The sequence below is a fragment of the Fringilla coelebs genome, assembly GCF_963513975.1.
Source record: "Fringilla coelebs genome assembly, chromosome: 3".
Classification (NCBI taxonomy): domain Eukaryota; kingdom Metazoa; phylum Chordata; class Aves; order Passeriformes; family Fringillidae; genus Fringilla; species Fringilla coelebs.
Window position 1 is genome coordinate 46,228,493 of NC_140030.1, and position 212,332 is coordinate 46,440,824.

The window sequence follows — 212,332 nt, forward strand, 5'->3', positions numbered from 1 at the left end:
TCAATTACATTTGGACTTTCTTTTCTGCCTTGCCCGTAGTAGGCCAAGATAATCACTTTGAATTTGTTTGAGGATTAGCAAAGTGAGTTGCAACAGAAGACCTTTGTAATTAGCTTAGCAGAGGGTTTTGTAGGAACAGATACCCTTTAGTAGCCCAATCACTCTGGGCTCTGATAATCAGGCAAAATACAGGAAAAAAAAATCTCAAAAGGGTTGCAGGTGCAGCTCTCCTATTCAAGGCTTTTTCTTTCCTAGAGGACTTCATTTCCCTTCTCAGATAGACAAGTTGCAAGTTTTCCCTGCTCAGAGAAAGGCAGTGGACCAGATGCCCTCCAAAGTCCCCTTCCAACCTAAGTTGTTTTATGACTCTGTGATGAAAGACACATTTTCCAGCCGATTGCATGATTTCTTTCTGGGCTGCTCTATTGAAAAACACAGAAGACCAAAACCAAATCAAAACAAGTCGGAAAAAAACCCCCAAGTAAATTCAACTCTATTACTTGTGTACTTCATTTTTTAGGAAGCACAGGAATAGCTGAGAGGTAAATCCCTGTTAAATCTCTGGAAGTCAACCTTCTGTCTTCAAACCCTGACCCTTCTGCTATCACCCTGAGTCTCTGCTGCTTCGCAGGGAAATGTGCCTTTAAGAGGCTCTGGCACCAAGCAAGTACCACAACTGTTCTTCTGCACAGAGCAGATGTTGGGGCTTCAGGGTGACAATCTGTTCCAATAGACCTGGAGAAAGCAGATGTTTGTCAGGCTCCTTGGCTCCGAGTGACTCCTGACCCACCAGCAAAATGAGCAAACAGTAAGTTACACAACCAGGAACCTGAATAATGAGTTCAGCAGAGGATTGCTCCTTGCAGCTGGTGAGTTTGAGACCACTCACCTCATCTACCAGCTCTGAAGGCTTTGCTGCTTCTGACAAAGCTCCCCATATGTCTCTGTGCATCTGCAAAGGACATTTTTAACACTGAACACTGAATCTAGACTTTGTTGCAGTTCCTTTCTTAGGATGGGTAAGCCAGAAAGTCCAAGAATAGATCTGTTTTCTTTCAGTATGAATTTTTGAATTGCTTCTGTTTTACCTTAAAAATACCAGCATTAAATTTAATCATCCTGGGGTTTTGGGGGTTCTTTGGGGTTTTTTTGGTTTGGTTTTTTTTTTCCCTGCAGAATGTTTTTCAGGTTTAAAATGGTATGTGCTTGAGTGCAGCACAGGTACTTTAACAAGAGTTTCTTTCTTCAAAGAGCCACACTAGCCAAATAACTATTTGCATAAACAAACACCACTGAATAGTAAACATTCTGATTCAATATTGCATTGCTGGTCATGCGCCTGGTTTTAGTGTCTTGCTTCCTACAAGGAAATTCATCAGTTTTCAGTAGCCTAATGGTAGGTAGGGAATATCTAATTTGGGTATAAAAGTCAAGCACGAGAGAAAACCTAATCCCTTTCAGCACCATTTTTAAGCCCAAAAAGATCCATAAATATTTTTTTATCTTTGCAACCAGTTGTAGGCATTCTTGTACACATTTCTGTGCTTGTCTTTTTGATAATATCATGACTTTACTGCCCATAGCAAAGGAAAAAAATTTGCATGCACTCCTATTAAATTTAATATCAAACTCCCACATGCCTGCATGTCTGAGGGTTATTAATGTCATGTCTTAAATGTCTGCTCTCTTAAACTTGTGGTGGTCAGAGATTTGCCTTGTTTCTTTCAAGCCTGTGAAGATAAACAACATGGTTCAAGCTTGCCTTTTCTCCTATCCTGTTATGCCAATCCTACATGAAGTAGTAATTGTGCATTTAGTCCCCATCATTCCTGACTGAGATGTTTTTCACCAGGCACTTGGAAACAGTCATAGCACTGTTCTCACACAATACATGGACCTCTTCCCAAAGGATTGTGCTCCATGACAAACTCTTGTGCAACAGAAAAAACAGGAAACATCAAAGAAGGCATGATAGAGTTCTGTAATTAAAGTGTGCCTAGGTGAAGCCATCCGCATCTAAACTCTGCTTACTGAAGAATTTAGGGATTTTATTAGGGATTTATTCAGAAGAAACTGAAGCAAGGTTGTGATCCCTTTCCTATAATGTCTTCAGGTGGGAGCATCAAGGGTGTTCACAACAGACAAACACTCTTCAGGGTGTTCCAGAAGTTTAAAATGTCGGTCTTTTAATCCTGCAAGGGGAGCGTGCAATGGTTCATCACAAGAAAATTTGAGTTAACCTCATTTCTGGCACTCACAAGCAGGATGTTGTTCAACAGGGACATTTGATACTGCACAGTCCTTGAGGAAGGAGTGAACTTTACAATGTGTAACAGGAGATGAGACAGCTTACAAAATAATCTCCTTCAGTCTGACATTCCCACTAGGAAAACTCCAGCTCTGGTAAGGGCTGTTCATGGTCTCCCCTTTTTTAGGTCAAGTAAGAGTGTCACCAATACATGAGAGGTGTTAGAGGAACGTGCCCGTGCTGTGGTTCTAACACACCCACGTGTGTACACAGAGTTTCACGTGGCAGCTGAACCCAAAACACCAAAGTGGTGTGGATGGCAGATAACTGGCAGTGTTGCCAACACTGTTCCATGGACACAGATAATGACTTCTTAAACAAAGCCAATTCCTGACCCATCTGTTTCCCCACTTCCATTGGCAAGGTTTGTAGACCAGAGATGAGGAGCACTGCAGGAACTGCAAGAAACAAGAAACACAGTTGATCTACCCATTGCCTACTCTCCCCCAGGCTTTCAGGTAGTCTCATCCATGAGTGCTCTCTTGACATCTGCTTTTATCACACTAGTGAAAAAAAAACCCTTACTGAAATCAACCACAACACATCTTGAATGCAACCCCTCACTTCCTGTTTTGAAGTTAGAAATTTCTGTTCCCTTGCAGGAAAAAACCTGCAGGACCCATGGCAAATGTATTTATCAATGAAAACACAGCTTCTGGAGAGTAAGCTCAAAATAAGCTTTACTTGCATAAATGTGTGTCAGCCATTGAATTGCTGGTGTTGAAAAACACTTGCAGGAATCTTGTCTTTACGAAATGTTAGGCAGTGGTGCAGAAGTTATTTTTATCTGCTAGAAAGTAAACAAAGGCTCTATAAGCCATTTACTTTGGCAGTTTGGAAGTCTTGCAATGACACTGAAGTTGCTTGTTCATCATTTTACATTTAACAGACTTACAAACATGGTCAGCAGTGTAGCAAGCAGGCTGATAAAGCAGATTAGCACAGGTACCCAGCTAAGCAAAAACTTTTGAGATTCTTCTGAGCTACAAGGAAGGAAATCTGCAATTCCCTGATTTCTCAGGAGTCCAAGCACTGTCTCATCAGTCTGGAAGAACCAGAGCTGTAGCAAGGTTGATGGGAGAGTGGTTTGTTGGCAGCTGCTGCAAATATGCTCAATATACCTTGTTTTCCTCCCTGCTGCTGCTCAAAGCAGGCCAGGCAGGCACGAGGCAGTGGCAGCAGCCCAAAGTCATTTACTATGGCTTTGGCTATATTTTTTCTTCCACTGTGTCCTGGACAAAACTCTGGAATAATCATGAGAGGGTCCCCTGGAGAACTCACTCAGGATTTGTATTCAGTGCAATAGAGGCCCAGAGAGGATTTTGAAAGCTGAGAGTGTTTCATAGCTGTACTGTGGACACCCACAAGAATACATCCAACCATGATCCTTCAGTGTGGGCCACTTCAGCTTCACATTTTCAAGATCTCTCCCTCCAGACTGTGCTTTTGTATTTAGTTATTGCAGCCATACAGATGTTGCATGTATATGAACAGAATGTTTCATCATGGAAACTTTCTTTACTGGTCCAATATGAATAAATACCCCCCTTGAATAATCCTAAAATCATACAGAAATTCGGAAAAGCAAGTTGAATGTTCAGGGAAACAATGAAATCTTTACAGGTTTTTACTCCATTTCAAGTCTCTGGGGTAACAGAAGCCTGTTAGTCTATAGAGGAAGATGGCAATGAGAATTTATCTGAATATTGTTTCAGTTTTGGACTACATCTACAGGATATATACATGGAGTTTGCCTTTTAGGGAAAGTAGAACTCCATGATAACTTCACAACAGAGCTCTTCAGAAATGTGGTATAAAAGACAGAGAAATCTAATAAGCATCATAAAAATACATTTAAGCAAAAGTTTAAAGAGAAATTCTGAAGAGGCTGCTGTAATTAAACAAAACAAAGCACTCTCAAAATCCCATCTGTGATATTTATTTAATTATTAGGAAAGAGGGCAGATCTAGATTAGATATTAGGAAGAAGTTCTTCCCTGTGAGGGTGGTGAGGCACTGGAACAGACTGCCCAGAGAAGCTGTGGATGTCCCATCCCTGGCAGTGTCCAAGGACAGGTTGGATGGGGCTCTGAGCACCCTGGTCTAGTGGAAGGTCTAGAGGAAGTGCTGTCCAGAGCAGGGGGATTGGAACTGGATGATCTTTAAGCTTCCTTCCAACCCAAACCATTCTATGATTCCATCATTATTCCCTTAGCAGTTTTCCTCCCCTCCTGCATTACCAGGGATCCCACACTGGCCGGGGCACAGCCCCAGAAGCACACCAGCACACACAGGCTCAGTGGCAAATCCTCTCCCAGTTCTGTCTGCTCTAAGGTTTGCACCACAACTTCCTGGACACTGATGTGACCAGTACAGTGACAGTGTGGCCTTGTGAGCTCCCCTAGAGAGCTCCTAGAACAGCAGCATTGACTGCAACAGCAGTGTTAGCAGGGTTACCAAATTATTCTTTGCCAGTCTGTATTTAGGTGGGGAACCAAGAAAGTCTCTGTAGAATATGTATAATTTAGAATATCCTGCATTTTATACTGGTTTGATCTTTAGTACCTTTCTTACCAAAATATATAGGTAAGAAAATGTTTCAAAGAAGGTGAAGGGAACTCACGGTTCAATTTTGTTATCTTGTTAGAAGGAAAACAAAGAAGTGACTAGAATTTATGCTGCATTAGAACCCAAATAAGGAAAAAGTACAATAAACAAATGGCTCTATACACTAGCAGAAACAGAGATAGTATAAACTAGGAGCTGAAGGTTTAAGCCAGATTCATTAAACAAGAAAACAAGATCCATGGCCATAGCAGATATTGTAAATAATTACTGAAACCATCAACCAAAGGAACTGATGGATTCTCCGCCCCTTGAAATTTTCTAAACACCATCAAATAAGATGTTTTTCTCTTCATCTGTTTGCTATATAGAGATATACAAAAACATTTATCAAATGAGTTATATAATGAACTGAGTTGAAGGTCTGTATCTTTCATTATGCAAGTGATCAGACATGCAAGAAGTGCCTTCTAACTTAAAAATATATTCAGTGAGAAAACTGATGAGGTGAAATTTTTGTAGCAGCTGATTAGTAAAACCAGGCTGGCAACTACTGAATTCCTTTCACTGCTTCCATGCCGATGTTTGGAGCTCTTTTTGAAAACTGGACTTTCTTTGGGACCTCAAAGAAAAGCATTGTGGCTCCTTAACAGTGCTTAACAGGGCAGAAAAAAACAGCAGCACATCATGTTAGCTTAAGCTCTTTAGCATGATTAACCAAGGACACAGATCTGACAGAGTTAGATGAAGTGACTGAGGATGATGCCAGTACCAGGTGTCTGCTCCATACCCTCTGCTTGATGCCTCAGCAAATATATGGTCTGTGAAACAGCCTGGATGAGGTTCAGATTTCATATTATTGGCCCTCTCTGTGTTGGCAGAAACATGGGCTGGACCTGAGTGCCAGCAGTATCTTAAACCCCTGCATTTGGACTGTCAGATCCTGTCTGTTGGTGGTCTCAGCTAGGAGGAAGTGGCAGCAGAGATTTCAGAGCAGGGAGGACGCCAAGAACAAGCACCTCAGGGATCTGGAACACATACTGTGTGTACTGTACACTGCAAAATAACACCCTGGCTAATAAAGCAGACCATGTGTCAACAGGAGCTTCTCGTTTGCTAATGCAATATGACTTTAACGTATGGTAAAGAGCAATGAAGAGTAACTGAAATTTTTGAAATTCTTAGTGCAAGAAAAGTACCAAAGCCAAGAGACATATTTTGCGTGTGTCTCGCAAAAATCAGATGGAGGCTATATGTGGATATGCAGCCAGATGATGTCAGATACTCTCACCAAAAACTCTAGTTTGAAGTCAAAAATTTTAGACAGCTTTGTCAACAGATTCAAAAACTATTGTCACACACAATTATAGAAGCACAATTATTCTGCATACCATTTAGGGCTACAAAATGCCATGGGTGAGTTTGTATTCACTGGGCTGCTTGCACTTAGGCTATGAAGAGTCAAAGAAAAAGGAGGCTGACTTTCCAAAGACACATGCAAGCATCCCTCACTCAGAAAACCCAATCTCAGGCTGATGTTGGCTACATAAACACTTTAAAGATTTGAATATTGCTGCCAAGCTGAGCCAAATGAAATCCACAAACGGCTTGAAAGCAAATCCAAACTCTAATTTTACAACCTTGTCGAAGCACAGCCTCCTAGAAAACCTTGTGTTTCTTAAGAGGTACGGAGAAGCCACTCGCATGAAGCAATACTCCAGCTGGGTTTTTCCATGCAAAAGCAGAAGAAGGGAAACAGAAGCAGGTGAAGATAATGCCAAAGCCAGGCAACACAGATGGATAACGCTGCAGCAAGGACCTTCCAGAAGAACCCTACCAAGACATGGTCTTGTCTGTCCTTGAAGGCACACCACCACCCCTAGACAACAGAGGCAAGAAAAATCACATAGTTTATAAATTTGAGCAAAGTTCACTGGCAATTTCGGCTGTTATGCACTTAACTGTAACTGATTTCCTGTACAAAGCAATTCATATCTGGGGAGAGAATCCCACAACAGATGTCATTTCACACTGTAGCACACACACCCTGCTCCAAAAAACCTTTGCATTTCCTGTGCCTCCCCTCACTTAAAGGAGCTATCAACAACCACTGCTAGCTTAACCTGATACCAGCTGAAGCTGGCATGTGTCACTGTTCCAGATTTGCAGGGTCAGTGTTCTTTAGACAAATATGAAAGTACAAATGAACTTTGGTGACGAGCTAGAGAAGCCAATATCCTACCCAAGGCATTTCAGCTGCTTTGCTTTCACTTTGATACACTCAGCTCTTCAATCTCACAGTGAAAATGATCTGGACTACACCAATTTTTTTTCCAGTTACTTTAGTCCCAGTTGACCCAGTTTATTCCTTTACTGGATTTCTGATGCCTGCTATATGCTGTAAGACCACAGTGAGGCAGGTATGCTCAGCAAGTTCCTGCCAAGCCTTTGGGATTAACAGTTTGTTTAGTATTCCTCCTACACCCTGTCATGCTGGCCTGTGTGAGATTTCAAGCAGAAAGCAGTGATTATTCAGGAGGCTGCTCCTGTTCCTTTTGAATTTGTTTGACTGCCTCGAGAGGGACTGAACCAAGACTGCATAGGCTCGAGGACTTCCAGTCCTCTCAAGACAATTATTTTAAGGTACAAAATCTTGTTTCTGTTCAAAACAAACCACACAGGGTACACTGTGATGTGATAGTAATGACCTTTGGAAAACTCAGCTGAGTTTTCCAAAGGGCATTATAAAAATGCACTTGATTTTAATACCAGATCAAACCACTCGGTGTTTTGACTGCTCAAAACTCATCAACTCAGGAAACTAAAGGAGTGATTTTGTGTGCTTACTATACATCACCTGCTTCTCTAAGAGTCCCCAATATACAAACAAAAATCATCTGAGGACAGCTACTCCTGACAAAAACTTGGCTAGATGGAAAAATTGGGTCCACCATCCTACAACACTACTTCAATTCAGATGGAAGAAACAGGCAAAGAGTTATGAAATGAAAGAAGTAAAATAGTGAGGCTCTGCATTTTATTCCACTTGTTTGAGAAACATCAAGCCATGATTGATTTGAAGCATACATGAAGAAGATAGAGGGGACTAAAAAAGAAAGGAAAATTTGTGGCTTTGGATGTGTTAACAAAATGCTTGTTCCAGCAAGCTGGATCTCTTCCTTGGTAAAGAAAAATGAACTGAGGTTTTTTTTTCATTAGAATTTGCCAATTCAGTGATGTTGAAATATCTTGTGGAAAGGCTACGACTTTGGCAAAGTTTCAGAGGAGCCCACACTTGTCCTAAGCAGTCGCTCAGCACCATTCCCTGGCTGCCCGACCAGGACTCATCTACTAGCAACACAAGTTGCTCTACTTTCACCTTCTCAGGGCCCACAGGCCCACAATTTCCAGGATGTGGGACTTGCTGCTCTCTCCAGTGCCAAGGCTGCAAGTCCCTTCCACAGAAAATCTGACGTTATTGGAGTTTTGCAGCTGGGTGGAACAGGACCAAAATATCCAAATGCCTTGTGACAGTGTCAGAGGAGGCTCCCAGCACAAACTCCGAACTCAGCAGTTGTTCCACTGGCAACAGGCACAGGAGTGAGCAACAGGCATTGCTTGTGCAGGATGTGGGCTGTGATTGCTGTGACACCTTGCAAATGCCAAGAGTGGTAGATTGAAGAGAGGGGAACAGCAGTGGTGGATGGACAGAGAGGCTCACCCTGAACAGTGTTTCCTTGAAACCTGGAGGTGTTTCTCTCAGCTTTATTGCGGCCTTTTGCAAATGGGGAGGGGAGATGATGGTGCTTAAAGAGAATTTATAATGTCCTCAGCAAGAAAAAGCATAAAACAACTAAAGATAGGGTGGCTCTTAATCCCCTCTTCTCTCTGACTGCCTTTTAGCTGGCAATCAGAAGCAAAGTCAAGATTCAGTGGAGCGTGGTGGTATCTATCCAAGAAGTCCCCATGATCTGCCTGCTGGGTGCTCCTGGTAGCAGGAATTCCTTTAAGGAATATTCAACACAACAGGTCCAAGTGGCTTGGGAAGAAGAGACATATCTCCTGTGCACCTTTACTGGCAGGAGACACAAAGGTGTGCGCAGACTGTTTCTATCCCACTGTCTCAGCAGAGGCTGTGTCCATGCTCAACCCTGGATGCTGGCAGCTGCAGCAACACAAAACTCAGCCCCGGCTTCAAATCCCATCCAGAAAGCAGGGAATGAATGACCATGTAGGGAATAAAGCCCTGTACATCGTGCTGTAGCTCCCAGGGTGATTGCCACCTCGACACACTCCTCATGTGAACCAAGGCAAGGCTTTGTTAGCAGAACAAGTCACACGAGTATCTGGAGGAAACAGAGCAAGAGCTGCTGTTGCTGAAGGAGATCCCCCATGAAATCCTTGGGTGTTCTCCTCTCAGTTTCCCAGCTGCCTTCTGATACCCCTTCCCTCTGTTTTCTCCCATCATCTCCCTTTCTCCTCTGCTCTGTCTCCCTCAAATCCTGAAGGAGCTGGTGAGCACTGGCCAAAGACCAGCTAGGATTTGTGAGCAGCTCTCAGGGGAAGCTATCCCAGGTGGGTGCAGGTGATCCCCTGTACACTGCTGGAGGTCAGCTTGGTGGTGGTCAGCTCTGTGGTCTCCACTCTGAGCTCAACAGAAGTGTGCCACCCCACAGGTGCAGCTCAGAGCCACTGCTTGTACAGCACTGCCTCTCGCTGACTGCAGTGGGTAGGACTCCATAGCTATGACACAGATCCTGTTCCCAGCAGTGTTCCCTCTGTGCTCACCCGTGCCTTCACCTGCTGAGGGCTGTGCATGGGCTGTGGGACACCATGCCTCTGCTGAGGAGCACAGAACAAGCCATGGCTGGGCTCTCCTCCATTATTTAGGCAAGGACAGCAGCAAGTTGTGAGCTATGGAACACCCTCCCTGATGCCAGGAGGGGACCCTCACCTCCTCCCTGTCCCCTGGGTCTTCCCAGCTTGTAACATCCCTGGATGACCTCAGCAGCCTATTGACACACTTGAATCAGAGCAGCAAATAGCATCTTCCTGCCTTCACACACCCCTGCTCTGGGTCCATGGGGGACTTTATTGCAAAGGGCATGGCAGAAACAGGATCTTCTCTGCACTTGACACCTGGCTTTGACAGCCTGGAAGATGTCCAGCAGGCTGGAGCCCTTCACAGCCCAGGGACTTGAGCCCACATCCTGTGGGGGCCTGGCTCTCTCCTGGGGCATCGTGGTTCATGGGCTCAGTTCTCGTTTCCAGGCAGTGAAGCCACAACTGCTCCAGCCCATCATATGCCACACAAACCCAGGGAGAACAGTGCCAGGAGCACCAGCCTTTCCCGCACACAGGACCAATACAGGCACTGCCACAGCAAGGGGAAAAGAGGAATTACCTGCCAGGCTTCAGCTGCTCTAACACTGTGAGCCACGTTCCCTGTCCTTGGAGCAGGGATCTCTGCATCATCTCGCACCGGTACCTGGCAGGAGCACCATTACCTTCCAAAATCTTCTGCCGTGATCCTTCCAGCCGCCAGCAGATGGTGATGCTCTATCTCCATCCGACGTGCGTGCACTGCAGCCGGGGAGGCAGCGCGACAGCCGGCTCGAGAAGAGATTAAAAAATAAAAATAAATGCGAAAGTCAGGCTACAGACAACCTCCTGCTCGTGCAGATGCTGATTTTTACAGTCCATCCAATATCCCAAACCTCACTCGGGAACCCTGGCTAGATTTACAGAGCTGAAAAAACGGCAACTTCAGCTATCTCTCTTGCTTCCCAGTGTGATCCTTTGTATGTAGGTGAGTGGGCACAAGAGAGGAGCACTGAAGGCAGAGCTCTTTATCGAATCTGCATGGTCTGGGCACCAGTGAGATGAAAAAAATGTATTTATCTGTGAGAATGCAAATAGCATCCTCCTCATCTCTGACAAAGCAAAATCCTGGAGGTGTTTAGCAATCACTCTCTCTCGAAAAGCTCCCTTTATTTAACAGAGTTCTCTTCTCACTGTAGATGAAAAATAGCGTAAATCACTGATCTACAGAGCAGTGTAAATCACTGATCTGCAGAGTGCTCTGTGGAAAATCTGCTCTCATGCTTCCACCTCTTACAAATTGCCTTCAGAGCCACATTTGTACAAGAACTGACCAGATCATAAGGAAAAAATAGAACAGATCTGGCTAAATGCTGCTTGAAATTGAAATGGCAATATTTTTGTCATTCCTGATTTATTCATATATCATTTACTTTGGGGCAAGACTGATGTGGTTGTGAGAGATGTGGTCCTAAGCACAGGCAGAGGGTGGCAGGATAAGAAACACAAAGCTGCATGGCCAGCCTAACGCCTCACAGGCACGCTAGGAATAACTGACAAAATATGGACCACAGCTGATCTTTCCCTTTTACTGCTCCAGTTACAGGCCTGATCTTCCTTTCTCAGAAACTACATGGGTTACATGGCTGATCATTTTGCCTTTCTTAAAACCATTGCTAACATACCCTCACCCATTTAGCTGGGAGCCATTTCTTGGCTGTTTCCATCTCCATTGGCAGAAGAAATTACTCTGCAGTCTCATCAGCTCATCCTTGTTCAGCCTGGATCCACTCCATAGGTGTTCCAGGTTGTGGCTTCAGTGCCACCAGCCTGCACAGAATTTCACAGCTTGGGAATTGTCTGGCTCATGGCCTGTGAAGGGCAACAGCAGACCCCAAACCTCTGGACACCTCACAGCAGAGAGAGCAGGCTGCAACTCAAACTAAAGAGGCTGTTGTCCATCAGGATCCCCAGGTCCTTCTCCACAGAGCTGCTTTCCAGCAGGTCAGCCCCAACCTGTACTGGTGCCTGGGGTTATTCCTCCCCAGGTCCTGGGCCCTGCATTTGTCTTTGTTGAAATTTGCACAGTTCTTTGCCCATCTCTCCAGCCTGTTGTGGTCCAGCTGAAGGGCTGCCCAGCACTCTGGAATATCGGCCATTCCAGGTTTGTGTCTTCAGAGAACTTGCTGAGGAGGCATCTCCCCTTCATCCAAGCAATGGATGGATAAGTTAAACAATTCTGGGCCCAGAATTGATCCTTGGGGGCACCACCAGTGACAGGCTTCCAACCAGACCTGTGCCACTGATCACGACCCTCTGGGATCTGCTGTTCAGCCAGTTCTCAATCCACCTCACTGTCCACTCATCCAGGCCACACCTCCTGAGTTTGCCTATGTGGATGTTGTGAGAGACAGTATCAAAATCCTTGCTGAAGCCAGGGCAGACCATATTCACTGCTCTGCCCTCCTCCATCCAGGTGGCTGTCACATGACAAAAGGCATTCAGGTGTTCAAGCAGCATTTACCTTTAGTGAGCCAATGCTGACTACTCCTGATGACCTTCATGTCATCTGTATGAATAGGGGTGGATTCCAGAATGAGACTCTCCACCACCTTCCCAGGGATTGAGGGGAGATGACTGTAGTCCCCTGGGTACTCGTTCTTGCCCTTTTTGAAGACCAGGATGACATTTGCTTTCTCCCAGTCCTCAGGCTCCACTCTCCATTGCCACAACCTTTCAGAGATGATCACAAATGGCCTCACTACGGTGTCCACCAGCTTTCTCAGCACTCAGGGATGCATCCCATCAGGGCCCATGGACTTGTGGATGCCAAGTTTTCCTTGGTGTTCTTTAACCCAACCCTCCTTGACCAATGGAAAGTCTTCCTTCCAACAGTCCTTTACCTTGGTCTCCTGGGTCAGAGATTCCTCAGGGATGGTCTTGTCAGCGAAGACTGATGCAAAGAAGGCATTCAGCAACTTCAGCTTTCCTCAAGTGCATGGCTGTAATCTTACCTGCTACCCTGCTTCCTCCTCACCCAATTCCAAACTCCAAAGTATGACCCAACAACATTGTTGGCAACTGCTGATACGAGGCCATAATGTTATTATGAAGTCAGGGATCTAAAATCAGTTCTCCCTTTTACATTAGGAGTCCATGTAGCCCAGGAAAACGGGCAGGCATCTGAGAAGAAAATGGCCTGAGTAAAATCCTCTCCTCAGTTGGGTTCCAACTTCCCTACTGCACAGTTAGCAGCATGTTTCTCCCCTCAAAGCACAATCTTCAAACAACTAATTTGGACTCAAAATATCTCTCCCTCTCCCTTTAGGGTTTGAGAAGACAGAAACACAAATTAGAGAGGAACTGTTCAGATTTAGCAAGAGGCTGTAAGTGTTTCGCCCAATGAAGAGAATAAACATTGGCCAATAATTTTAGAATCCCATAAAAGAGGCAAAAGCCACCCAGGCAGACCTCAGAGAAAGACCTCCAAAACACATGTACAGAAATAGGAGATAAAACAACAAAGAGCAGTCAGCTCCCAGAGGCTCCTGGCCAAAGCAGTAAGGATGAGTTTGTGCTGGCCAGGCTCAGGAAGGAGGGAAAAGAGCAGCTGGGACTCTGAGTGTACCCTGGGAAGGAGCAATGCCTGTCACCAGCCCCAGCCTGTGCATTCCTCACCTTCTGTGAAATGATGCCCTAGTCTGAGCCTCTTCTGCATGTGTGGGGAATGGCTGACTGCAGCAGCTGGCAAATGGCTCTGGAGAGAGTAGTAAAAGGCATCATTAAAAAAAGACAAACAAAGCAAAAGAGTGAGATCAACAGATACATTTGACAGAAAAATCACATCAGAAGCAGGTTATGGGGAAATGCCTGTGGTGAAATTGCAGTTTTGGGCTAAAGAGGCACCTGCTGTGCCCATGGTTAATTAATTGCCACGGCATCAGATGCAGCCAGAAACTCCTCACGGTGGCTGTGCAGCACACGGCCGTGCTATGAGATGGGCCTTGCCTGTGACAGCCACCCTCAGAGCATCCCTCCACACAGCTTGCTGGGGAACAAAACCCCTTTAGGCCACCTGGTGGGATAAGCACTCAGTTAGCCTGGATCCTGCAGTTCTGGGACAGGTGGAGGTTCAACAGCATGTGCTCAGGAGTCTTCAAACCTTCATGATCTTAAGCTGGTGGTCCTGAGTCAGCCAGAGCAGGAGCTGCTCATAAGAGCTGTTTTCCATGTAAAGGTTCCACAAGTTTTCCATATTTTCTGCATGTCTCCTTGACAAGGTTTTGTGAGGGATGGTAGAGCTGGGCCAGCCAGGAGCTGAGGCAGCATCTCCTCCCAGCTCTGTACAAGGCTGTGAAGGAGAAATGTGAGTGCCCAGACCAGGCACTCAGACACAGAGCAGCAGCATCCACTTCCCCGGAGGCACAGAGAGGCTGCACCTGCCAGCCAACAGCTCCTGCCTTCCCTTCATGCTGCCTCCCAGCCTGCCATCAGTGGTGGCTCTGCCCACCCTTTTCCCCATTCCCCAGGTCAGGTTCCCACTGAGAGAGCTGCAGGGATTCCATTGCCCCCTGTCTCCATCCTTGTTTATCCCACTCTGCATCCAACAGGCACCACGTCCTCACTGTCCCTGCCCAGATGGGACCAGCAGTGTGCAAGGGGTGGAAATCCCGGGCCAGCACTGCTGGAGGATGCTCTGTCCCAGTGCAATATCAGAAGCAGCATCAGGCCTATGAATCCTTTGTCTTTCTCTCAGCACTAAAGTCTTCTCTTACTTCCGTACCACACATCTCTCTTACCAGCCACCCCTCTTATCCCTCAATTTTAGCCATGAGTCTTCTGTCCCCATTTGTAAAATATTCTCAGGAAGCTATCTGCCACAAGAACCGCTGCCATTCTGAGCCCCTGCCACATTCCAGGGATGCAGACAGCCCTAACTCCGTGGCATTTCAGCATCAGATTTATTATTAATTATTGTGTCATTATTACACAGCACCTATGAGCCCTGGCCGCCTAGCAAAACCCTGCACTGAATATTAAAATGCTAATTTCCCTCCGAGATGAGAACTTGCTGGTGTCTCTCTGCTCATTTGTTTGCAAATGCCGTTTTCCTGTCGAGGCTGTATTCCCAGCAGGCATGGCAGGGAAATGCTTGCATAAACAGCCCATGTTTAAGAAACCTTGCATCTCACACATTCCCGCGTTATAGCCTTAATCGGGATTACTGTGACGCCATAAGAAAAACGTTTCATTTTGTCTGACGCCTTTTAAAGATTGGATGGTGCCTTCGGAGTGCAGCGACAGCATGAGGACGGATTGTGGGAGATGGGATTTCCTCCCGCGAAGCACGGTTTAGCTGGCTGTAAGGGGTTATATTAAGGCACGGCTCATTTTTGTGCCCCTCTGTAAGCCTCCAAAAGGCGCGCTGCTGTGTGACCGCTGCAGCTGTCCTGGCTGTGCCCCGGTGTCGGGTTCTGCTGGAGCGGCAGCGCTGCCTGTCCCGGGCCCGGTGCCAGCACCCCCGAGCCCACGGGAGCCCCGCACCGCTGCCAAAGGGCTCGGGGCTGACACCCTCTCCCCTGGCCCAGCACAGAAACCCCTCTATTTTGGATTAGCAGGGTATGGTTAAAACACTAAGGACAGCTTGGTGGGGAGGGGCCTCAGGAAAAGCAGAGTAAAAGGCTGCAGCTCTGCAAGTGAAGCAAGAAATGCTGTTCCTCCTTCTCCCCCCTGCACTGAGGTTCCTCGGAGAGCTGCATGTGAGGTGCCAGTCTCCTGAGCATCACCTTCCATTCTCACTGAGGAAGTATCTCTTGAAAACACCTGAATTCCCTTCTCCTCAGCTGTGTTTTCCAGCAGTTGGTGCAGCGTGGGAATTCATGCTGCATTTTAAGGTAACTAAGCCAAGCATTCACTTAGATGGCAGAGGGAGCAAAAGAATTTGGCAACACCAAATGCAAGTACAGCTGAGTACAGCTCAGCTTAAAACAAACAAACCAATGAAACCGGGATCTCTCCCTGCAGGTATTTTTTGTGAGAGCCTGCCACTATTACCCCTCTGCCATTGAGCAAGACTGGCAGCGTTATCTCAAGTTGTGCAATACCCTGAAGATTTAGATCTCTTTCAACAGCTCCATGTTGGGGGGGATACAGACACACAGCCAGAAAGTAGCTTAGACAGCAAGATGGACAGTTTTTATAGCTTTGCAGTGAAAGTCACACACATGCACAGCACAGGCCATTTTATTAAGCTTCTTTTTATAATCATGGTACCTATTCCATTTACAAATACCTGCCTTATATTTAGGGCCATGTGTCTGCCTTCAGGTGCTGATACAAAGTGATTGCAGTGGGGCTTGCTGCTCCCAGACAGGATTTCTACATAACCAGTAATAATCCCCTCCCCAGGTTAGGGATGCAATCATCTTTGCAAGTGTTTAACATTTAACAGTTTATTACAAAAAAGGCATAGCTAGCACACCTGAATGAGACAATAGAGTGAAACAGAGTGGAAAATTTTCTGGGTAAAAAAAAATCAAAGCTAAGATGTAGCAAAAATCATTGCAGGTATTGGCTCCTGTAACTCAAGGCTAAAAGAAGTCACTGTCACAGGAGCCAGAGGTGATTCCTGAGGATACCTGTCTCCTGGCACCAGAACTGCTCCCAGCTTCATTTCTGAACTGCCCACACATAGCTTTAATTCAGGAATGTTCAAAATGTACAAAAGGGTCTGAGCAGACATACTGCCTGGTTTTGCACAGATGGATGTGCTGGAATGCCACAATTCCCCAGAAAAAAACCTGCCCAGAAAAAAATCTCTGTCTCACACAACTGCCACTGCTCACAACCAGGGTCTGACACTACCCCAGCCTGCCCAGCCACAAAACTCAGCCTAATCTAGTCCTAATGGATACAAAAAGAAAACTAGTAGGGAAATAAAAGAAAAAAAGAACCATACCCACGATGGGCAATGCAGAGCAGTTTATTCCAGCCCAGCTATTCACAGAGGGGATAGAAGGGCAGGGAGAAGGCAGGCTGAGCCATCAGCACTAAGATCACCCCCTGGGCAGGTTCTTGCTCTCCTGCAGCAGCCCACCATGTGCTGCCCCGGGCTGCCTGGTGTCCTCACTGCCGGTGGGATTCACCCTCTGCAGCCAAGGGGAGGGAGCCTGGAAGCTGAGGAGCAAAGCTGGCAGAGAGCTCGGAGCAGAGGATCAGCTGCAGCAGCCCTTGGCATGCGGGCCAATCTGCTGCTCCTGCTGGCGGTGCTAATGGTGCCTGACCCAGCAGGCTGGGCCCTCACCGTGCCTCTGCTCTGCACATTAGCCCAGCCTCCAGCATTATCTGACGGCTCAGACATGAAGAAGGCAAAATACATGTCGGGTAATCTGGAAAACAGGTTCCCTGTGCAAACAGCAAGACTCAGGCAAAACACTGCTTATCTCCATGGCAGAGATGGGGCAGGGAGGCACTCACTGTAAATCACAGCGTCGCTCTTTCTGCACCAGCAGCGTGTACACATCCTCTTTGTCTGCTTGCCTGGGCCCCAGACCACAAGAGCGTTCTGGTATGTAAATAGATTCAGGCACTGCTGCTCAGAGGCACAGAGCTCCCAGCTGGGCACTCTGAACTCACCCACATCTGCCCCGTTGTGTCACTGAAGTGCCCAGCTGCCTGCTCCCCCCTTGCCCACGCAGACCTCGCTGCTCTGCCCGCCCCAGCCGGGCACTTCAGCAGCTCCTCCTCGGCAGGCAGAGATCACCCTTGGCTGCTGGTCCCAGCGTGGGCAGGTCCTGCTTCCTTTTGTGCTCTTGCCCTGCTGACCCCATTGTGGCATCACCCTCATCTCATCCTCCTGGGGTCCAAAGGAAAGGCACTGGTGATGCCTGCTTTGGCAAGAAAGCGCCACGGCCCTGGATCCAGCACAGCTCTACAAAGCTGCAGAGAACAGGCTGAGTCTGGGATGGTGGTCACTGCAGGCCCTGGTGCAGGTGGGCAGAAGCTGGCATCACACAGAGACAAGATGCTGGCATCAGGATGTATGTGAGTGCCAGGCAGTGGCAGAGCAGAAACTTCAGGGCTCCTCTGAAGGTCATACATCTCTGCAACCTGTCCAGAGCAGAGGGGTTATGGAGCTGTATTGGACAGTAATGCAGTCTTCAGTCTCACCAGCTGGAACAGCAGAGTGATGAACCCTCGGCCCTTGATCCTGTCAGAAATATTGTCTCTGGCCAGAGCAGTGCTGTCTAACCACAGCAGCTCTCCCTTTGCAGCGCTCTCCTGGGCTCTGTCCATCCCATGGGATTTGCCAGCAGATGGCAGGCAACCCCTGGCAGAGGTCCTCACCAGCCAGCCACAGAAGCCTTGGCCAGCTGCTCTTGGCTGCTGAGCTCCTCAGTCCCACCTGAACAGCAGAAGGGTCCCCAGCTCTCTGGCCCCTTCCCCAGTCCTATATTTAAGGAAGAAGAGGCCCATTGTGGAACACTCCATGCCAACACCAAGGAGCAGGTACTGCACCACAGGCTTCAGACCTGGGGCCCTGTACTGCTCCCCCTGGTCCCTGTCCAGGACAAGGGCCAGCACAAACCACTTTCACAAACCCCACCATGACGCCATGGAGGGATCTCTGCTGCCACAGACTCTTGCCAAGCTGAAAATGGCAGCAGCTAGGGACAGGCATTTCTTTTTCAAGCCTCGAGAAGCTGTTTGCAAAATCGAACCCAGCACGCAACAGTTTTGCTGTGAAACCTCTCAGTGAAACCAGGGACAAACCTGCTCTGAAAGGCTGTAAGAAATGAGCTGGCTCAGAACTGCCTTCAAATTTTTTGTGGTTTACGTGTTGCAGAGTATTTACCCAGAGTCTTGTAGAGAAATGCGAATTTCACAGTTGACTGTAGGTGTCTTAAGAGGGGAAAACCCACCAAAAACCCCTAACAAATACACAGCACCCCCTTCCTAAAGAGCCCCCCTCCACTGGCATGCCTGCGAGCCCCGGCTCCCCCAGGCTCGTCAGAGCTGTGGCTGGTGCTGCTGGGATGGAGCCGGCCCTGGGGCCATTCCGTGGCTCTTCTCCTGCCTCTGAGCAGCGGCCAAAGGCTGTCACACATTCCCTGTGCCTCACTGATGCTCTGGCAGCCAGGATGGGCAAGGCCAGGGCGCTCCTCCCTGCAGGTCTCCATTTGCAGGAGCACATGCAGCAGCTCAGAGGAGATCAGCACCTCTCAGTGGACACAGCAGACTGCTGGATTTCTGCTGGATTTCTGCTGGATTTCTGCCCTCCTGTTGGCACCACCAGGAGCCAGTGAGTGTGAGGGGACTGCTGAGCACGGCATCCCCCGGCCTGGCCGCCTCTGCCCCAGTCACACACGCACAGTTTGCAGCACGGCGTGCTCCCAGCATGGTTGAAAGGCTGCTCCCTTCTCCGAGCACACCAGGAGCTGCGGCACAGCCCTCACAGGGCAGCTCTGCCCACACAGGGTGTGTGCTACCCCGCGCCTCTCAACTTCCACACGTGTTTTCCCAGGGGCTGCTCCAAGCCAGGACAGCCATCCCCCTGCAGAGATGCCTGCCAGGCACTGCGGTGAGCAAAGCTGGGTTTGGGGTTTGAGACACTGACAGCCCCAGCACTGGGCAGCCCTACAGCTTGTGATGTCCTGTGCTCCCAGGCTAGCAGTGGCTCAGAGAGGATTCAGGCCCTTTCAGGGTTCTTATTTTGGGACCAATGCTCTTCAAAATCCTCATCAAGAACATAGAAAATGGGGTTGAATGCACCCTCAGCAAGGTTGCAGATGACACAGAGATGAGTGCTGCAGCTGGCACAACAGAGGGAAGGGATGCCATCCAGAGAAACCCGGATAAACTGGAGAAGGGGAGCATGAGAACCTCACGAGGTGCAACAAGGCCAAGTGCAAGGCACTGCAGGGTCAGGACAATCCCAGAGGTGAGTACAGACTGCAAGGAGAACAGAGAGGATGAAAAGGTGGATGTAAGCCAAGTGAGCACTTGCTGTCCAGAAAGCCAAACACATCCTGGGCTGTATCACGAGGTATAGCCAGCAGGAGAAGGGAGGTGATTCTGCTCTGCTCTCTGGGTCCCCACCTGGAGTGCTGCATCCAGCTCTGGGGTTCCCAGCACAAGATGTGAACCTGTCAGAGGGAGTCCAGAGGAGGCCATGAAGATGATCAGAGGGCTGGAGTACCTCTCCTGCCCAGACTGGCTGAGTGAGCTGGGAAAGCTCAGCCTGGAGAAAAGAAGGCTACAGGGAGACCTCCAGTACTTTAAGAGGGCTTACAAAAAGAAGGCAGAGAGACTTTATATGGGCAGATAGTGACAGGACAAGGACCAATAGTTTTAAACTGAAAGAGGGCAGGTCTAGATTAGATATAAGGAAGAAACTCTTCAGTGTGAGGGTGGTGAGGCACTGAAACGTTGCCCTGAGAGCTGTGGCTGTCCCATCCCTGAAAGTGTTCAGGGTCAGGTTGGACAGGTACCTGAGCAACCTGATCTAGTGGAAGGTGTCCCTGCCCATGGCAGGGGGTGAACTGGAAGATCTTTAAGGTCCCCTCCAAAACAAACCATTCTATGATTCTGCAGGTCTGTGGTGACATTAGCACTGCTGGGGTCCGACAGCAGTGACTGCTACAGGCTCATACTGCCTAGCTACAAAACAAAGAGAAAAGGCACGCTGGTGTTCCAAGAATCCAGCACAGGAGTCAAAAAGGGGGTCCTGACCCCTCACTGGAGAGCCTTGTGTAAAAAACAAGCAGTGAGAAACCCCTGTGGAATGGCATTTGCTCACACTTCATAATACCACAGTTCACATATCATAAAATCTTGGATTCATCTAGGTTGAAAGATCAGCAAGTCCAACTGTAAGGCAAACACAGCCAAATCCACCAAGCTGAGGCAAAGTCAGCTGAGCCCGTTCCCACCAGGCTGGCTGGCTCTGGCACACACCACGAATACCCACACACACGTGGCTGTTAAAGCATGTTCTGGTGACAGAGAAATGTGGGGTGATTCAAGAGAAAATAATGAAGCCACTCCCACCTAGCCCGTGTGAATGTGACTCACGTGGGCTCAAACCCCAGCCAGATACAAATCAAGGGTTCATAAATGAAATATAAAAGAGCACTCCCTGAGGCCTAGCAGCCTGCCCCACCTCTCTCCCCCTACTGGGATGTCAGTCTCTCTAATGGATTCTGTCAGGTTTGTTCAGATCCTCCCTGTCTTGTTCCCTGCCAGCATCTTGAACGGAAGCAAAAATGCATTTTCAAGGGTTTTCTGGAAGAGGGTCTGGCTTTCACCCTCTTCTCCCCAAGTGGGAAAGTCATTTCTGTCAGTGCAGTCTTTAGCTGGGAATGTTCCTCCAAAGCAGCTGCTGCCTGGGACTTTGGGGCAAGGTCAGGCTACAGCCAGAGGAGAGCAGGATGATGATGCCAGTGGGTGCTCAGAGTGAGTCTCACTCTGCAGAGCACGAGGGGCAGCCGGTGCCTCCTTGATGTCTGAGGAACTGATCATCTTCAACAAGAGGCTGGAGACCCCTTCTTGCTTCAGACCCTCTGCTACCTCCCTTCTCTGGAGAGGCTGAGGCTGCCTGCCCATCAGATGATTGAATGAGGCTGCAGCTTCCTGCTTGCAGAGGGCTTGCACAAACCACACCTTGCCTAGTCCAGATGGGCCATCTGCAGCCCCACACAAGCATGGTATCTGGAGACTTCCTTTTGCCTGCCATGGCCAAGGAATCCAAGGTTCCATCAGCCCTTACTGTTTAATTTGCAGGTCAATGAGATGGATTTCCTCAGCAAGACCTGTGTTCCTCAAGCAGAGGATCCAGCTTCATGGCAGATGGTGCCTGCCATACTGCTGAACTGCCTAACTCTGCCCAAATAGGACTATTATTTTCTTCACAGTTTCCTCAGTCATCTCCAATGAGATGCTTTAACTCACAATGGTATATCATATGTAAGAAAATTTGAAGACTATAATCCCAAGAGGGTTCAGACTGTGCTCTGAAATACATGCTGTCATGTTAGATATCCTGCCAGACAAATATCCAAGCTGTCAGACAGTTCCCCAGGACAGCAGACAGCACTGACAGCAGATATCCTCCCTGGTGGTAAACTGAAACAAACCACCCAAGGGCCCTCTGAATACACCTTTTTTTTAAAATGCATCTGCCATTAACCATAAAATGGTCACCTCGGGTACAGACTGCCATGTCTCTGGAGAAGAGAGGCTTTGTATAGGACTGGGCAAAGCTGAGCCATAATTTGAAAAAGGGCATTTTTGCCAAAGCTTAGAGCAGCCCTAGCAGATGGAAACAGAGCAGGGAAAAAAAGGATTGGAAGGGATCAAACCTTCCTCAAATCCACCCAAATCCAGTGAACTGTCAGTTACCGTGAGACCCTCTTGTGGGACAGCCCAGCAAAACAAGATCTGTATCTGGGGCACCGCAGAGAAGCAGAACACGCTTCCCAAAACTTCCCTACCCTCACCCCCATGTGGGACTCATAGGACTGTCCAAAACATCTCAGGGCCAAAAACATGTTGGAAGATGGGTACTGCAGCCCCACTCCATGGAGGCACGCAACCACGGAGCTGGGCAACCCAGTGCTTCACCTTCCAGCCAGGAGTGAGCTGGTCTGCACGTGGCACCTTCCCCTCCGCTCTCCCCCCAGGCCTGGGGAGCGGCGTGCGTGGGGGGAAGCGATGCACAACATGCCCATGGCTGCTGTGCTGTGCTGTGCTGTGCTGGCACCTTGCTGCTGGCACCGGCCTCCTTCACGCTTCCAGCTGCTCGTGCCCCAGTTTGCAAGGCTGGGATTTGCCATGGGGCTTCAGGAGGCCCAGAGAGTTTCTATGAGGCACCATGGTCTTTGTAAAGTGTCCACAGGAGAGGAGCCCAGTGCCACAGCCCCTCTGTCCCAGACAGGAGTGGCACACCAGCAGCACTACCCGCTTCCAGGCCACCCCAGGCACTGCCGGCCCCTTCCCAGGACTCCCACTGCTGCAGCGTGTGTGGACAGCCTGCAGAAGGTGGGGACTCGGGCTCCTGGGGCTGGGCAATCTTCCTTCCCACGTCTGCCCGTGGGCCCCACTCCAGAGCTGCTCCATGGTGGCCCGTTGCATTCAGCACCCCTTGCACACCCCACTGCCACTGCCACCAAGAGGGGACCTCTGTGCCCACGCCAGAGCCTGGCACACCGACCCAACAGCTCACATCCATCAACGGCAGCAAACCTCCACATCGGGTCTGTGCAGGGGCTGAGAGACCTGCCCGTGCCGCACACCGCCTTCCCTTGCAGAAGGGGTGGTTCTGCTGCGAGGAGGGGGGTCTGGCTCAGGTCACCGCACTCCCAGCCAGCAGCTGCCAGGCTGGGAGCCGGCCTGGCACCCAAGGAAGCGATCGCGTTACACGGTGGGGACGCCTGGCCCCGAACATCCCGGGCCGCCATCCGTGGGGTGAACCTGAACCCTGCTCTGCGAATGCTCAGCGCTGTTATATTTAGGATGCACAGCTATGCTGGCTACACAGGGTATCCTGTTTTCTCAGGGCGTTTTTGGGAAACCAGTTATTCCTTAGCTCCACATTTGGATATGTGTGTGAGAGCAGCAAGGCATAGGAAACTTCCTTAGGTTTTTTGGTTTAAGAAGTGATAGAAACTATCAATGTCAACACAGTTTCATTAGTCACGCTGGTCTAAACAAACTTAGGACATATCCCAATAATTTAAACCTGCATACTCTTGGAATTCACCTGTAGGGTAAGATCCTGAAATACTAAAGCAAAAGTGTGTTTTTGTTTTCATATTCACACATAGCATATCCAGAAACCATCCCTAATCTCACAGAAGCAGGAGTAATTCCCATTTTCTTCCTGTGTCCCCCCTGTAAGCGTGCCTTGTCACATGTACTGGAATTTCAGCCCACACAAGGACAAGACTGAATGCTGCTGTGGTGCTCTTTTCAGTTCATTTTCAAGGTAATGTATAGGCCATCCAGAGTCAGGGCCAGTGCATTGCTGGTCTCCCCACAGCCACACATGAAACATCCCACAGGAGTCAGGCGGAACACAGATGGATTACCACATCTCTGATGCACGAGAAGCAGCAGTGACAGTGCAGTCTTGGAATAGTACAACCACTGTGTATTAATAAAAGCATGATGCACTGCAACTGATTTATGAGCTTGGCACGATAGGTGGGAAGAGAATATGCCTGGTTCTGACAGAGCTGGCAGATTGTTCCTTACATCCTCCAGCACACACCATCCACTGACAAGTATTTCATAAGATTTAAGTTAGCAAGTCACAGCTGAGCATGTCTGCACAAACAATATATGTAAATGTTATCGTGCGAGACTGAGTTCTTGGAGTTGGAAGTGTATGGCCACTGTTCAAATATGATACATGTCACAATCTCAGATGACTCAAATGCCCTTAAAATACCTCTAATATTGCTCTGGATGATAAGAGAAGCTGCTTTCTTCCTACTTTCCAGAACCAACTGTTTCAAAGTCACAGGGGACTTCCAGCTTTCATCTAGCAGCAGCATGATGTAGAAGCAACTCTTGATAATCCCCATTGGGACATACCACCAGGGTGTGTTAGTAGATGTCCCCATTGTTTCTTAAATGAGCAGGGATTTATTTCTATGCTTGTGGGATACTGCAAGTTACAAGAAAACTTTCAGATGCTTAAAGAAAAGCTCCATTATTGCCATTATTCTGAAACCACAAACTATGCAGATTTTCATGCATTTATGGGTAGGCAAGACCAAAGTCTATAACCTTCTTGACCTGATCAAGTCAGTCTGCTTGCTATGTGCAGGGAATTTTGTAAAGGTGACCAACTAATATCAAATTTGCTGGTATACTTTCTATGGTTGTGATGCTGCACTCATAAGTACTTCTTTCAAAAGCAAGTGTTACAGTTACTACACAATGTCATGGTATGATCTGCCTCCTCCAATCTCCTCTGCTGCAGTGGAAGGATTGACACCAGCAAGGGAGACGCCTGATCTCCTTTGGTTCCTCTTCCTTAGCAAATTAATGTTCTGAGTTTTACTGCCAAAACCAAACTACTGGAAGCTGTCCTCCTTTCTTCTGTACCATTGCAAAAACAAGTAACACAATTACAAAAGTTGAAAACTGAAAATCATAATTACACTTTCACAAATTACTCATTCCACATCATACTAGATAATGGCAAGATGTTTTAGAACAATAGATGTTTTAGAACTGCACAGCCTTGCAGCAATTATATGATCTGATAATTTACAATCATCTCATAATACTGTCCGTCAAACTGGGGGGCCACAGGAGCCCTTTGCATAAGACTTTAAGCCTTTAATTTTGTGGTTCTCTGTCTCACCTTTCAGCCAAGGAAGTGTGTTTTCTGTAAAAGCTGATTGCTTTTCCACAGACCTGTGTGACCTGAGCTTACAGGTTAAAGTTCAGTGTCCACCTGTGTAAATTGTCTTCTAGACTGAATTGATAACCGTGCCCCTGACCAGGTCATGCATGCAGAGTTGAGGTTATCTTTTCAGAGCAGGGCTGTGCCACATTGCCCAGACAAGGGCAGAAAACATTTTGAACAAACATACTTAGAAGTATTTAGAATTTCATTATGAACTGGAGAACTTCAGATACCTAAATTTGATAGCATTAAAACTTTTTTACAAAATCTAAAGGCTGCATGCTTCTACTCCTTCTTTTCCCTCCACAACATCCCAGGGAATTCTTATTTGTGGATACAGGGAAGAATCTTACCAGCTTAGGCTTACATGCAGGCCATGGAAAGGATGTCTGGGCCATAAATCACTTGGCATATTTGGTTCATAATTAAAACTTTGTCTGCTGCTGATAGGTATGAAGAATTCCTTTCTTCAGTGCTTCACGTATCAGGTTTTTTGGGATTTGAGACATGATGTCTTGTGGGATGGAGATGGCATAAAATATATTATTGCTGGCTATCACATCATATCCAAGATTCAGTAGCAAATAACTATTTTTTTAAGTAATATTTAAATATTTTCCTTTATTAATTTATTTACCATGTTTACTGACAGTGCAAGCAAAAGCAAAAATCCTTTCTGGGAATGGATTGGGGCAAAGGTATCCTTTCTGTAATGATTTCATATACCAGTTTTATTCAAATAACTTCTTACTGAACAACATTATAAGACATTTTAGCTAAGTGAATGTATTGCTGAATACTTCATTCAGCCACATGTTCTGTGCATGCAATGCACATGTAGAAGTTAAATACTCTCAGTCTGTCCTCTTCATAAGGCTTCAAAGAACACACAAAGTGATCATAGAAATGGCTTGTTACAGACCCTACAATACATAGCAGTATGCCAATACACCAAGATGGAAAAATTGATCCTATTCCAAGGCAAGTACATTATATAAAAAATATTAGGTAGGTTAGTATTACTTTCAGACTTGCAATAACAATGATAGTAATAATAACAATATTAATAATAATTTTTTAAACACCTACTATAATAATTTTTTAACACCTACTCTGGATTAACTTGGCAATCTGTTACATAACAGTTGTGGTACTCCCCCAGCAATTTCAGCAGCTCAGCTATGACTGTACACACATCTTTCATAACCTTGTTGGTGATTTTAATCTACCTCAACAACTGCTATTCTAATAAATATTTCTTGCAAATAAAAAAAAATCATTGTAGCAATTATGCAATAATAACTTTCTAAATTACTATAAACCCACCAAAATAAGCCAAAGCTGCTGGTTTTTTCTGTGATCATAAACAAGGATATGAAGCCCCTGAAAAGTAAAAAAGCAGAACCTACCTGTTAAAACAACATTACAAGAACACCATCATTAACCTTTGCTAGCTATTGGAACACTGCTTGCTCAGGTTCTGTGATTAGCCAAATTAAATTGGTGTTTGGCACTAACATGATGCTTCTTGTGTTGAAATAGCACATGGAAAGTGGCAACACTACTACTGTGTATTGTCCAGCAGTAAAACACCATAATATTACAGTCATTATTATTCATATTCCAGAGTGCTGCAAGCCCCAGTAATGAAACTAATGTATCAGAACAAAATGACTGTTCTTGTCACAGGGAGATTGCAAGGGGCATGCAGGGAGGTGATGGATGCAGACAGACTGGAAGGCAAAATGAACACTGGAACAGTTCTCATTTACACAATAGATATGACTCCTTGGACACCAGTAGTGTAAAACACTAAACTTCTGTATACATCAACACCAGGGGGTTTAATGAGGGGTGCAGAAGACACCAAGGAGAGAATTTTTCAGAATTTTATGCAACATCTCTTCAGAAACAATGGGCAATTGGAACAGAGCCTTAAAATGCTTATTTAGAAGTTTGAAAATGAAGGGTGCAGAGGCTGACCTGGTGGGACAATGAGACCAAGAGACAACTTACATAACTTTCTTGATTTGAGCAAGAGGGATGGTGTAACAGCAGGCATTGGCAGTCATGAGTAAGTGAAGAGAGAAGCTTTACAACTAATGCAACAGAGATGGCAGAGCCAGGGCAATGACACAAAGCAAGAAGCAACAAGTCAAAGCAAAAGACTAATAAACAACCCACTCTGCAACTTTCTCAGTGGCTGTGAAATCAAAGTTGTTTAGCTGTCAAGGACAAAAAAGGGACACCATTAATTCAGATCAGTATGATCAGGCTGGATTAGACTGTAAACTGAATGACCAGGTAGGAAAAACAGAGAGAGATGTGCTGTAAAAGAATATGTATTGAAACAGAGCTGGCATAGGAGGTGTTAGAAACATGCAAGTCAAAGCTGTTTACTAAGCACAACCGTATCAACAAAAGGACAACAGAAGCAGAAACCCTGAGGGTTACAGAGCTGGGAATATTCAGTTACAGTGAGGCTGTCTTGAGATGTCAGAGATGCAGACTAAGCTTTTTGTCAAAAGGCCACTCCCATTCCCACCCTTGTGTAAAAGGCACATCAAAAAACAAAGCCTCTTTCTTAAGGCAATGGGCAGTGCAAGTAAATCCCAACCAATCTTACCCATGCAATTGTTATGGAAAAGACAAGTGGGATTTTTGGAAGAAATTCATCCATCCATCCATCCATCCATCCATCCATCCATCCATCCATCCATCCATCCATCCATCCGTCTGTCCGTCCATCCATCCACCCATCCAAAGTTAGATGGAACAGAAACACGCAGACTAGCAAAGCACACAAAATCTCATTGTGAAAACCCACCAATAACGCTCCAGCTCATACTTTCCGTGTTGCCACCTGAAATACTGCAATGCTGCAAAATCCAGCAAGAGGAGAAAGCAGGAAAGCATTTATTTCCAGAAAAGAGTAAACCAGCTTTCTTTTTCAGAAGATGCATCTACAGGGTTGTCATGCAAGCAATAATGAATTTCAACAAGTGCCATCAGCATGGCACACCCGTACAAGCAAGAGAGCAAAACCTAAGAGAACACTCCATCAATCCTACTTTCCATAAGGCTTCATTCTATTTTGATAGACACATAGCTGTGAATATCCTCGTGGGCATTTTAAAAACTGCAATTTCAACTCTGAGGTTTTGCAAGCTTTGTTTTCTGTGGTGTATGATATCATAAACATCCTGAATATAATTACAACTGCAATTTTGTGGGCTGTATTTTCCCTACTGGTAGCCCGAAGTTGACATTTACAAAAACTTTTCTGCACGCTTATTTGATTTGATCTTTTTATTATTATTACAAATGTATATTATTTTATTAAAAAAATTCACACTGAAGCAAAGTCAATTCCATTTCATTACAACCAAGAATATAAAATAAATGCAATGAACTCATAGCTTAGTTTTAACAGTCATTTCAAGAGTGACATCAGGACAACTTAAAAGCAGTAAACTCTCAACTCTAGAATGAGAAACAAGTATTTTGCTTCGTGGTTTTGGTAGCCCATTGGCACGGGCATTACTGAATGCGGCCACCACAGATCTAGAGCGGGAAAGTTTTGTGGCAGCACCAGGCGCATACACAGTAATTTCTAATGGAAACTATAAAAATGAAAGATGCGTGCATGAAATTATTAGGAAAAAAAATAACTGAGTAGAGACAGGCACACTTCCACAAATAGTAAACATGGGAATATACAACTAGAACAATTTGAAAAGTTACTACCTTACATATATAAAAAGTTCTTTAAATTGCTGTTAAAAAGGACATGTTCTGTCCAGATTTTGTGTAATACTTTTTAGTGTCTACACAAGACAAATTTTTAAAAAAATTAAATAGCATTAATTTACTACTAAATATTTAGGAGATAACAGTGCATTAAGGACTTTTTTCATATTGTAATACACATTGCTCCTGTCTGGCGACATTTTTAGAAGATTACGTATGGCCTTATGTACAATACATTTATTTAATCCTAAAACAATTCTTTACTTAATGGTGTTAAAGTACCATTCCTGAAGATTATGAAGGGGAACTAAGCTTATTATGTTTATATAAAATATCATACATATTTGAACACTTCTAGCTTCCTGCCACCCCTCCCGCTACGAATGCGCTTCCCTCCCCCTCCCCAGATACAGTGTCACAGATACAGTGCAGGAGTCGCAGCTTTCCCTATATTTTTCCTTCATTGTGCAGTTTGTGCTACATAAACTTCACCAACACGGAGCAGGCTGCTCATCCCATTAATTCCCCACATGTTTGTTTCCTCTGAGCCTAGATGTGAAAAGCTGTGTTCAGCAGCCCGTTCTCCCACCAGGATGGAGAAGACAGCTCTGCGCCTCTCAGAACCGGCGTGAAACACTTTGCTGAGGGTCTATACGTTATGGGCAGAGACAGAGCTGAGTAATAAAGAAACTGCACAGGCAAAAAAAAAACCTCATAAAAATCACATGGTCCTGGTTTCCCACGACAAACTGCACAATTCACTTCTGAAAGCAGAGTTTTTACCTCATGGGATAACCCCTAGGCAGCAAGGCTTCTTCCACTATGACTGCTACCAACCCTGGCAGCATGCATCAAGCTCCCAAGAAAAGGCAAATTATTTAATCCCAGTGAAGAAACTACAAGAGTGTGCAGAGCCTACGTTTTGCAGACAGTGCTGTTGCTTTTATTCCCTCTCCTCCTGGCTGTGAATTTTGGAGGAAGATGGCTCGGCTTCACCTGTGCGCATAAAAGCTAGAGAGAAGAGTGGCATGTGGTCATCTATCAACCCAACCAGGACAAGAAATGCAAGTGCAGCTGAAAGAGGTTGTGGCAGTCGCTCTAGAAGCTGGAAGTTCACTCAATTAAAGCACCTTACATTGCTGTGAAGTTTCACACTCTACATACAGATTAATCTACACCATGATTTTGCCTTATTGGCACAAGAGCCCACCTTAATTAACCAGTGGTCCCCTGACACCTCCTGATCTTGTATGAATTTTGATGATCAGCTGCCAGTCACAGCAGGGAAAAAAAAATTGTTAGATAGCTGTAGTACAAAAGACAAAATACTTTTGAGAGAACAGAAGGATGAAAAGAATGAGGGGACAAAAATCATTCTGCCCTAAGTTAATTTCCAGAAATGTGACATTCAAATTGCAGAAGTATAAAAGTAGTGCTACTTAATAGCATTGGCCAAATACCCATTTGAGCAAAAGTACCTCATCCTAACATCACTAAGGGGGGAGACAGAAAGAATGTCACCCCACAGTCACTGAAATAAAGGAACAATTAAAACCTGTCATTTCAGAGTACTACAGTAAGTATAAAATGTAGCATTTCAAGGGTTATACACTGAAAGTATCCTTTGGGAGATTATTTTTCCCCAGAAAGAATTTTTCCCTTCAATTGCTTCATTTAGTTTTTCACCACCTTCTTATCCATTTGATGACAAAAGCAGGTTTTAGCTGCTTTTCTGGAGCAGCTGGGTGTTGTCAAAATCACATGATGGTAGGTACGGCCAAAGCAAGCCAACTGCTCACACAAAGCAGGAAAACAGCATGAATTTGAGGAGGAAGGGGGCATTAAAGACGACTGGGAGATCAAATCCGGTAGAACCATGTATGTGACAAAAAGCATTTTCCTCAGAGCAAACAGACTCACTCATTTTGCTACATCTGATCACAACTTCAGTGTGAATGTGCAATGGTACCCCATTTTTTTGGGTGGGCACAGGACAGAAGAGAACACTGCAGTATAAAAACCTGTTACCACTGACCATTTACACCTGAACTCCTGTCATCTCTTCTCTGGACACCAGCTGTAGAAGCTCTCTGATGTTACACTGCCAGTAGCTTTCTAAATGCATTCCTCTAGGTTTTCTGCCACAAGAGCCAGCCTTATTTCTGAAGGCTGAAGCAAAAACGAAGCTGTCCCAAATTACATGTTGTGTGTCTCTGAATAACTGTGGTTCCAGAAGTTGGACAATAATCCTCTGATTATGCTTCTGAACTCTTGCTTAATTACTAGGGATTTTCTGCCAGCTACCCATCCACTTACAGTCCCTTAGGCACAATCAAAACATGTTTGCTCTAGGGAAAAAGAAACATTTCAGAGCAATCAAGCGCATCTGGTGTAACTAATCTGGTTAATCACAGCAATGTGAGGGACACAGAATATGCATTATAAACAAGAAAAAGGAACAATTTTCAACATGCTTTTCAAACTGCACAATAATTTCTCTTAATTATAAATTCTAACATAAAATGATTAAATGCATTTGTTTTTGCAAGTCTTATTATTTCTGTCACCTTTAAATTTTGAGAACTGACTCAGGAATGTGAAAGAAAGCTAAATTTATAGAACTCTCACACACATTAATAAGCTACTTCGCAGAAATACAGAAAAAGCCCGTCATCCACATTCCTACTGAGACTTGAGGGCAGTAAATACATTTTCCTGACTATTTTGGTGTCCAGCCTGGGAAGACATTCCATTCTTCTGTTCCAACAGATCCTGAAAGCATCTCCTTTTCATGTGACTGTCCTGTTTTCATTTAAAGTAATGCTTAATTTAAAACTAGTCAGAGCATGATCACTGTGATTTCAAGAATTCAATGTGAATGAGTTAAGAAATATCAGCAATCTTCTGTTTGGCGTTCAGTCCAGTAGCATGAAGCATATCTGTTGCTGCAGAGACTTGGGAGGGTTTTTTTTCTTTTTTCATTTTTCTTTTTACATTTTATTAATTTTTAAAATTTTTTATTTTTAATACTTTGCCTGAAAACTAGACTAATAAAAACAGAATAGTAAAATACTCTGGAACAGTAAAATTTTGCTGTTCTTGACATCCATGAGCAAAACAGTAATATCCTGTGAAAATAACATAGTGCTTTAAAAAGGTGCAATATACCTGTATAGCTAAACTGGTTCGCCTAGTATAAAACTAACTATATACAAGCTTGAAAGCCTGGGAGTTCAAGATTTTAAAACTTTAAAATCCCATCAAAGAGATTGAAAAGACAGATTTATGGCAATCACTACAGCATAAGGAAGGTGCACCAGGAATCCTTCAAAATTCCAAAGGTTAAAGAAGTTAAGTGCTGGGTTCAGATCAGAAGGGTTCATTAGAGTAACCACGATGGAGCACATGCAAGGGCAGGAAGGAAGGAAAACTTCACAAGAATCTCCTTTATGGCAATAAAGGGATGGGGCAGGGATGGGGGAAGTCTTCAGTGAGTGAAGTTTTCCTTTTATCATCATGAATTTTAATTCTGCATCATAGTTTGTATTTTTGGTCTTCTCATCATTATGAACTTCATATTGCTGGAGTCTTCTGGCTTCTAGTCCATTCCTTTCTGAGTGCAGCCTGCCAGGCCCCTCAGTACCTGTGAGACTGATGAGATTGGTGATACTGAGAGCTCTGCTGAGACGATGTGGAATAGCCCATTGTACTCTGGGACTGAGAAGATCCCTGAATGTTGCTTTGGTAACTCAGGCGCGAGCTGGAGTGCTGCAGGAAAAAAGAGAGGGATCAAAGGAATGATCATAACAGGTCCAGCCTGCTAGGACCATGCAGCTCAGGAAACTTTTAACCTCTCTGGTGCTCATTAAAACATGACTGTTGGGGAAACTGACTAAACAGTGCTACTATTTAGGGTCCCATCAAACCCTAGTCATCATTCTGATCTGCAATCAGCTTTAACACAGTACACAAAACACACAAGAACCCTTGGAGACACCTAAAAGTACAGTATGTACACACCCATTTTCTGAAGAAAAAGTACACAAGAGACAAAGAGAGCAGACTCCCTTTCAAAATTCATGTGTTTCTTAAACTTACACTTACTGTTATTTTAAATGTTATTAATGCAAATGCTATTAATACTAAGACTACAAACACCCTTCTCAAGATAGGCAATAATAAATGTTATAAACATTTTACTCTTTTCTGAGAAAAAGGTAACCATGACTACTACTCAATTTATCTAAATGATAAATTGTCCATTAAGATTACATAACATAATATTAAGTGAGTCTTTTAACCTGATACCTTAACTACTGCAAACAAGGACAACTGCTTAAAAATGGGTATGTGTATGTACATAACCTAACATTCATTTTCCTGAGTATTTTTTTTCCCCTCCACAGTTCAGGACTGTCAGCTCAGTGGACTCCAACCTCAGCAAGACAAATTTGTGGATCTTGCAACCTGCAGCCTGCTGAATTTGCCCTTTCATTATCATAACCATTTCCTATCCAGAATTAATTCTGAGCTGCCCAATAATGCAACATACAAAATTACTTGGCATGAGAAGTATTGCTCAATGGACAGGAGGCTGTCCAGCAAGGTAAACCCCACCACAATCCCATGATAAGGCTGGTGGTGTTACACAGTGTCTGAAACCTGAAATTTTTCTCAAAATTCTGGGAAGTTTTTCAACTTCTAATGGAAAAGAAAAAGAATTGTGATAAATTCAATGATTTTATAGGTGCTCTTTCTGGATGAAAAGCATCAGCTCACCATGGCAAGCAAAATGCCCAAAGTCACATAAGGAAGGTTCAGTAAAATTCAACAAAAGAGCTTTGCACTGTCATTTGTGGAAGCAACATAGATTGAGGCTGGTGAATGACAACAAAAACTGCAGACCACAAGCTAAATGAAACTCAAAGCAAAGAGAATCTTCCGAATAAGATAAAATGGAGTAAAATTACTGCCTTAAGACTAGAAGAATGCATTCACTTGCCCATGCTTATTTTTGTTTCACATATGAGAATTTGTTTTTAATAAAGTCAGACTTTGACAAATTGCAGACATTCCTTTGTGGAACAGAAGATAGTCAGCTAGAAGTTAAAGGCAGATAGCCAAACACAAGTGTAAAAATGGATAATCAGACCCTACAATTTAGTGAATGACGTAAAAGAAACACACAGATCACGATTTTGATGCCTGTGCTGTTAAAGTTTAGAAGAAAAGCGTCACAGAGGGCAAAAAAAATCTGAAAAAAAGAATATTTAGACTACTAGCAACTTGTTAGGGGGAAGTTTGCCAACAATTCAGAGAACTGGATAAGAATTCTGTAACAGATATCACCAAATGCAGCACACCAGTCCTCAAAGTATAGACCAAACCAGACCAGCCATAAATGCTGTGCAGTATTTATGTACTGTTCTGTCCAGTCCTCAAGCCTGTCTTGAACTTTTCAAAAAAGAAACGTAGATGTCTTTCCCCTTAAATTGTCCTCAATGCCTTCATGACAATTTGCAACTAAAGGAGTTAAACAAAAATGGGAGAAATATGTCTGGCACTGAGTAATCAATTGTCTGTGGAGAAGGTCTGGAAGGCTGAGTCAAGACAACTGTAGAGCTGGTGTCTTAAACCCTACTTACTTTAACTTTAAAGCAGCCTGAAAAGACCATTCTCCAAGGTGAGACCCTCTTGGAGGCGAGGAGCAGACAGAATTCCTACCATAACTTAAAATTTACCCTTAATATCTATCTTTCTTTTTTATTTTTCTTTCAACTAATTACTGCTCCAGCAAGTATAAACTCTGAAGTACTGAAGATCCTGGTAAGTTAAATGTTTTCTATATTTAATGTAAGTCAGTTTTTCAGTGGAAAATATAATTCTAGTAAGCAAAGACAAGTACGCAAATTCAAAAAATATTCAGTGATAGTGCTTTTCCTTATGAATGCTACTGTACCGAAAAACATGAAATCTGTTCTACTTTGGTCACATTAGAAACAGTGCATGTCTTTGTGCCCTGCTCTGGCATGAATCAAATGGATGAACCAAACTGTCATTCCTGTGCTTACATGCATTTTTTTCTTTAACATTATAAGTAATCTTAAAAGATACCAGAATGAAATACATACTTCATACATGTGACAATAGGAGGAATGAAATGGGAGAGCCTGGTTCTTTCTAACTTTGCTTCTCCTTCTCAGGATTGTCTCACATCTGCACCTCACATGGGATTTAATATTGCCAAGACTCGAGTATCCTGAACTTGATGCAGCGCAGCATTTACATCCACTGGCTTCAGCAAGATTACTCTCAAGTTAAGCAAATATTTAAGTGCTTTCCTGGAGTGGACTAGTTCTCAACTCTTTACAGGGTGCAGCAGGTACAACTCAAACTGGTATTCTATTGTAAATTACTAATCACAGAACAAAACCTCAGCATGCCTCAGGTCACATCAAAAATTCATGAAAACGCGGTCTGTTCTTGCAGCTGGGAAGGGGGAAAAATGCCATTTTGGCCCTTGGCCTTAGAGTATCAGAAGCAGCAAAATTTCCAGAGGTACCTGATAATCTGAAGGCATGACAGGCCCGCCTGAGTTAGCGCCTGAAGGCCCTATGCGTGGTTTCTTGTTCGGAGGCACCTGGTTGAGGCCGGAGTCCTGGCTGTGCTGGAGCCCCGCGCCCGCGCCCCCTCCTGCTGCGCCCGCGCCCGCCGCCGTCCCGTTGGTCTGGCTGCTGCTCTGCTGCTGCGGCTGCGGCTGCTGCGGCGCCGCCTGCGCCTGCTGCTGAGGTGCTGCTTGCTGCTGATGCTGATTCTGCTGCTGCTGATTCTGAGGGAAGAAGCCACACAACACGGTCACTTGCTGTGAGCTAGGTTTGTGAGCTTCATGGAGCTGCCAAGCCCAGGGTCACCGAGGGGGAGGCGGGCCCTCGTGTGATGGGAAAACACAGCAAGGCTGAGTGCTGGGAGAGGCTCACCCTCGGTACAGACCTGCACACGTGTGGGGTGTCCCACTTGTGGTCATTTTGCTTTTTTAATCAAACAAGCTGGATTTAAACTGGCAAGACAGTCAAGTGCCTCCTACAGCTACCCAGGTGTCCTGGGTTGCAAGAAGTGGGTGGGGTTGTATGCTCTGTTATCATCTGTTAGAGGTGGGGCGGTTATCTTCTTTTAATTGGGCAGTTTTTCTTTTTGGCTTCCACAAGCAATCCTCCCTCTGGGGAGACATCTGCTGTCAATGGGTCATTGAGCCTCACTGATAAAATTACATCATCCCATCGTGAGATGCTCTGCCCAGGGGAAGGAGCCAATCATTCCTACCTGGATATAATCTGGGATTTGGAACACCACAGGCAGCCTTTTCCACTGGATTCCAAGAGGAGCAGCTTTCTTCTCCACTGGATTCCCAGAGGAAGATCAGGACCATCTACACTACCACTTAATGTTCAGAAGAAAACTACACCCTTCTACAGGATCATTGTTTCAGCAGAACCACACCTGTCACTGCAGGAGGACTGCAGCCACCATTTAATCAGACTGCTATCAACACCCTGACCAGCAGGGTGTCAGGTTGTATTCTAACTCTGTCAGTGGTTTTGGTTTTTTTTGTTTGTTTGTACTACTGCATTTGTATTTTTAATTTTCCTAGTAAAGAACTGTTATTCCTATTCCCATATCTTTGCCTGAGAGCCTCTTATTTTCAAAAATTATAATAATTTGGAGGGAGGGGGTTTACATTTTCCATTTCAAGGAAGGCTCCTGCCTCCCTTAGTGGACACCTGTCTTTTTCAAACCAAGACACCAGGTGTTCAGAGAGGATAAAAGAAACCCTTTATAAAGAGTAATCACCTAATGAAGTAAATCAAAGCACCCAGAATTTCCCTAGTGCTCAGTGGCAGACATGGGGAACCCACAGTAAGTTGTTTTAAGTGGTTCAATGGCCTTGTTCACACAGAATCAAAACCACATTTCAAACTTTCACTTTTCGCCTGAAGAAGGCTGACAGCATTACTGCCAGAAAGGTGAGCACAGTGAAACCAAAGGAATTTTATCACGTCTTCCTGGTTGTGAGGAAATTCTGTGGCAAAACCAAAAACAGGTTTCATTAGTATTTTGGTTTCCCATGCTTTTAAACTCCTTGTAAATAGTGCTGTACTGTGAATAGGCCCCAGCACAGTGCACAACGTACAGGGTCAGAAAATCTTACTGAAATAGCAGAAAAGTGAAAATGAACCAGAAATGTTGAAGACAAAAGAGGAGGAAACTGCTGAAAGAAGAATCTGGCAAGGGAAGGAGGAGACTAGTAAAGGAAGAGAAGCCAGATAATTAAGATGACACTGCTTCCTAGAAGGAAAATAAACAGAGAAAAATGTCACAGAAGGGGAAAAAAAGGTTAAGAAGAAGAACACAAGAACAAAAGATATTGAGAGCTCTTTTGGCTTCAGAAGGCTACAGACTAAAAGGAGTATTTGAGGAAGTGGAGGGAAGGTCAGAAAATGAATGGAGTGCAACTCTGTCCTCCATGATTACAGTTCTGGGAAAGATGTCACTTGCTCATCATGAAAAAAAACCTTCAACTGACATGGATTGAATTAAAAAGCCTTACTATCCTTCCCCTAAGATATTGTACAGAACATTCCAGGATAGGTTGGGGCTTTTTTTGTATAATATCTGCTTATATATCATATAATATTATCATATTATATATATCATATTATATCATATATATATATCATATTATATATAATATCTGCTTATATAACAACCAAAGCTTTAGTATGGCAGCCTTTTAATTAAAACCTTACTTTATTAGTTTCTCAGAAATTATGACAACCAGTTGCCACTAGCAGAAAATTCTTGGTGTCCCCCTTACCTTGAGGCTTTTAGTTTCCTCAGATAAATGACATAAAAGATCTGCATCTATGCCATTCATCAATAGTCTCCCAAGATACATTCCAACAAAATTTGCAGTGATGTATTCATTAAAGACTACAAAGAAGACTTGCATCTTCAAGGACTTAAGAGATGGCATGAAATTCCATTTCACATTTAGCAAAACCCATAATGTATCCCCCTACATGTAGTCCTCAAATCCCATCACAGTCAGATTCTATTTCCTGGGATATTTAGACCTCAGTAATCTAAAAAGTTAATCAAATTAGCTTGTAAAAAAAAAACTATCAAGAAGCAATTTATTTTTAATAATGGTTTGAACTTCACTTATACAAACAAAACACCAATAACTAAGGTATATTTGTGTTACAATTCTGAAATGAGTGTTTTCATAGTAAGGTAGTTACTATTCTCTGAACAGAGAGAGACATAATTTTCTCTCTCAGGGTTTTTTCCTGAAGAAGCACAGAGAGAAGAAGAGAAAAACAATTCTTATCTCTACTTGCTACTCCTGTTGTTTTGCACATGTGGAATGTGTTGGGAAAATTGTTTACCTGAAGTGATTTGTCAATTGGATTCTCTTGAGGATTGTTTTGTTTCATTGGCCAATTGGCTCAAAACTGTGTCCTGGCTGTCGAGAGACAGTCACGAGTATTCTTTAGTATTCTTTGTAGAATAGTTACAGTATAGTATTATGTAATATAATATAGTTTAATAAAGCAATTGTTCAGCCTTCTGAATCAATGGAGTCAGATGCCAATAATTCCCTGAGTTGGGGGCACCCTATTTTCGATAATTGTGTGAGCTGAAAAACTTCTATTTTTTAATGTGTAAACAAATGTTGAAGGTACTCTCACAATGAAAGGCAAGAGCTTGTTATATGTCCCAGGTTTTGTGCTTCAGTTGTTAGCATATAATTTAGTTGACTAGCTGGAGTTTGCTCTTGTGTGGAACTACTACTGCTACTACCTAGCTAGAGACTGAGACCTGCTCTGTCAGTCTCCAGCTGGGGCCTGGCTGCACCACCTAACTGCACAAAAATGGCTTTTTTGACAAGCAAAAACCTTGTCCTTAGGTCACTCTGATTCATGGCAGCTCCTAAGTGACTAAGCTCATGAAACGTCTACACTTAGCCATATTTCACCTATCAGGCACATATTACCAAAATGAAATTTCAGTTCTACCTAGAACAAACCTAGCAGAAACTTGCCCAACAGAATTTAAATTATAAAATTACATTTTCACTTTGTTTTACAAACTCTTATTTTAGTCTTGCTAACTAACAATTAAGCATTTTGAAGAATGGATGCTTATGCTAAATGTTATTTAATTCAGATGTAAGTTTCAAATAAACAGAGACAACTTCTCCAGGTTTCCAAATGATTGTACAGATATTTACTGTTTTAAAAACAAACCAGTAACAAACCAGTCTAAAAAAAATAAAACCTTTCATTTACAACAACACCATAAAGCAACAAAACATGGAACAGATTCAACTTTCAGAATAGCCTTTACCTCCACATTTTCTACACTGCAGGAACACATTCAATGAGTAATGTGGGACTTGTATAAGCTAAACAGCCTAAGAAAAAGTTTAATTTGGAGTGTGCATAAATACCTGACTGTCCTCAACCATCTCAAAGACCATTTATATATTGGCTGCTTTAAATATAAACCTGCCATTGTCATCACCCCTGCAACATTCCCATGAAAAAGACAGATATTTCCTTTCAAATACACTGACTTAAATGTAAAAAAGCCAGAGTAACTTTAATTCATAAGGTTTCTTCTTGTTTTTTGAGTATGAGAGTTAAGCAAAACTAGTAAATTACAATCAAATTAGTATCATGAATTTAATTTTATTTTTGCTCAGGGGTCTGTTTCCTCCTCTGGAAAAAACCATCTGGAAACAAAAATCATGGATACTACCACTTGTTCCCAGTAAAGAATCTGCAATAGAAGTTCTGAAAACAAAATTTGCTCTCTAAAATATAGGTTTAAACTCAGCTTGTCATGCTACACAGAAAATTGAAAACAGAATATTCATGTCCTCAAATGGTTTCTCCCAAAGACAACAGCCCTTCTCACATAGCCCTCAGATAACTGTTCTCTCATAGCTCAAGACTGTTCTCTTCACTTTTGGTTAGCTATACATCACTGTTGGTGCCTCACTGTACCCTGTTCCATGAAAATAACACGCTGTTTCCTACACTGTGGCACCATTGTCCGCCCTTCCCAGCACCACGGGACAATTGCTGTGGTCACACAGCACAGCTGAGCTACACGCACCAAGCACAGCAGATTATGTTGCAAACACCCCAGAATTTATTATGCACACAAACAAGTTCTCGCTCATGTCTATGGGGCTATGGAAAAGAGAATATTCAGAGCAGATTGTTGCTACCAGAACAGTTCAGAATCCTTATTACTCCTTTGTCTGAGGGCCCTTACAACATGATCAGGAAACTGCATGCAGATGGATGAAATGTTCTGATGTAGTGCCAGAAGCAGGCTGCCACTATTTATTTGAGACCCCGAAAGCCATCTACATTCAAATGGCTGGATGGATGCCAGTCATACAATGAAAATGCCATTCTTTTCATGTGCTCACAACGTATTTTCATCATGCGATGCTGCAGGAGGTAGCAAGGTCTTCTTGGAACACAGCAGCTGAGAGCAGGCTGCAGCTGACAGAACATCCCATCCAGCTCATTCCCCACAGGTCAGGGCAAACTGTGCTGGTGATACCACCTGAGACACCCCGAGGCATCTGATACTTTTCAACTGTCTGAAAAGCAGTTTTAAGAGAGCTTTGCCTTGGAAACACATTTTGGTTAATTCTTCATGTTTCATTTTTGGTTAACTCTGTAACATTTTTGGTTAACTCTTCATGTTTCATTAGTTTTCATTTAGAACCATGATGCTTTCTTATTGCATACTTGAATGTAAAAAAGCCCCAACCAAACATGAAGTTTACTGTACCTTATCCCCTTTCTCTTCAGGTTCATCTTCATTGAGGAATTCTCTTTTCGGATATGGAATCTGACAGCCAGCAAACACACTGAAACACAGTAAACAGTAAACACTCCACCAAATATGTACACATGGCATACTTTTACTTAATACAATATTAAAAACAAGCGCATATAACATAACTTCATTTCTTGTATTTGGCAAATCCTGTTTCCACAAGTGAGTGGCAGTGTGAGCACCCAAGATAGGTGCTGATTGTAATGTCAGATCTCTTTGCTGTTGGCACAAGGCTGTCATTTAGAAATCATGGCATGGTTGAACATGCCCAAATGCCAGAACGACCACTTGTTGATCCAGATGGTAAAATGAACAAACACAGTGTCAGAGGTTCCATAACACCCAGTTGGAACATGCGTGGCTCACTGAACAAAGGGACTGATCCAAAGAGTATTAGTGTCTTATGAGCATGCCTTGGCTTACAACAGGCTTCAATATATCTGCCAATCACAATTGCAGAGTTACTTTCACTAAGCTTCTCAGGTCTTGTTTAGGAAAAAAACATCACTTTAAAATTCATCTGACCAATGGAATTTGGAACATTCTTTAATGATTATGGCAGAGACCTTATCATAATGTTATCCTGTAATCCATGGATTACAGGATAGCAGTTCCCTACAGGATAGCATCAGATAAACACTAAGCAGAAAATTACTGGCAGATCTTGACCAGTATCAATTTCTTACATTTCTGTGCCAGCATTCAGAATACAATCAACATGACGTGGTTTTTAAAAGGGTGTAAACAGTTCTTAATCTTGTTGCTATGTAGTGTTTGATTTTTTCAAACAGAAAAAGAGATTTTAAAACCCCAACTGGTATCAACTAGACTCCGTTTTTATTCCAGAGACTGTTCCCTCCTTTTGGTGTTGCCTGCTAGTTGGGGAAACAGTGAAAGCAAAGGTAGAAGTCTTCCTGCATCAAGTTCATACAGATCATAATGCTATGCACCACCATGCTTCTGAAAACTAGGAAGAGAAACTGACAAAATCTGCCAGCTGGAACTGAGTCTCTCATCTGAATTTTTCATGACAACAAAATATTCTCTCAAGCCTTCTGAACAAAGGACTGGTGGGATTTTAGGCAGTCATTTATGTCTTCACTTTTCTCATACTGTTACCCTGTGAAAAGAGGGCATGGGAATGGGCTGTAGGTCAGAAAACTGTCCCACTCCTAGGGAGAGGCACAGTCAACCAGGCCATAGAGAACAGGGCTCTGTGAGACTGTGTGAGGCAGAGATTGATTCACTAAATGCTGCAGCAATGTTGTAACTCTTTGGTAGTGTGTTCAGAATTACAACACTACTGTGGTAGTGGGTTATTTTTCATGACCACTCAGTTCTGACACCAGTAGATACAGACACTTCTGTACTACACTTGTAGCTTCTACTGAGCATGGCTGAGCTGCTACTTCTTGTGTACACAGGAGGGTATCTGTGAATTTTTCAACAATCATGTCATTCCAGGGACTAGTATGTAGCAGAGAGAAGTCACCCCAGATGTTCACAGAAGAGGGAATACATACTCTGATGTAGGCAGAGGATCCTCTTGAAAGTAGGGGTCCTGTAAAGCCTGCTCTGAGGTAATTCTCTTTGTAGGGTCCATAGTAAGAAGCTTCTGAAGCTGCAAAGCATAACAATAAAAATAGCAAAAAGCTTATCAAACTATCATTTTTCAAACTATGACTTGTATGTCTTGGATTGTGGATTGCTAAACTATTTCTGGCTTGTCCAGACAAGCCTAAGTTAGCATTGCTTGTTCAGTGAAGTTCCCAAGAACTACAATGCACATCCATCAAAGTACTGTGGTTGTGAAGTACTTCTCACGTAATAAACGGTTAAGAGTATCAGGCAGTATTAATTGCTCAGGCTGAACCACTGCACTAAAGCAATGCTAAATTCAGCTATTACAGGTTCATAAAACATTATTGCTAAAGAACAGCTTTTTGTGGTACATGTATAGCTTATACTGCTCTACTGCTGACACAAAAGGGAAAAAAGTGTCAGAATGGACTGAACACGACTAGGAGTCTTCGTATCACTTTAGGGACAGAAACCATAAATCTTCATTTCTTGCACTGGCAACATTCCAGAATCAGAGCACTCTGCTGCTCGTGCAGCTCCCAAACCCACTCTAATTGGTACCAAAATGAGAAGGAACAGACCCTTCCTAGTAACCTTTGTTCCTTGCTAGGAGGAAAACAAACACAAATTTATTAGCTAGAGTGCTTTTGACTGCAGCAGGCTATAAAAGAGGATTACGATATATTAGTAGTATAAAATAGGAATTATAGGCATATCACATAATTTAAAATAGTTACTTATTTATCACATTCTGATGAACTTACAGTAGAAAATTTGGGTGCTCACATTCTACAGTATCCTGCTCTCACACAATACTCTTTTAATTCAAGCCAGTAGTGAAAATAAATTTCCTTCTGTAAAGGACATCTCAGCTCAAACTCTCTTTCAGGTCTCCAACAAAAACTGCCTGGATATTCAACAAAAGAATGTGATTTTGGCATGGGTTTTTGGGGCTTTTTATTCCAATAAAATTAAAAACCTGACATACAATTTTATATTCTCTCTCTCTATATATATATATGCTACAGCAAACAGCCTCAGTAAAAGCACTCACCCTCCTCAAGAAAGGAAATACAAGGAATAATCTTTTTCAATAGTAGTAGTTAACCCTACTTGATAGATAAGGTCTCAAAACTCTCTGTACTTTTGCCATCTCCTTCCCAACTCTTACTCACATACTTTATGGGCCACAGATCTCAAAAGACTCACAGCAAAAGAGAGCCATTTGGGCTGTCTCTCCACCCATCAGTTCATTTGCAACTAGCTCCCAAATGGGTTTCTGCTGCTTGCCTAGAGATACACCTCAAGCTATTCCTGCATTGAATACACCTGGAGGGTTTGAATGGATGCTTATTCACTGTATTTTTGTGTGGTGAGATTACTCTTAACCCTACATTTTCTGTGCATCTTCACAAACTGGACTTCTAATGATATGTTGGCTCTCTACATAGTGACCTCACACAATACCTTATAGACAACAGTGTGGTACTCAATATCTTTACCTCAAATAACCTTTCCCTACATGAAAATTTTTTGTCAGCTAGAGCAGCTTCTGGCTCCATTACAGGTTATGCAAAATTCCCAGTTCCTCCACAGAGACTTGTAGAGACAAAAATGCATAATCTATACAAGGCCACTCCTGATCTTGGTACCAGATGTCATCGTTGACAGAAGAGCACAGGGCATCAGCCTCTGCCCCATGGACTCCTTCCCTTAGCATTCCTGCTTCACTCCTGAGGATACAATCAGCTAGCCCATTCCAAGTAATACCACACACAATATCACTCCCAGCAAGATAACCTGCCTATTGGTGATGCTACCGTGAACCAACTTCTTTGAGAAATTCTGATTACCTGTAGCTTCTGGGAAAATGAATTTAAAAAAAGTCTGGAGACAATTTGTTTTTAGGGCAATAGCTACTAAGACAACATTGGAAATAAAACCAATGAGACTAGATTTTATCAAAATCCCACACTTCCCAGCAGGTCTCAAGCTCTTAGGCTCCACTGGCCTGACATGACAGCTATGAAGACTATGCTTGTAATTTTTCCAGGACAGCAAGAACAGATGCCTCTTCTTGAATGGAAAACATTCTGCCCTTCATGTAGACATTATCTTTCAATGTCAATCAGCAGAATGGCATAATATCATTCTCTTTGTCAAGAGTCACTTGCTATTCTGCACTGATCTACTTGATGCCATCTGTTCCCCATGAACCACACTTCCTGTACTCATTAGCACAGTCTCAATCAATGCTACAAAGCAAACATCTTCAGAGGTCACCCTGCAAGATGGAGATCATCTCATAAAAATAACTGTCTTGGATATGAACAAGGAGTTTTAGGGAGTCTGCTGCACAATACGTGTACCTCCAATGTACAGCAATGAGGTATCAGGAAGGTATTCCATACTAGTAGGCATTCTTATTCAGAGCTTTGGGAGACTGACCTATTTGAGATCAGCCATTGTCTCTGTAGCTGATTATTAAGCCACCCTTATTCACTCCTTGAACTGTGAGAAAAATCTAACAAACTACCTTACTTAGAGAACTAAGACTTTGTCACGATGTTCAGGAAGAAGGGCAAAGTATGGTTGGTTTTGTTGTTCTTCAGAGATCTGGTTAATATTTCCCCTGGGAAAAGCAGCCAACCCACCCAAGATGATTCTCAACTCAGTGTTCAGCCTTAGAGAATTAGTAATATAAGCTGAGAGAAGCAGGTTTTCTGGTGGATTCCACTTTTGGTAGGAAAACATGGAAATTCATGTGCTAACCAATGATGATAGCAACTGTTGTCTTTACAGTTAGACTTACCCTCCAGGTGATTCCAGTGTGTGCCCAGTAAGTTGAGTTTAAGAATTTTTAATTCATTTTCCTTCAAGTTTCAGTCTTGTTATGAAATTCTTCCCTTCCACCCACTTGGGACCAACCTATTCTGTTTCCACAGCTCTTTGTGTCATCATCAACCAGCAGCTAATGAGTCAAAGAGCAAATCTTTGCCAGGACATAGAGAGATGACTGCTATGCTGAATATGTAACTGAAAACAGACCACTGAAAGTCAAGCTGCACTAAGAGCCTCATTACAGAGCTCCCTGTACACAGCATTAGCAAAGTCACTTTGAACTTCATTCCTAAATTTAGACAGCACTAAGTCATCACAGAGACATCCAGAAATTATGCTGTATTAGACAGAGCAACCCTGTGTTGGCCTACAATGGATGACTCAACTAGGCAACCAGTAAATATATGTTTAGGGTGCTTTTGTTTGGAATCATCCCCAGAACAGTGGTGGACTACTGTCAGAGGGAAGAAAAAGAAAACCAAATTACAACAGGAAATAAATTTCTCCTTTTCTCTTCCATTTCTTCACAAAACTCTTAAGCTTTTGGGGACTCTTTAGGTCTCTGAAGCCACACAGAATCAAGACACATATTATACTCACTCTCTTATTTGCACAGCAGACCTAAAGGTAAGGTTGGGTATACAAGTGTCTTGCAGATCTTAACTAGAGAAGACTCTCAGATCTTCAATTCCAGCAGTTTAAGCAATTTGTGTATGAAAAAAACACATTTCAAGAACGGCCAGTTAGCGATAAATAGCTTTCTTTAACACTGGTGTTCATTAGAATGAGATAGGAAAACAGACACAGATATTACCCTTAGAAATGCAATTTCATTCCTGTCATCACAGCAATTTTCAAGTTGCACCTACCAAAAGAAAAACTTTGCTGTCAGGCTTGACTTTGTGTTTCTCCATGTATTTTATGAGGCTACTATTGGCATATCTGAAAAATACAGTTAAAGAAAATATGTCTGAAATAATAGTGCATTAAAAACATGAAACTCTATCAACTGACCACAGAAACATTTCCCACCCCTCAGGAAGTAAACTGTAAGAAGAACTGCTATCAGAGGACATATCAGATATTTATCCAGCAGTTGCACACATGAAGTGTGCTTTTCACCAATAGGAGTGCTACCAACTGTGTAGACTATCTCCATGAAACATGCAACTTTTATAGGATATGGATAAGCTCTTGACAAGGACATTGACAGAGACACAACTTGAAGTTTATACTCCATTTTCTAAAGCACTCTGCCACAGAAAGTATTCAGCAGCTCATCACAGCTCAACATTTAAGCTATTGTTTTTTGGGTAGAACTTGAGATTACCATTCTGTCTCCCCAATCTCCAGAAAACCATATAGTCCTTACAGCTCCCTAGCTCAAAATTGCCTTAAATACCTATGACGTGTGCCTTGCATTTAATTTACAGCTCCAGAGATTATCTAAAGCCATTTTCAAAAGAAAAAAGCTTCATATTCTGTGTAAAGCCAGTGTAATGAATCCATGTCAGAACTGGAAACAGAATCCAAAACTCCCAAATCTATGTCCTCTACCTTACTTTAAGGAGTCCACGTGACTCCTTACCAGCTCTGATCTATTATCACCACTTGACTAATTTAGCCAAAGCACCAGGAAACAGTAAAAGTGGAAAATTCTCAGATCCTGGACAGGCTTTGAATTACAGCCTATTGAACATGTTACCTTCAATAGAAAATTTTGTCCAATACATTGCTGTCTTCACATATCCACTTGTCAAAAATACTAGTGCTTCCCTATTCTTCCTCACACAACATGAACAACATTATCTTGAATATGTAATAGAAATGGGTTAAGGAAGCTCATTTATCTGTGCCTGCCATAGATTAAATTACACTTATAGCAACCCCTTCTAGAGAAAGGAGGAGGCCACTCAGTTCATGTTCTTACCAAGCAGCTGAGGGAGAGAACACCATTCATGTAAACTAGCTTATTTAAACAGAACAGCTGCCACAGTGTTAGAACCCAAATACTTCAAAATCCCTTCCCCAAGAAGTCAGAGCGTAGGAGCTGATCTCTGCCTCCCCCACACTCAATGAACTGTTGTTACATGGTCATTACTTACGTTGTTCTTCTAAAATCTTTCTGAAGAGTTGGATATTCTGGCATCTTTCTTATGTCTTCCCAGTCTTTATCTTCAGTAGTGTGGAAAAAAGAAAAATCATTTACAATTCTGTTGGTTAAGTAATACTCAGGAAGAAATAATTACAGGAATTGTTTGACTTCCTGTTTGTTGGCCAGTGCTATTGTTCTTTAATTGCCAGCATTTCCAAATCCATCAAACTGACACTTTCTTCATACCTATACAAACAACTAGGAAAAAAAACAACAAACAACTCACTAGTGTTATGTCTGCTGCTTTAATGAAAACAAATTACCTGCAGGGAACCCCATTACACTGAAAATGCGGTCTAGCTGATCGTGATGAAAAGGATTACTTGTTTTGATGTCCTCCTGGCGACAGTGAAATATAGGTTCTGAAGTCAATAGTTCAGCAAATATGCAGCCAATTGCCCAAATATCTACAAAAGAAGGAGGATAATTGATGAAAAATTGCTGTACTCAATTGCTCTGTTTTTTGTTTCTGCATGATTTCTCAACCTGTATAACCACATTAAGACAAAATGCTTCACATTTAAAAACAATGCATTAACATAATACATTAAAAAGGGTAAAATCTGGATATATGCTTTCTATAAACCAAAATTAAACTCTCAAAAGCCAATTTGTGCAGTGGCAGTCCAGCACTTAAAATATTCACAGTTATGTCAAAACCCTACACAATATTTGCTTACAACATAGCTTAAAGGGCATTCAGTTGATCAAAGATGCATTGAAATAATACTGCTACCACATATTTCAGAACAATTCCAAACAGATCATTGAGAACCAAATAAATACTAAGGAGAAGACTAATGGCTCATATGTTTAACCAAATGGTGAAAGCTAGTTAAAATGAGGAAAAAAAGAACCTAATTTTAATCAAGTGTAGAAGAGTGAGTACAAAACTTTGAAAAACTTAAAATCCTACTTGACAACCAACTCCCACAGCAACAATACTTTAACTGTCTCATCTACATCTCACGTACATAAAGAAAACAACAATGTGATATTTGACAGTCGGACTTGATGATCTTAGAGATCTTTTCCACCTTAATGATTCTGTATATTGAAAAAAAAAAACCACTTCTATTTCATAAAAATCTCATTAATATGCTTTTTTAGATTAAATCTATTGTGGGCCAAAACATTAGTTTACAAGAGAATAGTTTTTCAGATTACATGCATGCATTCTAATTACTGCTCATTATCATCCATCTTACTGTTCTGTATGACCCAAATATGGATTTACTATTCATCTTAAAATGAAAGCATGAATTTGCCAGTGAGAAGAAGCTTTTTTGGTCAAAAAACCAAACCAAAACAAACAAAAAACAAACAAGCAAAAAAAAACCCAAAAAAAGGATTTAAGGATTTACTACACTGGTAAATATGTGTCTGGGATACTGGGGGATACAACTTTGGAGAAGGTGTTGAGAACAGATCAATAATAAGCATAGTCTGCTGAATACAAGAGTGTGGAGACTTGTTTGGTAAGTGAAGTTAAATTAGATGACCCTAGGAAAACTTTTTTATTTTTTCTAATTTAACAGAATAAGTGCAAAAAGCAATTTAACTTTAATTTATAAGTCTAACAGATACAAAATTCTTTAAACAGAGTTTCGTTTACTGGATTCAGACTACAGAAAACATCAAGAAAAGCCTCTTGGTTGCTGCAATTAATCTGAGACTCCAAAGCCCACTTGCTGTCAATGGTGGCGTTTGGCCCATGCTGCCTATGAGACACAGGGTGTCCTTAAGAAACAACACTGCTCTCCTTATGTAGGAAATAAAGAAATGAGCCATCACACCCTATTTGCCAAAATTGGTCAGCTCCATTTCCATCATGTTACAGGCGTGGAGCTTGAGGTGTCCCAATATATAACCCTTTCTTCCAACCTCCCTTACAGGAAAATCTGATAACATTTCATTCAGGCTTTACAGTTTTGACAGGGTATAACTTGCTCTGTGCATTACATCACATTCTCGAGGTTTTATCTTCCTTTGATTTTCCTATTAGCCCTATCTACATGAACACAAGATCTTTAGCTGTTGAGATTTTATCTACTCAGGCAACTAATGCAGCATATTAATCACAATTGCTGCCTGGGTAGTAGGCATAAATTATCTACTCCAGAATGGAAATTACTTATTAATTGAAGAATGAAATCTTCATTTAACAGTATCTCTTCACTCATTTTCATATGATAGCAAATCCTTTTGGAGATGGCTTATCTAGAGGCCAAAAGAATTGCAGCTCTCTTAGTTTTCATGGCTTTCTACAGTGCTTACTGTTCATCACATTGTGAGGGAGACACCAGGCCACTGCTCATTATTATATTATTAACTGCTCTATCCAGACTGACCTTTTCCTTTTCATGAAAAAAAGGGGTAAAATCTAGTAATCTAGTATTCTCCCTGACAGCAAAACTGAACTGGGAAATCTCCCTGATGTGACACAGCAAACTTCAAAACTGTTTTTTCTTCATCAGCTGCACTGTGCGAGAGAAGAGCCACTACAGAATGTACAGAGAGCACACTTTAAACCCTCTGAGAATTCAGAAAGACAAACATTGTACCAACTGGATGTTACACCTGTATAAACACTGGAAACTCCCAAGAAGGTGTTATAATTTTCTGTGGGATGGCATTACTGGGCAAGTCAAACATGAGACTACTTTGTCTGTGCTGGGGCCAGTCCTGTTTAATATTTGTATTGATGACATGGATGAGGGTTTAGAGTCTTTCATTAGTAAATTTGCAGATGAGACTAAGCTGGGAGTGTGTGTCCATCTGTTAGTGGGACGGAAGGCTTTGCAGAGGGACTTGGAACGGTTGGATGGATGGGCACAATCTAATGGGATGAAGTTCAAAAAGTCCAAGTGCCGAGTCCTGCACTTTGGCCACAATAACCCCCTGTAATGTTATAGGCTGGGGACGGTGTGGCTGGACAGTGCTCAGGTAGAAAGGGACCTGGGGGTGCTGGTTGACAGTCGGCTGAACATAAGCCAGCAGTGTGCCCAGGTCAAGAAGCATTGGCCAAGAAGGCCAATGGCATCCTGGCCAGTATCAGGAATAGTGTGGCCAGCAGGAGCAGGGAGGTCATTCTTCCCCTGTGCTTGGCACTGGTGAGGCCACACCTTGAGTATTGTGTCCAATTCTGGGCCCCTCAGTTTGAGAGGGACGTTGAGACGCTTGAGCGTGTCCAAAGGAGAGCAACAAGGCTGGTGAGGGGCTTGGAACACAAGCCATATGAGGAACGACTGAGAGAGCTGGGGCTGTTTAGCCTGGAGAAAATGAGACTCAGAGGTGACCTTATCACTCTCTACAACTCCCTGAAGGGTGGCTGTGGTGAGCTGGGGGTCAGTCTCTTTCTCCGGGCAACAACAGATAGAACAAGGGGACACAGTCTCAAGCTGCGCCAAGGGAGATACCGGCTAGAATTAAGGAGGAAGTTTTTCACAGAAAGAGTGGTCAAATACTGGAATCAACTGCCCAGGGAGGTGGTGGAGTCACCATCTCTGGATGTGTTTAAAAAAAGACTGTATGTGGCACTTGGTGCCATGATCTAGTTGAGGTGTTAGAACATGGGTTGGACTCGATGATCTTAAAGGCCTCTTCCAACCTAAAAATTCTGTGATTCTGTGATTCTTTAACTTTGACCAATTGTTATATTCTCTAGCAGTTCATATGGTGGGGTTCAACCCTTTATGTTTCCTGCCAGACATTCTTAATCTCTGAAAAACTAATATAAAGTAACCCAAAAGACTTGGTATAGAAAACCTGAAGCTTTAATTTATGCAAGAAAAGGTTAAATATATGGAAAAGGTCTTGCAGCCATGCAGCTCAAGCAGGTCAGGGTTTGCTCTTCATGAACCATTTATGTAACCTGATCTGGAACACATCCTTGGCTGATCAATCGCGTAGTGTACAAGTTAATTTCAAGCTCATCTCTCCCTCCTGAAGTCTACATTTGGAAGCCCTTAGTGTTCCAATGAATGACATGGAAGCCTCAGTGGAAAACAGTGACCCTCCTGAAGAGGAGGAACCAATTTACCAACCATGGTTTGGCAAGCATTCTGCGCCCCAAACCCAGTCCTCTTCATTTTAAACAAAACAAGGGCGAGATGTTGCGGTGTGTGTCATAGTTTGTTTCAGGTATCCCGATCCTTCCCAGGTGCCAATCACCTCTCCTTTCCCCCATCCTGACCCCTGCTGAGTGCTGTCTGTCAATCCTGACATTCCAGAAGGGTGTCGAGTGATTGGCAGGGTTCAAAAGATGCCTGGCATCCCTGAGGGCCATTGGCCCACCCAGGTGTCCCTTTCACCTGAGACCTGCCACTCTGCACCTCGATGGTGGGATCCCTACCGCCTCCCTCCCTCTCTCCCCGGGGTTGAAAGGAACAGCAACCATGTGGATCGGGAGTTCTGTTGGAGCTGTTACGGGATTCAGAAGCTTGCGGCTCGGAATAAAACTCTGGATCAAAACCCTTTAGCAGAACTTGACTCCTTTTCCTTCACCTCGCCTTAAAGCATCTGCAACAGAGGTAAACCTGAGCTCCTGAATGTCTGAACTTGTCTCTAGCACCCAGCTGCAGCATCCAGCTTATCCAGAAGTGTCTCTGAGGTGAAAATACCGCAGTTGCTGCCTTTTGGTCAAGCAGCAGAGGCTAGTCAAGCCCAGACAAGTCCCATCTGGCTATATTGATAATTATTCCAATAGATACCATTCACAGTTAATGACTTTCTGCCAAGATTAGCTAGTCCTTTTGCTTGTTTTTTTTAAAAAACATTCATAATTTGCAATAATAATGTACCACATGTGGCACTTTTTCTAGCAGGAATGCTTCATTAAATTCTGCTAAGTTTAAACACTTGGTAGATAGAAGCAGTCTTAATCTCCTACACTGTTAACCAAATACATATTTTAGGTCTAACTATGGGGAAAAAGTCCTTCTTTAGTGCCATTTAAGGTTTTCCATTTATGACCCTTAAAAATTAACGATTATTAGATCTATTTCAAATATATTCCAAGTAACACCTACTACTCCTCAGTAGTGGGCATTAACAAAGCGAACCTTAAAACACACAAGTAATATTTTTCAAGTACAGTGTATTATTATTCTAATACACATCATCTGCCTCTAGCACTAGAGGAGCTCCTTATAATGTTATTTAAAAATTTCATTATAAATAAAACTTTTTTTAAAAGGAAGCACCAAAATAAGTGGCAAAAATTATCCAACAATTAATTCCCTCCTCTCCCCTCTACTGATGATCAAGATGGTGAGTGGCCTCACTGCTTCTGGGCCAAAGCTAAAACTACTGAAGGTATCCATTTGTTATATCCCAGACTCACTGAAAACTGGGACACAAAAGTCCTACAGAGTTGACTGGGTACTAAATGTTTTCCCATCTTGGGAAATGGGAAATGTTTTCCCATCTTGATGTCTTGGGAGGATGCTAGTAAGTTTACCAGAGTCACACAACCATTCCTCTAAAGATGGTTCTGCTTCCTACAGTCTCTTCCACTGTCATTAGGCTTCAGGACTGATCCATGGTAACGGGTTTTTACTGTCTGTTGGGCTGTGTTGTTTTGCTGTTCTCCTCCACCCCCAAGACTTACAAAGTCCTCACTTTCCTCAAGTTTACACTGGACCCCAGTGCAAGCCAATTTTGCTCCCTGGCTCTGGAAAGAGGGGTAGGAGTGACTCTTAACCACACAACTTCCTCAGGTTCCATCCAAACCCGTTCTCCACTGAAATATCCTTCCACTATGACAATACTTCTCAAGTCCTAAACAATTTTATGAAATAAAATTTTAAGAAATAAACCCCAGCCTTTTATGGATGGACACTTGTGATTGGTAAACGGACTTCCTATATAAATGCCTGTGTGCACAGATTATTAAAATATTTGTATGGCTGTCCATGTCCCAGTTTTAAAACCTGGGACTCTGATAGCTTTATAGGTCAGCTGAGAAAATCCTGCATGTCGTGCTGTACTTTAGCACTGTAGCCAAGAAGCAAGAACAAAGGGATGCTCTTTCAATGATAAGGCTGATTAAACAGACAAATGCTCATGTATTCGTTCATTTCTCTGGAATAATAATCTTATTTCTGTATTTGTTCCAGTATCTTGGAAACATTCTTTAAGAATAGTATGACCACTTAAGACAATAAGACAATTCATTAAGCAATAGCCTTGACCCATAAAAGGAAACATCTTTTCCCATGCATATTAAGCAAAACAGAATCCAAGATTAAATACATCATGATTCTTAACTATATCCAAGAAAAGAAACAAATAAACAGTCTCTTAGTCTCATAGAATTCTTTAATAAAATTATCTTTAAAAAAGGCAAGTAAAGACTTGGAAAAAATCTATTTGGGTGCAATCTGAGGAATTCATCATTAGTGAGGTTCAGCATAATAGCATCAGCACTCAACCAAAATGCTTTTTTCCTGTTGTTGTTTTGAACATTTTGAACACAAAGTCTACACTCTTGGTAAAGGCAGTGAAGAGCAGAAGGACAGACAGCAGATACAGCTTCCCTGCACCTGCCAAGGGCTAATGCAACAACCAGGCTACCCAAGAGCTAGTTAGCAAGACCTTAGCCCAAACAGGGCCTTTCAGGACACCTGTAAGAGCTACAGCATTTATTTAAGATCCTCCAAAACTTTTCAGTCAAGGCAAGGACATCAAACACACCAATGGACTGGAAACCTAAAATGGGGCTGTGCAGGCAAATGTGTCTAAGTTTTTCAAATAGCCATCAATTGGTCTAATGAAAAGATATAACCTCATATTAAAAAAAAATTCCATCTCATGCTGAGTACAACAGCACATCTAGACTTACCTGGAATCCTTATACACAAGAGTCTAGGAGCACAGAGATAATATAGAAAAATAGTTTCTTAATTTTTATGCTGGTTTTAGCATTAGAAATTAGATTTAAGAAAATAATAAACCCTTAAACAGGGTTTTCTGGTCTGGTAAGGTGTACAGAACATGCCTGTTACATATGTTCTGTTACCATACATATACACAAGGGAAAGACCTTCCCATTCATACATTAAGGTCCCCATTTTGATGTGCTTCATTTAAACTTTAGTCAGCAAAACAGAAGGTTGAGGAAGTAGTTACTAGCCTTTTACATTTGACACCTTCTATAAAGAACTGAAAATGGGGTCAAACATTTTCATGTAACAGGCTTTTCAAGGGGAAGCAAAAAATTGTGCCAGTGGCTTCAGGGTCAGAAATTTGCTTTCACTCTTTGATGTTAAGAAATGTTGACCAATTTTTAACAAACAGCATCTCAACAGACCCTGACTGAAGAATAACTTACACTGTAACGCCACAAAGATGACTGTGCTGTAGACAGAAACAACACCTCCCACTAATCCGAGGGATGTTCACAGCCAGCCAACCGTGTATCTAAGAACAATGTTTTATTTCAAAAGTGCATCATCTGTGCCATGGTGTAATGTCAAGATAATTCAAAACTTTTAACTGCAAAACCATACTAACTTGAATTAATAATGAAATGTACTACCCTTACTTTTCTTTTTACCTCTATGCCTCCATCCTAGCATTTTAAACTAAGCTGCCTTCTTCTCATGTTTGCACTAACAATTTAATTAATTTCAATTAATACAACTCTAAAAATTTTAAAGCATCTTGACTGAAATACTGAGTTCACTTAAATCAATTGTTATTTTCTGCAGTGCTTTAATGGGCCAGGCTTTCAACATTCTCTCTTAACAAAAGTATTCAAGGTTGTCAAAATACTTTATTTTCCTACTTAAATTTCTACTCCTCAGTAGATCATTAAATGAAGATCCTGGATTATATGATTTCAGCCTTCTGCTATGCATTATATACATTATCTAGCTTGTAACATTAGACTAAAATTACTGTGCTAAAACAACACAGGTACAATAGATTTAATACAGGGAGTGGCCATAAATCCAGAGGCCCTAAGTAGTACTTTCACGTAGCAAAATATTATTTCAAACAGCAAAATCCTGTAAAAGAACTTAATCCTTTGTTTACAGAACTTCACATCCAATAATTTGGAAATTCCAGGTTTATGGTTCTGTATGAAACCTTGCATTTAAAATGTGAGATTCCTGAAGACAGGAATCATCAAGGCTGAAATCTTACCAACAATTGTAACCCCAGAGCACAAGAATTTGACTTTTGCCAGCATCAGTACCTTGAGAACTAAACCCCAACATTATATTGCTTTTGCAAGGATTTTCAGCCTTCTCAAAGACTCCTCTCCCCCCCAACCCATGAATCCTATACACCACACTGACATCAGCAATTCTTTAACTCCTCACTTGTGTCTCCAAGTCTACTGCTGCCTAAACCAGATTATCTACTACATTAGCTTGCAGTAGAGCAGCTAACTTCCTCAGGAGCACAGAGTGATGATTGCATGAATGCAGAATAGATGGACAGTGCCATCTTCTTTCTCTTCTCAGTTCCTCCAGAACCTGGGGTTGCTCCAGTGTCATTTCAGGGCAAGGAACTGGGTCAGTGGGACAAGTCCTTAGTTCTGGCATGGAAAGGGTGTTACAGTCTTGCTTCTTCTCTAATCCTAAATCTTAAGATGGTTGGTGATGGCAGAGGAACATTATGACAACTCCAGCACCTCCAAGATTTAGTAAAGAACATACTGCTACTTCTGTTTCAGCAACAGCCATGCTTATACCTCCAAGGGTCCAAAACAAGGGAAAAAAGAAAAATGGCCTTTCAGCGACAACTCTTCAAACGTCTGAGGAATGTAATGGGTGACAAAAGGCAGCTTTGTAGCTTCAGGGCTACTTCCCACTACCAAGTATCAAACTGCAGCAAGTAAAGGAAGTATGAAAACTTACTGCAAAGATCACAAATCTCTCTTATACTGCAAAGTATTAGGCAGGTCTAATACAGAAACTTTTACTATTTCCTCCTAAAATGATGACAGAATAAAGAACAGGCAAGATTAGCCACTGTTAGGTAAAACAGTATTTACAAAACTTTTCAGGAAATATGCACAGCTCCGCATTTCATAGAATCACACGAAAAAAATTACTGACAATAGCAAATAAGAAAGCAGTACATATTCTTTGAAAGGGAAATAAACTTTTTTCTAACTAAATGCAAATATTTTAATAAACCAGCTTTTTTGTAGACAGTGGAACTCTTTGCAGGTTAACTTCACAATAACTAAAGAGGAACAGTGAGTTTGATATCTGTTGTGTGCTCTCACTTGGCTTGTGTCTTTAACTATTACAACTTTTTAATAGATCCAATGTGTCAGCACCTTCAGAGCTAACATAAGGTGAGCAAAAGCCCTGCTATCTGATAGACTGAGTTATAACAAGGAACATCTGTGAAGAATACTTTCTCGGACTGTTCCAATTCGCAAGTCATGACAGTCTTTTCTAGAAGTTATCAATGCCTACTTTATTTCAGTCAATGGAGAGAAATGCACATTAAGAAAACTTGCTTCCCAGACAGTAGCACTGGAGAAGCTTCTTTGTCCTTCCAAACAGAGATTTGGAAGATTTAAGATATTTGCAATATCTTAACATGTCTGTTACTAAGGTTTGCAGCCTTACAGCTATTTCTAGAAAGGCGCTGACAATAACTCCAAAGCAATTATAAGCAACTCAATTGGATAATACATGAAACAAACTGGTGTGAAGAGTAATTCTGCTGTCAATCACAGATATTGACAAGAAGTCAACTTGTGAAGCAATCACACCTGTCCTGAAAACCAGTCATTCTACTCAATCAGGGCTGTAATGTTGAAAGTTTCAGTTGATATTGCTGAAGTAATTATGCTTGATGATCAAACTGAAGGATCAGCTAAAACAACTCCTCTGCACCAGAAGTATGCATCTTGTTACGATAATAGGCATTTGATTTTCAGCCAAAATCAACTTCTAGGAGCCAACTTTTCAGATTTGGTAGCGAAAAGTGCACATTAAAAGCTACTCATTACTGCACAGTGTAGTGAGGGTAACATGCTTATGGAACTAACTTTCATGAGACAAACTCCTGTCTTACTTCCCTAAGTAATCTTTCTTTTTAAAAAAAAATCTAAATCTTTTTTTAACTGAGTTTATGGCATATGTTCCTCAGGAGGATGACAGAATCAGCTGCAAAGCTCATCTGTCTGGTAAAGGGCAAAGTCAGTGAGATCCTAGGGAAGAAAAAGCTTGCCCATGTGAGTCCCCATGGTTATTAACAGTTTGGAAGAACACAAAGCTGATATTTGGAAGGAAAAACAGAAGGAAAAAAGACATGGAACTAAAACTATGACCACTATGGAGGATTTTTGGCCCACAAATCATTGATGATTCTTGATGTACATGGGACTTAGTGTAGACAGATTTTTGAAGGCACCTCTTGCTCAAAAGTGAGTTTTTATCACAGAGTTATTGGTATAGAGGACATTCTTCCTTATAAGCATTTTTATATTATTTTTCCTGCTCTAAGACAAGCCATATACAGATTGTCACAAAAGTCACAGTAATCATCATGCAGCGGCAAATCTGTCAAAATACTAAACAAAATGGCAAAACCATCCAGTATGTCCCTTCGTAAGTGTTGCAAGGGGAAAGAGTCATAAGAATAGAAAAAGTATTGGTTGACCACATGTGGAAGTTTACAGCTTAGTTTATCAAGCAGTCCAAATCAGGACAATTAGCAGATTGTAGTTGTGTTGAAGATTTAGTAGTTTTGTTTTCCTTTTCTTGATTTTTTTGTTTTAACGTCCAGGATGCTTAAATTTCTCAGGTTAATTGCAGATGCTAAGTGACATCCCAGGTTCTTAGACAAATAATCCATTCATTGAGTTAACAAAAACAATTTACAGCACACTTGTACTGGAGCTCCCTATTATCCTTAACTGACTTTATCTTCAGGATAATACAATACCATTAAGTAGTGTCCTCATTTTATAGATAATGAAGCAACACTTGGGATGGAATAAATTAAATGTGGCCAACTACATACAACCCTTGGGACTGAATCAGTATTTAAAGCCAAGTCTTTTGAGACTTTACTGTCCTAGGGAATGAAACTTAGTCTGCCCCACATTACAGTACGTCCATTGGTTTTACACCAGCAGAGACAGGTCAGACCCACAGCACTGTTCTCATTCTTCTGACTATTAAACTACTACACACCTCTCAGACTCTTCAGAGTTGAGAATGACCACCAGCTAATTTCCAGACTTAACAAATTTGAGAAGTAAGATTAATAGAGGAGTTAGAAGAAGGAAGGAATTAAAGCACAAAATAGTTCATGTGTTAAAGTGTGCAACAGTCCTGCAGACAATATTCCATGAGTTGCTGTCAGCATCCCAAGCTTCCCAAAATACTACTATAGCTTTGAAATGTTCTATTAAGTGATCTAATAATCCTTTACATAACTTTACATTTCTTAGATTATTGTAGTAGAAAGCACTTTCTATTTTTTAATAAAAGAAGAAGCTTGTATAGTATTTTAGACATATCTTGCTATTTTAGAGAACAAGAAGAAAAAACAGCAGTAAATCATTCAGTACCTGCAATAACTAGATAAGAGAGCAACAATTAATCCTTGGTATTAAAATATTTTGCCTCCCAGAAAAAAGCATAAGAACAACTTTGATAACCAAAATTAAGAAAGTTTGCCACATGCCAAAACAAGTTTACCCCAAAATATCATCTGAATCCAATTACCCCTCATGCTGTACATTTCCCAGGGCATGAACATGGCTTCCTTGGTGCAGCCTGAGATTTTCTTTTCAGTGCGCATAAATGAATATTTTCTAAACCTCTCTAATTTACTTTATTTTTCTAGTTTTTCCACAAGCCCTTCCTCAAATCACAACCTCCCACAAACAAGAATGTGGATTCCTTTGCAGCAATCAAATGCTGACTGACTATGGATTTGTTCTTCTTAATTATTTCTCATGGATGCTTAAAAGCAGTCCTCTACTCCTGTGGCTCCACAGACAACAGGTGGGAACCTCCCCTTTCCTTTTTTCTGAAGAGTTTTCAGTCTTCTGGCTGATCCCACCTGTAATTTCTGGTTTACCAGATTTTCCAGATAGGTCTTATTTTTTTTCCTTCCAATCCTCCCAGAACATGAGACCGAAAGAGCTCCAGGCATCAGTCCAAGATTTCCAGAGGCCCCACAGGCTGGCCAGCATGCCAACAATCTGTGCATGCACAGTAGGGACATCTGATGCACTCGGAATGTGTGGGGCTCACTGCACAGGCAATATGGAACACATATGCACATATTTCCATCCTAAATCCTACATAATACAGCCCAGATATTCCCCTCTCTTTTATTCCTGCATGAGGTCAAATGGAATTGCTGAAACTCTGACGGATCCCAGCATACATTATAAATTCATTCCTTCTGATACACCAAATATTTTCCTGTGACATTTGCTTCCAAAGGCATTTTGATATCTGCTTATACCTTTCACACATTTCCAGCTTCCATGACTGCATAGTACTCTGGAAATAGAATGATAGTGCACTACCCAGGCTTCGAATTACAGTTTTTCTACACCTAAGTCTCATTTGGGCTGGTAAATGCAGTTACCACACAGCCATTTCTGACATTTCTGCTGACCTATAATTTAGACAAGTGCAAAAAGGCACCTAAGAAATGGAGATTTCTCAGGTTTCCAGATTTATTTTTTCACTGTAAACAAGCCCATCCTTTTGTTGTTCAGGACAGTGTTTTAGCCTTGCTTAATGGGTGGCTGAATGATCACTTTAAAGAATTCTTAAGTCAACAAAATCCAAACCATCTAAAATACTCTAAGTCATCTGATGCCATTTATCAAACATGCTATTGCTTTAATTAAGGCTAGTGGTAAAGAGACGTAAGATAAGAGGCTTGTTTGATAGCACTGATAACTATACAAGCTGCAGCTTGATAAAAACAAGTCATAATTATGTTATTACCTTGATATGCTACAAGATGCCCCAGAATGAATCATATTGGAGACTGCCACATGTTTTCCTAAAAACCTATGATGAAAGAGTTCTTACTATTAAAGTACTATTTAGTACTTACCTACTAAAACATTCTTTTCTAATCTGATGTTCCCAGAGTGAAAAAACCCACTCTGATTAATGTCTCCTTTCAAGCTCAAAGTCAGCTCAACTTTTCCTTCATTTTACCACAGTCATTTCCTTTAGTTTCCTTAAAATTAAACTGCAGAAGTCTTTGCCCATACATGAAAGAAGCACTGTACCTTACCACTTACTTCAACTTTGTTTTTAAGTATTTTGAGTATTTTCAAGTATTTTCTGTTGTACTGGACTTTCTGGTTGTTCAGTGATTTTATTAATGTTTCCATGATCGTAAGCAATTTACATTATTGCAGCTACCTGTTTTCACCTGAAGCTTGTTCAAGTTATTTTTATTTGCAGGTTTTACGCCTTTGCTAAAGTATTAAGACCTGCTGAACACAGAGAAACATATTCTGGTTTTGAATTTTAATGCTGAAAATGCATCAAAAACCTTCCCAGGCTATAGTGAATTTAGTACAAATTCATATTGTGGTAATGGAATAGAGAATGAACTTTGGCTTCCACAAGACCATTTTCTCAATTTGCATTCATCTGGTAAGTTACTTACTTGTAACTATGGTACCAGGCATTACATGTGGAATATTACATATTAATAATAATTTTAATAAATTTAATCTTAATATTTTAATTAATTTACTTTTTAATATTAATCTTGCTTTTATTAACAAGTAGGGCTTACATTACAAACATTCACAATTCAGGAAATGAAATATTACTCTCCATGAAACCCTAACACGGGCTTTTTATTATCCTTTTAACATGCAGAAAGTAAAAGCTATCTCTGGTTTTCAACAACAGTATTTTCCTGATTTCTACATCTCCTTAAAACATTATGTTATATATAGGATGAACAACTATCTATTCTGCAAGGAAATAAATTAAAAGTAGAATATTTAATTAGTAGGAAGAGACAAACTAAATAAAGGACAAGTATCACTGAAAAGTCACCCCTAAAATAATAAAATATGCTTACGTACTGTTTTATGTAATATATAGCACTTTCTAAACAGAATGTATTTACTCCAATTTTCCCTCAAAGTTAAACCCATAAAATTTAACTAAGATCAGGTCCAGAAATCAAAGACAAAAATCCTGAACAAGTCCAAAATCAAATTCTAATTTCAGTCTTTAATCTTGTATGAGAATTATTTACATGCAAGCAAGCACACCTAAAGGCATTATTACAAGAATAAAACCAAATTGGACACTATAGCAGACAGTGTCCAGGATATTCTGAATGCACTGCTAATAATTAAATTATATATGAAGCAAAGATAAGGAAGAGAGATTACAAAAAATACATTTAAAATAAAGTTAAATCAAGACAAAGTCAGTAAAAATCTAAGCAAACACCTGAGTAGCAACTCTTGGACAATCTTGCAGAAGAGAACTGATGACAATGATTTCCTAGTAAATTCAAAGAAAAGGATTTCTCACTATGACAAAACTGAAAGAGAAAACTCTGCTTTTAGCCTTATTTGTATTTACTAATCAACAGAAGTTATGTATTATCCAAAAGATATGGGAAAATAGCTATGGAAAACAGGTAGCTATACTAAATAATCTCCCCCCCCCATAATTTGCTATATCTAATCACCTTTCTTCTAAATTATTGTTTCCAACTCCAGAGCAATTAAATGAGAATCTTAATTAATTCCTGAGTTATTACTAAAAGCAGCACATTAGACTTCCTGAGAATTGCATAATATTAAGGGATATAAAAATTGTATTTCTTCCACAGAGATTTAAGAGAAAGTTTTAAAAGTTGCATCTTTTGCCAAAAACATTAGCATTTGAATTAAACTCTCACTAGCATGCTTAGCTCATGAAAATGGCCTTTTTTTAAGTGCACATAGTGCTAGAAGCAAAACACAAGTCTGGACTCAATAAACTGCATGAACATCATCACTACTGTCATTTTCTTATTCACTTCTTCTCTTTGCCTTAAAGCTGCACATAGATCAGCTCCATGTGCCTTTTTTCTTTTCTCTTCTCTTCAATCACATGCTCCTCTAATCCTTCAGTCAGCCTACAAATCTCAACTTGCAACTCTCCTTGTTTTCATTTCCATATTTTTTATTTTGCTGCCCAAACAGTTTTGAGTGCCCTCAGCACTGACACTGCACGCCAGGTACTATGTAACCATTCACACCCCTCCTGGGTGACTCACTGGTGTGATACTAGAAATAAAAGCTCAGAAATAATAAACTACTAGCAAAACCAGATCTCTCCAAAGTACCATCATCCCCTGAAGTTTCATAGGAACTTCTTGCCTGTGTTTTAGTATAGACTAGAGATCCCTCGGGGCAAGAACCAAGTTATTTATGACATAATTAAGCAAACAACAGCATTATACTAATTCATCCTTCAAAGAGATACCCTGAGATAGTGGTACATATCACTCACCCAAATCTCCAAACAATATGCCATCTATCAAAACCAGGTAGCTGTCAGCTGAGGTAACTTCCCTGTACCACACACGCAGGTCACTCAGTAATCTGGTCCATCCACATCAGTGTTTTCCAGTATGAACATAGGGCAATTTAAGCACCTAATTTGCAGGTGTTTGAGGCAATTCTCTTGATATTTTCTTTCTTTCTTTCAGGAAACACAGAGTTAGTAGTTAGCAGCCCAGTCTGCATAGTGGCAAATGCATAGCAGATCCTAGGAGTCTGCTCCTGCCGCCATGGGATTGTGCCAGAACCACGCAGGGGACAGGAGCATTACAAGGCTCCATCCCCAGCTCCCACTGGAGCAGATGCCCTGGGATGCCTCTGTCTCAGGTGAGGCAGAGCTCCAGAGGGAGGGTGCTGCCATGCAGGAGTCAGTCTGCAGGGTGACAGTGGGAGAGACACTCTGGTTGGGGCACTGGGACCTCAGAAAAGGAGCTGTGGGAGGAGGTGAACAGACCATGGGGCATCATGGAGAACAAACAGTACTATCATAAACACAGTCACTTCAGGGATGCTGAAAAGATTTCTAGTGGACTTGGGGGGGAACTGTATGTTTCACCCCTCAGATCTGCTGCTGAAGAAGAAGGAGGAACCTGGTTGGGGATATGATAATCAATAGCAGCCTTGGCTGTAACAACCATGAAACAGTGGAGTAACAAAGGCAAGAAGAAGAGGAAACCAGCATGGTTAGAAGCTGGAGAACCTGCTCCAGGGGAGGATAATGAGGTACATGGGCTTGTTCAGACTGAAGAGGAATCTAAGAGCAGCCCCAGCAGAGCCTACACAGAGGTGACTATGATGATGGAGCTAAGCCCTTACAAGAGTGAGAGATTATCGGCATGAACCAAAACAAAAAGTTGTAACTAATAAAAAAATTTTCTTTGCTATGAGGATGATTTTGCAGTGGAACAGGTTAACCAGAGAGGGCATGAAATCTTTGTTCTTAGAGGTTTTCAAGATGTTGCTGGACAAGCCCGTCAACAGACCAGGCAGAATTCATAGTGGGCATTGTTTTGAACAGGAGGATGAACAAGAAACCTCCCAGGGTCCCTTCTGACCTGACTGAATCTGTCTGCAGTTATTATTTATTTTGGACCAGGTTTTTGGTTTTGAAATGGACCACATTTTCCTCACTTCTGATACTTCAGCTTTTGCTGCAGAGTTCTCCTAGAGTACACAAATAAATTCCTGCACTGGAAGATTCCAAATGGAAGTGGAAAAGCAATAAAGAAATGGGAAATGCAAGTCTACATCAAAAAGTCAGGAGTCAGTTCATTCATTCTCCAAACCTTTTGCTGGGTAAGGTAGCTGAATAACCAGGAGTTATTTAAAAAAAAAAATAAAAAAACTCTGTGAGCCTTGAAAGTGCTGGTCCACCCAAGAGAACAGTCAAACTGGGATGCCAGTACTACACAATATTTTGTAACACTCTGAACAAAGGCCCACAGAGCATCTCCAAAAACTTCTGCAACAGAAAAATGCCTGCCAAGAAAGCCACCTCTGTACTCATAGGAACAATTTAATAGTATTAACAGAGGGTCACTGTTTCCTTTGCAGTTCAATACATAAGCCAGCCATGCTTCCCATGCACCTCAATGCTTTAATTTTCCAAACAGTTGGGCACTGAGGCTGATTGTGCTTCTGGAACTTACCAGGGCAGAAAAGAACCTGGCTACCAGCATTTCCTGAACATGGAGCTTTGTAAGCCGTCAGGAGGAAATGATTTGCAGCACAGCACAGGAGTCCAGCCTTCTACTTATCAAGATACATTTCATAGAAGCATCTGGACATGTAACACCCTACAAGAATGCCACAGCTCTTTCCCTTTCAAAGGTTTATAACATTACAAGATTTCTAAGTCAATATTAAGAAAACATACAAACCAATTCAAAGGATATTTTTGTTTTAAAACCAAAACAAACTAGATATTTAAAATGTCTAAGTTATATTGAAATATAAAAGCACAGTCCTCAAAACGTTTTAATCTTGATTAATCCTTTATGGATGAGATCATCTGCAAATACTTCAGTGCCAAAACCCCAAGACTAGCAGGTCAGCTGACCATCCTATGTATTATAAAGCTACTGTCCTTACAGATCTTGCAGGCAAACATCTTTCTCACAGGACAACTCACCAATGGCCTTTGTGTAATGTCTGGCCCCAAGTAACAGCTCTGGAGCTCTGTACCAGAATGTCACCACAACCGGATCCAAGTCTGCCAATGGCTTCAAAGGTGAGTTAAACAATCTTGCAAAACCCATATCAGCTGGGGAATGGAGAGAAAAAATGAGATTATTTAAATTCTAATACAAATAAACCAAAATTCAATAGTATTGTCAAAAACAATTACAACAAAAGCTCAAAAATATTAAAAATTACAAATCAAAGTTTCTAACAAAACAAAAACTACTTACAACAATACTGGACCAAATTTTTCTAAGGCTAAATTCCATTTAGTTCATTCCTAAAACTACAAAGGATAACATCTGATGTGTTTTGATCATGGTATTGTAAAACTTTAAATAACACAGATGTCTGTTCATATTTTAAAACTGCAACAGAAACTTGCTTAACTAAAGTCAACAGTAGTAGGTCTCTAATGTACCTTTTCTCCTTTATTTTTATACATGCTTACAAAACTGTGAGTGCTTGTGACTCCTATATATTTACCCAAAGTGCAAAATTAAAATGACTGCAGTATAGATTGTTTTTGCACTATTTTTCAAGGCATGCCTCTTACATGATTTGGAGGAATGAGCTCCAGAGTCAGTCAGCACACACTGTTACAGAGGTGTATTTTAAAACTAAGCATTCATTCTATAGAACTCAAAAATTCTTACAATGAGCCTGGTAAGCAACAGTAAGAAGTACTGGATGGGAAAGCACAAAATTTGGTGTATTGTCAAACCCACACATTTTAAACACAACTCAAATCTGAAACTTTTCTTTCACACAAACCTCAATATTGCCACATGTAATATCCACATCACTAAAACTGAGAAGGGAATTAGATTTTGGATAAAGACCATCACAGCTACATATGTTACTCACCAAATAACTTTTGCATAGAAAACCTTTGGGTCTCTACAAACATATGCAGTAATGTTGTTTATATAAAAATAAAAATAAGAAACCAAACATTTTATAAGTAACAATGCTAACATATGCTAACTAATCATAGTAGAAGTCAAAAGAACCCTGGTCATCACCACTGTTCTCTGTGCTTATTACTTTTTTGTTTCATACAGGTGCTTTTATGTCTCATCTAATAACCTTGGCAAGTTTAGAAAAGCCTAATAATATATTTGGAATTTCTCAAATCTGTAAAGTCAGTGAATGAGATTTAAAATGGAACTAGAGGTTGTGGATACATACACTCAAAGAATACTGAAGATCTGTTTCTATCTCACACAGAAGATGCATTTTTTTATTATAGTAATCTCTTAGCTGCACAATCAAATTTTCTCAAAAAGTTTACCTATTTTGACTCTTCCTCTTTCAGGACCTTCACCCATTACCAGAATGTTTGCTGGTTTCTGGAAAACAAAAGCAGAATTTTTAGCTGATCAGCCTTTAATGATTACTTTTGAGAATAACATACTTTCATACATTTACTTTATAATGAAAACATCTCTAGAAACACCCATAGAAGTCTACAATTACCATACCTTTATCTTTTCTGACATTTAGTTTTTATCTCTAGTTATCAATTTCATAATTAGAAAACAGAAACACACTTTGACTTTCACAGTAAGAAATGCCATCTTTAAGTAAATGTGCATTTCTATTGTTACAAGAATAATTCTATTCACTGGAGAGATTTTCTTCTAGAGGAAAGTTTTATATTAGCTTAACTTTTATGCTATACATCAATAATCTGGCAAGAGCCACTTTTGCTGGTATAACTTATTTAAAGTGATGCCAAACCTTAGTATACAAATGCATAGATGAGAGCCACTTTTGTTTTCATCCTACATAACTACATTTTCAGAGCTGTGCTTGTTTTTAGTGTATGAATGATAAAACTCACATGGGCACAAGCACTTTTTTTCCCCACAAAGTTGATTTCATGCTATGAGAATTCTCTTGAAACAGGAGTATTCACACACAGCTACATCCCAAAAGCTTTTGACAGTGCAGACAGCAGCTTTACAAGTAGAACAAAACCTTTATAGGCATTTTTTTGCAATCTATTTGTTTGCAACCAGCTGTTTGGGAACACCACATAAAATCTGCACATGACATCACAGCAATTGTTCTGCAATAAGGGTCTAGGTTCCCTCAAACATCAATAGTCATTCCTTGGAAGCTTTCGTCCTATTGTGTTAACAGCTGTAAAAAGTAAACAAGATTGAAAACATTAAGTGATTTGAATGAAGAGATGCATAACAAAGCTTCAAAGCAGAATTTTTTGAATGTTCATCCAAACAATAATTACATTTAAATCCTTAATGCCTGCAGAGGGGTCTGCTCAAGCAGGATTTGTTCAAGAGTCTGAAAAAGATGTCCAGAAAACCAATGTCAGAATCTCACTTAAATTCTCAGTTCCTTGCTCTTTACCTGAAATGAGACACTCAAACTATGGTTACTAATTTCACTCAAAATTACAGACCTTTAGCTTTTTTTGAAAAAGGGAACAAACAAACAAAAAAAGCACTCTACTTCACCTATTCTTTCTCCTTCCCCCAGGAAGCTGTTCTTCCCATCCCATACCCAGTGCTAACTTTGTTTCTCCTCTGGCTCCAACCACTGCCTCTCTTTCCAGATGCCTCTTTTATTCTTCCTTTTTTAATCTGTAATTCTCAACACTATCACTGACTTTTAATTCCCCAACATATACTGGAAGCATTAAGAGGCAATATGCAATCCTCTCTTGGAAAACACAAGTGATTTCAATTGACCTAGAGCAAACACTCACCAGAAAATCTAGGAAAGAGAAAGATGATGCTTGCTCTTTGCTAATATTTAATGACAATAAAATCAACACCTCAAGGCAATTGTTGAACTCTGGTTGTACATTTATGTATTACCCTGAAATGAATATTCCAGAGAAGAGAATAATCACTTTCTGCATATTCAGTAACCAGGCAGCAAGGGATGCATGCAAGTTCACACCACATTTTACCTCTGTTAGAAATCATATGGATTCAATTGTCCTAACCAAGGGAGCAAAACTCCAGTTTTCTTGATGAACTTCTTCCTAAACTTTTGCCTAGCAACTTGGATTTAGAGTTGAGTATGATGAGTTTGCTGGATTCATATGCTAAAGCCAAATGTTTGAGGTTCAGCAAGGCAAAGTGCTGAGTCCTGCCTTTGGGTCACAACAATCCCATGCAGTGCTGCAGGCTGGGAAAAGTGCCTGGGAAGCTGCAGCTGCAGGCATGGGAACAGGCTGCCCAAGAAACTGGTACGATCACCGTCCCTGGAAGTGTTCAAAAAGTGCAAAAGGATTTGCACTTGCGGGCATGGTTTAGTCTACACATGGTGGTGTGAGGTTAATGTTGGACTCGATCTTAGAGGGATTTTCCAATCTAGAGGGATTTTCCAATCTTAATGATTCTATGAATCAAAAATACTGCAACAGACCTTTACATTCAGGATTGGATTTTAAGCACTACAAAAATCCATTTACTTGTCAAGTGAAGCAAGTTGGTAAAAATGCTGTTACTGCACTGATTTATAGGTGAGGTTGTTTCTAATAAAAGAATTATGTTGTAAGAAATAAACATTCTAACTTCAGAAGATTTCATAAGATAAAAATTAAAATCTAAGCAGAAAGGACTTTCAGAACAACGCACAAAAGCCATATTTTATCTCTGGAGAATATAATATTCTCCAAGCAGCAATTTATTCACAGAAAAAAAGCTCCCAACTCTTTTATCTGCTGACATAATCCACAATATTCACAGAATATTTCAGGTTGGAAAGGAGATAACCAACCCTCAAAGCAGGGTTACAAATTACAGCAGATGGCTCAGGCCTGAGCCACATTGGGTTTTTAATTTCTCCACAGATGGAGACTTCACGGCCTCTCTCTGAAACTTCCAGTGTTTGACCACTCTCACAGTAAAGAACGTTTCTCAATATAGTATATTTACATCTACTGCCTCCTGTTCTGCCACTGGAGAGCACTGCAAGGAGTCTGCTTCAGTTTTCTTTATTCACACTTATCAGGCACATATGCACATTGATAAGATTCCACGTGAGCCTTCTTTTCTAGAGATTGAATAGCCCCAGAAAGATTCCCCAAAGCTCTAGGAGTCTTAGCGGTCCCATGAATACAGGAGATATGCTGGCTCAGAGTCTATGGAAGCAAGAGACTTGTCCATTTATATATTTTTAAAGCCAGAATGTTTAGAAGAGATGTTGTTCTGATTGAAATTTAAATCTAATATGTAATCCACTGAGGATCGGAACCCTGCTTAGGCAGCCAGCAGAGAAACAAACTGATTTATGAACTTAGCAGATATCACATTCATTAGCCCTCGTGAATCCCTCTGAGAGAGTCAGGGGCAGGGGAAACAGGGAAGGAAGAAAATGGGAAATTAAAAACTTGAATTGAGCAAAAGAGCAAGCACTTCTCCTGAGGCACCACCAAACAACATGAAGACAGCAGGGATTTCATGGATGGTAACCTGATGCCTGCAGGGTCCCCACTGTGTCAGTAACACCTTGCATGGTGGCACCTTCCTGAGAGGTGAGAAGTCTTGGTTCCAACCTGTTTCTTAAGTAACAAGAAGCCTACATCTCAACCTCTTATTTCCCACATGAGCAAATTAAGTGCTTGATTATCTACTAATCAGCACTTTCTAAGTTCCTCTTGCTAATCAGAGCTGTTCTGGCTAGGAAAGGCTTTTCAATGTACATATGCTAAACCAGATGGGACCCATCTTCTTGAGATACAATGTATAATATCCAGTTCCTGTGCTCCAATTCAGTGCCCATGAATTTTTATTTAATAAAAATAAACAGCTTCAGAGGAGCTTAAAATATAGGTCAAATATTTTGTGCTTGTTTTATATAATAATAGCTTGAATACTGTAGAACTCTTCCAAGAGTCTTCACATTGCACATACCATGGTGAGAGAAATGCAACCCTCATAGAGCAGTAGTGCTTGGCTAAAAAAGAGCCACCAAGGCAGAGCAGCAGAATTTCAGGTACTCAGGTATAGAGGAAAGATTTTGGTTTACTTCAGAGGGAGTAATTTGGCATCAGAGATCCTCAGGAAACTATGTTAGGAAGGTTTCCATCATGAGGTAAGAGAAAGGACTACTGAAGGAGAATTCAAACAACCTCTGCTTCTTGAAGAAGGTGGAATGTGTTAGCTCTACCTTAGTTCTTAGTAATCTCTGAAAATGTAGCATTTAAATATCAAAACATTTTACTCCAAGATCATCACTTAGTTGACAATAAAACTACAGCCTAGTATACTATAGTTAGTGGACAGCTGCAAAAATCCGATTAAAAAGCAGGAATGAAAAAGCCCCCCCACTTCATTTATGTTCAGGCTATATATAAGTGATAAGCACCACTCTAGTTCCTGACACAAATCCTACTGTCAGCCATTTGATGAAGAAAACAGCATTCTAGCTGGAAGGAACCATCAAGAACCAAGCAGCAGCTAAAAGACCAAAAGCTGGCACATACTTAGAGTAAATTGTGTCTCTATACAAGAGGACAAAATTTTATTAAAGAAAGTTTGAGAAGCCCTGCTTAATTAACTAATTCCTCTAGAGTAGTAGTGGGGTGAGACAACCCAACAAGGAGTATACTTTCAACCAGTTACATCCTAATTAAATCCTCTGTTTTCCTCTTACTCTCCCCCCTTGCTGAGAACACAAACACCAGCTGGGAAGCGAAGTGATGCTGCTGCATCTCCCCCTATCTAGTTGCTATAGGAACAACAGAAACAGTAAGAATTAGGAGTCTCACATTTAATATAAGCTATAAAAATGAACAGGCAAATCCCTGCTGAGAAATTCGGTTGAGGTTTCACTGTCTTAAAAAACATCTGCAAAAAGAGCAAGGTTAACAGCAACAAACAACTGAAGCAAAAATCTGAAATATTTGCAAAAAGGGATGAAAATTACAATGATTCTTTACGAGTCTTTACAATAGGTTCAATAAGCATCGATAATAACATTTACTTTTCTACATTGGTGGGGGAGAGGGAATAAAATTTTAAAAATCTTGATGGGAGAGAAATTAAAGTGTTGGATTAACAAGTGTGTTTTCACAAATACTAGAAGTGTCGCAACTGGGACTCATACAGACATTCATGTGAAGATACACTTCTAATTTTAATTATTTTAGACAGTAAAACAAAAGAAAGGTTGAAAGAAAAAAAAACCATCTATGGTATTAAAAGAGTATAACAGTCAAAAACAGGAACAACAACCTAACAATAGATGGCAATACTTCAGTTTTAATGGTTGTTGTGATCTCCTTAAGTACAGCAGTGATACAATTCATAAGAGATTTGGTGCAGAATTACAGTCCTATGAGAAAATGTCCATAGGGATAAACCACTTTCCATACACAATTCTTTATTGTTTATATCCAAACAAACGTGTTTCCCTTTTGGAATGTGCCACTGGAAAAAGAGCAATCTCAAATTAGGAGGCTTCTGTTGTAAGAGATTGCAAGCTTTACAGATAAAGGCTCTCCCCACAGTTACTGACACTGCCTTGTGATGAGGTCTTTTCAAGTCTCCATTATTTAAAAAAACAATTGTAAACAGCCCAGTGTTAATACATAGAGACACTTTCATTTCACATGCAAGAGGGGAGCAATAGCATTTTTGTCTCAGCTTTCAGCATGCTGCTCCCCAAATGACAAAGGTCCTGAGTGAGATGGCAGTGTTCCACGCTGCAGGCACTATTCCAAAGACCACTGAGTCTCTCTGTTCAAGAGTAAGAGTGAGATGCTGATTGTTCATTGAATTTTGCAAACAAAGCTTTTGTTCTTCTCATTTGTAAGGAAATGTAGGCACTTCCCTGCCTTAAACCAACACTGTTCAAACCCAGACTTTGTGCTCAGATCAATAAACTGGCTCACAGGTACTAACACTGCTGCTAACAATTGAGCTAATTAAATTTAATTTTAAAAATTAAAGGTTCTTAAAATATTTTATTATGCACTGCAAACCCCCAAATCATTACCACTTCCATTTAAAATATTTCCATATATTGAAATGCATGTAGGAAAATTGTTAACCCCACTTCTCTTTTTTTTAGAAAACTTTTTGGTCAGCATTTTTCTGATACTGAAGCACTAGAGAGAAGTATACCACACAGAGTAAAGCATCTTCACATCTGGTTCTCTTTAGCCTTACACACTGCAAACTCATATGAGAGTCACTACTCTGATTACATAACATCGCTTTCAGCTTGGTTTTTATCAGTTGTTATCCTTAATGTTACAAAAACCCAACCATATTTCATTACATTTTTGGCCTAGATTTGTAATCTGTACAATTTTCTTCCAATATTTATCTATTCTGTTGAAATTATTGACCTTGCAAAGTAATATCTTTAACAAATTACTTTAACAAAATAATATCTTTAACAGAGAGATAAACATAATTTCATTTGATTCAATAATGTAATAATACAGATACTATCAAATTATCAAAAGGCCAAACATACAGCTGATTACAACAGCACATGATCTAAAGAGTTAGCAAAATCTCAAGGCATACAAGATGCTTTGAAATGGTAGATATTCAACTGAACTCAAAACTTACTTAAATCTGAAAAGAAGGAAAAAAAAATAAGAGGTAAACACATGAAGTAAATAAAAAGAACACAGGAAACAAAGAGTACCACAGAATGCTTTTATCCCACCAAGCAGAGTGCTTGTGCCTCTGGGAAAACAGATTTTAAAAGGAAAAAAAATGTTATTGCACAGAATTAATTGAGGTCAGACTAGAGAAGAGTGGGAATATATAAGAGAAACTCTGCAGACAGCAAGATCAGTGAAGAAGGAGGAGCAGGAGGTGATCCAGTCTCTGGAGCCAAAATTATCCTACAGCCTGTGGTGCAGACCATGGTGAGGCAGGATGCTCCCGAGGCCCATGGTGAACCACAGGGGAACAGAGATCCATCAGCAGCTTGTGGAGAAGCCCATGCTGGAGCAGGTGGATGCCCAAAGACAACTGTGACCCAGGACTTGTGATCCCATGGGGGACCCATGCTGGAGCAGCCTGTGAAGAACTGGAATGGGTGGGAAAGACTCCTCTGAGAAGTTCATGGAAGAGTGTCTCCCGTGGGAGGGACACGGCGGGGGAGCGGGGGGAAGGACTCCCTCCCTGAGGAGGAAGCAGTGGCAGAACCAACATGGGATTGGCTCGCTGCTAACCCCATTCCCTATCTCCCTGTGCCACTGAGTGTGGGGAGGAGGTAGAGGACTGGGAACAAAGTTAATCCCAAGCAGGAGAGCGGGGGATGTGGTTTTAGGATTTGTTTTACTTCTCATTATCCAGCTCTGATTTCAATTGGGAATGAATTCAACTAATTTCCCTAAGTCTGGCTTGCCTGTGATGGTAACTGGTGAGTGATCTCTCCCTGTCCTTCTCTCACCCCATCAGCCTTTTTTTTCTATTTTCTCTCCCCTGTCTAGTTGAGGGGGATTTGGTGGGCACCGGGCCCAACCACCATAAAATGGTACACAAAATTTTACAGCTGTGTCACCAGACCGTATCTTTAAAAAGTTCCCAAAATTCATTTTGTTGCCTTTAGAGGAGTATTAGTGACAACAGAAACATTTAAAAATGCACAGTAACTTTTTATCTCCACTCTTGGTCCTTCTAAAATAATTTTTAAATGAAATGTATTCAGAACTGATAAGGAAAAAATGATTTTGTGGGATTCTGAGATATGAAACTGCATATTCAGACACAAACCATGCTGTCAGATTATGGCAGTGACTTATGTTTTTCATAGCAAAATAGTCAAAATAGTCATTTAACTCCAGCTACCATGAATTCTATAGCAACTACATTTGAAGAATTTACCTGAGACTGATGGCAAAACACATAACTAACTAGGAGTAGGAACAAAATGTATAGAAGAGACTTGAAATATTTCTTTGGAATGCCTTAGGTAAAGATTCTGGTTAAACACATTCCTTGCTTGTACTCATTATGTGTTGAAAGGGGAAATGCTCTGTTTTCATATGAAAGCTAGTTAGCAAAGAAATCTTTTCATGTTTATATACTCTTATATAACTTGGCACAAAAAGCAAAGGTAAAGGAAAGTAGAAAAAAACAAACTTTGGCCACAATGCAACCATACATCTGCATATATTTTTTTTTAAATCCATGAATTAAGCTTAAGATTATCTATCCTTCAACAAAAGCAAAGATGTCACTACACAGGCTTCATTACAGACTGATTTCAACAGCCCAAGAATCTGGATACTCATCTGGAGGATCAGCCAAAATCATAGAATGCTTTGAGCTGGATAGGACCTCTAGAGGTCACCTGGACATTTTGCAGCTCAAAACAAATCCAAATTTGAAGCTGCATCAGATTGCTCAGTATCATGACCAAGGGAGCTGCAAGTCTCCAACACTGGAGGTTATCAAACCCTTCTGGTGGGCAACCCTGGCACTGTCTCACAAAAAAATTGTTTCCCATCACCTAATCAAAACGTCTCTTGTCAAAACATGGATCTGTTCCCCCTCCTCCCTCTGCATTCCCCTTACGAAGGCGTCACCATTTCTACAGCCCTTGCAGCTCAAGTCTCCTCAAACCACTCATGCTGCTGAGCTGTGTGGTAGGACAGCTGAGGCTCAAGAGCCATCTCTGTCACCCTGCTGTAACCAACCCTATTGCACCTTTGGCTGAACAGCTCCAGAGCCACACGTTTAGCAGCAGAAAAACAGATGTGAGACACCTGGAAGTCCAGTCTCAGGAACAGACTCACTCCTAAAGGATTTCACCAAAGGGAAAGACAGACTTTTCCATTCCCACCTTCATTTTAACCAAATCACACAGATCACACACAGATGTACATTCTAATTAAGCTGCTACTTCTTACTTACTCTCATATATAACCACACAATTAAATCAGTGGTCAGGTAGAATATTCCTGTCTCTGTTTGACTTGATTTTTCATAGGTCAGATGTTCTCTTGAGATGTAATGAAGCATATACCTCAAGTGACATTAATTCTTTAAATTCATTCCCCTCACTTCTATCTAGGCCTTCCGCAGAAATGGCCAAAGCATCCATGATCCTTATAAGAATACTCTGGTTCAAAATCCATCTGAAACAATGGTTTCTTAGGCAATTTCTAGAAAAAAAATTTGATTTATAAACTCAACGTGCTTTGATCATTGTTGAAACAGGAAAGGACTATTCACCAACTCTATTCCCTGGTTAACCAATGGATAATGTAGTTGCACTTATGTCATTGGAAAATTGACTCTACACACAAGGGGAACATGAAATAAGAGTAATCACAAGAAGAGAATATCATTTTGGGCTGCATAAAAGTTCAGAAATGAAACAGTCTTCCTTTCACACACCATTTCAGGTTTCCTATGGCTGACAGGGCATTAAACTAATGCAAGACAAAAAAGAAAACTCCTGACAGTTTTGGAAGCTGGGCACTGCTTTGATTAAAACAATCTTCACAATGTACCAGTATACCAAGTTTCACCCCAGTCAACGGCAATGCAATTTAAGTGAAAAAGAAAAGGATGAAAAAAGTCACATTAGGATAATGCCAAAACATTTGACACAAATTAAATTTTATGTTGCTATGCAACATTATCCAAAGCATTCTGCTGTTACTTGTGCTGCAATAGCATACTTGAACTTAAAATGTTACATGCAACCTTGAGAAGGACAAAGAAGGGGGAAGTCAGAAACAAAGAGACAAATATGATCATAAATTTTCAATGAAAAATAAAAGGTCATAAAGCAAATGTTCAAATAATATGCTGAATTCACATTGTCCCTGGGATTTTCAACACATTGCAGTACACACTCCAGCAAAATTCCCATGAAGATACCCAGCAACCATCTAGGGCCTTGTTTTTAGACCTTGCCAGGGCTCTTTGGGAGCACCAAGCATGGCACAGGACAAGAGAGATTGTCCAACCTCTGCTCCCCATTTCTGAACAGTGAGAGGTGCAGGCCCACCATGCCTGAGAACAGAAGAAAGACTCACCTCAGGAATACTTCGGAAGAATGTTCTGCTTTTAATGTATTACAAAAAAAAAAAAAACAAACCAAAAAAAAAACCCCAAAAAACCCCAAAAAACCGAGCGGATGAATTTTGTTCTATAAAAGCACAGACAAACTCTTCCTCTGCTGGGCCTTTAAAATACATCCTAAATGCCCCAAGACACTGTGGTCAAGCCAAGTCTTTGCATCTTTGCTCTCAAGTTCTCATTACACATTCCTCACCCAAAGGCAAATAAACTGAGAGGATATGTGCACATGTGAAACATTACCAACACTACTATTTTCTTCACCTTTTTAAAGGCAAAAAAGCCAGGAGACAGTAGGTCTGACAGAACACAAACATAAGAAAGCCTATGCCTGTACTAAACTTAGAACTAGAATTTAAGAGAAGCGAGAAATGACATGAAGCAATTCTCACCTGTTCCTTGCATTACTTTGTTTCTGTTACAGCAGCATCAAAATTAGCTACCATAACTGCTAATTCTTTGAGTTGCAGCGCTAAATTCACCACGGCCAAAATCTGGTATTTGTTTTATATCCTGACAACTCCTCTTAATTTAGTAGGGTTATTAAGACAGGAGCATGAAGCCCAATCAAACAATAAATGACTGAAAGTGAGACTAGTGACACCATCATAAAACATTTTCTCAATTGCCTTTCACAAAGTATTTTTGGCAGTAAAACTCCAATACCTCCATTCCCCCAAGAGTCTGGTAGAGTCAAATAATTAACAAAGCCTTTCTGACTGCAATAAATAATATAGTACCAAATGAACAGATACAAATGTAACCCATTTTCATTACAAACAAGCTTCTGCTTGGATAGCTTAGATTGACTGAATTAGGTTGAAATATTAAAAGCCCTTTAATGGAAATTTCAAAGGAGGAAAAGAATAGGGTAGCATGATTACCTGAAGTGGTTACTTCCATGCTGAGTGGGTCTTAACAAGTCGCATTTTGTCTGCATATGGACATGGGAATATAGCTGAAGGGACTCAGAACTATGAAATACATTTTTTGTTATCAGAGTATAAACTTGGCGATATTTAGAAAAGCAATAAAAACATTTTATAGGACTTTAACAATCAAAGGTTTATGTCTAATAATATTTAATATATTTTAATAGCTCTTGTCAGTTTATAACATGTGAAATTTTGTAGCATCGAGCTACTTTTTTTAATCCATTTTCACATGTGCTGTTTTTCTATGCTCATTATCTCAAGAATAAAAAAGTGAAATCCCATCTCTTCTCCCCTCCTTCCTTGATGTTGAGTCTAAAGACTAAAACTAACCCTTACCTACATTAGCAATTCAAATGCCTGTTTTACACAATCTAGATCAGTGACTTATTATGTAAGCCAAATCCTTATACATAGTCTTTCTTGGAGCACCTTCTTTAAGCAAGTTCCTGCATTCTACTATTTGCAGGGCTAGGTTATGTGTCCCTTTTTCCTCATGATTCGGCCAGTAGATCAGTTTTCAGGTTTCAAGAAGGAATTTTATCACCCTAATACAAGCCTTGTGCCCACAGCAATACTGACTGGGATTTAACAGTCCTCTGGACCTTAAGGTCTCAAACTCACCATCCAGTTACCATGTTTAGGCAATTAACTCCTGTAGCACAGTCCCAGGGGTCTTGCAGTGGAATAAAAGCAAATGCAGACCCCAAAGCAAGCAGATAGTACCACTGTTCAGCTGACACATGCATTACAAACAAAGCTAAATAAAACACAACCTTTGAAATCCATCCTAATAGAAACTTTTGCTAGTTTATCACCATCAGCCTGTTCACTTCAGGACTCAGATTAAATGTCCCTCTATCTTTCAGTCAGTTCTCAGCTTCCTGACTTCTGGGAGATCTTCAGGCTCATGAAGACTCTGATTTTTAAGAAGACAAGCATCAATGTTCAGCTTTTTCAGCAAAAGTTACTTCAGGCGCAGTCTTCTAACAAAAAGTTAGAGAAGCCTTGCGCTCCTAGTTTTCTCTTGGAGGTTTTCCAAAAGTGTGTCCACATGAACAAGCAGCTATGAAGTCTTTTAAGTAACTAGTAAATGCAGCCAGCCGACGGCGTGCTAAAACAAGGTCACAGATACTCATTTCCACTGTTCTTCAGAAGAGCACTTGTTTCACAACATTAACCAGATTACAGGAGAGCAGAATCCCCACTCCATCTCAAGAGTTGTCATGCCTCTGCAGCCCACATCTCCATTTCTGTACTGCTTAAAGCAGGGTCTCTGGGTAGCTGCAGCACTCAGCCCTGAGCCAACTACCTGCTCGTGTGCTCAAGGTGCTCTGTCATGGATGGGGCTGCAACAATGCCCTTGGATGAAATGGCACTGATGAGATTTTATGCGGCAGTGAACCTCAGGAGACACAGAAAAACATCTCTGGATACACTGCTAGAGCAGTATTCAGTATTAGACTTCAATATTATAAAGTTAGTAAAGAACCAACAAGACAGGATATTCTCTGAAATCTTTTTAGGCTCTTTTCTTGTAGAAGAAAAAGTCAGAAAGAGGTAACAAAGGCTATGTATGCAGGTAGATTCATAAGTTATAGTATTTTTACTTGTTTTCTGAAGTCTGAGACGTATTCATTACCTGCCATTACTCCCACACAGAGACGAGATTAAGAGATACTAAGTAGCACATCTGCATGCGTTTACGTTCATGAGGTCTTGGTAATTTTCTCAATACAAATGCACTCTAAAATTTAGAATAATACTGCATTCCCTTTTTTTTTAATTTTATCAGGAAATGCTAGGGAAAGGGCCTTAATGTTCAGCTGGGATTCAAATTTTTACGGTGTTCCTTTTGTAGCATAAGCTTCAGTCATTATAAATTCAGTGTAACAATAAAGGTCTAGATGGTCTAGATGTGAAGAACTGAAGACCTAACCCTTAAATCAGCACTAATTCAGAACTATCAGCATCTCAAAACAATTTAAAAGCATCTCATCACAACAATTATTTACATAAATTAAAGGTCATCTGTGTTTAAGAAGGTTTTCCACCGATTAAAATAATTTTCTAACAAGCCAGGCAGGAACAAGCACGAACCCTTTCAATACAGAATGTACTTCCCAAAATTACCATAAACAACTGAAAGGCAGAGATCTGGAATACTGCTATTCCAAACATGAGTGAACACTGCCTACACAAGAACCCAATTCAAGTATTTTATTGTTTGTTTATGCAGCCTTTCTTGCACAAAGGGCACAATATCTAAAGTACTGAAAAACAGCTCCTGCTTTGGAAAGCTCGAGGCTGGGAAAGGCCAATACAGCAACAAAAAAAAAAAGGGAGCGAACAGAGAGCAGTGCACATTGTGTAAGGAGGGACAGAACTTGGAGAACAGAAACCAGAGAGGTTCTTTCAAGCAAAGACTGACACATAAAACATTGAAACTGGGAGGAGTAAGGGACAGAGACCAAGGAAGGCTTCTCGAGCCACAGGCATAGCTGGTAAAGGCTGTAAAAGGTGTATAAGAACAAAGGCTCAGAGACTGAAAAGCTGAAATTGGTTGAAGAAAAGGAAAACTATTTAAAGTTAAGATTTAATATGCCAATTAAAAAATTATGGAGACCACAAATTATTTTTTAAGACTCTTGAGCACTTATCCCAGTTACTTAGCTACTGCAGGTACAGTCCAAGATTGCTACGTTTTCTTGCCTTGGAAAAGAAAAATGTATTCCTTTCCCAGATACCATATTATTTACACACCTTGATCAATATTTATATTTTAAAAATTATTATTGAAAATCACACAGTTTCACTTTAAAGAATGACATTTGTAATTTGTGTTTTAGTATCAATTAAACAGTCGCAGCCTAAGACAAGCTAGAAGCAAAGGCTTTAAGTAGTTATGCACCCTGCCACCTCGGGAATGAGTATTTTTGCGTGTTAATGCAGTTTCCAGGTTTCCACGCAGAAAAACATCACCTATTCAGAAGAGTGTTTCCACAGAATACTTGCAGCCATACATTTCTAACCAGCACCTCTAAAATTTCAAAATAAAGATTCTGCAGATGATGAGGCAAAATATGGTGGACACGTGCAAGGAGGGTTCCTAACTCCACATCACCATCACTTCAGAGCTGGTAACACTGCTCCCTCCTTTCAGTCTATGAATCTCTTACTAGCAATGAGATCGTGTTTGAGGATCAAAAACTTCTCAAGAGTTTAGACAGCCTGATTTTGAATGTAAAAACTCTGGCCACAAAGAGCTCACACTGCACTTCTGTGCTAGTGGGAAGTTGCCAGGACCCCTCATATATTTGCTAGAATAACCAAAAGCAATAGGTTTTCGATGGCACACTTCCCCACAGTATAAATGAGTGAGATCCCACTAAAAAATTGTTCATAAATACATCCATTAGACATATAAACACAATACATTAAACAGTTATGTTACATTCTTAGTTTCTGTAATGGGCATTTTCACATGCAGAGTAACACATTTGGAGTAGCCTTAGATACTCCCGCAGCTGCATGAACAAATCAGGCTAAATGCAAGCAGGAGCTGTCAGCACCTCCACCAAAATGCAGGTAACTGCCATGGGCACGCTCTTATCATGTGGTATCTTGCAGTAAGCACTAAGCAACCTACTCCTTTTCATGGAGGCATAAACGTATCTTATATTTACCACACGATACCACTGGTAAAAAAGTGTGAGTGCTCACAGGTAAGTAGAGCAGCTGAAGGGCTTTGAGTTCATATTCCCCATCTCACACAATAACATCTCCTTCAAGAAAACATGCTTATACTCTGAACTGCAAGTCTCAGAGCAAGAGGTTCCTCAGGTTAGAGACTACACTGATAGCTAAAATGAAAACTGAGATGCAGCAGATCAGTGATGAAATCTCTCCAGATTAATAATGAGTTTATCCACCTGACCCAATATCTTACAGTGTTTATGAAGTCAGCACAAGATTGAGGTGATGACACTCTGTCAGATGCAGGAGTATTCCATTTAGGCTTCCATAATACATATGGAAGATTTTCAGCCCTTAAATTTAAAACAATCTAGGTAGATAAAGAGAAGTGTTTGTATTGAACATACTTGATACAGTGACTTGAAGTGTTAATGGAAATTACTACAGTTTATTAAAAGCTGCACAGTATCTAAAGCAAAATGCTAATCTTCTGTCCTAAAAACATCTTGATTTATGAATGTAAACAAGAAAAAAAACATATTTGAAGAAGCAGTGATGGCAACCAGGCTGGAATAAGTTACACAAGAAGCAAGTTGTTTCTTTATTTCCTTTCTTCAGAAATGTACAAGAGCTTTTTGGGGGGGAAAGAAAGTACAGTAAATATATTTATATAGTGTAACATATAAATGCTACAACACGGCATTTCAGATTCTTAAAATCTTGTTTCTGTAGTATATTGCCAGAATCTTCATTTGTTTTACTACCTAATAAAAATGCATCAGAAGACAATTATGTTAAGAGATGCTTTCATGAACAAATACATCAGGTATTAGTATTACTTGTCCTCATTAATGCAAACCAAAAAGCATTTCTTGGAAGGATATTAAAGCGTAATGCTTAAATATTTTAGATGAGCCAGCTTAAGACAAGATGCGAGAGTCTGTTAACTACTTTTGAAGATTAGGCTCTTTCCAAATGACACATATAGCACAAAACAAAGAAATCATTACGTTACCTCAGAAAAATTTAACCTAACACATTAGCATTTAAATAAAGCCTTGTTAATGTCTCTGGAGTTATTTGCAGCAGTTTTACAACAGTTTGTAGCGAGCATCAAGGCGCCTCTAACACACTAAAGTTGCTGTGCTGTATCTAATACCACGTGGAATGGCTGATTAATTATTGACTTGGAATGCCTGTAGGCAAGTTTACAGCACCAGCTACTAAAAGTTTTTTTCAATCAATTGTCAATCAAGGCTGATTCTAGACTGAAGTTTTTGGTTGAAGATTCTCAACTTTCATGCAAGCTAGTTGATTATGATAATTAACTCCAAAAACACTGTAGTCAGTAATACATATACTTCTTATAATATAAAATCACATAAACACTTCTGGAAAGCTCGATTTTTTTTAATTTCGGGGTTTTTTTTTTAGTATGGACAAAAAAGTTATTTGCTGTTTAAAAAAAAAGTCAGCCAAACCCAAAATGGATAAACTCCCTATTATTTTATAAACTATTTTCCCAATGATCTCCAAATGTTTAAGAAGAATTGCATAAAAACTAAGATGCATCAGAACTATAGGTTGTAGCAGTTTAACCATACATGACTATTTTCACACATAAAGCTATGAATGGAAGCTAAAAGGCAGAAGAGATAGGGATAGAAGATTTAGTACATATAATTTGGAATGGAGAAACACAGAGAGCTATTTTGGGAAACAAAAGCCTTAAAAAAGTCAGTGTCAACATCTTTTCTGAGGAAGAACCACCACAGTAAGGAGTGTTACTGAATTCAGAATCTAGAGACTAAGTTTTAATGAGTGAGTAGAGTTTTTGTATAAGCATGGTACTTTTAATGAGAACCTAAAACAAAGGAGAGTCACTCCACCTGGAATGTGTGTGAGCTTTTCCTGCATGGGGGTCAAGTTATGAAACACAGCATTCTACCTGTACCAGCCACAGAACTCAAAGTTACAGAGGCCAAAGGGAGGAGCGATAATTAAGATTGTGAAGATGAGATAGAGGAGTATTTCAGGAAAGTCAAAGCTGAGTCAAGGTTATATGAGTAATGTTAAAGAAGTGGCAAAAGGCAGATCAACAGATATGGAATGTGGGCAGGGGAGAAGGAAGTTGGAAGCAAATGAAAGATTTGTGTCGAGAAAAAAAAAAACAGAAGAATAGTTATGAAGAAGGTTCTACGTGCTGAAAACAAAATCTGAAGTAGTTCAGAACTAATTATAATATTTTTCTATTCAATAATTATGCCCTTTTAAAAAATGAAAAACAACCTGCATAGACATGCAATGGCTGTGAGATTCCTGAGAAACATTGTGATTCATGTCAAAAACACGAGCATGTTAAAGAGTGGCAGGTCAAGCTGCCCTAATTTTTTTAATTTTAATTTTTTTTAAATTAAACAATTCCAAACACATACCCCACTTTTAAAGTAAGACACAACAGTACTTGCTACAGCAAATTTGCCTCAGCTTACTAGATAAAATATCTATGTTTTCAGTGCTCAAGTCTTAGGATTTACCTCACTGCAGATGTTGCCAATAAATCTTTAGATATTCTCACAAAAATCAAGCGCTTAAAATGCAAACAAAGTCCCTGTAGAAATTCTTATTTTCTTTTTTCAAACTGCATCAACAGGCTAGACACTCAAGTTCTGTTACTCATAGCCAGATTATGACTTTTGAAAAGTTTACTGTGTAACAAAATGCCTTTGAGAAAATCCCTGGCTTTCAGAACACAGCATCAGAGCACTTTACACTTCCTGTCACTCTGTCCCATGTTTTGCATAGTCTATGCTCATCAGCTGAAATTCTTCTCTATAAGTTGCAACATCAATTTTGAGAATAGTCACAAACTTAGGACCAGGATTAAAGTTTATGGAAGCTTTATTGGAGGCAATAATAATTTTTGATAAAGATTTAATGGCTGCAATGTTCCTACTATTAAAAATCCCAAAGCTATCAATACATTTAACAACTTGAAATCTAACATTAATAAGATGAAAAGAGATACTCAAACCTTCAATTCTGAACAAAATTTTTTCTAAGACTGAAGTGCTTCTTGCACACTGAAGCCTAAGCTAGACATAGACTGTAGGAGAAGTGTACCCAAAAGGTTGCATTGTTCCACAAGCTCAGCATATGGGTACCAGTCAGAAAAACCCAATACCATACTGTCATTATCACTACACTGACATTTTAGTCACTTGCATTTTAATAAAATCACTCTCAGAAACTATGTAAACTACTTGGAAATTAATGAAATAGCTGTCCAGTTTTAATGATAGTAAATAGGACAATTTTATTTCACCCCATTAAGGAGTGAAATATCAAAGGCCTATGCACTTTCTGCAGAATAAAAACATGCAGATGGGCAGATACTACAGAGCACCTAAAGCAGAGTAAATCCACACCCTAGACTACCTTGCTGTAACTTGTTCATGTAGTCATACCCTCTGCATTAGTTTAAGGTTTTCAACAACATTAAAACTACAAAAAATACTAAAAAAGGGTTCCACATCGTGTGCATCATGAAAAACAGCTGTGGAGTTGAAAATGTTGCTGCCTCTAACAGCCCATGCTGTCTTGCTGGAACACCCAGGCAGCAGATGGCTGGAGTGGATGAGCTCTTCTACTGTAGCACTCCAGTCCACTTTTAGCACCTCAAAGGCAGCCCTGGGGCCATGGGCTGGGTCAGACAGTGGAGAAGCACCCTCCCAGCACTGAGCACCCAGCACCGCCCCCAGTGCCGCAGAGCGCTGGGCAGGGACACCGCTGCCTGGCACCAGAACAGCTGGACTGGGCACAGAGCCCTTTCAGAACTGCCAATAGGGACTTTTCAGACCACTCAGAAGAGCCACAGGACAACTTTAATGCAGTTTAGCTAATCTAGTTCAACACTAGATGCAGACTTTCTTGAGTGTCCCCATGTACACTGTCCATGAGAGTGAGGAAGAGAGATTAGCATCTAGTATTTTTCCAATGAAGCAAAAAGAAAAGTCCTGAAGTGAGCGGAACTGTGGGGAACAGCACTTCAGTAAGCTACAAGTTATAAAGGAATATAAGAAGGAGTGTAAAGGAATAGGAACACATATCCCTATAGAGAAGGGGAAAAAAATAAAAACCAAAACTTCACACTGCAGAAGGAAAAAAAGAACTTGAAATGAGATAAACAAGAAAACAGCTTGATCTAACATTTTTTCAAACATATCAAACCACTTGCAATATACACTCAGGCACTCTTCTGGTAGATAGAAAAGATTACTTTTAGGTCCCCTAAAAGGTTTACTGTTACTGCAAGCTCTTCCCATTGCACTATGGAAGCTGGCACCAAAGAAGAGGAGCTCCCCACAAGAGCAAGGAGATGTGCACAGAGAAACAAACTTCAACTAAATCCTACATCCTAGAAAAGAGCAGCAGCCAGCTAGCAACAGCATTTACATTTGCTGACAGCAAAATTACTAAGAAGCTACTGAAATCATTTTATATTATCCAGCTATAAACCAGAATTTCAAGCACATGCCTTACCCAAAACCTAAATGGGTCTGCAATTCTATTTGGTTTAGCTATCAAGAACTCAAATTAATATTTACTTAACAAACAGTTTTAGGGCTGAAACTGGGATTCACACTCAATGTCTAGAAACAACCAAACTTTAAACATCTTATTTAAGAAATTGTATTTTATCTGAGCTGGCAAATAGCTAATCATTAACTCACAGTTAAACAGCCAAAAAAACAGTTTTCATAGCATTAGAAGTCAGCATCAGTTCATTAAAATGTAACCTACTGGAGTTTGCATTTATTTAATAATTCTAACAGTCATCATCCACAACTGTTACATCAAAAGTAAATACATAAAAGACAAATCAAAGTAAAAATGTACAAGCGCATTTCATGGATTAGAGAAGAACGCAGAACAGAAGACACACTTCTGAAAAATCTTCTCTTTGGCAACAACTACAGTGAAAGACAAAATGGCTTGAGTAGCTGAAATACCCCATTCCAAAAGGATTTTCAGGAATGCAAAATATTCGCTATGGAATTTTATTTTTCATTAGTTACGTTTGAGAATACCAGCTACACAGAACATTACCATGCTAAATTTTGGGATTTGGGCTCAATATTTAAACTAGCAAAATCCTACTACAACCTGACTTCATTTTTATTACTATTTTTTTTGGTTAGGTAAAATACTTCAACCGAAAAAAACCCACAAAAACCATCCCCAACACACCAGAATTGGTTAAGTAGAAATAAACTAATAGAAAAATAACCTCAACCTATGTTCAAAGATTATTTCAGCAGTAGGAGTTCAAACATCACAGATGGAGGGTGGGGGTGGGAGGTAGGGGTTGCAGGAAAATGTAAATAAGTCCAATATAAAGAACATTTTTCAGATGCCACCAGCTAATTTACACAGATTAAAAGAATTTCCACACAGTTTTCAACTACCTTACACAGCACAGAAAGTCACTGAACTGCTTGGGAAGTGCTTCTACAAGCCACTCAGAGGAAAGCAGAAGGTGAACTGCGCTCTAACACCACTGAGGTGCTGAACAAAGTGGAATGGGGTCTGTCAAAACAACTGTCATATTCACATGGGCTTTAGCTTCCAGAGGGAAGGAAAACAACAGAGATCAGAAGTTTGAAAATTTCTGTTAGTACCGAGGTTTGGTATTCAGAAAATTGTGTGTGTTTGACTATTTGCACTATGAGAAGCCTTTTTTGTCTTGAAATCTTTGCTGCTTCACTGTTAAAATAGGTGACAGAAAAATGTAAGTATTTTGCCAGTGGTCCAGATATCTTGAAGGAACTGTTCCCATATTAAATAAAATGTCTTGACATTTTAATTCCAAAATGGTTTTATGTGAAATTCAGAATCCTCCCTCAAGATGAATCTGAAGATCTAATGCCTGGTTTCTGAGAGGATCACTTCACACAGTAGGGTCACTTGACAGATTATGCAAAGAATTTCCTTTGTTTTAAGTGACATAACTGCGGTATTTGGTCTTAAGAGCTACCATAAGGCCAGTGATTTCTGAAGCATTTCCAGAAAGCATGGAGGTTGGAGAAGACAGAGGTCCTGAGAGAAGCCATCTGGGAAACACCAGCTGATCAGTCATTTTCTGCAGTTTCTTTGACAAAGTTCACACATAGTAAAATAAGAAATAAACTAACATCCTTTGCTAGTCACTGCAGCTTCCTGGATAACTAATCAAAGATGCTTAATTTAAATGCAAGACAGTCTGCAACTGCTTAGTAGAGTAGTAATAACTACAGCATATTTGCAAATGAAGAGAAATGCACATGAGAAAGCACAAGATGGCAAGCAATATGGAGAAAAAAATTGCCTTTTTCTTCTTTTTTTTCTTGATTATGAGTTGTTACATTAGTTGCATTCGCTGATTGCAACACATTTTCTTAAGCTTCACTAATTTCTATTACTATAAAACAACATGACGCCAACCTCTGTAGCCTTCAGAAGAGGTAATGAGTCCAAACAGAAATAATTCCATAAATGCATTTGTAGTCAATCCCATTATCCCAAAGGTACTTTCTCCAACAGAAAAAAAAAGAAAAAAAAAGTAGTAATACTTTTACAAAAGAAAAATTTCTAAAAGCAGCTTCTAACATTTGCATTTTTATTTAGAAGCAAAATTCAGTTTGCTCACTCAAAACAGTCTGCTGCAACAGTAAGCTTAAATACATCACTTATTTACTAGAAACCTCCTTACGGCAGATGGAAAGCTAAACTGGGGCTATTAGAAAAGATGACATTTTCAATCTGTTTATTCTGTATCAGGGAACAAAAACCCAAATAAATTCTAATATTATTTTAATACTTTCACTTCCTTGTCACCCTTTTCCATCTCAGGAAAAGAGATAAGTTCACAGGCCATATGTCATCTGTTGACTTTAGCAGCAAAACACAGCCAAAAGAACATTAAATCAGTCCCTTTGTTTCTTCTGACTCATCTGAATTTATATCCAGTCAGAGTTTTATGAGCATAAGCTTGTTTCAGAACCTGAGGTAAAGCATTTCTCTTCAACTGTAATTATTTTTATTAGTAAAAATTAATCTACAAACATCTTAATACTCTTGCCACAAACCAAAAGGTATGCATTAGTCAGCCATGGAAAAATTGCTGTTTCCATGTACGCAACAGAGGTAACAATCTGCACGTCTTCACGTACCTTTTTAAATCATGTAAAGATTAGTTTTCACAACTAAAGAACAAAAGCAAAGTTCCAAGTAATAAGAAATGCACCATTTTTAAGAGATGCCCTCAATATATTCTTAAGATTTAAAAAAAAAAAAGATAAAAAGATAAAAGTATATGCTGATAAAACTGTTAATCAACTTGTAAAATTTCTGGTTCACTTACCTATCTAGAAGCATGTACAGATACATGCATGGGCACCTACATACTGCTCTTCCTCACTAGTGAGTAAAAAAATTAATTTATCATCTCTCTAACCAGATATAAAAGAAGAGAAATGTGTTGACCTTTCAGTTAGTAAATTCAAGTCACTTTCTAAAGTCATCAATGGAGTCTTGTTTCTTGAAACAAGAGGGTTTAGCCAGTATTTTCTTTCTTTTGGGAAATCTGCAAGCTGAATATGATCATTCATATGGTTCTCTGACACTGTGGAAAGTGTCCTGCATCCCAAAGAGATCATGCAGATGGAAAAATAAAAGATTAGGAGTCCTGAACCCATAGACAGCTCAGGAAGAATACGAGTGGAGACTGCATGCCCGGACATATTCCTGCACCCTCCCCATGCACGCACACAATGATGACACAGAATGGTGGGGATTACAATTACAGTGGGTTTGAAAAGTTTACAGAAACTGGTAGACAGGTTGACTCGGTACTTATTTATAGGAGTCATGTGCATGCTCAAATGGGTGCAACAGGGCCAAGAAGCTTTTCAAGCCAGTAAAAAATTACTGGCAGAAGGCAGGACCCAACAGTTCTACATTCCTACACAGCAGCTGCCTGTCAAGAGAGGGATGCATGAACCTGGACCTAAATTTACTTTTGATATCAACACAAAAAAATCCCATTTTAGAATTGCTAGTAAAAGGGGAGTTTCCCACACTCATCTATTTACATTTTATTTTTCAAACCTACAGTTTGCTTGCATAGCAAAATGCAAGTGAGAAATTTAAAAGCCACTTCAGTGCTGCTGCTTTTTGCATAACTTTTCTAATAATTTACTGGAAAATCTTGGGAGGGCACAGGGAGGAAGTGGGGGAAGTATTTAAGTGATATAAACTAGTAATAATAAGCATTTATTTATCAAAGGCTTTGAAATGAAGGCATAAAAGCAAAAAGGGAATATCTGTATAACATAATTTTAAGTCTTCTGGTGCCTTCCAACTACATGCAATTATTTTTATTTTTAGAAGAAGAGCATCAAATAGCAAAAGTCACCTATATAAGCCATACCATACTAAACCAATTTCATAGCACATTAAGCAGTGAGCTACAAAAAAGACCCATAAATAGGTAACAGATTGGGAAACGGAGGCAAAGACAGGTTAAGTGAGTTGTGTAATGTGGGAGCAAAGTTTAAGAGCAGAGTCCAGGTACAGGTCCATGGTAAGAGACTCCATATTTACATGCTGGCTGGAAAAGGATTACCATGGGAAAATGACTAGGGGTTTTTCCTAAACCAAAAGTCGATCAATCAACTAAAAACCTGAAAACTGTTAGAGCTTTATTGAATTTAATATAACTGAATTACTAAAGATTTACTAAAATGTTGCTGTTCTGTAGAAACATTGTGATGGGTCATTTAAAATACTTATTTTGAATGAACAAAAATATTTTTTTAAAAATCCCATAAATTTTCAGAGTTAAGGATGAAAACCTATTTAGTTCAATCATTTCTGAATAGGCTGTGCTTTTACAGAGACAGAAGTTGCAGATTCCCACAGAAAATTATCTGTTTAACCCCTTCAGTTTGGGCTTTCCCTTTCTGCTTTACTTCTGACAGAACAAAACTCAGGTTCCAGATGGCTGCAGCTTCCAGAAAACCCTTAGAGACAGCAATACTGCTTTGTCCACTCTGCACAGTTCCACAAGAGATGCGGAGCAGGACCACTGGAGAAGACAGCGTGTCCTGAGTGCAACCACGGCCAGCTGGAGCCAGACACCACACAGGCATCTCTTGGCTCTGCTCAAAATTCACCCTTGGAAAGATACCCTTGGCTTCCTGTTCCTACACCAGCTGGGTATCCAGGGGACTTGTTAAAATGCCTGAATCCGAGAGCTCACACATCTGATCATCCTAACGGCTGCATATAGACTTTTACTATACAGACAGATATGCGGATAGTCAAAATTATGTCCGCCTCAATTGTCTGCTATGCCCTTTAACCAAAAACGCCCAGATTAGCTCTTCATAAATTCTGAAGGTGGGAGAAGCACACTGACCCTCCCTAATCCAGTCCATAAAGAAACAGAAACTGCTTAGCTTAAGCACACAGTGAAAATAGCTTCTCCCAATACAGATGACAGAGTGAAACAAACTACAGAACACAGATATTGTTTTATCCTTCTTTAAGAGACAAGGAGATGGTGATAAAAAAGCTGAATATGGGAAACCAGTAGCAAAGTCTTTACCACAATTGGATTCCTCCTCCCTCTCCTCAGTGAATTAGGGAAATTAGAGTGAAAAGGGTTACTTGGAGAGAACAGGTTACACTGAGAAAACCCCACATGGACATAGATGTGCCCAGATTAATGTTTATATAATAAAAACACCTGAACAACTCTTCTCATTTTACAAAGTTACTTTATATGACCATCACAAGCAAGTTTTCTATTTCAGAATCCTTACAGCAACCATTTAACTCCCTGGCGAGAGGAAGAAGAAATCTGCATTTCTCTGGTGAGTGTGATTTCCAACATTCACTTTTCAACCAGTCGTTTTAATATTAAGCAGTATTCTAAAGAAATGCCCAAGGTCCGTAAGTGGCATCTCAAAATAATTTCTCCATATGGATTCTGTGCACTTCAAACATCCCATAGATAACACCTCCCTTCAGGAAAATACATTCTGTTACAAATAGCAATTGCTTTTATCAGATCATAAAGGATATGGTCTCTACCTGCTTTTGACCTTAAGCAACTAATCTATAGAAGGATTGTTAGAACAAAAAAGTGCTCAAATCCTTTCAGTTGCTAACATGAACAGACATTGCAAACACTATATGGAACACTATTTTTTGATATCTGGGCAAACTAAGACCTTTGCTGAACATTCCTGTATAATTTTAATATTTCCCCTCTAGGAGAGGAGGGGACAGGGACAAGGATCTCAGAACACCCTAAAATAGTGTACTTCAAGTGCTTGCTCTTACCTCAAGATATGGAGCACTGGTTAGACCTCATTCAAGCAGACAGGCCACAGTGTATACAGAGTAGTTTAAAAAGCCAAAAACTTAGTACTCAAAGGTTTTTTTTTCCAATAACTATCTCTATTAACCTCTTGCTCATAATTAAACACTCCAGCACCTAGCAAAGCCAGCAAATCCTCCCTCCTCTAGTGCACAGCTTTCAGGAGCGTCACTATGCTGAAAATGTAAAATTATCATTGCCCAATGACATGCAATTCAACAGCAAAATCCCACTCAAAAGGGGCTCACAGGAGAACAAATGTATGGGTTTTCACAGACTTAAGTCAATTCCAAGGTGTATAAACTGACAGAAAGCTATTTAAAGAAATCGGTAACCCAGTGCTTCTGTCCCATAGTCTCTACTTACTTGAATCTTGCCAAAGGCTGAATGGTTTTTAACTGAGAGAAATTAAGAGCTTAGCTAAAAAAGAATACCTAGAAAGTAATTTAGCACCTTACAGCTACTCTCGGGATACAAAAGACAGACTCAAAATAACCCAAATACTACAAAAAATTTAAAGATACACAACACTAAATTAGTTTCCAATTTCTAGAAGCATGAGTACAAGTCTATTTGTTGTTTGCCTCAATTTGAGCACTTTTCTTAAGGTGAACTCGTGTTGGCAGTCTTAAACTGCTGTAAGTCTTGCATTACGAAGTCATATCAATTTAATCTTTCAAGAACACTTGCACTCCCTCCTAAGAATCCAAATAGTGCATTTTAACAATAAAATAACCAGATCTAATGACAGGTGATGCTGAATGGCTGTTGAGCTTTCTGCCACCACCTCCTGCCTCCTGCTGTCTCTGCACCAGCTCCTGCACACCCAGCTAAGCCCCCAGTGAGGTCCCTCCGGGACCTAACCCTGCAGAAAAGCTCTGCAGGTGAAAAGCTTTCTGTGACACTTTGTGTGGGTTTAACTCTCTGAATGAGCTCACCAGGAGTCAGGTGAGTGTCCCCTGCCAGGCCATTAGCAGGGGTGTCACTGCCAGGCAGCGAAGAGGGGAAGGAGGCTGTGTCCTTGTGGGAACAGCCATCCCTGAGCTCAGCCCACGGAAAGGACATGGAATTCAACTTGGCAAGTTCACATTGTTCACCGCTTTTATCACCCTGCCATGCCCTTGCTGGCTACAGCTGATCTTAAAAATGATTTAACTAAAAATATCTTAATAATTCTAAGGTTTTTAAGTAATGAATTTGGTATTCCAGATACTTTAAAAACCCCTTTGACTTAAGGCAGTAGTAAATTAAGATTTAAACAATGTTCTTCAAATACCTCTAAGCAAATACTTAACCTCCCAGGTTTCTGTTTTTTCACAACAACATTTGTTAAATAAATTACAGAGGTCATTTCCATGGCTCAGGAGAATTTGACTAATATTATGATAAATATTCTTGGAGAATCTAATTTTATTGAGCAATGAAATAAACACAACATGACTTTGATGGATGTCACCATTTTTGGTCTACATCCAAATACAGGTTAAAAATAGTAAGAACAGAGTTATATTAAACCAAGAAAGTACAAGGTGTTTTGATGCAAAACTTGGTTTACGTAAAATAGAAAAATACTTTTTCCAGCAGCTGTAAATTCAAACAGCTAAGAGAAAGCCACCAGAAAAACTGTTCCACATCTTAAGAAGACACTAAGGAGCTGGTATTTATGTATTCTGCAAGAAACTGATGCCAGTGAAATTGTGCCTGAGTATCATTCTTAGTAGCAAAAAGTCACAAGCATGAGCATACAAATAAAAATTACAGATAAATAAAAAATCTTGGTTAATCCAGGATTTAAAATGGTTGCTAGTTATATTAACCTCTAATTTCAAGTGCAGACACAAGGACACATCCAGAATAACATTTTGTTTCTTACCACAGTGAAGATATAACTATCTGACATACCTGAATTCTTCAGAAATCCAGAAAAAAAATTTAAAAGGCAAAGGATTCTGATTATACTTTTAAATCATTAGTGTATCAAAGCAATTTTTGAAATGGTTTCCTTTGTCTTACTGAGGCATCCCAGAACCCATCAGTTTACATTTATTTGCAGACCAAGAACACACTAAGACTTCACAAATTACTATTCCTCTCCCTTCTCAATTATGCCAACATCATTCAAGCTATCATTTCAGAACCAAACAATACAGTCTTTTTCACAACAACAACCATCATCTCCCAATATTCCAAAAGAAAAGACAAAAACATTAGACAACAGCTTTGCTGCAAGTCATCAGCAACAGGTAAGAACTGCAAAGTAGCAGCACTAGTCACACAAACACCTGGTGCTGGAGGCTGAAAATAACAACACCAGCAAGAAAATTCTCAAGGCAATTTGTTGTTATTATCTTACATACTATCTTGTATTTCCTATCAAAATAACGAGTTCATGTATGGCATTTAAGTGTATATGTAATTATTAAGAGTGCCATGAAGAGGTGTGTCCCCCTTAGAGTTGGATATAGACTTTCCAGGTGTTACTTCTCAAGCTGGAGCTAATCACAGCTGAGCACTCTGCCAAAGCAGCACCTGACTCTTTAGGAAAGTAGTAATTGTAACGTGAAAATCAGACTTGTACATGCTTCCTGTTTTTTGGTCATTTGGTTTTTTGGTTTACTACTCCAAAGGCAAACCACACCCCCTGCCCCTCCCCAAATATACTAACATCTGGAATTTAGCAGAAAAACTGATGATAAACAACCAAGGAACAGATTAAAAAAAAAAGATCCATAATGAAAACTGAAACCTGCTCTGGCCACTGTTGTTAGGTATTACAAAAAAACTATATAAAATTCAGTTCAGAAAACATTTGCGACTTGTATTCCAGGCCGGCCTTACTTTATAATTATTATTTTAAAAAAAATTTGGTCTCCAACCAAAAATTAATCAAAGTCCCTACTTACTATCAAAAACTCAAGAACAATTAGTGACTGTAAGTTTCTGGACAGGCAGCCCTATTTTGACATGCTGGGGCAATTATGAAAAATAAAAAAAACCCAAAATAAAAGCAGTGACTTTATACACAGATTACCATACCTAAGAGCATTGTTTGGCATATTAACCATCACATTGCTTCATGCCAAACATTCTAGTTAGAATGCAAGTGGAAGCTCACCCGTATTAGTATTCTTTTCATAAACCACAGTAGCGCTTCACGTAATTATGAGGAGCAATGGAAAACTTTAAGGGTTGAGGGGAACTAAGACAAGGCAACTGGCTGCCCTTGTAATCTGTAATCAACTTCAAGAGCTACTTCAGGTCATGAGAAATTTCAAGATGATAACTCTTTTATAGTTCTCTTCCCACGGTCAGAAAAAAATACCACATGGAAAAGAAATAGTCCATGAAAAAACTACTCTTTCACTAGCTTTTATGCTAAGTTGCACGTAAGCCAAACAATGTAAAAGGGTATCAATCACTCTTCTATTTAGGTGCCTTTTCAAAGTCATGTGAAAGGTTGTAAGAACGTTCACCCAACATGTATCAGCTGTCTCACGTACTGTTTTTGGGTATTGATATCTGCAATCCCTTTACCGGATCTGGCATCATTGTCCGAGCTCAGATGAGTCAGATAAAAACAATGTGAAAGCATAGTTTGTTTTCATGTTTAAAGTCACAACTGGGCTCCTGCAACAATAACAGGAAGAGCTGTAGGGATCGATACGCAAGATTACTAACGGGAGCCTTGCCTGTCCTAGCCAACAACACGCACGTGGAACGCTCTGGGGCAGGTATCCCATGCCACACTTACCAGGTCCCTGTGAAGCACCCAGTTTGCATGGAGGTAATGGATTCCATCGAGGATCTGGTAGAGAAGGGATTTAACCATAGATCTTGGCAACTGCATGGGCTTTTTATTTGCTTTTGAGGCACGGTGAAACTTGATAATATGCTAGAAATAAAACAAGTAGAAACATGAAGAAAGTTAGGTATTAGATAGGTGAGAAGGTTGGGTGTTTTGGGATATTTTAACTACTAACACTAAATAATGGAATGAAATACAAAGTTTGTTGAACTTTGGAATTAAAGTAATAGTGATGCACTCACAATTCTCTTAAAATTGTTTTTATTCTCTGAGTTACTTCAAAGAACAGCTGTGAAGTTTTTGTGAATATCTAAATACTGGCTACTTACCTCCAGTAAAGGGTCTTAGACAGTCTCCTTCCTCCCTATATGGCATCCTCTTACCCTTGGCAGCTAGACCAGAACCTTTCAAACCAGGAGCATCTACCAGCAGGAGGACCACACTCTATGCTTTCATAGAGACTTTCCCTCCTCCTCTTTAAAAACACCCAGGCCAGCATACTTGCAACTACTGTTCCTCCCCAAATTAGGATCCCAGTAGACAGATTAAATAAATATTTTTATAAATATTTGACAGGGGGGGGAAGGTATAACTCCAAAAACCCCACACCACAACATTTGGGTGAGATCATGTTCAAGCATCTAAAAATGGTTGTCTTCTTGCTACCAATTTATGGCTGCATACTTCAGTGATGATGACAAGCTGGTGACTCTTGGATTACAGCAGTCTGCCCACTAGAGGACAAACACCATTTGAAAACAGAGAATGAAGTAAAGGACCTCAGTATTAGTTGAAGGAATGAAAAAAAAAATTGAAAGATTGCTGAGAGATCATTAAATAGTCATAAACTAATTAATTCTAAGATCAATGCGGAGATGATGGGTTAGGTCTGGTTTTGCTACGCAGTACAAGAAATAATCTAGAATCAGGCCATTCTACCTTTTCAATCCTCAGAAAGGTGGGGCTATGCAGGGCACAAATCCAATCTTAATATATGGTCATTCAGTGACTAAATGTGTTTATTCAGATGGGGAAAAAAAATCTCCTTTTTGAAGGCAATTCAATGAAGTACCTCAAATAACAAAATAGTTTTCAATTGTGTGTCTTTTGAAAAGTGGAAATGATAAAGGTAGTTTGCATTTTTACTGAAAACAATACAAAATGCTAGATTAGGACTATTAATTACCCAATTTTTTAAATAGGATTTAAAAAATTGTCTAGCTGAAGATCTTCTCCCTTCCCAGGCTTAAAGAGGTAGCCAAAGGCTGTGTTTTAATTAGACCACTGCTCCCTCCTCCACCATCCCCACTCCCCACCCAGTTTGTCACTACTGCTCCCAATGACAATGGTAATGAGTTAATGTTTACTCATGATAAATGCTACCTCTGGCTGTCACCAGTACTGTAGCCACTGTCAAACTGTACTTAGCAAAAATGTAAACAAGACTGTTTAAAGAGAAGTAAGAAAGGCAGAAAACACCAAATGAATCAAAACAGGCTGCTTACTCCCTATCAACATTCCCACAGAGTCTTCTGTAAATGTACAGCATTGTATGTACAGTGGCTTTGTACTAAAAAACAGTAGGAATCCACAGGATTGTCAGTATATTAAAATATACTCATGAGGATCAATAAACAAGACAAGCTCTTAGTACCTGATCCTTAGTTGTGCAATCACTCTGGAGACTGTACTGAAACGCTTTAAGGGATTATTCCCTTAGAAATTTTTTTCTTGTGATGTTACAAGATTTGGTCTCATAACTTCAACTAGGAGTCCCTAGTACTACGCAATGCTCACCAGATAGCAACCTTCATGTGTAATTACAATATGATTTATAAAGCAGTAATGATATAATAAACTCACAAATTAGTATATTTATTAATACAGGAAATAAAAATGAAAAATACAGAGGAACCAATGAGCAAAGGTCAAACACAGAGGCCCATAAATCCAGTCCTGCCCTTTTTCAAGGTGCATGTAATTACTAGAAGGGATTTCTAACCCATCTAAAAACCATCTACTACCCACACAAAACATTAGTCCTTAGGCACAGAGAAAACAAAGGAGTTTCATGAGACAGAACAGGACACAATTAACCACAGATGTGTTGCAGAGGAACAACACATGTGGCTCTGCCTCTGGCTGCTCTGGTACCTCTGGAAGTGGGGAGTGAGACAGCACCAGGTTGATGCCATTGCATTTCTGTCCCTGCCCCTCCCATGTGGCTCCCAGTTAGAAAGGCTAAGGAAACAAGCTCCTTTCTTGAGAGGGTTATTGAATTGCAGAAGCAAATAAAAATGGATAGTTTTGCTCGAAGCAAGCAATATCACCACTAGGTAAAATCCAATTTCCTGCAAAAGCAAATAAAACCTGCTGTTGCCAGCTTACTCTATGGAAGTTTATATCCAAAAGATTGCAACCAACACAGTTTAGAGAACTCAACAAAAGCTAAAAATATACCACAGGGCCAAGTAGTATAGGGAACTGAAAAGCTAGATTTGCCCCATGACATTGGAATGAATCCACAGTGTTAGTGACCAAGTCCCACACTGAAAAAAATCTCCTAAAAAATATAGTTCATCCAATTTCTTGTAAGCAACTAGCCATATGAAGAAAGAACAATGCACTTAAACACTAAACAGCAATTTTAATGGCAGTGTCCATCTAAGAAATAGAAGAGCAAACAGGTGCTGCTTCAAGTACAGCACATAACAGCCAGAACCTCAGACCTAATAAAGGCATGGAATAATTGACAGGAATTACAGCCTGTATTTCTCATTTCCCAGAAAACTGACTTAACCATTAGGCTTCAAAACTACACTTCTCTCATTCAATAAATCTTTTTGCTGAATAGCACAAAATTAAGACTGTTCTTTGAGTTGAGTATAAATCTGAACCATGACAGGTATGAAGAATGTTCTGCCTCTCTCTCTAGGAAGCATGAGGTGCACTTGGACACTGCAGTTTGTGACCTTTAGGTATACTCAAGTTCTTTGCTGAATCTTACCCCTAATGAATAGCCATTAAGGACAAAACATGAGGACTTCCACAATCCAGGCAAGTCAGAGGCACGTTTGTAACAAGACAATAAGCAGAGGGTCAAAAAGCTTCAGTATTCCCCATGTCTATTTTCACTGCAACTCCTTAAAGATAACTCACATATCCTTGATATCCACATATCACCTGGCCAAAAAAGCTGGAAAACACCCAGACTCATTCAGCAAAATTAATGAGGAAAGTTATTGTCAGTCCACACTATACTAATTGCATGTTACAGAACAGAAACCCATCCACAATGTTATGCAGACATAAATTCATTTTAATTAGTTCATTAGAACACTGCAAGCCCTCTTCTGATATATTTAAAATCTTTCAAAACAAAAGAAGAACATATGTCATAAGAGGTAAACATAACTCCAAGCAATATTGAAATCTATTTAGCAAAAGTAACCATTTTCCCTTTCTGTGCATCCATATTCTGATGCCTAAATCTTAAAAACATGCTGCCACTGACTGGATCCCAGAAATGGTGTGAGCCAATTAGGTATTCACTATTAAATATAATGCAAAATTTTTTTCTATTGCTTGTACATAGTTTGGTTTTAATTTAAACAAGACAGTAACTTTGTAGAAGTGATTTTAAGTCTTTATTCTAAATTAAATTAATACTTCACTGACCAACATTAAAGTACACATTCAACACAAGCCTAGGAAAGCAAGGAAGGTATAATTTGCTGCTTGCCTTATCTGAGACTATTGGTCTTACTTATTAACTGCTTATTCCCAATTTTCAGCTTTAAAAAAATTCATAAAATTGCAAGGAAAACTGGATGAACCACATTATTTCAGTAAGATGATTTTAGCTCTTGAAAAGGCAAGACCACATAAATGATAAAAAATGAAGAGGAGAAACAGAGCTAGACATTTGGAAATAACATTAAACAATATTCAATCTAGGAGTTTGACTGCCTTCTTCTATGTTACCTAGTGCATTGAAATGGCTTTGAAAGCTGGCTGGTGAAGAACTATGTGCATTTACTAAATTCTCCACCACAAACAAGGCAAACATCATGCATAACAACAAAGGGCAAATTCAAATCCCTAGGATTTACCCAGCAGTTAAGTGAGCATTCAATAAGATCCTAATTTTAGTCTGCTTCCAAGGCTGTCTGTGTTTGTGTCATCCCATTCCCAGTTCCAAGAACTGCTGTTCAGTGTGACAGAGGTTAAAACAAGCAAACAAACAAGCTAGACCTAGAAACTTTTCACAAAAGTAGGAAGCCAGCTAACAGAGGGATTTTATGCATGTCTGACTACATGAAGTTACAGTGAGCTCCCACCTCAACATCCATGAGATAATCCACAGACACAAGCTTCTAGAAACCCTGATTGCTTGAGTTCTACTGCTTAAGGCAAAGCTTGCTGAAAATTACATGCATCTCCTTCAAACTGAAATGCAATCATGCCAATGCAGATGCCTCTCCCTGCTGAAGCAAACTGCTTGCGCTCCCACGCTTCAGCAAAAACCCTGCGTTCTATCCAATCCCTAATCCAGCCTTTGACAACATAACAGAATTATGTCAATGTGCCAATAAAAAGTAAAGTTACATTTTTAATATTGAGGAGAGGGAAGCTTGGATACACGTAAAATCTATACTAAGACCAAGAGGATTTCTTTTATACAGCTTCCAGTCTCATTTTTAACAGAAAACCACCTCAAATTACTACATTTACTTGAAATGTGAAGCAGTCAAAAAGCGTATGAAAGAATAAATCAAAATCTTAAAGTGGTATAAAAACTAACCATGCATTGTTTCCATGATTTTCAAAAAGAGAAAGCAAAGACCCAATGAACCCAAGTAATTTGTTTGCTGTTCCAAAAATAAATCATAGCTTGATATGCCTACACTTAGAACTCATTTCAGACATCGGAGTTTTAGAAACTAAGAAAATTTTGTCAATGTCCTTATCACAAGTAAAATAAAATAAAATCAAAACAGAAGTGGACAGAAGTACCTCTAGAGCAACCACTTTAGTTTCTAATTTTGGAAATATTACAGCAATTAACATAAACTGTCCTTCAAAAGAGAAGGGGGGAAAAGCATGCTTGTTCCCTCTAAATGCTGCCAGTGCATGGCCCTCATCAGTATCTTCTTTAAAATGTCATTAACCAAACTGCCTAATGAAAGACCCTATTCCAAGTGACAAGAGGTGAACATTTTTAGTAACAGGGAAAGGAACTTTAATACATCAACTTTTGCTAATGACAGCTTGCTTTAAATATCTAAGCTTTGAAACACAGCTCAAACCCATCCCATATAACACATCCCCACAAACAGAGCCCACATAAGTTTTCTAGGTTTAGCCTGCATCTTTCTAGGTCTTATAGTATCTTTCAGGCCTAATTATTGCAAAATAACTCTATATAATGTTAAAAATCATCAGAATTCAGCTACCCTTTCAGTACACTTAGAAGTGAAATACACCACTCTGTTCGCTTTCGTTTTTCACACATTTATGCTTTTGACCCTTGCCTTTGTTTTGAGGCCTGCTCCTACCTGTTGTTTCCTCCAATTCTCATGCTTTGTGGTGCAGAAAATGAGTCCATATAAACTACCCTCAAATTCATACAAGTCTGGCAGAAAAAGCAAGTGTATGTTTTGAGAATATGACAAACAGCTATGGGCAAGAATTGGCACTGCCCTCTGCAAGAAATTCAACAATCACACTTGGATCGTCAAAAAGCCCCATCCATTTCACTTGGAAGGAATCAATCAAACAATCATAAAGACCTATGCCAGCCCATTCCCTTGTGTCCTGACAAACCTTACACTCTTCTTCCAGTCTATACTGGTGCATACATATACAAGAGAGGAGACTGCATGAAAAACCACCGGGCAGAATCACTTGAATTACACCAAAAGTGTAGACATGACTTAGAAAACCAAAAGATTAAAAAACACATGATACACTGAGAAAAGTATTTTTATGTATATGAAGATATTTGTCATCAACTAGCATCTGAATTATATTTATGATTAAGAGCTAAACTAAAGCCTGTTGAAGAAAGAATTATAACTGATTATACCATATTTAAGGAATATGTTAAAATGTTAGACATTATTCATGTGATTAAACAAATGTACACAAGGTTTATTGTGCACATCAGTATGCAACACTCTCCCAATTTCATTTACCATAAAAGATTATTCAAAATGTTGTTAGCTGACATTAAGTATATTTATTTGCAGACTGAGAGTATCAAGTAGTGCTATGAAATTCACATGTAGGAAGAATAGTTTCTCCTTTCCATTATTTGATGATTATTTTTAGGTACTCATGATTGTGCTAATAATCTCTACCCTACATTTTTAAAAGCAGAACGTATACATAACAAGTAATTTGTATAAAACAAAGCCAGTCTGCCCATACATTTTTATTATTATCAACAATAATTCCAACATTAATTTTACTCCATGTTTCTCAGTAGTATTGGTTACCAAGGATTTAGTTGTTAGAGATCACTGGAATCTAATAGCAAGAGAGAAACATTCAACCAAATTTAAATTCACAGATCATGGTTTAACTTGCCTGTGATACTGAATGTATCATCACATTCGATATTACCAAATCATAGGTAATTATTTATGTACTTACATATTAAGAACCAGCAGTGGTTTTTATTGCTATAAAACACATTTCACACATTTTTACTTTTTCAGTCACCCTTTTTCAGAATGAGATCAAACCCATCCAAAAGTTTCTTATTTAAATTACAACATATATTTCCAGAAAAGGCAACCTTGAACATTTGACTTTATGCACACATACATGAGTCTGGGAATTAACTCTGTACCATAATTAGGAAAAGGTATATAGATAACCTGGCAATACAAAAAGGTTTTTTTTAAAATTATAATTAAGATGTTGGTTAGAATCGAAAATCCTGCTTAAAGTATAGAGACTATGAAACTGAAGTCATCAAATATGTGTTTATCTGTGGTACTAAAAACAAGTGCTTTAGCAAATACTTTCAATATTAGAAATCTGCTTTTAAAGGGAACAGAAGAAAAGTTCTAAATATTGCAACCTCTACAGTGGCTAAAAGTAACCAGATTGACAAAAAAACTTCACCTCCAGGACATTTGTATCAAAGTTTTCCTGAAGTCCATTTTAGTAATCATCATGCATTTAAAGCATTTGTTATAAATTTGAAAAATGTCTTTAAATGCACTAGCTTTATGCAGGAAGTTCTGAACAGCAGTACTGTCTAGAAGTATAAAACTAGGGTGATAAAGAATATCCATGAAAGTTCAATTTTTAAAAAGTTACACTTTTGCTGAGAAGACAGCAGGAACTCTGGCATTTAAAACAAATTTTTGACTTTTAAAAATAAAAAGTTAACATCCTACACCCTGAGAACTTTACCAGTTCTCTTTGGCAGAGACAAATAGCCAAGAAAAATCATAACATTGTGTATTACACTAAGAATTCTGGTAATCAAAGGAAACTAGTTATAAATCAATTTGTTAAAAGAATTCCTATATTCTTAGATATTCTCCATGGTAATCTCATGGTTTTGCACTGTTTTGTATAATGCAACTTGAGAGATAAGAAAATAAAGTATCTTTGATAGGCTTGGTTATTAAAACTGATGACTATCTTTATAGTTAAGAGCAGCATAATCAGTGTTCACCAATACTTGCCTAAAGCAGTTCAAATTAGCAAAGCTTCTACATTCCTTGGTAATGGTATCAGCAGAAGTAACAGACCATTATTAAGTATGCACTACCTAAATATAAAATATCAGATCTGAGCAGTTTCATTCTTGGGAATTAAATGAGAAGTAAAAAAAAACTTCTTGCTCACCATGGAAGAACTTTTTAATAAGTTTAATTAGCACCAACCCTTTAGAACAGGACGTTTTTTTCAGTACTAGAAAATTAACAGAATAGCATAGCATCTCATATAGTTTATTCATCTCTTGCCAAATGTTTCCAGTACAGAAGCCGAAAAATATAATGATTTTAATTAATCTAATGATTGAATGTGATGAGCATTTATTCTCACTGAAGCCAATAGGTGTTACTAAAAGCTGAAAAGCTTTGAACAGAAAGACTGTTTCCATACTTATTGATTTCGGTAAGTAACTCTAAGCTACCTACATTTGAAAACATTAGTCTCTAGAAATTTACATGTCTCTAGTGACAGCACACCTTCCACTCCAAAACTTAAATCTTTATAAACTGATATATCCATGATAAATAGACTTATTTTGTCTTTATATAGTGCTGGCAAAGCACATGGTGCTAAGCAATTTTTTAAAAAAAGTGCTAAACCCCTACTAAAATTTCTACCCCAAAGAGTTGAAAGGGCACAAGCTGTAAAGCACAGGAAATGCAAAACACAACACAACACAGACAGAATGACAAGTGGTTGGTATTACTGAAATGCCTTACAAAATAAGTGGATTTTCAGGAGGTTTTTGAAGGAGGATAGCGAAGGATCTTTACGTACGTTAATTGGGAGGCTGTTCCATGTGTAGGAGGCAGCGTGGAAAAAGACACAAAGTTGGGAGTGAGCAAAACAGACAAAAGGGGAATTAAGAGCGATGCTTGGGAAGTGCTGACAGTAAAGGAAATGAGGACCAAGGTTAAGCCAGAACCAAGAGTGCCTTGAACATGGCAAACTTTATGCAAGGGAGGAAAAAATTCCTGGCAAAGGCTTAAGAAGCGAGGAAACATGGGCAATTATACAGGAAAGGAGAAATGACTTGTGTAGCATGTCCCATAGAAAAAAATAAATACAAAAGAGAGTTAGGAAGTGGAGACAAGTTTATATCAGTACCTCATTGTAACAAACATTTCAGTCTTCAATAACGAAAATAATTAACTTCACTGAGATTATATCCAATACCCAGCCATATGGGAGGGGTGGCAAGAAATCAAACTGCAGTGATTCTTCTTCTAAAGCTGTTAAATCATGTGAAAAATGACCATCTAGTGTAAAAACCACACACCCAAAGTAAAATCGAATGGAAAAGGTAAGGAAAAAAGGTGTTTAAAACACACGGCAATAAATGCAGCAGTAAAATGTGTTTGTTATGACTGTTCCATAAAATGAGAAAACTCATTTAATGCACAAATAAAGTCTGTCATACAGAGATTTAGCTGATGTACTTCTCTTCATCATCACTACCACCAGTTATGTGAAATACAAAAACTCCCAATATCCACTGAATTTTGATGAACAAAACTTGCAAGATACAAACCTGCTAGCCCATAAGAGAAATAAATTAAATCTCTTTCAAGCTTTTGAAGGGGAACAAATTGCCATGATTTTACGTGTTCTGAGACAGAAGTGTCTTTTTGAATGGTCTAAGTTTACTTTCTGTCCAATTAAAATCTTAGATCATTTACAAGCTCAAGAGCCAAGTATGAAGAAATCAAGCAATTTGTCACTAACATTTGTAATAGCAACATCTATATTACTGAAGCCTTCAAAATTAATACTGGAATTCATATTACTGCTTCCTTTCCTTGGCAGTATTTTCAAAGGAATCATAAACATATTGGTTAGACTTGGTGTTTGATATCTTTCAGGTTTAAATGCAAATCCAAGTTCAAGTAACTCACATGTTATCAACAGATATGAAGCTTGAATATTCTCCAGTTCAAGTCACAATACCACTGATGTCCACCTCTACAACAGACTAAACCAAATTCTATCATATTTTGCTAGAAACTTGAAAACAGACATCTAAGTCTCTACGCCTCTTCCATGTAATGAAGTCCATGTCCATCAGTAGGCCCAATTAGCTTACTTGTTATTTTATTTTCACTCATACTGTCACAAATTTTCTGTTTAAAATATAGATGATTGAATGTTAGTTGCTTGCAGTCACTCTCAGTGAGAGGACTCATCAAAGCAGTCACTCTTCTTTTTTTCTTGTGTATGTGCAAAATGTCAGGGAAAAAAGTATTAAATACATTTACAAACAGTTTTAGAGGATCTCAATTTAGAAATGCTTTCTTTAGCACCAATTAAAGCTTGCAGAAGAATCCTTTTCACTTCAAAACCCAATCTGACTCAAAAAAAAAAAAATCTATGTAGTCTTCGGCAGGCTTTAAAGTGTAAAAGTTACAGGATTATCAGTTAGACCCTTAATTATGGAGTAAGAAATGAATGCATCTCTGGCCTATATGAAGGTACATCACACACATCAGTTTGAACAAATTCTTATTGCACAATCTCAAATACTCAGGGAAATTTGTACTTACCCACAAATCATGTTCAGCATAATCAAAGAGCAGCCAAACCTTTCTGTCACTGTGAGAAAGGAAAACCTTCTGCAATGCAATCACATTTGGGTGCTTCAACTCTCGTAAAAGCTGAAAAGAAACAGAGAAGCTCTTGTTACTTCTGTGCTTGTTAAGAAAAGCAAACGCAGCAACAAAACTACCAAACAGGTCAAACAGCAAACAAGTAATTCTAAAACAGGCTCTAGACAGAAAGACACCACTGATTTCAGCACATTATCTTCCAAACATCAAAATCGGGATATACACAGCCTCTGTGGCATGGGCTGCTGTTCTAACAGCATAGCTGCCTATCCCACCTATTCATCCTGCTTGCCATCAGTATCTTTCCTAAAAAAAGTTATTACACACAAGTATAACTGTTTTCTTACCAAAGGCGAACATCAGCATTTGAGGATGCCAGAATGAAGCTTGGTCCAGTTCTTTGTCTGGACAACACAGTTCTTGATCACCACATAATTATTTTATTATCAATAATTTTCTCTTGCTTTGGATCCCTACCTCACTTGCCCTAAAGTTCATAGGCTGTTGTTCTCAGAAAACAGGGTGTTTTCAAAACAAGTTTACCAAAATGGGTTTCCTATTGGTTGTTTCAACTATTATTCTGTAATCCAGAAATATTCCTATAGTTATTTATTGCTTGCCAGAAAGAAAACTAGGTCTCATCATTAATTAGACAGCATATTAGAGCAGGCACTCCTGCTGAAGTCATCCTTCTGCCAGATTAAACCAGGTTCAGAATGAGTTGTGAAGCGGTACTTCCAAAAACATAATTTCCGTGGAACCACTTCCCCCCACCACTGTAGTTACCAGAATGATTGATCACTTCTGTTTTATCTGGAAATTGCTTACATCTGCAGCACTAGTATATACATTGCCAAGAATCAATTTATAATGGCAAAATTGTAAATGGAGTACGTTCCAAGACACATTTGGGAGAAATAAGTTTCCCAGTTTTTCACCCTACATAAAAAGACTCACGATGTTTATTTTAGGGGAAATAAAATACTGACTTTAAATTATATTATCTTTTGACTATACAGATATCTGTCAAGACAAGAAATCTAAAGAATATCATAGCTGCTTAAATGTACTCCACTTTTCCAAAAAATGAAATTTAGATGCTTTTTTTAACCATGCAGGAAGTGTTTTCTTATTTTCCTTTCTTTCCCCAACCCTGAGCCTCCTTTTCTGCAAGCCAAACAAGCCCAGTTCCCTCAGCAGCTCCTTGAGAGACTTGCTCTTTGTTACATTCTGGCTGTCAAGGCTGCATGCCACAGCAGCCAATGCTTCAGCAGCATGAGAGAGTGCAAGGAAATGTTGGCTCTAGGAGTCCAACACACCACATCAAGAATGAGAGCTCTATTCTAGCTATGCTGGGCTTGCAGTGGGGCTCCACTACAACTACAGGAGGTCAAAAATGATAACATAAGGTACAAGGCATGAGTGTGAGCCACAAACACAAACTGTTGGTCAGATTTATGTTAAAAACCATCTCATCATGAAACACGCTACTGCAGGAGAGAGGGTGACCACAGGGACTGAAGAGATGTAACTCTTTGGTACATAAAGAGTGGAGATAAGGGAAGTCATTCTAAAAGCACTGGAAAGATGTGATCAGAAAGGAATATTGGGCAGAACCAAATCCACAGCTGTGGAAATCAAAAGACAGCAAGTTTGAGACAAGTGTTTCAAAGACAAGTATCTATCTAAGGCTGAGACAAAAAGAAACTAGGAACTTCAGAAATTGTATTTTCATTACAACAGACAAGTGGAAGCCAACAACGTGAAAATTAGGGCGACATAGTGAAGCTACTTGCATCACAACTGAATCTACCACCTACCCTAACAGCTTCTATGTTTGACTAGAATTTTGTCAATATTTACCTTCTACACATGCCACATACATCTAACAAGTAAGTGATGCACCTTTATGTGATATGATTGTTATATCCATGCATCACCATAAACACCTTTGACAAATATGCATTTCAGCCCTACCTAGAACCACATGAACAGCTTCACAGATGTGGTAAATCATCATCTACAGTTTTCCTGCAGCAGATTGCTTTATAAACTTTAAACAAACAGAACAGATAAATGAAACATAATACCAATATTTCTTAGGTCTTCTGCAGAAGTAAATCAGCTTGAAGACTTGGTTGATTTAAGTTTGAACTTAGAAGGAAGAAATTACTACATTGTCCTAGTAATTGAAAGATTCCAGTGTACTTGACATCTATTACAAGAGAGCAACCAGAACATAAAAAGGGTCTGCAACTACTATAATTTATTAGTAAATGAGGACAGCATTGTATTTGAATAGTATTTTAACCTAATGTTCCTCTAAAACTTAAGTTCCACCGTCAATTTATGGTAAAATGCTAATAAAAACCTGTGTCTCAGTTACAATACACTCCTTCTTGTAGCAGCACACAAGGCAGTTTAGACAGAAAGACACTGAGAAGGACTTCATAGTGAATTATCAACATCTGTGCAACTTTGACTGTCCTGTACAATGGCTTTCATCTAAACAGATTATGGTGATTATTATTGAAAGTATTAACAAGAGATTTGTGCAAGCATATTTGTTTATCACCATTCTTAGCTGATGCCACAGCTTAAAGTTTAAAATTATGCTTTTGGATAGCCCAAATAGCATGGAACAGCTTCTAGGATTCCCAAATGGATATCTGATATATGCAGAATTGCTAGTAATTTCTTCAGTTGTCTGATTAATAAGAAGTTCTCCATGATGCACACTGTGAGAATTTCCCTTACACGTGAATGTCTCTTATAGCAGGGGAAGGGGAAGGTCCCTATGCGAAAGTCTCTGATGCCTGAAAAAAAGTTAAGTTGGCAACAGTATTGTCATAGAAGCTTGAAGCCTTGGAAATGTAAAATGTCAGTAGTCATGCTGAGGTAGACTTTGCATAGAAAATCCAAGTAAAGAGTAAAGGCTGACTAGCCAGAGAAGGAGCATAAGAGAGTATACATGATTAAGCAAGTAAAAGTGGGATATCATGTAACAAAGAAAAAAATCTGCTATTTTTACCTCAGTTTTCAATAATAGTTATGATACTGACCACAGAACGAATGAACACACAGATAAAAGAAATGCCTCACACTTAAGAAAGCAAAAACTAGCACAAGTCATTTACAAGCAAAACTCAGAGGTGGTATCAGATGATTAGCAAATAGATCACACACATCCAAAAAAGGGACACAAAGGAGACATTTGGAGACTTGTGAATCCAAAGCACGCAAAAAACCAATTTTGAAACAATGAACATAAACAAATATGTGTGGAAAACGAACTATCCTGAGTTTCTTCTATGATAATTGATTTTCTACTCAAGCAGAAGATCTTTGTTCAAATTTCAACCTTACAGTAGTTTTAAGCACTTCATCAGATGGGAAAGATGACAACTGGAATACATCCAAGGTAAGAAAAAAAATACCCTAAAGGGGCAGCTGACAATGGGACACATTTCAAGGTAAATATTAACTATTAACTATTTCAAGGTATATATTAACTATTTGAAGAGTTACCAAACAACAAGTATTGTAATTTATTAATAAAACTCAGTATCAACATCATGAGTGTGAATGAAATTATCTGAATAAATAAAGGCAGCATTTCCAAGGAAGAAAAGGAATGTGATAATGCATCATCTTTTATGCTACTTTATTCTGTGACTGAGTAAACAAAGAGTAACAGAAACAAGATTAAATCAACAGCACAAAATCTGAATTCATGCATTGAAAAACTAACCAAGAACTTCTACTATAGACTGAAAAGTCATTAGGTGCAAGTGACAAATGGTAGAACTGAATTGCCATAAAACAATGAAGAAAATTAAGATGGTAAATCTGATATTAGATATCCTAGTTGAGGTCCTTACAGGAGAGAATGGAATGTATTTATATCAATACATAAAAGGATTCTGTGATTTTTTTTTTAAATACTATATGCGGTTTTCTTTGCTCAAACACCTCTCCCTCCACACCCACACAAAAGATGAACTCTCCCAGAAAGAGGTAAAAGGGTGACCAAAGGAGCAAAACAATCCATCTCTCAATGGGGAATTCTCAATTCCTGTAACTTTCTCAATTAGTGTAACTGATCAAATATTGAAAGAAATAAGATGGATACCCACTAAAACACAAAGATATGAGCATCAATGATGAAAGAAATCATCACACTGAATGATAAACATGGCTGAAGAACAGAAAGACACCTAATGAGAGATGAAATTACCCTGCAAGTTCGCATCTCATGAACAGGAAGGTTCAGGAATTGCTTCTCAACAGCAGGGAAAACAGTAGATTTAATTTGCTTCTTTAGCAACATTGGACAACAAATTTAGTTGATGAATTTGATATAAAGTCACTACTAGAGTCCCTAGACAGATGCCTATGCAGTGTGTGCTCTTGTAGAAGCCTTCATGAAAAATGGGTTTAGCGAGGTTTTACTGATCATCTCCAGCACATGGAAAAGATGATTGACAGCAAGCCCTACAGCAATTTGGGTTAAATGCTTCAACTGAGGCTGAAAATCATCTATCACCATATAATGCAAGTTCCTTTTAAAAGAAGTAGACAAGCAACTAGGAAGTCTCTTGATCTTTTGAGATAGGTAAAATTCTCCCTTTTTTCTCCCAAAGAGATAGACAACTTCTGTGAATGGGAGAAGAGTTGCAGTGTTACCAATATAAACAATGTGATCAATTTTGAGGGCACTTAGCACATTTAAACACAAATCAAAAAGTACATTCCTCAAGGAAATAAATCTTGCCCAGAAATACTTTTATACCACTGGATGAATAATACTTTCTAGATACCACTTGAAAAAGCAGGATGAGGACAGACACTTCCATCTGGCTGTGAAGGAAACCTAAGAAAAATTAGAGAAAACAGGAAGACAAACCAGTGCTGTCACGACTGACACTAGTAAATCTCGCAGCAAACGTGTTTCTGTGTCAGTGATGGCAAAACCCATAACCACCTTCAAAAATTTATTCAGAGGGCATTCTCATCTAAGAGGTGTACCCACCTTTCACATAGTTTACTTCAGTCTTTTGATCTATGTACTCCAACTGATCTGGAACAGCACTGGTAGTTTCTTTGATGGAAATGCACACTTTACTGCATTGAACCATTTTCAAGGTTAGAACAAAAACCTCTAACAGGCAGAAATGTGGATCACAGGAAAGGCCAAAGCACAAGGCTGATTGCTTATAAAAGCTATTGCACATTACAGAATTTTAAAGCTGCCTCTTCTGTGATGAATCTATTCCAAGCCTCTAGGGTCACTGAAGTTTATTTTTAATTGAAGCTGGGCTTTTTTAATTGAAGCTGTTTCAAAGGAACATAAAGATCATAATTTTACTTCTTCAGAAGGCCTTTTAAAATTCCAACTGGTTTCAATGCTACTAATCAATACTAGATCCTCTCCTCAGTGTTAGTAATATTATCATTTCCATAGACCCTCTGCTGCCCATTACCATATCAAGCTCATGCTGCAGCTTTTCCCTAAGGGAAGTACATATGGGCCTCTCTCAAAAAAAAAACCAAAACAAAACCCCAAAACCAAAACAAAGCAACAAAAAAAACCCCCATAAAAATCAATAGGCAGCTATTTATTTTATTTAACATGTAAGAATAATCCTTTGCTAACTGTGCTACAGATCTTGAAGTTATCAAGTTAAGAGGAGAAGTTATCAAGAAAAGAGAAGGGAATTCAAATTTAAACAGGGTACCACATTAGAAAACTACTCCAAATTCAGCTTTTTCTAATGATGCAGTTGATTCTGAAGTTAGGGATTTTCCAGTTTGGATTCCCATTTCCACTTCTTGGAGAAATTACAATTACAGAGTCACTGCATAACTGAAGTACCAAAAGACTTTATATTAATACCTTCAAACTGAGCAGGTATGGAAGGTTTGTTTCCAGATTTAAGTTGTCCACAGCTGACACATATAAGAGGTCTCAGAAAGATGCAGGCAACATAAAAACAGACATGGAGAAATATAGACATATATATACACACACACAAAAAAAAAAAAAATCCAAAGAATCCTAAAAGAAAGGTAAAAGTTTAAGCATTAGCTCAAGCTCTACTTTAGAAAGGGCATATTCTTCATACTCTGGTCTGGTAAGGCCTGTTCTTGGACTGCCTTTGGCATGCAAAGCCAAGTAGGGGAGGTAGAGTAAAATGCCAAAAATTAACAACTTCCATTCTTACACAAACTGCTAGGAGTGCTGCCTGAGTTTAGTCCAAGGCGCACTGCAAATTAAAATTAACAAACTAAAATAATTCAAAACAGACTCTAAGTAGAGTCCATGCAGACTGTCTTCTTCCCTCTAATTCTTCCTATACATGTATCTCATTTTGACCACTTTGATCCCAAGCAACCCTTCAAATTAAAAGATCCCTCCAAGTATGCCTTACACATTCTTCAACCTTTTTTCACACTTTCATCTCTTTAAAGCATACAGTCCCCAAGCTGTGAGGGCTACAGACTAGCAGAAGAGAAAGATCAAGTATGTTTAAAAAAAAAAAAAAAAAAAAAAAAAAAAAAAAAAGACAATGAACAGAATCTAACCAGTCAACTGCCAAATGTCAGGACAGGAAGAAGGCAAAAATGTGCCCCACCCTCCTCCTATGAGAAGGATTAAGAAAGTATTTATTCTATAAATATTTTCATTTCGGGAGCCGAAAATGGTCTGGCAATGCTAAATTACATTATTATTCTGAAACAAAAGCTTGGCAAAAGACATCTTGTAAGTATTACATTTTAACTCAGCTAAAGAAAAAGAAACTATGATAGCTGGATTTTTAATTCTTAAATTAAATCTTTAATTCTTTAAATCTCCAGAAAAAAAAAAAAATTCTCTGGCATTTATTTTGAAGCTCAAGAGCAGAAATACAAGTATAAAAATTCTTTCCATTTCTTACTTAGCAATATCATATACCAGAGCACAGACTTCTTAATAATAGAGACAAAGGACAACTGTAAAATTACTTCCAAAGCAAGAAATTTCTCAGTTTCTCAGTTTTTAATACAACTATATAAGGAAATGCTGACATTAAGAGCACACAATATCAGCTTTGCTCCAGTGCACATATTATATATCTAATTTATTTTCATATTTTTTCTACAAAATAAATCTGAATTATTATTGAATTTGCACATCTTCTTAAAGGAAACTTCATTTCCTTTAGGACAACTGAATTCTACACTCTCTTCTTTTAAAGGTAGCTGTGTATTTAATTTTGGTCAGTCTGGCTCAGATTTAGCAATAACCATTTTCCTCCCAACTGAAAGGTATAGATAAGGTAAAGCTCTGTCTCTCTCTACAGAGATTTTTCTCCTTATTTGGCCTACAATAAAAGAACATCCAACCACTCAGATAACACCAACAACTAAACTGGAAGTAACTTGCTGAAAAAGTAATACTGAATGTTTGTCCTTTCTGAAGATTTTAAGATACCCTGAATTTGTGTTTAGGCTGACTAGAAATTTCTTCTGTTACTGAAAGGATAAAGAAATTTCCCATCAAACTAACAAAGACTCTTAAACCTAAAGCCGTATTAAAATGTTAAAATGGGAGAGAGGGAATACAACACATTACAAGTAGCATCACATCATTCCCAAACCCACACATTCACTCTTGAGTTTTAAACTGCAACCAGTTTTCTCTTGCAGGTCTTATTCTAACAATTCCACACTTTTCTGATTCCTGACAACCAGTTATCACCTTGCTTTAGCACTGTATCTCATAGTGAATAAACAGTGATGGCAACTGAGGTGCTTTAAAACTCTTGCAGAAGGGCAAATAGGATGAGTAGACATCAATGCTGATCGTCCATTTTTCAAAGATTTTCCACTCAAGAAGATTTCAGAAAGATAAATGTTATGAACCAGTGTAAGACAAACAATGCTTTAGCACAGAACAGCCAAAAAGCATGTTTTTCCAGCCTCAGTTAATTATGGCACCATAGTGATGCATCTCATAAAAGGTAACACATTTCTAATCTATACAAAATATTGGGCAGGGAATTGCAATACTATCCTGCAAAGATAATATTTTTACAGTCCATTGTTCCCCTATAGTTTACTTATCTCCTCTACTTAATTGACTCTTTGATTAATCCTTCAATTATTAAAGCAATTTTTTCTTCATTTTTGTGATTCTTTGCCATTTTCTACATTATGAACACAAATTGTGAAACAAATTATTTGAAGTTACACCCCAAAAAAACCCCACAGATCTTGAAAAAACTTCCACCTAACAACTTCTTGTATCTGAACAGTGACAATAACCAGCCTCCCAGCTTGGTCCATTTGTTAGGCTCAGGGAAAAGTGCAATTCTGTGCCTCTACTTCTTTATCCTATGGTATGAAAATTTCCCACATTTGCTAGAACCAGACTGCATCAAGTGTGACAATGCTGAGCTGATCCAACACCTACACCCAAGATCCAAAGTTTCTGCCAAAACCACCTGTAAAATTCAGTGTGTGAGGAGCTTTCTCAGACAATGCATAACAGATTTGGCTCCATAATAAATTGGTTGTGAGACTGCCAGCATCTCCCCTCTCAACAACCAGGGCACTCCCACCAAGTGGCAAGCACGGCTTCAGTCTTCTCCACTGCTCTGACCTGCTGAACACAAGGGGCTTAGCACCTGGAGAGACACAGCTGGAGCACCTCAGGACAATATTCCAGGCAGAAAGAGGTGACTCTCTACAGCCTGAAGGAAGGCATCCCAGCCCTTTCCCAAAAATGCAGCTTCTCAAGTGTGCATGCTGCAAGTTACCAATCCAACTTTAGAATTTAAATCTACCTCTGCTTTGTAAAAGGACTTGGTGTATTATTCAAGGTCAGGTGTGCTGCTACTCAGTACTCTCACATCCATGTTCTCAACTTGCAGACAATTATTTCTCCAATACAGAAATACACAGGAATATAAATCAACAGTTATAATGAGACAACAGTCTAACAATATAATTTATCATGTCCAATAGCATTTTTAGAAGGCACTCTTCTGATAATACAAAGTACTAAAAAACAATTCTTTTGTAATTCAAAAACTGCTTGGAAAAAAATAACTAACTTCGCTTAATTTTGTATCCAGGGGCTGTATGCCAGATCAGGTATCAGCTATCCTGTGTCATGGTTTAGGAATGGTATTCTCCAATTTAGTGTTCCCACCAAAACCACTTCAAACCATGAGTCAGTTGCTCATTCCTCCCTCTTCCCCAACCCCTCTGGAGGGCTGGAGAGAATTGAAGGCACAAACGGCAAAGTTCAGGCTTGAGACAAGAACAATTTACTGGAAACAGCAACAATGTTAATAACAAAAGTGTGTGCAAGAGAGGTGAATGATTCATATGCAAATGCTCAGCACCACATCATGGGGCTCTGACACACAGACCCAAAAGGGACCCCTTCCCCCAATCCTGGAAAACGGCATGAGGTGGTCCTTGTGCAAAAATTAACCCCATCATGGCCAGAATGAGGACACCTGTTTGCCTAAACCCAGCATAAAGTCCATGCTCTGAGATACTCAGAAGAAACTAAACCAAGTGCCTATGCCCTAATTTGGACCAAAGAAGAAGGCTGATCCACAAACAAAACAGCAACCTCCAGCTGGGATACAATTCTGTTATATACCATTTCCATGATTTTGAATCACAGAAAGCAGATTTTTCATGGAGGAATAACAGAGTCATGTAAATCCCATTAAGTTTTCCATGACACTATTATGTGACAACTCGTATGTATTTTAGCATTTAAGGACTAAAAGAAAATACTACTTTTTTTTATAGTTAATGTGGGAAAAGAAAAAAGAAAAAAAAAGGGGGAAAACCCCAGCTAACTAACCAACCAAACACAACCCTAATGGTTATGCTCATATGCTTCATTCTGGGATACAGGTGTTTAGATACATAATTTATACTTACGGACTTCTTTAAATAGAAAATGAAATCAAATCAGAGGTATGAATGCAAAACATATTAAGCATATTAAACCTCTACTCCTTATGGGAATCAAGTTAAAACCGCTTTAGTTCTGAATGACAGCATCCATTAAACTCTGATGTACTTCAACTGATGTGCTTTAATGTTTTAGATGTCTTACCTCTACTTAAACAAGCTAATACAAAAGGCTGCAGTTGCAAGTGTAAATTGAGTCTAATACCACACTTCAAATGAGAAATGTGCCTGCAGACAGCAGGAGATAATGTATTATTTAGGGGTTTTAACTTCCTTTTATTAACTTAGGTTTGTTTAAAATAGCAAAAGTTGTGCACATAGATCAGGTTTCTTATATATTGTTTCCAAATAAGATTAATTTAGAAATATTACTCTTTCAGAGTTTTTACTCAAGAATTCTTTCTATAATTACTCTGTTGACAGTTATTTACAACAAATTCAGCATTTCACTCTGGAAGCACGACACTGGAATGTTCTTAGAGTTCATTAACACAATTACCTGTTAAATTTGTTCTGCTTTTGCTCATAGGTTTCTACTTTTTACCCAAATCTTCTGCAATCTTTAGCCACACATTAGACAAATCTAATGTGAGAAGCAAGCTAAAACAAGATGTTCACTGGCAGTCTCCCAAGTCATTAAACGCCTACCACAAGATTCTCCTCATACTCTCAGGATCAGACTGCAACTAGATTAAAAAAATCAGTTTGTAATCTATAGCTTGCTTTTTCCTCATTCTTCTATTAAATATAAAAAAATCCTTTAACGAGACAATGAATGCAGCAAAATCACATTTCCCTCAATAAGGACCAATACAGGTCAAAAGCAAGTTACTGAATTTGGTAAGCAAAGGGATAAAAATATAAACAAGGTATGGTAAATGTGCTCTTACAGCAACCCATAGGAAATCTGAACACCAATTTTGCAAGAAATCTTTGGAAACAACAGTAGGTTGTTATCAGACGAAGAAATTAGTAACTGGTTAATATTTACCAATATAAGAGGTTAAGCATGGGGCCCTATGCATTTATCTTCCAATGAATATAATCCTTCTCTAAACAGACTTTGACTCCAAGCAAATGGGTAGTGAGCTGACTTTTTGCCCAAGGTAGCAAAAGCCATGTGGCCCTGAAAACAACCTACTACGAACACTCACATTAGACTTTCTTCCTGAGAACTGACTGCAGACACTGCCCCAGATGTTATGCAGAAAGGACTAATTGGAAGACTCTCAAGACCTCCAACAGAACTCTTCCAGTATCTCATTAAGCATGCAATTAGTGGCAGCAAATAACATTTTCCTAATCCCAGCAAAAATGACAGCATTCATTTATGTGCATCCTCCTTCTGAAACAACAACTTTGGACTGCCTGAAGAAAAAGAGCTACATCTTTCAGAAGTAAATTTCTTACACAATGATGCCATGACCCACTAAGAATACAGCAAGCCTCCTGCATGTTTATTGCTTCTAATTTTCTAGTCCGGGCACTGATTATTCACATAAACCATTTAGCCATTTTATAACAACACCACTGCAATAAATACACAAAATACATGTGTGTCCTAGTCAAAGGAGTAAGAGCTGCTGTACATGATTCAGACTCAAGACTAATTTAAAGTCTGCTTACTATCCTACCCCAATGTAGCTGAGGCAAACATCAAGGAAAAGAACAGGTTGAGCAGTGCACAGACAGAACAAGCCTTTTATGATATGAACAGTCAGCATTCCAGCAACCCACCAGATCAGGGATTTAAGAACCAGAGACTGCTATCTTCCTTCAGTTGCCTTAGTTCTTCTGTTCTGATAAACATTGAACAATTCCATAATTAACTTTCCCATCTAAGTCTGTGATTTTAGACTTCCCACATCTTCCTTCAGCTTCCCTCCCTTCCAACCCACAGACTCCCCGTCTACTTTGTTTCTGTTCATACTGAAGTAGTTTTCTGTCACCAACTTTTTTGATTCCCCTTCTCTCTACCTTTACTAGTGCTACTGTATCCTTTCCAAAGTGGAAAGAGACTAGGACAGAACAAAGACACTCATCATCTGAACGTAGGGATTGATGTGGCTGACCAAGTGTGATTTGCTCTCAGGTCTTGACTTAAGAAACTCACTGGAAAATTATTTTAGTGACTTTGAATTTGCTTTTTGAGTGCTCCTAATCTTGGAGCTCTTTACAGAAGACGGGTGACCAAGATTCTCCCCCTACCCCTCCACTTGCACTAAAGTAATAGTCATTCAAGAAGTGACTGCTGTCTGTAAATAGGTAGGATAGTTTCTCTCCCATTTCCACTACATTAAAATTCAAAGATGACAGACACAAACGTAATTTTATTACACAAGCTGCACAGTATTATGAGATCTTTTGCACTTCTGCATAGGTTAGCAAAGAAACAAAATCAGGCTAAGCAAACTTTGATCACCAAACTGCCACCTGGTGCTTCTTTTTCCCTTGGGGAAAAAAAAGCTATTTGAGTACACTCTGTAGAAAAACCTTTAGAGCATCATTCAATGATGCAGGTCAGAGACAGCTCTGGCACTAAAGCAAAGGAGAAAGCATCCCTCATTTTTTCCCTGCTTATTTCAGTCCTTGAGAAGAAGGCTGACTTATGGGGCAATGGACATGAAACTCGCTCCAGAAAGAACGGTAGGAAGAAGGTGAAGAAAAAGCTCGTCACGAGAACCATCCCAGGGAGAAGGAAATCAGCATGGCAGCCACAGGAGGAGAGGAACACAGGTGCATCTTACGAGATGCTCTGCTCAGCAACACTGAGCAGGAGAAATGGCAGAGCTGGAATGAGAAGTGAGGATAACTGCAAGACCTTGGAGAAAGATGCTAAAGGATGTGAAAAGGATTCATGGACTACAGTGGTATATCAGTGATGAGGAATTCAACTGGCTGTGGAAACAGAAGGGAAGGGGGGGAGGAGAGAAAAAAAGCAGGGGACACTAGCAAAGCTAAAGACAGAAAAAATTATGTTAGTGAGGTGAGGAGTGGGACATGGAAGTGTAAAAAGGAATGAACTGTGTGGGAGGAACATAGAGAAAGAGTAGCAGAGGGGAAAGCAAAGAGCAAATACAAAAAATACAAGGGAGGAGAGCCACACAGAAATGTGTCCAACATAGCAAATGCTCCTCCTAACCTCGGCATAAGGTCCAGAGGCACACCAACCCTCTGGCAAAACTGTCCCCTTGCTCTCCTCTTTTAAGCATTAGTTCCCATGACAGTGAGGTTACTTATGATGGCAGGCTGTGCTGTGAGCAGAAGGTCAGAAAGAAGAAAAAATGAGGCATAAGGGAAATGAACCAGTGCTGGGAAAAGAAGAAGCATAAGAAACAAACTTCTATCCAAGGACAGTAAAAGGAAAAATAAATAGTCCTTGTCAAATTCTTTTTTTCTTCAAGCACAACCTTCAGGAATAAATTCAATTGAAATTATTTGTATGGAAAGGGGTGGCAGAAGAAGAGAAGGGCTCAAAGTTTCAAAGTTCATGTCAAGGGTGATGAGAAAAACCTTGGATTGGAAATATGTGATATAATTAAACTGCAAAAATGAAGAAAATTCTCATAAAAGCAGGTGAAAAATCTGCAGAAGGTGATTAAGATTTTATTATAAGTAGTCTAGAATACAAAAGCAGCAGCAAAAGTAGTAAATATTGCTGCTGACAGAGCCTGTGAGAAAATAGGGAAATGCAAGGAGAATCAAAAATTGTATCAACAGAAGAAAAGCAAGCAGGAATGAAGACACAAATAAGTTGTGAATAGATATCAAAAAGAGGTCTAAGCAACAGAGTATGAAGGGTACTATAGAAAGAACAAACTGTACAATAAATAAAAGGTTTGGAACAGAAATTACAGATAACATTTGAAAAGCCAGAAGCCAGAGTTGGAGGAAGAACAAGTAAAAGATTTCATGTTACATGCAAGGAGTCTGGTAAAAAGAATTAAAAAACCCTAGAATTAATATTTTCTCCTACTCAGACTGCAAATATTGTACAATAGTTATTGAAATAGCTGAATGTAATAAGACATTTTGTCCCAATCAACATGTCACTACTATACAATAGGATAACTCAGCCAAATAATCTAAGAAGAGCAACATGCACTCTTTGTTTCCACTCATTATAACATTTTCCACCGTTAGATAAAAATCAAAACAGCACGTCCTTTATCAGAGGAAAAAAAAAAAAAAGAGAAAAGAGAGCAAGTCAAGGATTCTTCCTTTATCCTATTATTGCCAAGACAAAAAACATGTTTTTGCAATGCCCTACCTAAAAAATAGAATATTTGCCCTTTTATTTGGCAAGAAGCATGGAAAAGTTCAGGCAATGGGCCAGATCTTTTGTCTAAAATGCATAACGTTATGGCTTAGCTTTGCTAAGGACTCACAAACAGTGGCCTGAGAATCTGGTCCCAGTGCCCTCTCTCCCTATTTAATACCCAACATCATATTTTTATCCCAAAGGTGTAAAAGTAGATTTACACACACACCTCCCCCTAAATCTCCTATAAAAGACAGGAGCATATCTTCTGCTGTGAGGACTACAATAATGTCCCAGACTAACAAAGCCATATCCATAAAGAAAACAAACACTTGAATCCATACTAGAAGTTTCTTTAGCGCAACTTTTCACACAAAGAAGGCACACTGCTGGGAAGTGTTGCAGTGAGAGAGCTTGGGCACTCCTTGCTCCACGCTGCGCTTGGATTTTGCCACCCAAAAAAAAAAAAAAAAAGAAAAAAAAGAAAAAAAAAAGTCAATCTAAGAAAACACTTATATCTCTTAGAAAAGCCTTTCCAACTCTTCCTCCACTGCAAGCATCCTTTTACCCCACTGCCTTCAGACTTTTAGGTATTTTAAATAAACAAAATAAATTAATGTGATCTGACGCAGATGTGATGGAGCAATGGGATTCAGTGGATCATGAAAGAGACACTACAAATATCAGATAGGAAAGACTGGATGATATAGAGAAAAAAGGAGTGATAAATGGAAGTCTCAAAAGGCACATGGATGAGTGCAATTTTATAAACTACAAAAAATTTTTAAAAGCCTCATTCATGAAAATCCATGCAAGGAAGACTCCTTCCTTTAAATTTTCTTCACTATTCACAGCCTATGAATTGAACTGTATGTAACAACAAAGCAATTAGTTTAAATACTGCCAGTGCTCTCACTGGTGATAATTGGTTGCTTCTTGTAGGAACATCTGTTCCATCTTTCTTAAGAAATGAAGTACAGACCCTGTTACCTAGACAACAGAATCCTTCTGAGCATCATGCACTGTAAAAGGGCAATATCAGCCTAAGTCACTCTGCACACTCACTCTTCCCCCTGCTCCCTCATCACCGCTAATGCAGCCAAATGCTGTGACTTTTTAACATTAAGCCCATATTTATTAGATTGCATACACTCAAGCCCACTTTCACATGCACTAAAAGCAACAGCTGTGTCACTGTCCCTTGGCCAAGCAACAGTCACTTGGAGGCTCTGTATTCAGCCAGTTTCCACCACCGTGACTGCCAAGCTGTCAAGCTGAAAATGCTGCAGCTTATGAGTACTCTGAGAGCAAGTCTTATCAAATCTAGAATTGTCAGCTCAGTCCCCCTGAATGTGGTCAGAAACAGTCACTTTCACTGCTATCCCTCTTGATTACTGGAGCTATTCTAGCACTAAAGGGACTCATCTAGACACTCTCTAGTGTCCTCTAGCCAAATTCAGGAGAGAAGCGGCAGACTAAACTTTGAAGATGACTTTTGTTGCCTTAAACTCACCACAATTCTATAAATATTGATAAAACGTTAACAACGACAATGAAGTGCACTAGATGACCAAATTCCTTTGCATGCTTTAGCAAGATGGATGGACTTATTTTTTTCCCATCTGCATGTGATGGAAGACCAACAAATACAGAAACTGAAATTGTAGAATCAATAAGGTTGGAGAGGGGCTTTTCACAAGAGCATGTAGTGACAGGACAAGGGTCAATGGCTTTATACTGAAAAAGGGTGGGGTTAGATTAGATATTAGGAAGATATTCTCCATTGTGAGAGGGGTGAGACACTGGCACAGGTTCCCCAGAGAATCTGTGGATGCCCCATCCCTGGCAGTGTTCAAGGCCAGGTTGGACGGAGCTTCCTGATCTAGTGGAAAGTGTCCCCACCCATGACAGGGGGATTGGAACTAGACGACCTTTAAGGTCCCTCCCAACTCAAACCATTCTATAATTTTATGAAAATAATCCTAGTGAGAAAGCACCATGGCTCTGTTTTCCAGGCTCATCTCTGTTGGGAAAAGGAAAAGGAAAAAAACCAACACCAAAAAAGATGAGATCTAAAAGTACTGAGGATAAAAAATAAAAGCTTGAAAATGGTCTGGATTGGAGATGCCCAGAAGAAGCAAAAATTAAATCATCCATCTGGCCTTAGATTGAAAATCTGAACAATGGAGATAGCTGAAAATTATTAAACATAAAATCACAGTAGAATTCCTTATTTTGACTGCACGGCTTTGAGCAAAGTTCAGAGAATTTCAAATGTGAAACAGTACAAAAGACAATTTTGCAACAGTAGGGTATTTTTTAGGCCACAAGTATAATATTTAGAGACAGAATGTAAAGCTGCAAGGATCACCCATCCTCAGAAAAATTAAACAGACTAGATGAAACCTAGGCAAGCAGAAAATCACTAATACATAACAAATATAACACGTCAAAAAAGAAGATACAATTACAAGTCTGAAGTGCAAAGATATTAAGGCAAATGAGGATACTGAACAAACCTTGGAGTTTGGTCAGAGAGAGAGATCATTAATCACAGTAATAAGAACCTTTTTTGGGGTAGGAGCTTAGAGAAATCAAATCAAAATGAATCCAAGATAGAACTAGCAGACACAAAACCACTATATTGCTTGTAAATATTAAAGACATCTGGAGATAAAGAAAAGCAAGGGAAATGGTACAAAAGGCAACTGAGGTAAAAATGAAACCGAAGTAATCTAATAAGCAAGTGAAAATATGGAAAGACAATGACAGTTGAGAAATAAACTTTGCAGGGGCCATGGGATCGAATAAGTTCATTAGCACAGAAAGAAAAGGCAGGGACTCAATGTCTTCAAGAACTGGCAGTAGATCTCCCATTTCATAACTGTCTTCAATCAAAATCATTCTACTGATAGCTTTTTTCAATATTCCACATATTCAAAAAAGTAATGATTTTTTCCAGAAGTATAGCCTGCCTGGACTAAATTAACTTCAGTATGCTCAGGTGGTGGCATATGAAAAAGCTCAAGGTCAAGTACACTTGTGGCACATTCACATACCCACAACTTGGTACATCCACGACGTGCAGACAACAGGCAGGTTCCAGGAAGCATCCTGACACTGCAGTGACAGAGGAAGCATGAGTGTGATGCTCCTTCTACAAGCCAGAAGCATTGTGCCAATTAGATGGCCAAATGGAGCAGAGAACAAGACCATGATGCTCAGACCTTTCTTATCAAAATGGAAACAAAGCATCACAGAATTAAAGACACCAGGCTATCCACTTTGTGTTGTACTCTTAACTACAGTGTCAAAACAGGAAAGGCTTCCTGTGTATCTTAAAACCCCCATACGTTAACATCTTAAGTCATCATAAAGACAAGAAAAATCTCAGCAGGATATGGTAGAAGCTTTATTTAAAGAGAGCTACTGTTCAGTTTACCACAGAAATAGACACAGAGATTCACAAGAAAACAAGCACCATACTGAAACTGCTCACATAATGGAATTCAATTAAGTCAATAAAGTTTTAGTAGAAGGTGACATTTTGCCTTCAATAACAAAGCTGACTACAATTTGCATACAAAAACTTGCAGAGTAAAATATGACTGCAGACTAAAAACACTATCCACTTAGCCATGCACAGGGCTGAAGACAATGCCAGATAATTCATTGAAAAAAAACAACATTTAATCAAATTCCTAGAATTTTTTTCTTCCAGTGATGATCCATTTGCAGTCTAGTCATCTCTGTTCTGTATTAAATTTATCCACTTTAGGCACTACCAATAATATTTCATTTCTGCCTCACAGACTCCATGGGAACCAAGAAGTCTCAGGCAGTTTACGGATCTGGGACACCAGAGAGACCAGCAAGGAGGACGTTGTGTTGGGAGTACATTACAGAACCATCTGATAAGGATGGCAAATAGGGTGAAGTCTTCTTTACAACTCAGAGAAGTCTCTGCTCCACAAGCCATCATTTTTATGAGAAGACATTTACCTCCTTGACATCCACTGGAATTAATTCATTTAATTTTGGGAGACTATTAGGAACAGCTTCTTCATACGCATACTGGAAGGACCAATAAAGGTAGCACACACTTGTTCTCCAACAAGGAAGAACTGGTTGGAGACTTGCAAGATAGCTTTGTGTTCCAACCATCAACTACACCTGAGGATATTCAGCACAGAGAAGGCTACAGGGAGATCATCTGTGGCTTTCCAGTACTTTGTACAAGGGGGCTGATAAAAATGAGAGGGACTTTTTACATGGGCAGACAGTGATAGGACAAGGGAGAAGAATTTTAAACTAAGAAAGACAGGAAAGATTTTTTAGAAGTTAGGAAGAAGTTCTTTACTCAGAGGGTGGTGAGGAACTGGAACGGGTTGCCCAGAGAAGCTGTGGATGCCCCACCTCTCCCAGTGCTCATGGTCAGGTTGGATGGGGCCGTGAGCAAACTGATCTAGTGGTGGCATCCCTAGCCCAAGGCAGGAAGGATGGAACTAGGTGATCTTTAATGCCCCCTCCAACCCAAGTCATTCTATTATCTTATGATTCTAAGATCCTGAGTGAAGAAGGCAGAGCACAGACCTGAAGCTTCAGAACAGCATACTCCAGCTTACTGAAGAAACTGGTAGGTAGCCACAGGAAGCAACTCTGAAGAGCAAAGTTGCTCAGGAAAACTGTCCGGTCTGTTAAGAAATAAAAGTAGACCTGTTTGGGTAAGCAGATGGTCAGAGCTCAAATGCAAGTGTATAGGGAGGTGCAAACAGGGACAGACTACATGGGAGGAGTTTACAGACCTTGCCCAGGCATGTAGGGATGGTGTCAGGAGAGCTGAAGCTCACCTTGATTTGACACTTACAAGGGATGTTAAGGGCAACAAGAGCTTCTGCTACTACATTGATTATGAAAGGCTGAACAGGAAAATGTGACCCTGTTTCTAAATGAAGTGGACAATTCAATGATAGGACTTAAATTTAATCCACCATCTGATAACCCATGCCATCACCTCTCAGACTGAGACATAAAAGTAGTTACATGTAAGGTTAGAGACATTTTAGTTATGCAAAGACAATGTATTAATTCAAACAATTTTACAACTCCCCACAGAATAAACTGAAAACATGTACAAACTAATTTTACCTTACAGGAAAAGCACAAATGGAGGAACATAAGGAAAATACGCAATGTGAAAGAAAGAACGAGAAACAGGAAACTGAAAGTTTATGGCAAATTCAGAAAAGAACACGATTTACAAAACATTGCAGCTGAAGCTTTAAAACATATAAGTATATATGTTCACTTGTGCACACACACACAGAGTCTTGCATGGAATATTTAAGTTTGGCAAGTAAGTATTTAAAAACCTCTTCTTTGCATTAACCTCTTCTTTGCAACTCTGGTTTTATCTGAGTGATAAAGTAGCTATTTGCTTTTAGTGCATTGCTGCCTAAAGCTTAATCTGAAGCAGTTTGACTTTGGTTTTTCATTCATTTCTGCTGAAGACACCATCAGCTGGTTTTGCATTTGTGCATTCTGAGAATATTCAGAACCTGAACAAAACAGCAAATACAAAGTGAAAATAACTGAGCCTAAATAGCACTGAACAGTTATTCTCCCTAGTTAGCTGCACTGAGAATTTGGATTATATCCTAACTGATGTCAAGTTTCAAACTCAGAGACATTTCCTCGGCTCATATCATGTTAGGATGAGGTAAAAGCTTTCTTTTTCTTCTTTTTAATGTACTTGCCACAGATGTACTGGTATTGCTCTCCTGCTTTGAGAGAAGCACAACTTCCCAAGAAGTTGCATGAAAAGAAGTTACAAATTTTGCATTTAGAACTCTAAAAGCAGCATCTTCCTTTTCTTTTCTCCTCTGCATACTCTTTTTTGTTATTAAATTGCTGAAGGACATATCTGTAGTTAAGACAATGGAGCTGACTAGCGGCCTCAGATGATGCTCTACTTTCGTCCAATTTCTTGATATAAAATTGTACTTCAAGCTGTGAAACTTGATTTTCATAAACACTACAGTGTATTTATGGGCTGATGGAAACATCAACTTAATTGATTAAACAAAAATAGCTTTATTCCACATATTTACTCCTTGTGTACTTTTTTATTTACTGAAGTTAATTGTTCTTTCAGATGCAATAAAAAAAAGAAGACAAAAAATGTCCACGGAACCCTTTTGAAGAATAACCAAACCAGGAATTTAAGTATTCCCTTGCACAAAAAGCATTTAAATTACACAGATTATACAAGATTAGACCATGTAATACAGAGAGCTCTTATTCTTCCTATGGCACGCAAAACACGAGTTGTCATGTAGCTGAACCAAAAAAAACCTTTTTCCAGCTAATTCACAATGCATAGACACTTCTAGCCAACACATGCCTTAGTTCTCTAATAAAAATCCCTTCCAAAAAAAGTTTTTTTCACTTATTTCACTACCTCCAGCTATTGAAAGAGGGAGTGGAGTTTCAAAGTTTCCACAAACAATCTTTTCTAATTAGGTAGTAGAGAATTTACGGGGAGATTTTACACTGCCAAATATTCTACTCATTTATTCTGTCTTGGCATGGGAAAAGAAGTCCTGACATTCAAAAGGAATCTCCAAAAGTAAATGTACTCAGGTGCACAGACTTTTTTTAAGCCTTTTTTTACTCAACCTGGCCTCCAACAAAGCCAGGGACCAAAGTCTACGTAAGTCTACACAGCAGCAAATACTGCAAGCCACTGTGATAGTCATGGACAAAGAAAAGGTCAATATAGCTGAAGCACAGAATTTGTACCTATTATGAAATTTCATGCTACTTCACTTGAAGAGAGCCAATGGCATTACAAATATTCTAAGTGTTTTATAAATACTAAAAAGTTACCATTATTCCTGTACAGCTGATCTTTTCCATGTTACTAAGATATGCAAAGACAGGTCAAAGATGTTTAAGGCCAGCCTGGTCCACAGTCTCAAATTAAGTAACTGCATGTTTAGCTCATTTGACTAAGCAGTTTCCAACCAGGGAGGTGAGAGCAGCTTGTAAATAATGTGCAGCACCTGACAGAGGTAAAAGCAAGTATGTTTTACCAGCTCTACCAGCAAAGCACAACACGTCCCCTTGAGTCCCTGTGCCACACTGCCAATGGCACCAGAGGAAACACGTGGCATAAAGACATAAAGTGCTTCAAGATAGACACGGTAAGTTGGCTTGGCTCAGCGTCAGCACCTCAACATCACAGCGTAGCCAAACCCAAGAAGAGGGGGACATAACCCCAGAAGAACTACCCACACAGAAAGAAAGGCCATGGACAGCAGGGAGGCAGAAAAGAACGCAAATACAGTGAGAAAGTGCCCCTTCAAGAGAGCTGACAAACATGAAAAGGTTACAAAGATATATTATTTAACCTGTAAGGCTTCTAAAACTTAGGCCACCCTCAGGAACCAAAATATTTGTATGCTGCAGTACTTTGGAACATATACTACATAAGTAGGCAAAAGGACCGAGAATGATTTGTGCATGCTAAATTGTTCAACTGAGCTTTCAGTAACTCATTTAACATTATAGCCTGAATTTATTTTAGCCTCTACCCATAAATACAAGTTTGAACAACAAAGGCCAACTGATGCTCCAACTAGTGTGCCACAGCATACTGGCAGCATTTCAAGGCCTCCCAGAAGGAGCAGCCTTCCCTAACAACCAGCACACACAGGCACAGGATGTGGCAACTAAAATGATTACAGGACCCAGACCCAACATTCACACAGGGCAAAGCAGCACCAATTTATGGCACTCAAAATACACTAGGCTAGCAATGCTGGTTTGCAGCTCTGCTTCTCCCATTTAAATCATCTACAACAGCCTGGTCTCTTTTTCCCCTACAGGAAAAAAAAAAAAAAGAATGAGCTATAAAACCACCCTGATATAGAAAAATTGAATTAAGTTTAGAATTAAGGTCACTATTTACAGAGAAGAAGGCTAGAGTTCGTAATTTGTCCTCGGAAGAAGGGAAGTTCTTATTGGCGAGGGTGCAAAAAAAAAGCTAGAAAGGACCAGAAGTTGAACAAAGAACATCTAAGTCTTGACTCAAGTCTCTGGTTCATGTGAAACCTTTAGTGAAGTCATTTTTGTCTGTAGACTGTGTTAGCTGCTCTGTGAGAATATTATGGAAGATACCATTAAAAACCTTACTAAAGTCAAGATGAACAGAACCTATAGCATTCACTCCATTCACCAAGCCAGACCTATAATACAAGACAAACTGATTGGTTAAGGATTATTTTCCCTTCGAAAATCCATGCTGAGTACTTCCAATCAACATCTTGTCCTGCATGTGTTTGGAAATGGTTTCCACAAGGATTTGCTTCATCACCCTCCCAGTGACTAAGGTGGAGCTGACCAACTTGTAGCTCCCCTGATCCTCCTTGGAAACAGGAATGACACTTGTTCTCTTCAATAATAAGAGATAAAGATAATTCACCATTTCTTTCTAAGATAACTGAGAGTAGTCTCACAATGAAGTCCAAGCAGCTCCCAGCACTTGTGGGTGCAATTCATCAGGTACCACAGACTTTTGTGTATGTCCAGTTTTAGTGCTCCCTAACCTGGACCTCCTCCACCAAGGTAAGGCTTTCTTCCTCAACTTGCTCTCTGGTCTCAAGAGCATGAGACTCCTGAAGGCTGGACTTACTGTTAAACACTGAGAAAATACTGACTACCTTGGCCTTTTCCATACCATTTATTCCCATACAGCTGCAGGCTCATATTTTCTTTGGTCTTTTTGCAGGCTCATAGTTTCTTTGGTCTTCTTTTTCATATTCTTTTTCTTATTCATATTCTACAAGTACAAGGTGCTTGTAGAATCCTTTCTTGTTGCCCTTCTGGTCCCCTACAAGACCCAGCTTTGTATCAGCCGTGGCTTTTCTAACCCCTGTTCTTGCAAGATCAAACAGCAACTCTGTACTTCCCTTGTTCTGCCTGTCCTTGCTTCCAATTCATATATAATTCCATCTCATGTCCAGGTTCAATAAGGAGCTCCTCTCTCATCCACACAGGCCTCCTGTTGCCCTTGCTTGCTTTCCCCCTTGCTGGGATGGAACTTTCTTAAATTTGGATGGGCTGATCCTTGAATACCAACAAGTTTTTCTGAATCCCTCTTCTCTCCAGGGCTGTATTTCACAGAATACTTCCCTCACAGAATACTTCCAAGCAGACACCTAAAGAGGTTCAAGTCTGCTCTCCTAAAGTCCAAGGTCGTGATCCTGCTTTTTGACATGCTCCATTCACTTAGTGAATCCACCTTCAACCTCATCATATCAGCTCCATAAGCCAATAACAATTGCACTGAACTTCTTCCATGCTCAGGGACAGGATACATATCCATACATTTACATTACTGGTGAATGGCACTGACTAAGAAAAGGCTTATTACTATTTTTTTTTTCTGAATTAAGTTTTCCTGAAATCCCCAATTAAAAGTTTATAGTCTGTAAAAAACAAAGTCCTTGAATTAACTTGAATGTACTGTCACAGGAAATGAAGCCTTTGGGACAAGAAATCTCAGATAAAGCTGTATCACCCTCATGCTTTTTGATACAGAAACACCAAATTCCATTACCGCTACCTGTCTGCAGATTTGACAAGCCATTGCTTTTGGTTCTTAATAGATGACAGCCAAGACATTCAACAGGAAAACACAGCCTTAACAAATAATACTCCTCTGGTCTCTTTCTTGTGTCTCCACTTCTTGTTCTAAAGAATCTATTTAGATAAGGTAAGGAAAAAATGTAAAACACAAATGCAGCAGAATTAAAGTCTTCCTTTCAACCCACCTCAGGTTGCAAAATAAGCTAATGCAAGCCTGGAGCTGAAAGAAATGTCACATTCATTAACTAAATAATCATCTAAAAATAGAAACACTCTATTTCATTACTCCCATTCACATTTTACAGCTCTGCTCTTCAAAAAATGCTGTTGCTTAAGCCAAGCAGTAATCTGCCTCATAACAAGAACACAGAAATAGTTAGCATTTCAATTATCTTCAGACACACTTGAGTTACAGAGAACTAATTCGGTTCTTACACACTCACAGCATTCTTTGAGGTATAAAGATTCCTTTCTAATATTTTGGTACTCAACACAAGAGAATTGGCTGAAATAAGGATTCTTTAAGCAGGGATCACCATACAGCTGAAATAAATCAACAATCACTTGCCTCAGGAACCACTGCCGATATGATGATTTTACTGATATAAACTTTCTTCCAGAAAAAGCTCCTACAAATGAATAGTGGTAAGAGAAACTTTATGGGTTTTGAAGTCCTAAGCAAAGACAGACCAACTTGATTTGTAATGTCAGAAGAGAATTCATCTGCCTTTTCCTTTAGGGAAAGCTAGCCAGCAGATCCTGTTACAGGTATCTATGCACAAAATGGTCTTGGACTGTAAAACTGAATGCCTTTCAGTTCAGCAATATATTTCTTGAGTACAATGTCAAGCGTCTAAAGTTTACAGAACTATTAAAATATTCTGAACATACACACACAGAACCCGGTACACTGGTGTCCCTGTCAGTTTCTCATCTTCCAAAGTGGGATTTGAGTTTGTTTTGCTGCTGGAGCAAAGGGGAAGGGTTACGTGCCAAAAGAACTACTCATGACATTTTTTAAATGGCCTCTGTCCAGGCTGATAATCTTTATTTAATCAGTAAATATGACCCTCCTTGTCACCTATTTAAGCCTTTAAATACAAGATAAGCTATTGATGCATTATTTAGAAGTCTGTTTCTTTTTATGGGAAATGCACTTGATATTGGCCGTATAACAAAAACTTGGTAATTTTATTTCAACTATTTCACCATTACCTTCTTCACAATTCTAATATTTGCCCTGAAATTTCACTGAGGCAAATGCTGATGTGCTGCATTAGCTCAGATTACAGAGTTTTACAATAAGGTTTGAAAAAGAAGAATGAAACCTAATTCAGGGAAGAATTACCAGAAGAACCACTGAAAGCAGTCAAGTAACTTAGTAGATGCCAAAATTCTCAAGCTGTACTGACCTTTGTATAAAGCTTTATTAATTAAAAAAAAAAAAAAAGTGATGTATCATGGGAGTTAAAACATAATTTGACACTCTCTCCTTCCTTACATTGTTTTGTCCAGGCAGGCAGAACCAGCTCCATATCACAGTGCTACCATGCCCACAGCAAAGTCTCCTCCAGACTAATCCACACATCTCCACAGCAGTAGAATTTAAAACAAAGGACAAGAATCCAAGAAACAAAACCCCCTCAATATTGTCAAAAATGACTTTGTAGTACCAAAAATATAGTACTGATGTTAAAAGAGGATTTCCTATTTCCTCCAAAGGCAGAAATGTTAGCAAAAGAAGGTCACTGAGTAAATCCTGTGTAAAGTGACTGACAGCAATGTGGCCACCTCTCAAATCCATGAGTGACCTTGACCTTATAGTGATAAGCACTTTAAAAGGACAGCAGTTTTATCTGTTAAGTCTCTTCATACAGAATCATCATGGACGCTGCACTAAAGACAACCCAGTGGTTTGTTCAGTTCATGGACACCATGAGTTTCTAATGACTCACAGTGCATTCCACATCTGAATGCTGTGTTTCAATGCAACACCACCAGATTATAAAAAGCTTAAGGCACAATCCTAAGATACATTCAACAGCTGACTGCATAGTGACAGCAGTAAGACAAGGTAAATATTTAATCAAGCAAGTGCACTCCTTTTGCAACTCAAGAAATACTTGCATTACAAAATTCTACTCAGTATCCAGCATTTTGTCAGTAATGCACATTTTCAGACATAAAAAACATTTAAAGATCAAATTCTACCTTTATTTACAAACACTTAATTTTACCAAATTTGAAGGAATAATAGGTATGTAATAAAAGACACATGTAATAAAAATATTATTAAAGCTGGTTTTCATTTTGTTATGAAATTTCCCTGTACTTGGCAAAACAAATTAAAAATGAGGAGAACAAAATGTTCTCAGATACTAAAGAACAACAAGTCACCATTAGTCTAAAATAAAATACATTATTAGTAAGTGGACTTCAGATGGTAGTTGTAATTTTTCAGAACCTTTTTCTTTCAAGTCATTTTAAAAACATTCCTTTTTAAAGTAAGTCTGCATTTAGAAGTTTTAGTTCCCTCTCAACACATAAAAGAAGATGAAACAAAATTATATCAGAAAGAGGCATTGCTATTACCTGAAAAGAACTAAAAGAAAATTATGATTTAAAAGCTTCTTTAAAAGGCTCAGATCTGAATAAATTTCCATGCTTGCCTACTTTAAAGGAAACATCTGGATAATCTCCACATTACTTAATTCTAGGAAAATAAAATACCTGTTGAGTAATAATGTCAGTAAAATTACTTTCATTTATGTACACTTACTGCAATCTCTCTACAGGCCGACATGGATATCCCTGTACCTTCAATTTGCTTCAGTGCATACTCCTTTTCATCTTTTCTGTACACACAAAAAAAAAAAAAAAGAGAGAAAGAAAAATATATTTAGCTCTGACTTACATTACACCAATCAATATCAGTATAATGATGAAACACTTTAATTTGGTCTGGTTCAAGAAGCTGAAAAGCCAATCTGCTTTTATGCATAAATTAAACTTTGATATGAAAAGCAAGTTCTCTTAACAAAGACCTTACAGTTCCCAAACAAATACTTCCTTAAAAAAACACTTGGTTAACCTCTATCCATTTCTCTCTGAAAACAGACATGATAACTGCAAACACAGAATTTTAGAGGACACTTTCTCTGAAATTCCAAGATACTGTCTACTGTTGTGAAACACCACAGTCATATCCCATGCCTGGAAAATTCTCCTAGAAATATCTGGGAATGGAAAGGTTTTTTCTTGATTTTATGAGCTACCCTCAATCCACTTTTATTTCTGAAATACTACTATTTTAAACTAATTATATAATAAACACTAGTTACTGACAGATCCCTACAAAGCACACGAAACACTGTGCTCTGATGTACAAAGCCAGAATATGAAAAAAAAGTTCAGCCCAAACACTGTACTAGCCTTTTAAATAATCACAGCTTGAAGTGATTTAGAGGGAGTACCAAAAGAACAAGAAAAGGAGGTAGAATCTTGAAGCTTTCATGCTATAACAGAACCAGCCTACAACATGGCTTTGCAGGATTCAGCTGTCAGTGACAGATGCTGGTAGGCACCAATGCCCACCGTGTGTCGATGCCCCTTTGCAGACTCACCAGTCACAATTCAACAACCCCGAAGCCCCTACCCAAATTCCTGTGGCATTTCTGGTAGACCTCAGTTAGCACTTCTTCCAGTCCCAAACCATTTTGTTTTGCCACACAAAAAGATTCTGAACTTGCACTTGATTCAGTCTCTCTGGCTTTGAACTCCAAGCCTGTGCCCTGCCAGCTTCAGACTGTTTCCCACGTTCCACCAGAACCTCTCCCTCCAAAATTCACGGGATAAGAAGTGACTGAGTAGAAAAATGTGGAGACAAGACAAGATAACTTGAAATAATAGCTGTCTACACGTAAGTAACACAGGCAAGCATTATTCTCAGTAATTTTCAGCAGCAGCTAAACCCTCAATGCATGTTTATAATTAACACTGAGCTACACTTTTTGAAATAAAATTTTTACAAGAAAAATTCCACACACTTTCCAACAACACATGAAAACATGTAACTTCACAGGTATTAAGATCGCACTTTATCTCTCAGGAACTGTTTCTGATTTCATTAATTAGTCCAAATTTTAAACAGAAAATAATAAATGCCCATCCCCTCTTATACATGGTTGTGCTATCTATGCAGAGGATTTCCATACACTGCAAAGTATCAACTCCTCAACTATCAATCTCTGTAAGCAACTCAGGTTGCTTACAGAGACTGTGAAGACAAAATTATATTGTCTGCAGAACCAAAACCAATTCTGGACATACAAAATTGATCATGCCATTTAAACTATTGTCATGTTCAAACTATGCAGCAGAAACAATCCCGCGCACAACTATCAGCTGGAATCCCAAAGCAATGTAGTCACTACAGCACTGCATCACATCCTTCTTTTGGCACATCTACTGAACCAGGCACAGGACCACACTGATATGGCAGTCCTTGAAATAGTTTTACATGCAAAGCATTGCATCCAGTTACTCAGATCTTCACAGAGTGAAGGTCACTGCAGAGACCAGGTGTGACACTTGGCACACACTGCCTTCAGCAGCACTGCTGAACGCCACTGCCACGGCAAGGCTGTCAGCACTTGTCAGACAGCCACTGCATGCTGGACTTCAAGATACAAATGAGAAATTATGAAAGGTGTTTTAAAAAAAAAACCCAACCAATCCAACAACCTAAGGTATTACAGCATAGGGGAAAAGGAGGCAGTCTTACTGAGCTGCAACACAGATAGTTCTAAACCACTAGGTTTTGTAAAAAATGAGCAAAAATAGGGACAATGAAATGCTTATTTATAATAAATGGGTGGCAAGGATAAAGAACTCCAAAGAGCATATTCTTGACCTGAGGATTTTTTTTTTTTTTTTTTACCAACAGCTTTAGAATTATAAACATGGCCTCCTTTAGATACTATTTATTTGCTTTGGCAGAAATGCAAGTCTATACAAATACTTTTCCAAAGTTAGCTGTCCTTATTATAGAAATATATTAGCTAATTAAAGCACTTTCCAAAGATGTCCACCAAGTGGTATTTTAGCTAATAATATTTTCCATTGAAGATAATTTGAAAAAGAAATAAGTATATTCAAAACTTCAAAAGCAAGTCAGCCAGTGCAATCTGATGAAATACAATTCTGATTATTCAGTGAAGTGTCCAAAGAAAAGAACACATAGATACCTTATTAGCTATTTCCCCACTTTTAAGAATTCAATAAATAATATCAAATGGTGTGTGTGATAGGTGAGAACACTGTTCAACTCCCTAAAGACCAATGCTATCACAAAACACTTGAGACGGGGGAAGTACTTATATTTCATTTCAGAAAAACTCTCCTGAACTCTAAACACATTTCAATAAATTGTATGGAATTACACAGCAGGAAAGTTTTTATAAATCCTTTTCTGACAGATCCTATATCAGCACATTTTTTACTGGAGCAAAGCAACCATGATCAAGTTAACACCAAATCCAAACAACAACCACAAACCACACAGCTCTGGTATGAGGCAAAAGACATCCATGCCAGGGATAGCCAAGCAGAAAGCAGGGTCTCTGCCCACAACCATTTTTATCTGGTCTGCAGAAACACTGTCCCAGGAACAGATCAACTAACTTGAAGGTCTTAACCTGCAACTGTAAGGGAGTTTGTCTGAGGGCAGGAAGCAAGTGGCACAGATCAACATTTAATCAAGCAGGTTATATCAAACAGCCACCCCAGGCTGATGGTGGCGATGTGTTCACTAATATGAGCAAAAATCATAGCAAAGCAGAACTCAAAGGGAAACCATACTATAGGAAGCTGTGAGTTAACAATTTTTATTAATGCTTTTCAAAACTGATGCAGAGAAATTTGCCTGATAAAATAAGCACTGTATCACACAACTACAAGGCTTCTCTATGCTTCAAGTTCCCTTATCCAAAACTAGGGGTTAAAGATTAAAATCAGCATTGCTTCTGGTTTCAGAAATATTACAATTCATGCTATTCTAAGAGGGATTAACTTTTTACCAAAATGACACTGCTAATATGAGATACTGCCCTCCTGAAGACTTTTCAACTGGTATTTCAGACTGCCATAGGCAGCACTCAAACACAAAGGTCCCCATGTTATCAGCACTTGCATGCCAGCATGTATTGAGAACATTCCTCCACTATAAAACTTGGTCTTCAAGTTTTTCTCCCTCACAATAAATATCCCATTCTGCAATCCTGGAAGTTACTGTCAATATTTTAACTGGCACTATGCAAAGGAACACTCTGTCCTCTTGCCCCAAAAAATTCCACTCAGTGGCTGATGTCCAGCTGTAGTACTCAATACAGAAAACAAAAATATGATTACTACTTCTTCTGGGTAACACTTTCAGTTTCCATTTTCCAAATGCTTTGGAAAGAACTAAGTACCAAATTCACTTTTTTTAAAATGTAGCTCAGAAGATTTAGAATAATTACAAGATTTCAAAGGAGCTAAACTGTCTTAACTATTGCAATTGTACTTCAGAGACCTCCCATCATATGAGAAACTACTTTACAAACAAGTGAATGGAAAACTAGAAACAACTTGCCCAAGACCATAAAAAAAAACCAGGAGGATTTGAAAATAGTGAAATAGTGTATGGTTCAAACAATTGTTTCATCCCAATTATTCAAATTTGAAGACTTTCAATGATGGTCTCTCTTGAATTCACAGATAATTTAACATACATCCCAACTTCAGAATTAATTATCCACATCAAGGAACTGGCTTGAAAGACTGCAATCACTCTGAAGCTAGAACTGCAACTATCACATCAGTCAATACAGATATTATCCTTACTGTATATACTAATAATAGCTGCCCTAAATTAAGTGTACAAAGCGCACAATACCATAAATAAATAATAATTAAAGTGCACATTTTCTTAAGGAAAAAAAAAAGTGCACCATAAAACCATTTCAAGACTTATCTAGAAAAAATGTAATAGGCAAGAAACCAATTCAACCCTGTAACAACACTAATGGAATTTAAGTATTTGAGAGTTTGTAGGACAAAGCCTGGGAACACCATGGAGCTCAGTGTCCTTCACAGTACTGCCTGGAACACAGTGTCCAGAGGGGTATCTGGTTACATTCTGATCACTTTGTTTAATTGCTGCCAGACAGCAGTAAGTTAATCACTCAGCAGGAGATCACAAAGAGTTGCAAACCTTTTTCCCCCTGAGAAAAGGCAAACCGTGACACTGAAGTGCAACTAGAAGCTAACTGAAAACCTCATCCGGAACATGGCAGCCAAGCCACTAAATAGATCATGCTCAGCACTGCTTACCCTAGGCAAGCTTCTCATGGATTTAATTCTGTACTTAGCACATGGCCCTAGCCCTTTACAAAGGTAACAGTACCAGAAAAGAAATCTATGACTGACTGGAAAAAGGGACATAATCCTTTCCAAAAAGTAGTGAGTTCTTGTGCTTTAGTGTTTTATGGATATAGAAGCAGTCACTAAACCAAAAGAATCACTAGATCAAAAAATCTACACCCAGTGTCTCTACAGTGCATGCTCTATACCAGACTAGGAAAGTAATTTTCTTTTACTACTGTCCTCCAAACCTATCAAGCCTTATCCAGTCAGCAGCTCAGCCAGCTCATTTTCATTCATTTGACAACCAGTCACAAATGGCAGAGGCTGTGAATCTACAGATTGATCTTAATTTATTTCTAGCAAGCAGTATCCACTGTATTTCAATGCACTTCCATTAGTTCATTTTGAGACCTACATAAGAAACTCAAAATGTGAAAGAGCAAGGATGGTAAGCAGAAATTTGAAAAACCCTTTAAAAGATTTGTGTTTCTTCACCTTCACAGGCAGCAGCTAAAACTTCATAGCAGCTACAGGCTCCTCTTACAACCCAGACCCAGACAAGTTCACTACGACATGAACTACAACCGGCTGGTTTTGGCCATGAAAAGAATGGATGAAACCAGCAGGTGTGTACCTTATCCTGCTGCTGTGAAGATTTTCAGTAATGTCTGTGGATTGCATAGCTGGCCTCTGAACTGATGCATCCTCCAGAGGTTTGATGGGAACTTTCCTGGTGTTGCAAACAGAACACCACATGTGTCAGTCACAGGAAAGGACTTCTCATACAGAAAGAGCAGACATGTATGTCACCTGAACCTGGGCTTTCCTCTCAGTGGCAGTGTTGCAAAATGTGGAATATGTAAAATTTTCTTAAGAAAGGATGCTCCTTAATGTTTGATTGTTGTATACTTTCAACCTTTATCAACAAGATGGGAGATTTAGTCTGTGAAACAGACAGCAGCCCACAAGCTCTAAGTGATGTGCAGGTGTTAGAAAGACAAATTACTGATTGGTAGAGTTGCCTTGCTAAGCTTTAGGGCCTGGCAGGTTTCAGTGGTCTCACACCCAGAGGGAGGTTAACAAAGCTGGGGAGAAGGATGTACCACTGAGAGCAGACACAAAGAATGCAGAATTTATGGGCATTGGGCAGAATCCCCAAGATAAGGAAGAAACTAATAAACCTTACCCAGCAACTGTGCTGAACCAGCTGTGAGTGGGTAAAAGGGAATTCTGCAGGGGGAGATCCCAACCACCACTCACAGATCATTGACCCAAAAACCCATCGGCCCAAGAGAAGAGAAACACCCTGGGACTAATTAGCAAGAGAAGAGAGAGAATCATGAACCAATAGAAGATAGGACACTAATTAATACAAGGATTATGTAACATGTAGCCAATGAACAGTAATTCCTTTGTTTGCTGACATGTATAAATAGCAAAAGGTTTTGATAGCCATTGTGCTTGATTTGTGGAATTCCACTGGGCACCCAGACTTGCAGAACTATGGAAAAAAAGAAATCAATGTCTCTCTCAAGTATGTAGTTATTGGCTTGTTGCCCACTGGGTTACAAAAACCAATTCTTGTGGACAACAGCAGGGTGGTAATCCAACCTCCCCATCAGGCAGTAAACATTCAATCTTTAAAAGCCAAGCTTGTATCTTATCTGAAACATCTACAAGTAAACTTGAGAAGTGGGAACAATGCAACAAACTTACATCAAACACGACAGTCTCTACTACCCAATATTAAAAAGAACTAGAGTGAAAATAGAACATCCAAGGCTGATCCAGGTAAACAAAAGGAAAAAGCTTTTTGGAATGGAGACAGTATGCTACAGTAAATACTGCATTTCTGGCTTTTGGTTTGTGTTTGGTTTTTTTTTGGTCTCAAGTACTTACAATCTCCATTTTCAAAAAGGGGTTTAAATGCTTCTCAGCTTCATTGGCATCACTGCCTGATGATACCTACTGAACTCCTCTAGGTCTCACTCCAAACATCAGATGACACCAGATAACTCAGTATATACACAGAATAACACAAGGCAGCAGCACTTTTCTCTATCTTCTGCTACCTTCCAGACCTAAAGTCTACCCATTAAACCCTTTAGAACAACCTAAGAACACATGCAAAAGGCAGAAGTCTGTGTGTCATTTTAGATGTTACTCTTCTCAAAATGCAATACCAAATTCCTGAACGCTGCATGGTTTACTACTCTAGTTTTCAATAATTGCCAGTGTCATTGACTTGCCAAAGTCAGGCATAAATGCATGCCAAAAGAAGGCTAACTCAGGAATCATAATGCAATCTGTGAATTTTTTAAATAATTAGGTTTTTTCTTGGTTGTTTAGTTGGTAAAAAAAACCTTTCAAGAAAATAGAATTTTTTTCGTTGAAATTAGTGTTCTAAGCTTAAGTCTACTATAAATTGTCAGAGACATTCAAATACAGAGCAACTGATTACTACAATTAGGCTTTTTGAAAAGATACCTGACTTTCATCATATACACTATGAGAAATAGGCAGAAGAACCATTACATGCAGCTTTGCTTGCTGGAAAACCTGCCATGTTCCAGTCAGACTAAAAGAGTTCATATTAAAAGTACCAACTGCATCATATTATTAATAGACACTCTGTGTCATCACAGCACCCCCTGAGAAATTGAAACAGATTTTGCTTTATAATCTGCAGAACAACCCCAAATGTATCTCTAAATCACACTAGTGATATGGCTATCCTTCCCCTTGTTTACTCCTCTGTAAAACAGTTTATGAACTCAGGGGGAAGTGTGCATGTTAAAGAACAAGGCAAGTTCTTAAAATGATAAGCTACTTGTCATTAAACACAATGTCCTTGACATTGCCTGCTTCCACAGAGCCTCACAAAAGATGCTGAATACCTATAAATCCCCCCCAAACTTCAGCAAACATAAATGATGCGTTCTTCATGCATGAGGAGACAGCTGATTAAAAGGACAAAAAGTGAATCTGAGCACTGATAAGGTTTTCTGTCATTAAAAAAAAGATGCCTTTTCCCAGCTATGATTTCACTAGACTGGGAGAGGAGAGTAGAGGTCTCTTAGTATCAATGTGAGCATAAAAAGTAATCCACTAGCATAACCACCATTACACGTAACTTAATCATATGCTCTTCTCTTTCTTCCAGTAGTTTCTAATTCAGAAATTTAAAAGCAAATCTTTGCAGCATCAATACCTTCTAACTGTTAACAACAATTTTGGATTAACTCACATCACAGACAGTCTAAGATCTATGTAATACCGGACCATTGGAAATCCTACTGACCTAATCTATTAAAATTTATCCTTTACACTATAATAATCAAACTTTGTGTTTGCAAGGAAAGAGAGCACAACTTCAGTCATTGCCACCCTCACTCCAAATTTATTGATGAAAATTCAGGGACCTCAACCAGCTACAGTGTTGTTGCCATTCCTAAAATTAGACTGATTCCTAAGTATCTGGAGCGACTGAGAACTGTGAATTTCATACAAGTACATTCATAGCAGATTGGGGTAAGCAGACTTGACAGCCTGTTTGTAAGGGTAAGAACTAAAGTGTTCACATTAAACCCTGAAAGCTGTAAAATTATTCTGCTGCTTCAGGTAGCTTTTTCCAGAATTTGCTATATTTAAGCAGAAGAGAAAGCTGCACATGATTTTATTTCTTTACAGACAGGCTTGATTACAGATAATGAATAGATTTAGGAAATATCTCCTTGCATGTGAGGATTTGCTACCTTAAAACAAGGACCAGCAGCAGCAAGGAGAAAAATAACTCTGAAAAAAAGAGAGAACAAATTTTTATTTGTCAGCAAATTATGTACCAAGATCATAGAAACAGGGTCCTAAGACTATGCCAAAAAAAAAAAAATCTACCATTTGCTTCATAAACTCACTTAAGAAGAATGCTTGTGACTAACTATAAATGTGAAGAATGAGCTGTCTGGTTTTGGAATTTTTTAAGTCCTAAAGCCATACCGTAACTACACTGTCCAGCTTAATGTGCATCACATCTCTTTCTATGTAGTGCTAAATCTGGCTAATACTGCAACTTTGATAGGTGGGAAATTACTATCAAATCACCAAATAGTAGGAAGCCTGTACTTTGGGGTCTTTTTTAGCAAGAACATGTTTCAAATACCAGGTGCAGATTTTTTTTTAAATCCCTATAATGCATTAGGTTTGCCTATAGCACAACAAGCAGAATTATTGACCCAATGTAAAAGGGGGTAGGGCAATGGCCTAAAAACTGCAGTTACTCAGTTTTCCTTTTCTGACTCATGACATAATCAAACATTTCCCCTAAAGCACATGAAAGTCCAGATTTATCAAAGATCTATCAAATTTTCTGTTCTTTTCCTTCAAACTTCCTAACTCAAACCATCTACAGTGAAATTATCAAATCTCAAAGCCAGACCTACACAAAACACCCACATTGTGTTAGCAAGCTAATTCTTAGGTGGTAAATTAGCCTTTAGGTACTAAAGCTGCAACCCAAATCATGAAAAAGAAGCAAGACCCAAATTCCATATGCACAGAGTAGGGCAGAGTGAGACAGAGCACATTTATTACAACTGAAAAGTTGCAAAGTTGAAAAAACTCCCTCACAATAAAGTAGAAGGACTGGAATGAAACTCCATAAAGTCACCCCAAGGTCTAATTTAATTCAGTCTAAAACATTAAAAAAAAAAGATTTTTTTATTTTTTTTTAATGGAGCATCTCCACTTTTTTCCTCACTTCAGTGTCAGGACATGAGGATTTCTCAAAGATAGAGGTCTTAATTCCAGCCACTAAGACAACCTTGTTGCTTCTCAAAAACAAACAAGGTCTTTAGTCAGCTATCATATCTGTTCCTGGGGAAAGGGAGGGGCATTCTGCTTCCTTTGAATTTTAGAACTCCATGTCCCATAGTCAGAATAGGCTTCTGTCACAATCTGAGGTTTAAGAACATCACTTGATAAAGTTTTATGCCAGTTTTTCCCCATCACTGAAGTGACACTAGAAGTAGAATAAATGGCATTCTACTCATAACAAGTCTTTCAGTTGTTCTGAAGGTCAAGTTAAATCTGGCAATTTGTCTACCTCTGTTTCTCATTTGAAGCATGACAGAACTGGGCAAAGGAACAAGTGGTTATCCAGTACAATGACTGGTTTTAATCAAAAGATATGAACATAAGCTAACTTGGAAGTCTACAACGCCCTTGAGAACAAGGCAGCAACTGATACAGAAACTCTGTTTTAGGAATAGACACATTCAAAGACATCAGCTGACACCCACTCTCAGCTGCACTGACGATAATTAACGCAAGCAACAAACACAGCATTTTTGAATGTGCAAGGTGTTAAATCTTAGCATGAATCCATGGTAATTCATTATTAACACAGGTGAGAATTTTCTCCAAACATCTCTGAATTTGCAGAATTCATTACTTATAAGTATCTCTTTCAAAACAACCGACTTCAGAGCCAAACATGCTGCTAGAAATGTCACGCGTGAGTGGCCCTTGTATCTCCTCAGGCCCCACAACATTACCAATGAAGTGGGAAAGCCAAGGACAATCAGAGGCAGAGCTGAATCCCAGCATAACCTGTGCGTATGCTTCCAAGTGCTCTAATAAAGACGGCAAAACAAAAGAGGGACAAAAGAGGAAGAAGACCTTCTGGCCACACAAAAAGGATTGATTCTTCCTTCAACTACTAATGCATGAGGAAAGCAGATAACATTGCTTCAAAATAGTGAAGCATACCTCCAGATGCAGTTTCCATTCCAGCAGATTTAGCTTCTAAAGTCAATTACCTATAACTCTTATTTTCACTTGACTGCCAAAAGAAATCAATAGCATTTTCTACTTAAGTCAGCACAGAGTGAACAAAAAAAAAATCATACTGCACACGAGGCCCACTTTATAGGAACACATGTTTAAAGCTACACTGTCCCAGACTGTCCCCATGTTATAGCTGCGCTTTTATTTAGCCCAGAACCCTGATACTTAACTGAGCAACCTGACATTCCTAGCACACACAACAAGCTATGGCCATTGCTCTGCCTATCTTCAGTGTGGTTCCATCTACAAAATAAACAACTGTAGAATATTTCAGGATCGTGAATTTTGTAGAAATCAGATGACAACTGAGGAGAAACAAGCAGTTATACAATGGCCTCATTTGAAAATATTGTTTTAAAGATTGCTAAGCCCAGAAAAGACAGAAGCAAACATGAACGTGAATAATGCCCTTCAGGGATCCGCTCTTTCAGTAATCTCAGCTTCTTCAATCTTTCTCACAACCTGAAAAGTCAACTGTGCTTTCCAATAAGGTAAAATAAAATAATTACATAATAAAGGATAAAAAACTCCAATCACAACACATGAACCATAAAACCCAACCCACACTTCCAGACGCCCATTTTGTAAAGGTCAGTTGACCCTATCTCCTCAACATTGCTTCCCTTCAGTCTTATTAGGCACACTAATATTTCATAAATTCTCTCAAACAAACTCCCACCAATAAATGAAAGGATTGCACTCCCACAGAAATGTCTAAAAAAATGTTAATAAAAAAATCAGACATAGAACTTGAGTTTCAGTTGAGTTAAAGAATTTCCCTGGACTTTCTTGACAACAGATTTTGGTTAAAATTATTTCGGCACTTGTTTCTTCTTGAATCTGTTGAGATAATGAACTTCACAAGAGGTGTAATGATTTTTAATATCATCACAACTATCACTGTTATCTGTCATCTAATTTATAGTCAAGCAAACCATGTAAACCAAGCTCCCAGAGCTGGGAGGTCTTTTATAAACCTATATTATTTAGAAAACATGAAACTCAAGTCAAGTTAAAACAATAAACTTCTTGTGTTTGCTACACAAGTAGAAACTGTTCTTCATTTCCCGAAGTCGCATACTAAGTTAGCCAATTTATTCTAAATGCAGTTGTCCTGGACCAGTTTCAGCATTCCTTCAAGCAAATGCGCTGTTATTGAAACAAATAAATCTTCTTTAAGTTCTAACACTTTGTTGCAGTAAAAAAACAATAGATAAAATAAAACTGCAGTGTATGTCAGTTCTCAAATGCCAGCAAAGGAGCTCAAAGAATGACACATCTTTGGAAGCAGAATGTAAGAGCTGCCTATCTCTGCTGCTAACAATCCCTTCCCGATGACACACGTAGACCGCACTCCTCCTGGACCCAACATAAAGCAGCAGCAAGTGCACGCAAACAGAGTCACTTCTCAACACAGAACTCTGCTGCTACAACCAGAGGACAAAGGCACCTTCTGACCCAAGTCTGTCCAAGCCATCAGCTTGATTAGGGCTGCAGAAGAGGCAAAGAGCATTTCAGAAGGTATTTTCAAAACATAGGTGAAAATTTAATGTTACTGGTAAATCTCTAGTGCAATTTGGTTAGGACATTCCACAGAAACTTTGGGTACTTGTACAAACACATCTACAGCATTATGAACCACAGCAATTTCTGGGGCTTCGGGGTTTTTGCTGAGTTTTTGGTTTCTTTTCAAATCATATATGATGTGAAAATACTCACGATGAAAATAAATTTACGAAAAACACCTCTCCCCATCCACTCATAATATAACATGTTAGATTGGATGACCCAGAAATACAAGATTTTATTGCCATGTCAAGCAGCTCACTCAAAGAAGCACTCAGTTTCTGATGTAGTCCATGGTCTGTCTTGCTTTGGGGGGCAGAAAAGAAACTCTTCTTGCCCTTGAACCTCTCACTTCCTTTTCTTGCAGCTCTACTGAAAAACTCTTAACCCCTTCACTCAGAAAGAGGAATCTTCTTGCCCTCTTCATTTCTTTAAAAAAAAAAAAAAAAACAACAAAAACCACCACTAAACTTTGAAAGTTTTTGCTTCACATCTTATGGGCTAATTTATGTACAATTTTTTTCTTTAGAAACTTGGGGATAACTCATCTGTTTTTCTCAAACACAAACCCTTCTACATCTTACTAAGCCCCTTTCTTCCTCAAGCTCTTACCACCATCACGCCACTAAAAGGTGATGAGGTGATGATGCATTTTACAGCTCATTTCTGTACCTAGTTTCAGGAAGAGTAACAGAAGAAACGACAAAACAGCCATGGGAGAAACAATGTGCAAGAGTCTGCAGGAAGCACTGACATTACTCATGACCACTTGCACTGTCCTCCTGAGCAAAAAGCAAAGCTGTGGTATAGTTGCAACAGCAGCTCTCATTAAGGCATAGATATGAAGTACTAATTATCTCTTCCTAGATGGGGACTTTTCTGCTAGAATGCATGGCAGGCAACTAGTTAGACAGGTTTGGTTTAGTTCTGCTGCTCCTTCTCACACATATTGAGAACATTCAGTGGTTAAGTGGTATTTCCAGGATTTGCAGGTAAATCTAATATTTAAGTTTTCTTTGCTTTTGAGAGATTTTAGCAAGGTATAAACACCTTCAACTATTCTACCTTCCTCAAGATAAGAAGTTTCATCAGGAAAAGAAAAAAATATGAAAGTGGAAAGCAAACCACAGGTTTTCCAACACTGATAAGAGATTTTCCTGCAGAGAGAAGTAATTGTTTAAGATCTAATACATTGCATTCTGACTTCAGTCAATAATTCTGTGATTTAGCCTGTCACAGGTTTATATTAGTAAAAACCAACTACAGCACAACACTCAAATTACTTATGTTCAAGGCAATGTCAAATAGAGGAAGTAAGAAAATGTAAATATATAAATTATTGTAGACTCTCAAATGTCTTACAAGTATCAACTTGCATTGGTAAATAATATTCCAGTTTCACATTCAAGAGAGTATAATCCTTGCCACATCAGTGAGTTGCCTCTCTTTTAAGAGTAAATGCAACTGCAGTACACATGTACTCATTCCCCAGACATTTTGCCACCAACGCTGCTCATTTGCAGCATTTAGCTAACTTGAGTGCAAGTTTCCTCTCCTGACAAACTCCTGCTATAGAACTTAAGTTTTACAAAATAAGAATATGGGGAGAACAATACACAAATTAATTGCTATACAAATACTGATTTAAGAGATCAAGCAGATTACCTTTACCTCTTCTACACTTTCAGTTTTCTACTACCACAGTGACCTGAGCCACCTGAGCCACCACCTTGACCAGACTCAACCTCTGAAAATGTAATATTAGCAGAAATACCAAATACATTAAGCTGCTCCAGCAGAAATTTCTGTCTGGCATGGAGCCATGCTTCATAGCAGATTATTTTTTTCTCTCTCTTAATCAGAATTTTGCTACTTCTGCTTAAAACAAAAAATAATCATCAAATAAAAAAACTAAAACAAAGAAAGCTGACATGGCCACAATCACAAGCAGCATTCCTGTGTTAAGATTATATACTTGCCTTGGCTAGATACTTAATCCTCCTTTCTCTCCCCATATCCTACCTACCATAGGATGGTTTGGGTTGGAAGCAATTTTAAATATCATCTAGTCCCACCCTCCTGCTCTGTGCAGGGAAACCTTTCATTAGACCACGTTGCTCAGAGCACCATCCAACCTGGCCTTAAACACTGCCAGGAAGGGGGCACTCAACTCTTACGGAGACTTGGAAGCTGTGAGTTAAGAACCTTACATTAATGACTCTGCACACCAGTGTCAGTCCAAGGAGGAAAACAGACTCCTCTTCAGTTACAAACTTATAATACTGAAAAATAGGGGTAAGAAGAAGGAAAGAATATTTCAATTGTCTTCCCCTTCCTATCCCTGTGTTCCACAGTGATGTTTCTGGACATGCATCATTGCTGTCCAGTTTTCAAAAGGGAATTCCATATTTGGCATCTAAGATGAAACCTGGTTTATACCAACTCTCTTTTGAAAGTTACAGGTACAGTAACAACAAAGTAATCTGACAAGCTACAAAAGTATACCACTACAGTAGCAGATAAATCTACATCCTTGGTTTAGCTGATACATTGTAAGTACAGGGCTGAGCCAAACCTTTTATGGCAGGAGGGTCTGCCAGGGCAGCCTCAGCTACTGAGCTGGCAGTGAGCCTGGGAGCTGCCCAGGGTACAAATCCTGGCCTTTCTACTGCCATCGATTTGAATGCTGATCACTTCATATTTTTGGCACAAGATTCAGTTACAAGATTAAAAAGCCCATACTTGTTTTTTGAAAGGTGTTCTAAAACATACAGATTAAACTAAAATTACAAACTTATTTTTTCTTTCCAAGTAGCTATATGGGTAATATTTATAAGAACCTTTGTTTCCCAAATGCAGATCGTGAGTCAAATGAAAAATCAAATAGCCCTAGATTGAGAAAAAGCAGCCGCCCTGATTGTTTGTTTACAGGTAAGCAGCAGCAGCAATAAATAGAAAGGTTGTATTTACATAAAGATACAGCTTTTGCAAGTGTTGCATCTGCTGTTGCTGCTACAGAATCAAGAACAGAGTGGCCTATTTTCTACCTGACTCAAGCATCCTACTATTCCTTGGGCTCCTGACTAACCAGCAGTGGTGTCTTTTCAGCTTGCTGACTCATGCAAACCTCCACCTGCAGGTGGACTGACATCCTGGTGAAGAAATATTCTGTAGTGGCCTGGATTCAAAGATTGATTATTTGAAAAAGTAAAGGAAAATAACTCAGGCATACACAACAAACAGAACTTCCAAACCTCACTCATACTGAAACTTGACTCTCATATGAGGAGGAGATACAAGAAGTGAAACAACTAAGCACAACATTGTAGCTTAAAATACCATCAAAGAGGCAGCAAGGAATGTAATAAGGAGAGGTAAGGCATGAAAGAAAACTACATTTTCCTCACCATGACTGGAAAAGTTGCATTCTTTACTTTACTAGGCAGATTAATGCATCCAAAAAAAACACTTAGCAAAAGTCAACATGATGCTTTGAAGCAATACACAAACAAAAAATCTGTAACAGATTTTCCAGCTACATAAAGACTAAAAACTCAATATTGATGACTGAATTGCAATTATGAGGCCTATATCATGATTTCCTCCATCAAAGCCACTGGTCCAGTTTTAGTGTACATGAAATAAAGGACTGGACAGCTTATATAAATACCTATTTTCTACACCTTCTAGACTACAGAGGTATTAATGAAAGTTCTGTAAACCCAGGCGCCTGATTTAGCTAAATGTATAACACAAGTAGTACCTCCAGACCTCATCACACCATACAAACACTACTGAACTAAAAAGAAACTGCAGCTGCTCAAAATCCCTAAAAACATAATGATGCAGTGCATTCAAATGTAACATCAACACTGTTCAAATCTGACTATTTAAAAAAGAAAAAAATATTTTAACTTTCATAGAAACGAGTCAGCTCACTAGAAACATGCCCAAATGATATTCTACTCTAGGCTGAAAAAGCCAAACTAAGCTGTTACTTTGTCAAAAAACTGCTTTTATGCACCAGCCATTCACAGAGATCTAAGCAACACAATCACTTTTTCTACAAGCATTTTATCGAACAGCTTGCCAAGCTCCATATAAACACATTTTACTATTTCATAAAATTCATATGCCAACTTTTTGAAACATGAAGTGACAAGTTCTCAGTGGAATTTCTGGAGAGCTACAAGGTTCTTACTGCCCTCAGCCTCCTGAGACTGTAAATTAACTATATGAAGCAAGGAGCCAGAAACTTTCTCTTTTACACAGAAACGCTTTGCAAAATACTGAAACAGACTCTGCAATCAGCTAAAGAAGAATTCCTTTACACGAGGCTCAAAAGCCCCCCGTGATCAGCACACAATAAATATTCACCACTGCTAGATTTCTTTCGCTAATTTCTTTCATCAGGGACCCCTTAAAGTTCATAACTAATGCCAAATATCCTCCAAACTGCAGATATACTTTAGCTAGATGTTTACATAAGGAAATCATCTCATATTAATGGTTTTAGCTGTTTTCTAATCTTTTCCTAAATTGTTCACATCTTACTTTCACCCAAGGATCTAAATTTGCACAAAAGGAACTAAAAGTGAACTCGCCAGTGCCATAAAATGAAGACTAAGAGAAAAGAGAAAAAATAGGCCACTGTCCAAGCTTCATGAAGTAAAGCCTCTGAGTATACAGTACAGTTGAATTTGTGCCATGTTATATTACACATCAATCTATCTGACAGCACTGAAACTTTGCACTTCCTTTCACCAGTAAGTTGTCTCACAGCTCAAGGTCTCCCTTTGATTATTTCCAGCTCTGACACATTAGCTATCTTCTTATCATATTTACTATTGCTTTACTACCCATTTGCATTTGTCATATTATTGTAGGTATTTCAAAGACATGTTCTTTATGGTGCTTTGTAGCAGCAATGCAACTCCTATGATAGCTTTCCTTTGCAGATGATGGAAATGAAAAATGTCAAAAATGTCTGGTTTGTACTTACATCAAATTTCTTTCTTTCTTTCATAAAACAGTAAACCCAAAGCTCTGCCTTTATTTATGCTATTCTTACAAGCAGCAGTTTTAGGCTTAGTATATCAAAGAACAGCAACAAATATTTAACTAGCCTTTTTGGTGGTTTTATTACCACTTCCTTTCCTTACTATTGCTTTCTTCCTATCCCATGTATGTTTTACATACATACATACATACATATACATATATATATATACACACATACATATACATACATATACATATATATATATATACACACACATACATATACATACATACATATATATATATAAAAAAGAATTAGTACTTAGGAAAAAGAAGTAACCATGAAAACTTAAAAATATTGGAAAAGCTCAGTGGCAGCTGTAATACCTGCAAAAGCTTTGATATTTCAAGTTAGCTATGCTCTAGTATTCCTAAGGCCACAGACCAAGCTAGTCAGAATCAGAGCTCATTTCCTGGTATTTAATCCTTCACTGGAAAAGTGTTTACCTTTCAGTTATTAATTACTTTTATACTACAGCCTCCAAATTCAGAGTTTAAATTTTCAAGACACACATGAATGGCATTTATTCCTACAGAAAAATCCCTACACTTCTCTACTAATCTAAAGCAGCAGCAGCATGTCATTAACCACTTCTGAAAATTTATTTAAGAGTTGTCATTTTTCCACATTCAGTCTCTTCTTTTTCAAAGTTTCAGTTGGCTATTCCCTTTAGCATTCAGATAGAAAGGAATCACCTCCAATTCACAGGCATATTTTAGCCAGCCTTACAGTATGTTTAGAACACTCTGCAAACACAGCACCAGGCACACACCACAGTGAAAAAATGCTCAGTGACTCTTCTGAAAGCAAAGGATTTTATTTGGAACCCACACCTGCACGAGAGCCTTGCTCAGGCCTCAGGACTGCTCCCTTTCAACAACTGCATGATAGCCAAACAATCCCAAATTGCAATCCTAGCTCCCCACTGCTCCCTTAACCACAATACCGTGAAAATAGCATCCATGGAATACATATCCCATGGTACTGGCTTTCCCCAGAGAAGAGAAGAAACCTTGCTTAGCCAATATACATGGGCTTAATGCCTACAGGACCTCTGTGGATCAAGCCACCAGCCAAGTGTTTAGGGACAGGGACTTGTATCCCGCTCTTTCACGGGAGACTGATGGAGACACACCTGTGCATAGGTACTGACAGAAGCCACCAGCTCTGCCTACAAGGAGCGTCCCGGACAGGCCATCAAGCCAAGCGTGCCCGGCACTGGCATCCGCGGGGTGCCTGGGGCTGGGGACACGCCAGGGACCCCCACACACCCCGGGAGCTTCCCGGGCCGCTCGGGAGGGAGCAGCCGGGGAGGGGCCGTCGGGAGCCAGGTGCTCCTCCCTTCTCAATCCCCTGCAAGTAATCGGAACAGAACGTAAAATCACGAACGCGGTCACACAAAAGACGAAGGCGACGACCTGGAACACGGCGTGCAAAGCAAAGGCGACCCCAGGGCACAGCCTGCTGACACCGCACCACCAGGGATGGCGGGGGGGAAGCGGGACAGAGCGGGACGAGCTTTAGGTTGAACATTAGGCAGGACTGCTTACATAAAGGGCGATTAGACATTGGAAAGGGACTGCTCAGGGAGGTGGTGGAGCCCCCGTCCCTGGAGGTGTTTAAGGAAAGACTGGATGTGGCACTTAGTGCCACGGTCTAGTTGAACATGGTGATGTTCGGTCATAGGGTGGACTCGATGATCTCAGAGGTTTTTTTTCACCCTAATTGATTCCGTCGCTCCGAGCAGCCGGGCACCGATGCGCGGGGCCGGGGCACCGGGGCCCGCTCCCGGCGCGGGGCGGGGGATAGCCGGGCGGGCTCCGCGCTCCGGCCCCCGCGCTGCCAGAAACTTTCCGAGGAGGGAGGGAGGAAGGGAGGGGAAGGAAGGAGGGGAGGGCGCTGGTGCGGGGGCTGGGGGGGGTTGGAAGGGGGTTCTCGGCGCGGCCCTTACCCGTCCTTGCGGCGGGCCTTGTAGACGTGCCCGTAGGTGCCTCTGCCCACCTTGCATCCCTCGTACTCGAACAGGTCCTCCACCCGCTCGCGCTCGGCCGCCAGCTTCGACTTGAACTCGTAGTCCATGTCTCGCCCATGGGCGGGGAGGGACGGGCGGGCAGGGGGACGCGGCGACCGGATCAGCACCCGCAGCTGGCGGAGCCCCCTCCCGGCACCGCCATGTCCGGGGCTCGGCGGGGGCGGCGGGCGAGGGGAACGGGGCGGGGGGGGGCGGTTTGTTTTTGTTTTGGTTTGGGGCTTTTCGGCGGGGGGAGGGGGCGCGCTCCGCCGCCGCCACCCGCTTCAACTGGGCTCCTCGCGGCGCGGCGCGCGAGGTGCCGGGAGTCGTAGTGCGGCTGCGGGAGCCGGCCCCGCCGCCGCAGGCGGGACACTGTAGCGGCAGAACTACAACTCCCGGCATGCCCCGGGTCGCCCCGGCCGGGCGGCGTCGGCGCACTGCCCTCTCCGGAGACACCGGAGCGTTTCAGCGGCCACTGGGAACTTGCTGACTCTTCACATTGCGCGCACAGGCGGGAGCGGCGAGCGCGGCCGGACACGGCGCCTCTGGTTGGCAGGGAGCGAGGGAGGGAAGACCAGAGGAATAGACGGTGAACAGGCACGCCATGCTGCGGGGCGCCGAACAGTGCAGCGACTTGTTTATCTCGCCAGCTGCCATTCACGGCCCGGCCCCGCCTCCCCGCGGGGCGCTGCCCCGTGATTGGTCAGTTCTGCCCCGCCGTGCGGCGGGCGGGGCCAGGCCGGCCCCAGCGCTGTGGCGCTGCGGGTCCATGTTGGAAGTGGGAGGTGTTGTAGGATTCGTGCAGTCGGATGCTGTTAATAAACCGATCGCTTACAGAAACACGGGGGCTCACACTGTGTTTGCGCTCACATACAAACCAGGCGTATTGCTGCGTCTTTAGGATCCGATGCCGTAGCAAGGCTGTGCCCCTTCGGCCCCGAACAGTGAGATTTTTAGACAAACGCGGCGCTGCTTTGGGGTTTGGATTTCATCAAAGTACTTTGAGATCACAGAAACATTCAGGCCTTTTAATGTTATGTCTCGGTCTCTCGAAGATTCTTTTTGTGAAGAGCGTCACTCTGCAAGCTTGCTTGTGTTAGGGAAGTGCCAGGTAGAGGTAACTGTATGAAGAACCACACGGAATCACAGAATCAGTCGGGCTGGAAGAGGCCTCGGAGTTTGAATCCAGTCTGTGACCAAACACCACCATGTCAACTGCAGGCTGTGGCATTAAGTGCCATGTCCATTCTTTCCCTAAATATCTCCAGAGATGGTGACACCACCTCCTCTCCAGGCAGTCCATTCCAATGTCTACTGACTCTCTCTGTAAAGAAATTCTTCCTAATGTCCAACATAAACCTCCCGTGGTGCAGCTTGAGATGATTTCTCATCCTCTCACCTGTTGCTGGGAGAAGAGGCTGACCCGCACTTACAGCTTTCTTTCAGGGGGCTGTAGGGAGTGTAAGGCCAACCTCGACCTGACCTCATACAGCCTGCAGGTTGCAGCCCGCTCTAGAAGCAAAGGACAATCCCCACTTTGTGTGTTCAACCTTAGATTACTCCTGCCAGCAGCAAGTGAATGAAGCAGAATTAGAGGAGGGGAGAGTAAAAATGGCATCTCTCCATACACAGAAACTATCCCAGTTCATCACCTGCTCTGCCAGCATTACTTACCACAATGGAAAGTTTTTCCACATGCTGGATGGGAGGGGTAGAGGAGCTGATGAGAAGCTGTCATTGCTGACAAAGCACAGGGAGGTGTCAACTGCACGATAAGGTACGGTGCAATATATGATTACTAGTGCATAGCTAAGTCATGAGGTCATAGCCAGAAGTTTGTTTCTCAAGGAAAGGCAGGAGTGTAACCATTTTGAGGTTATTATTTCTTCCAGAAGGCAATAGATGATTCAGAATTTCCCTTGGGACAGGTAGCTAGCAACTGAAATTCTCAGAAAACTTCATCACTCTTTTACCACAGTAATATTTTCCAGAGAACTGCAAGTGCTTTGCTTTGCAGTTGCAGATGTGGATCTTTCTGAGCAAGGCCTGATCATGAGCTGGCAGTTTTCCTGAACAGGAGAAAGAACGCTATCGATCTTTCAGTGTCAACATTAAAGACATTTACTAAAATTAGAGCTAACTATTTAAATTTTGCAAAGTGTTCGCATCTTTGGTCACCTGGTAATCAAAACCTACACTGAGAAGAAAGGGACACAAACATAAAAAAGAAAACTTATCTGTAGAAGGTTATTTTACCCAAATTTATTCTGGCAGTTTTAACATCAATAGAAATATGGACTACCTTGCTGTTGGTAATAATAAACTCTTCAAGTAGTTCCCATTGCCCTCTTTGACCAAGAAAAATAGCCATTATTGCCCATTTCCACCACTCAGGCATTTGTTTTTACTCTTTCAATTTCACAATGTACTGACAAGACTGTCTTTTGTTATAATTCGTTTTAAGCCCACAGTGCTGATGAGAGAGGGCTAAGAGAGGGCTCATTATGGTAACCTGGCACTTGTAAGCCAAGGCAGTATAATTTCCCCTCCACCCTATACTGTAAACAGCTCCCTAGTGTTGCAAGCAGCCATTTTATCCTTTCTTCTGCAAATTAATTGTGCTTTGCCACTAAATTTTTTGGCCCTCACTGCTGCTACTGGGAGGCTGTCCGAGAGAAACCTCTCTAACAGCTGGAAGCCTTTTAAAAATGTCAAACCTGCTCTTCCTTGTGACCAGTACCACGTCCATCTTTTCTTCCTGTGCAAATACTGTCCTGAAGTAGCCTTTCCCGCTCTCCTGTGTGTACCCCTGCCAGAAGTATTTATAGACAGCAGTCTCATTCCCACACAGCCTTGAGTTTGCTGGACTAATCAAGCCATGCTCTTCTCATTCCCCTCGTGAGCCCTGCCAGTGAAGGCTGGGCCGGCACAAATCAGGTGGTGAAAAGCACAGAACGTGATCTGTGCCCTGATTCTGTCTCTCCTGACTCAGCCCTGCTTCTACTTTCTGAATCCGTATGCTGGCCACACAAAGGCCACTAAAAGTGTAGAACCAATTGAACAACTTCAAGCACAGGCCAGCTTGGAGGCTGGTAAGAATAAGGCTGCTGTCTCATTAATGCAGAAGTTTTATTATGGTTGAAAGATGGAAATGGGCACTTTTGTTTCTTCTTGAGATTGGAGTATATGGCAGGATTCCATTTCAAATTCATAAAGGTGGAAAAAACTGTTTGTGTGGGCACAGGCTGTCAGACCTGCTGGAAAACACCTGCCTGGCATCTCCTCTCCAGGTGGTTCCCAGAGGAGAAGCAGCAGCAGGCAGCCATTTACAGAGCAGTGACAGCAAATTGTTTGAGAGAAAGAGACAGAAAAATACTGTGACATTTCCGTTGCTCTTTCACGTTAGTGGAACAGTTGTGATACCAGTAACTCATATTTAATAGCATTCATGCTTTTTTTTAAAGTTAAAATACAATTTTACCAATTGTATTACTCATTTCCTCTGCGGTCAGAAGAGAAATGACTGAAACATTTTTAATATGCAGTGCCATATCATTTGTTAATTGTGCCAATGTAGAAAGTTTGAGTAGCCCTAGCAAAGAAAACAGAAAATTATGGGGTTGCAGATTGCAAGCAATATTTTTTTCAGCCTGCCAGCCTAAATGAAGATGCCACGTTGTCACTCATTAGAATCACCATTTCTTCCAAATCTCAAGTCACTGTGGTTAAATTTCATTGGAGGTGAAAGATATATCAAGCAAGACTGAAATTTGAGAAATTGAGTATCCTCACCAGCTCTCTAAACAATTCTCCAACACAGATAAGTCATGAATTTCTAATGTAAAAAGGAAAAATTTGTTTTTTAACACTTCAGTGTCAAGAAAGTAATACATGTAGGACTTTATTCTTCTTTGTAGATTACCTTGCACTTAAAATACATTCCTAATTTCTTTCCAGCATGTTTCATTCCTTGGACAATCTCTTAGAATTCTCTCTTCATTTGTTAGTGAGACCAAAAGATAGGTGGTGGGATTCTTTTATTTTTCTTGGCCACATTTGGAAGTAGCAGCACCTTTTCTTAATTACCTTTCTTTGTAAGCTTTTACTTGTTAATCCAATGGGAAATTTTTGATTCTTAGGGATCAAGATAGCATTTTTTCCAGTACAACTTGAGTGGGATATTAATAAACACATGCACTCAGTGTTGACTTCTGTCTGTCACATTTAAAGCCAATGTTGCTTCACTTCAGAGTGGAAGGATGGCTCTCAGAATTCCAAGAGATACAAGCAGAGAAACAAGGGATTCCAAGGGATACAAGCAGATGAATAGAGGTCTCATATGTACTGTATTACCGTGTCTTCATAAGCAGAGAAAAACTAGCAGACCTGTTTCAGAATGTGTAGAGATGTACTTGGGATTTTTAAACATATTAGTGTCAGTGTGAAGAGTCTAATGAAAGTGGGACAGAATACCAGAAGATTTCGAATAGGGACAGATTAGAAAGTCCCCAATGGATTCATATCAATTCAAGTTCATATGTTATGATTCCCAGTAAAACTCTGAATTTTGGAATCTTTTATATCAATTAACTACTAAACCCCTATAGTAAAAGTATTAACCTTATTATATTGGTTTAAAAAAACAAAGTAGATAACAAAGGGGCTCTATCATGATTTTACAGTAAATCTAGAGAGCATGCTAGGAATGAAAGAAGGGAGCGCTGACTTCTGCACTCATGATATAATTATTTGTCTAGCTCTGTTTTGTTGGGGGTTTTCTAACTCATTTTTATAGTACTATAATCCAAATAGTACTAAATGAGAAATCTTGTGCTGTTTTTCTTGAGCATAATCCAAGAACCTGGTCTGAGAATAGTCTGTACTGCTTTACTCCATGTTAAAAGAACCCTTGCGAAAACTATTCCCTAACTTCTCTTTACAGACTAGCAAGTATGAACACTTACTTGACAAAAATCAAAGTAATTCAGAATTCAGCAAGTAAAAAACAGTGGGAGACAGCAAAGTAAAATAGTTGATTTTTTTTTTAATAAAGTGGTTAAAGTGAATGAATTAAAATTAAATAATTCTGCGTTGCTCACTGTGCTAGAGTTCATCATTATGCCTCTATACCTCAACCTTATTGCTCAAGCAGTGTAACCACATGTATATCTTTCTTAGGATAGCCACTTACTCCCTGTGAATTGTGAAACAAGCTTATTTCATTTGGGAAGCAGCACGCAGTATTGCAGGCTGGCTTCAGTTTGACAGAAAAAAAAAAAAAACAAACCAAAAAAGCCAGAGGATACTACTAACTAATGCCTTTGTGTTCATATTTGAGAATCGGTATGACAGCTGATTTAGAAGGCAAGCCAATACCTCCAAAGCAAAGATTTAGAGAAAGCCTTGAATTCAAAAAATGTAGAAGTTGCCCATAATTATGGAGAAAGCATAAACTCTAATTCCAAATATAGCAGCCTAAAATTTCATCCTTTGGAGCTGCACAGTCAGTGTAATTGAGTTTCCTTGTCTTCATTGGTATACATGGTTTCAGTCTTCCTGCATTGTTGGCATTCTCATTCCAGCACTAACATATTCCATCCACTGTATTTCCTTGCCAGTCATTAAAGTTTTTGGAAGTTAAGTAATTCTAAACTTGCATTAGAATCCACTGGAAAAGACAGTACCGTGTAATGAAAAAGGAAAGACGTTTCTTTGCTCACTCTTGAAGCACAAAAAGGAGGATACAGCTAAACTGCTCTGATAGCTTTCTGCTGTTAAATTCATTTCCACAGAAGAAATAGAATTGTGCTAAAAGGATAACCTGAACCACATTGACTTCTACTCTTAGGTTTTCAACTTCTTCCTTGGATATAAGAAGTTTTGGCAGAATCCATCCTAAATGCAAGCCACAGCTACAGAAAAATATTTGATGACAGGTCTATACAATGTACATCATTTATATGGAGAGAAGATGTATTATTCTTTAGTGTTGCTCCTAGCCAATCAGATTCTGATGCCCTGTTACTAATGTTTCCAACAGCAAATGTTCATAAGGGCATCAATAAATCATCTTAGGGTAGGAGACATGGGACAAGGAATAACAAACCCCAGTTGTACCAAGTGAGAGGTATATATGGGAAGTGATAAAGACAATTGCATAATCAATTATCTGAAGATACTGTGCAATTATTAGACTAAAATTAAAATCATTAGATTTTTTAAAGAAAAGATCAGATAAACCTCTGTCAGAAATTTTGTAGGTAAGGTAGCATTAAAGTGATGAGAAATTAGATTTCTTGTTTTTCTTTACAGACCTATTTTCCCATGTCTCTGTTATTCTGCATGGCATAAGAAGGACCCTCAGTTCATGGACTAACCAGTTAAAAGATAAAAGTAAACCCGGAGTTTTCATGACAGAAAGGTTATCCCACAAGGATTCATACCTAACACTGAGCCATTCACAGTTCATAAATGACCTGGGAAAAGGTACAAATGATGATGTGACAACGTTTGAAGAACATATTTAGTAATTCAGATCTAAAGCTGATTGAAAAGTACTGCGAGAGGCTTCCACAAGAGTGTGAGCAGTGGTAGTTGAAAAGCAGTATTCCAGAGCATAAAGCAGCATAATGCACAAGGGGATGAAAAGATACAGACATGACAAATTCTAAAAGCTATTGTCAACCAGGAAAAGCCTTGCAGTCACTGTGAGTAGTTCTCTGAACAAAGTTCAGTGCTCAGAAGTGATTAATAACACGAGGAAGATGAACTTCTTTGGGAAAAGGATAAGAAAACATAATGTAAAACACATTTATAGTCCAGTGCACTACTTGCATGTTGCTTTCAGTTCTAGTTACTCCATCTCAAAGTCCACAGAGTGAGGATTTACAGTAACGTTCCGGATTGAACAACCAAAACACAGAAAATCAAAATGGCAAAATACAAATACATTAACAGCTTTTAAATACAAAATACTGGCACTGTCTTAGCAAGTCTGCAGCACTTAGATTACTGGAAGATGGGAAGGCATACAGAAGAGATTATTGCTACCTCATTGCCCTTTTCAGATACTTTTTAAATCATGTGCTCCTTGGGCCTCTGGTCTTGTCTACTACAGCCATTCTTATGATCCTGTGGGGAGAGGCTAAATACATTTGGATTTATTAGCTGGGAGGATAAATGATTTGGGAGGGGAGGTGATAAATGGTAAAAATAAAATTGAGACAAAAGGCATATTTGATTAATATTGTGTCATTTACAACTATGGTGTACTATGGTCCAGAGGAAACTTCCAGCACAGGAATTCACTGGAACACAGTTTGTTAGAATATGAGGAGCTATGCTAACAAAAGAAACAAGTGATCCAAGACCTAAATCCCTCCTGCCTGTGAATGATTTTGTGTAACTATGGTGGAATTAGATTTAGAACAACCTAAGAACTTCTATGCTGAGAGCCTCGATCTGTTGCTGAAGTTCTGGTTTTCTTATTTCCACCCTAATTTTATTATTTCCTAACTCCATCTGTGCCTCAGTGGCAAAATCCTAAATTATCTAGATTCCAGAACTGTATTTACAGCCAAATAGGAAATGACAGCATTGGCTGCTGGCTCACAATGCTGAAGAAGTTGAGCAACTCTGAATTTTAAAAGAAAGCCAGATGGTCTAATGAGAGTAGAAACCAGAAGTTCCATTGTCCTGCATGGTTATATTTCTTTGGGGAGCAGGTTTTCTACCTGTAATGCAAGGTAGAATATTTTCCCATCTTTAGGAGAACTTTTATATTAAAGTATTACTAAAACTATCACTTAGCTTTACTAGCTCTGTCCATCAACCAGTAAAAAATTTGCACTCAAATTTCAACCACCCTAAAAAAAGAACTGACCAAAATCTTTTTATACTTCAGGCTACAGTATTGCCAATACAAATCAGGAAAAAAATATCCTAAGTCAAATTCCTATTTTTAATGCCATATATAGAAAAGACTTAAGCTCAGACTGCCAAAGAAAAAATATTTTTTAAGCCCTTGGTACCAGACCTCAAAAATTTTATTGTCAAACCCCTACAGTGCTTTTGGCTGGATGAAGTATCAAGGAGAAGGTGACTATGGCCTCACAGAAGATGCAGAAACAAGACTAGAAGCATGGGGATGATGCATTCACAATCACTCTTACAACAGAACATGGATGCCCTTGCTGCTAACTTCTTATCACTTGCTTCTGTCTTACCTTCTCTCTAATTTTACACAGTCAATAAAATTAGAACAATCAAAAGTGTTAAATAAATGCACCTAAGCTGAAGTACGTTTAACTTCCACATTAATGTTTCCTTGAAGGATAAAGTGCACTTGCTTTCCTGTAGCCTCTGGTAGTATATTGTGTCTGGTTGGGAGGGGGTTAATTTTCCTCACAGCAGCCTGTGTGGTGTTGTGTTTTAGATTTGTGGCCAAAGCAGTGTTGATAACACACCAGTGTTTAAGCTACTGCTGAGCAGTGCTCACACAGCATCAAGGCCTTCTCTGTTTCCCACTCTGCCCCCACAGCACGTAGGCTGACATGAGCTGACCAAAGAGGTCCTGCACGCTGTGCAACATCATGCCCACTTTTGGAACTGGGGGGGGGGATGTTTTGCAAAGTTGCCATTGCTTGCAGGCTGGCTGGGTATCAGTCTGCTCGTGGGAGGTGGTGTGTGCCTTTCCACCACTTACTGCTTTTTCTTCATACTTTTTTCTTTCATTGCCTTATGAAACTGTCTTTATCTTGACCCGTGTCTTTTTCTTGCTTTTGCCCTTTCAATTGTCTCCCCCATCACACCTCAGGGGGAGTAAGGGAGAAGCTGGGTGGGTGTTGAGTGACTGGCCAGGGTCAACCCACCACCCCAGAAAAGCTCTGAGAAAAGAATGAGAAGGAAATGGGATGCATCTTACTGGACTAATTGCTTTGCCATGGCTCTCTTCTTCAATGCTGTTGGTGGAAACAACCAAATTCTTATTGTCAGGGACTTGGTGGAAGAAGTTACAGTTCATTTTCTCTTTCCTATCTGCTGGTGCCAGCAAGAAGGTAGTATGGATCTCAAAGGGATTAACAAACCAGTAATAATAAAAATAAAAGTGCTGCTTCATTCAACCTTTAATGCAGGCATAGGCAACCTATAGCTCATATGTGGCTTCTGCAAGAGCTACACCAAATGACAGACAGATAGCAGGCAGTGCAGCTGTGGAAGTTCCTGCTGTCAAAAAAAGCAAACAAATTGAGGCCAGTAAAGCCAAAATTACCCTGCCACCTTGGGCACAGCTCTACTCTCCAGCAGAATCCTTACCAACAGCCTATAATGTCATTCTGAAGTTTGACCTCTCCTTAGTGTGATGGGGTGTCACATGAACTTGAGCTTTCATCTCTTATCTTCCATAATCTGAAACTGTTGTGTTTGATTCTGCACAGACCCAGTCTGATACCATGACATCCAAACCAAAATTTTCCCGTGACTGAAGTTTTTCTATTGATGGGTAAATCTGTGGTAAAACAAGCTCCTCCGGTAACCCTGAGATTTCTGAGGAACTGCAGGAATTTGGATTCTACACATGCATGAGCTTTTCAGGACTGTTGGAAAGCAAAAAAAAAACCGTGGAAAGGTTTTTCTTTTTGTTTGTTTGTTATCTCAGAGTAAGGAGACCCAAATTTTAGGAAGTACATTTAAATAGAGCTTCAATAGTAAGTTAACAGAGACATGTTTAACTCAGAGTCTGTTTCAAACCACTTTGTTAGGAAAGTGGAAAAAATGCATCACGTGTTTCAGTTCTTCTGGCTATAAAGTAGGAACAATCATCTTTAGATATCCTTAATAGGGCCGTCTCAAATCTAATTGGTAACTGTGGGCACTCTGAGTACTAACCATTCCTTTATTAGTAGCACTTTATTATTGCAAAATTATAGCTGCTAGTGCAAACAAAGTTTTCTTCATATAACCCATTGAGTCCATCACTTGCAATGGATTCTCTGGATAAGACAAAACACTGGGAGCTGTAATTTTATCACGCTTGTTGTAGAAGTAAGCATGCTTGAAATAGAAATATTTGTGCTATCAATGGTAACAGAAACAATAACAGTAGACTGGCATCAGATTACCAAGCTGTTCTCAGTAGAGAAATCCTGACCTTTCTATGTAATGAACTGGATGCTTAAGGGAAAGAAGATAAACTAAGATAAAGAAAAATTTTTGAAATGGTGGCTGTTGTGGTGGTTACACTGAGAATCCATTTTGGTGCTAAGCTCACTTCAGTCTGCTTAATTCTGATGTGTTGCTTTTGACTCTAGACACTCCCAAGTAGAAAGCAAGTTCTGCTCTTAAGAAATGGAAAGCCTTGGCTTCTTTGGATCTGTGCCCTATTCCTTATGCTTTCCCCATGTCCACACCTCAGGTTCACTGCCCATCATCAATCTTCCCTTCCCTCAGTGCCCACAGCTCTTTCCTCCTGCCTCCCAGCTACCAGCTGGGTGAGAACCAAGGGGCTGCTTTTGAGCTAAGCGTGTGCTGACTGCCAGCAAACTCAACATAATAAATAACCTTTGAGCTCAGGCAGCAGCCTTTCAGTCACAGTAGTAATATGAAGGAAGTAGTCTTTCCTTTACTGAGCTGTTATGTTTCTTAAAACTTGGAAGAACTTCATAGCCTGAAGTTTTCAGTTTCTGAGCCAAATGTAACTGAAACGAACTTACAGATTCTAAAGTTATTAGAGAGGGCCTGACAAGATGGGTAGGCAAAAAAACATGTTACCTAAGCCCTGTTTCCTGAGGCTTACAGTCCCAGAGAAGTACCCTTTGACAATGTAATAGATACAGTTCCCAGAAGTTTATAAATAAGGTGTAATGATGGAAGGTATAGGCAATATGCAAAATATTGATTTTAGGAGTTTCCATACCATTGACAGTATTCAGGGGAAATCTCCAAAGCCATTTAGCAGAAAAAGCGCAGTGGGTTTGATTTATTTGGATTCATACAGAAATTAGTAGACATTGGGAGCACATTGCAGGAGCCAGAACATGTGTCCTTGTTAAATGTCTCTGCTCTAGCAGTTAGGCATCATTTCCCAAATAAATACAATTGCAGTTTATTGTCAGAATTATGTTTAATCCTAGACAGGATTATATATAAAAATTAAAAAGGAAAAAGAAAAAAGTATTCATAGGTCCATACTATTGAATGAAAGATTTTCACTTACTTTAGGATTTCCTGCATACAAAAGAACTTCTATTTGAACATCCACAGATGAGAATCATTGGCAGTGTATGTATGAGTATACTTTCTGCTTTTATTAAGTGCATTATTCTTTCACGTTTTGAGCATTCTAGGCTGTACCTGACCTGAATTCAGATGCAGAAAGAACAGGTTTTGGCACAGTGCAAGTAACATGATACCTGTTCTAAAACCTGATAAAATTGAATGCTTTCTTTTCTATATAATCTCTTTTCCTTGATATTATTTGAATATTGGTTCCACATGTCATGCTTTTCCCTTCCAAAACACACTAAAAGTGAGGGGGAAAAGAAAAAAAAAAAGCCAGATGCAAATTCACCTTGAGATGACCTTGATGGAAGAAAGACAAAGACATGTGCTGAACTCAGTGGCATTCCTAATGAATTTATTTATGATTGGCAATAATTTGGATTGCATTGAAAATGTGTCAGGTCCCTGAAATAGTAGAAAAATCCATCTAGTGTCAAAAATATGTTACAGAAGAACTTAATGTCTGAAGCATTCTGGTGGTCATACAAATTCTGGGTAAACTGAAAATAGAGGAGTAAATTTGGTAAATTACTGATGAGGAAATAATATACAGTGACTGTAGCTCCTGTTGGTCAGGCAGCAGAGCAGATCATACACTTTCATAGAGAAAGGGGCTAATAGAGAAGTTCTTTACGTATATATGAGAAACAATATTGGAAATAAAGATAAAATATGGAAGAAAGCCTCAGAATATGGGGAATTTGATTTCCCAGCTCAAACTGATCATGTGTAAAATGCAGATCTAAGTGCTGTGCCCTGACCACTGCAGAGCTTTCAGCAGGCAAGTCACGTAAAATCCCTTCAGGACCTCTTTCCCACATACAGAAGCTATATGGACTTATTTCATGCACTATTAACCAAACAAGTTCAATTTTTGTGTGTGGCTTCTCTCACATTGAGTTAGAACTATTTTTATCCGTTTGCTTTATGACTATACATGTACACCATAAGCACAAATTAATTTTGCAAACATTTGCTCCATTCACAGTCATTATTTCTCCCCAGCCCTTTATCACTGACCATTTGCAAAAGGCCACTTACCACCACAGTTCTGCCAGACTGACCCCAAACGGGTCCCTGGTGCCAGCAAGGCTGGCAGGCAACTTCCCGTGAAGTATTCAAGGGGATGAGCCAAGGATCATCTACACAACAGGTGTGGGTGCAGTAACCTGCTGCAGGATGGTGACAAGCAACCAGGTGCTGGATCTTCATCAGTTCCAGCTGTGTTGGGAAGGAAACATCCATCTGCAGCCCTGTTGACAGCTAAACCAGTGTAAACAGATCTAAACCATGCTAAAGCCTTGACTGCACACAGCCTTGTGTAATATACTTGCCATATTGATTGGAAAAATCAATAATGCTAAGCAGGTAACCCCCCTGTGCAAGCACATTTATAGCATTCTAAAGGGTTTTTTTTCACTGATGGGATATTCCTATAAATTTCTCTCTAATACAATAAGAAATTTTATCATAATCTACAGCATGAAGTAGTGTTACATGCTGACCCAATATATAACCATACAAAATTAGCATCTTTATCTATCATCTCATAAGGCCATTTTAATTTAATATTATCTAGTTGCACTGCAATGTAAAATAGTTTTAGGATGCCTTTGTTAGCCAAATAAAACAAAAGGAAAACAAAAACTACTGAGCAGGGCCAAATGAAGCTGCAGGATAGCTGGGAGGGTTGGGCTGTAAGTTATTATGTTGTTCCCCTGCTGTGTGACATGGAATGTGCCACACTGAGGGGTGCTTATAGCCCCAGCTGTAGCCAGGTCTCCTGAATGCCCTTTGGTGGCAATTTGAAAGGATACAACTTGAAACCAAGTAAAACAGCAGAATAAATTGATAGTTTCTGATATTAAAGTCCTTCAATCACAACATTTTATTTATTACACAATATGTTTCAAAATTATACCCCTTATTTTAAAAGTATCTTCCTTAAGAAATCTAGCCAGAATTCATTGCTATATGCAGATACATATAGAATGCATAAATACATAACACATAAAAATATTACCTTTTTCTAATCATAAGATTGCATTAACACAGGTAACAAGGTTGCTTACCTGCTTGGATGCTTCTATCAGTGCATTCAGTTTGTGGGTGTAAGTTTCAGGTGCAGTTTAGCACCGTGCCTTCTGCATATTTACATGCCATTGTAAAGGTCTGCTCTTCCCTTTCCCTGAATCACACAGTCCTCAGAACGTACAGTCCTGCTGAGTTGTGAAGCTGTGGACAAGCACAGTAGATCTGGAGAACCAAAACCTGCAGGCAATAATGCATATTTGAGCACTTGCCAGTGCCCACGGCGGGCAAGTAATCCTGTGCTGTGCCTGTCAGCCACCCAAATTTCTAATAGAGTTAAGAACTGAATGACAGTCTTCCCAAAGGCAGCATCAGAGTTAGAGAGTTCAGAAATGACTTAATACTTGCTAGAAGCTCCACCTAGGCAATCCACAATGTCTTAGGAATGCAAATATTTTGCAGCACTCTGATCCTAGCAGGAGGTTTCTTCTTTGTAATCTTATAACAAATCCAAATCACATAATTTGATCCTGTGGGACAATTTCTGCATCAGAATAGCAAAATCAGGTATCGTTCTTAGAGGATTTGAAGCTGAAGTCATTCTGAAAGCTCCACTGTAATATATATATATATATATATGTGTGTGTGTGTGTGTGTGTGTGTGTGTGTGTGTGTGTGTGTGTGTGTGTATAGATATATAAAAAAATAAATAGCCTGCTAATATAAAAATAGCAGTACCAGCATATGAAAGCAAGACATTTAATTTCTTGATTTAAATAATTTAGATACATCATTTAAAAAACTTTAGATGAGACTTAAGATCGCATATTAAGACCTGAATCCACCTGCTATTTCTAGCCAAGATTCCATTTACTGGAATAAAAACATTTGGACAGGAAAGTCCCAAAAAGAAGTGGCAGGAGCTGGTCTCCCAATAATGAATTGTATAAGGGTATCCCAGACTAGGGTCAAATTCTGGGTCATAATAATTATGCAATCTGGCTGGAATTAATGGGTTTATGACTACCCTTCCCTGCTTTTCCTTTAGAATAACCTTGTGTAAGAGAGAGTTTGATGGAAGATGTGTGTTTCCCAGCTCAGGAATCAGAAACCTCTGAGAAGAGTCCTGAAGACAAACTACCCCTGAAGCAAAGAAAAAACAGCAAAAGCACTTCCTACTGATAGTCAAGACACAAAGCAAACTTGAAGTACACCCTGTCTCAGAAAAGATTTGACAAAACTTTTAACTCCCAACTGCTCAGCAACTCAAAACAACAGGACCATTAGTACTGTGGGCTGGAGGACTGCAGCAGGTCCTGTTATCCTTGCTCTCTCTTGTCTGGTAGAGGCCACCTTGCACCATCCCCCGTGTTGATAAAAAATAAGGGAGTGGTATATCCCTTTTTTTTCCAAAACACACCCTGTCAACTCCTGGTCCAGAGCATTTCACATGTGTTCCTCACTGCCCTGAGTTCAAGCAGATACACGTGGCTGTGCTGTACAGGGCCTGCAGACCCTGCCTTCACACTGGCTCAGTGAGATGCCTGCTACTGCTACTGCATTTATGCAGAAAATACAGGAGCACTGAGCAACCAGTCCTAGGTGTGCCCCAGACAGACACAAATACCTTGTAGTCATTTGCATATAGTCTCACATACTGTGAGACAAGCAGTACAGGAGGGAGCACAAGCCCCAGAAGAGCTAAACAAATCCAGTGCTCAGAAGCCAAATTTGTGGCTTGAAAGGAGTTGCATTGGAGGCAAGGTTTGACAAGAAGGTACTCTTTTGTCTCACTGATGGATTTAAGGTTTCTCTCAGATGTGACTCTGAGGAATTTAGCACAAAATACAGAGAATAAGGAGTTTGTTGTCTCTATCGTTTTTTGAACCAATGTAGCTCCTGCGCTGTGTGTGGCACGTATTCAGAATGTTTTCCACCTTTGTATAGTCCCCCTATTATCCTCTATCCGGAGTTGTGTGGCAAAATTAACCACTCTACTTTCATACTAAGAATGCTACTTCTGTATTACACATTATTTTGTTAGTAATCATATATAATCTTGCTGTCTTTTTGATACTAATGTTTTCCATTAAATGCTCTTGTGTAATTTAAAAAAAATCTATAGCTGTATTATCTACAGATTGCCTCGTGTATTATGGCATTCTAAGAAACTGGGTGTTGGAAATAAAATGTTAAGCCACCCAAAGCCACTGCAGTTAATCATATTTAACACCTGACTGAATTGGGCTCACCCGGAGCTTTTGGTAGAGTCCTGCTCAAGTCATTCTGTACTATTATGTGACAGCCCATTAATAACTGCAGTTTCTATTAAAGTTGGATGTAATTCTAAGAAGCCAAAGCTCTTTGTATCTAGTTTCTCTGGTACAACAAGGCTTCTCAGAAGGGCTTATAATTTGTTTTTCTATGACCTACAGATTGACTACTGATTCTTAATCTATTTGCTTTTGATTGGTATGTCATCATGACATGCTTATGAGAGGACACTGCAGAGAGTATGCTCTGCTGGTCAACCTCCATAGCGATGCCATAGTTCCGAGTGGCTTTTTATTTACTGTCTTGAACCTATAATGAATATACCCTCTATAGCAATCAAAGTGTTAACTTTTGTCATCTCTATCCATATTTCCACCACAAAACTGATGTGAAAACTCAGCTCTTGAATGTTGCCTGAATGACATAATCCCCCCAAACAGCTCACATTTGAAATGGATCAAAACCCCCAGCTCTGAAGAGCAAGCAGAGTACAGAGTGTTAAGGCAGAGCAGCCTTCAGTGTGGGGAGAGACAGGTTTTTTTGAAACAGGGTGGGATTAGAGACAGCTTTACAAAGAGTCAAGTACATCAAGGAAAGGGGATAGAAGCTCAAGGATGTCCTACTGCATATTACTTTAAAATGTATGATTTTTCCTTTGTGGGAATGCTTGAACTTGGCTTTTTTTTTTCTACTTGAAAGGAACAGCCTTTTCTTTTCTTCTGTCTCTTAGCATAAGAAAGGAAGGCTTTTAGTGGCAGCTGGATTTTTTTTCAGCTTGCAGACAAGGGAAAAAAATCTGATATCCTCAGAATATATATTTTACCTATAGAAAAATGGCCCTTTTAATCCTTCTGGATAGTTTTTAATCCCTCCACAATTTTCTTAGGTCCTAAGATTTTTCACTCCATGAGAATATGCCCTTGGGTACATATGGTTGGGAACCTGCAACTGTGTGTACCTGGGCCTTTGTCAGTGCTGGGGACATAACCACTGCTTCCTGTCCTGAGTTTGACACTGACTGTGCTGTTCCAGTCCTCCTGCTTTAAGATCCACTACATCAGTTCCTCCTTTCATAGGACTCACAGGCAATCCCCAGCAATTTAGCTTCCCTGCAGCAATGCCCTTACTCCAGCAAGCTGTTTGGAAAGGGGCAGAAATTCCTGCAGGGAAAGAAGCTTCAGGAATTTCCAAATTCCCTGTCCTTCCTGTTACAAAGATAATCTAACAATCTCTCCTTTGATGGAAGCTCCTAGAAAACTGCAGTCTCCATAATTGCTGAAGGATGGATGCAGATTAAGGGGGAAAACGGGTTAAACAAGAGATAATAGACTGCCAGAGCCTCTTTATTCCACAAAGAATGCTGACCATGAGTATGCACAGTAAAGGGAGAAATATCCTGGGGAGATCACAGGAGAAAATCCTGCAGCAGAAAAACAACATGTTTCAATAAAACCAGAAAGGCAGATAGGTGCATCTGTTATCAATCAGCTCTTTAGACAAGTTGAGGAGTCGTGGAGCAAAAGAAACAAGCGCTCCCTCAGGCTCAAATTCCTCCTTGGAATTTCTCAAATGTCTATGGCAGCCGAGCTGTAATTCCCGGTCTGCCCTGAGAACAGCAGCTATCGCCACGTTCCTTACCAGCCTGGTTCCGCAGCCAGGGAAACCAGCGAAACTCAGTACCTGTACAGAAACCTCACTGGCTCACCGGGAAAAGGCAGGCTTAGCCCATTAATCTATCAAGCCAAAAAGTTTTGAGGAATTCTTGAGCACATGCATACTCGCTCATTGCTTCTTTATTTGCTTGGGATATTTAAACTGCAAAATTAACTTCCTGTGAAGTTGTCCTACCATACCAATTCGGCTTTTCTCCCTGAGCATGGAGAACTGCAGAGCGCATTACCGGTGTGCTGAGTGCCACTACGCTAATGTTAGCAGCAACCAAACCCCGGTTTTGTTTAGCATAAGAATGGGTTTGCTTTGTAATGACAATGCTGACTGAAGAGCAGACCTTTCTGTACAAACACTTTCATTTAAAGCTTGGCCACGCGTCCTTGTATAACACGAGCTTGAGCACACGTCGCACACCCTCGTCCTCAGTTCTGACTCGCAGTCCCCTCCTCAACCCTAGCTGCCCTTACCAGCCGTGCGCTTCGTCTCTAACTCCGGGCAGCCCCGCCTGCCTTGTCCTTCACTTGTCACAGAATCACACAGCATCAATTCGATTGGAAAAAGCCTCTGAGATGATCGAGTCCCACCTCGTCCTCAGGCGGGGTGGTTCCTGCCGCTCGTCCGCTGGCACTGCGCTCCCTGGCACAGGCGCCGTGCTCCCTGCCGGCTCGAAAAGAGCAGGGCCCAGAGAGATGAATTCCTGAGGGCAGGAAGGGAGGGGGAGGGAATTCAGAGAGAATGTTCTGGCCGAGCAGCAAGTGGATACGTATTAGTATTTTGGTTTGGAAGGTCTTTTGTTCTGCAGATCCCTTCCTAGAGGTGTACACTGAGATCGTGTAGGTGGCAGCAAAAGGAGGATTCCCCAGAAGTACCCTGCGTCGGTGCTGCATGTTCTCTTTGCTTCTAAAATGTGTTCCGTGCTCCTGCATATTTCCAAACCCCCCTCTAGCCTCTGGACTCTGACTTCCAACCAAGGAGAATTCAGTCATGAACGTAGTTAATTTGAAACCAATTATTGTTTCCAAGGTCAATAATGGGAAAACTGACTAACGGCAAATAACCCTCCTGAGAACACAATTCTGAAGGGATCCTGTGTTTCCCTTAACCAAACAATGCCATAGAAACTGACCAGATGTTTGCCTACTCAATTTACCAATCTACTGCCATGCTTTTCCTATTGCTTAAAGCAGGCCTCACAAAACCTGAACTAAAAGTACACAGCAGTCACAACAGCATGCTTATTTCGCTCAGACCAGGCTTAATAGGCTATGTGGCTTCTGAATTTTAAGAAAGCCAACAACATTCATATTACATTTGCTAAAACAAAAGTTGGATCTCTTCTTTATGGTTTCTGCATTTAGGAAGAAAAGGCCAAGTTTCACTATCCACCCTGCAATAAAAAAACAGTCAAAGAAAAATGTTTCCTGTGAGTATTGTAGATCTTCCTTGATCAGCCAAGGTTTACATCATGGACAAATATGCCCATTTGTATTCAGAGGATGCAGACTCAGGATGCGCCCAACCTATTTTCCTACCACAACCTCATCATCCCCCGCTTCAGATTCCTCTGTTCCCCAGGCACCACCCTGATTCATAATCTCAAGAAAGTAGGAGATGCTTGATAATCTTGCAGACCTGCACAACAACTGTGTTCCCTGTGGATTTTCCAGCCCAATTGATTGCCTACTGTCTGGCTTGCTAACTTCTAGAGCATGAATGCTATTTGCTTATCTGTCATCAGAGTGGCTCTCACTTTGGTGTCTCTTTGAAGAAGGCCAGGGCCAGCACCTCTTCAGCATGCAATTTAATTTATGTGGCTTTCTTCACTCTGAATTTCTTCATTCAGTGTTTGTCACACAAGACCTGCAAAACAATTTCACCTCCTAGGTGCAGTGGTTTTTAGGCCCAGAAACATTATTCCATAGTGTTATTATTTCCAGCTCCTCAAAATTAAATCATTCTTTTCCTATCATGAGTCATCGCTTTAGAAGGACTTAGTTAAGTTCCATGTATATGAAAGATATGCAGATGGGAAATGCAAGGTTACCTTTTACAGATCTTGTGCTGATGACACAAAGTTGCAAAGTATGGATTTTTGTTAAATAGAGAAAACAAAAACTGTGCAACAGAGAAATGTGTGAAACTGTTCCTAATGCCTCGAATGGAAAAATTCTGCACAGAGCAGTGCAGTGCAAGTTAGCACAGGGTGACATCACCTTTTGGTGTGGCTCCACCCTGCACAATCGCACTTGGTGAGGCTGGGTTGTGTCAGGGTGAGCATGAGTGTTCTCTGGTGTTGCAGTGTCAGCTGTTGCAGGCTGACAGCAGAGTTTTTCATGGAGCCACATCTATAAACCCCAGGCTTGTCAATTACCAACTCCGCTTTGACTCCAAGTCAGATGCAGCATCAGAACTGCAGACATCTTACATTAGATAATGCAAACTCCAGTGCTGGTTCTGTAAAGATTGAAGACAAATGGTCTCAGGTGTTCAGCAGGGGGTCTTACTTACAATTTTTAAAAATTTTTCTAAGAAACTTCTTAATATTTTCCCTCCAGTAAAGATGCATCAGTCTTGCAATCCCTGAAACAGCAAGGCATGACTTTTATGCAGACAGTTTTGCATCCAGTCTATGTGCAAAATTCTTAGCAGTATAAATAAATCATTTTAATAAAATAAATTATTCCACAGACTATGATTTATTATAACATAGTTTATAGGGTTCCTGAAAATAATTAATAAAACTGTTGCTATGCCTGCACAGATGGTTCATTTCTCTGCTCACTCTTCCCAGACTGGACATATAGTTTCACTGCCACACTTCCACTTATTTTTCCGGTAAAACAAGTAGATCCTTTGGTGTACCTAGAAAATGTAATGAATCCTTGTCTAAAATATGTTGGGTGATTCATGCCCTAAACCTGTTTTGCTACACTGACCACCAAGGGAAGCCCTGGCTGACTCATCTTGGTTATCAACATCTGCATTGCATACGTAAAAGTTAAATGAGATTCCTTTTTCTGGCGGTATCTGCAATTGCTTCAGACAGTTCCTAGCAAAACTGTCATCTTTCAAAGAGCTCAAATACATGTTTTTTCTGAAAGCCAAGAAAGCACTTGAAAGTCCTTTGACCAAAGGAAAACACCAATCAGCCTTTCCACAAATCTTTTTGCCACTGAGCAATGGATGTCTTAAAACTGTCCACAAAGCAAATGCACACAAACACCGATGAGAAGAATGCACCAACAGGGAAACAAGCAGAAATCTGGATCCAATAAACTGAGGCAGAGGAAATAGACAGAACCTGGACAGAACTTAGTGATGTTCTGTATAAATAATACTTTATAGTTTCCCATGTAAAACCCAATATGGAAAGTTTAGTACCCCAACTATGCAGAAAATTAAACTGAGAAACAGAAAAAATTCATCACTTCAGTGATCCTGTCAAATGAACAGTGTTAGCATGCTGAACTACATTATCTTCCTGACATAAACAGACATGGATACAAAGAAAGAGAAATCAATTCTTAGCTTATCTGTCTAAATCTTGCCATTTTCCTTATAAAACTAGAAATTGAAGAGTATGTCTGAATCAATGCTGTTAGATCACAGAAATCTGAAGTATATATATTTGCATATATGATGCTTACAATTTGAAGTTATCAACCTCTTGTACCCCAACAATGTCAGGTAACTATTAGTTAAGAAAATTGGTACAATATCCTACCATTGTTTATGTGGACCACAATTTGGTTACAGAGTATCTAAATCAGCACAGTTCTTCAGATGAAAAGCCTTGAAGCTTTTGTTGGCACACAAATTGAAGAGACCAAAGAGATGGTAGGTAGGAGAAGAAAAAAAAAAGGTTTTTAATATGTACAGTCAGGTTATGTTTTGACACTGTCCTACATGATATCCTTGTCTCTAAACTGGAGAGATATGGATTTGACAGATAGACCCCTGAGTAGATAAGGAATTGGCTGGATGGCCACACTCAGAGCTGTAGTCAATGCCTCCACATCCAAGGGGAGACCAGTGAGAGGAGGTGTCCTCAGGGCTCAGTATTGAGACCAGTGCATTGCTTAACATCCTTGTCAGTGACAGACATTGGGATCAAGGGCACCCTCAGCAAGTTTGGCAATGACACCACGCTGTGTGGTGCAGTGGACACACTGGAGGGAAGAAGGGATATCATCCAGAGGGACCTTGGCAAGCTCAAGAGGTGGGACTGTGCAAATCTCATGAAATTTAACAAGGCCAAGTGCAAGGTCCTGCACCTGGATTGGGGTGATCCTAAACACAAATACAGGCTGGGTGGAGAATTGTTGTTCTCATATTGCAAAGGTTCCATGTTGCTCGAATTTTGTACCTCCTTGATGTAGGCAGCTCCTCTAAGCACTGACTCTTCCTTCTTCTTGCAGTAGCCAGCTGACTCCAGCTCCCCCCTTAACCAACCAACCTCTTTTATAACACTCTTCTTCTTCTTCTTGGCTACAGCTGCAGCCTGTTAGAGTCAGGCCTGTTCCTAATCTCTAGTAATTGGCTCAGCTGCAACTCCTTGAGGGGTAAGATTACTTTCTATACTACCTTTATTTTCTTATATTGTATCCCCCTACAGAGAATGGTGAGAGCAGCCCTGAGGAGAAGGACTTGAGGTGTTGGTGGATGAGAAGCTCAGCGTGACCCAGCAATACGTGCTCTGAGCCCAGAGAGCCAACTCTGTCCTGGGCTGCATCCAAAGCAGTGTGGCCAGTAGTTTAAGAGAGGTGATTCTGCCATTCTGCTCTGCTCTCCTGAGACCCACCTTGAACATTGCATCCAGCTCTGGGGCCCCCAATATGAGAAGGATATACATCTCCAGGAGTGAGTCCAGAGGAGGCCACAAGAAGGGGGAGGAGAAGGAGAAGAAGAAGAAGGAAGGCTGGGAGAGCTAGGGTTGTTCAGCCTGGAAAAGAGAAGGTTCCAAGGACACAGCACCTTCCAGTATCTAAAGGAGTCTGCAAGAGAGCTGGAGAGGCACTTTTTACAAGGGCCTGTAGTGACAGGACAAGGCTTCAAACTGAAAAAAGGTGGGTTTAGATTAGATATGAGGAAGAAATTCTTTATTGTGAGGGTGGTTAGGCACTGGAACATGTTGTCCAGAGAAGTTGTGGATGCCCCATGCAACATTCAAAGCGTGGATGGGGCTTTGAGTAAGCAGGTCTAGTGGAAGGTGTCCCTGCCACTGGCAGAGCACTGGAACTAGGTCATCTTTAAGATCCCTTCCAACCCAAACCATGCTATGATTCTATGACTCCATGTTATAAGCTCCAAATGCTAAGTTTAAAAAACCCAAATTATTATCATTAAACTGATGTGTCACTATAGGACACGAAAGAACACAGGCACACATTGCTGTTCTCAAGGTGAAGAGAAAAAGAAGTTTATTTTCTGACTTCAACATTTATAGTTTTTCAAAAGTGACAGTAGATTGGAGGGTGACAGTGCCACCTCTCCAATGACACTGGACAGTCTATCAAATTTCTCCTCCTTCATAAAAGAATGCAAAACAATGAGTTATTTACAGAAACTGTGTGAGAAAGTTCGCTACAAAAATGTCAACATCAGAAGGCTTAGAAAATCTTTAAAAATCAGGGCGACACTGATGGTATTGCTTAAGGTGTGTCTTTTCATAACCAGTCAGCATATATGCCATAATATAATTGCACAGACTGAAATCACTGGTGAGAGATACTCTGTTGACCAAATGACAAAAAGGCTCCTGCAGCTAGCAGTGAGTACAAAACTTCAGTGTACGTCTTCCACCACAGCTGGAATAACTGGTGCACAAATTCAAAGCTGCAACCAAAGACAGTTGAGCAATTTAGACCTTAGCTAGTATTTTGAAAACACAGAGGGAGGGGCAGTATAAAACTACTGAAGAAATATTTATGAAAAGAAAGCACACCAAGTAGATTCCAGTTTAATTAGGAACTACTGATCCGCGGGGGGGGGGGGGGGGGGGGAGGGAAATTTAAAAAAAAATTAAAAAGACTGCAGTTATAAAAAACTGATATTGTGATATTGTGCACAACACAGTGTAATAACTTTGCCAGTCTCCAAAACAGCCAGATCACTTTTTATATCATCCAGAAAAATATGCTTTCTGCAACAATTTTCTTAGAGAAACTTTCAGAAATCAGTCCCAACCTTTGTTTAAATGTTTTATTTTTGAAGTGCTGACAGCAGCTTAGCTCTAGCATTGTCTACAGAGAACACTACTACAGAGATACTTAAATGATGCTGTCACACAGAGTAGAATAAATTATTTCAATTGCAAATCAGCTAATTATATATTAAATCTGGTACCTTTTATATAAGAAAACTTTTTTATTGCTCTGGATGAAATATAGAAGTGTGCCCAAAGCCATATAAAGAGCCATTTTTTTTTTATTTTATCAGTATCACTCAGTGTCTCAATTTAAGATTTGTATTTCTAGTCATGTGATAGCCTCAAGTTTTCACTTCATTTTTAGAGATTTGAAATTTTCAATGTACACATTGACAAATATCCCAGAGGTCAAATCCCAATTTATTAATGTCTGAAATCTCATTATTTTTGAATAAATCTCATTAGTTTAAGACCTAACTGGTGATGTTTTATGCTTAGGCTTATTAAAATTGATGATAATATAACCAACGTAAATCCCTTCTTTATATAAATGAGCAATTAGAAACAATGTAAGCAATTACAAGCTACATAAATATTTTTCATTAATTTTCTGATAAATAGATGAAATTTTCCTTGTGGAAGGCTGATTATAAATCACTCACAATCAATCTCTGCAGAAGCAACAGCATAAAGAAGAGACAGCCGGGCTTTCCTCAATCAAGTCTAAAAGGAATGAACTTGCTTTACCTCAAAGACAGAAGGAACGTAACTTTAAACTGAACTTTGGATATACCTAGGTCCTCTTGGGAGAAACATGCATTTCAGTGTTGTGTCCCCCAAGAATCCTTTCAGCTTTGACCATAGGCCTTGTAGTAAAAAAGAGATGCACCTTTGCAGCTTTGTGTAAGCAAAACTCCTCCATGTGGTTTACATCACATCCTTCCCAGGCTGGTTCCTTCAAACAAAGTTTTCTATACAGCCCAGGTTGGGTATTTGAAAGGTTGGAGCTTTATCTCTTCTTTAAAATATAATAACCTTTTGGGAGTTGGGATTTTTTAAAACAGATTATTTGTTTTCTCTTTGCCTACTGCACCTTTCTTAGTTTAGCTGATAATGAAAAGGTCTCAGATATGAACTGCTAACAATCTACATCAAGGAAACGAGACACATAAACTTTTAATAAAGATCTCTTATATGTTCATTCAGTATTAAACTACAGTATGTGCCAACACAATCAATTTAACTAATATATCTTATTCTTTGTGATGTTTCTACTGGTCTCTTACCATAGGCAGATGAAGGGAAGAAGGTAGAGCACATGGCAGCCTGAATTCCTATTGCAAAAATAAGCAGGAAAAAAATCTGGTTTGACAAGAAGATTAAAGATGAGGAAAAAGGGCACAGTTCATTTTCCTCCCTGGAACCCCTTCTCTGAAGGTCAGTTCTGATTATTCTGTACCCTGGTAACAGAAAACAGTAGATAATATTGTAAATTACCATTCCTTCCTTCCAGAGGAGCTAAGAGAAGCCTGCCTCTCTCATTCTGTCATGCCTGCTAATAGTTCTGTACATTAATTGCTTCTTAAATTTGCGTACTTTTGTTGACCTCCAATTTAGTTTAAAAGTTAAATGTGTAAATGTTTGTAGAAGCAAGGCCTGAGTTTGTGTACTGACTTTCTTTAGACTGGACTAAAATGACTGATATGACCAGGGGCTTTTGGAGGCTGGGGAAGGGGAGAAAGTGTGAGTTTTGCTCATATGTGTGAATTCCCTTCTTCAGTAACACAATCTTCTCAGAGAAGTTTAAGTGAGCCTTTGCATTTTCAGGAAGACAACTACAAGACATCTCAAGCAACAGTTTCCATGTACTTGTTAATTGCCTAAATGTAAGGGCTGACACAAGTTTTAAGAACACTATAAGAAAAAAAGGGGATTACCCAATTCTCTATCTTCAGTCCCTCTTTGAAGATCAGCTGTAACTTGTTTAGATTTTGTTTGAATAATGACATATCTTTAATAAATTAGGTACAAATAAAAATTGAATGTAACTACAACTGAGCTAAAGGTATTCCTAAGCAAAGTTCATAGATGAAGGTAAAACATTTGTGATGTGAATTAAAACATTTATTTGTGAATTAAATACATAATTGCATTCAGTGTATTACATTCATTAATCAAATGCATATGAAAACCTATATAGGCATGACAGTAATTGCATTGCCATTGACCAGTCACAGAAGGGGGCTTTGACAGATATACAACAATTTAATAAGGTAAAAATTGATTTGGCAGAAGATCCAAAAGCAAACAATATTCTCAGATTCACAAGCTTTGAGAAACCAGAGAACTTATTTGTGAAGTCAGGGACTGGGGAATTCCAATATTGAGGATAGTACAATTATTTGAAGTGAAAAGAATTAAAACATGTGGACTTTGTCTCAAGAAAGCAGAAAAAGTTTTACTGAAGAGAGTTAGTTGAATAAATAGCCACAAGCAAACCCCAAAACATTTGCAAAATGGCAAAGAGGCTTAAGCACAAAGGAAATGTTATCTGAGGGATGAAGAAAAGGAAGGACAAAGTGAGAATTACCAAAAGTCAGGCTGAATTAGACTTTCAAAAATATATGAAAAGCAAACAACAAAAAATATTCTTCATTGTCATAAACTAAAGACAATAAAGAAAAGGACTGTAGGGCTATGGAATAAAAAGTGCAGAGGAATGGAAGATAATCTTGGCAAAATATAAATTACACTTTGCTACTGATCTGAAGTGAATACTTTGCCTCAGATTTTAATGAGTACATTGACTGATCATGGGAGCAAAGTCAGTTTAGATAATGGCAGGAGTGTGGGGCAAAGCAGCATTCAGAACAAGGACAGAACAGAAGTCAAGAAAATGAATGCAAGACCCTGCATCTTCTCCACCCCATTTCTGAAAGGAACTAACATGTGAGCTCATAGATCTACTGCCTGGTGGTTGGAGAGGAGCAAATTTCACACCCATCATTAAAGTGATGGGTAATTTCAGCAGTGGAGTTTTTATGGCCCATCACCATGACATCCAGGCCTGCAGAACACATATAAACTAACAGCAAGTATAACTTGGGTCAAAATTGAAATTGCTAACTTTTTCATTTAATTCATCTTTTCCAAGTGTAATTGATTGATTATTCCATTAGCCAAATATTTTCAACTGGATCTACAAACTAAACCTTAAGAAGCTTCAGAAATTTAATGTTTTTAATAAGACATACACGGTCCAAGTATTAAAGTTATGCTACTTCTGTTTTACAATTTCATACATACAAAATTTTACAAGAGTTACTTAATTGTCAGGGCTTCCTTTTTTTTTTTTTTTTTTTTTTGTCAGCAAGTATAATTTACCATGAGATAAATCATATGGCAGCACTACACTTACAATTATCAGTCAAATCTGAACTAGCTGCAGAGGAAATCATAGTGGCATCCTGAAAATTATTTCACAGGACAATTCTTCGCATTTACCTTCCTCATTTAATTTAGAAGGATATTTCCTGGTTCTAGGTAATAAATCCATTTATTCAGTAGGGAATAACAGCATTAGGTGCTGAAATCACTATTTTGAGCTAAAAATAGCTCCCATTACTGAAAGATCATTTCAGCTTTTTTGCTATGACAGTTTCTATTTCTACCATGTAGCAGAACAGCCCAGATTTGCTGAGAAATTCTGTTCTGACCTTTGACTCTCTGAACTGTGAAGTTGGCTGCAGTTGCTGTCCTTTCTGTAAGCAGAAACCTGAGAAGCAGGGCAAGTAAATCAAAATGGAAATGGAGGAGCAGGGCCAGGTTGGCAATAGTAGGGATGTGTGCTTTTGTTTCTAAAAGAAGTAAAAAAATGCCTTGAAAGTCATGCCTTCTCTATGTCTACACTGGCTCTGCAGCAACTTGCTTTCCTGTTCCTTTTCTAACAATGGGGGAAGACACTAAAGCAGTGCTCCTCCTCACAGCACACTAGTTTTTGCTTTTCACAGTGACATAGCAGAGATGCAGAGAATTAGCATTAATATAACTTTTACATAAATATTAAAAAGGAATGTTCTCCTTCACAAAGCGCGAGCACGATCCGTTACCGCCCGGTGGGTGGAGGGCTGGTAAAGGCGGCTTTAATTCTGTACTTGAATCTCAAATTTTTCTTGGCAATGCCTCTCCTGTAAGCTGGCTGCTCAAAATTTGCTGCCACAGGCCCCTGTGGATCATTCCAGCTGCTCAAAATAGCTGTTCAAAGTGAGGAAACCTCTACATAAGAAGTATTCCCTAGGGAGAAATTTCCACAAGTCTACAGTCCCTCTGTGCTACTGGGAAAGTGTAAAGAGACTGGCTAAGAAAACAGAATTCATCATTGTCCTTTCCATATTAAAGAACATTCATACTTTCTCATCTTTCTTCCTGGACATGGTTATTTGTTGACACCAAGCTTAGCCCATTCAAGAAAATGGATAAGACCAATATGGGTAAGTTAACTTCACACTAACTCTGTGAGCTCTGTGCTCTGCAGCTGGTTATAGCAATGAAAATGGGGAGCAGCTTCAGCACCATACAGGCTTGCATTCTGTTTCTGACTGCCCCAAAGCTCTGTTTAGCTCTCTTTTGGTATGTAGAACCTCTGAACTTTGACTGTTGGGCTGGGTAACACACCTAACATTAAAAAAAAAAAAAAAGGTTACAACAATAGTCACAACAGGTTTTTTGTAACACAGAATTTCCTCCTGCACACAGGGGAATGAATGTACCTGGCCAGTTACAGCCTGTTGTGCCAGCAGATTACTACAAAGGAACAAGATCATAAACAATTTTTGGCCCCGTGTCTACAATCATATGATGATATCTGAGCCTTCCTGTCTTCCCAAGCCATTCTTTGTCCAGATTTAAATGCCTGATTAATGTTATCAAAACAATTTCAAAACTGGTTTAGTTAAATTAGTGCAACCCCTTTGAATGGATATTTTCAAACCTTTTGGTCCTTCAGCTCCTGTCCTGCCCTTTATCTCAGGGTAATCTCAGTTGTAAACATGAATTCAGCAAACATCTTTCCAACACTGACTCACAGAACCTCCCCCTAATCCAAAACAATCTCCTTCTGTCCTTCCTGAAACCTCAGCCTGTCTCTCAGACAATACTTTGTTCATGTCTAGTTGTCAGTCAAGTTCAAAAAAGAGCTTTCACTGTTTCCCTCCTTTCCCTTCTCCACCTGTTTTTTGTGTATCTGTCAGCAATCCTGCAGCCTTCAGCATTAATACAAATCTCTTTTTAGGTGATCTGGCTTCAAACATACAACATCACCCTGCTACTTTTCTAACACATCAGAAAAAATACTATTCCATCTTACTCAGTGTTGAGATCATTTCCCTCCTCATGTCAGCTGGTGATACTGAGCTGTATTGTCCCTTTTTAAACTTTCAAACAAATACTTCATGTGGTTTCATAGGTTATCCACCCCACTGAGACACTTCCCAGAAATAAAAAAAGAATGTACTTCATTTTTTAAAAAAATCTGGTCCTCCTCTGAAATGTCTCAGAAGCATTCTTACAGGCAATTGGTGTACCAAGGGACAACAGTCACAGCTGGTGGGTTAGGGCCACACTGACTGTAGTGAAGTCTATCTGGTAGCAAGTGCCAAGTCCCAAATTGGAAAAGTCAGAAAAAGAACAAATTGAGGGGGCAGACAAGAGAACCGTCAGGACTTCAGGAAATGAAGTTTGTGAGCATGTGGTCCAAGACATGCTGAGAAACTACACCATAGTCAAGATCAGGAAGTCAGAAACACCATACAAGACAGGATCCATGACAAGAAATAGACATATCTGGCTGGAGCAATGTCACACAGGTCACTTGCAAACAGCAAGTAGGATCAAACACCTGACTGAAAACTAGAGAGAACATTAAATCAACAGAATACAGAATTAGGAACTAGTACTGCACATCTAGAAAGAAGGATGGGTAGACTGGTATTAAAAGTAAATGTGGAATATGGCTGGACTAAATCCACCAATTCTCAGATGTAGCGCTATTAGCACTTTAAGCAGATTTAATCCATTGTGACTACTGAAACTAGTGGTCCTGCACTCCCCATCTGGAATTTCATGTGCATGCCCAAGCACAGCTTTTTATTTATACCAATACAAGTATCTATGTAGCTGGAACATGAACTGGCTTGGGAAACTGATGCCAATTAAACCTGATCACAATTAAAAACTATTAACCATCATTAAAACTAAGTAGTCAGCGTTAAACTTGATGCAGTCCACTACACATCCATGCAAGTGCTTGTACTGGCACAAGGAAGGAGGCAGCATGGAGGTACAGATAAACGACTGAGAAAGGAAAACCTTTTTACTTAGAGTTGTCACAACTCACACTAAGTTAATAAAAACCAGTGAAGCCCCAGCACTGGAGCACATGGTTCTCTGCCAGCTATTAAGGCTGTGCCATGGGAGCGTACAGCGGCAACCAGCTACCTAGGGAATGATTAACGTCCAGCTGCCTTGGCAATGACTCACTGGCTCTGACTCACTCCTCCGCTGGTGGACAGAGCCCACTGCCTATTACGCCGTCCGATACTGTCTCACTGTCTCCTAGTAGGGACTCATTCATCTGTCCCCAGCCATCTGCTGCTGCCTGTCCCATGTACCGTAGGCTCATCGGGGAAGACGGGGTTTGCTGTTCTTCATTTGGTCAGTTGCGAGCCTTTCCTCAGACTACGGAGAATTGCAACACTGAGTTTATAACGTGCTATAGTATCGCTAAAAAATGCTTTAGGCGACCATACATCTATACGGTTTTCAACAATTTCATCTAAATATTAGAAAAAAGAGTCGCAGGTTGTCAGGTAATGACCTGCGCACACAGATCCGCGGTCCCTCCAGCGTGTGCACACAAATGCACATGCCCGGTCACTGGCACCTTGTGCCACACACCCGCGTACCAGCGACTCCCCATTTGTCGGTCACACACGCTGGGCTCCTGGAAGGGGCGAAGGGAGCGGGAACTACGCCTGAACGCTCGGCTGAGCTTCTCTTACGAGCGAGGGAAGCGCCTTACGGTGGACGCAGAGGGAATGAGCGCCGGGTGCGGGCGCAGCGCTGCCGCCGCGGCCCCGGAAGAGCCGAAATTCTCGGGCTCGCCCGTCACTACGCGCCGAACGGTTTCGGGAGATGCTCCCCCGCCGTCTCTAGGCTATGTTCAGCCCTGCTTCCCCTGGCACGGCTCTCTACCGACCACAGCCCGTGCTGCCCACCCACGTTCGGGGCAGCGCGGTCCGATCACGGTGCGGCCGCCACACCGCGGCCCGAGGGCTGCCCCAGGCCGCCGCCGCCCGCGCTCCATCTCCCGCTCCCTGCAGGCCGGCGGGCGGGAGGGCTGCAGCGGGAGGGGCCAGAGGAACCGGCATATGCCTCGACAGGCGTCGCCGCCACCCTATGGGAAGCGGGAAAGGGCGGGCCGTAGCGGCGGCCGCCCAATGTGCAGCGCGGCCCGGCGTGATGCGGGAGTATAAAGCCGGCTGCGTGCGCACTGGCCCCTCGCTTACACAGTATGGCCGGCGACATTAGCTAGCGCTCGCTCAACGCTCTTCTCTGTAACAGGGGAACACACGGACTACAAGGAACCGAACCGCATCGCCCGCCCGCACCCCCGCTCGGACTGTAACCCGCTCACACACGCTCACGCCGCATCCGCCGCCGCGCACTCCGGGTGGTTTTCGCCCGTTTAAAAAAAAAATCCTTCCTTCTTCTACTTATTCTCTTTTTTTTTTTTTTTTTTAATTAATATTACACAAATCCCCCAGAAGGTGAAACCCGCCCGGGACGGACTGGGACCCGGCGGCAGCAGCAGCGCGGCCCGTGCAGCAGCAGCGAACGGTGGCGGCCGGGGGCGGCAGTTTGGTTGTCGTTTAATTTCTGTGGTTGTTGGTTGCCGAGTTGTCTCACCATGAAGGAGAGCGGTGCACACTTCTTCGAAGGGACCGAGAAGCTGTTGGAGGTGTGGTTCGCCCGGCAGCAGCCCGCGCAGCAGGAGCCGCACCAGAGCAAGGGGTCCGGCGACCTCCGCACCATACCCAGGTCCGCGAACGGCCGGCGCGGGGTGGGGTCGGAGCGGGGCGAGGCGGCGGCGGGGGCAGCGCTGCCCGTGGCGGGCGGCCGGCGGGGCGGGAGGGTCCCTGAATGGCCCGGGTGTGGCGGCGCTTTGGGGGGCGATGGCGGCCGCGCCGGGGGAAGGCAGGTTCCGGGGTGGCCGTCCGTGGGGGCTGGGCTCCCGTGCTGCCGGCCGCCTTCCCGCTCTCCCGGTGACAGCCCCAGCATCTCCCCGCGGGGGATGACCTTCCGCCGCCCTCCAGAGACCCTCGGGCGGGGAGGCTCCCCTCGTCCAGCGGGCGGGAGGTGGCGGTGCCGGGTACGGAAGCCATTTCCGCGCCGCCACCTCGTGCAGCCCCGCGCGGTTCCCGCTGGCAACATGTGGCGGCGGAGGAACGCAGCGCGGAGCCGGGCGTGTGCCGCGCCGGCCGGGAGCGCCGCGGGGGGAGCGGGCGCGGTGTCGCAGTGCTGCTGGCGGCCGGGGCACGGCAGCGGCGCCCATCGCTCTGCGGTGGGTCGTCCCGCTCCTATGGCCAGTTTCGGGATGAGAAGGCACGGAAAATCCCTCCCCGTGCCGTACTGCGGACAGCGGGGCCTCGGGAATCTCCTTCCCCATTAATGCAAGCTGGAAAGGGACACCCCTGTGGCTGTCGCGGCGAGGGTCGATGGTTCCCTCTCACATGGCCGGTGTGGCGGCGACCTCCGGCACTGCGTAGCCGGACAGGTCCATAGAGCGGCTCTCGCCGAGGGAAGCAGGCGGTACCCGGGGACCTTTCCCGTGTCTCCCAGCCGTGCGATGGGCACCGGAGCGAGGGAGGCACAGGGAAAGGAGTGCCCCCTCCTCCCCCAGCAGAAGTGTGGCTGGAGCCGCGGTTTACACGTGAGTGTCCTGGCCGCGCTCCCGGGCCGCGCCGCCGCTCCCGTCGCTCTCCCCCATTGAGGAGCCGAGGCCAATGGGAGCGGGACGCCGCGGAGGGCCGGGCCGCGCCCGTCACCCAATGGGCATGTGGGGAATGCGCTGGCGCCGCGCTCGGCGCCGCCCGCGGCGGGGAAAGGAAGGCCCGGGGCCCGCTCCGCGCCGCTCCGCTCCCGGCGCACGTGTTCGGCACCGGCTCCCGCCGCTCCCCGCCCGCCGCCCAGGAATGTGCCCGCGCCGCCTTTGTTAGCGCAGGAGCCGATGGCCACCTGCCGGCACACGGGGCGGCTCTGGGGCCGTGCTGGGCGGCATGGGGCGTCTGTACTGCACATTGCCAGGACAGCGTAGAAACACTGGTGCTAGGTGATCTTCAAGGCCCCTTCCAATCCAGACCGTTCTAAGGTTCTGTGGAATACTTTGACTTCTGACTGTGAGGGTCCAGCTGTAGATCCACAAAAAATAGTGTTGTCGTAGTGTCAGAAAATGGTAGCTGCAAGCTTGAAGTACAAAGCAAAATCTGTTAGAACTATGGGCAAGTTCATTTTTATTGCAGTGATAATAAAAGTGGTGGACAATAAAAGTAGGTGGCATCAGTTGACATAGTTGGGAAAGGTAGGCTTGTCCTATGCAAACAGGGCAAACCTGAAGGTTGTACTCATGTGGGTAGGTCGCCTTCAGTATGGCCAGCTGTTCAGCTTTTCAGGTTGGGGTGGTTGCTGGAGGATCTGGCTCTCAGTGTATCCAGATCTTGTGCATATCACTGTTACCCAGCGGTCTCTTGTCAGAGTTTGAGCAAGAGAGCTTGTCCTAGTGTATTTAATGTTTGGAATATGCTGATGATCTCCATTCAGCGATGTATCTTATTTTGTCTTTTCCTTTGTTTTGGTATTTTTCAGGAAACTTCCCATGTGTATATATTAGTAGAATTAGCTATTTACAGATCTGAATTGGCAGTGAGCAGATAGCTGCCTTTTTTTTTAAAGTAATGAATAGTCCACGTGTGTGCATGTCTGAATGCTCATGGTTAGTGGAAACTTCATTTCTACTGTACCAGATGCACTGCAGAGTATTTTTACCTCTGAGGTAATTTGCGTGTGTAACTCTGTTAACATGGAAGTCATCGAATGTGATTTTATAGCTCTTTGAGGCTTAGTGGTGTAGCAGGTACAGGGTAATGGCTTGTGTAGGTAATGTCCAGGCAATCCTGGAAGGAAAATCCTAGCTGAAATACTTGCAGATCATGTGAGCTACTTAGGTGCTGGAGGTGTCTTGAAGTGTTTGACTTAAAATGTGAAAGATTCCAAAAGTACTTGTTTGACTTTGTGTTAATATGGAGATGTAGTTTAGAGATGGCATTCTGCGAATGCTTTCCTCACTGACACATTCGTGCTCTCCGGTGTTCCATTTGTCAGCTGAGACTCGTGTTTGCAAAACTGCAAACTTAACTTTTAAACCCTGAGCATTTAATGTAACTGCAGTGTGGGTACCGGGATAGTTCTTTGTGTGCTTTAGATAAGGCTGTAAAGTTTTAATAGAGTGGATAAAAACTGTTAACTGTTGGACGTGTGGTTTTTAACACGGTGTCAGTGCTGTGAGCAGGCTTTGAAGACTTTTGTGTTAATTGGCTCTTAATACAACATGTTAGTCTAAAGTGCTTGCTTTCTTTGGTAGTAAGCTGTGACATGTCTGAAAGTGTTTCTAGCATGAAATGACCTTGCACAAACATTTTCTTTTGGAGAACTGTCAGAATTAAATTACCTGTTACAGCTGATAGATGCAAATGAAAGTCCTGAATACAATGTATCCTGCTATGCTAATTCTATAAAGGTGATTGAATGGGCTAGCTTATGTTGAACAGAACCTGAAATCAAAGCTGAAACTGTAGAACAATAGCTAAATTAGAATCAAGTTGCAAACCAGTTGAGCTTGCCTTTTGTATTGTAATACCTGCTTAGTAGTGAAATGTGAACCATTCATCTGCTCAATGACTAAGCTGGTGTTAAAAGCTAAAAATTTCCATGTTATGTGTGCTTGTTAGGGATTAGATATTTTAAAGTCTTTGCTGGATATCTTGAGCTGATGCAATTAAGACTTTTTTTCCACATTTTTCCCTCCTATGGGCAAACCTGCTTTCTACATAAAAGTTTGGATTATGTGCAATGTATTTCAGAAAAGATCTTTGTCAAATTAATACCTTCAATAAAGGTCCTGGCTAAAAAGTGTGGAACTTGAGCTTTTTCTTTGTTGTTAAGTTTTGGGGTGTTTTTGCTCGCTTGTTAATGAATTATGCAGAAAGGTCTTGTGGTTGAAATAGTTACTGGCAAGCATCTCAATATGCCTACCCTGCTTATATCCAGTAGTGAAATGAAGCTAATGTTTTTGTGGTCTCAAAATAATTTGCTTTAATTTTATTGCTTGTTCTCGCTATGCTTTGTAAAGCATGATTTTTTCCTAAAAAAAAAATAGCCTTAAACTATATATGGAAAACAGGGTTTGCTAGAAACATGATGAACTTGCTGCAAGCCCTGGATTTCCATGGTGACTGTGTAGTGCATTCGCTATCCCCACGGTAAAATAAGCTTTTTATTCCTTCAGATGATGTGCAGCTATGCATTTTCTGTCTCAAGGGCTATCAGGATCTTGAATGTACAGAAGTTTGAAACCATAAATAAATGATGCCAGTGTTAAAAGCTCATATCTGAATCACTCAACCCTGAGGAATACTCTGAAATTGAGCTTATTTATGGACTTTTAATCAGCTTCTTATTTGTCTGTATTACGTGGAGACACAAGCTGGAGAAAACTGCAGCAATGAGCAGTATGGGGTGACACTGATAGGGCATTCTGATCCTGTGCTACCGGAAAGCTCCCAAGGATTTGATAGGAGTCCTGTAAATCCTTGCTGTGTGCTGCACCCTGTAGCCCGAGTCAGCTCACTGCTTCTGTACCTCTGCCCCTTCCCCCAGTGCTGGGCAGTGCTCCCTGCCTGCTTCCTCAAACACTGAAGGTACAAGGAAGCTGGGCCATGAGCCCTGCTCTGCTCCTACTCCTGCAGTGCTTTGGAACAAAACTGGAGGGACTCTGGAAAGAAGACAGGGCTGTGCTAAGATAAGGGCTTCTGTCCCTGTGTACTTGTGGAGCTTTTTTAATGGGCAATGCAAGTTTATCTGGAGAACTTTATGTAAGAGTGCAGTCTTCCCCTTATCAGAATGGATATTAATCAGTTAGATTTTAGATTTTTTTTTTTTGGTTCAAAACTACTGGTAAAATGTTTTCTTGTAACTGAAAATTGTAATTCAGTAATTTGGGTAGTCACTATCTGGCAAAGGTCTGGGCCCTTAGTGAGACTGTAGAAAATAAATAAGCAGCTATTGGTGTAGTCCTCAAAGGGCTTTCCTGATGGTTGTTTGCTCAGCCAGGAGAACAGGAAGACTTGGGGCATTTGGTAGATACTTGCTGCCTTACAGTGCGTTCCTTCTGGAGAACTCAAATTGGAGAACTCAAATTAAACTCAAATTTGCCCTGAATGTGGCTTGTAAAGTCCTGCTGTGCCTCCTGGGGCTCACGCTTCCTCAAGCGCTTTGGATGTCCTTGAATATGAGAGACTTGGGAATACCCATTAAGTCTCTCTGCATGTAAAGGATGGAGTCCCCATTTCATGTAACTGCAATTGTGGTGTAAGACCCACAAGAGGAGAAACAGGCAGCCTTCAGAGCCCAGCTGTGGCCATGTTTGTGCCATTGCTGAAATATCTTGGTTTCATTTTGGAGTGATGGTCGAAGTAATAGGCTTGGGACTGTCTAGGTAAGAAGGATTTTGTGAGCAGTACTGCAGAGAATCACTTTCAGTCTGGATGCAATTTTCCACCCAGGTGCCTGTCTCTCAAGATGAAGTGCATGTCCCTGGAAGGCTTCTTACATTTAGTATAAGGGAGATGTGGACAGTCTCTCTGTATATCTGTGCTCAGAGCATACAGAGGGTGTGACACTTCTGTGCACCCCACAGATATTGCCTCTGTAAACTTATCAAGTTGCAAGGGTCTTAGCCTAAACTCGGGCTGTGGTTCAAGGTAACCTATCTTAAAGAGCAATTTTTATGGTCCTAAGAGGTAGTAATTCGCATGCAGCTGTCTGCAGAGAAATACTTGAGCTGCTGAGAGGTGCTTTAAAATGCTTGTGACTTTTGTGTGGTCTGTACTGTTCCTGCCTGTTTTGGGATGCTTGAAAGCAGTGTTCCAGCTCTGCTGACACTGAGGTTTAGCCAGCTTCACGTGTCTTGGCTGTATCTCCCCTGTGTAGGCAGCTTAGACACAGTTTTAAGCTGTCTGAATCGTGGTATTGGTAGGAATTTGCCTATTTAACCATAGCCTGCTAATGAGGTAACTGATAGCTATGTGGCTCCTAAAAACACTTAGCAGGTAACAGGTAAGGGTGAAAGATTGTTCTGCAGTTGAATGTTTGACATTAAAACAAGGTCTTGCATAGTCAAGATTAAAAAGCTTATTACTTATGCTACTATAGAAATGTCAGCTGTTCTATTTTAATGAAAAGATATGCAAGAGTATGTATGTGGCTTAAGCTGTCTTTAGGACTTCCACATGGTTTATTTCCTAAGAATTCCTGCCCTACTGCAATACAGCTTTTCTTCACAGTGCTGTCTGGCTGCCTTAGCAAGTTCCTGGTGGTGGGGTGGTGTGCTTGAGGAGGCTGTTGGTTTGCTGATAGGAAGGAGTTCTTGATGCAGTTCTTAATCTCTTCAAATTGCTGTTAGCACATTCCCAGTTGGCCTGAAACAGCAGTATTGTGCCTGGTGTGCTTGACTCTTGTTAACAAAAGAATGTGTTTTGCCCCTGAAGGTAAAGGCTCAGAAGAGGCCAATAACTTGCGTGCAAAAGCATGGTTTTATCTGTCAAGGAAAACTTCCCTCTGAAATAGAGGAGATATGATGCTTCGGAGCTTGGTTAGGAGGAACTGTTGACTATTCATGAAGCATACTTCCTACAATTAAGCTACTTCTCAATTATAATAGCTTTTCCCTACACATACCTGGTTGGCAGCTTGAATGGAGCTTATTTGTACTCTTGTAACAAGTCTGTTGATAAGGCACTAAATATTAAACACATGTATAGGAGTAAATTGTTAGGCTTGATTCCCCCCCCCCTTTTTTTTTCCCCTTTTGGGATGTTCTGCTAGTCAGTCTGGTGTAGAACAAATAGCTTTTTACCATTTAAGCAAGGACGGTTCTTCACACTTGAGTAGATATTTTCCATTTTCATTTGCTGTTCTCTGAGAAGGTGCAGTCATTTAAGGTGCATCGTGCTTGCCCATTCAAGAAACTAATTTGACTCTGGATAAGTAGCAGTTATTTGAAAATTATGAAAGGCGATCTTAAAACTTTGAAAGGATGTGGTCAATGAGCCCGCTCATTTTGAGAAGTGAGAAGTCAGTCTCACGTGAGTGTCTGCAGGTCTGCTGCAGAACGCTTCCAGTAAGAGCTGCCAGTGATGCTTGAGTATAGGCAAGCAGTTTCCAAGCTGGCATTGTTCTAAAGTTTGGCTATGGGAAATATTTTAGGAAATAGTAATGCCTTGCACATTGATCATTGAAGGGGGAATTTTGAAGAGCAGAAGTCCATGATGGCACTTCATTGAGAATTAGTCTTACTTGGGTACTCTTTTTCAGTTGCAGGCTTTGCTTCCAAGTTAAAACTTAGCTCTGAAATTAGTAGTGTTCTCAAATACTTAAATTACTAACTTAGCAAATTTTTACTTATTATTAACTACAATAGATGCAGTGATAACCATTGAAATACTACTTTTAAGGTTGATTTTTTTTTCTTCATTCAAGTGTGGGTAGATAATGTTTATATCAACTAGTGACAATTATATGGATTAAAAAAAGAGGGAAGAAATACAAGAGTTGGACTTGTAGTGAACTTAATCTGCTTGGGACGAAGTAGTCCCAGATGTTCTTCCTTAGCTGTGCTTTAAACAATAGAACATGCCAAATACTAAGGTCATCTTGTTTAAATAGATTATGTTGGATCAAATCCAGCCTTTCTTTAGTTTTCTGTACTTAGCTTTAAAATGCAGGCAGATACAGGCCAGTATCCCTGCAGAACTTCTCCCTAATGTGGCCAAGTCTCATCCTGGGTGCTGCAACCCTTTGTTAGTCTATATATGCTTCTAGAGCAAGCCTAACATCCTGTCTGTTTCTAAAGTTGAAGGGTTTTCCCTTATTGCTGGTCTGCACAGATCAAATTATGACCTGGCCCTTGATTTCTGTAAAGGCTGAACACAACGTTTAGTGTATGCTTAGCCATGGTTTCCGTAGTACCACAGTGAGGACTTGAGTAAAGCTGTGATATGCAAAGGTCTTGTGCAACTGCAGATTTCAGCCCTGGTACCTAAATACCCACTGTAGTACCAGCAGGCATAACAGGACTTCCTTTGCATGGTGGGCTTTGCACTTTACACACAACAGTGCACTGTTGTGCTATACCGACCCCTCACTGAACTACCAAACTTGTTACATCTTCCTCTGCTAATATGTGTCTGGAGCATGGACGTTTCCCTGAAATGCCTGCACAGAGCTGCACTGCAGTGATATTTAAAGAAAAAGTGTCACCTGCCTGCGTGAGGCTGAGGTTTTGACTGTCTGACCGGGTAAGAAGCTTGTGAAGGCTGGGACGTGTGCTCTTGCAAAGCCTAAGATAGTTACATGCCTATTAATACTTGGGCAAGTACAAAATCAGATTTGTAGTAATGTACAAATGGGGTTAGTACAGCTCAGCATCAGAGAACTCTTCCTCACCTTTCCCAAATGCAATGTCAGACTCTGGGTGTTTATTTGATGGCAGAGAAAAGGCTGGTATGGATGCTGGAATGGTTTGGACCATCTAATACATTACCTTGTTCAATTTACAGGAAGAGTGGCTGGCACTTAGGCTGCTGTGCTGTAGCCAGAGAAAACGAAATCCTTTAGTACTCTTACTAGCAAAATTGTATGATTTTCTTGGAGCATTTAGAAGATGGTTTATATTGTATCTATTTCACTCTCTGCATTTACCAGCCTTTTTAAGGTGAGCAGCCACTTGCATTTTCATGTACACTTGAGTTTTAGGAACAGAGCTAACTGCAGTCAATGACATAAGTGTAGAGCTGAGTAAATGTGTGGGACTTGAGCTGAGCACTCAAAACAGCCTTTCTAATTTCACATGGAGATTTGAGTGTCTGTGCTGTCATGTCTGTGTTTGGAGAAAAGCATTTCATCGAGGGCCACTAACTGGGGTAAACCTCACTTTGATTTTAGGTATCTGGTTATATCAGAGAATTTCTGAGTCAATCAGATGTGCATTGATTGTTTTTTAAATGGATAGGATTTTCTTAATGTGTGCTCTGGTTGAATCATATATATAAATATTACTATTCTGGTGTACTTTAAATGGGTAAGTCCTGAAGTATTACTAAAGGTATAGAATTCAATTTCAAAAGGCATTCTCCTGAATGAATTCATTAAGGGAGAAGTAAAGGCATTTATTTGCTGGCTGTTCAGAAAGGCTAAAGAATATGTGGATAATTTAATTATACATATTACAGAATCTAAAACTTCAACTTCATTAACTGACCAGTTTTCTAAGGGGAAAGACTGGTGGCTGCAGGAGAAAGTGTGTTGATGGAATTAACAGTGCTCTGTCCTGGCATACAGCCATGGACAGGGCTTTTGCAGTGTCAGTAAAGGGTGAGAGGTCTGCCTCCTGAAGAAGGATTAGGCTGACAGTTTTATATGGGCAAGCTGAGCTTGCTTGATGATGAAAAATTGGCAATTTTTTTGTGGTCCTAGCTCCTGCAGTTATTGCAGCTCTGCTGATGAGCAGCTCAGTTTTATGCTGGGTTAGTAAATCTCTTGGATCATGACATCTCTGAGGACAAGAGCCAGCACAAACCTGCAGGTGGAATATGCTTTGGGCAGGGAGAAGTAGGACAGCTGGCAGTCTTGTAATTTTGTGACGTCAGGAAGCTGTATCTGTTCCCATCTTATTTATAGCAAAATTGACTACATTGAATGCTACTAATCTGGTGTAGACACAAGACTGAAGTGACAACCAAAGTAGTTTTTTTTCAAGTCCATAATTTCTCTTGAGTACTTGAAAGCCTTTTGGCTTAATTTGAGCCCTTGTTTTTTGTTTTTTGATTTTTTTTAGACTCTTTGTAGAATGAGTAATATTAGTAAAGAATTGAAATATTAAACTTCTACCACCATACTGAATTCTAGTACCATAGCTACAATTTGCACTGTATGAATGAATTCTGTGATCCTGGTTGGTCAAAGAGGAATTCAGTCCATTGAAATCTATTCGTTTTTAGCTTTTCAATTAAATTATGACCTTTATGACTCTAAATTACAAAATTATGACTCTAAACTGGTCACTTAAAACATGTTAATGATAACTTACTGATTTATTACTGTAGTAGTTGCCAATGACTGCTGTGGTAGAAGTACAGGGAAGTTCAACCTGAAGCATACCTTAAGTTACCAACATGTGGGATGCAGGATTGAAGGTTATCCTGACTCACCTGGTTAGAAGCTTGAGGTTCTGCATGCAGCAGATCATGGTAACAGATTTTGAGGACTACTGAGCCACCAAAACCAAAGAATGGAGTATTACTGGATTGTTAGAGTCAGTCCCTCTATGAAAACTCTTCCCATTTTGTGCTCTCTGGTCTTGTTTGGGCTCTTTACCCAGGGCTCCAGCAAGCTTTGGTTTGTTTAACCTGTTGTTTGTGCTCTTCTGTAATTTCTTCACAGGATTGAGTGGGACAAACTTCTGGAGAATGTGCATTGTTTGATCATAAGTGTGACAAAAACTGACAAGCAGGAAGCTTATGTACTCAGGTAAGGCATTGATTCATTCTTTTAGTCCCTGGGGGGGAAAAAAGTGAAGGCTATCATATGTGATTCACTTGGCTGAGAGTCCAGTCCTGGGTTAATGGCAGGTTGATGGCTACAACTTGAAGGGATCTCCTGCTCAGAGGTGCAAATCTCTTCATAGTTGTCTTTCTTTTTTTCCTATAACCAAAAGGATGGACAGAGCTGTGGTGGCATCACTTAATTTTGTCCATGGGTCAATAAGTGTCCCCAGTACAGAATTTCAGTATTGCTTCAGCAGAATAGGCTATAGGTGTCACTTATAGATCAGCAAAAAAATGTTACTGGTAGTTCAGCCTTAACTGCACATAATAGAATCAAGTGGAACAACTCTTGCAGCTGACATAAGGGTATCTAAAACTGTAGCTTTCCTGGAACCCTGGAATTTTTGTTTTGTGTGCTGCAGTTAGTTGTAAGGACACTACTTTCGCCATGTGTTTTTCATCTTGCAAAATACTTTCTTGCTTTTTGTACATGAACTTTACAGACACATTTGACATTCTCTGATTTATTTCAGATTACAAATACTGAAGTTCTTGTACTCTAAAAGACTGCCTGGAGGGCAAGATTGTGCTAAGAGCAAGCTAGTCAAAGAAACTGTGTTCAAGTCTTGTTTCTTCAAGCTTCATATATTTAAAACAAAATTCTAGAAAGAGTAACTAGTTGCACTGCATCCTGGATTAAATTTAACCTTGATTTTGAATTTGTAAACAGCATTCCAAATTTAGTTACCTGAGCTAATTTTTGCTCCCATTGTTCAGTTACCTGATGAAAAGATACTTGTTAAACATGTTTAAATGTTCATCACTGCCTATCTCCAATGGCTATCTACTTTAAGTACCTGACGTAGTTTATATATAGTTAATTTCTGTATCTTACTTATGAGGCATATCATATAGCTGTGCCTGTGTACCCACTTCACAGCATGTTTGTATTTCTCAGGTAGCTTGAGGGTGTCTAATGTGTGTGCCTTTTCCTGTAGTGTGACAGCTCTGTAATATCATGCTCGGAGCAGTTGTTTGCTTTGGTAAATCATAACAGCTCTCAAATGTTAGCTGCACTCTATTGATTTGATCTATTTGCTAAGTATGCTTGTGTCATATGCTGAGTGTTCACTTAGAGTAATGCATTTGGTTGGGATAAGGACCAAGACCTAACAACTCCCTCCTGGATTGTTATATGTAGAGCACTTAATATCTTCTTAACACCTCTTTTACAGTGAGAGTAGCATGTTTGTCTCCAAGAGACGTTTCATTTTGAAGACGTGTGGTACCACCCTCTTACTGCAAGCACTGGTTCCCCTGTTGGAGCTTGCTAGGGAGTACAGTGGGTTTGACTCAATTCAGGTAAGGTGTCAGAAATCTTCCTTGGAAGGTTCAAAAAAGCTTTTTGCTGCTATTTCAAATTCACTCTTTTTATTAAATATTCTTAAACTTGGACATTTATGTTTATTTCCCATAATGGGAAGACTGTAATGTAAGATTGCTCTGCTGCAGCAGTTGCCCTTTTATTTGTCTCTTAGTGGGTGCTAGCTAACAAATGCTATTGAGCTGAGATAAAGAGTAACTGTGCCCATGTTGTCTAGTGGAAAACAAGTTTGTAAGTAAGCTGTCCCCTGAAGCTTAGAAATGCAGTTAGGAATAACCCTGTGCTTCTGAAACAGGAATACAGGTAGCAGTGTTTTGACAATGAAAACTTAGGTCCTGTGAAAGTTCATGATAAATGTTTGCATTTTTCTTAATTCTTAGATTCAAAGTGGATGGGTAATAATCAATACCTAAGATGCATCTTTATTTTTTCAGAGCTTCTTTTATTCACGTAAGAATTTCATGAAGCCTTCCCACCAGGAGTACCCACATAGGAATTTCCAGGAAGAAGTAGAGTTTCTTAATGAAATTTTCCCAAGTAAGTTGATGAAACTTCAGCAAAATTGGGTGCAGGGTTGGTGTTATATGAGAAGTGATGAGCAGTACAATAGGTACAGGCTGCCAGGCCAAGAATTCAGCAGTCCTTGCATAAAAGTCAAAAGCTATAAATAGTTATTTTCTGGATTTCTGATACTAGCTTGCCAAGACCAAAATTTAAATTATACTAAGCTTGACATTTAACACTTAGGCTAAACTGAGGTCATCTTCAGACTTCCAGTCACTCTGCAGAATTCTGAAAGCTCTATTAAAAAGCTAGGATAGTAATTTAAAGGAAGTAATACACTGAAGAAAAATGTGGGCTTTTCACACATTACTATGTGAAATGTGTGAAGTGTGAGAGAGAAATGTGAAGAAGTTACTATGCTAAAACCTGAATTTAAACATTTAATGTAGTTTAGGACTACAAGAAGAATCTTAAATTTAAGTGACAGGTTTTTGAAGGAACATGGAAGCTGTGGTACTCACTCATCTGAGTTACTTGAAAATAAATTATAATCATAAATGCATTTAATAGAGGCTTTAAGATTTCCAAGGTTTCTCTCTGTGCATAGCTAAACTGTAATATTGATTTCCTGATAGTAGCCTCTTAGCTGGGGTGTCCAGATCCACTTCTGAAGAAGCTTGCTTTTCTGATTATTAACTTGGCATTCCTGAAGTTAAATGCCTGGTTGTTTGGTACAGCTGCTGACTGCATCAGTGAACTTCATGGGGTTCTGTGAAAGGCCCTTGTCTTTAAATAAGCAATTATTATAATATTTTACATAAATGTTAAGCTGTGGTACATTAACTAGAGGCTTTTTGTCTTGTCTAGATGGAGCAGCTTATTGCATGGGGCGTATGAACTCTGATTGCTGGTATGTATGTGAAGAGTTGGAAGTCTTTACAGTGGAACTTGGTGCTGTCAATAGGTGTTACATACTTGATTTGTGCTTTATTTAGGTACCTGTACACCCTGGATTTCCCAGAGAGTCGGATATCCAATCAGCCTGATCAGACACTGGAAATTCTGATGAGTGAGCTTGACCCAGTAGTTATGGACCAGTTCTACATGAAAGATGGTGTTACTGCAAATGATGTCACTCGTGTATGTTTGCTTGAAAACTAAGCGTTTTGGGGAATGTGGAAATTGGGCAATAAAATGCTTCATTCACTTTCCTTTTAATGCAAGGTTTATTTTGTGGCAGGAGAGATGTCGTAGAAAGTGTCGGGTTAATACTTTGGGAGGAAAATGGATTTAACCCAAGAGTATTTTGAGGACTGTAACTTCATGTTTTCAATGCACTGCCTTTAGTGAAAACAGTAATATGCAGTGCTTTGGGTGATGGGAAACTTTTACCCTGAGGAACGTAGGAGTAGGAATAAAACCACAATTTGAGTAACTTTCAAGGATGTAGATTACAAGGAGTAAGGCTTAGACTGGAGATGAGGAGTGCATCAACATCAGGGTTCAGGTATCAACGTCAGGGTTAAATCAGGGAGCCTTTTGGATGAGGGGAAGGGCAGATTTGGGGTCTAAGCATAACTTGATGGGTTTGCCTCCTTTACCCAGATGGGGAAGTCATGTGACATGAGCAAGTTTTCCTGACAAAGTACACTGACTTCGTCTTGTTTTTCATCTTAGGCTTTGCTTCTCACACTGTATTTGCTATTGAGATTTGGCTGTAGCTCAGGTACTGTGTGGTAAATGAAAATGCTTGGGATTGCATTTCTTCCTAGGGTATAGACTAGTATATCCTTACTCTGGAGTAAATGTGAACAACCTTCACTTTGTGGATAGTGGTTGAAGAGGAGCTCTGTTTTCCATTTCAGCAACAAAAGCAAATATGTTTTGGAGTTCTAAGCTGTTTCCTTGTCTTGGATGGATGCAGCTTGGCTCTGTAAGAGGCAGTGTGATAGCTTGCCTGCAGTTTGTCACTGCCATTGATGTTGTGAGAGGATGCACACAAAGCTCATCTACAGTGGTACATGTAATTAGACTGACTTGTAATTGGGAGAATTCTGGTGTCCTCTTTGCTAAATAGATGTTCATTCTGCTTTTGAGGTAAATCTAAACAAGTGTAAGAATGCATGATAAACAGAGTTATTTAACTTTGTTTCAGATGAGTGGAATTCGTGACCTGATACCAGGTTCTGTTATTGATGCTACAATGTTCAATCCTTGTGGGTATTCAATGAATGGGATGAAATCGGATGTAAGTTTTACACTCATTAATAATTAGCACTGGTAAATAAAACAAATAAATATTTGGTGGTAATAATACTTTTTTTTTTCCCAGGGAACTTACTGGACTATTCACATCACTCCAGAACCAGAGTTTTCTTATGTTAGTTTTGAAACAAACATAAGTCAGACCTCTTACGATGACCTGATTAGAAAAGTTGTAGAGGTTTTCAAGCCAGGAAAATTTGTGACAACCCTCTTTGTTAATCAGGTGAGTTTCCTTGCACTAGCTTATCAGCTGATGAAATACATATAGACACAAATGAAGTAAGGCTAGAGATTTTTACTGGAGATTAACAGTTTCCAGTTTTCCTCTATAGTTGAATTGTAGTTTCTTTGCAAAGTAAAAACACTTTTCGGTCTCGCTATGACATGTACTAAATCTGATCTTCAGAAAACTTCAGAAACAGTAAGATGCAGCATCCCAGTCCCAGAATTCTAATGACTTCCTATGTAGTTCTGTATAGGCATAATTTCTTTCCTTGGCATTTTTCTGGATTTGCCTGCAACTGTCACCTGTAGAACACCTGCTGTTAATAGTGTTGCTCTCAGCTAATTATAGAACCATAAAATTATTTGGGTTGGAAGGGACCTTAAAGATCATTTGGTTCCAACCCCCTGCCATAGGCAGGGACACTTTCCACTAGACCAGGTTGCTCAAAGCCCCATCCAGCCTGGCCTTGAACACTTATAGGGATGGGGCATCCTAAGCGTCTCTGGGCAACCTGTTCCAGTGTCTCACCACCCTAACAATGAATTTTTTTTTCCCCCAATATCTAATCTAAACCTACCCTCTTTCAGTTTAAATCTGTTGCCACTTTTTCTACCGCTCTATGTTCTGGCAAAAAGTCCCTCTCCTGCTCTCTTGCAGCCCCCTTTAGGGTACTGTAAGGTGGTGTAAGGTCTCCCCAGTGCCTTCTCTTCCCCAGGCTGAACAACCCCAATTCTCTCAGCCTGTGTGCATAGGAGAGGTGCTCCACCCCCATAATTGTTCACAGAACAGCAGTACTGTATGTAGGGAGCAGAATGACTGCTTGGGAATGAAGCTTTCTGCACCACTGGCAGGAAGAGTTTTAAAACATGTTAGTAAGAACCACATATGAAATGCAGTGTGCTAATCTGTCCCTAAATGACAGCTTTAAAAGTAACTTTTCCCCCTTTTTTGTTTTCCAGAGCTCTAAATGTCGCACAGTGTTTTCCTCTGCCCAGAAGATTGAGGGGTTTAAACGTCTTGATCACCAGATTGCCCAATTCAGTGATTACAATTTTGTTTTTACCAGTTTTACAAAAAATCGCCAGCAACAGCACAGTTGATTAAGAATGAAGAAAAAGCGCAAAAAGAAATCCCATATAAAAGGTGGTGGTTGCTTTCTAGTTAATGATTCAGGGGGCCATGCTTTCCACTCCCACCACCTTGTAGTTGTGGAAAGCCCTAGGTGTAATCATAGTATAACCATTTTGAATTGTATGCATTATTATATCAAGGAGTTAGATATCTTGCATGAATGCTCTCTTCTGTGTTTAGGTACTCTATGCCACTCTTGCTGTGAATTTGAAGTGCATGTAGAAAAATCTTACTGTATGAAACTTTACAACACTTGTAAAAATGATTCAGGTAGAATTACACACAGTATAGTTTTTCTCCAAGTATCACCAAAAATTCCCCACAGACAAGGCTTTCGTCCTCATTAGACTTCAGCCTCAACCTACTCTCTGGGGACAGTTCTCTGTTAAATTGTCACTCCTTTTTTTTTTTTTTTTAATCTATGTTGTGATTTCAGTCTAAAACAGTTTTTGATGAACTTCTATGATTTCTAATGAAACTGATTGCTAATTAACACTTTCATGTTTGGAGAAACTTCTTAAAACAGTTACAAATTGTTTTGCTACTACAGGTGGTGGTTGATTTATTTTTAAATCAGACTGAATTTTCATGCTCTGATAAAGCTTCTAGGAATTTGCTCAGCTCTCCTGTAGACCTGGGCTAACGCATTGGTCTTTCACTTTAGTAACTTGGGTATCGGTACTAGTGCAGGCTACATTGTCTCACCTTGATGGTCATTTGTCTGTCCACATCCCCGAGCTGTCACACCGCTACGCAGTGGCAGAATCTGATGAAGGTCCAAGACTTGACAGGGGAAGAGCTGAGCCAGGCTTCAAGTGCTTTGGCATCGTTGTGTGGCAGCTTTGCAAAGTGCAAGTTGATGTTGGCAGTGGGCATTTTCTGTCCTATCACCTGTTATGTCAGTACAGGAAACTGGTGCTCCTGAGCCCTGGCAGGTAGGGCTGGTGGAGGAGTAGAATTTGCCAGTCTGGGTGTGTTGATTGGTTTGGATTATTCTCAGTAAAACCTGTGACCTGCCACTTCGGACTGTAAAGAGTACTTCTAAACTGGTCCAGTGTCACTTCATTTTGTTGTTCCAAGCAAAGCTAATGCCTCTGTCTTGTGACAGTCCTGTGACATTGTTGTGCATGTGACTTATGTTGTACTTGATTGTTGTGACTTCATCTGTTTTTTCCTCCTAATTGCTAAGGTGGTTCCTCTTACTGTGACTTGAGGGCATTAAGTGAAGGTATAGAACAAGAACTGTCTGGGACACTTGGACAGAAGTGAAGTAGAATGCTATTCATGGAGCATGAATAAGTGTGTAATTCAAAGTCACTTTAATACTTTAGTATTGGCTAAAACACAGGCTTTGAAAAGCTGGCACACTTTCAGCTATGTTTGTTTGCAAATACTGGGATTTTAACAGCTGTGAGACCAGCATGCTAACAACAAAATTGAGATTATTTTTCCCCTCTTGTCCTTGCAATGTTTTGACTCTTTCTGGTTTGATGCAATGGTTCTTTTTGTTCCTTCTGTATTTATAAATGAAGCACTTTTTCAGTGCTTCTAAACTAAAGTCTACTTGGTTAGAAATCAAGTGGTTGAAACGTTTTGATTTTTTTTTTAAAGCATATTATTGATGTACTTTACCAATGTTATCAATTACATGCTGTAAATGGCACTAATGCTTTTTGGTGTTAATATTGAGGACCAATATTTCAATGGGGTTTTTTTTTGTTCTTGTATTGTCCCAGTTGTTCTGACTTTTTTTGGCTTGAGGTCCTTTAGGAAGACTGAAGATCCCTTTTCAAGTAATACTGAAAGAGAATGCATCTTAGAAAAAGAAGCATAAGCCTCGTCTATGAAGATGAAAGATGTTGAATGGGTTATTGAACTGTCTGGGTGATCAGGATGGGGGGAGTATGGTGTTTATAATTTCTGTGGTGTTAGACTTTGATCATTTAAAAATATCTGTACCACAACTTAACGCTTCAATAAAAGTTCGCTTAAATTGTTTGTAGTGATGATCCAGCAATTCTATCCTTCACTCTCTTCATGCTTTATGGTGCCAGATGGTTTCATTCTAGAATAGATTTGTGTCCTTACTGTCCTAATTTGCACTGCTCCTGTAGGGGGTGCATCTCAACACACTGGCAGTTTAAAATGAGGCAGCATGTGAAGTGAAGCCAAGTGAAAGTGTTATGCTGTTCTTGAAGCTAAAACTCTTTCTCTAAATGAACTCAAAAATTTGTTGCCTACACTTAACCTGTATCTTTTTCTTGAGCATTAAATATTCTGAATAGCCCTCTGAATTAAGACAACTGCTTCTAAGTAACCAGCTGGCATGCATTTATGTACTTAAGCTTGGACTGTCTTTGGGAGTTCAAGGTGAGATATATCTCTTAAGGTAAAGTTGGCAGGTACCTAATCTAGATAGTAACCTAGACCAGAAGCTAGCAATGGCTAGCAATGTCAGTGCTAAGCAGCTGCAACCAGCACAACTGAAAATTCCTCGAGTTCATGTGGTAAATCCTACAGGAAGAACAGCTGCACTGTAGTCATACCTGCAAAGCTCCAGCAGCGCTGATATCCCCCAGTCACCTAAGTATTGTGTTGGTATTGGTGGTTTAAAACCTTTAAATTTAGTCACCCAGAACCTTATCTGTCATGTTACATATCTCTAATGGGGTTCTGGATAATAAATAGTAACTTGTACTTATTTTAAGTACTTGAGACTTTTTTTAAAATCCCAACAAACTCTGAGAATTAAGAAATTCCAATTTGCAGCATCAAGAGATCATGTTTTAATGATGTCAGCCATGACAAATGAGCAGTAATCTCCCTCTGAAGGGTACTGATGGAGCTGGTGAAATAGCTTGTCGAGCCACTTTTAATTATTTAGCAGCTGTCCTGGTTAACTGGAAAGGTCCCAGTTGGCTGGAGGGTGGTAAATGTGATGCTCACCTACAAAAAGGGCCACAAGGAGCATCTGGCAGCCTGACTTTGTTGCCCAGGAATATCATGGAGTGTATGATACTGAGCACTGTCACACAGCACATAGAGGACAATCAGACCCAGCAGCATGTGTTTGTGAAAGGCAGGTCTTGCACAAAACCTTTTCCATCTATAGCAAGCTGACCCACTCAGTGGATGAGGGAAAGGTGGATGGTGTCCATCTGGACTTCAGTAAATCCTTAGATGCTGTGTCACAACATGCTGGAGAAACTGGATGCACTGTTTGCTGGGTGAAAAAACAGGCTGGGTCATCAGACCCAGAAAAGGGGGTGAATGTGCCACATCCACTGGTCACCAGTGGTGTTCCCCAGGGCTCAGGGTTGTGGTTACAAAGCTGGTGGTGTCTCATCCAGTGGTGATCTTTAAGGTTCCTTCCAATCCAAACCATTCTATCATTCTGTATCAGACTGTGTGGGGATGGAGGGGATGGGCAGACTTGAAGGTAGCATGATTGGGGCAGGAAAGAGGATAAGGCAGTTCTGTGCCTGAGCACTCATGTCCTTTCAGCATGGGGCAGAAAGGGAGCTGCTGACAGCAGTGCTGGTACCGAGCCACTTGAATAGGCATGAAAAACCAGTGGTTTTCAATCCTAGACCTTTACTGTAGTGTGATGCCAAAGAGATGGCATTGCTCAGGTACCTGTATCTGAGTGGGATGACTCTAGAAACTCTACTGGCTCCTGCTTTGGTGGTGCAGGATAATGTGTTGGCAGAAATGGTGAAGCTTGCCAACTCGGGTGATGTAAATTCAGGTTTCCCTAGTGATAATCCTGAAAGCAATGCCACCATTATCTAAATGCACAAGACTTGGAAGTAATGCTGAGGATATGCTCTCAAGGTGTGGAGTTCTCCCAAGCTATTTCAAGTTAACTGTTCTATTTTCCTCTGTTTCTTGTTATACACTGTATTTACAATACTGGAGCTGCTGTTACATTTTAAAAAATTAAGCAGGCCCTAGAGAGTCTTGTTTCTGCAGCTGCTTGAAAGCCATATCTTTATATAATTTTACATTCTCTGTAACGTGCTTAGTCCCGCCTTTGGCAACTGCTATTAATTTTAAATATATGTGTACAAGTGAAATATGCACAGTCACTTTTAGGAGCAAGACCAGACACACGAATACCATAAGCTCAGCGTTTTTCATTCCTGGATTAGCCAGAACATGAACACGTATTTTTGTGTCATGTAATTCTTAATGGAGGCACTTTACCTAATCCCTAACTCTAAATTATGTCATTTATAGCCTTCTTGTTATTTTCCCCACATCTTTTTCTAGATTATATTTATCCTCTCAGTCCATCACTCTAAATTTTTGTTAAATACTAAGATTTTAAAATAGCATGTAAGGCAAATGGGCTAAATGGGCAGATGCCCATTTAAAGACCTAGAATCACAGAATTGTTTGGGTTGGAAGGGACCTTAAAGGTCATCTGATTCCAGCCCCCCTGCCATGGGCAGGGACACCTTGCACTAGACTGACTTGCCCAAAGCTTCTTCCATCCTGGCCTTGAACACTTATAGGGATGGGGCATCCTCAGCATGCTGGGCAACCTGTTCCAGTGAGACACTGTTCCAGTGTCTTACCACCCTCACAGTAAAGAATTTCTTCCTAATACCTAATCTATACCTTTGCTCATTCAGTTTAAATCCATTCCCCCTTGTCCTGTCATTACATGCTCTTGTAAATAGTCTCCCCATCTTTCTGACAGGCTCCCTTCAGGTACTGGAAGGCTGCAATTAGGTCGTTCAAAGCAGGCAGCAAATCCAAATTTTCTCAGCCTTGTCTCACAGGAGAGGTGACACATCACTAATCCACTTGTTAGCCCTCTGGACTTTCTCCAGCAGCTCCATGTCCTTCCTGTGCTGGGACCCCAGAGCTGATGCAGCCCTGCAGGTGGGGTCTCCCCAGGGCAGAGGGGCAGAATCCCCTCCCTCACCCTGCTGGCCAGTCTGCTTTGGGTGCAGCCCAGGACACGTTTGGCTTTCTGGGCTGTGAGTGCACATTGCCAGCTCATGCTCTGCCCCTCATCCAGCAGCCCAGAGGCCTTTTGGGAGAACTGCTCTTGATCATTTCATGTCCCAGCCTGGTTTGATATGACACAGGTCCAGCACCTTATTATGTTAAACCTCATAAGATTCCCACAGACCCATTTCTCAAGCTTGTCCAGGTCCCTCCGGATGGCATCCCATCCTTCAGGTGTGTCAACTGCACCACTCAGGTTTATGTCACCTGCAGTTTTGCAGAGGGTGCACTCAATCCCTTCATTCATATCATTAAAGAAGATATTAAATAACACTGGTCCCAATATGAATATCCAATATTGCCCTCTGCAATAGAAAGGTGTGAAGTTCTGGCTTGAGTTTGCAAGGTAGCCAGAGAAATAGAACTTTGAACTCTTATTTCCTCTAGAAATGGACTTCTGGCTCCACAGTCTAATTTCCATCTTCAATTTCATTACCTTACTTCATGGGCAAAAATAAGTATTTGGTAGTTGTTTTACACTATTAAAACTACTGCACCAACAAAGCCATAGAGAGACAAGGAAAAACCAGCATAGGATTGAACAGAGTTGAAAGTTGCAGTTACAGGACTAAGTTTCAGCTTCCTCTCTGTGTGGACAGAAGTTACACAGATGTAACAGAACAAGGCAAAGTGTTCCAAATCCATTGTTCTTGCTCAGAAACTTGGAGCAATTTGGTGCCTCTTCATTATCTGCTTCTTCCAGAAGAGGCACTGGCCTCTGTGCCTGCCAGAGATTATTTATTGAAACACACCATATGACAGCTCCATCAACACACCAGCCACTGTAGCTTTACAGCCATCTCCAGTCCCTAAATTTGGACTTGCTTCTTTCAAAGAGGAACTTGCTAAGTACCTGTCAGCTTCACTAGATTCATCTTTAACAGCACTGACCTTAAAAGTTAGGAAATATTTAGCCAAATACAAGGTCAGATTTCAAATACAAAGTTAGAATCCAAGCTATAAAAAGCTAGATTAAACTAAAGGATTATTTCTTACCTTGTAGCAAGCTCTGGGCCTGCTAGGGCCCCGTGGAGGGAAGAGGCTTAAGATGCCAAGTCACGGTGAAATAGCAAAAGAAGCCCCTCTCTTCTGCCTTTGGACCCCAGCTTATCCCTCTGTAACCCCACAGGTCACTTCTCCTTAACCCCTGCTATTGGACAATTCCTGATCCCCTCTTGCCCTATCTAATGGGCTGTTTTAGCCCATTCTGGCCAGAAGAGCCATCGCTGGAGCCCTTCACAGACCCCCCAATAAAACCATCGCTGTGGAACGCCAGGATGTCTTCTCCTCTCTCACATCTGCCTCCCGGCCTGCAAGGTGCCTTAGCAAGCAAAGAGCTGAAATTACAAAAGGGCTGAAAATCACTAAAGACCTGATATCCTTTTGGCTTGCTAAGGTTGCCTGCAGCTAAGAGTGGCTTGGACAGTCTGTCCCCAAAGGACTGAGCTCTCTGGACCTGTGCTGCCTGCTCAGGGGCAAACCTGCCCAGCAGGGAGCTGGAATATTAGCTGCTGTGATATTTTGCAGCCAGAACCCCTAACAGCCTAGGCAGCAATAACACATGTATTCCATGCTATTTCAGGATGAAACTTAAATCTAACCAGAGGGCCTAAGCCTTTGAGGGCTGTTGTCTAATGGTAACCCTATCCAAACTCTCTTCTTTTTTGTTAAAGATGCTTCTCTCCTGTTTTTATTTCATGGTGCTGTTCTAAAGCCAAGATAGTGCTGTTGCATTATCTTAGAGGAGAGGGAAGAATGTGTATTTATTCAATTATTAAAGTATCCTCTGTTACAGTATCCTGCAAGGCACGTGTCATCAGGTCTACTAATTGTATGTTCACTTGATTAGGCTTGGAGACTTGGGCTCTTTCTAGGCTACAATTTTCCTAAGGCCACATTATCAGCTGCATTATAGGTAGGATGCTCTATCCAAACACAGCCCAAATCTGCCAGTTTTAAGGGTTCTTACAGAGATGTATTTTTCAGATAGTGCAGAAGTTGTTTTTTCATTTTATTTGATGCTCTAATATTTAATTTTTTTAATTCTCAAATCTTAAAATCTTATTTAGAGTGAAAATCTGATATAAAACCAAAAGTCTTGATGAAGTTGCTGATTTAAACAAAGACCTGATTTATTTATTCCCCTAAACTGTTGTGAAATATGGGGGGGGGCTTAGAGGAAGAGGACAGAAAAATAAGAAAATTACTCATTCCCCTTACAGAAGGTATATTTTCCCTAGTGTGCTGTAGTGAAAGCTAGCATGTATAACAAGAAAATAAAGCTGCAAAGGCCTCAGGGTGTAATTGCTGAGGCTACAGTGCCTACAACTGAAGGATACTGAGCAGGAAGCTGCTGGGGCTAGTAAAGCACTAAAGCAAACAGACAAACAGCCAGTGTTGTAATTGCCTGTGCTCTTGATTAATATTGATTTTAATGTTAGTATTTCATTAGTTCAGCTGTGCTTGCACTGCTTTTAGGCAGATAATGAACTGTAAATTCATAGATACTAATGTTCTAGTTTTAAGCATGGTAAGAAGTTTACTTGTAGTTGTGCTCTGTTGTTAAATGCCATGACATGAAAAAGCTGAACAGTTTATATTTGTGCCTTTCAGTTCTTCCATTAGTGTGCTGCTACATAACAGAAAGATGTATTTTCTGATTACCTGCTCTCTTAACATTGTAATCTCTTAAATACTTCATTCCTGAAATATTTAAACTATGCAGACCACCCAGAAAGGCTCAGCAGAGAAGAAGTTTCAAAGCAGTAAATTTATCTTCATCTGCTCATGTCAAGCAGTTGGTAAGAAATGAATCAACTACTCGAAAAGCTATCCAGTTTGATTTTTCACAAAGAGAATAGTCCAGAGACACACAGAAATCATATTTAAACTAGCTTTAATAAAACTCTCTTAACTCATTTTTAAAGAATCGTAATCCTAGCTATTCTTACTGAATTTGGGTAACTGCCATCTCATTGAGCCACTGCTCAATTTCTTGTAGTAGTCAAGGCGAATTAATAGACAAAAAACCAGATGCTTACAGAAGCAGATGTTCAGTCCATACTGAATGTCTCAAAATATTCAGTTTTTTTCAGTTTCTGTGATGGCAACTCAAGAAATTTTTACAATCTCTGTATTCCATGTGTAATACACATTTTAGATACAAAGTAAATACACACTGGTATATATTTATATATATAATTATGGAAAACTATAAATGACACATAAAAATTAATCAATTCTAGACTGCCATTTTTGCAGCAATTCCTCAAGTTTTATTATTTTGGAATTCTTTATTTTCGAGATTGTTTAAGACTCCCAAGGCACTTTGAATCATTTTGATTGCTCTACCTGCAAATCTAACCAAATTGCATCTAGCAGTGGAGCCTGAGCTCTGAGACTGTGTGCCAGGAAGCTTCTGTTATTCCAGGAACCATACATCCCATACAATTTCTTAATGGACCTCTAGCCTTCCACAGAAAGATACATTTTAATGCATTCTAGGGTGAAATGGGAAGATTTTAAGTCAGGCCTTTTTGCAGATGCTGGATTATTCCTTCTGCTGCCTCAGGGACCCTACTGGAATCAGTGGAATGGTTACTTGTACGCTGAGGAGAATAGAAATGTCACATGCATCTCACCCTTAAAAGGATGTTCTGTTGCCATACAAAAAAAAAAAATCCAGGCAGGATTTTACTGTACTGATAAGCAGCCTGATTCAGATTACATTTGATTTAATACACTTAAATCTAATGTAATCTGAAACCACACAAGAAGACAGCCAACTGTCTCTTTAAATGCTTTAAGGACCCAGTGGGAAGGAGACATGACCTATGGGTCTTCTTCTTGAGACCTGGGCTGCTAGTGAGTCATGAGGACTGCATGCAGGAATGGAAGTGCTTACTCTTTTCACAGTCCTGCAAACCAGTTATACAGTGTGGGAATAATATTTCCTTCATTTCACAGAGGCACCAGTGGCAACTAGAACGCTAGAAAAGGTGGTAACATGGAGAGGCTGAGTGCAATGATCCTTCGTTGGTAGTTGCCCTAAATCCACAGTATTATGATTATGAGGATTCTTTTCATGAGACAATCTTAAAGCTACATAAGAATATATATATATATATATTCTAAATCAGATTGAGAGATTTGAACTACTTACCCTCTTCTGAGTGAGTAAAAAAAAAAAAAAAGAAAAAAAGATACAGTTTGGGAATTCCAGAGAAGCAGCAAAGCCAAGTAAATGAATAATTTACTGCTGGTCCCTTTGTGTATCTGCTAATACGGGGGAAAGGGCTGATTGGAATAGCACCGAAGAAGGAAAGAGAGAAAATTATTTGTTGCTTCTAGTCACAAATTCAGGGCTGTTGCCTGTTAATTCTGAGCTGATTAGAGAAACTGAAGGAAAAGAGAGATGTTGGCAGTGACTACTGCTCCTGTCAGCAATGCCAGATCTGGCCATTCTGTAGCTCTTGCCAAGTACACAATCCCTTGCCCAGACTGGTCTAAAGCTGGTCTTTCCAGCAGTATCTTTCCATCTGGATGGCTCCCAAAATGAAGATGACAGAAGGGTATTTGTAATGCTTTGCCTTGCCTTTTCTGGTTTCCAGAGTGCTACTGACTGGATAAACCTAAAGGAACTGAAATGGTGCCAGTTACACATCATAATGTGTTTTAACACACTGAGTACAAGGGAGAGCAAGTCTAAAGTGTTACTCTAGCTTCTACAAGGGGGAAAACTCTCCAGCTTCCAAGGGGCTGGGACTGATTTCATGCACAGTAGATGTGTACAGTACTATATAACTATGACTTACAGACAGAAAGTTTTGGGGTTTACCATAATACCTTCTGAAAAATTATCCTCTTCAAAAATAAAGCATTTTTGTATCTTAAAATTGGTACCTGGTGGTTTTTTCATAAGTACATTTGTATCTAAATGGCAACAAAACCTTCTATTTGTCTTCTTTGCAGGGGAATTCTGAGCCATTGGTAGATATTAATGATTAACCCTATGGCTAAGATGTTCAAGTCTGCCATTAGGACATCATGTTCAATCCTTTAAGGAGGATAAAGCAAAAATATTGGATTAAAATACAGATATGACAGTAAACTTATGGGCATCTTCTCTCATCTCCTATAATTTTGATGCTCAATTACAGGATGAGGACCCTGGCAGATTAAGCAGTACTTAATAGCAATCTTCTTTCAAAAAAATCTCATGTAGCACATGTTCAGATGAATGTACTTTAGCATCAGTCACCATTCAGTCAATAACCTTTTATTCAGTATAAGCTACTCAGAATGCAAAAACTGCAAAAAAAAGTCATGAAATTAGTTACAAAAGAAGGTGTTAGAAGGTGATGCACTGGGGACCTAGCACAAATGCAGCACATACTTGTAAGAGTAGAAATAGGAACAGAAAATCCTGAATTAATTATGTGTAGAGGGTATTTATGTGTTGCTACTGACTGTAAAAGATGATCCTTAGTGTAAACAACTTGCCTTCAGAATCTCCAAGAGAGCAAATAAAAAGAGCTAAAAAAGTCAATGCATCAGAATTCAATATTTTCCATTTTCATTATAGACTTGTATAAAGTGCCTCAAGTCTATCTACCATTTGGAAATACCTATGAGAAAATATAAATTATTCTCCTGTAAGAGCAGATCTCTATGGAAAAAAAAAATAAAGATCACTTCAGCAGTAAGTGCTGCTGAGGCATTTTCAGACAGCTAATAACTCCCTCCAGAGCTGCCTAGGTCCAATTTGGAATTTGAGCTGACAATTGTATCTCCCTCTTGATTGGTTGCCAGGAAGAAAACATCTATGCTTCACTGCAAATGTAGGTAATAAAGGATAGTAAGGTCTTCCAGCCTTAAAGGTAATAGATCTTTGGTTTTTTTAAAAAATGCCTACCTGCTTTGCTAGGGAAAAAAACCCCAACAAATTAATATTATTATTTTTTAAAAAGAATCTGTCCTGATATATGTTAGAAGTCAAAAGTGTACATTCATACATACTGAAAATATCATGAGCTTACTGCAAGCTAGATGAGACAATTATCAGCAGTGAGTTTATTTTCTTACATAAAAGTGAAAATTCCATTCACAGCAGCTATAAGAGTATAGATAAACTCTTTCATACTTCATCTCCTTACCTGCATTTCTGACTAGCTTATAGAGACTGCCATTTCTTTGATCTATTCATGCTTTGAGCCAGCTGGACATAAGTAAGACCAGCTTCTTTCCAGAAATCATGTGGCCACATTAGCACAGTTCTGAGCCCAAGCTAATGTATTCTGTTTCACAGCCAGCCTTATTAACTCAGGTTCAGCAACACACAAATCACAGATACACAGCTGCTATGCTGCCTGGCTCAGGGCACAGGCAGAGTGAACCTGTCACTGTCTGCACCCATCCATGTGGATGTAGCCTCAGATGACCCCAGGCACTGTGTGCTGTAACAAAAGCTAGTTTTAGGAATTGGTTCTCCAATTAATTGCATTTTAATTGCATAACTGGAAACAGAGTAATGAAATCTTACAGGATATGGTAATGTAATTTTTTGTAAATGTCACTACAACAGTGTGGTGCCTAAGCTGGTCTAACTTAACTAACTTAAAAAACCCAAACAAACACATTCATGCAAATATAAAACATTTTAAGAGATCTAACTGTCATGGGAAAGATTGTCATGTTGCATTTCTGTCCATTTTTCCAAACACATTATCTATCAAACAGTAAGGTGAGTCAGGAAGGAAGGACTACTGAAAAAATATGGTCAACTGTGACAGTGTCCTTCTTTTCACTTTTTTCTTGGTGTTTCTGAATGGTATTCTTTAGTCTGTGTAAATGGTAAGAGTGCTTCGGTATAGATTCAGGTCCTTCTTCACCATTCATTACTCTTCCTTCCTATTGAAAATAGAGGCAAGACATGCGGTCAATGGGTCAGTGCATTGGCTTTGCACACAACTCCTCAAAATTACTTTTCCAGTAGATTTAAACTCTTAAAAGTCACTCACAATACTTTTCAGTCTTTCTACAGAGAATTCTTAAAGAACCCAACAACAGCCTTTTCCAAGTACTGATCCCTCTGTGAGTAAAAGTAGTAATTGTAGGCATACCAAATGTCATGGTATGTTAAGTGACAATGGGGACATCACAGGGGTTTCCACCTCTTAAGGTTTTATCTGCTCTCATTTATCTACTCTGTTATATTCCTGTGCTTCTTTGTACAAGAGCTGGTGGAGTTCAATATCTGGGATTAGAAATAAAGCTGCTAAATACAATTTATTGCTCATAAAAGGTTTCACCTTTTGGGTCTAGCTCACTCGCTACACTGTGTGCAGCAATGGCCACCAAGTGAAGAGCGCAAGTACATATGGAGTGCTCCCAGCTGTCAGCTCAGTTATGTCCTTGGCCTGATAGGACATGCCCATGCTATTATTCCCAGTGGACCCCTCCTTCAATTCTAATCTCTCATTGAGTTCATATAAATTTTTGCCTTTATAAATTTTGGAAAGGAATGTAACAAGTTTGCCAGCTTTTTGGTTTGTTGTTCTGAACAAAATCTGAGAGCCTAGAACAGCCATACAGTGAGACTGATCAAAGATCCCCCTAGCCAATGCCCTTGTCACCTAAATCAGCCCATAGTGAATGCCTGGAAAAAGCAGCAGAACAGGCAGGACTAGCATACAAAGCTATTTCCTCATTCCTCAGCAATCTTTATCTCAGGAGTTCCTGAGACAGAGAATGGTTACATTTCACCTGCCCTTTTACTATCCAGTCAAGCGTTACATCTCACAGTAGGCTTTCATTTTTAGAACCCCAAAAATACAGTACCATCATCTAACTTCCATGCCTCACTTTCCATCTTTGATTTTTAAGGGATTTTTCTCAACAAATAATTTAGAAATATGTTTCATATTTCAAATTTACATGAAAACACGCTAATAGTCACCCTTCATTTTGTAAACAGGCCTGTATCAACAACTTATTCCTTGGCCATTTAGTTTGTTTTACAGTCCACTGTAATCTGTTATGCAAACAAATATTTTTTTTATGCAAGTGCATTAACTGCAAGTACAACAAGATCACTATTTCAGCATGGCTCTTCTATTAAAACAAGTTGAAGCAGACCATGCACAATGGTGATCAAAAATCAAGTCCAGACCAAGAAGCCTAAAATTTATGGCACCAAAGATTTTAGTCTCATGACTCTGATCAATATGATTTTTACCTACAGCACTCAAGAGTACACAGACAATCTTCTCTCTTTTGTTTTCTTTTACAGTGCCTGATTTTCCATATCAGGAAATGTTTGCCACCATCTAGATACTACAGTCCTAGCAAGATATATTTCTTATTTGGAATTCATTTTAACTCTGATTTGTCTCAACATCCTTCGGTAGTGCAAAGGGCTATCATCACTTTCTCTACATAATTTATACCTGGTGTTTATTCTCCTTCCCTCCAGCATCTCATATGCACTATCACACTATCCCCATTTAAACTAGATTTTCTTCATCTCCTTTTCTGGATTTGGGGGTTTGATGTTTATGGAGCAATACATTTTTAGTAATTAAGGAGATACAGGCAGATAACAGTCAGTGGATCCTTCTCTTGGTTGTACAACTGGACTTACCTATTGGGCTACTCCACTCTATCCTGCCTCACTTTTGGTACTTCTGTCCTTCTTCGGAGATACAGAATGCATTTAAGATTTCACCCACACAATATGAACTAACATTGAAAAAGCAACATTCTCATACCTTATTCTTACTGCAATAATGTCACAGTAAGAAAAAAAACAATACAAATACTATTGACCCTCAGGCTTCAGTAATATGATTCTTACTTTTTATACTGTGCCAGAAACACTTTCTGCAGGTCAGTGGGCATAACTACACAAGCACTAAACTATCAGGAATTCCAGACTGCTGCCAAGTTATGCTTCAATAAAAGCCTACTGAATCAAGACTCAGATGCTTCTGATACAGATTGATTAATAACTGATTTTTATTTCCTGCACTGCAAAACACTCTGGCAGTTCTTGAGGCGTGTAAAAATTGCTTTTAACAGCACTTAAATAGCAATCAAAAGGTGTCCAAGTTGATGAAAACTAAAACAAAATTTAATAAAAATATTTAACTTCAATGAAAAGTAAGCCATGGGAACATTGATAAAAATGAGTGAATAAATATGAAATAGAAATAACTTTATGGTTTTACATAATTGTACGCAAAAAAAAATCCAAAGGTCATTTATATCAGCTTGTTTAAAATATGCTTTAAACAAATACTCTCCTATGATGAAAAGCTGAGAGATTTGGGGCTGTTCAGCCTGCGAAAGAGAAAGTCCCA

General features: G+C 40.2%; 2 protein-coding genes across 2 annotated transcripts; one reads left to right on the forward strand and one right to left on the reverse strand.

Moving 5' to 3' along the window:
- Window positions 1-28,164: 28,164 nt before the first annotated feature.
- Window positions 28,165-151,299, reverse strand: CDK19 (cyclin dependent kinase 19). The gene is made up of 13 exons (XM_084203096.1): window positions 151,045-151,299; window positions 131,997-132,072; window positions 105,262-105,372; window positions 94,928-95,068; window positions 66,378-66,435; window positions 65,034-65,165; window positions 47,625-47,768; window positions 47,312-47,381; window positions 46,076-46,148; window positions 42,308-42,405; window positions 40,737-40,815; window positions 35,425-35,691; window positions 28,165-32,630 (listed from the first exon to the last, which is right to left on the reverse strand). The coding sequence occupies exons 1-13, from the start codon at window positions 151,170-151,172 to the stop codon at window positions 32,499-32,501; spliced, it is 1,509 nt and encodes a 502-aa protein (XP_084059222.1). The 5' UTR covers window positions 151,173-151,299; the 3' UTR covers window positions 28,165-32,498.
- Window positions 151,300-182,080: 30,781 nt separating this feature from the next.
- Window positions 182,081-199,952, forward strand: AMD1 (adenosylmethionine decarboxylase 1). Its single transcript, XM_084203273.1, has 9 exons — window positions 182,081-182,605; window positions 192,341-192,427; window positions 193,680-193,806; window positions 194,263-194,365; window positions 195,200-195,242; window positions 195,328-195,472; window positions 196,488-196,580; window positions 196,665-196,820; window positions 197,783-199,952. Exons 1-9 carry the CDS (start codon window positions 182,475-182,477, stop codon window positions 197,921-197,923), a joined length of 1,026 nt encoding a protein of 341 aa, XP_084059399.1. The 5' UTR covers window positions 182,081-182,474; the 3' UTR covers window positions 197,924-199,952.
- Window positions 199,953-212,332: the final 12,380 nt, after the last annotated feature.

Coding starts and splice junctions, on each gene's coding strand:
- AMD1 (XM_084203273.1), top strand. CDS start 182,475: ATGAAGGAGAGCGGTGCACACTTCTTCGAAGGGACCGAGAAGCTGTTG. Junction 195,243..195,327: donor CGTATGAACTCTGATTGCTG/GTATGTATGTGA, acceptor TGCTTTATTTAG/GTACCTGTACACCCTGGATT. Junction 196,821..197,782: donor CAACCCTCTTTGTTAATCAG/GTGAGTTTCCTT, acceptor TTTGTTTTCCAG/AGCTCTAAATGTCGCACAGT.
- CDK19 (XM_084203096.1), bottom strand. CDS start 151,172: ATGGACTACGAGTTCAAGTCGAAGCTGGCGGCCGAGCGCGAGCGGGTG. Junction 42,406..46,075: donor ACAGCAAAGTTTTTCTTTTG/GTAGGTGCAACT, acceptor TATGCTTTGCAG/CTTCAGAAGCTTCTTACTAT. Junction 35,692..40,736: donor CTGAAGAGAAAGGGGATAAG/GTACAGTAAACT, acceptor TTCTTCCCTCAG/AATCAGCAGCAGCAGAATCA.